Source organism: Theropithecus gelada, chromosome 5 (assembly GCF_003255815.1).
Source record: "Theropithecus gelada isolate Dixy chromosome 5, Tgel_1.0, whole genome shotgun sequence".
NCBI classification, from domain to species: domain Eukaryota; kingdom Metazoa; phylum Chordata; class Mammalia; order Primates; family Cercopithecidae; genus Theropithecus; species Theropithecus gelada.
The window spans coordinates 38,977,919-39,266,276 of record NC_037672.1 but is presented as its reverse complement, the minus strand read 5'-3'; the positions used below and the strand labels follow the sequence as shown (position 1 = coordinate 39,266,276).

The 288,358-nt window shown below is 42.6% G+C and overlaps 2 protein-coding genes, 1 non-coding gene and 3 pseudogenes across 13 annotated transcripts; 1 reads left to right on the top strand and 5 right to left on the bottom strand.

The window, feature by feature from the left end:
* Window positions 1–65,691: 65,691 nt before the first annotated feature.
* RHOH (ras homolog family member H) lies at window positions 65,692–117,535 on the bottom strand. 9 transcript variants are annotated; one of them, XM_025385344.1, is made up of 5 exons: window positions 115,386–115,549; window positions 111,299–111,478; window positions 73,564–73,732; window positions 67,431–67,552; window positions 65,692–67,106 (listed from the first exon to the last, which is right to left on the bottom strand). In XM_025385344.1, exon 5 carries the CDS (start codon window positions 66,895–66,897, stop codon window positions 66,322–66,324), a length of 576 nt encoding a protein of 191 aa, XP_025241129.1. In that variant the 5' UTR covers window positions 66,898–67,106; window positions 67,431–67,552; window positions 73,564–73,732; window positions 111,299–111,478; window positions 115,386–115,549; the 3' UTR covers window positions 65,692–66,321. The 9 variants fall into 9 exon arrangements, with proteins under 9 accessions (XP_025241129.1, XP_025241122.1, XP_025241123.1 ...); XM_025385337.1 differs by lacking the exon at window positions 73,564–73,732 and having other exon boundaries at window positions 111,299–111,498; XM_025385338.1 differs by lacking the exon at window positions 73,564–73,732.
* Window positions 117,536–151,404: 33,869 nt separating this feature from the next.
* On the bottom strand, window positions 151,405–250,187 carry N4BP2 (NEDD4 binding protein 2). 2 transcript variants are annotated; one of them, XM_025386605.1, is made up of 19 exons: window positions 249,983–250,109; window positions 232,301–232,397; window positions 211,210–211,552; window positions 208,294–208,386; window positions 204,878–206,021; window positions 201,627–201,751; window positions 196,109–196,197; window positions 194,161–194,237; window positions 189,651–189,806; window positions 185,348–187,725; window positions 184,443–184,528; window positions 183,438–183,483; window positions 181,340–181,536; window positions 175,426–175,544; window positions 170,234–170,372; window positions 166,088–166,276; window positions 163,177–163,345; window positions 156,731–156,854; window positions 151,405–155,447 (listed from the first exon to the last, which is right to left on the bottom strand). In XM_025386605.1, exons 5-19 carry the CDS (start codon window positions 206,008–206,010, stop codon window positions 155,402–155,404), a joined length of 5,073 nt encoding a protein of 1,690 aa, XP_025242390.1. In that variant the 5' UTR covers window positions 206,011–206,021; window positions 208,294–208,386; window positions 211,210–211,552; window positions 232,301–232,397; window positions 249,983–250,109; the 3' UTR covers window positions 151,405–155,401. The 2 variants fall into 2 exon arrangements, with proteins under 2 accessions (XP_025242390.1, XP_025242389.1); XM_025386604.1 differs by lacking the exon at window positions 208,294–208,386 and having other exon boundaries at window positions 249,983–250,187.
* Window positions 222,377–222,512, bottom strand: LOC112625620. The gene has a single exon (XR_003119701.1). It is a non-coding gene; the product is annotated as a small nucleolar RNA SNORA51 (small nucleolar RNA).
* LOC112625544 lies at window positions 227,317–227,415 on the bottom strand (annotated as a pseudogene).
* Window positions 249,821–264,927, top strand: LOC112625341 (annotated as a pseudogene). Its single transcript, XR_003119564.1, has 4 exons — window positions 249,821–250,052; window positions 262,686–262,791; window positions 263,555–264,550; window positions 264,862–264,927. The product of XR_003119564.1 is annotated as a putative cytosolic acyl coenzyme A thioester hydrolase-like (transcript).
* A 21,404-nt stretch (window positions 264,928–286,331) lies between these two features.
* The window catches only part of LOC112624295, a 20,885-nt pseudogene continuing 18,858 nt past the window's right edge, over window positions 286,332–288,358 (bottom strand).

Below are 288,358 nucleotides of genomic sequence, written 5' to 3'. Positions count from 1 at the left end.
GCCGCAAGCAGCAGACAAGGTAGCTTTTCTGTTTGCAGTTTAGCTGTTTATTAAGGCCCAGATGCTAGGGTTTGCTGGCTATCTGTAAGGAACTGAGCAATTGCAGGTTATATTTTTCTTTCTTGGGTGTGGTTGGGGGTGTTTTTTCAAACATGGTGTGTCTTAGCACCTGAAAGGAACTGTAAGAGGGCTCCTTTGGTTTGCGGCTAATCCAGGTTTCTTGGGATCCCCATTTCCTCGAGATTAGCGTGCTCACAGCTGATACCCTCTTTATCAACTGGCTCCATATGTTTCCTGTCCCCGCAGTTTGAGATGGGTGAAGGCAGCTGCTACTGCTGTGTATAAACAGAGACTTCACAACTGCGAGGGTCTTTGCCGGTCCCTTCAGACCTTCTGCTTCCAAAGCTCAATGGGAACATAAAGTGGATCTCCCAGCCAAAGACTCTATTTCTAGCCAACAGAAAGGAGTTCTGCAAGGTTAAAAGGATAACTGGGAGCCAGAAATTTGTTATCTACTTTTTTTTTTTTTTTTTTTGAGATGAAGTTTCACTCTTGTTGCACAGACCGGAGTGCAGTGGTGCAATCTCAGCTCACTGCAACTTCCGGATTTAAGTGATTCTCCTGCCTTAGCCTCCCGAGTAGCTGGGACTACAGGCGCATGCCACCATGGGCGGCTAATTTTTTTTTTTTTTTTTTTTTTTTTTTTTAGTAGAGATGGGGTTTCACCATGTTAGCCAGGATGGTCTCTATCTCCTGACCCCGTAATCCACCCCCACCTGGCCTCCCAAAGTTCTGGGATTACAGGCGTGAGCCACCTCGCCCAGCAAGTTATATATGTTCTTAATTATCCACTACATTTAATGTTCACGATTGGAAGGAAAAAAAATACATTCGTTTTCTATTTAACTGCTGATGCCATAACAGAAGTATATAAAGTCATAATTGTAGAGAAGGAAGTAACCTCATTTGAGAGAAACTGAGCTCTGGAATGTTCGGTAGCTCTCTCAAGGGCATGGCAGCAGCGAAAGGCAGAGCCAGACTACAATCTCCGCATCCTGGCCGAGGCTTAGAGCATTAGCCCTTGTTCCAGCAGGATTTCCTCGATGGCAGGAGAGAAATGCTGGAGCTTCTTTTTAGTTCTGGGATCTGATCCTTCTTGGGTCTGAACATTTTTCACAACCCCAGCCATCGGCTTATAGAGGAGATTGCTGATTGTCTCCAAAATCCGTTCTCTAATTCTTCAGTAATAAAATGTCAAATATTACCAGGGCCCATGCTTGCTCTGCCTCACTCCCCAGTATACCTGACAGTGAGCTCATGTCTGAGGCCTGGTCAGCAGGATGTAAGGGAGAGTGATGAGCACTTACCCGGTTTTTTTTTTTTCCTTTTTTCTTTTCTTTTTTTTTTTTGAAACAGAGTCTCGCTTTATTGCCGGGGATTGGAGTGCAGTGGCACGATCTCGGCTCACTGCAACCTCTGTCTTCCAGGTTCAAGTGATTCTCCTGCCTCAGCCTCCCGAGTAGCTGGGACTGCAGGTACGTGTTACCACGCCTGGCTAATTTTTGTATTTTGAGTACAGATGCAGTTTCACTGTGTTGTCCAGGCTGGTCTCAAACTCCTGATCTCTGGTGATCCTCCCACTTTGGCCTCTGAAAGTGCTGAGATTACAGGCATGAGCCACTGCACCTAGCCGGTGAGCACTTTAAAGAGCTAGAGCATACCCTTCTCTGGTCCTTTCCTCCTGACCAGTGACTGAAACGCTGAGCCAACCTTGGGGCTGGAGCAGCCATTTTGGGCCACGAGGTAGAAGCCATGTGTTGAAGAGAATGGAACAAGAAGAAAGAAACCTGGTGGTCAGGGAGCCTCTATAACAGTCTTGGGTTGTCTCTGTTTACATGAGAGGTAAATAAATTTTTATTTTTTATTTATTTAGTTTTTTGAGATGCAGTATCGCTCTGTCACCCAGGCTGGAGTGCAGTGGCACGATCTCAGCTCACTGCAACCTCCACCTAAGTGATTCTCTTGCCTCAGCCTCCTGAGTAACTGGGACTAGGGGTACCCACCACCAGGCCTGGCTAATTTTTGTATTTTTGGTAGAGATGGGCTTTCACCATGTTGACCAGGCTGGTCTCGAACTCCTGGTCTCAAGTGATCCGCCCACCCCAGCCTCCCAAAGTGCTGGGATTGCAGGCGTGAGCCATCGCACCCAGCCTTTATTATATCCAGTGGTTTAACAAAAGCCACTGATATTTGGGGTTTTCGGTTATAAGTATAATGTATAATAATGCCGTTCGAACACAGAAAGTGAAACTATTTGAAATTTTCATGTAGAATTGGCTGGGAAGAAAGGCAATTCATTCCCTTTGAAGGATTTCATTCCTGGGATGTGGCTGCCTGCTTTAAGAGCAGGTTCCGTTCTGTAGAGAAAGCTGGGAGACAAGGAAAGACCCTCATCTCAAAAATGTAGCCACTTCACTTCCTGCTGACTTGAGTTTATTTGGTTAAACTGGTTTCTCTTTTAAAACAAATGTCCCCTGAGTAAGCTAAGCTCATTCGTTGCGCACACCTGAGAACCAGAGCATCCTCTGCTGATTAGTAAGGAGTTTGCGGGAAGAGGAGTTGCGACTAGGCTGCAGGAGGAAGTGACACTTGGGGGAGGATAGGCCAAGGTTGGTGGGATTGATGGGACTCGGAAAGTCCCTGAAAGCAGGGAAACAAAGAAGTGGGAGAAGAGCCAGAGAGGGTGGTGCACATGCTCTAAATCGCACTGGCTCTGCTTTGACTTGGTCTCAAGACACTGGGAACAGCCCGTGACCACGAGAGGGCAGCAGCACAAGATGAAATTACAGGGACTCTTCACAGGGCTGCTAGCTTCAGGTCCCAGGGAGAGCCAGCCTTCCCATCCAACCCGGGTCTCCCTGGTTTTCTTTATCCAAAGTCAACCAGGGTGGAAGACATCAACCACAGGGCCTACTTTCATACACATTCGTTCAGGGATCCCTGGTGGTGGTCGTTCCCTGTCTCTAGTCCACTGATGCCATCTCTATCACACATTTAACATGGTACTAAAATAGTCTTTAACGTGGGTTATATATGTTTTTTACCTAGCCATACCCTAAGCAATCAGACCGGTGAAATGATGATTTTGGTGTGCTAGTGTGTGTATGTTATAATTATTACATTAGAGTATCTATATCACCAGAAAATCACCTCACTATCACCTATAGTATGTATATCACACTTGGAAAAACATTGCATTATTTCATTAAATTCCCCCCAATGACCCAATGAAGAAGGTGATATTATTCTCCCCATTTTCTAGATGAGGAAACCGAGGCTCAGAGAGGTTAAATATCTTCCTCAAGAATTTTCGCCAAAGAAGTGGTCCTTGCTTTCTTCCGAGGAGAAAGGAGCAGAGATACCTAAAGATGCCTGACTCACAGTTCCACACGAGTATGCCCCCTGCGGCTCACTTCCTCTCTTCTTTGTCTTCAATTTCTAAGAATGTCTTCTTTTCACTAAAACAAAACACTACAGAATGCATTTTGCATGAATAAAGGCTGCCAGCTCCGTGGCAGAAATAACATTCCTTTTGGGAATGTTTATCACTTCTAAAATGATGATAAAGAAATTCAGTTTGTATTTCTGGACGAACTAGGGGAGAAGAGGAAATAAAGTTTCTGCAGAGTATCACAACACACCTACAGGAAGCTGAGCAAAGTAGGCTAATCGCACTGGGCCCGGAGGACGGCTGGTAACAGAAACCTTGACGTTTATCTGAAATGACTGCTCATCCCTGGGCACCACGGTGACAGGTGTGATAGGAAGAGAAAACCCTAGACTCTGCCGCTCACCCACTGTGGGCTCTTGGTCAAGCCACTTCTCTCTGAGCTTCAATTCCCCCACCTGTAAGAGGATAACAATTCCGGTCTCAGGGGGTCATCATAGCAACAAAGGAGGAACCTGTAAATTAGTGCCAAAACACCCCACTTATTACTACTGTTTTTAAATAATTGTGAGATTAAAAAGGGCCTTCATGTTCAGAGCCCAATCAGCTTAAAGTGAATTGTAGCACTTGGCAAATACTGCCTTTTCTGCTTGGAAACGTCACTTAAAAAAAAGAGAGAGAGGTCAAAGAGCGATTCCTAAAGCAAAAGAAAATTGCTAAACTTTGAACTATTCCTGACCCCAAAGTCCTCCTTCAGACCATGTTTCCCCTTTTTCTCTTGTATCTAGCCCAACATGTATAAATCCTTGCTTCTACCCGAGGGCCACACAGAGGAACGGACAGACAGGAAGAGTCTTTGCCAGATTAGTTTCACTTCCTCCCAGGCACCCCATGGTCACAGCCATGGAGAATTGTTTTCTGTGGCGCTGAGGGCTACATTTTCGTTTTAATCAGCGCAAGGTAGGCGAGATACTTAAGTCAGAGAACTTGATGATGTAATGAATTTGCCAGCTGCCAACTACACTAGGACCTCATCACATTTCTTTGTTTTCCTTTCTAACCCCAAATCTAGCAGGCATCCCTGTTTTCATTAACAAAGCCTCCTATTAGCACCATTGTTCCCTAACTACCATCAGACATCACAGGAAGAAGTTCTGTTTCGAGAACAGTAGAGCAAAAAGACAGGAAGAAAACAAGTGCCTAACATCATGCAGCCCACATACCAGCTCTGGATGGCTTATGTATGATGAAATCTCCAAAATGCCTTCCAGAAACCAGACGTCGCTGTCCTTTCTGGAACCACCGCCATCCCCTGTAACTCGGTAAGCCTCATCTCCAACTTCATCCTGCTGTAACTCGTGCACAAACGTAAGTCTGTAGAACCACAATGCCTTGGAGACATCATTCTCTTTGCCTTGTCAACATTTCTATTTTACATCCCTCCCTGCTTCTGTCTAGAGGATGGTACTCAGTCACCTGAGACTCATCTTGTAGATAGAGCTTGATGGATCACAGGGAGAGGGCGTCACTCCTGCTGCAGTCTGAATGCACACACCTGGGGGCCATCTGCCCAACCTTCCACCACTGAAGTTCAAACAGCCGCATCTTAGACAACTCCTCCATTTCTAATCAGCCCAGCATAGAGGGCGTTCGCAGCTGTCAGACACCCATCAATGGCTGAGAGAGAAAGAAATATATTAAAAGATCTATTAGCAGTCACTTTGTGTCCAACAGAACTCCTGTTTGTCTTATGTCTAAAAAGCTGGTCATGGACTTTCAACAGGATTTCACTGATGCTATTAGAAAATATTTTACCACTAAATGAAAATAAAGATAAACTGCCTTTCTGAAGATGCAAAAGGTAAGAGATAATAAATAAAAATGCAAGTTGATCCAATTTCACTTGATGTTTGATGACATTCAGCAGCCCCGAACATTGGTTTGGGAATTATTTTCTCCTTTGATGTTGCAGAACCGTGCGAATGGACATAGAGGCCATTTATATAAAAGAAGAACCTGAGGACGTAGGGGAAAACAAAAAAATTTGCCAGGGATGGGAAAAGCACACCCATTTAATTGTGCAGAAACCTAATGCCAGTGTCTGGCTAGCTTTTAAGCAGTAATTCCTTCTCTATCCCTTATCATATCTGAGTACCAGTTACTCTGCAAGATTCTTCAGTGTAAAGAGCACTGTAAAATGTATTTTTCAGATTTATCTCATCTTTTTGCCAGATCAGCCCACCCCATACATATCTGCCAGCTGCCTCTTGCACAATCCTTCAGAGCCCACAGGGCTGCACTGTGGGCCCTCAGATGATCTGATGCAGGTATAGAACCCCTCTCCAACGTTCTTTTCTTGCTAGCTTGCCTCCGTTACAAACTGTCCTCCCCACTCAGATATTTTCTATCCTGGTAGTTTTTGCTTATTTGTTCAAGACAGGGTCTCACTCTGTCACCCAGCCTGGAGTGCAGTGGTGCAGTTATAGTTCACTGCAGCCTCGACCTCCTGGGCTCAAGTGATTCTCCTTCCTCGGCCTCCCAAAGTGCTGGGATTACAGGCATGAGCCACCACACCTGGCTTCCCCAGCAGTTTTGACCATGATCTCATTTGCCTCCTTCTCCTGAGCAGGCCAACAGTAGAGCATCCAAGATGCTACATAATATGGAATAAACATAGATCATTAGATTTAAATCAAAATTCTGGCTTTTTACTTCCTAGCAAATGCAAACTTTGTTGAGTTCCTTAACTTTTCTTAGCATTTCTGCTTTTAAAAAAAAGTTGTTATAATACTAAATCACAGGATTTTTGAGATAACTAAATGATAAAATGTACATAAGACTTGCAGCACCTTAAGTGCTCAGTAAATAGCAACTCTTTTTTTTCCCACTTCTATTTCCCAAAGAGTCCTGGCTGGGAAGATTCGTTGTCACAGGCTACACTAAATAGTTGGGTATTATTATTACTCAGATTTCATTCAATACTTTCATTCATCATTCTAAGGAACACAATAACATGTCATTTTTGGCACCTGCCTCTGGGGAAGTAACAGCGTCTTGCCCTCATGTAATACTGCAGGGTGGGCTCAGATCGAAACTGTCAAGATCCTCAATGGTTTCGCGCTTAGCACTAGGAAGCCTCCGTTGGTCCCTTGGAAACCGGAACAGTACCAGCCAAGAAGTTTCTACTTCGCTTCTACTCAGTTGGCACTGCCGAGAAAAGGTGGGAGGGCTGCCTGCTCAAGTGTGGCCTTTAAAGACAAAGTGGAGAAGAAAAAGAGGTGAGAATGTGGTGCAGTAGTCTGTGAACCTGAGACCTGCAGCGGTGGGAAACAGTGGTCCCTAAGGAGCCATTTGTATAAACTGGTTCACAGCTACCTGCAATGTGCCACCTGCAAACAGAGCCTCTGAGACATAGAAAGGGTTTTCCAATATTGCTTTTACCATTCAAAGGATTATGGCTCATCGTGGCTCTCGGTGGAATTTGATTTGATGCTGCCTGCACAGTTCCAGAGTTTCTTAGTGTAAGCCAGGGGCCACAGGCCCCCTTACAAATGAGATATTTTCTTTAAGATATAACTGAGGCTGCTGTAAAAATGAGACATAAAAATGGAAGTTTGTTTTTCTTATGTGAGAGTGTGAGCATAAGCCTTCCAGACCTGCTGTGTGATTCCATGATATTAGGGATGCAGTTTCTTCCTGTCTTTTTGCTCTGCTATGCTCCATACACAGCTTCCATCTTGTGATAGCACATGGCTGCCCCACCTCCCACTATCCCATCCACACTCCAGCAGGCAGGAAGAAGAACTGGAGCAAGAGAAGACATCCTGCTTTCCGTTAAAGGCAGTCTAGAAATTCCAAGTATCACTTCCACAATCACCTCCTTGGCCAGAACTTAGTCACTGGCCCACACCTAGCTGCAAGGGAAGCTGGAATTGTAATCCTAGGTGGACCATCACGTGTCCATCTGGAACATTAGTATGGAAGAAGAGAATGCAATATTGGGGAACAGCTAGCACTCTGCACAAAGGACTAAACAGAAATATAAAGCAGTGATTCCTGCCAGGTGTAAGGACATATGCGTATCTTTTGTGGGCAGTGGAGCACAGAGCAAACAGCGAGAGCCCCATTTTAAGCAGCAGCCCCTTTCACCTTAGATGATACTGTCATGCAGAAATTCAGGCTCTGTGTTCAACTCTGCTGTTTTCAAAAGAAGCCAGGAATCAACATTTTAAAAAATAATGAAATCTCAGCCAGGCACAGTGGCTCATGCTATAATCCCAGCACTTTGGGAGGCCAAGGCAGGTGGATCACCTGAGGTCAGGAGTTCAAGACCAGTTTGGCCAACATGGCGAAACCCCATCTCTACTAAAAAAAAAAAAAAAATACAAAAAATTAGCCAGGTGCATTGGCTTATGCCGGTAGTCCCTGCTACTCAGGAGGCTGAGGCAGGAGAATCACCTGAACCTGGGAGGCAGATGTTGCAATGAGCTGAGATGGCGCCACTGCACTCCAGCCTAGGCAACAGAGCAAGACTCCTTCTCAAAAAAAAAAAAAAAAAATAAAAAAATATATATATATATATATATATACACACACACACACACACATATATATATAAAAATAAAAAATACGAAATCTTTCCATTTTAGAATGCTGGCTCACATTTTTTTTTAAGATTCTGTGTGGGCCCAACATATCTGTGGACTGGATATGGCCCAGTAGCTGCCATTTGGGGCTCTGTATTGATTCAATTTGCATGAAAATGTCCATTGTGCTTAACTCTCTGCCTGAAATGCAAAATTTGGGGAATCCAAAATTAGAGTTAAAAGGCAAATAGGCTTAGCCAAGAGCTGTTATCAAGACAAAGCCTTCAAAGTACTGAATTTGGCTTGTTAGTCACGCACTGAAACCCGAGAAGATCACAAACTGGTTTTGAATGGGTCACAGTGTCCAAGTAGTTACTCAACCAGGAAAATGAACTGGAGGAAACTCTCAAGTTCCACTTTCAATATGTTTCACGTGTGAGATGGAAATGATATGCATGGCAGCCATGCTAACGCCGCTGGATCTCCTGCTGTGGGGAGCGTGATTGATGGTCACCCCGAAGCTGCCTTTCTGGGTCCAACACCACGACTACAGGGAGGCTGCACTTCCTGCCAGCTGCTCCAACCAATGACTGAGCACAAAAGGGGGACAAATCCAGTAGTCCACTTTGGCTCCAGGATTCTTTACCAGCCTGGCCAAACCTTTCTTGTAACCTCACTGCAGTCTCAGGCTCCTCCAAACCAGTCCTCCTTCCTTCTCTCCTTCCTTTTATTTTATTTATTTATTTATTTATTTATTTATTTATTTTGAGATGAAGTCTTGCTCTGTTGCCCAGAATGGAGTGCAGTGGCACAGTCTCGGTTCACTACAATCTCCACCTTCCGGGTTCAAGCGATCCTCCTGCCTCAGCCTCCTGAGGAGCTGGGATTACAGGCACCTGCCACCACACCTGGCTAATTTTTGTATTTTTAGTAGAGACAGGGTTTTGCCATGTTGGCCAGGCTGGTCTCGAACTCCTGACCTCAGGTGATCCACCCGCCTCAGCCTCCTAAAGTGCTGAGATTACAGGCATGAGCCACTGTGCCCGGCCTCCTTCTCTCCTTCCTGGCACAGATGTCAGAACTCCTCTCCCCGCTTTCTCTGGCCCCCTCCTTTATCCTTCACAGGTGTGTCGCTCGTAAATTTCTTGCACATCTAATGCCATCTTGGCATCTGCTTCTCAGCAGACCCCTAACTAGCACATGATGCTGATGACAGCATCAGCGTGTCTAGGGGCTCTGTGCATAGTTCTGAGAGCAGAACTAGAGTCTCTGGCAAGAATAATAATCATGGCTAACTTTATTGAGCACACACTGTGTTCTAGGACCATGTATTTCAGCCCTGCTTGGGTTGTTGCCACAAAAGTCCTAAGGTGGGTGGTGAATTGCTGCTTTCCTGATTTTACAGATGTGGAACTAGGCTAAATAACTTGCTCATCTTCCCACAGGTGGTAGGCAGTGATTCAAACCCAAGCTGGTCTGGCTCTAAAGCCCAGCCACTCATACGTAAAATATCTGTATACTCCCTTCCCAATTTTTACTACCTTCAACTATCGCCACACGCTATCCTCATGACTTTTATTACTTATGAGTAGCACTCATACAATTATTTACTTCCTATTTTTCTTTAAATTAATTGATTTTGAAAACTTGAACATGTTTATTTTAAAGGGAAACACAGTAGCCCTAAGGTAGGTAGACTGCTATCCCTCGCCATACACTTAAAGTAATCCTAAAGATAATTATCATAAAGAGAAAGCAATATTGGCAAATTTTATTTAGACAATATTATAATGTTTAACTAGACACTATATCTGACTAAAGACTAATTCCAAGGTCTGCACTCACTTTGGTTTTGTTATGTATAAAGGGAGATAAGTAGACGTTAGGTGTTAAAGATAGCTTCAAACGAAGACTTTTTTCTTGACAAAACCAGAAAGATTGAAAACATTTGAAAAGGGACTAACTTTCTCAGTGTGTGACTCAATGCTCTTGATCCCTTGTATCCCTAAAATCCTCTTGACGGGGTACATTTTGGGAAATAACAACCGATATGAATATGGAGAATGCTCATTTGAATAAGGAGAAAATGTACAGAATTGTCCCAAAAGAAAATAAAATCAATTTCATCACTCTCCAACCTCAACTGCTTCTCCATAACACAACTGTGCACTCTGGTTTATCTGGAGGGTGCAATCTTTTTAAAAGTAAAACAAACCGGAGCCGGCAGCACAAGTGAACCCTGCCTTTTTGGCAGGTGTATCCGGTAGAGAAACAAAACACCGCTCTGTGGTTAGGCTACTGGTGCGCTGGAGTTCAGCACATTCACAAATCAGCCTGTCTGGGAGGGGGCTCAACCACACACATAGACCCGGGGCCTTTGTAAAAACCCTCCCAGCCTCTTTGGGTTCGGAAGACAGTGCTGATCCGGAGTTGAGCAACAGCGACAGGCAAGCGTGGGCCACCCCACCTGCCTGGCTCTGCACTGGGCCCTTTCCAGCCCCAGCCATCATGTTATTTATACAGACAATGGATAAAATCCTACTGCACAGCTTGCAGAGCTTGGCTGCAGTATAGACACATTTCAGGAAGTCATATCCCACTGTCCAGGGTTTAACCCCAAAAGACAAGACCAATATCTAGTCACTCTGTGAATTAGACAGTGTTTTGAGTCCCATAAGAAGGTGGAGAGGGTTTCTTACCAACCCTCCTTTCAGCCTCTGTGTTCCTCAGTCAGTTTCCATGATGTATCATTTGTATTTGGATTGGTGAGTGGCTGGCAGATTTAATTGGCTCTGGAAGTAGAGAAAGGACTGGGATGCCATGTAGAGAAGTGTTTCCTCCGTTCATCCTCAAGAAGTTCCAGTCTAGGCCAGGCATGGTGGCACATGCCTATAATCCCAGCACTTTGGGAGGCTGAGTTCAGGAGTTCAAGACCAGCCTGGCCAACATTGTGAAACCCCATCTCTAATAAAAGTAAAATAAATAAATAAATAAATTAGCCAGGCATGGTGGCGGGCACCTGTAATCCCAACTACTTGGGAGACTGAGGCAGGATAATCACCTGAACCCAGGAGGCAGAGGTTGCAGTGAGTCCAGACCATGCTACTGCACTCCAGCCTAGGCAACAGAATGAGACTTGGTCTCAAAAAAAAGTCCCAGTCTTGTGCCCATTTTGCAGATGGGAACTCAGAGACTGAAGTGAGTCACTGAATGCCGAGATCTGACAGCAGGTCTCTGGTAGTTCTTCATACTGTATTTCCTTAGACCTCTTCATTTCTGGCATATTATTCTTTTGAGTAAATCACCACTCCCACCTGACATAAATCGTAAAGAAAGAGAAATAATTAATACTTGCCAAGTGCTAAACACCTTAAATAGCTCCTTGCATTTAATGCTAAAACCCCATGGGGTTGAGATATACATATGTTTATCGTCTCCCCTCTACCAATGAGGAAATCGAAATACAAAGAGGTTGTCAAAGATTGCCCAAAGCGAGGAGTCAAGCCCAAGTAGTCTGACCTCAGTGTTCAAACTCAAAACCACTACGCTGCCGTCTGAGGCAAATACACCTGCATTCAAATCCAGGCTCTATCTGCTAGTCGAGATGTGTGTCTTGAGCAAATCGCTTGACCATTCTGGCCAGATGGTCACTTTACATATGACCATCTTCTCACATGTAAAGTGAGGATAAAAATATTCCTTACCGCTTAAGGCTGGTAAGAAGAGAAGTTAAATTAGGTAATGCAGGTAACATGCTTTGCATGGTGTCTCGCGTGCCGGAGGAACTCAATAAATGATAAGTATTATTAACAACATCATCACATCCCAAAAGATCAGCCACCTCTCTGTGGCTGATCTGGGCAGGTGAAGCCCACAAGACAGAGTAAAACTTATCCTTCTCAAGTGGCCTTTCCTCTTCAAAGCTGCATGCCCCACACATGTGTGGGGGGCCCCACAAAACACTTTGAGAGCCATCAAGGATGTCTGGAGACAGTGACAAAACCCAGGAGATAGATGGCATCATAGACCTCTGAGAACCAGTCAGTGTGCTGAAGATCTATGTTGCCCCAGGACATTTCAGAGAATGAGTTCGCTGTGAGGAGTGAACTGAGGAATGCCCACTCCTTGACGAGAACCATAAAGTCTGCAGAAATTCTACCTATGATGGTTATAAAACAGGTCTCAAAGTTCTTTGACTCTGCCCCCATCGAGAGGTGCAGTCCAATTCCCTTACCCTTGAATATGGGCTGGGCTTAGTGACACTGGGTGACTTCCAAAGCTACATTACAAAGGATATTTTAGCTTGGCTACATCTCAGGATGCTTGCTTTTCAATTCTGGCTCCCGTGGTAGGAAGAGGCTCAGGTGACAATGGAGAGGTCGGGTATGGGTGTTCTGGTCCTCAGCCCCAGTTGAAGTCCTAGTGAACAGCCAGCCTTTGGAATGACCCCAGCCTCAGTCACCCTCTGACTGCACCTCATGAGAGGCTCCAAGTGAGAACCGCCTCCTGAACCCAATCAATAAGAAATAATTATTGTGTTATGCCTCTAAGTTTGGAGTCGTTTGTTATACTGCAATAAACACTTGCAACACTCATTTTTATTAATTTATTTTAAAATAGGCTGGGTGCAGTGGCTTATGCCTATAATCTCAACACTTTGGGAGGCCAAGGCAGGAGGATCACTTGAGCCTAGGAGTTTGAGACCACCTGAACAACAGAGAGAGAACCCCATCTCTAGAAAAAAAAAAAAAATTAGCCAGGCGTGGTGGCACACACCTGTGGTCCCAGCTACTCAGGAGGCTGAAGCAGGAGGCTTGCTTGAGCCCAGAGACTTGAGGCTACAGTAAGCCATGATGGCACCACTGCACCCTAGCCTGGGCAATAGAGCAAGACCCTTTCTCTTAATAAATTAAGTAAATGAAATAAAAATAACTGTAATAAGAACTAGAAGTAGGAGTCACTTTATGATTTCTCCTGAGGAAAGTGGCGAGGTAGCCTTCCACTGGAATTAGCCTGAGAAGTATTCTTTAGCTCCCTAAGCCATCAAAACTAGGAAAGCTTTGTCGTGGATTAACCCTTGAAGGCCTCTTTGAAGCGGGACTGGGGCCAAGAGAGAAACAGAGCCTGATCCCTAGGCAGGTGCAGCATGTCAGGCTGTAAATATTAACGCAGAGGTTGTCAGCAAACCATCAGGCAACACCAAGTGTTTTCCAGGAGTGTTAGCAAAGTTATTGGCCCTTGACACTTGTGGAAGTGAAAATTGCAACCCTCAGCAGCTTCAAAAAACGGGTATTGAGATAAACGTTCAGACATATTAATATGGCTTGTTTCTGTGTCCCCATCCAAGTCTCGTCTTAAATTGTAATCTGCATAATCTCTACATGTTGAGGAAAGGACCAAGTGGGAAGTGATTGGATCATAGAGGTGGATTCCCCTGTGCTGTTCTCGTGATGGTGAGTGAGTTCTCACGAGATCTGATAGTTTTATAAGGCAGTTTTCCCTGCTCTTGCTCACTCTCTCTTTCCTGCCACCCTGTAAAGAAAGTCTTTGCTTCCCCTTCTTCTTCTGCCATGATTGTAAGTTTCCTGAGGCCTCCCCAGCCATGTGGAACTGTAAGTGAATTAAACCTCTTTTCTTATAAACTACCCAGTCTCGAGCAGTTCTTTATAGCAGTGTGAAAACACACTAATACACATACAAACATACATGCACACAGGGCTCTACTATCTTGCTAACTGTGACTTGAACAAATTATGTAAGCTCTCTTTGTTTTGTTTTTTTCGTGTCTAAAGTGGAGATAATAATACTTCCCTCATAGTAGTGTTGAAATGTAAATAAACTTCAAATACTAAGAGCAATAGAATAGAGCATGCTCAATGAATATAAGTTACGAAAATAATCCACACATATATGTACACAGGTAAAAAAGAGACTGAAGGCCAGGTGCTGAGGCTCAAGCCTGTAATCCCAGCACTTTAGGAGGCCAAGGTAGCAGCATCACTTGAGCCCAAAAGTTCGAGATCCGCTTGGGCAATATAACAAGATGCCATCTCTACAAAACAAATTGGTTTTAATTAGCCAGGTGTAGTGGCACAGTTACTCGGAGGCTGAGGCAGGAGGATCACCTGAGCCCAGGAGGTTGAGGGTGCACTACAAAACAAACAATGAAAAAAGAGAGACTGAAAGAAATTACTCCAAAGAGTTACTGTAGTTATCTCTGGGTCATAAGGTTATCAATTTTTTTATTTTCTTCTTTATCTTCTTCTATATTTTCAAAATATCTTATAATAAACCTGTATTTCTTTGATTAATTTTATAAAAACATCATTTCAACAGAGAATATAAGGGAAATCATAGGGGAGAAACGGTTACTGGAAAGATGGTAGGATTCTGAATAACCTTTTATTACTCTATTTTTAATTTTTTTTAACTCCCAAGTGCTTGGGACCTTTTTAACACTCAAAATTTAGTTTTTAGTGTTCAGTATTTTTTAAATTGACTTAACCAGTGGGATTTTTAGGTCTAGGAAAATAAAGATGGAGGGCAAATTAATGCTCAGCCATGTGGTACAGATGCAAGATGTTGTAGAGGTTTGTTAGATGGAGATCAGTGAGGACTTCAACAGTCAGGATAGGTTTCTTAGGGGTGGTGGTGCTCAAGATAGACTTGGGAGGATAGCTGCCTTTTCCAAGGACTGGTTCCATTCACTTTTCTTCTCTCTTTCTCTTTGTCTCTCTCTCTCTCTTTGCCTCTCTCTCTCTCTCTCTGTCTGTCTCTCTCTCTCTCTCTCTCTCTCTCTCACAGACACACACACACACACAGATGCATACAGGGACATTCACACGGTTTTGATCTGCAACTACACCAGATGCTGAGGCAATAAAGAAACCATCCCTGTCTTGAGGAATTTCCTAATGTGCGAAGTACACAGATAAACAAGCATCCTTTCAATTTAATACAGTAAGTATTAGTATAGCACCAGGCACAAATTAATGCTCAGCCATGTGGTTCAGTAGGAGCACAGGCACAGTATATTAGCCTGGCCTTCGGCTTGGCTAATTCTTAGAAGTGGAATTTCTTAAGAAATGTCTTAGTCATCTCTGGCTTCTATGGCAAAATAGCATAGACTGGGTGGCTTAACCAACGGCTTTTATTTCTCACAGTTCTGAAGGTTGGAAATCTAAGATTATGGTGCCAGTAGACTCAGTATCTGGTGAGGGCTCACTTTCTGGCTTGCAAACAGCCACCTTCTTGCTGTACTCTCATACAGCAGGGGTACCAGGGCAGCAGCCCAGGGATAGAGCTCTGGTGTCTCTTCCTCTTCTTATAAGGGCACTAATCCCACCATGGGGCTTCATTTTCATGACCTAGTTACCTCCCGAAGGCCTCACCTCCTAATATCATCACATTGGGATTAGGATTTCAAAGTATGAATTTTTTTTTTTTTTTTTTTTTTGAGACAGAGTTTCACTCTTGTCACCCAGCCTGGAGTGCAATGGCACAATCTTGGCTCACTGCAACCTCCACCTCCTGGGTTCAAGCCATTCTCCTGCCTCAGCCTCCCATTACAGGTGCATGCCACCACACCTGGTTAATTTTTGAATTCTTAGTAGAGACGGGTTTCACCATGTTGGCCAGGCTGGTCTCGAACTCCTGACCTCAGATGTTCCACCTGCCTCGGCTTTCCGAAGCACTGAGATTACAGGCATGAGCCACCACACCCAGACTTCAAAGCATGAATTTTGGCGGGGGGTATAAACATTCAGTCCACATCAAAGGATGAGTAATGACATGGTCTATGCAGTAAACTATGAGCAGTTACCTACCAAAAGAGTACCCTTCAAATATTTTCCCTCCCCACAGAATCCTTTCTACAAACAAAAAATTATATGCAAGAACCCATAGATAAAATTGGGTTGGCTGGCCAGCTGCGGCGGACCACACCTGTAATCCCAGTACTTTGGGAGGCTCAAGGTGGGTAGATCATTTGAGGTTAGGCATTCCAGACCAGACTGGCCAACATGGTGAAACCCCGTCTCTGCTAAAAATACAAAAACTAGCTGGTTTTGGCAGGTGCCTGTAGTCCCAGCTACTCAGGAGGCTCAGGCAGAAGAATCACTTGAACCCAGGAGGCAGAGGTTGTAGTGAGCTGAGATCACACCACTGCACTCCAGCCTGGGTGACAGAGTGAGACTCCGTCTCAAAAAAAAAAAAATAATAATAATAATAATAAAATAAGTTGGCTGCATAGGGGCAGTGGTGGCCACCTCTTCCCAGAGGCAGCCCATGAGGCATGACTTCACAATGCTTAAGCCTCCAGGGTAGGGGACACTGGGGCCACAGGACTGACTATCCAGCAACATGGAGGACAGAGAGGATGAGTCTAGGGGAGTGGGTTAGGGTCAGGTCTTGGAGGGCCTAATGTGCTTAGCCTTTGTCAGGAATGCAGTGAGACACCACTGAGTGAGGGTTTGTCTGAGAAACTTGTGCTCAGATTTGTGCCTCGAAAAGGAGTCTCGTGAGAAGAAAGTGCGCTAACCGAGAGAAAGGGTCATGAAGGCTTGACGTAGGGCAGAGGCCACAGGGAGGAAGAGGGTAGGTCACTGGAGCACTTCATTAATAGTTTCTTCCAGAAGTCAATTCCCCACTGGGAGGTTACAATGGAAGAGACCCAGCTGCCTAAGGTGGATGTCAGCCCCATGAGTGGTCCCACAGCCTTTTATTCATACTGACTTCTTTTCCAGCAGCCATGCACGTGTGCAATCCCATTAGCACAATGGAATCAATGCCTGTTATAAAGATAGGGACAAAAAAGGCATGCAAGCCAGGTGCGGTGGCTCACACCTGTAATCCCAGCAATTTGGGAGTCCGAGGCAGGTGGATCACCTGAGGTCAGGAGTTTGAGACCGGTCTGGCCAACATGGTGAAACCCCATCTCTACTAAAAATGCAAAATTAGCTGGGCATGGTGGCAGGTGCCTGTAATCCCATCTACTTGGGAGGCTAAGGCAGGAGAATCGCTTGAACCCAGGAGGCAGAGGTTGCAGTGAGCCGAGATCACACCACTGCACTCCAGCCTGGGCAACAAGAGCAAAACTCATCTAAAAAACAAAGGCATGGAGCTGTGGTTAATTTTATTTGTCCACTTGGCTAGGCCATGGTACCCAGATATTTGGTCAAACAGCAGTTTGGATGTAGTTTGGATGTTGCTGTGAAGGTATTTTTTAGATAAGATTGACATTTAAATGAGTGGACTTTGAGTAAAGCAGATTACCCTCTGTAATGTGAGTGGGTCTCATTCGATCAGGTGAAGGCCTTAAGAGAAATAAGACTGACTCCCTTGAGAAAGAGGGAATTCTGTCTGCACACTGCCTTCAGGCTTGCACTGAAACATTAACTCTTCCTGTGTTTCTAGCCTGCTCTGAAATATTTGGATTTGCCAGACTACATAAGTGAGCCAATTCTTTAAAATGAATATGGATCAATTTGTAGATAGGTAGATGATAGAGAGGTGGGAATAGATGATAGATGGAGATGGAGGTGGAGATAGAGAGGGAGATAGAAATGGAGGTGGAGAAACAGAGAGATGGAGATGGAGTTGGAGATGGAGATGGAGATGGAGAGGAGATGGAGACAGAGATGGAGATGGAGATGGAGATGGAGGTGGAAGCAGAGATGGAGATGGAGATGGAGGCAGAGATGGAGGTGGAAGCAGAGATGGAGATGGAGATGGAGGCAGAGATGGAGGTGGAAGCAGAGATGGAGATGGAGATGGAGGCAGAGATGGAGATGGAGGCAGAGATGGAGATGGAGATGGAGGCACAGACAGAGATGGAGATGGAGGCGGAGATGGAGGCACAGACGGAGATGGAGAAGGAAGCACAGATGGAGATGGAGATGGAGGCACAGATGGAGATGGAGATGGAGGCAGAGATAGAGATGGAGATGGAGGCAGAGATGGAGACAGAGATGGAGGCAGAGATGGAGGTGGAGGTGGAGATAGAGAGGGAGATGGAAATGGAGGTGGAGGTGGAGTGGAGACAGATAGAGATGGAGATGGAGATAGAGGTGGAGATGGAGATGGAGGCAGAGATGGAAATGGAGATGGAGGCAGAGATGGAGATGGAGATGGAGGCAGAGATGGAGATGGAGATGGAGAGAGAGAGATGGAGACAGAGATACAGGCAGAGATGGAGATAGAGGTGGAGATGGAGATGGAAGCAGAGAAGGAGATAAAGGCAGAGATGGAGATGGAGGTGGAGATGGAGATGGAGGCAGAAATGGAAATGGAGATGGAGGTGGAGATGGAGATGGAGGCAGAGATGGAGGTGGAGAGAGATAGAGATGGAGATGGAGATGGACGTGGAGGTGGGGATGGGAGTGCAGATGGAGAGGCAGAGGGATAGAGATGGAGGTGGAGGTGGAGATGGAGATGGAGAGAGAGAGGGAGAGAGAGAGAGAGAGAAATGGAGATAGAGGTGGAGATGGAGGTGGAGATGGAGATAGATCCTATTGGTTCTGTTTCTCTGGAGAGCTCTAATGCAGTGGCCTGCCCCATTGTCCAGTTAGCTGGGATAGAGTAGAGGGAGGAATAAAGTGCTGATCTGTAATGGTTTACTAATTCAACCTCCCCACACTTCCTACCCCAACGATGGGCTCAAAAGGTGGAGCAGGACATGCTCTTAATTGGCAGTCCGCTGATAACATCACCATCCTGCTGAAAGTCTTCCAGTGATTCTCTGTAGCCATTTTTTTAAAAACGGAGCTTCATCTGTCGCCCAGGTTGGAGTGCAATGGCACAGTCTCGGCTCACTGCCATCTCCGCCTCCTGGGTTCAAGTGATTGTCCTGCTTCAGCCTCCCAAGTAGCTGGGACTACAGGTGAGCACCAAAATGCCCAGCTAATTTTTGTATTTTTAGTAGAGACAAGGTTTCACCATGTTGGCCAGGCTTGTCTTGAACTACTGACCTCAAGTGATCCACCTGTCCCTGCCTCCCAAAGTGCTGGGATTACAGGCGTGAGCCGCTGTGCTGGCCAACCTTTCAATAAATTCCAGTTATAATATGCTTAACATTCAGAGATCTCTGTGCACTGGATTCAATCTCTGTTCCCGGTCCCTCTTTTTACAACTGTTAGATTGATCACTGTGCCCCAGTGTTCACTGTGTCTCCCTAAGAAGATTGTGCATTCACATCCTTTGCCCTGTTACTTGCAGGCCCCACATGGGAGAAGTAGACATTCCTATTCCATTGATGTAGAGCTTATCCACACAACTTGCTTTGCGCAATAAAATGTAGTCAGACATGACTTATGCCGATCCTAGCATAAACTTTAAATGGTTGTGTGGCTTGGCTGAACCAAGGGCAGGTGTCCCCTAGCAAGGTGGGGGAAAAGAGTGTACTTTTCCAGCAAAAAAAGTATCAGTTGCCCCCTCTGAAACTTCTTCTTGGAAGTCTAGATTGTACACTCGTACACTCTGCTGTAGTGTGAAATTATTTCATTTTAAGCAATAAACAGCCTGTACTTCTTAAGGGCTTGTTAAATCACTTAAGATTTGGGATGTTTACATGACAGACCAATTGATTTCTGTGAATCTTAACTCTTTGTTTTTGGGAAAAGTGTCTTAAAATAGTGTCTTGCTTTATTTTCACCATGTAGCCAAATAGGAAAAATACCTTAACAGCTGGTGCCAGACTCCCAGTTTGAGTGTGAAATATCTTTGTTTAGGAGAATAGCTTTCTAAGTCATTTGGGATGGAAAGTGAGATCTTGAGATTTGACAGAACCATTCTGTTTTGGAAATAAGTATGAATCAGGGGCAAGAAGCAGAGGGAGAGAGCAGAGATAAAATTAGAGTGGAAAGAGAAAACGAAGAGAGAGTACAAGATTAAGCAAACCCTGGAATCCAGTTGGGTGAAACAAAGAGGGATTTTGTGCCCCCCAAAACCCTCTCTCCCCTTCTTGCATAGTAAAAGCTTTCCAGTGGGGCACACCATGGCTCTGTGAAAGACTCCATTTCCCAGACTGCATTGCAGCCAGTGTGATCATGTGACTATGTTCCAACAATGGAATGAGAATGGAAGTGATGTCTACGTCCTCTCAGAAAGGAAATCCTTGGCCTCCATTCCCTCCTTTTCTCCCCTTCTGATGGGCTGTTTGTGGATGTGATTTGACTCAGCTTTGACCATGCAGACGAGGACATAACCACTCTTAGGGGATGACGACATGCCCGCCATATAGAAGGAACAGTGGCTTGAGTGACTGTGGGCAGTAGACCTTCCACTTACCTGGACTGTTAAACTCTGGACTGAGAGAGAGAGATAAAGCCACTCTAGGTTGCTGGGAATGGGAGAGGGATATTGTTGTTTCAACATCTTAGCCTAAATCTCAACTAACACAATGGCAGAAATCACTATGGAGCTTTTGAAAAACAGAGATAAGGCTGGGCACAGAGGCTCAAGCCTGTAATCCCAGCACTTTGGGAGGCTGAGGCGGGGGTATCACAAAGTCAAGAGATTGAGACCATCCTGGCCAACATGGTGAAACCCTGTCTCTACTAAAAACACAAAAATTAGCTGGGCGTGGTGGTGCATGCCTGTAGTCCCAGCTACTCAGGAGGCTAAGGCAGGAGAATTGCTTGAACCTGGGAGGCAGAGGTTGCAGTGAGCTAAAATTGCTCCACTGCACTCCAGCCTGGTGACAGAGCAAGACTCCGTCTAAAAAAAATAAAAAAGAAGAAAAACAGAAATAAATCTAAATTGTCTTTAAAAATTTGCATTATCTGCATGGTAAATCCCTCCATCTTTTGACTTTTGGCAAAATCTGTTACAAACATAACAGCTTTATGCAAGTGAAAGTCTTGGTAGAAATGAAGGAAAGACACTGGTTTCCATAGCTGGGCTGAGAGAGCACAGATCAGGGAAAACACATGCGGGATGGGCCAGAAACTGAAATAATTTCACAGAAGCAGGAGCTCTAAGCCAAAGATTGCCATGACAACAGGAGCTCACCTGAATTCACAGAAATCAGGGAGGGCATGGACTTTGCACAGAATATGAAATGGAAGAATGTTCCAATTCAATCTAAGTTATAAGGGATAGGAGAACCCCGATGGACACCTGGGTCAAAACAGAATAATTAATCCAAGAAGGCAGGAATGTGTAAGAGTTAAGAGTACAGATACTAGTGTTGGACTTTAGGTTCCAATCTCTACACTACCACCACAATTATGTAACTTCAGGGAATTTACTTGAACGTCTGTGAATTGGGTATAATAATAATATCTACCTCATAGCGTTGTCATAGAGAAGTAAAATGAAGAATATAAATAAAGCATGTAAAGCACTTAGCAGAGTGCTTGACTGAGCAGAATGCCTTGTAACCACCCAATGGGTTCACCTTCCCGGCTACCTAGACAGAGCCAATTACTCAAGACAGGGGAATTTCAATAGAGAAACAGTAATTCATGCAGAGCCGGCTGTGTGGGAGACCAGAGTTTTATTATTATTCAAATCAGTCTCCCTGATCATTTAGGGATCAGAGTTTTTAAGGATAATTTGGTGGGTGGGGGAAGGCCGGTGAGTTGAGAGTGCTGATTGTTTGGGTCGGAGATGAAATTACAGGGAGTTGAAGCTGTTCTCTTGCACTGAGTCAGTTCCTGAGTGGGGGCTGCAAGATCGGATGAGCCAGTTTATGGATCTGGGTGGTGCCAGCTGATCCATCAAGTGCACGGTCTGCAAAATGTCTCAAGCACTGATGTTAGGAGCAGTTTAGGGAGGGTCACAATCTTGTAGCCTCCAGCTGCATGACTCCTAAACCATAATTTCTAATCTTGTGGCTAATTTGTTAGTCCTACAAAGGCAGTCTAGTCCCCAGGCAAGAAGGAGGTTTGTTTTGAGAAAGGGCTGTTATCATCTTTGTTTTAAACTATAGTTCCAGCCGGGCACGGTGGCTCAAGCCTGTAATCCCAGCACTTTGGGAGGCCGAGACGGGCGGATCACAAGGTCAGGAGATCCAGACCAGCCTGGCTAATACGGTGAAACCCCGTCTCTACTAAAAAAACAAAAAACTAGCCGGGCGAGGTGGCGGGCGCCTGTAGTCCCAGCTATTTGGGAGGCTGAGGCAGGAGAATGGCGTAAACCCGGGAGGCGGAGCTTGTAGTGAGCTGAGATCCGGCCACTGCACTCCAGCCTGGGTGACAGAGTGAGACTCTGTCTCAAAAAAAAAAGAAAAAAAAAACAACAAAAAAACAACTATAGTTCCTCCCAAAGTTAGTTCAGCCTACACCCGGGAATGAACAAGGACAGTTTGGAGGTTAGAAGCAATATCGAGTTGGTTAGGTCAGATCGCTTTCACTGTCTCAGTTATAATTTTGCAAGGGCAGTTTCAGTCTGACATATGATAATGAAAAAATTCACTTTTATTATTAATGATAGCTAACTAATTTCATCATAATACTCATGAGACCCAAGCTATCATTCAAGGCTCAGACAAAAATCGCCAACTTTGAGGCTCCTTTGGCAAAGTCATATGCTCAAAGGTTTCTTACTTGACCTGAGGAAGGAGGGTGGACAGGTGGGTTTCGCTCCAGCATGTGAGGTGTGCAGGCCAAGGATCTGGGGCTCCATCGTTTAGATGAGAAAACAAAGTTGAGAAAGGTGTCCGTCAGTCTATTCAGGCTGCTATAACAAAATGCCGCAGACTGGATGCTTACAAACAACAGAAATTTATTTCTCACAGTTCTGGAGAATAGGAAGTCCAAGTTCAAGACACTAGCAGGTTGGGTGAAATCTGCTTCCTCCTAGACAGCTGCCTTCCCAATCCAACCGCACCAGCAGAAAGGGTGAAGGGTCTCTCTGTGGCCTCTTTTATAAGGGCGTTAATCCCATCATGAGGGCAGAACCTCACCTCCCAAAGCCTCCACCTCTGTAGCGGGGTGGGGCGGAAGGTGAAGATTTCAACCTATGAATTTGGCAGGGACTAATGTAAACAGACGATAGTAGTGCCTGAGATAGCAAGTTAGTGGCAGAACTAGAAGTAAAACTACAGTCTCCATCATTTGAGTTCCAAGACATTTTTGCAAAACCAGATTGAGAACAAAATAATAACACTTACACTGAAGTTTCAGGCTACCTCATGCCTCCTTGCTCCTTCCCCCACCGTGTCCCTTCTCAGTAAGCAACCCACTATCCTCTCAGCAATTCAGGCAAGAAAACCGCAGTCATGCTGTCCTTCCTGTTTTCCCTTACCCCCTAGTCTAATCAGTTTTCAAGCTGTGTCTATTTCATCTCCAAAATTGCTCTCAAATTCATCTACTTCTTCCCACCTCCACTGCCACCAGCCTGTTTCAAGCCGCCCACAGTAGCCTCTTAATTGCTATCCACATTGGCCCTCTCATTTCTCTCTCCTCTTGGCAGCCAAAGACATTTTTTAAAAACCCAATTGTAGTAATTCCTGTCCCTGCCTGATGGCTTCCATTGTTTCCCACAGCGTCAGGACAAAGTCCAATCAGCCACCTGGTTAGTTTTAGCCCAGGCTGGAGTGCAGTGGCGCAATCTCAGCTCACTGCAACCTCTGCCTCCCAGGTTCAAGCGATTCCCTTGCCTCAGTCTCCCAAGTAGCTGGGATTACAGGTGCGTGCCACCACGCCTGGGTAATTTTGTATTTTTAGTAGAGATGGGGTTTCACCATGCTGGCCAGGCTGGTCTCAAACTCCCGACCTCAGGTGATCCACCCACCTTGGCCTCCCAAAGTGCTGGGATTACAGGCATGAGCCACAGTGCCCGACTTCTCACTGGATTTCTAAGTACAAACCACACTAATTTCTCTGTTTCCAAGACAAAATTCTCTGCTTTTGAATTTTCCCCAGTTTCCTCAGCCTAGGACGGTCTTTCCTTTTCCACCTCCCTTCACCCAGCCAACTCAAAAACATTGTTTTCAATCTCCTGGTATATGCCAAACACTGTTCTAGGCCACTAAGGTGGCTAAGCTTTTTTGTACCATGAATCCTATTAGTAACCTGGTGAATCCTTATGGACCCTTATTCAGGCTAAGGCTTTATAAGTGCATAAAATAAACAGAGAGGTTTATAAAGGAAGCCAAATGTATTGAAACAGTTACCAAAGTATCTTTAAATTGTGATATAGTAACTTACTTTTTTTTTTTGAGACTGAGTTTTGCTTTTGTTGCCCAAGCCGGTGTCTCAAAAAAAAAAAAAAAAAAAAAAAGAGAAAACACCTCCCAAGAGGTGACCCCAGCTAAAACCCAAAGGAGGAGAAGGAACTAGTCCCATGAAAAGCCAGGGAAGAATGTTACAAAGAAGGAGACAAGACAGGCAGGCCCTGGAGTAGCAAGGTGACATGATTTGGATCTGTGTCCCCAGGCAAATCTCACATTGAATTGTAATCCTCAGTGTTGGATATGGGGCCTGGAGGGAGGTGTTGGATCCTGGGGGCATATTTCCCCCTTGGTGCTGTTCTCACCATAGAGTTCTTGTGAGACAAGGTCATTTAAAAGTGTGTGGCACTTCCCCACTCTCTCTTGCTCCTGCTCCGTGCCTACTTCTCCTTTGCCTTCCCCAATGATTGTAAGTTTCCTGAGGCTTCCCCAGAAGCAGAAGCTGCTATGCTTCCTGTACAGCCTGTAGAACTGTGTGCCAATTAAACCTCTTTTCTTTATAAATTACCAGAGTCTGGTATTTCTTTCTTTTTTTTCTTTTTTTTTTTTTTTTGAGATGGAGTCTTGCTCTGTCACCCAGGCTGGAATGCAGTGGCGTGATCTTGGCTCACTACAACCTCTGCCTCCCGGGTTCAAGCGATTCTCCTGCCTCAGCCTCCCGAGTAGCTGGGATTACAGGTGCACACCACCATGCTCGGCTAATTTTTGTATTTTTAGTAGAGATGGGGTTTCACTATATTGGCCAGGCCTGTCTCAAACTCCTGATCCACCCGCCTTGATCTCCCAAAGTGCCGGGATTACAGGCGTGAGCCACCATGCCCAGTCTCAGGTATTTCTTTACAGTGGTATGAGAACAACCTAATACATGTGAGCCAGGCACCAACTACAGTGTGACCACTGCATAGTGCTGGGAGATGAAGTCAGAGAAGCAGGCACACATCAATCCGAAAGGCCGATGAGGGAAGTCCCTAAGCTCCTATTTGGGTTCCCTTCTCTGGAAAACTAGGATAGCATTGACAGCATCCTGGGGTTATTGTGGGAGCCCTTGAGATAATGTGAGTGAAAGGACCTGGTAAACCCACCCTTCCTGGGCGCTCCCCATGGCTCACACATCACCCCATTAACTCTCACACTTGTTATATGAAGTGCATGCCATGAGGGCCCCCATTTCTCTAAGGGGTTAAGTAATTTGCTTAAGGTCACTAAAATGGTACATGACAAAGCTAGAAATCAGGCTAAGCTACCTGACTCTCTAAAGCCCTTACACTTGACCTTTTCTACCTCTCGTCAATTTTTTTGTTTTTTGTTTTTGAGACAGGATCTCACTGTGTCACCCAGGCTGAAGTGCAATGGCACAAATTCAGCTCAGTGCAACCTCGATCTCTGGGGCTTAATTGATCCTCCAGCCTCAGCCTCCCGAGTAACTGAGAATACAGGTGCACACTACCACACCTGGCTAATTTTTTTTTTTTTCTTTTTTTTCAGTAGAGATGGGGTGTCACCATGTTGCCCAGGCCAATCTCCTGAGCTCAAGCAATCCTCCCACTTCGGCCTTCCAAAGTGCCAAGAATACAGGCCTGGCCCACATGAACTATTTCAAATCAAATTCACCCACTTCCCCAATTGCTCCCAGAACATGATTGTCCACCCTCCATTCTTTTCACCATGCACAGCAGGGTCTCCAAGGAGGAGAAGCTAAAATCCAAAGCGAGCAGCTAAATGCTGCATGGCCTGAGGGAAGCCACTTAGCCCTCTGTTAAAACCAGCATAACCATGGCAACCCGCTCCTGGAGCCAGGATTGTAAGAGTCCAACAGAGAAAATCAGCCTGAATCAATGGAAGGAGGTGAGGTGTTCCATTCTCTCCAAGGGCAGCTGGCTTGTCCTCCGCGAGCACCCTGAAGGGCTCAAAGCAGCCCCCTCCGCAGCTCACCCCCGACCTCCAGGCTTGCTCCCAGCCCGCTGAGGACTCCTCATCCTTCAGGCACTCTTGGTCCCCATCCCCTTCCCACCAGAAGGTTGTCTCCTGAAATAGATGAGGGCTAAGACTTTGCAGGGCACAGAATTTTGCTGTGTTCACCTTCCTAAAACAGCCCCCAACCCAGCCAGGCAGCGTTTCCTTCCCAGTTTCAGGGAGGTAAGAAGAAGAGGGAGAATCAGGCAGAGGGTGAGAGCTGTGCAGACCTTTTCTCTTTTCCCAGTTACTCTATGTCTTCTCCTTCTTTTCACTCTTTTTTTTCTTTCTTTCTTTCTGAGACAGAGTCTGTCACCCAGGCTGGAGTGCAGTGGCACGATCTCGGCTCACTGCAAGCTCCGCCTCCCGGGTTCAAGTGATTCTCCTGCCTCAGCCTCCTGAGTAGCTGTGATTACAGGCACCTGCAACCATGCCTGGATAGTTTTTGTATTTTTAGTAGAGACGGGGTATCACCATGTTGGGGCTGGTCTCCAGTTCCTGACCTTAAGTGATCCGCCCGCCTCAGCCTCCCAAAGTGCTGGGATTACAGGCATGAGCCACCACACCTGGCCTCTTTTCACTCTTTCTCCAACAACTTGAGCTCAGAGCCTTCCCTGCAAGGTCTCTTGGATGATCTCCTACCAGTGGGTGCTTCAGCCTAAAGTATTTGAAATACAGGTTCTTTCCGCTTCGTCCAGGGGTGTGGGGGCAACATGAGCCCTGCCTCCTCCTACTGCCTCCAGCATGGGAAACGGAATCAGCAGCTCTGCGCTTGGGTTTGTTTTAGGCCTTCACCCAACACACAAAGACCTTGCTGGGCTGGGGGTCATTTCAATGCCCCGGGGGGCCAACTGCTTTCCCAGCACCATGGACCACCTCTTTAAGACCACGTAGTGCATCTTCCCATCCTTTAATTTCACCGTCACCTGTAAGACTGAGGATGCCCCAGAAATGACAGATGGGAACTTTTTACTGAGTCTTCAGCCATGTGCTAAGTTCCTTACACGCATTTCCTCGTTTAAACTTCCTAATTATGTTATGAAATAGATACTTGTATTATCCCATTCAATAAAAAACTATGATTTTGCAGGACAGAAAACTAATGTTTAATTTTTCCTAAAGAGATCTTGTTATGTTGCCCAGGTTGGAGTGCAGTAGCTATTCACACGCACGACGATGATATGCTACAGCCTTGAACTCCTGGTCTTAAGCATCCTCCTGCCTCAGCCTCCTGAGTAGCTGGGACTAGAGAAGCTAATATTTAGAAAGTTTAATAATTTGCCCAAGATCACTTAAGCTTTTACATTCAGGTCATCTGACATTATGCTTTTTACTTCCGTATATATGGTCCGTTGGTCAGAGAATGAGTCTAGATCCTTTCCGCGGCAATTAGACCAAAGTTTACTTTGGGCCCCAGATTGATTTGCCAACATGAGGTGACGTGGGTACTGTTGTGTCATGGGGACTCTTACACAGATACCATAAAATGGTCATAGACTCCTTTGTGAATGGAAAACATGAACTGCCCCTCAGCTTACTACAGGCGTCCCACGGAAGTGTAGGCTCCACTGACTCATAGGCGCGGCAGACACCTAATGGTGGCAGCAGCCTCCTTCTTTGATGTGGCTTCCCTCTTGATCTCATCTTGCCAAACTGCAAGAGAGAAATAAAATTCCTTCCATTTGGCCAGACATGTTGGCTCACGGCTGTAATCCCAGCACTTTGGGAGACTGAGGCAGGCAGATCACGAAATCAAGAGATCGAGACCACCCTGGTAAACATGGAGAAACCCCGTCTCTACTAAAAGTACAAAAATTAGCTGGCCATGGTGGCACATGCCTGTAATCCCAGCTATTCAGGAGGCTGAGGCAGGAGAATCATGTTAACCCGGGAGGCTGAGGTTGCAGTGAGCCAAGATCATGCCACTGCACCCAGCCTGGCAACAGAGTGATACTCCGTCTCAAAAAAAAAAAAAAAAAAAATTCCTTCCATTCAACTGAATTCCTACTCATCTCGCCACAGTTCCTCAGGAGGGAGGGAAAGCAAAGCAAAGCAAAGGGAGTGAGCCGGGGAGCAGGCTCACGGTAGGTGGGAGGGAGATGGGCTGCACCAACCTGAACAACCTGACACTCTGCCTCTCATAGTTGACAGAAGGAAAATATGTGAAGAGGTAGATGACTCCCCTCCAGCTGTGCTCACAACACAACAGACACTGAAGGCTGCCTGGAAAAAAAACAGATGCTGGGAGATGCAGGCCTCGTGCAAAGAAATGGGAGGGGCACTTGACTGGTTTTCATTCCTGGCCTGTGGCTTAGAGCCTCAGGACCTGGTTCTCCTCAGCCTTGGCCCCGGCACCATCAGGGCACTTCCTGGCTTCCCTGTCTTGGCATCATGTTTCCCTTGGGAGGGCAGCAGCCTGAGGGCAGGGTCGCAGCTCTTCGTTCCCTTACGTCCCAGCTCCCACCAGGTGCCCACCCCATATGGCTTAGGACCCTTTAGGAAAATAAACTCATGAAACTCTGAGACCCAAGAAGCAGCCTAAAGAGTACTTTGAAACCAGACCTGTTTTCTCCTGGGAAACACAAGCCCTTAACCTAACTAAGAAAGTGCAGTGGGGACCAGGTGTGGTGGCTCACACCTGTAATCCCAGCTACTCAGGAGGCTGAGGTGGGAGGATTGCTTGAGGCAAGGAATTCAAAACCAGCCTGGGCAACATAGTAAGACCCCCATCTCTACTTTTTTTTTTTTTTTAAATTAGCAAGGCATGGTGATACGCGCCTATAGTCCCAGCTGCTTGGGAGGCTGAGGTGGGAGGACTGTTTGAGCCCAGGAGTTCAAGGCTGCAGTGAGCTATGATCCTGCCACTGCACTCCAGCCCAGGCAAGAAAGTGAGACCCTGTCTTAAAAAAAAAAAAAAAGAAAAGAAAAGAAAAAGAAATAAAGAAAAGAAAAAAAAATAAAGAAAAGAAAAAAAAGGTGGTGCAGGGGGACAAGGTAGGGAATGAAGTTGGAGTGGAGTAAAGAAGGTGTGTCTCTGTATGTGTGTGTACATATAGACCCTAATCATAGCACCATTGAGTTCTTCGAGGTAACTGCCCAATAAATAGCATTTCTCTTCCCTACCTGGGTTCTGAACAAGATAAGAAATAGAAGGGAAGAGATCAGGTGTGGTGGCCCATGCCTGTAATCTCAGCACTCTGGGAGGCCAATCTGGGTGGATCACCTAAGGTCAAGAGTTTGAGATCAGCCTGGCCAACATGGTGAAATCCGATCTCTACTAAAAATACAAAACTTAGCCAGGCATGGTGGCAGCCGCTTATAATCCCAGCTGCTTGGGAGGCTGAGGCAGGAAAATCCCTTGAACTCAGGAGGTGGAGGTTGCAGTGAGCCGAAATTGTACCATTGCACTCCAGCCTGGGCAACAAGGGCAAAACTCCATCTCAAAAAAAAGAAAAAGGAAGAAAGAAAGAAATAGAAGGGAAGAAAAAGCTGGATGCCAAATGTCACCTTTATTACTGCTACAGATAGGTAGGAAGACATTGCCTAGTGTGACAGCCAAATGAACCGTAGAATCAGGTGGATCACCTGCCCGCTCTCAGGAGTGCTCAACAGGGCTGGGCTGGGGAGAGGCTATAGCCCTGGGGGAACTTGCAGCATGAAGGAGCAGGGAGATACACACTACCCTTGACCAGGGCTGGCCGCAAGAGAATAAAGGGAAGAACTAAACTGAACATACACAGTTGTTTCCCCAAATTTACCAAGTAGATAAGTTACTTCATGTATTATTCTGTTTTCACACTGCTGATAAAGACATATCCAAGACTGGGTAATTTATAAAGAAAAAGAGGTTTAATGGACTCACAGTTCCATGTATTTGGAGAGGCCCCACAATCATGGTGGAAAGTGAAAGGCACATCTTACACGGCAGCAGGCAAGAAGAGACTGAGAGCCAAATGAAGGGGGAGACCCCTTATAAAACCATCAGATCTGGTGAGAATTCTTTGCTGTGAAACCATCAGATCTCATGAGACTTCTTCGCTACCACAAGAACAGTATGGGAGAAACTTTCTCCATGATTCAATTACTTCCCACTGGGTCCCTCCCACAACACGTGGGAATTATGGGAGCTACAATTCAAGATGGGATTTGGGTGGGGACACAGCCAAACCATATCACTCCACTTCCAGGGTGTGGAATGTATACAAGGGCAAAGAGAGAGACCCTGAATTATATCAGCGAAGTTCCCTTCAGGGGAGGGAAGAAGTGTGCCCCCCCCCCCCCCCCCCCGCCAAGCCTCTGTAACACTGAATCACATGAAGAAAGTGTTCATTTACATAATGCCTCCCACTTACAACTCTAAGCCCCTTAAGGGAAGCATTGTGGTTTATTTATCACTGTTTATCCAAGTCTTATACTCAGAAGACATGCAAGTGTTGCTGAATGAATAGAGACCTAGAGTCTAGACAGACCTAAGTTCAGTTCTCCTCAGCCAATTGCTACAGAAACTTGAGCAAGTTATTTACCCAGAGGTTGTAAACCGATGGCCCACAAACCACATCCAGCTCTAATATGATCTCTTTGGCCCACCAGTGTCTTAAAAGTTTGTAAATTCGTTGAAGCTTTTAAAACTTGGGAGATTTCACATAAAGATCTGGATCTCTGGCTTCTGAAAACTTGGAAGACTTATGGTAGATTGAGGCAAAAAAATAATAATAATGGCCTTGATTTTTCAGCCCTCTCTTTGTCTACACGCTGTGCAATATCACTTTCAGTTCTTCCCATAAAGGCTGAGTATATCTTCCTCCTTTGTCTCTGGATTGGATTTGTGACTTGTCTTAACCAATAGAATGTGACAGAAATGATAGCTTTTCCATTCTGAGCCTGGACATAAGAGGCCTTGTACACTTCCTCTCTTTCTTTCTTGGAACCTTACAAGACCCCTTGTGAACAACTTTGGGCCAGCCTGCTGAAGGATGAGAGACCATGCCAAGTTGTCTCAGTTGTTCCAGCCAAGACTCAAGACATGTGAAGGGACCTAGCCAAGATCAGCAAAGCTTGCCCACCACCAACTCGCCTGCTGGCCACACATGCATGAGCAATTCCAGCCAAAAGTAGAAGGACCACCTGATTCATAGGTTGTAGACAGTAATAAGTGCCTATTGTTTTAAGCTATTGAGCTTTGGGGTAGTTTGTTACATAACAATAACTAACTGATACACTTGGCCATATAGGGCAGACTGTTCCTCATCAAAACACTTAACTGGGGCTGGGCACAATGGCTCACACCTGTAGTGCCAACACTTTGAGAGGCCAAGGCTGGAGGATCGCTTGAGCCCAGGATCGCTTTCAGACCAGCCTGGGCAACACAGCAAGACTTTGTCTCTACGGATAGTAATAATAATAATAATAATAATAATTAGCCAGGTATGGTGGCATGCACCTGCGGTCACAGCTACTTGGGAGAGTAAAGTGGGAGAATCGCTTGAGCCCAGGCAGTCGAGGCTGCAGTGAGTCGTGATCATGCCCCTGCACTCTAGCCTGGGTGACAGAATGAGACCTCATCTCAAAAAAAAAAAAAAAAAATCTTAGCTGGGGCTGAGTAGCCCCTTGAGATGAGGCATGAATTTTGCAACTTCCAACTGCATGCCAACCACTATCATCTCAATGACTATAAAGATTTGTATACCAAAAGAGATTGAGAGAACTATGTAGTCTAAGAAAAATTAGAAAGTGGAGGAAACATTTACAGATTGCTCTCTGTCTTCATGGGTTCTGTGGCCATAGATTCAATCAACTGTTGATAGAAAAGATTTGGAAAACAGTATTGCTTCTGTACTGAATGTGTACAGACTTTTTCTTGTCATTATTTCCTAAACAATACAGTATAACAATGATTTACATGGCATTTACATTGTATTTGGTACTGTAAGTAATCTAGAGATGATTTAAAGTATACGGTAGGAAATGTATAGATTATATGCAAATACCATGCCATTTTATATCAGAAACTTGAGCATCTGTTTCTGATTTTAGTATCCTGTGAATTTTAGTATCTTGGCCTGGGGATCCTGGATCCAACCCCCCACAAATACCAAGGGATGGCTGTATGTTCTTACTCTGACTCCCTGTACCTGCTTAATTTCTAGATACACTTCAGTCTGAGCTCTTGTTTTAATCCCCTCAGCCTTCGTCTGTAAAAATGAGGTTAAACACACATGCATCAGAGGATTCTTTAAGGATTAAGTTAGGTTTAGCTAATAGCATTGGGGTTTAATGCATAAACTCTAGAGCTAGACTGCCAGGGTTAAGATCCCAGTTTTACCAGTTACTAACTAAATCCATGCGTTGTGCCTACTACTGCCCTGATACATGTTCAATAAAGCTGCTTTTGTCCCTTTCCCTTGTTGGAAATCTTTCTAATCTTCACATTGTTTCAGCATGTTGTTATCAATCAAAGCTAACTTTAAAGGAGATTATTATTATTATTTTATTTATTTATTTATTTTTTGAGTTGGAATCTTGCTCTGTTGCCCAGGTTGGAGTGCAGTGGCACGATCTCTGCTCACTACAACCTCCACCTCCCAGGTCCAAGCAATTTTCCTGCCTCAGCCTCCTGAATAGCTGAGATTACAGGCACATAACACCGCACCCAGCTAATTTTTGTATTTTTAGTAGAGACAGAGTTTCACCACGTTGGCCAGGCTGATCTCAAACTCCTGGCCTCATGTGATCCCCCTGCCTCAGCCTCCCAAAGTGCTGGGATTAGAGACATGAGCTACCTAGGCGTGAGCCGAGATTATTATTTTAGAGATATACTAAGAACAGACAGAGATAAAAACAATGCCAATTTTTTGAGTATTTTACAAGAATTATAAAATTATTATTTATAGCTGATGCAGTACAGTGGCTTACACCAGTAATCCCAGTGCTTTGAGAGGCGGAGGCAGGAGGATCACTTGAGGCTAGGAGTTTGAGACCAGCCTGAACAACATAGCAAGATCTCATTCTAACAAAAAAATTATAAAATTAGCTGGGCATGGCCAGGTGTGGTGGCTCACGCCTGTAATCCCAGAACTTTGGGAGGCTGAGGTGGGTGGATCACCTGACATCAGGAGTTCGAGACCAACCTGGGCAACATGGTGAAACCCCATCTCTACTAAAAATACAAAAACTAGCCAGGCATGGTGGTACATGCCTGTAGTCCTAGCTACTCAGGAGGATGAGGCAGGTGAATGGCTTGAACCTGGGAGGCAGAGGTTTCAGTGAGCCAAGATTGAACCATTGCACTCCAGCCTGGGTGACAGAGTGAAACTCTGTCTCAAAAAAAAAATAAAAAATTTGCTGGACATATTGGTACATGCCTGTAGTCCTAGCTAATTGGGAGGCCAAAGTGGGAAGATCACTTGAGCCTAGGCGTCCGAGGCTGCAGTGAATTCTGATTCTACCACTGCACTCCAGGCTGGGCAACAGAGAGAGACCCTGTCTCTATAAATAAATACACATGCACAAATTAAATTAAATTAAATATTTATTCCTTCTGACTGAGTACAAACACCTTCTGAAGATACCCTAAAGAAATAATAGAGGCAAAAACACATAGACATTTACAGTGTACATTCAAGCAAGAAAAATGTATCCATAAAATAAATATCACTATGGGAAAACATGGAAATTTGTTTAGAAAAAATATTAAGTGAAAAAAATACACAAAATAGTATGTACACATTAGTTGCAATTCTATTAAAATGTAACTACAGTTGGACATGTTTGGAAGAGAATGTAGGACAATATAGTTACTGTGTTAAACATGTAAGATTTTAATAAAATAATTAACAAGTATACTATAATTTTAAAATTTGGAAAATATATGTCATTATACTATACTATGATAATAAGTGTTTAAGTATTTGCAGGGCATGACTCAGAGTGTATCATAATACATAATTCTATTAGCATTTATGAGTAAATTTAATTTTGAGGATTGGTGTGAATAAGAATAAGCTATTATAGAAGCAAAGAAATTTGCCTCCTGAAGGCCTGCAATTTGAATGCTTACACTCAGAGACTTTTCCTCACTTCCATTCTCACACCTGCATGCATCCCTCCTTGTGGAACCAAATAGAACAGAACAAAATTCTAACACCTCCAGCTCAGATCAAACTATATCAGGCCTGGCTGGGCACAGTGGCTCACGTCTGTAATCCCAGAAATTTGGGAGGCCGAGGCGGGTGGATCACCTGAGGTCAAGAGTTCGAGACCACCCTGGCCAACATGGTGAAACCCTGTCTCTACTGAAAATACAAAGAGTAGCTGGGCGTGGTGGCACTCGCCTGTAGTCCCAGCTACTTGGGAGGCTGTGGCAGGAGGATCGCTTGAACCTGGGAGGCGGAGGTTGCAGTGAGCTGAGATTGTACCACTGCACTCCAGCCTGGGAGACAGACCAAGACTCTGTCTCTAAAAAGAAAACAAAAACAAAAACAAACTATATCAGGGAAATAAACTAAGGTTCCGTCCTTGACAATTGCTCTTAAATGAGGGCAAGATGCTGTTCTCAGCCAACCAGGTGGAGCAGCATAATCCCAGTCTGCCCCAGATTTACAGCCCTGGCTCCATGCTGTGTGATGGAACATCACACCTAGTGTGTTATGGTCACACTCAGCTTTTCAACATGTGCCCTGTAGCTACACAAAGAAAGGACCATCTCCCTCCACCCGGGTGCTAACACTGAGTAGAAGCTCCTTTACCCACTCTGACATTCTTCCACAGGAGGACAAGCAAGAACTTATTTGGGTGTGGGTACTTTTGTGGTTTAGGTTAACAATGGAGGAAGAGGGCTACTGAATGAAGTCAGCTTAATTGATGAGCTTGGTGAAGCTCAGTTCTCTTTTTTTTTTGAGACAGAGCCTCACCTTGTTACCCAGGCTGGAGTGCAATGGCATGATTTCGGCTCACTGCAACCTCTGCCTCCTGGGTTCAAATTATTTTCCTGCCTCAACCTCCTGAGTAGCTGGGATTACAGGTGCCTGCCAGCACGCCCAGCTATTTTTTGTATTTTTAGTAGAAACAGGGTTTCACCGTGTTGGCCAGGTTGGTCTCAAACTCCTGACCTCATGATCTGGCCACCTTGGCCTCTCAAAGTGCTAGGATTACAGGCATGAGCTGCTGAGCCCAGCTTCTCAGTTATCTTTCTATATCTTGCCAGCTGAATATGGACTCTTGTTTTCCTGTCTTTAACATGGATTAATTCTCTTTTTGCCCTTTGCTACTTCATAGGTGGTGGCGATGAAGGCAGCTAATGAGTAATGAGTACCTATTATGTGCCAGGCCCTATGCTAAGCTCTTAATAGTCATTTATCTCACTCAGTCCCCACTGAAACCCCATAAGAAAGGTATTTGTGGCTAGGCACAGTGGCTCATGCCTGTAATCCCAATACTTTGGGAGCCCAGGAGGGTGGATCACTTGAGGTCAGGAGTTCAAGACCAGCCTGGCCAACATGGTGAAACCCCGTCTTTACTAAAAATACAAAAAAAATTAGCCAGGTGTGATGGCTGGCTAATATAGTGAAATCCCATCTCTACTAAAAATACAAAAATTAGCTGGGTGTGATGGCACATGCCTGTAGTCCCAGCTACTCAGGAGGCTAAGGCGAGGGAATCACTTGAACCCAAGACGTGGAGTGAGAGTTGCAGTGAGCTGAGACCACACCATTGCACTCCAGCTTGGGTGACAGAGTGAGATGCCATCTCAAAAAAAAAAAAAAATAGCTGGAAGACACATATTAGAAGAGTAATGAAAAGAGAAGACAGTTATATCTTATTCTTTGTATGCAGTATTAGGTTCCAAAACAAACTTTAATTCTGAAACACTATTCCCTACTTGTAGCATCTAAAAAAAAATTTTTTTTTAATTGCTCTAAGCCCGTGGAACTTGTAGTCATGCACTACCAGCTCAGAGCACCAGAAGAGACCTTCCTTATTACAGAGGCCAGTGGCCTCCTTCTGTAATTGCAGACATTGGCAGAAGAGCAGGTCACAGTAAGGCCACACAGAGCTCCAGCCCCAGCCTAATTTACCAGGCCTCCTTCAGTTCTCTGCTGGCCCCTTCCGCAGTTTTAATCCCTGTCCAGACGCTTCTTAGAAACACCGAAAATTTTACCTGCCCCTCTTCTTCCTTCACTCCCCCCGCACCCACCCTCACCCAACTACATCTTAGGGTTCTTGGTCATCGTCAAGCTCTCTGTTCCTGCTGGGCTGCCTGCATTCACAGAGTTCCACACGCAAGTGCAGGAAGGTCTGCAGGTATGAGCTTTGATTAAGCTGAGAGACTCCCCTTAGACTCAAACTGTCATCAGCCAACCACAGTCAAGTCATTACTCTGCAGCAAAGAGGGGCGTCCCACATGCACTCACATTTGAAGGCAACTGCCACAGAGATGTCAGCAGAACTGGCTGAAAATTGCATCTACGATCTTTGCACAGATTCATGCAGTAGCAAAGATACGATATATAGTTGCTATAGTTTGAATGTTTCCCCCAAAGCTCATGTGTTGGAAACTTAATCTCCAATGCAACAGTGTTAAGAGGTGGGACAGTGTTAAGAGGCTCTGCCCTCATGAATGGATTAATGCTGTTCTCGAAGAGTGGGTTAATTATCATGGGAGTGGGTTCCTGATGAAAGGACATTATCAGCCCTCTTCCTCACCATCTCTCTCTCCTGCACTTGTCCTCTCTTGCTCTTCCATCCTCTGCCATGGCATGATGCAGTAAGAGACCCCTCACCAGATGTGGGCCTCTTGACCTTGGACTTCCCAGCCTCCAGAACTGTAAGAAATAAATCCCTATTCTTAATAACTTACCCAGTATGTGATATTTTGTTATGGCAACGCAAAATGGACTGACAATAACTAAACCAAATACAGAGATCTATAGAAATACAGCTAATGAAGGCTCCATTCTTTAAGTTTTGAGTTAGACAAAACTAAAAATTCTCTATGAGACACACTCCAATCAAACTTATACTAGCATCTTTCTGCTATAACTGCTCTCAGTAAGGTCACTACTACATTGATAAATGCAATGGACGATTCTCAGTTCTCTTCTACTTGAATCATCAGTAGTACTGGACACAGGTAAAGACAGGGTCAATTCCTAAAAAATGTTACTTCGTGAAGGTTCATTAATGCTCTGGTGACAAAGGTTTGGTAATTAACACCAAAATGGAGCAGTATTCTTTGTAGTTGTTGAATATATATTTGGGCTTAAGTTAACTGAGTACAGGTCCATCTGTGAAATAGATTCAGTTCTCAGTTCTCTCTCTCTTTTTTTTTTTTTTTGAGACAGAGTCTCACTCTGTTTTCTAAGCTGGAGTGCAGTGACGCGATCTCGGCTCACAGCAACCTCCACCTCCCAGGGTCAAGTGATTCTCTCACTTCAGCTTCCTGAGTAGCTGGGATTACAGGCACATGTCACCACATCTGGCTAATTTTTGTATATTTTATACAGACAGGTTTCGTCATGTTGCCCAGACTCGTCTTGAACTCCCGAGCTCAAGAAATTTGACCGCCTAGACCTCATGTGCTGGGATTACCTGTGTGAACCACTGTGTTCAGCCTAGATTCAGTTCTTAACTACGCTTTTTGTCTTTAGGAAGAGCCAAGTTATCAAGTTTGTGTAGAGAATTGCTTCAGAGGCAGATTAAGCTAAGAAGATATAGTATTATCAACTGCTACCCACACCCTTGCCACTTGGCGTGTCTTCAGTACGCATCAGACACTGCATAGTCTGTAGCAAAGCTCACAGACTTTCTTGTAACCTCACTCTCTGGATTTGAATTCTGGCTCTGAGGCTTATCAACGTAGAGAACAAGAAAGATATAAAACATGTAGGGCGTGAACAGTTGCGTAAGTTGTTCACTGCATAAAGACACCCAGTCAAGGAGTGAGTGGCGGCTATAATTCAGCCCATGCTCCTCTCACCAAGCCAGTCTTGCAATCTATCCAGTGCAAGGTAATGTCCAATCACAGGAGAAGTTCTCTGCTTACAGAGGTGTGTCTGTTCAGAGGACACGACATTTTTTTTTCTTTTTTAAAATTTAATTTAACTTTTTTTTTTGAGATGGAGTTTCACTCTTGATGCCCAGTCTGGAATGCAATGGTGCACATCTTGGCTCACCGAACCTCCACCTCCTGGGTTCAAGTGAGTCTCCTGCCTCAGCCTCCTGAGTAGCTGAGAGGACAAGCATGTGCCACCATGCCCAGCTAATTTTGTATTTTTAGTAGAGAAGGGGTTTCTCCATGTTGGTCAGTCTGGTCTTGAACTCCTGGACTCAGGTGATCCACCCTCCTCGGCCTCCCAAAGTGCTGGGATTACAGGCATGAGCCACTGTGCCCAGGCTGACTTTTCCTAATTTATACAAAGATGCCAAATGACCAAGCAGCAGCCCTTAAACTGAGTTCTCATGAGGCAGAAATTGGAGCTTTTATCGTCAATGTAATTTGGTCATGGATCAATTATATTTAGAACCCCAAAGCCCAGAACCCTGCCTGGCACATAGCAGCACTCAACAAATATTTGTTGGATAAATGAATATAAAACCATCCGAGGCCGGTGGCTCATGCCTATAATCCCAGCACTTTGGGAGGCCAAGGCAGGCGGATCACTTGAGGTCAGGGGTTTGAGACCAGCCTGGCCAATGTGGCAAAACTCTGTCTCTACCAAGAAATACAAAAATTAGCCAGGCGTGATGGCACGTGCCTGTAGTCCCAGCTACTAGAGAAGCTGAGGTGGAAGAATTCCTTGAACATGGGAGGCACAGAGGTTGCAGTGAGCCGAGATCACGCCACTGCACACCAGCCTGGGTGACAAAGTAAGACCCTTTCTCAAAAAAAAAAAAAGAAAAAAAGTCCAAGAGCAAGATAGAAGTGCTGAGTGTTGAGGAATATAGCTGCATTTCTCAAAGTGTGGTCCAGGAACCCCTGGGGTTCCCTAAGACTTCAGAGAACCATGAAGTCAAAGCTATTTTCATAATGAGACTGTTGACAAACAGAGTCGAACTCTGTAAAATATTTGAAGAGACATTCTTAGCCAAATGTGAGTGACCATGGCCCATAACACAGCCCTCAGGAGGTCCTGAGAACATGTGCCCAGGGTGGTTGAGGCACAGCTTGGTTTTATACATTTTAGGGAGGCATGAGACATCAATCAAATACATTTAAGAAATACATTGGTTTGGTCCAGAAAGGCAGGACAACTCAAAGCAGAAGGGCTTCCAGCCTATATGTGAATTTAAACATTTTCTGTTTGACAATTGGTTGAGTTTGTCTAAAGACCTGGGATAGATAGAAAGGAAATGTTCAGGTTAAGATAAAGATCATGGAGGCCAAAGTTCTTTTGAAGTCTTATAGTGGCTGCCCTTAGAGATAATAGATGACAGGCGGGGCGCAGTGGCTCACCCCTATAGTCCCAGCACTTTGGGAGGCCGAGGCGGGTGGATCACGAAGTCAGGAGATCAAGACCACGGTGAAACCCCGTCTCTACTAAAAATACAAAAAAATTAGCCGGGTGTGGTGGCGGGCGCCTGTAGTCCCAGCTCTGGGGAGGCTGAGGCAGGAGAATGGCGTGAACCCGGAAGGCGGAATTTGCCGTGAGCCGAGATCGTGCCACCGCACTCCAGCCTGGGCGACAGAACGACACTCAGTCTCAAAAAAAAAAAAAAAGAGAGAGATAATAGATGACAAATAATTCCTATTCGGATCTTAATTTCTCTAGCACTGGGAGGGTCTGGAAGAAAAAATCTAACTATGTTAATACAGATTATTTACTAATTTTTCCCCAGGAAGAACAGCTTTGCAGGGCTACTTCAAAGATGTCAAAGAAACATGTTTTGGGTAAAAATATTTTTATTTTCTTGTCTGGTAACGTTATGCCAGAGTCAGGTTGGAAAGTAAGTCCCAATATATAGGGTTAAATCAAACCCATCTGATAAGAATGTATGATTTGTAGGGTATGACTTCCCAGACCCCTTAGGTAGGAATTTGGGCAAGATAAAAAAAAAAAAAAAAATTCAGAGTTTAGTCCTCAATACTAAAGCCTTACTTGTCTATTACACTCTCGTTTTCTACAAATACACAAAGTTCAAAAAGCTCATTGATTTGGTTTCAGATTCCACATCGCAACTAACCTTTCAGAAACTATAACTTAATTTTTGGGGTAGTATCAACGAAAAATATCCACAATGATCTGAAAAGGCTATCAAAATATTTCTCTTTGTTCTAACTACATGTGTGAAGCTGAATTTTCTTCATGTATTGAATCCAAGACAACAAATTGCAAAGTGCACCAAATTGAAGGCAGAAGCAGATCTGAGATCCAGCTATCATCTGCTAAGTTAAACACTAAAACAATTTGCAAAACCATAAGACAATGGCTATCTTCTCATCAAAATTTTTTGTTTAGTAAAATATAGTTATTTTTATTTTAAGAATATATTATTTATGCTAACATCTGCTGGGTTTATTATTGTTACCTTGAATTAATATATAAATATTTTTTAACTGTTGGGCCTGGTGGCTCCCGTCTGTAATCCCAGCACTTTGGGAAGCTGAGGAGGGTGGATCACCTAAGGTCAGGAGTTCGAGACCAGCCAGGCTAACATGGTGAAACCCCATTTCTACTAAAATTACAAAAAAAATTAGTAGGGCGTGGTGGTGGGCGCCAGTAATTCCAGCTACTCGGGAGGCTGAGGCAGGAGAATCGTTTGAACTCAGGAGGCAGATGTTGCAGTGAGCCGAGATCGCGCCATTGCACTCCAGCCTGGAAGACAAGAGCAAAACTCTGCCTCAAAAAAGGAAAAAAAAAAAAAAAAAGAGAAACAGCTTCCTCCATAGAGGAAGAAGTTTCCAAGCAGAAAGGACTGGCTGGCAGTGAATGCGCAGAATTTTATAGTCCGGTTTGAGGAGGCGGTGTCTGATACATAGGGTTCATAGATCGGTTTGATCAGGTATGACGTTTACACAGCCCGTGGGGTAGGCGGGTTGCCCCACCCTGATCTTCTTATGCGAATAGGCTTTCCAGTTGATCTGCGCCATCTTGTCTGCTTTTTTTCTTTTTCGAGACGGAATCTCGCTCTGGTGCGGAGGCTGGAGAGCAGTGGCACTGTCTCGGCTCACAGCAACCTCGGGTTCAAGCAATTCTCCTGCCTCAGCCTCCCAAGTAGCTGGGACTACAGGCGCATGCCACCATGCCGAGCTAATTTTTTGTATTTCAGTGGAGATGGGGTTTCACCATGTTGCCCAGGCTGGCCTCGAACTCCTGAGCTCAGGCAGTTTGCCGCCTTGGCCTCCCAAAGTGCTAGGATTGCAGGCGTGAGCCACCTCGCCCAGCCCATCTTGTCTGCTCTTTGCAGCACACGTAGCTGGCAGAGAAGGGAAGATGGAGCCGCCATCTTGAAAATTCTAGTCCTTAGTTCCTGCTGGCAGTCACCCGAGTAAGCTCCCAACCTGCAGGCTGCTCTTTGTTAGAAAATGATTTGGGGCTGCTTTTCATTAAAAAGAAAAGCCTCACTGAGGATTACCAAGCCCTTGCAATCTGCCTAACTGATTTCTTCTTAACTCCTATATCACTAATATAAAGCAAACTAGATTATCAGAACCATCTGGAGAACTTTGTGGAAATACAGATTCTAGGCTCCTTCCTTCTACATTGTAATTTGGTAGAGCTGGGATAGAGCTCTGAAAATTTGTATTTCGTAAGAACTCTCCCAGTAATTCTGATCATCAGTCACTGGTAGAAACAATAAATATATTAAAAATTTGGAGAAATACAGGATCAAACTGCACTACAATTGTCAGAGAAGGCTTCAGTTATTCAACAAACATTTCTCATGTACAGACTATGTTCCAGGGACCATTGGGAACATTGGGCAGACACCAGTGAACAAGACTCAGGCCCTCTTCTAAGGAAACTCACAGAGGAGTGAGTGAGATGGAGGTAGAGAGTTGAAGCACAGTGTTGTATCTGATAGGGAAAAAGGAGTGCTATTGGAACACAGAGACAGGGTTCCTCACCTCAGAAGAGCTGATCTCAAATGACACAGATAATCTAGAGAACCAAGAGGAATGGATGACAAGGACATCATGAGTGATGGCCTAGAGCCAAAAGGCTGTGATGCTCCTGTTGTGGATATTGATTTAAAAGCCAAACTCTAAAATATTTTAAGAGATTTATTCTGAACCAAATGTGAGGACCATGACCCATGACACAGCCCTAGTAGGTCCTAAGAACATGTGCCTCTGTGGTTGGGTTACAGCTTGATTTTGTACATTTCAGGGGAGTTACAGGCAGACATCAATCAATACATGTGAGGTATACATTGGTTCAGTCCAGAAAGGCCAGACTACTTGAAGTGGATGTCTTTGGAGGATTTCTAGGTCAAAAGTGGATTCAGAGATTTTTTTTGTTTGGCAATGGGTTGAGAGTTAAGTTATTATCTGAAGACCCAGAATCAATACAAGGGAGTGTCTGGGCTAAGATAAAGGGTTATGGAGATTAAGGTTCTTATTATGTAGATGAAGTCTCATAGGTGGACACCCTTAGAGGCAACAGATGGCAAATGTTTCCTACTCAGACCTTTAAAAGGTGCAATACTCTCAGCTAATCTCTTCAGAATCAAAAAAAAAAAAAAAAAAAACCTGGAAAGGGAAGAGGATTCTCTACAGAATGTAAATTTCAGCCAGGCACAGTGGCTCACGCCTGTAATCCCAGCACTTTGGGAGGCCAAGATGGAAGGATCGCTTGAGCCCACGAGTTGGAGACCAGACATACATTTCTCCCACAAGAAACAGCTTTGTGGGGCCATATCTAAATATGTCAAATAAATATATTTAAAGATAAAATACTTTAATTTCCTTCAGGGCCTGCTATCTGACACGTGGTGCTATACTAGAGTTAGGTTGGAATTTGGTATCTTATTGCTACAAAAGCCTGTTTTGTCAGTCTTAAGATCTTTGTTTTAATTTTTTTGTTGTGTTATATGGTTTTAGTTTGTTTGGTTATTTGGTTTTTGTTTCTTTTTTTGTTTTTGTTTTTTTCCTGAGTTTCACTGAGTTGCCCAGGCTAGAGTGCAGTGATGTAATCTTAGCTAACTGCAACCTCCAACTCCTAGGTTCAAGTGATTCTCCTGCCTCAGCCTCTCAAGTAGCTGGGATTACAGAAACACATCACCATGCCTGGCTAATTTTTTGTATTTTTAGTAAAGACAGGATTTCACCATGTTGACCAGGCTGATCTCAAACTCCTGACCTTGGTTGATCCACCTGCCTCGGCCTCCCAAAGTGCTGGGATTACAGGCGTGAGCCACTGAGCCTGGCTGTTGTTTTGATTTTTTTAGAGAAAAGGTATCTTTCTGTTGCCCAGGTTGCTATTTTAATGTTAATGCTGGTCAGTTGTGCCTGAATTCCAAAGAAAGGAGGGTAAAATGAATTCCAAAGAAAGGAGGGTATAATGTTATAAAGGAGGCTATAGTGAACTCCAAAGAAAGGAGTGTATAATGTGGCATGTCCAACCCCCTTTCCCACCATGGCCTGAACTAATTTTTCAGGTTTACTTTGGAATTCCCTTGGCCAAGAAGGGGGGTCAATTCAGTCCGCTGAGCAACTTAAAATTTTATTTTTGGTTTACATGGGCAGTACATTAGCCAGCCTGGCAGGGGTGCAGGTCTGGCTGGGGAACACAGCAAGAGAAGGGCATATTGGTGGGACTGGAGGCCTTTAACCCCAAAGAGAGAAAAGCTTGGATTACAGCTCTGGGTACACAATGAAGGGTAGCTTGGAGGGTGGTGAGCTAAAGAATGGGATGGCCTCTAGTTGGCAATTAGAATAATATGATTCTGGGGGCCATCCAAGGCTGTCAGGAAAATAAGCAATACTGTTCATGCTCGTGTTAAAAAAAAAAAAAAAAAAGAAGAAGAAAAAAGTATATAACCTGCCAAAAATCAGACAGTGGGATAAAATTAATTTAATAAACCCTGCCTGAACTTTCTATGCCCTTTTCTTAGAGGATTTCATGAATCCTTTTGTAGCAGCAGCTCTTAAAATTCTGGGGTCATGGACTCTTTAGACTCTGATGAAAGCTTTTGGTAGTCTTTCCAAGAACGCAACGAATTAAAGCAAAAAATTGTATGTGGCTAGGCAGCATTTCTCTACTCTCATGTTCCCTTACCTTTATATCTTCTTTTCTTCTTTCTGAAAGAGAGGTCATTTGGTAAGGGCTGGGCGGGGGGTGGGGAGAAAAACAGATGCTTTCAGCAGAATCAGGCCCCAGAGCTTTCCTAGAAGAGGTAGTGAATATTCGCAGCAGAAAGTTTGGGGGTAGAAATTTTATTCTGAAATGTAGGAAGCCTCTTCCTGGTGTCAGAGGCATTTGAACCAGAGCAACGTCATCCTGAATAGGAGCTGGGCAAAATGAGGCTGAGACCTACTGGGCTGCATTCCCAGGTAGTTAAGGCGTTCTAAGTCACAGGATGAGAGAGGAGGTCAGCACAAGATACAAGTCATAAAGACCTTAATGATAAAACAGGTTGCAGTAAAGAAACCTGCCAAAACCCACCAAAACCAAGATGGCCACAAGAGTGACCTCTGATCATTGTCACTGCTACCCTCCCACCAGCGCCATGACAGTTTACAAATGCCATGGCAACATCAGGAAGTTACTCTATATGGTCTAAAAAGGGGAGACATAATTAATTCACCCTTTGTTTAGCATATCATCAAGAAACAACCATAAAAATGGACAACCAGCAACCCTTGGGGGTGCTCTGTCTATGGAGTAGCCATTTTTTATTCCTTTACTTTCCTAATAAACTTGCTTTCACTTTACGGGCTCACCCTAAATTCTTTCTTGTGCGAGATCCAAGAACCCTCTCTTGGGGTCTGGATCAGTACCTCTTTCCTGTAACAATCAGAAGTAAAAAAAAGCAATACAGGGATGGAAATGTAAAAGGAAAATAAATCTCAAGACCCTAAAATCACAAAGCCAAGAGAAAAGACAAGTGGGAATTATGTCAGGCAATCCTGCCTCCCATTTTATTCCTAAATAAGATAGCTACAAAGATAGAAAGCTCCATACCTCCCTCACAATTTACTCACAAGGAAACTCCTTGTGAACAAGGGACAGACAGAACAGAACTCAAAGTCATCCTTCAGAGGCTCACATGGGACAAATGCCTATCCGATTGCTTCCTCTGCCCTATTGTTTATGTAAAATTGCAGACTCACTGAGCCAGACTAAATTTTGTATTCAGTGGAAGGTTGATCAAGGACTCCAAAGAGTCCACCGCAGCCTTTTGTCTTTTGACTGCTTATGATCTGGAAGCCTGCACCTCAAGTTGCCTTGTCTTCCCAGACTAACCAATATACATCTTACACGTATCGATGATGTCTCATGTCTCCCTAAAATGCATAAAAGCAAGATGTGTCCAGACCACCTTGGGCACACGTTGTTAGGACCTTCCAAGGCTGTGTCACAAACAGGTTCTTAACTTTGAAAAAATAAATGTTCTAAATTGATTGAGACATGTCTCAGATACCTTTTGGTTTACAGAAACAAGGAGAGAGTCCAAGTTTGGTGGAAGAAGGAAGGGAGCAATTAACTAGATTTTGTAGTTTGGTGGATGCCTCGATGGAGAAAGTAAAGAGCTGTACTCTATGGGTAAGAGTGATTGCCTCATAGTCAGGCTTTCTGGAAATGGACTGTATCTTTACACTCATCAAATACTGTAGCCGTAACCGAGGGCGGTTTTACCACTTCTTATTTCAGTTCCTTGTGAGCTTTCATCTGCCACAGCATTTGGGATGAGTCTTCCTCCAGTCAGGGCTGCTGGTCACAGTTGTGCAGGCTGTTCACTGAACAAGGCAAAGGGGACAGTGGAGACTGAAATCTAGCTGTGCTGGGCTTGCCAAAACTCTGTGGGCTGGCACAGGGCCGTGTGCAGGCAGAGCAGCCACCATTTTCTGACTCTCACAAAGGAGTCCTGCAGGCTGGCAGCACTGTTCCTACCACCTGTCTGAGGCTCTGCTCTTTCTCTTCTGCCTCTGCCTCTTCCCTTCACCACAGGAGGCCATGGCAGAGAATTACACTTGTCAAGTTTCCACAATATGATGCTGGCTAGAAACACTGGCCAGGCTGCCATCTCCCTCCTCCCTCTCCCTTCCCTCTGCTCCTCCCTCTTTCCCTCATCCCTCTCCCAGAGCCTCTTCCACATGGATTTACTTTTTCAGAGAAAGCAGTTGGAGGTTAAAGTAGATCAAGGTTGAAGGAGAAGAATGACTCAGTATGTGACAAGTGTGTTTCTCCTACCAATAGCATGAAGAAAACAGACGCAGACAGTTCTCAGAAGCCTCTCGTCTCTCAGCCCAAGCCTCAAGCTAAGAGAAATGTTGTGAAAAAGAACAGCCCATAAATGGTCCCTGAGTGACAGCCACAGAGTTAAAACCACAGGAGGGCTCTGGCTGCTCCCACAGCTGCAGGACGATGAGGTTTGGCTGGGTTCCAGATCACAGGCCTGCAGTGGCCTGGGCCCCGGCGTCAGTCCTACCTCCCCAAGAAGCCCAGGCCCAGGCTGGTTTCTTCCCTGCCCGCTACTCGGGAGGAGCTAGGACCCTGTGGGAACTGGGAGTGTTGCCTCAAAGGCAAGCCCACTGACTTTCTCGCTTCAGGCAGCCCCTGCTCACCCTCAGGCACCAGGCACCTGCTTGGCCGCTTTCCCAGGCCCATGGGGCATCTGCTCCTCCCATCTCAGGCCTGAGGGAGAAGCAACAGCCCAGAGCTTGACGAGGAGCAGATAATGAAACCAGCTTTGCAAAAATCATAACTGAGGGAATTATGACATGAAAGAGATCAGACCTAACTGACCGCATCTTCCTTCAAACCTCTAAACTGTCTTTCTTCATTCGTGGGTATAGGCTGAACTAGCTTTGGGAAGGAATTTAGCTTATAGTTTAAACTCTGAAACAAAATTGATAATAGCCCTTTCCCGAAAAACCCCTTCTTGCCTGCGGACCAGCCTGCCTTTGTAGCATTAACAAATTATCTACAAGATTAGAAAGGTTGCAGCCTTTGGCCGCAAGAATCTGAACCTCCCCAAATTGCTCCTGGGAATGACATCACTGTTGCAAAACCTAACATCAGTGCTTGAGATATTTTGCAGACCCTGCATTCCAGTGCAGCAGATGACACCACCCAGACTGATAATCTGGCTCAACCAGTTCTGCGATCCCACCCGGGAGCAGAAGTCAGCAAGAGCAATTCACTTTGACCCCCTCTGATTTCATCTTCAACCCAACGAATAAGCACTCTCCACTCTCCCAGCCCATACTACCAAATTATCCTTAAGCGCTCTGATCCCTGAATGCTCAGGGAGATTGATTTGAGTAACAATAAAACTCCAGTCTCCTGCACAGCTGGCTCTGCATGAATTACTCTCTCTCTCTCTTTTTTTTTTTTTTTTTCTTGAGACCGAGTCTCACTCTGTCACCCAGGCTGGAGTGCAGTGGTGCAGTCTTGGATCACTGCAACCTCTGCCTCTTGGGTTCAAGCAATTATCTGCCTCAGCCTCCCGAGTAGCTGGGATTACAGGTGCCCACCACCACGCCCAGCTACTTTTTTTGTATTTTTAGTAGAGACGAGGTTTCACCATCTTGGCCAGGCTGATCTTGAATTCCTGACCTTGTGATCCACCCGCCTCGGCCTCCCAAAGTGCTGGGATTATAGGCACGAGCCACCGCGCTCGGCCTGAATTACTCTTTCCCTATTGCAATTCCCCTGTCTTGAGAAACCAGCTCTGTCTAGGCATCCAGCAAGGTGAACCCATCTGGTGGTTACGGTAATACCCTGGAACTCCAGGACTCTACTTGAGGAGATGTAGGGACAGCAAAACTCCATCCACCTCCACGCTCTTAGGGTCTCAGCTGGGCCCAAAGGCTAAATTGACGTAAGATCGATTAACAGGAGAAAAGCATACAACTTTATTTCATGTAAGTTTTACATGGCACAGGAGCCCTGCTAAGGAAATGAAGACCCCCAAAGAAGCAGCTAGAGTCAGTTACTTATTAATATATACCGGATTGGACGAAGAGTAGTAAGTTGTGAAGAAGCAACTAAATTATGTGGAGAGGCTTAAAAGATAAGAGTTACTTGAACAAGGTCTGTGCCGAACACTCCTTGTCTCTACTTCTCAACCTCGAAGATAAGGATGTTGTGTCTTTCACGCTGGAATTTCATCTCCTGCTTTTTTTTTTTTTTTTTTTTGAGATGGAGTTTCACTGTTATTGCCTAGGCTGGAGTGCAATGGTGCAATCTCAGCTCACCGCAACCTCCGCTTCCTGGGTTCAAGCGATTCTTCTGCCTCAGCCTCCCGAATAGCTGAGGTTACAGGCATGCACCACCACGCCCGGCTAATTTTGTGTTTTTATTAGAGGTGGGGTTTCACCATGTTGGTCAGGCTGGTCTTGAACTCCTGACATCAGATGATCCACCCGCCTTGGCCTCCCAAAGTGCTGAGATTACAGGTGTGAGCCACCATGCCCAGCCCATCTCCTGCTTTTAAGAAACAGCACAGAGGTCAGAGTGATCTTGCACCCACTGTTTTCCATGTGCCTTTAACTTAAAAGTCATATTCTTAATTCTTTCAGAGAGCAGGGATCCATAGTCATCACCATCATCATCTTGTGCATGTAGGGTGCACTAATACATGCTGGGCAGATACCAAGCCCTTTCCATTCCACATTCATTCTTATAGCCACCTCCTGGGGTATTATTGCCTCCATTTCACAGGTGAGAAAACTGAGACTCGGAAATACTGTAAAGCTTTCTTAGGGTCACTGAGTCCCACCAACTCCACCAACCCATCAGAATTCTCTCCTTCCCTCTCTTTAGTTAGGACCACGTGTTGTAACTGTATTACAATCTTTCTTCAAGAGAAATGGACTCTAGGAGTCTATTTCCAAGATTCACACTTGATAGGGTATTTTATAGGAAAAGAGAATGGCCAGATAGTCATTGCTAGACTAGGCACAGAATAAAAGAATGTCTGGTTAGGCCGGGTGTGGTGGCTCACGCCTGTAATCCCAGCACTTTGGGAGGCTCAGGGGGGCCAACTGCCTGAGGTCAGGAGTTTGAACCCAGCCTGGCCAACATGGTGAAACCCCTGTTTCTACTAAAAATACAAAAGTTAGCCAGGCGTGGTGGTGCACACCTGTAGTCCCAGCTACTTGGGAGGCAGAGGCAGAAGAATCACTTGAACCCAGGAGGTGGAGGTTGCAGTGATCCAAGATTGCACCACTGCACTCCAGCCTAGGTGACAGAGCAAGACTCCATCTAAAATATATATATCTGGTTAAAGGTCAACTGGGCTATTGTCTGAAAGCCTGCAAGGGGTCAGGGAGGAGGGGTAGGGGTGTGACTTATTTCCCAGAACAAGTCTTAATGCCATTAAAGTCTATCAGGAAACATCTTAGGCATTTTATCAGGAGCACTGAGTTTCTCCCCAGAAGGAAGTTGTGAATTACATCACATACAAAAAAGGGTCTGTCCCAGACCAGGCCTGGGGCAATTTTTCTTTTCAGTGCTATCATGGTGAAACATGACATTCTATTGATGACTAGACTATTCCAATTCAGTTATGTTATCATAACACATGGTCATGGTGTCATAGCAAACACTTGAGGACAGAACAAGTTCAAATCACCTATATGTCTGGCTTATAACAGATATGTAATGAATGTTTTATTCTGTGAATGAGTGAACTTTCCTAAATGGATAAGGAACGAGTGAATTAGATCAACACTGCTCAAAGTGCAACTTGCCATCCAGGGCAGGTCTGTAAACTGTTACTGGACCACGGCAAGGTGAGAAAGAAAATAAACTTTTTATCTGAGGAATATGACCTCTTTTAAGTGATCAGGTCCAGAGAGGCATTAAAATGAGACAGCAGTCATGGCTTACTCCACCCCCTATGTGTAGGAGATCAGTCAGGGTGGTAGGAAAAATTATAGGGAAAGACAAACCTTCTTGGAAGGCCGGGAGGTTTTGCAAAAGCTTCGGTAGAGGATTATGGCAAAGGCAGCCAAATTCTCTTATCTAGGGGCTGAGAACAAAGGGCAGATAACAGAGGAATATAAAGGAACTTATCTAGATAAATCTGTTTACTTATGTCTCTAGAAACCAACCCTTGATCATTCCTATGCAGGACTGCTTTCTACTCAGGGGGTCAACAATGTTAATTACCCCAAACTGTGTTTGCTCTAAGCTTTTGTCATTAAATCTGTACTAAATAAATGCAAGTGTCTCTGGTTTATGGGGGCTGCTGCTGCACTCTCATTGGTGGTGCTAAGCGGCAGTTCCCTAGCCGCACTGTCAGGTAATATACCTGTGCCAGCATACTTCCTTCTTCATCTGTTGCTTGGCCAGAGTCTGCAGGACACCCTCAGTGGCACCTACCACCTTGAGCTAAGTATTTATTTTGAAGCCTCCTGCTATATGGACTCTAGACTGAATGTCATCACCAAGTACCCACAAGTTAACCTAACAATGCCATGTGCTAGACAACATTATTAATACACTATAGTTCAACAATATATAGCCAATTACTAATCAACGTTATTTCTGTAACCCTGCAAGATTTCCTGAAAAACAACTTTTGCAATTGCCCCCTTTCCTGATTCATCCTATTTTCCTTAAAAGCATTTTTCTTTGGGCTGGGCACTGTGGCTCATGCCTGTGATCCCAGCATTTTGGGAGGCCGAGATGGGTGGATCACTAGGTCCGGAGATCGAGACCATCCTAGCTAACATGGTGAAACCCCGTCTCTACTAAAAATAGAGGTATAGTGGTGGGCGCCTGTAGTCCCAGCTGCTTGGGAGGCTGGGGCAGGAGAATGGCATGAGCCTGGGAGGCGGAGCTTGCAGTGAGCCGAGATCGTGCCACTGCACTCCAACCTGGGTGACTGAGACTCCATCTCATTTAAAAAAAAAAAAAAAAAAAGCTTTTTTCCTTAAAAACTCTCCTTTATTCTCAGGACAACTTCTCAGTGTTTCCTGGGCTGCAGTCCTTAGCCTTGGCCCAGATGGACTCTATATTAATTTTGCCTCAATTTCCTCCTTCAGGTCAACAAAAGTAAGCACAGAAATTGAGAGAATGACATATGGAAAAAGTTTTATAGCAATTGGATAATGTCTGTTGAGTCTAAATAATACAAGAGTTCAGCCGGGCATGGTGGCTCACGACTGTAATCCCAGCACTTTGAGAGGCCCAGGCAGGCGGATCACCTGAGGTCAGGAGTTCCAGACCAGTCTGGCTAACACTGTGAAACCCCGTCTCTACTAAAAATACAAAAATTAGCCGGGCATGGGGGCAGGTGCCTGTAGTCCCAGCTACTTGGGAGGCTGAGGCAGGAGAATCGCTTGAACCCAGGAGGCGGAGGTTGCAGCTAGCCGAGGTTGCACCATTGCACTCCAGCCTGGGTGACAAGAGCGAAGCTCCTTCTCAAACAGTAATAATAATAATAAAGGAGTTAAGAAGAAACTGCTTAAGCAGATAATGAGGGTGTGGGAATCCTCGGTAAGGTTTTCCTTTTTAATGAAAAGTAGCCCCAAAATCATTTTCTAACAAAGAACAGCCTGTAAAATCGAGCTGCAGACATAGACAAGCAAGTGGAAAGCTTGCACGAGTGAATGCCAGCAGGAAAAAAGCTATCTGGGACCAGGCATGTTCAAAATGACAGCTCCATCTTCCCTTCTCTTTGCCAGCTGCGTGTATAGTAAGAAGCAGACAATATGGGGCCAGTCAAGTGGAAAGCTCATTTAATGGCATGGTAAGATTAGGGTGGGGTGGCCAGCCTTCACTGAGCACTGTGTAAACGTCACACCTGATCAAACTAATCTGTGGTCTTACGTAAATCAGACACCGCCTCCTCAAGCCTGCCTATAAAATCCGATGCACTCCGCCACTGGCTTGTCTTTCCTTATGGAAGACACTCTCTTTCACTAGGGGAAGAGCTATTCTCCTTTCTCTTTATTTTGCCTGTTAAACCTCCACTCCTAAATTCCTTGTGTGTGTGCATATCCTAAATCTTCTTGGCGCAAGATGATGAACCCTGGGTATTTACCCCAGGTGATGCTGCTTCATAATAATAATTTTAAAAATAGGTTTACATTTTAATATGCTCTTGGTTTTTGTTTTTGTTTTTTTTGTTTGTTTGTTTTTTCATTTTTTTTCCTGCTAACTCTTTGTCCTTTTTTTTTTTTCCCCCCTGCTTAGGATTCATTGTGCTTTTAAATCACTATGGAGCTTTTGAAAAACAGAGATAAGGCCAGGCACAGTGGCTCACGCCTGTAATCCCATCACTTTGGGAGGCCGAGGCAGGAGGAACACCTGAGGTCAGGAGCTGGAGACCAGCCTGGCCAACATGGTAAAACCCCATCTCTACCAAAAATACAAAAATTAGCCAGGCATGGTGGCGCAAACCTGTAATCCCAGCTACTCAGGAGGCTAAGGTAGGAGGATTGCTTGAACCCGGGAGGCAGAGGTTGCAGTGAGCCAAGATCACACTACTGCACTCCAGCCTGGGCAACAGAGCAAGACTCCGTCCAGAGGGAAAAAAAAAGAACTCTCTGGACTTCTTTTAGTATGGACATCTGTCATACTTTTATGACATTTTCATACGGACATCTGTCATACTAAAATTTTTCTTTCTGGGACTGGATGTTCCCTATAGGCCCTCCCAGTTTATGTAACCAAGGAGTTAGAGTGTGTAACCAAATAGGTGGGCCCATTATTGGAAGGGTGGTAGTCAGGAGGCCAGGCTGGGGGCCAGGTTGCCTGGACTGAATCCTGACTCTACCACATGCAGTGTCTAACCTTGAGTAACTTTTCTCATCTGCGAAGTGGGGATGAAAATTGTACTTTTATCTTGGGTGCTTACGAGAAGTAAATAAATTAATATATGTAAAATACATAGTGCTGGATATATCTGAGGTTATTACTATGAGCCTAAGCAAGGCTATTTATATATATGCATGTATCCATATATATGTGTGTGTGTATATATATACACATGTGTGCATGCACATACACACACACACACCCCCACCTTAGAAGCCCATGGATACAGTAAACAAACATAGTTACAGGTTCCTTGAAAAAATCTAGGCTAACTAACACACTGCCATTACACAGTGTAGGAGTATGTATATTCGTTAACATACTGATACTGAAAGCTGTTCACAATATAATAAATGAAAAAAGCAGATTGCAAATCAGATTGCAACATACGAGCCTATTTTTGTAAAACTACACACATATGTGGATGAGAAAAAGTCTGGAAGGGTAGAGACAAAAAAAGATGTAACAGTGGTTATTGAAGTGATTTTTATTATCATCTTTTTGTTTCATTGCTTCTAATCTTTTCACCAATGAATGTGCAATATTTGTGAGTTTTCTTAGGATAGACCTAGAAAAACCTCAATATAAAGAATCTCTTTCCGTTATGATTTCTTTCACTTGTGCTAACCAGGCTAGATTGCAGATTTTCCTGAGGGGCATTTGGGGAGAAGGGTGGGAGAGTATCCCTGGGGTGCCCCTGAGCACACAAAGCCCCAGCCTGAGTTGTTCAGGACCCACAGCTCTAGCAGTTGAGCTTATGGCTAATAAGCCAGGCAGTGTTTCTGGCTGACTGGCATGTCCTGTGTCTTCCTGTTCTCTACTCTTACTGGTTTCATGTGCTGGCCTTTGTCTCTGACATTTTCATTCTTTTTTGAGACGGAGTCTCTCTCTGTCACCCAGGATGGAGTGCAGTGGTATGATCTTGGCTCACTGCAACCTCTCCCTCCCAGGTTCAAGTGATTCTCCTGCCTCAGCCTCACAGGTAGCTGGGACTACAGGCACCTGCCACCACGCCTGGCTAACTTTTGTATTTTTAGTAGAGACGGGGTTTCACAATGTTGGCCAGGCTGGTCTCAAACTCCTGACCTCAGGTGATCTGCCCATCTCGGCCTCCCAAAATGCTGGGATTACAGGCGTGAGCCACCACGCCCAGAAGCCTTTAAACTTCCATCACAGAAACCTGAAATGAATAGGCAGAATCTAAAGCTCCAGGTCAGAGGCTGGAAGTTCCGAGGCCTGCAGGAAGAGGTGAGAGCCCTTGGGAGCCGAAACCTGGCCCTCAAGTCCCGAATTGCCCGAAGCCATCTGTGTATCTTGGGCAATGAGGAGAGTCAGTTTCTTCATCTGTAGGATGATAGGATTGGGTTAAATCCTCCCTGAGGTCCTTTTCAACTCCAAAAAATGGGAGTCCAGTAAATAACAGAGAAGCAGGGGAAAATGTTCTGCCATGTTGATTTAGGTTTGGGCTCAATGAAGGGATCTACACTAACAAGAGAGAAAAAAAAATTGTATGGGTTTGCATGCAGTATCCAGAGAAGTAAGGCAAATACAGTTTGAGGCCTGGATTTATGGATTATTTCCTTCTTTCTGACTATTCCATTTGTTAAACAGAGATAGCATCGATATCTGTTTACTCAATGAATGCCTAACGGACAACCACACAGTAAGTGGGTTCAGTTAAAAAAATATGCTCTGACGGTAAGGGTGAAAATAGTGACAGGCAAGGCTTGGATGGAAGATCTCACTTCTGGTCAGTGACGGCATGTGTGTGGCCTGGATGAGCCATGTCACCCTCCTGGACCTCATCTCTTACACTAACACCTCACAAGGTCATCCTGAGCCTCAGATGAAAGCATCATCAAATGGAAAAAAGGGAGTTTGAAGCGAGAGATCTAAGTACAAATCCTGATTCTGCCAAGCATTAGTTACGTGGGCACAGATGAGTCATTTAGCATTCCTGAACCTTAGCTTCCTTGCCTGCAAAATGAGTCAAGTAATAATAACCCACAGCATTGCTGTGATGTCATAGGAGACAGCGTACACAAAGTACTTTAGAACCTCTAGAGTGCTGAGCAAATACTGGCAATCATTATAATAAGACAAGGAAAAGCACTTTGGAAAATTTTAAAGTACTAAATGAATTAATGTGCGGAGATGATGACTGTGAGGACTGATTCACTTAAGAAATGTGGTTCAGCATTACTATGGGCACAGCACCGTTTGATGCTAGAGCAATCAAAGTTGGGTGAGAGAGGTACCCCCAGGCTGCAGACAGAAGCCATGAAGAGGAGGAAGAGAAAGGGGAGAGGGAGGAGATGTATTTGAGAAGTACACATGTGCAGTGATTTATCTAGGGCTGTCTGAAAACTTTTTAAAACAATATCTTCAGTCCAACACCCCAGTAAGTCAATTCCCCGAGACAACAGATCTAGGATGCAACCACTGCCCTTGGGTTAGCTCTGGTGACTCACTCGTAAATTGCACCCCTATCTGTTTCAGTTAGTGTAAAAGTTCTACAGAGAGTTGGGCCACCTTACTATGTTCTATTTAAACATGGCTATGAAGGACGTTCCACCGCATCAGCAGCTGGGCTCCAGCAAGCTGCAACCTCGCTGCTTCTCAAGCCTATGCTGCCACAAACATACATGCTCAGCCTGCAGATTCTTGGAATCGCTCCTCAGCGCCCTGCAGGCGAGCTCTTCACTCTACTTTGAGTCCTATGTGGGCCCCGAGTTCTAGTCATTTCCTTCCTTTTGTCCAGAATCCATTAGAAACCGCTTGCCTGTGTAACCCCCAGCACCACCCTGCTTCTATGAATCATGCCAATTTTCTGTTCTGGTCTATTTGTTAATCCATCCCCTGAAACCGCCCCAGTTCAGTCATTCCCAGCAGGCAGACAGATGGATTAGAATCCCCAGTGAAGGCAGTCGCTGCTGAGGGCGCTGTGCAACATCCAACACTCATCATGGCAAAAAGCACGTGTCCCTCTCAGGGCAACAGGGAAAAACTGAAGCCTGCTTTCTTTTTCAAAGGGGTTGTTTGTGTTAAAACCAGATCACTGATGCGGTCTGTCAACATTGTTCAGACCTCTCCTCAATCAGGCCTCCCTCTCCTACCCAAATACTAAGTATCCTCTCTCTCTTTTCCTAATATATTTTCTTCACAGCACCCATCATCCATCTACATTGTTCATTGCTCTTTTTTTTTTTTTTTTGAGACAGAGTCTTGCTCTGTGGCCCAGGCTGGAGTGCAGTGGCATGATCTCAGCTCACTGCAACCTCCACTTCCCAGGTTCAAGCAATTCTCCTGCCTCAGCCTCCCGAGTGGCTGGGACTACAGGCACCCGCCACCACGCCCAGCTAATTTTTTATATTTTAGTAGAGACGGGTTTTCACTGTGTTAGCCAGGATGATCTCGATCTCCTGACCTCATGATCTGCCCACCTCGGCCTACCAGAGTGCTGGGATTACAGGCGTGAGCCACTGCACCCAGCTACATTGATCTTACTATTTATTTTATAACTACTGTTCGCACCCCTATCCCTAATTAAATCCTTAAACTCCATGAAAGCGGGAACTTTGGCTATTGCACAGCTTGACACTAAGGCCAAGGTACAATGATAGAAATATAAGTAAACAGTTAGGAAACAACGCGGCAAGTCCAGCTATGGAGAGATGCTCTGTTAGTCACTGAGTCCTCCACTTTCCCCGAATCAACCCCGTAAAGAACCTAAAGAACTCAGTACATTCTGAATGAATAAACAGGTGAATGGAGATGTCTTCACATACAATAAGAGATTGAGCCTCTGTTGATCCCTTTTGTGAGATACTGAAAGGTACCTATTTGTGCTAAACAATACTAGAAATAATTCAAGTACAGCAAACATGGATTGAAAGGCAAATATATGAAAAGTGAACAAGTAAAAACCCCAGGTTCCTCTCTTCTTAGGAAGTTTACAGAAAAGAGAAGCAAAGAGTAGGAAGAGTGAGGTGGTCTGGGTCTACCGCAAATTTGTGAGCGTAGGCAGGTCAGGCAATGGTCTCCATACCTGTGTCTTCATCCATAAATGGCAGAATCCTGCCAGCTCTGAGGTGTAAAACAACGGAATGGCATAGCTGCCATTTATTGTATTAGACATGGTGTAGCCTTTACCCACATTAGCTCCTTTAATGCTCACTATATTATTTTTTCCATTTTACAGATGAGGAAACTGACACACAGAGAGGCTAGTTAACTCACACAAGGCTGCAGGGCTTGTGTAAGAGGTTAGTTAACTTATGCAACGTGGCAGAGCTGAGATTCAAGTTCAGACAATTTTGCTTTAGAACCTGAACTTTAAATTTTTTTAAATTAATTATATCATGCACACAAAATAATACATAAAATATATCTGGATATTTTGAAGAATAAATAATAGAAAAAAATTAATGAATACTCAAGTACCCATGTCCCAAACTTAAAAATAGAACATTACCGATACCTGTGACACCCCTGTGGGACCCTGATCACCTTTCTCCCCAGAAGAAGTAATCACTTACTTGAATGATGTGTTAATGATTTCTGTCCTTTTTTTTTTTTTTTTTTTTTGAGATGAAGTCTTGCTCTATCACCAGGCTGGAGTGCAGTGGCACCATCTCAGCTCACTGCAACCTCCCCCTCCCCAGTTCAAGCAATTCTTCTGCCTCAGCCTCCTGAGTAGCTGGGACTACAGGTGCATGCCACCACGCCCAGCAAATTTTTGTATTTTTAGTAGAGACGGGGTTTTACCATGTTGGCCAGAATAGTCTCGATCTCTTGACCTAGTGATCCACCCCCCTCAGCCTCCCAAAGTGTTGGGTTTACAGGCGTGAGCCACCACACTCGGCAGAAAACAAGTTTTAACCCTAATACTATTATGTTTTGCTTGCATTTGATAATCATGCTCCATATATTATTTTACTACTTGCTTTTTTCCTTCAGCATTGTCTATGTTCATTCATATTGATATGTATAGCTAAAATTTATTCTTTTTTTTATTGCTGCATAATATTCCATGTGTGAATACACCATTTTTTAGCCATTCTCTATTGATGCCATTGAGTCATTTCTAGTTTTTGCAATTACCTACAATGCTACTAATAACATTTTCATATATGTCTCCCAGAAAATCTATGCCAACATATCCCTAGAGCATGACATTTCTGGGTTAAGAGTATAGGATATTCAACACTACTGAGTAATGCCAAAATTTTATACCAGTTTACACTCCCGCAAGCAGCATCTGAGTTCTTATTGTTTCATTTCCTTATTAATGCTCAATAGTGTCATGCCTTCCCCCTTTTTTTTTTTTTTTTTTTTTGAGACAGTCTTGCTCTGTTGCCCAGGATGGAGTGCAATGATGTGGTCTTAGCTCACTGCAATCTCTTCCTCCCAGGTTCAAGTGATTCTTCTGCCTCAGCCTCTGCAGTAGCTAGGACTACAGGCACATGCCACCACACCGGCTATTTTTTTTTTTTTTTTTTTTTTGAGACAGAGTCTTGCTCTGTAACCCAGGCTGGAGTGTAGTGGTGTAGTCTCAGCTCACTGCAACCTCTACCTCCCAGGTTCAAGCAATTCTCCTGCCTCAGCCTCTCGAGTAGCTGGGATTATAGGCATGCATGTGCCACCATGCCAGGCTAATTTTGTATTTTTAGTAGAGATGGGGTTTCACCATGTTGGGCAGTCTCAGCCTCCCAAAGTGCTGGGATTATAGGCATGAGCCACCATGCCCAGCCAATGTCATATTTTTGAATTCTCTTTCCAATATGGTGGTTTGAAAATGATATTTTATGGGTGGGTTTTGTTTTCATTCCCCTGAGTACATATGAAATGAAGCACCTTTCTAGTGTTTATTGGTCATGTATATTTTTTCTTCTGGGAAGTATCTGGTTTAAAACTGGGCTGTTTTTCTTATTGATTTATGGCTATTCTTTATATATTATGGATAATAGCAGAGCTTCTTGAATATAAATATATTGTTAGAAGATCCACAATATTTGAATGCTGCCATCCCAGAACTATTCTTTTGTTCATTCAGATTAGAATTAACCAACCTCCTCCTTTCTCTTCCAAGCAAATAGATATTGAGTGGTATTTCCTAGGTTTTGAGGCTCAGGAAAAGGCAATTGCCCAGACCTCCAACTTATATCTTTCAGTAGGGATTTGAGTAATCATGTAATGACAGACTATGTAGATAACTAATGAGTGCATCACTCAGTTCTACAGGAAATGAAATTTATTCCAGGTAGTTCGAATGAAGAGACTTGAATGAAATCACTACTTAGGTCAGGGTCAAGGGACCACATCAAGGATGCTGCTACATCCAAAGACGAGGACCAGCAGGAAGCCATTACCCCGCACAGGGCTGAGGGCGAGGAGAGGAAGCACCGCCCTGGGGGTCCGTGGAAGCTGGAGCCGTGGAAGAGAAGCTTCCCAGTAGGAGCTGGAGCCACGGAGGGACTCATGACTATTGCCAAATAAGTAGCACCAAAGCCGGAAATGTATAGGGATAAAACACCCAGCTGTTCTCCCATACTACCCTCTGATTTCCTGCCAGAGTGTCCTACTGGTTGAACTCAAGTGGAAGACAGGCAGGAAGAGATCCAGGTGATTCAGCCCACAGGCTTAGCCTCCCAGGCCCAGAGGAGGGCAGGGAAAGGTGGAAGATGGAAATGAGGACATGGGGACAGCAAGCAGAGAGCAGCCAGGACAGTGGGATGTGAATTACCTGAGACTTTATTATGGGAAGAATGACAAAAAGAAGCTCCTGTAGGAAGACTGCCAAGCTCTCATCATCACCATTTCCCTGCAGTATGTAACAAGGATCGTTGTCACCATCTTAAATTAGCAAGTGTAATGAACACTTAATATAATTATAGATATAATTTTTAGCTGGTCAAGTTTAATTATGCCAAAATTACGTGGTAAAACTGGGACATTTTGTGGTTTTTTTGTTTTGTTTTGTTTTGTGTTTTGTTTTTTGTTTTTTGTTTCCGAGACGTAGTCTTGCTCTATCCCCCAGGCTGGAGTGCAGTGTGCAATCTCGGCTCACTGCAATCTCTGCCTCCCGGGTTTCAGTGAATCTCCTGCCTTGGCCTCCAGAGTAGCTGCGTTTACAGGCATCTGAAACCATACCTGGCTAACTTTTGTATTTTTAGTAGAGACAGGATTTTGCCATGTTGGTCAAGCTTGTCTCAAACTCCTGGCCAAAACTGGGACATTTTGAAAAGTAACTGTAAAGGGGAAGTATCTCTATATATATGTCTCTCTCTCTCTCTTTTTTTTTTTTTTTTTTGAGACAGTTTTGCTCTTGTCGCCCAGGCTGGAGTGCAATGGCACGATATCAGCTCACTGCAACCTCTGCCTCCCAGGTTCAAATGATTCTCCTGCCTCAGTCTCCTGAGTAGTTGGGATAACAGGTGCCCACCACCATGGCTGGCTAATTTTTTATTTTTTATTTTTTTTTTGAGACGGAGTCTCGCTGTGTCACCAGGTTGGAGTGCAGTGGCGCAATCTTGGCTCACTGCAACCTCCACCTCCTCAGTTCAAGTGATTCTCCTGCCTCAGCCTCCCAAGTAGCCAGGACTACAGGCGCCTGCCACCATGCCTGGCTAATTTTTGTATTTTTATAGAGATGGAGTTTCACCATGTTGGCCAGGATGGTCTCTATCTCTTGACCTCGTGATCCACCCACCTCAGCCTCCCAAAATGCCAGGATTACAGGTGTGAGCCACCGCACCCAGCCCAATTTTTGTATTTTTAATAGAAATGGGGTTTCACCATGTTATCCAGGCTGGTCCTGAACTCCTGGCCTCAGGTGATCCACCTGCCTCGGCCTCCCAAAGTGCTGGGATTACAGGTGTGAGCCACCGAGCCCGGTCCACAATCATTATTGTACCAATATTTATAGAGTATCCTAGGAATTCGTATCTCTGCTTTAAGAGAGGGGCACTAAGGCTGAAAGACACACAACCCAGATTTTCTGACCCCAAAATACATCACAATTGTATGGTCTCTCCACTCCCTCATCATGGCTTTCTATCTACTATTAATATTGAGTTCCAGGTCAGGATGCATTTTAGAATCTATCAAAAAGTTAATGTAGACTTTAGGTTTAATCAATAACTTTTTATGAACTTATAGCACAAATAAGTTTTGAGCTTATCATTTCCTGTGAAAACCTGCTTGACATCTTAGCTATTGATTATGTTTCTTTGCTTTATCCGGACAGATACAGTCTCAGGAAAAGTAGGTTCCTACTATTGAGTTGTACTGATCCCACTCACCTTGTAAGCATTGCTTTCTCGCACTGGGGCTGAGCACTCACAGAGCCCCGTCCCCTCTGTCATGTCACTCTACAGATGCGCCAAAGTGAGTCCTTCCATCACGTCTCATTCTGCGTAAAGGGCCCCTCCTAAGTACCAAATCCTTGAAAGAAAAGAGGCAGACTCTCCTCTTCGCTGTCACTCCCTTATTCAAAGGAAATACCTGAAACCTGAGGGGTGGAAAAGTGAGATAAGAAAAAAAGAATATTGGCCAGGCACGGTGGCTCATGCCTGTAATCTCAACATTTTGGGAGGCCGAGGTGGGTGGATCACCTGAGGTCAGGAGTTCAAGACCAGCCTGACCAACATGGTGAAACTCTGTTTCTATTAAAAATACAAAATTAGCCAGGCATGATGGAACATGCCTGTAATCTCAGCTACTTGGAAAGCTGAGGCAGGAGAATCACTTGAACCCAGGAGGCAGAGGTTGCAGTGAGTCGAGATTGCACCATTGCACTCCAGCCTGGGCAACAAGAGCAAAACTCCATCCCAAAAAAACAAAAACACCAACCAACCAATCAACCAACAAAAAAACGAAGAGAAAGAGAATACTGGATGGGCACAGTGGCTCACACCTGTAATCTTAGCACTCTGGGAGGCCAAGGTGAGAAGATCGCTTGAGCCCAGGAGTTCAAGACCAGTCTGGGCAACATAGCAAGACCCTGTCTCTACAATAAATTTTAAAATTAGCCAAGTGTGGTGGCATGCACCCGTGGTCCCAGTTACTTGGGAGGCTGAGGTGGGAGGATCGCTTGAGCTCTAGAAGTTGAGGCTGCAGTGAGCCATGATCACACCACTACACTCCATTGTGGGTGTCAGAGCAAAACCCTATCTCAAAAAAAGTTTTTTAATAAAAAAAGAAAAAGACAATATTTCCCAAGCTTTTTATAACATTAAATCATGGTGTATCTCATCTCTGCCAATTTACATGCAATCAGCCTTTGGAATCATGCTTTAAATACCAAGGGTTGGAATGGAGACCTTTGCAAATGATGGTATTGTGTGATATAGGTGGGTCCCATTCTCATTGCCAGAAAGAAAAGGGGAGGACAAAGGTCAGACTTGGAATATTTTATTTAAAAATATATTTTTTAAAACACAGGCTACTTGACTGACAGGGGCGGGGCTGCAGGCTACATGAGGTCGGATGTGGCGAAGCCATTCAGTCAAGCTGCTCTGGGAGGAAGTGGGGCAGGGTGGTTTTGAGCAGAGCTTTGGAGTCACACAGACCTACTTGAGACTCCTGGGGCAGCCACTCACCTGCTGCACGGGCTTGGCCTTGTCACATCAACATGCTGAGCCTCAGTTTCCTCATGTAAGATGGGACTCAGTATAATGTGGGCCTACATACATGTGGCAAAAGAGTGCTTCACACGGTGGCTGGCACAGCACATCTGAAGCACTGAGCAAACTTAATCAGGATGCTTCTAGATTTCTTGTTACCACACTGGATTCTGCTGCCCAGTTAACTAGTCAGTGTAAAGTAGGACAGAATAGAATTGCTATGGATGGAAAGTTTGTGTCCCCACAATCTCAAAATATTGAGGCCTAATCCCCAATGTGATGGCATTTGAAGGTGAGGACTTTGGGAAGTATTAGATCATGAGGGTTGAGCCCTCATGAATGGGATTAGTGTCCTTAGAAGATGAAACACCAGAAAGATGATCTCGTGCCCTACCATGTGAGAACACAGCAAGAAGACAGCCATTGCAAACCAGGCAGAGGGGTCTCACGAGAACCCAACCATGCTGTCCCTGGCCTTGGACTCCCCAGCCTCCAAAACTGTGAGAGATAAATTTCTGTTGTTGAGTCCCCCTAGTCTATGGTTTTCCACTATAGCAGCCCAGACTGACAGAGGCAAGAATGAATTACCCAACCATGAATTAACTCTTTAATGTCATCAAGAACATATTTAATGTTGCTACTTGGAATAGTTAAGAATCGATATGCAATAGTTTACAGAAAGGTATCACAAATTTTGAAGTATAAGAAACCTGTGTCTGCATCTAGGTAGGCAAAAGTAAGTATGTGCTCATGTAGAACACACAGCACATGGATTCTACCCAGATGACCTGTTTTTCTTCTTACCCCTGCAAGGCTAGTGAGTGTCTGCTTCCTTTCTGTAACCACTGTGCGGCACAGAAGCCCAATTACTGTCTTTCTTTCCAATTTAGTTCAACACAACTTTAGCTCCATTGCCTTCCCTGTGCTGAGCCCTGGGGACACTGAGGAGACCAGGAGGCAGTGCTGCCTTCAAGAACAGCAGTCTAGCAGGAAGAAAGACACTTATTGGCTCCATTTCTGCCAGCTTCCGCCACTGGAAAAGGTTTACACATAGATTCCTGGCCTCAGGTGTGAGGCTTCCCAGAGGGAGCTGTGAAGTTTGGCTCCTGCCAACAGGTGGAGGTCTCACCTGTGTGTCCTTGGCCACGTGACAGCAAAGCCATTTGACTGTGCCATCTCTGGCCTTCCCTTCCTGCTCTGCTGCCACCATGGAACCACCTCCTCTTCCCTTACTTAGGATCATGTATGGTGGCCCTTTCCACTTTCAGATACCCACCCCTGACTCTCTTCAACAAGAGAAAAAGAAAAGCCTTGGGGACAGCCCACTGCAGTGAATAGAAATTCCTTCCCACTGACAAGTTAAATACCTCTCACCACAAAGGCTGGCCCTGAACACCTGCATTTCATGATTTAAGACTGTGTGTTGAGAGAGAAGAGAATCCCAGGGATATCAGAGGATATGAGATCCCTTCCCCTCCCCTGCCCCGTCATCTTTCAAGCCCCCCCTCCCCGCCCTGAGCTGAGAACTAGAGACAGGGCTCTCGAATCAAGGGAGGCAGGTGACTCAGAGGTGAGTACAAGCCATGGCCTGGAGTGCTGAGAAGTCTGGGTGAAGGCAACTGTGTCAGCCCCAGGGAACTGAGGCAATCTTCCCACCGGAGATTAAGACCCCAGTCTCAGGCCTTTTACTGGCTGTGGATAGGAGGAGAGAGAGGAGGAGAAAGCAATGTGTGAATAAGCACACATTTGGTTTTTGATACTGATTATAGTTGTAAGGAATTGACCACACAAGGGAACAGAGAAACTGGTTTGGCTATGTCAACATAACTCTAATCAAAGTCATTTATGCCAGCCACCTTACCTTTTGTGTGTAATAGTCACATTACCCCATAACAATGATGAACCTTCATAAAGGTGGTTCAGAGTGTTTCTGAGTTTTGATTAGAGCAGTAACTGATTGATCTATCTAGGCGCCAGCCTTTGCAATTTCTTTCTTTCTTTCTTTCTTTTTTTTCTTTGAGATGGAGTCTCCCTCTGTTGCCCAGGCTGGAGTGCAGTGGCACAATCTTGGCTCACTGCAACCTCCTCCTCCTGGGTTCAGGCAATTCTTCTGCCTCAGTCTCCCAGGTAGCTAGAACTACAGGCATGTGCCACCACACCCAGCTAATTTTTGTATATTTAGTAGAGACGGGGTTTCACCATGTTGGCCAGGCTGGTCTCGAACTCCTGACCTCATGATCCACCTGCTTCAGCCTCCCAAAGTGCTGGGGTTATAGGCATGAGCCACCGCACCCAGCCCAGCCTTTGCAATTTCTACCTTAAGTTATGTAGTCCTCTATTCTCAACTTTAACAGATGAGCAACACCATTGCTTTTAAACTATTCGATAGAATGGGGTTTGAGTTGTGCGTGTGAGAGCAGGTTGTGTGCGAGTATGTGTGTATCTATTTATTCGGTATTTCCCCTGATAACTTTCTGTTATCTGAGCAGTTGCTATAGAGCTTTCTTTTTCCTGGGTTTGGAATTTGATTTTTCTTTTTTGAAGGCTGTAAATTCTACCTTTTCCCTTACATACACATATATATGTAGATACCCTCCCAATAATCCTAATTAGATCCTACAATTCATAAATTATGTTGCCACAACAGCTCAGTTTAGACAAATGTATAAGAAATTTGTCAAGTTAACAGAACTTTGATCCCACTGTCTTTCACAGGACCTGCAATCACCTGGGAACCACCCCACCAGAGGTGAAAGTGACATACTCTCATTTCTGTTTCAAGTTCTGTTGCTATTGCTTGGAGCAGTCTGATTCTCTACCTGAAAGATGGTGTTTCAATCAGTCATGGTGAATGAGAGGAGAATATTTAGTGCATAACTGGAGTTGAGTGAAAGACAATATTGTAAATAAATGAATGATGTTTTATCATTTCAGAAAAATACAGTGATAACTTTAAAATCATTAGGCAGTATTAGGACATCCTATGGAACTGTATTTTATATCCAACTCTGAATAACAGGTAGGTAGAAAATAAATTGCAAAGATTTATTTATGGTCATTTTTAAATTTGATTACCCATTTAAATCCAGCAGCCAAGTGGTTTCAACAGACTTTCTACTTGAGGTGAAAATAATAACACTACAAACATATGGCAGAGCTCCGTACAGGTATTTCACTCACACAGGAGTTTATGTTTTCGAGGATGTAGCTAAAGATTTTCCAAGTGTGAAAACTAAATATATACAAAAGCAATCCATTTTGTTATTAGTTAAATAAAATGTGTCTTTAAATACGGAATTCTTTGAAAAACTCACTTCATCGTCCAAAATTATGGAGACTATTTCACTATTTTAATCAAAAGTGGAATAGTCATTACAGTTCCCCAAGGGATTTTCTGACCGGCCTGGGCAAGGAGTTCACTTGTAGAGTGTAGTTAGTGAAAACATCCAGTGGCCAAGCCTCATCAGTAACTGTATCCGAAAGGAGACACTGCTCGGGGAGTACCCAGAGAAAACACCAAGCTTTCCGGGCTTCCCGGCCCTCCCTCTCCCCATTAGTCTTTGGGGCACATACATAAGTGTTGTGTGAAGTCTCTTGGGGTTTAGAAGATCTTGCACTCATTGATGGAGAAGAGTCTCCTTCTGTTTCGTCTCCTGGCCTGGTTGACGGCAGTTCGGACCGCGCACTCAAACACCTGCTGTACCCCCCGGTTGCTAAGGGCTGAGCACTCCAGGTAACCCTTGGCTCTGACATCCTGGGCCAGTTTCTTCCCTTCCATGGCATTGATGCAGGAGGCCCTGTGGGGCCCCATCTCCCGCTGGTCAGTCTGGGTGGCCACCACCAGCACAGGGGTACAGGGCAAGTTGCTCCTGATTTCACCAATCCACTTGTTCTTCAAGTTCAGGAATGAGTTATGGTTGGCCACAGAGTAGCACATCAGCACCACGTCTGCCTGCTGGTAGGACAGGGGCCGGATGCTTCTGAAGGCGTCATTGCCGGCTGTGTCCCAGAGGCCCAGGCTGATCTGGATGCCATCCATGAAGACGTCCACCCCCGTGTTCTCGTACACTGTGGGCTTGTAGGCCTCCGGGAAGGTCTCAGAGGTGAAGCGCACCAATAGAGAGGTTTTCCCCACAGCAGAGTCGCCCACCAACACGCACTTGATGGAACTCAGCATCTTCCCAGCCTGCTGTCCTACTCGCAAGTCCAGAATCCCAGGGAAAAGAGCCCTCAGTGGGCGGCTGCAGCACACGCCATTCAGCAAGGGGAAGGCAAGCCAGGTAGGTCTGTGTCCTCAGGACCTCTGCCGGTGATTTGCAGAATGTTACTTCTCGCCGCCCATCCAAGCACCATCTACTTTGAAAACCTCCAAAGCCTAGTCTTCAACTGGAACAGAAAGAGAAGGGGGAAAATGAAGTCTTTCTTTCTTGCCTTTTTTGAAGATAAGGGGCTTCCTCATTGGCAAACAGATTAAATGTGGGGCAATTTCTGTATAGCCAACCAACCCCACTTGTGCAATCTACTCTTCCCCTCTCAGGGAGAGCTTAGATCTGTCTTCGCCCAACACACGCGCGCGCACACACACACACACACACACACAACGCCTCCCGGTCAAGAAGCAGAAGCTGACGTTATCTCTAAAATCATTCAAGCGCTAAAAAACACAAGCAACTGCTCTGATTGCAACATGAAAAAGACCTCGGTAGCAACCTGGTGTGTGAAGGAGACGTTTCCAAACAGGTCTCTGTCGGCTTCTACTCCAAGAAGTGGCAAAGGCCCCTGAGAGCGTTCTCCACGGCTTCAGCTTCTGATGGATCTAGCCACCTTGGAAACTGCAAGAAACGAGAATGTTATGAGTGACAGATACTTTTATGCATTTCTTTTTGTTTATTGACTAATCACACAGTCCTTGGTTTATGGGAATACGTGTTGTAATAGGGGAAAAGAAATTACTAGAACTCTAAAAATTTGCTGTGGTTTTTCCCTTGAGGTTTTTCCAAAAACTGGTAAGAGATGCAGCAGACTGGCCTTAGAGTCATCTGCATCTGAAATCAGGCACTGTCACCTACACATGGCTTTGAGCACACTGCTTGAACTCCACGCCTCAGCTTACACATCTGCAAGATTGTGATAAATTTAGGAACCACTTCTCAGAGATGCTGTGAGGATCAAGTTATTTCTTTCTTTTAACATTTTTGGATGGCCATCTGTGTATCCCAAACTCCACTAGGCCTCTAGTCAAACAAAATAACTTGCCTGAAAGCAACCATATTCAGTGCCTGTCACTTAAACAGGACTGCATAAATGGAACAATCTGAATTTCATGAAAGGCCAAATAAATTCTCGTTCAGTGCAGTGGGAAAACTCCAGGCAATGATCTCTGCCTTGGAGACACTGTCGGGTCTGCTGCAGCACGATATCACAAAGCCAGCCCAGCTCCAGACGACGGAAAAGTCTTTCAGACCAAAATTCAGAGTAAAAGTTATTACTGCGATCTGGGCTTATAAACTCCCCTCCTTGGTGATCTTCCTGACATGTGTTATGCAAGGCAATACAAAGCAAACTACAAGTCTGATTTAAGACATAATTTTTAAGTCACTTCTCTAAATCCTGGCATTCCTTTCCAAAACATTTTTTTTTTCTTTTTTCGGAGACAGGATCTCACTCTGTCGCCCAGGCTGGAGTGCAGTGGTGTCATCACGGCTCACTGCAGCCTGGACCTCCTGGGCTCAGGTGATCCTCCCACCTCAGCCTCCCGAGTAGCTGGGACTACATGTGTGTGCCACCACACCTGGCTAATTTCTTGCTTTCTTTGTAGAGATACAGTCTCACTATGTTGCCCAGGCTGGTCATGAACTCCTGGCCTCAAAGATCTTCCTGTCTCAGCCTCCCAAAGTGTTGGGATTACAGGCGTGAGCTACCACGCCCGGCAGCCAAGACATTTTTATCCTTGTCAACCCACGGTCTCTGTTGTTTAATTATACCTAATAGCCTTTGCAAATGAGTTAGCCAAATAAATAATTCACATGATATTCACATATTCATGTTTTAGATGAATATGTGAATATATTCATTAAAATATATTTTAAATATATTTTATTTAAAAATTCACATGTAAGCCAGGTGACCTTGGCCAAATTACTTAACCTCTCTGAACCTTGATTTTCTCATAGAAATGAAAATAAGAAAAGGACTTTCTTCATGTGATCATTATAAGGATTCAGAATGTGAAGAGCCTGATTTAGCATAAAGCCTGGCATCTGGGAATTACAGGAAGCCATCAAGTTATCCATTTCACTACTATCTGAAACACCAAATACTGAATGTCCATAGTGGAGGGACCACTTTGCCAAATGTTTACCTGGACTCTTTCTCCAGACTGACACCAGGTTACTGTCACACACCATGGTCATGGACCCCATTTGAGACTAGACCTTTGAGGAAGGACTCCTTGAGGGCTCCATAGGCTTTAGTTAGACATTAGATCCTTAGACCAAGTGGCAACTTAAATATATGCATTTGTGACTTAGTCCAGAGCCAAGAACTCTTAAGATATTTTTACATTTTTAAAATTTAATTTAATTATCTTATTTTTTATAAATGCAGTTGGGGGTCTCATTATATTGCTCAGGCTGGTCTCAAACTCCGGAGTTAAGTGATCCTCCCACCTCAGCCTCCCAAAGTGCTGGGATTACAGGCATGAGCCACCACGCCTGGCCTTAAGTTTTTTGGGTTTTTTTTGGAGCGCAATTATTGCATTGTGTGTTTTAATATTTCATTTTTGAGAATTTAAACGAGCATTTAAATATCAAATATTGTGCTATTATTTATTATTATTATTATTATTTTGCCTATTTCCTCCATATTTTATTTATTTATTTATTTATTTTTTGGCCTTAAGTTTTATTTGACCCCAGTGTAGCAGGGCCAGAATTAAGAAAAATGTACACGCTTCAGGCATTTATTTATTTATTTATCTTAATTTTATTTTTTTGAAATGGAGTTTTGCTCTGTTGCCCAGGCTAGAGTGCAGTGGCTCGATCTCAGTTCACTGCAACCTCCGCCTCTCAGGTTCAAGCAATTCTTATGCCTCAGTCTCCTGAGTAGCTGGGACTACAGGCATGCACCATCACACCCAGCTAATTTTTGTATTTTTAGTACAGACAGGGTTTTACCATGTTGCCAAGGTTGGTCTTGAACTCCTGACCTCAAATGATCCACCCGCCTAGGCCTCCCAAAGTGCTGGGATTACAGGCATGAGTCACCACGCCCAACCACTGGCCACCTTTATTTATTTTTTGAGACAGTCTTGCTCTATCTCCCATGCTGGAGACAGAGTACGATGGTGGCTCACTGCAGCCTCCACCTCCCAGGCTCAAGTGATCTTCCCAGCTCAGCCTCCCAAGTAGCTAGGACTACGAGCACTCACCACTGTGATCGGCTACATTTGTTTAGTTTGTATAGAGACAAGGTCTCACTATGTTGCTGAGGCTGGTCCTGAACTCCTGGGCTCAAGTGATACTCTTGCCTCAGCCTCCCAAAGTGTTGGAATTATAGGCATGAGTCACCACACCCAGTCCTTTCAGTTATTTAAATAAACTCTCCAACAAACTGACTGAGCTAAAGCCAAATTTCCTGAGTGAATATCTGCAAAAGGAAATTAATAAGGCATAATTGTTAAGGTCATGGGCTTTAAAGTCAGGTAAACCTGGCATTGAATCCGAGCTGCCCAACCGACTACCTATGTGACGAACTTGGAAGATTTTCTAACCTCCTTAAGCCTCAGTTTCCTCCTCTGTAAAATCAGTGTAACAATATTATATCTGCACCACAGGTTGTTGAGAATATTTAAGTGTGCTTAAAGCTTAGAGTGCAAAATTCTTTTTTTTTTTTTTTTGGAGACCTGAGTCTCGCTCTGTCGCTCAGGCTGGCGTGCAGTGGTGTGATCTCGGCTCACTGCAACCTCCGCCTCCCGGGTTCAAGTGATTCTGCTGCCTCAACCTCCTGAGTAGCTGTGATTACAGGCGCCCACTACCGTGCCTGGCTAATTTTTGTATTTTTAGTGGAGATGGGGTTTCACCATGCTGGCCAGGCTGCTCTCAAACTCCTGGGCTCAAGTGATCTGCCTGTCTCAGCCTCCCAAAGTGCTGGGATTACAGGCATGAGCCACTGTGCCTGGCCTAGAGTGCAAAATTCTTAGCAGGTGCATAATATAAACATACTGTATGTACATAGTAAACACTCAGTAAGTAGTCCCTATTAATAATATTCTGAAATAACAATTACTAAATATAATGATAAACAGTTATTAACGCTAAGTAGGGAATTTAAAGTAGCACAAAAGAGGTTTCTCCAACAAAGGGTGAAACACACCCAGACATAGCTACAAAAAGAGAGAGAGAGAAAGACTCCTGTCTAAGCTTTGCCACCCAGCGAGTCAGAAAGGTGAAAACATCTCTGTTCAATCAGGTGACCCTCAGTGCCAGCCAGTTCTGACCCCAAGTGGCTCATCAAGTCAGCTTTCAGGGCCTCAGTTTCATAAACTGTAAAGTAGTTCTTGATAGTTTTATTAAAACTGAAGCCAAAGTACCTGCTGCAGTGAATACAAAACATAAACCATTGCATTACTGTGCGGCAGTAAAGATGGATGATAAGCCTTGAGGACAGGAGGAGCCTTGGAAGATGCCTAAATATGGAGCTGGGGGAGGAGGGGAAGTAGGAGAGGAGCTGCGGTCCGAGGCAGAGCCATACCCTATATGGACATGACAGATAATCTTCAGAATGGGTCACGTGTGTCCAGGAGTGAGCCACCTCGAGTTACATCATCAGCATGTGAGTCTGATGGGCTTGATTTCAGCGAATTTCTCCAAAAGAAATTCTCCCTAGAAGGGCTTCTGGGTGAAAAAAGTGAGTCTTCCATGGTATTTCCCAAGTGGCTAACTGGCAAGAGTGGCCCAAGTACGTCTCTTCGTACGGAAGAGTTACAAGAGCGTCATGGGTGACGACACTGAGTGGCCCTCCAGGCCGTTCTTCTCAGGCCTTGAATCAGACAGAATCAATGAGCCTTCACCTCCAGAGCCTGCGGGGTCTCCATAATGTGAGGCTCTTGCCCTTTTTCTCTTTCTACCATTTTCACAGAAAAGGGTCCCTCAGCAGGCCGCCAGGGTTCACACGCACAGACACAGGGAGGGAAGGGAGGCTTCCTGTTGCAAAAGCAACAGGGTTGGGCCTTTCTGCCCACTCTGGCAAAGAGACCAAGATACACACAAGTGAGGGATTAGGGGAAGAGACATCCTAACCCATTTCCTCCTCCGGAGAACTGAGGGCTGTCCAGTAGGAAATCCTGGTTTCCTTTTGGACTCAGTTCTAACGGCCGTGCTAACAGACACCCATTCTCCGCCTGACGCCCTCCGCAGGCTTGCTCCGTGCCATCCTACTGGCTGGAAAAACCAGGTCTTCACTCAGCCCCCAACTCACTCGCCTTCCGGAAAGCCTTCCTTGAGCACCAGCGCTCCCCAGCCCCTGATAGATCAGATGCCCCCTGCTGTGTTCCCACAATACCTCTGTGCACATTTGACACAGAAACTACCACTCCGCCGAAATGGCTCGTCTTCTCAGTCGAAAATGGAATGATATCTGCCCTGCCTTCTTCACTGGGAGCTCATAAGGATCAGGTGGAAATGGTAACAATACAGAAATCATTTCGGTTTGTACTTTTACAATACTTTGTATGTTTGGAAATGCTCTCTTTTTGGTTTTGCGAGAAAGTCTTTTTATAACAACACAGCATAATATAGAGCTAAAGTGAAATTATGACTATTATTAACTGACTGTTATTATTGCAGGTTTGAAGTTAGCTGGGCTTTGGTGGAGGTAGCTCACTTCAAAATGCTGATGGAATCCTCAGCTGTCTTTTTTAAAAAATATGAGTCCATCACCAGTTGGGGATGGCCTATCAATTACAGACAATATATCTAAATGTCATCCTCCTCGAGGAGCTTTGGACAAAGGACCTGTGCTGGTAGCAGCCGATTCATTCATTAAGGAAATTGATTCCACCATGAATCTAACACAATTAAATGGCCACGCTCCTCAGCAACCTCTAGCAATCTCTAGCCAGCACCTTCAATAGCGCCTTCCTAGCCTAGCAGGGACATCACAGCAAAAGGCAGCCTTTCTCAGGATGGGTGAGCCCATGGGGGAGGCTCCCCAACTGGGAAGTGGAGCTGAGTGCTTTGTTCCTTTACGGAGTCTTGCTGTGTCCCCCAGGCTTGTATGCAGTGGCATGATATTGGCTTACTGCCGCCTCCGCCTCCTGGGTTCAAGTGATTCTCCTGCCTCAGTCTCCTGAGTAGCTGAGATGACAGGCATCCATCACCACGCGCAGCTAGTTTTTTGTATTTGTAGTAGAGAAGGGGTTTCGCCATGTTGGCCAGGCTGGTCTCAAACGCCTGACCTCAGGTGATCCACCCACCTCGGCCTCCCAAAGTGTTGGGATTACGGGCGTGAGCCACTGCTCCAGGTTGTAGCCAGCTCTTCAGATTAGGTCTCCACTCCTATTCTCTTCCTACAAATAAACCAGTTCTTGATTTTTTTTTTTCTTTTTTTTTTTGAGACAAAGTTTCACTCTTTTTGCCCAGGCTGGAATGCAATGGCATGATCTCAGCTCACTGCAACTTCACCTCCCGGATTCAAGCGATTCTCCTGCCTCAGCCACCTGAGTAGCTGAGATTACAAGGTGCATGCCACCAAGCCCGTCTAATTTTGTATTTTTAGTAGAGACAGGGTTTCACCATGTTGGTCAGGCTGGTCTCAAACTCCTGACCTCAGGTGACTCGCCCACCTCGGCCTCCCAAAGTCCTCAGATTACAGGTGTGAGCCACCACGCCTGGCTCAGCGCTTGATGTTTTAAAGGACATCTGTTGCTTCCTGATCTGGATGCTGGTTTCACAAGAGTGTGCAGTTTGTGAAAATCCACCAAGCTATATATCCATGTGTTCACTTAGATAAAACTTCAATAAAAAACATTTTTAAAAATAAGGTTACCACCTTTGCGGTGAACATCTTCTCAAGTGGTATTTTATAAGTTTTACTTGCAAGAGTTTATTTCACTAATCTGAATCCTATCTTAATAATTCCCCCTACTGTGTTGCTAATTGCTACAAATAATCACTAAATTTTCTCTCAAAATCACAAAAAGAAATCATTTTTAAGTCAGTGTATTTTCATACGTAGATCATCTCTGTTTGAAACAGATTTTGTTCTGAAAGTTTGTTTGCAAGATGCTGGTTTGCTTGGCCAGGCACAGTGTCTCACGCTTGTAATCCCAGTGCTTTGGGAGGCTGATGTAGAAGGATCACTTGAGGCCAGGAATTCAATGCCAGCCTGGGCAACATAGCAAGACCCTGTTTCTATTAAAAGAAAAAAAAAAAGATGCTGGTTTGCAACTTTTGACATAAGTTCACCAGAATAAAAAATGTTAAGCAGTACTTACATTCCTAAGCCTGAAGCATATTAAACCCCTTTATAGTTGAATTCAAACAAAACATTGCCAAGTCCTGAAGCCTTTTATTAGTTCAACATATTAAACTCTGAAACCTCTCTGAGCCATGTGTCCTGCCCTCTGACTCCCAACCACGCCGGGACCGTGGTCCCCTTCCCCTCCTCTGGTCCAGCAACTCTGCCGTGACTGGTCTCTTCCACTCCAGGAGCACAATCAAGGAATCATTGCCTGAGGTCCAGAATTCTTAGCCCGGTTCAATTTCAGAGTCAAATACAAGACTAGCCAACTAGACAACTGCCCAAAGCACCCTTAGAACCTCATCTCAAAACTAAAGTGATGGGGAAATGCATTTCCTACTACTTTTCTCAAAATAATTGGAATACCCTGAAAAACTGCTTGGAGTTGAGGGTGCAACCCCAAGAGGTACACTCAGGGAAGGGCACGTGGTCTCTGAACTAGGAAATGTGGATCTTGTTTACCAAAGGACTCGTGTTTTCTCAGTTGAGTATCCATTTTTGGGGCCTGAGCTGAACTATTCTAGGAAAAAGAGAGCAAAAAGGCAAATCATGCCTATCTAATCATTCTATAATGTCACGATGCTATAAATTAAAGGTTGTCAAACTATGGTTCATCCATGGCTGAACCCAGCCCGCCACCTGTTTTTGTATGGGCCATAAGTTGAGAATGGTTTTTACATTTTATTTTATTTTATTTGAGAGGGAGTTTCACTCTGTCACCCAAGCTGGAGTGCAGTGGCATGATCTCCGCTCACTGCAACCTCCGCCTCCCAGGTTCAAGCGATTCTCCTGCCTCAGCCTCCCAAGTAGCTGGGATTACAGGGGGTTTTTACATTTTTTAATGGTTGAAAAAAATCCAAAGGAGGAGAATATTTTATGACATGTGAAAATTACATGAAATTCAAATTTCAGGGTTCATAAATAGCATTTTATTGGAACACGGTCATGCCCATTCATTGACATGTTGCCTATGACTGCTTTCTTGCTGCAACATAAAGTTGCAACCAAGCTTAAAATATTTTCAATTTGGTCTTGACACAGAAAAGTTTGCCAACCCCTACTAGACAGAAAGGTAGTTCAGAGTCAGAAGGGGCACGTAGACCTGGGGTCTGGCAGGCTTGGTTTGGCTCTAATGTCTGCCACTTAAATGCATGACCTTGGGGCAATTCCTTAACCTCTCTGAGCTTCGGGTCCTTTGACAACAAAGTCAACTATGCATAATGTCTACAGCACGACTGACTCCGGAACCATGCTGCCTTTCAGCCCCACTGGCTATGTGATCTCACGAAGGTCACTTAACTTCTCTAACCTCCTCTTCCCTAATTGTAAATAGGCAATAAGAATGGTACCTACCTGGTGTGAGTTGGTTGATGGTATTATTTTTCATAATAAAAATAAAAATAAAATAATGGTACCTACCTTACAAGGTGGTTGTACAGAATTTAAAAGGGTAGTGCACGTAAACCACATTGCATAGTGCCTGGCACAGAGTGAGTACTGTAGAAGTATTTACCATTATTATCATTTACCTTGAGGGGTTGTCATAAGATGGTTCTGAGCTAGTGTATGTCATGAGCCGAAAACAGTGCCTGGAACAAAACAGGCACTAGCAAATAGTAGCTGCTATGATGATGATGATATGAACCAGTACTATAGACACACAAGAGAGGGAGCATTAATTCTCGAGATGGGAGAAAGGAGTGGTGATTCGGGAGCCCTGCATTTGAAAAGTGACGGCTGATCTGTACGATAAGATTTTGATAAGCAAAAGAAAAGAAAGCCTTTGTGGGTGGGGAGAAGCCTGTACAAAGGCCCAGGGGCATGAAAATGCATGTCTGATTTGGGGAAATAGAAGAAGTTCAGGGAGGTTGCACTGTGGGCTGCTCAGTGGGGAGCAGGACAGGGCCAGTGGAGGGATTATGGGAGATGAGCCTGTGATTCAACACAATCCAAGATTGCCTTCTGCTCATCAGCAGCCACAGCACACTATTAGCTCCAACTGATTCCAATTAAAATTGGTTAACAGCCAATTAAAATCCCTGGGTCTTTGGCACATAAAACTGTTACTAGCCAGGCACAGTGGCTCCTGCCTATAATCCCAGCACTTTGGGAAGCCAAGGCAGGAGGATCACCTGAACCCAGGAGTTCAAGACCAGCCTGGGCAACATGGTGAGACCTCCCCCACCGCCAAAGTCTACATTAAAAAAAAAATTAGCTAGGCATGGTGGAGCACACCTGTAGTCCCAGCTACTTGGGAGGCTGAGGCAGGAGGATTACTTGAGCCCAGGAAGCTGAAGCTGCAGTGAGCCATTATCACGCCACTGCACTCCAGCCTGGGTGACAAAGCGAGACCCTGTCTCAAAAAATAAAAAAACTGTTACCAATCCACTCTCTTTTAACTTAAATGTTACTAGCCTCTTTGAGCACCTACTCTGTGTCAGGCATTGAAGTCAAGTTAAAGAAGACACAGTTTCTGCCTTCAAAAAACTTACAGTTTAATGGCAACACTAGACATCAACTTCAGCAAGGATCTAAGGTAGGAACAAATCAAGTGCCAAGAAAGGGAAAAAGTGCTACTTGCAACTAGCAGGAATCAAGGAAGGCTTTGTGGAGGCTGTGATATTAGAACATGACCCTTAAAACCACTGAGCTTGAGATGCACAGAGAAGAAAGAGAAACATGAGCAATGCAGGAAAAATCTGGGGCACCTAGAAGGGGGAGAGGCAGCTCAGTTGGGCTAAAAGGCAGAGCCCAAAATGGGAGATCAAGCTGGGCTGTAGGAAACTCATTCTTGTGGCAGGTTAGGCTGGACTGCAGGCGGGAAAGACCAAAGAGGCAAGTGGGAGGTCCCGCCGTTGGGATCAAGGATGGCTTTATCCAGAGCAGATGCTGTGAGACAAGAAACGGGTAGGGGGCCCCAGCAACACCCACAAGGTGGAACTGACGTGCAGGCCTGAAACAAGGTGATTCCGAGGCTGTATAGGCCTGGGGGCCTGGGAGAAGCTGCTGGCAAACCCAGGCAGCACCAGAGGAGAAAGACGGATCTGTGAGATCCATGAAGAGGTGGGTGTTTCCCACTGGGGGGCCTGCTGAAGAGACACAGCGCTTTCAGGAGAGCCACCGGGCTGCCGCCAATGACAAGGCTATCGTTTACCGAATAAAGGGGAAGAGAAGTGGGGCAGCCAGGGTCGTCTTCCTCTCCCATGAGCTTTGACATGGAATCTTTAGCTAGAAACATGTTCTCCTCTATGTTATGTATAGCCAAAAAAAAAAAAAAAAAAAAAAATCACCTAAGAATAGGTGGGTCTTGCACAAGCCAGTTTGTTCCTATATTGAAATCCATTAACATAACAGTGTACAAGTCTATTCACGGACACAGGAAAAGGCTTCCTAAGCTAAATGGGTGGAAAGCAGATTGCAAAATGGCCTGTACAGGAGATTCCAGAGCTGTGAAAACATCTAAAGTGTTGCCTATCCCCACGTGAAGCTGGCTTGTCTCTGGCTCCTGGGGTTGTATGCGATTCCCATTTTCTTCTCCTTGCTTACGTGCATTTAAAAATGTGTCCACGATACGCATGTGCTATTTGTGCAGTTTTGAAGAATTGCTTTCTGTATGTTGTTTTGTCTTTTTAATGTTGGCTTAGAAGGGAATGGAAAGGCTGGGTTGGTGCCTTGAAGCTACAGAAAATTTCTGGGAATCTCTATCAGTAACTCTGAAAATTTTTCTAGGTCTACACTGCTGAATTCATTTACAATTCCTAGAAGCACTAACTCCAATTTCTGATTCCCTTTTAAAGGTCTGTTTCATTCTCTCCTCCTTGCAAAAGAGATTAGCAAAGTTGAATAATTCTGCCTCCTGAATCACAGCTGTCCATAGCTATCCTCAGCCCCAAGCCACCTCTTCTTCTTACTCATAAGAGTTTTGAAAGTCCAGGCTGAGAGCCAGGCGTGGTGGCTCACATCTGTAATCCCAGCACTTTGGGAGGCTAAGTGGGGGTGGATCACTTGAGATCAGGAGTTCGAGACTAGCCTGGCCAACATGGCGAAACCCCATCTCTACTAAAAACACACACACACAAAATTAGCTGGGCCTGGTGGCAGGTGCCTGTAATCCCAGCTATTTGGGAGGCTGAAGCAGGAAAATTGCTTGAACCTGGGAGGCAGAGGCTGCAGTGAGCCGAGATCACACCACCGCACTCCAGCCTGGACAACAGAGGGAGGCTTCGACTCAAAAAAAGTCCAGGCTTTTGAAGGCATGTGCGTGGAAGTGGCAAAAGGATGACAGCCCAGAGGCCTAGAGCCTGCCTCCTGGTGGAGGGATATGGAAGAGGAAAGCCACAGTCCTGGGTAAGGATTCCCAGACAAGTCAGGGAAGAAAATCTTGCACTTCAATACAGACTCTACCTGCAACTCAGTAAGACATCACTATCTATTCTGGGGAAGTAAGGGCCATCTCTAGAATATATTCCAACCAAAGGAGGCCCCTGAGATGACCCAAACTCAACTTTCTAACTGGTATTATTACCTTCACTAATTTCCCTTGGCCCTCCCTGGATAGAATTCTGCAGAATTAGCTCTTTGCAAAAGAACAAATGTCATAATGAAAATACCTTAAAAAGAAAAGAAACTCAGGAGTGAAAATGCATTACCCACACGAAACCAGATGAGAAGTCAAAGTAACTCTGAGAGTGGGGAAGACCCTCTGCCCTGGGGGTTCTTGTTGTCTGAAAAGGTGAGGGGGCTTTGGGAGTTTTCTATCTTAGTATTTTGTGTTTTCCCCTTAGACATAAACGTAGCCTTTGTGAAAATATGAAATCTGCCTGATGTCTGGATAGACCTCCACCAAGTCCAAGATACTCCCCAGCTGTAAAGCGCCATCTGTGACTAAGAAAACCATCACATCTCAGGGTTTCCCCCATCCCTAATCCCAGAACCACCAACCACCACCACCATCCAACACACATATTCAAGCCATTGGTGGTGAACAGCATTTCCTGCTTTTACCTGCTGGTCCAAACAGACTGAAGATGACCTCCCTATTCTGGCTAAATTCTCTCCTCATTTTTTCCAGACCATTTCTATATATCCTATTTTCTGATTATAAAAGTAGTACATACACATTATAGAACATTTCAAAAACACTAATCCAAAGAAGACGAAAATCAGTTACTACCTAGAATCAAAAGCTGTAAAATATTAGCGTACATTTTTCTGGGGTTTTTTTTCAGTGCATCATTTTTTTCCAAAACTAAGAATACCATACTTTATATGTGGTTTGGCATCATGTTTTTCTTAATTTAACATTTAGGTCTTCATTTAACGTTCTATGTCAAGATTCTTGACATAGAAAATGGCTGCATAAAATTTGATTATATAAACATAGCATCATTTATTTAACCAATTGCCTACTGTTGGATAGTTTAATAATTCCTCATTTTCACTACAATAACATTGAGTGAATATTTTTAATATAAATACATGATTATTTCTTTAGGATAAATAGATATGAGAGCAACTGCTGGAACAGAAGAGATAAAAAATTGAACCAATTTATATTCTATGTATGGGCCTATCATCTCATCACTCTATCAACTCTCACTGGGTATAATATTTGCAAGTTTGATTTGTTTTCATTTGCATTTCATTTACAACTAGTGAAGATTAAAATTTGCTCATCTGTTTTTTGACAACATATATTTTTTCTTTTGTAAGTCATCGGTTTTACCTACTTTTCCAGCAAGATGGTTATTGTTTCTTAATGACTTTTAAAATCCTTTTAGAGATTAAGGATTAATGTGTGGCAAATATTTTATATATATACATATATATATATTTTGTGCCCATGTATTCTGGGAATTCCCCAAATTCCTGGTACTCCCCCTACACTGAGCAAGTCCTAAGCTGAATGTAAAGTAGCATGTTCCCTGCTGCGGAAAAAAACTCAGCATGATGAGATGCCTGAAAGGTCATCTAATTCAACATACTCATTTCCCCCATGAGGAAACCAAGGACTTGAGAGAAGTGGTTAGGCTGCTGGGGGCCCACACGAGGCCCAGAAACTGAGCCAGCTGAGTCAGCACACTTTCCATCTACATAGGATTTTTTCAGATACACATTATGTCTACATCGTATAGCCCATACTTGATTTCCTTAATATTTTAAGCACAATGCTCATATAGCTAGATAGATACGCCAAATTATTCACACAGTAGCAACCTTTATTTCTTTGCCTTTTTCCCAGAGAAAGATTTTATTGTGTACTGATGGGTTTTTACTCAAAAGGTAGCTCCCAATGCTTTTTTTGTTTTTGTTTTTTGCTTGTTTTCAGACAGAGTCTCACTGTCACCCAGGCTGGAGTGCAGTGGCCAGATCAGCTCATTGCAACCTCTACCTCTCAGGTTCAAGTGATTCTCGTGTCTCAGCCTCCTGAGTAGCTGGAATTACAGGCATGCACCACCACACCCAGCTAATTTTTGTATTTTTAGTAGAAATGGGATTTCGCCATGTTGTCCAGGCTGGTCTCAAACTCCTAACCTCAAGTGATCTGCCTGCGTCGGCCTCCCAAAGTGCTGAGATTACAGGCGTGAGCCACCACACCTGGCCACAGCTCCCAGTTTTAATATAAAGATACTTTTCAAACACCTGTTCCCTTTCTCATCCACTTCCTTCAAGATGGATCATCTCTCTTTAGGAAAAATCGTTAGGCTTTCCAGCATTCTCTAGAAGTAGGATAAACCCTTAACTTGCAGATTGCTTCAGCTATAAAAGAAGTTGAGGCATTTAATATTTTGTTCTGGATATGCAGCCCAGAGCACTGGAAGGAGTGAGGTGTTTTAGTTTTAGTTTCAATGTGTAAGACTGCAGATATACAATCGTTTGCAAAAAGCCCACGTTGTGGAGTTGACAGTCATGGTTAGATTTTTCTTTTTTCTTTTTGAGATGGAGTTTCACTTTTGTTACCCAGGCTGGAGCACAGTGGCGTGATCTCAGCTCACCACAACCTCCGCCTCCCAGGTTCAAGCGATTCTCCTGCCTCAGCCTCCCAAGTAACTGGGATTACAGGCATGCGCCACCACTCGTGGCTAATTCTGTATTTTTAGTGGAGACGGGGTTTCTCCATGTTGGTCAGGCTGGTCTTGAACTCCCAACCTCAGGCGATCCACCTGCCTCGGCCTCCCAAAGTGCTGGGATTACAGGCGTGAGCCACTGCACCTGGCCAGTCACGGTTAGATTTTCATCTCCCTCGCTGAGCAGCAGTATAACCTTGGGCAAGTCACATAACTACAACTGCAAAATGTGAATAATCATGCATCGTATGTAGGATTTTTTTTAAGGCAACTGAAAAGAATCTATTTCCCATGCCTAGATGAATGCCTGACCCTTAGCGGATAAGGATAACAATAAACATACACATTTGCCAGACGCTGTTTTAAGTGCTTTATAAAAATTACCTCCTTTAATCATTACAATAAGACGGCATGTGGTCAATACCATTTTTGTCTCATTTTACAGCTGGGGAACTAGGGCACAGAGAAGTAACGTACCTTGCCCAAGATGACAAGCTAGTGAGAAGAGATGCTGGGGTTCAGGCTCTGGCAGTCTAGCCTCTGAGCCTACTCATAGGTCTCTACCTTCCCTCTCCCTACCTCTCTCTTGGTGGGAGCCTGCCTATCCTTGAAACCTTGATGAAACTAAGCAATCCTAAAGCAATGGCAGAGGGTGAGGAAGAAAGGCTGGAAATACATTTTTCTGCTGGCGGGTGATTTCCTTCTTACTGCAAGCCTGATTTCTTACAGCATTTTAAAGATTCTTCCTCAATCAGACACTCTCACACACCATTTGATAAGCACAAGACCACCATCTTTGTAGAGGGCAATGGAACAGAATCCAGCAGCATCCTTAGTGTATTTGACACCCACAACTGATCAGCTATCAACCTCTCTCCTCTAGGTGACAAAATTCCTAGTAATGTGTAAGAATCAGGAACAGTCTTTTTATTTTTTTATTCATTCTTTAGCTTTAAAATGAACAAGTTACTTTTTTTTTTTAATTGAACTTTAAAAAAATCATTCAGGTCAGTGTATTGGCCGACATCTATAATCCCAGAATTTTGGAAGGCCGAGGAAGGGGGATTGCTCGAGGCCAGGAGTTTGAGACCAGCCTGGGAAACATAGCACGATTAGCCAGGTATGATGGTGCATGCCTGTAATTCTAGCTACTTGGGAGGCTGAGAAGTGAGAATCACTTGAACCTGGGAAGTGGAGGTTGCAGTGAGCCGATCTCACCGGTGCACTCCAGCCTGGGTGACAAAGTGAGACTCTGTCTGGAAACAAACAAACAAAAAACAAAAACAGACAAACATCTCTACCAAAAAGTTTTCTTAATTAGTTGGGCATGGTAGCATGTGCCTGTAGCCTTAGCTACTCAGGAGGCTGAGACAGGGGATGGCTTGAGCCCAGGAGATCAAGGCTGCAGTGAGTCATGATCACAACACTGCACTCCAGCCTGGGTGACAGAGTGAGACCCTGTCTCTAAAAAATGATAACAATACAGTAAAATATTTCATGTATGAATTAAAATTTGTACTTACCAATCAAAATTAATTATACTCTGTAGTTTGCATTCTGCTTTGTTATTTTAAATTTAAATACAAAACTCAGAGAGAATAACAGAATTGAAGTAACTCGAGTTCTGTTCCGGGGTTTCTGCAATCACTGTGCTATCATTGTTTATGTCTAATCTACAGCTTAAACTGAGGACTGTGCTGTGCCACAGGAGCTGAAGATGCAGCTTGGCCCCAAAGCTCTAGTGATAGCTGTACACACCATTAAGAACTTACACTGACTTTATCACTGCCAGCGCATGGTGATAATAAAAAACAGACCCACACTGGTTTTATTACTGTTTTAAAATTCTATATAAATGATATACCCCCTCACTTCCTGTACTTAGGGGGGACCCCTTGCACCACTCCATCCTTTAAATCCTTGCCAGTGTCTATTACACTTTTAAATGCATAGACCATTTAATCCAGCAATTCCAATTCTTTGAACACATTATACTGATGTGTCTACACAAGTAGGCAAGATATGCAAGAATTTCCATTGCTACATTATTCATGACAGCAAAAAAAGAACTGGAAAGAACTGAAAGGTCCATTAAGAAGCAGGGGTTAAATTAATTATGCCATATCCATTCCGGATAATCCACTCAGCGTTAGAAAGAATTAGGTCAGCCTCTTTGTATTGCACAGGGAAGGTATGATATACAGACATATCTCAGAGACATCGAAGGTCCAGTTCCAGACCACTGCCATAAAGTGAATCTTGCAATAAAGTGAGTCACATAAATTTTTTTGTTTCCTAGTGCACATAAAAGTTATGTTGGCCAGAGTGGTGGCTCACGCCTGTAATGCCAGCACTTTAGGAGGCCGAGGTGGGCGGATCACCTGAGATTGGGTGTTTGAGACCAGCCTGATCAACATGGAGAAATCCTGTCTCTACTAAAAATACAAAATTAGCCAGGCATGGTGGTACATGCCTGTAATCCCAGGTACTTGGGAGGCTTAGGCAGGAGAATCACTTGAACCAAAGCGGCAGAAGTTGCAGTGAGCCAAGATCATGCCATTGCACTCCAGCCTGGCCAACAAGAGCAAAACTCCGCTCAAAAAAAAAAAAAAGTTATGTTTACACTATACATGATGCCTAAAAGTTTACATGGCTTAATTTTAAAATACTTTATTGCTTTAAAATGCTAACACTACAGCCTGGGCAACACAGTGGGACTCTGTCTAGATAAAAATTTTTTAAAAATTAGCCAGCTGTGGTAGTGCGCCCTTGTAATCCCAGCTACTCAGGAGGCTGAGGTGGGAGGATCACTTGACTCTGGGAGGCTACAGTGACCTATGGTTGCACCACTGCACTCCAGACTGGGCAACAGAGCAAGACCCTCTCTTAAAAAAAAAAAAAAGCTAACAATAATCTGAGCCTTCAGCAAGTCCTAATCTTTTTGCTTCAATATTGATGGCTGCCAGTTGATCAGGGTGGTGGTTGCTGCAGGTTGGAGTGGCTGTGGCTATTTCTTAAAACAAGACAACAATGAAGTTTGCCACACTGATTGATTCTTCCTTTCGTGAAGGATTTCTCTGTAGCATGAAATGCATTTTATCCACAGCAGAACTTCTGGCAAATTGGAGCTAATCCTCTCAAACCCTGCCACTGTTTTATCAACAAAGTTTATGTAATATTCTAAATTTTTTGTTGCCGTTTCAATGGTTTTCACAGTATATTCACCAGAAGTAGACTCCATCTCAAGAAATTACTTTCTTGGCTCATCCATAAGAAGCAACTCCTTATGCATTAAATTTTGTCATGAGATTGCAGACATTCAGTCCCACCTTCAGTCTCCACTTCTAATTATAGCTCTCTTGCTCCTTCTACCACATCTGCAGTTACTTCCTCCAGTAGCATCTTAAATCCCTCAAGTCATTCATGAGGCTTGGAATCAACTTCCTCCAAACTCCAGTTAATGTTGATATTTTGACCTTCTTCCATGAATCACAAATGGCATCTAAAATGGTAGATCCTTTCAGAAGATTTTAAATTTACTTTGCCTAGATCCATCAAAGGAATCATTATCTATGGCAGCTATAGCCTTACAAAATGTATTTTTAAATAATAAGATTTGAAAGTTGAAATGACGCCTTGATCCATGGGTTGCAGAATGGATATTGTGTTAACAGGCATGAAAACAGCATTAATCTCCTTGTACATCTCCATCAGAGCTCTTGGGTGACTAGGTGCATTGTCCAAGAGCTGTAATATTTTGAAAGGAATCTTTTTTCTGAGCAGTAGGTCTCAACAGTGGGCTTAAATTATTCAATAGACATTGCTGTAAATAGATGTGCTGTCATTCAGGCTTTAGTTGTTCCATTTATAGAGCACAGGCAGAGTAGATTTAGCATAATTCTTAAGGCCCTAGGATCTGTTGGAATGGTAAATGAGCACTGGCTTTATCTTAAAGCCACCAGCTGCATTAGACCCTAACAAGAGAGTCAGCCTATTGACTCTCTTCGAAGCCTTTGAAGCTTCGAAGCCAGGTATTGACCTCTCACTAGCTGTGAAAGTCCTAGATGGCATCTTCTTTCAATAGAAGGCTGTTTTGTTTCCACTGAAAATTCTATTGTATACTGTAGCCACCTTCATCAATGACCGTAGCTAGATCTTCTGGATAACTTGCTGTAGTTTATTCATCAGAACCTGCTGCTTCTCTTTACACTTTGGTGTTATGGAGATGGCTTCTTTCCTTACACCTAGTGAACCAACCTCTGCTAACTTCACACTTTTCTTCTGCAGTTTCTTCACCTCCCTCAGCCTCCACAGAGTTGAAGCAAGTTAGGGCCTTGTTCTGGATTAGTCTTTGGCGTAAAGAAATTGTATAGCTGGTTGGATCTTCTATCCAGACCACTAAAGCTTTGTCCAAGCACTAAGGCTGTTTCACTTCCTTATCAGTCATGTATTCCCGGGAGCTGAACTTTTCATTTCCTTCAATACATTTTCCTTTGCATTGACAACCTGGCTAACTGGCACGAGAGGCCTAGTTTTCGGCCGCTCTCAGCTTTCAACATGCCTTCCTCATTAAACTTAATGATTTCTAGCTTTCGATTTAAAGTGAGAGACACATAACTCTTCCTTTCACTTAAACATTGAGAGGCCATTCTAGGTTTATTAATTGGCCTAATTTCAATCTTGCTGTGTCTCAGGGAATAGGGAGGCCCCAAGAGAGGAAGAGAGGTGGGGGACAGCCGGAGCAGTCAGGACACGTACAGCATTTATCCATTAAGCTTGCTATCTTATATGGGCATGATTCATCGTGCCCCAAAGCAACTGCAATAGTAACATCAAAGATCACTGATCACAGATCACCATAACAGATACGATAATAATGGAAATGTCTGAATTATTTTGAGAATTACCAAAATATGACAGAGACATGAAGTGAGCATATGCTGTTGGGAAAATGGTGCTGACAGACTTGCTCAACACAGAGCTGCCGCAAACCTTCGGTTTGTAAAAAAAATGCAGTATCTGTGGAGTGCAATCAAATGAGGTATTCCTGTACTAGTAACTGAAAAAAAGCAACCAGTCGAACAATCTGGGAAGGGTTTTCCATTTATGTAGAAAGATAAATGTGCAGACTTAGTCTGGTGCGATCTATCTTCCCTTGCCGAGAAGGACATTGGCCCAGGCAGAGGAAAAGTCTCTGCAATGATGGGCTAGTCGAGGTTTACTGGGAATTCTCAGCTCACCTGTCACATGTCCCTCTCTAGAATAAATTGTACTAGGAACACAGCAGTTACTCCCTCAATTGCCTAAGGGAGAAGAGGAACAAAGAGGAATAATCTAAGAACACAAGTTTATTCAGATTTTCTTAGATTTTTTCAATCTTCTTTTGAAATATGGACATAGGTACTTTTTACACAGATAATATTGTAGATACAGAGCAATAGGATAAAACATTTCCCTAGATGCTCAGCTTCTAATTAAGGATCAGAAAGATCAAGAAACTGAACAAAACAAATACATAATGACCCTGAAACTACCAGGATACTCCAGAGCAAAATTCTTTTTTAATGGTTCAGTTCATTGCTTACGCATATATAGTGTTCTATTAACATGACATTTCAAATCCACAGAAGTCTAAAAAAAGTGACAAAATATCTGCCTTTAATTGTCTTTAAACTAGGACTACTTTTAAGGAGCCTAATGGGACAGAAGATAATAAAGAAAATGTTAATATAGTTTAGACTAGGCCCAGAGGTTTAAAAAAAAGTTTTTTTTTTACTTAGTTGATAATGTCTCTGGCCCTCACTTTTTTTTCTCTATAGAAGAAATTATTTCATTTGGAGAGGTCATGCAACGGCCACACAAAGGCAGAATGGTGTGGCTGTACTTCATCACCATAAAGTACCATATAGCTAGGACCTCAGAGAATAAAATGCGAAATTAGAGAGAGGAGACGCAATGTTCTGCATATAAATGACCTCACTCTCCGGTTCAGCCTGCAAAAAATTAAAATTTAAACAGCCAAGTTCTGAAATAAAGGTAAATGCAAAATGCCAAGAGAACACTAAGGACAGAGTGTTAAAATCTTCCAGGGTGGTGGGGTGGGGAGGGGGAGAGGAGGACCATTTGAACCTGGTCTTGGAGGACAGAAAGAAAATAGGACTGGTGGACCGTATGCAGGCAGAGGAAGCGGCTGGTGCCCAGGTGTGCACATGGGTATTTGGAGAATAGACAGGGGGCTATGATGGCTGAAGCACAGGTGGAAGATGATGTTAGAAAGGGACAATGGGGCCAATTTGTAAAAGGCCCTTTATCCATATTAAGTATAAAATAACCTGCATCCAGCCGAGTTCTCTCTCCTTACTTTTCTCCTCAGCCCTGTCCCTGCTTTACCTAGCCAACACAGTTTCTCATGCATTTTTCTGAAGCTATTACATTATTACATAAATTCACATGCCTGTAAGTATGAATGCATATAATGATTACACACACATTTTTATACACAAACAGCAGCACACCACTCTGCTGCAATTTCTCCAGACTGTGCAACATCGCTGACACTCTGCCTGGCCTTTCCCGCTTTGACAGCTTTAATCCTGCTGCCGTAAGCTTTCCTGCCCTGGCTCTTCCTGGTGAACTTCTACCCATCCCAGAGCCCAGCTCAGATGCTACCTCTTGCATGAGGCCTTCTCAATAAGCAATATATTTCTCCCTTATTTGAGCTCATATGTCATCTTTAAATGTTTTATGTTTTTTGAATAGTGATTACATGCCTATAGTAACATTTTAAAAGTATAAAAGTGAAAAAATATACCTCCCTTCTATGGTGCCCAGGCCATTTTCCCAGAGGCAACCATCGGACTAAGTTTCTCATGCACTTTTCCAAAGCTATTACATTATTACGTGAATTCACATGCACATATGTATGAATGTATGTAATTATCACACACACACATTTTTTTTTTTTTTTTTTTTGAGATGGAGTCTCACTCTGTCACCTAGGCTGGAGTGCAGTGGCACAATCTCGGCTCACTGCAACCTCTGCCTCCTGGGTTCAAGTGATTCTCTTGCCTCAGCCTCCCACGTAGCTGGGACTTCAGGCATGTGCCACCACACCCGGCTAATTTTTTGTATTTTTAGTAGAGACGGAGTTTCACCATGTTGGTCAGGCTGATCTCAAACTCCTGACTTCAAGTGATCCACCCGCCTTGGCCTCCCAAAGTGCTGGAATTACAGGCGTGAGCCACTGCGCCCGGCCAACACACATTTTTATATACAAACTACAGCATGCTATACTATACTCCGTGATGCCTTTCTCACTTAGTAATACATTGTAAATCTTTTTCCTTATCAGTAGATTGAGTCACCCAACTCTTTCTAAATTCCTTTAGTACAGGACTACACAATTCCTTCCATTATGGATCAATCTTAAAATATAAATATAATATTAAATATAAATGAAAAGTCAATGCGGTGGCTGAGACTTTCTCACTATACTGTATATAGAGGCAGCTTGTGGTGATCAGAGCCCTGGACTGACCGTCAGGCTTGAATCCCAGCTCTACCACTAGTTATATGACCTGGTTCACGCCATTTAGCCTCTCCAAACCTGTTTTCTCATCTGCAAAATGAGGCGTTGAACTAGATGGGCTCTCAGGGCCCCTCCAAGGCTGGTAGTTCACGTTTCTGTGAACCATCAATATCATATGCTGCCTTGAGAGCAGATTTGAATAGAGAAAAGGGTGAAGGAGCAGAGAGCCTAAAGCTCCTGCCACCAGATGACCTTTTCCTGCTCCCAGGCTGTTCCTCATGCCTTCCTTGACTTCCCTAGCCTTCCCTCTCCACCCCCAGCCTCGGCCCAGAGGCATGCCTGCAAAAAAGCCCTCAGCCTGGGTTCATCAGCCAAGCTAAGCACAAGGGCCCCTAGCAGGTGCCTGATTTCCAAGACTGTGTTCAGTAGCCCCTATCTTAGATTTACACAAGGTAGACCAGAATTTGGGCATGTTTTCCTGGGAACATGTGCCAGCCCAGTTGAGAGTCCACTGGCCTCATTGTAGAGAGAATGTGCATATAATAAATGCCTTAGAGAGCTCTCGGAAGTTTGGAGAAACCACCAGCTCATCTGCAGACTCTCAGTAGCAGAACAACCACGTGGCCAAGGAGGCTGAGAGGCCCAGAAGTGAGTGTCATTTGGGCTTGATGAAATCCTTCTGTTCTCCAAAGCATCCTTGTGCTTTGCCAGACAAAAAGGCAGCCATGGTCATATCACTCATTTGCCTCCCAAATGTTCACACCAAGGACAGAAGTTTTGGACCTTGTACAAAGCCTTCCACACCTTAAAACAGTCAAATATCATGGACCAGATGTCCATCAGGAGAGCAACGGGTATATGCCCTAAACTGGAAAGGTGCTCACTAACCACCTGCTCTTAGAACGATGATTTGTAGCTCTCATTAGATTACCCACAGCTCCAATATGGAGTTGGACATCCATCTTTGATGCCAACTCGAGTAGCCCACACAGCTACTATCGACATGTTTGAAACCAGGAGGCATAATCCTAACTCCGTTTCTAGCAGTAGGGACTTTCAGAAAACATACTCCTTGTGGAATTAATTTGCCATTTCCATTCATTTTTGCCTTAATTTGTCTCTACTTCTAAAATAGAAGTCAAGCTGCCACACAAAATAACTTTTATAAGGTTGGGGGAAGACAATACGCCTCTTTTATCATTGAATTCCTTACTATTGTAGAAAAAATATTTAATAATGTGGGGAAAAGTATGTGACAACATTGCTACATGGATAAAAGAAAAGCAAGGCCAAATTGGTATGTGCAACATAATCCTGATTTCTTTTTTTTTTTTTTTTTTTTTTTTGAGACGGAGTCTCGCTCTGTAGCCCAGGCTGGGGTGCAGTGGCCGGATCTCAGCTCACTGCAAGCTCCGCCTCCCGGGTTCACGCCATTCTCCGGCCTCAGCCTCCCGAGTAGCTGGGACTACAGGCGCCCGCCACCTCGCCCGGCTAGTTTTTTGTATTTCTTAGTAGAGACGGGGTTTCACCGTGTTAGCCAGGATGGTCTCCATCTCCTGACCTCGTGATCCGCCCGTCTCGGCCTCCCAAAGTGCTGGGAGTACAGGCTTGAGCCACCGCGCCCGGCCCCATAATCCTGATTTCTTAGTAAAAATAGAGAGAGGAAAAAAGTCAGAAACTAAACCAAGATTTTAACAATACTCATATACTGGTGCAATTACAAACTGTGTGTGTGCTCATCTATGTTTTCTGAGTTTCCTTCATAGACATACATCACTTCTATAACAAAAAAAGTAAAAATAAAATCTCATGACCCTTTGTAAAAGAAAATATAAACACATCCTGTAATTTCTTCCTGGGAAGAGGTAACATTTGCTAGTGTCACTGGATAGTCACTTTAAGAAAGTACGGCCCGGCAGGACTGGGTCCTGGATCAGGATTGGCCCCTAACTGATGAAATTACTTGAACAACTCCGAGGCCCCGACCCTCCTGTCACATCTGACAGAGCAGCAAGTCTCAGTAGGTCTGTAAGTTCCCTTCTCACTCATTCTGGAACTCCTCAGAGCAGGGCTCTTTCATACACCACTCAAACAATTTTTTTAATTTGTAACATTCCAGTGATTTGGGTTGTGTCCAGCCCATCCTGCTCAGCATGCTAGAAAGATTTCTAGGAGAACTAAGACCCTAGGAATGTTGGTTTCTTGGATAATATAATTGGGTTCCACTGTAATGACGTGAGAACTTGTTTCCTTTTGTCATTGAGACCAGAATAGTCAAGTTGGTCGAAATCTGAAAGATCATCTTCTAATCCTGCCCCCAAATTTCAGTCATCTGATAACCATATTTGAACTATTATTTATTTGATGTATTTTAAAAATCAACTCTAAGTGAACTCACATGGCCTTGTCCTAAGCAATTAAATAGATGAAATCATAGATTTGATTGTCACTTATAATTTTTTCTGAAAACATTCAAAGAAACATATACCTATTAAAAACATTTTTTAAATGCTTGCCCTAAAAAGATCTTGTTTCCTACCATTGGTACCCACATTGTGCTTGGGGAAATTTATATCCAATCCAATCCTCAAAGTTTTCAGAGAAACTGACACTTAGAGAAATAAACCTCTTGCCTAAAGACTCATATTTTTGTGAAAAGTCCTTATGTTTTTATTTTTTGTTTCTTGTTTTTTTTTTTTTTTTAATTGAGATGGAGTCTCACTGTGTCGCCCAGGCTGGAGTGCAGTGGTGCGATCTCAGCTCACTGCAAGCTCCACCTCCTGGGTTCAAGTGATTCTCCTGCCTCAGCCTCCAGAGTAACTTGGACTACAGAGGTGCCAGCCACCATGCCCAGCTAATTTCTGTATTTTTAATAGAGACGGGGTTTCGCCATGTTGGCCAGACTGGTCTCAAACTCCTGGGTTCAAGCAATTCACCCACCTCGGCCTCCCAAAGTGCTGGGATTACAGGCATAAGCCACTGCACACGGCCTAAAAACCATTTTCTTAAAAGTATCAAAGAGCTAAAAAAAAAAAAAAAAAAAAGGAACTGTCAGGCCAAAGTCTAAAAATAAAGGAGAAGCCAGTGAGGTAAACAGCATTTGTCAGCTGAAAGAAAGGGAGATGAAAAAGTGGAAAACGAGCTGCAGTTCCAATGGCCTCAAGGGGCAAGGATGACAGAAGTCAAAGGTGAGAGTCCACCCAGGGTGGAAAAACTAATGGACCCCAATATATATTTTACTTATTTGTTTTTTGATACAGAGTCTCGCTCTGTCACCCAGGCTGGACTGCAGTGGCATGATTTTGGCTCACAACAACCTCCACCTCCCAGGTTCAAGTGATTCTCATGCCTCAGCCTCCTGAGTAGTTGGGATTACAGGCATGCACCACCACGCCAGGCTAATTGTTATATTTTTAGTAGAGACTGGTGTTGGCCAGGCTGGTCTTGAACTCTTGACCTCAGGTGATCCACTTGCCTTGGCCTCCCAAAGTGCTAGGATTACAGGCGTAACCACTGTGTCCGGCTTCCCAATATATATATTTTAGCCAGAACCCCAAAGGGTACACCATAAGGGTAAGTGTGAGTCAGAAGTAATTCCACCCCCTTCCCTATCCCAAGAAACTGGAAAGGGACATTACCTTGGGCTCTGTTTAGAGAAGGAAGGAAAAGAAGGAGGGAGAGAAGGAGGACCATGAAAGACATACAATGCTTGAAAGATTGGAGTCCACCTGGGTAACTGGCGTAAGTTTTCAAAACCCTCTCTGAAGAAATATTTGTATCCTAGGCCTTGGGAAATCATACCAATCACTTTTCTATGGCAATGAAGAGCCCACAAAGACAGACCTTTTATTATCTTAAGGCATGCATTACTACCTAAAGCAAGAGGGACAAAAGGAGAAGAGAAATTGCTGTGGTGTTCGCAACTCATAGTCTCCTCTTTCCCTCATTCTCAGGACTCCAGCTTGGCACCCACTCCCAATACTCCTGATGTCTCATGAGAGGAACCTCACTGGACATACGGTGTTGCAGTCTGAAAGAAAATGGGCAGCCTTACCGGGTAGTTTTTATCAAGATAATGAATTTGCCATGGTTCTTGGCTTTACCTCTTACCCTCAGAAATCTGATTCCCTCAACTAACAAGAAAGTATCTGACTTTACAGAGTGAAACTCACTTTAACCAAGGTCACAAGATTTGCTTATATCTCGGGATGCCAATTCATTTGCTGACCATGAGAAACGCAGCTCTCATGAGGACTAGAATACCATCAACACAGCCTGTGTATTCTTTCCCCATGGAGAGGGCTATTGGAAAGACAAGCTCTGATACCAAGACGTTCCCTGGTCAACAGGGACTCAGAGTGAAAGGAGGTGACTGAATGATCCAAGAACATGCTTTAGCCTAAGCCTTACCTTCTCCCCCATGATCTTATCCATGGGATCATAACTGGGGAAGTCCATTAGCCAAGGTTCTCTCTCCACTGACAATGCATGGATGGGCACGGCCAGAATATGATTCTCAAACATCCCTGTTTTCCATGGATGACTAACTCCCAACTTTCTGATTAGTATCTCTTCATACAAATTCAACTTCTCCGGAGGACTCTAATCCTCTTCATATACCAGGCTTCCCTAGGCTTGCCTTGGTAGCCCCAAGCCTACCTGAAATTACTTTCAAGAGACAATTGTAACTCAGAGGCTGAGGTGGGAGGATCACTTGAGGCCAGGAGTTCGAGACCAGCCTGGGCAATACAGTAAAACTCTGTCTCTAAAAAATAAAAATAAAAAAGAGACAACAAAGAAATACAAAAGAGCCCACCCCAGGACATGAGCATTAGTTAACCTTCTGAAATCTCATAACCCCAAAGTGAATTGAAATGTACCAGAGGGTAATCCCCAAACACCATCCACCTTTCTCTAGCCCCCTCATCACCTGTGCATGATGCCCATATCTTGTAACATTCTGTGTAGCATGCAAACATTCATCAGAAAGCTTCCTTCTGCCCCGCCATCCCCAAAGTGCCACCCATACCACCACCCGCCAACCAAATAGCAAAGGAGGAGATTAAGGAACCTGCATTACATCAAGCAAGTCTTCACAGTACTGTATGCTTCGTGCATTTAAGCTTTTAAAGCAAAGGAACTAGGCCAGGCACAATGGCTCACACCTGTAATCCCAATACTTTGGGAAGCTGAGGGGGGCAGATCATTTGAGCCCAGGAGTTTGACAGCAGCCCAGCCAACATGGTGAAACCCCATCTCCACTAAAAATACAAAAATTAGCCGGGTGTGGTGGCACATGCCTGTAATCACTTAGACCTGGGAGACAGAAGTTGCAGTGAGTGGGGATCGTGCCACTGCCCTCCAGCCTGGGCGACAGAGCAAAACTCTATCTCAACAAAAAAGAAAAAATGTTTAAAAGAAACTAGAAGAAGGAAAATTACAATGGAGAGGCTCAGGCACGGCGGTCTAGGGCAGCTGTCCTAGGATGACCTAGCTGAGTGCAATCACTACCGGGTACCATCTGGAATTTTTGCCTCCACACCTCTCTCACCAGAGCGATTCTTTGGTAACTAGGAACTATGGCCTCATATCTGTTGATATTAGTTGTCTTAACCAGACCCTAACAAGGATTTCTTTTTAGAGAATTTTTGTTTTGTTTTATATTAAAAAATCTTACTAAATCTGACTAAAATTAAATTTTAAAACCTCCCCGTGGACTCTTCCATGTTCCGTTTCCCATGAGGCTTTACGAACCTGGCCCAAGATGGGTGTGTGTGTGTGAGAGAGAGAGAAACAGAGAAATGAGAGAGAGAGAGAGAGAGAGAGGAATCAGGAAATAGAAGAGTGAGACCCACACTTGCCATTTTTCTAAAACAAGGTTCAAGGCAACTTTCACTATCATAGTTAGTTACCCGTGGGTAAACTGTGTCCCCTCTTACATGCACCTTTGTTCACATAATGATACAGAGGGGTGTGTTTCTCTACCACACAAAAAGTCTGTTTTCCCTTCTCCCTCCTTTAATGATATTCTCCTGGCTGAATTCTAGTGTCTTCCCAACCATGAGTCATCACTGCTATTCCTGCATAAAATAGAGTGTTCTGGGCCTCTCACTTCTACGAAGGACTATAGTTTAGAAAAATCTGATAAGATGATAAGATCCCCACAGCACGTGTCTTGCTCTGAGATTATTAGAGACCCAGTTTAGGGGAACCGTCCCTTTAGGGAGATGGCAAAGGAAGCAGTTCCCCAATCTATCAGCAGAGGCTGCCACCCCCATGATAAGGATCCCGTGCAAGGAAGTCTGACTCTCGGGGTTTCAGCCAGCTGGCACGGCCAGTATCCAACAAGTCCCCATCAGGGAGCATCTTACCAGAAGGTCCCTGCCTACATGGAGTGAATCAAGGGTGATAAAAAAGTCCTCTCCCTACCAAATTTCTTCTATCCTTGGAGCAGCCCTTTCTCTTCAGGTTTGGAGCTTTGTTGAAATGCAAATATCCTTGGAAGGTAAAGACTTTTTTTTTTTTTTTTTTTACCATTAGCACGTTTACACAAATGTGCATCCGGTCCCATTCTTTCCTCAAAGCCAGTTTTAATTGGAGGAGAAGGAAGGTTTTTTTTGTTTGTTTCTTTGTTTTGTTGAGACGGAGTCTCGCTCTGTCGCCCAGGCTGGGGTGCAGTGGCCGGATCTCAGCTCACTGCAAGCTCCGCTTTCCGGGTTTACGCCATTCTCCTGCCTCCGCCTCCTGAGTAGCTGGGACTACAGGCGCCCGCCACCTCGCCCGGCTAGTTTTTTTGTATTTTTTAGTAGAGACGGGGGTTTCACCGGGTTAGCCAGGATGGTCTCGATCTCCCGACCTCGTGATCCGCCCGTCTCGGCCTCCCAAAATGCTGGGATTACAGGCTTGAGCTACCGCGCCCGGCCTAGAGAAGGAAGTTTTTTTTTTTTAAAAAAATCACCTATATACAAAAGAGAGGTGAGGATCAGAAGATATACCTTACTGGGCATTGATCCTATTCTCTGGCCCATTCCCAGATAAGTGTAAGCCCTCGATGACTTCAAACAGCACTGGTAGCCCACCAGTTTTCCATGTCATCTGTGGATTATCTGAAGTGACATGAATCTGAACTCTCAACAATTATCAATCATGCAGTCATTCCTCAAACATGTGTCGCACTCTGATGACAGGCTGGGGAATATTCTAGATTTTGCACAGAGGACGAAGTAAACTGAGGAACTCTAATCCATCCCAAGGTCAAGTGTCCAATGTATGGATGACGATTGCCTAGGTTCGTAATATTCATCATAACGAAGATGTTAAGGAAGGATTTGGCAGTTCATTTGCTTCATTTGCTATCCACCCTACAGTCCTGGGAAGTTATCTCTATCATAATTTATACAGCAGTCGAGGCCCAGGGTAGTGAAGTCAGGGCAGCCTCCAAATTTAATCATCTAAATCATTATGTACCCTGGGAGTTGTTTACAATGTTTTCCTGGGAAGCTGTATTTTTAAAGCACCGGATGACTCAGAAGCACAGTCCAGCTGGAGGAATAATGTTAGACAGCTCGGGGCAGCTTTCTCAGACAGCTTTTCATTTGACCATCACAATTCAAGAAGGAAGCACCATGACATTATAATTCCCATTTCACAACTGAAGCAGCTTAGGCACCGAAAAAACAATCCGGCTAAAAAGTAAAACAAAACAAAACAAATCGGCTCTCTTTTTCCATTTTATTTCCTTTTCATCTCTTACAAACAAACTAACGGAACTATCAGAACAAATTATCTCATGAACAATCATTTATGACTCCACTGTTTGCAAAACCTCTTTCAGTCTTTGTACCATCCACATAAGAGCAATCAAATAGCTCTCTAAAAACCCAATGAAACTACCCCCAAGACATCACCTATGACACTTAAATGTCTTCCTGCATCACTTCATTTTTGCCATTAAAAATAATCAACATTACACTTTGGGAGGCCGAGGCAGGCAGATCACTTGAGGCCGGGAGTTCAAGACCAGCCCAGCCAACTTAGCGAAAGCTCGTCTCTACTAAAAATACAAAAAAAATTAGTCAGGCATGGTGGTGCACGTCTGTAATCTCAGCTACTTGTGAGGCTGAAGCACGAGAATCGCTTGAGCCCAGGAGGCAGAGGTTGCAGTGAGCAGAGATTGCACCAGCTGCACTCTGGGATGCGTGACAAAGCAAAAGGCCGTCTTAAAATAAATAAATAAATAAAGTTTTTTTTAAAAAATAGAAATAAAATATATGTTAAATAAAATGTTGTTTGTTCCATTCAACTTACAAAACATACCTCTTGAGGGGCTAGTGTGCTAATATACAAAGATATACATTCAAATAAGACACAGTTCCTACTTTTAAGATGTTTATAGTACAATGAGAGAAGACCAACAATGACAACATAAAGTAAGCTGTTCATTAATTTATGACATTCTCTATGGCAGGCATTGTTAGTTTTCTGCTCCATACTTGTGCCTTTCTTTGTCATCAGTAATAGATAATATGCAAGCTTCGGGCAATGGATCATGTTTGGTCTAGCCCAGTATTTCTCAACTTTTTTTTCAAGATCATCTCCCTAAGAGCATTTTTAGACGCTTTTTTCCTAATTGCCCCTTCCATGAAATTTTAATACCATAGATAAATTATATGTCTGTATATATGCTGTATGTATGACTGTGCTTGATACATATAAAGAGTGAGATATTTTTCCTGCCTTTTCCCTCCCACAAAAGCAATATCCTTCCCGTAAGGGATGATATCAACAGCACCACCCTATCCACACCCTACCCCAACCCTCACGCTGTTCTCCACCATGCTCCCCACACCCACCCACTCTGCCTGTTAGGAATGTGTGGTCTAAGGGAGTTGTTAATAATAAACCTATTTCCTGTTTCCCACCTTCATGGGAGCTGGGGTGGCTGTGTAACCTTGTTCTACCAATGACACGGAAGCTGGTATCTGTTTGGGAGGTCTCCGGGAACATTCTTGGTTCCCTGGAAAATCAAACAGCCACTGCCAACTCATCCTCCTTTCCACTCCAACCTTCCCATGCGTCTTGAATGGAGCACATAACTAGAAGCTGCGGCAGTCATCGTGCAGCTATGACAAAAGACAACAGAATGGTAGGCAGTCTCATTGAGCCATTAGCCCAGGGCCGGAAACGCAGACCTCCGACATCCTGTTACGTGGAGAAATGAATCCTGGTTGCTTTAAGCCCCGGGTTGGTAGGTATTGCATCAATTATACAATTGTTATACAAAGCATGTTAATTGATCAGCTGGATGCCTTACAAGCAATAGCTGTCCTCTTATGATCACGAGTTATTGGTAAACCAAGCCGGAAAGAAGCACACACATATACACACACACACACATGTAATCAGGAATATTACACAAATCAGACACGAGATTTCACTCCTGTTTAAGAGGAAAGTCTTTTTCACTAAACGAATCAACATTTCAAAGAGTTATATGGTATTCAAACTAATATTTGGCATTTGGAATTAACAAACTTTTAGATATTTGGTATTACTGTGTAGAAAAATGGTCATGAAAAGATACAAGGTAATTTTCCTTTATTTTCCTACTTTACACAAAATGGATATATTTATGATTTACCTAGGAGATATGTCTTTCAAAATATTTGAAAGTCAATTCTTTTCTAATTGAATATTTAAGATGCATAAGGAAAATGTGCTTCTTAAAGGATCTCTTAACTGGACGCCATGGCTCAGGCCTGTAATCCCAGCACTTTGGGAGGCCGAGGTGGGTGAATTTGCTTGAGGAGTTCAAGACCAGTCTGGGCAACATAGTGAAACCCCATCTCTACAAAAAAATACAAAACTTAGCCGGCATGGTGGTGCATTCCTGTAGTCCCAGCTCCTCAGGAGGCTGAGGTGGGAGAATCACCTGAGCCCAAGAGGTGGAGGTTGCAGTGAGCCATGATCGGGCTACTGCACTCTAGCCTGGGCCACAGAGTGAGATCCTGTCTCACTAAAAGAAAAAAGAAGGCCGGGCGCGGTGGCTCAAGCCTGTAATCCCAGCACTTTGGGAGGCCGAGACGGGCGGATCACGAGGTCAGGAGATCGAGACCATTCTGGCTAACACAGTGAAACCCCGTCTCTACTAAAAATACAAAAACTTAGCCGGGCGAGGTGGCAGGCGCCTGTAGTCCCAGCTACTCGGGAGGCTGAGGCAGGAGAATGGCGTGAACCCGGGAGGCGGAGCTTGCAGTGAGCTGAGATCCGGCCACTGCACTCCAGCCTGGGTGACAGAGTGAGACTCCGTCTCAAAAAAAAAAAAAAAAAAAAAAGAAAAAAGAAAAAAAAATCTCTTCGGGAACCTTTTTACAGGTTAAAATGGAGAAATAATCATCTGTATTCATCACTTGAATATTTTATATTTTGCTTAAATTATGATACTAGCTAATGCTAATTAGCTCATCTTTTAAAAATAGAAACCACTCACAAACTTAACTGATAATTCCAACATCTCTCACTAAAAGTGGTTTTCTATGCTTTGAGAAACTCAAAATCCCTCTACATCTAAAGAGCCTCTAAATTTTATTAGATACAATTTAATTATAGACTTAGGGCTTTCAAAGCATTGGGTTTCTTTTAAAATGTCAAAAAAAAAAGTATCATGCCAGAATCATTTTAATTAATTTCATTATTAACCTCACACTGAAAACTGACATTCTTTTAATAAAGATTATTGGCCTTTTTTTTTTATATACAAACAATATATGCTACTTATAGAAAAGACAGGAAAAAATGAAAAACATTTTAAATCATGTAATCTTATCACACACTAGATAATTTCTAACATATTTATTTATCTCCATATTCTGAATTCATGTATAAGAATACATATATAGGCCTTTTTATATTATAAATAAAAATATTATATATATATATTTTTTGAGACAGGGTCTCACTTTGTCACCTTTATCACCTCATACATTTCTGTTGGGCATTTTAAGTTGTTTCTTGGTTTCTCTATTATTAGCAGACACCATTTTGTTGAGAAGTCTTGCTTTTATAATAAGACACCTTGCATTGTTTTCTTAGGAATAATTCTTAAATGTGGTAAAAGACCATGAACAATTTAAAGCTGATCATTCATGTTGTTGCCTAACAACTCACAATTTTTCCGAAAAGAGGCCTTTCTAAAGTCTCCTAAAACAATTCCAAATAATAATTTAGAACAGAGCATATTAAGTGGAGAGAAGAAGGGATTATTTGGCTCGTTTTCCTGACTGGCTGATGATATTGTTCATAAATTGTTCATTGGCCAATATTTTGTAGGAAAAGAAAAAACTTGATTATAATTTAAAAGTTTCTAAGCAAACCTTAAAGACTATAAAGGCAACTGAACTTGTTATTTATTCTGCATTTTACATTGGTTACTAGTTTGTTAATGAAACAGTTCTTAAGAGTTGTTAAGCACTCCCAAAATTGGCAAAGGAAACAAAAAGTAACTATAATTAATGGATAAAATAATGAGCTATGTACCTGTTGAGAAATAAAACCAATCACGACAAAATTTATAAAGGAAGGATCACTAACGTTTAAATTCCAAATAGCCCGAGTGAGTGTAGGGAAATAAACAGAGTATGATCATTTCAGTCCTCCAAAGAAAGGACAAGTAAATCAGAGGAAGCTGGAGGATAATATAACTTTATAAGGTTGGTTGGTCACAGGTCCAAAAAAATGTAGATAGAAACACAGGCTGAAAACACTGGTGATTTTTTTAAAAAAACACAATTGTACCATCTAGTTTTTGTTTTTGTTTTTAATATTTTTTGAGACCAAGTCTCACTCTGTTGCCCAGGCTGGAGTGCAGTGGCATGATCTCAGCTCATTGCAACCTCTGCCTCCTGGGTTCAAGCAATTCTGTGCCTCAGTCTCCCAGGTAGCTGGGATTACAGGCGTGAGCAACCATGCCCGGCTAATTTTTGTATTTTTAGTAGAGACCAGGTTTTACCATGTTGGCCAGGCTGGTCTCGAACTCCTGACCTCAGATAATCCACTCGCCTCGACCTCCCACAGTGCTGGGATTACAGGCGTGAGCCACAGTGCCCGGCCACCATCTAGTTTTTAAACAGAAGCCACAAGCATCTAGCCCCTGCTGGAGGAGAAACTTTAATTTTTCCTTCCATATATGTGTGTGATGGGTCTTTCCTGGTGACATATTAAGTGGGTAGTACTTGGGGAAATCCAAACTATTAGTTTGGGGTTTGAACTCTGGACCCAAGTTTTACATAGAACCCTCCTGCTGCATCCTGAAAACTATCCATGTGTTTTCATAGCTCTAGAATGTAATAGAAACACTACCACAATCTATATTTCAATTGCTTTTCCTGAAATGTAGAGGATGAAAAAAGAAAAGATAACTATAGGATTCAGATAAAATACTCATAGTTGCCTTTTGTTAATTCAAATGATCCTTTAAGTTATTAGCTGTATTTCTATCACATTAGGAAGCAATGTCAATGTTTAAGCTTCTTTCTGTAGATTTTGCACATCTTGGAGGGAAAACACTGGGATGATAACTTTTTTTTTTTTTTTTTTTTTTGAGACGGAGTCTCACTCTGTTGTCTGGGCTAGAGTGCAGTGGCGCAATCTCTGCTCACTGCAACCTCCGCCTCCCAGGTTCAAGCAATTCCCTGCCTCAGTCTCCCAAGTAGCTGGGATTACAGGTGCCTGCCATCACGCCTGGCTAATTTTTGTATTGTTAGTGGAGATGGGGTTTTACCATCTTGGCCAGGCTGGTCTTGAACTCCTGACCTCATAATCCACCCGCCTCAGCGTCCCAAAGTGCTGGGATTACAGGCATGAGCCACCGTGCCCGGCCTGATGGCAATTTTAATATATAAACACTTAAAGACTCACAAATAAGATGTATACAAGTATATTTAACCTAAAAGGCATATGCCTTATTTGCTGTAAGAAATATCCATTGCTATTATATTTTTAAAGTAGATATTATTATAGATATTTCTCTGATATTGCCAGATATTCTGTGTTTAGGAATATATGACAATATTGTTTTGGCACATATAGGAAATTGTGGTATTGTCAATAAGTAAGGGTTTTTCTGGCTTTTCCCCTCCTATTTCCTGTATGTGCCTCCAACCCTCTCTCCTACTTCCTTATCACGTGAAGAAGACAGAGAAAGACTATTATTGATATAAATTTTAGCAAGTTACTGCCCAAATAGTAGAACTTGAGGAAAATCAGGTTTTATCAAGAAAAAGTATACCAAAGGGGATTTTTAGGCCCCTTAAAGGTTTTTGTAGTTGATTTTACATCATTTAAATTTGACTCTAAATACATTGAGTTTCCTTTTCCTTGTTAGAAGGAATAATTACAGGCATTCTTATGCTTCTCAACCACAGTTGGGATCATTTTCAGCTCAAAACTGGAACAAAGACCAGGAGAATTTTTTGTGGCAACTGAGAAAAAAAAAATGCAAAAAAGGGAGAAAAAGGTTCATAGTAAGGGTTGTATGTTTAGAGGCTCTCAAGAAGGTGACAGCTGGACCTGGAGGGAAGACAAATGAAAAGTAGGGGTCCTGCCTGAAAGAAAGGAAAAGAGCCAAGGAAGAGATGTGTGCCAGTCCATTCTCTGCACGGGCAGCTAGGTTGCTAGACATAATGACCTGGCAGGGGAAATAATCTCCAGGAGGTAAGAGGAGGAGAGACTTTGCTACCAAACTTTGGTGTACATGGAATATTTGTGTTTTGAGGGCTGTGACTGTATGATGCAATATTATTATTAAAATAGATATCGAAACTTGCAGGAAACCTAGTCATGGATGTGCAATAATTAAAATGGTTATAGAAGTTAAGGCACACTGATTACAGGAACATATCTGTTATAGATTTTCCCTCTCTATCTCAAAGACAGATTTCCAATTTCTATGCTATCTCACATCAAGAGAACCTTGACTCACAATGTATTTAGTCAATTTCACATTCTTTTTCTCTGGAGGGATGGAGATGGGAGTGCGTTTCTCTTTCTCATCCTGTGTCAATCCACTGTATGACCGTGACATGAGAATGTGGCCTCATCTCACCACTTCCAGCAGGGTTGGCTAATTTAAACAGACGGGTTTGGGGTAAGTCTCCATACCGTGCCTGATACTACAGTCTGGGAGCACAGGAAATGAACAAAGCTTTCAGCTGAAAACACTCAGTTCCCCAAATTGCAGGTCAGATACTCACTAATGGAAGATGACCAACTGGGCTTCTGTGATCAAAAGGAAACGAACTATCTTCAAAGTTATCAAAGCCCAACCAGATGTTCAGCTTCAGATAGGACAACTACATCTTACACTCAGAAGCGAGCATGTTACCCACCGGCTAATGCCAATGCCTTTCACCCTAAAAGCAGCCAGGCTGGTATCCAGTACGTTGCTTAGGGGCATCAGGTGACCCCACACTACTCACTACACTCTAGAGTTGGCCAAACCAGTGCTTACAACCTGCCTGCATTTCTTTTTCTTTTTCTTGTAAACTGAGTCTCGCTTTGTTGCCCAGACTGCAGTGCAGTGACACGATCTCGGCTCACTGCAACCTCTGTCTCCTGGGTTCAAGCGATTCTCCTGCCTCAGTCTCCGGAGTAGCTAGGATTACAGGCGCATGTGCCACCACGCCCAGCTAATTTTGTATTTTCAGTAGAGACGGGGCTTCGCCATGTTGGCCAGGCTGATTTTGAACTCCTGATCTCAGGCAATCTGCCTGCCTCAGCCTCTCAAAGTGCTGGGATTACAGGCGTGAGCCACTTCACCTGGCGCTGCCTGCATTTCTTGTGCCACCCAAGGCATCATGAGCTGATAAGTAAGACATTAAAGTGGCATCTTGAGAGGCTGCTTTCCCAAATGGGAACCCACCCTGGCTTCACTTGAGAGAATTCAGAACTAACCATTTAGAGCGTTAATCATGTTATCTGAAGGAAACCAACTCTAGCCCCACATGCTACTCATTTTAAGGATCTGATGCTATAAATCTACACATGTATCTGCCATCTTACCCTCATTTCAGCCATCAGTTGGAGAAGCAGCATTTCAGTCTTTAGGAGATTAATCTGATGTCAGTAATAACCAGAACTTCCTCTGCAATAATCCCTCTGCTGCGGCCGGAGCTCCTCACATGAGGCCTCTGGATCCCTGAGAGTCCGTGAATGGGTTTTAGAGGGTCCTTATATCCCCTAAGCCTCTGCGGCAAATGTTCATGTCCCTGTATGAGAAAGCCTTTGGCTCTCATTACATTGTCAAACGAATCCGTGACCGAAAATAGTGATTAGGAAACATTGCTCCAGAGCATAAGCCAATCAGTCCATTAAAAACCCTGTTAGGTGGGGAATAGAATAGTCAGCGTGTGCTTGTAGAAAGAGGTCTGATTTCAAGTGTTAGACCCTTGCACATCCAACAGACCCTGTGAGTTGCGCCTCCAGTGTTAAGATGGGTCGTTAACTTATCCTCGATTTACCACACCATGTCTCGAGAGATTAGAGGCCCTGATGATGGGGAATGTGAGTAAAGTAAAAGAATCATCTCCACCGTAAGAAGAGCACGAGACATTGAAGGCTATTTGAAAGCTATTACAATCACTAAATTTCCAAAGCCAGGTGAAGCAGATAATCTCAGAACCGTGGCTACTGCGATGTCATTCACTTTCATATGTTTATTTTGTGATATAAGGTTGTTATGGCATAAGTCTAATTGTTATGACTATTTTGAGTGCTCAGTTCTGTATATAAAATACTACATTTCATCAAAAAATATACTTTCTTTTCTTCTTTAACATAACGTTATCATACAGTAAGGTCCAGAGTGTTTTCTGTCCATAGCTCTCCCATATTCTACTACGGGTTTAACAACCACCTCTCTATGGCCGGAAAGAGACTGTTTATGGGCCCCAGACTCTCCCCATGACCTTCCTTCTCTGCGCTCGTAGTTCCCCTGGCCATGGCTACTTTTAATTTGTTCAGATGCCGGACAAAACTGTTTAACTATGGAAGAGAATTTTGTGCCACAAACTATATTCCTTTAAGGAATATCATAAGTACAGCTTCCTGTTTTGTGCTGTTTGTTTCTATAACAAATAAAATAACTTGTCCCTCTGGGCTTTCTCTGTTTTCATTCCCCTTTTATATTATAAGTCCTTCAATTCTGAGCCTTTAAGTAACCACTTCACCCACAATACACACACACACACACACTCTCACACACTCACAGATATACCTTCCCTGGACAAAACCAAACTGTTACCTTTATTCCACTAGTGTTTCTCAAAGTGTAATCTTCAGGTAATTCACATCGGAGTCTTCACAGGGTGGGAGGATTTGTTAAAAATGCATATTCCTGCCAACGTCCAGACCAACTGCATCAGAATGCATGGAGATGGAACATGGATGCTAAATTAGTTAACTCTTCCCCCACTCATCCAGGTGATTCTCAAACACACTAAAACGAACCGGCCAGGCGCGGTGGCTCACGCCTGTCTGTAATCCCAGCACTCTGGGAGGCCGAGGCGGGCGGACCACGAGATCAGGAGATTGAGACCATACTGGCTAACACGGTGAAACTCCGTCTCTACTAAAAATACAAAAAATTAGCCGGGTGTGGTGGCGGGCGCCTGTAGTCCCAGCTACTCGGGATGCTGAGGCAGGAGAACGGCGTGAACCCGGGAGGCGGAGCTTGCAGTGAGCTGAGATCCCGCCACTGCGCTCCAGCCTGGGCGACAGAGTGAGACTCCGTCTCAAAAAATAATAAATAAATAATAAATAAATAAATAAATAAAACTTGAGAACCGTTGCTTTACAAAAATCATTTCCTCTCTGGTTTCAGCCCCTGTTTTTTTCGGGTCAAAATGGAGCTATTTTCTTATCCATCTTGTTTACCTCTGAGATCAGCATCTCCTTGTCTCTTCCTAAGAAACCTTCTCTCCCCCGTCTCTCTGGCCTTTGATGGTAGCTTTTCTCTGGGCTATTTCTCAGGCCTTGCAGTCTACTTTAGCAAGTCCTCAGGACACAGTTACTTACTTCTTCCTCCTCCTTAAGCTGCTCTAAAGAAACCCCTTTAGCATCCACAGCTCACACTGCCCAGCTCCAAACTCCCTTTACAATACCCTGCCCAGGGATTCACAGTAACATCTATTGGTTAAAGGTAAGCCCCATATGGTTCACAAAACTCATAGCCTTCCTCCTAAATATTAGAACTACTCAAGATCACTTATTAACAGGGGTTCTCCAAATTTCTTAAATGCACACACCACGACCACAATAAACGAAATAAAAACAAGTTCTCCTATTTCACCATTCTAACATACCAAATGCTGTCATCTTTTTTACAGCTCATATTTAATTCTTATTCATAACAAAATCAGAACGTAATTAAAAATTTTAATTCTGCTTTCCTAACCTAATATCATATCAAATATATTTTCATAACTGTCATAACTATGATTTTTAATGACTTTAAAACAACCCACGGGCTGTGCTCAGTGACGTGCCTGTAATCCTAGCACTTTGGGAGGCCGAGGCAGGAGGATCACTTGATCCCAGGAGATGGAGACCAGCCTGGGCAACAAAGTGAGACCCCGTCTCTACAAAAAATAAAAGGTTAGCCAAGTGTGGTGGCACACACCTGTGGTCCCAGCTACTTGGGAGGCTAAGGCAGGAGGATCAAATGAGCACAGGAGGTCAAGGCTGCAGTCAGCTGTGATTACGCCACTGCACTCCAGCCTGGGTGACAAAACAAGACCCTGTCTTTAAAAAAAAAAAAAAAAAAAAAATCTCATGGAGTTAACGTTGCCAGAGCCCCTATTGCTTAGTGTTTAGGTTATTTTCAGATTTTGCTGCTATACGTGATAATACGATGAATATGTTCATGCATTTTATTTCTTTCTTCTTTGAATTATTTATTCAGAATACATTTGCAGGGGTGGAATGAATGGATCAAAGTGTATGAACACTTTAATGGCTCTTGGTACATATTGTCAAATCGCCATATTTGTATTTTACACAGTTCCTCAGTAGTATGCTAGTAAATGTTTAACAACATGCTTGCCCCCCCGCGCCCCCCCCCAAAAAAAAAAGGTAGGGAGCCTGATTTACTGTGTTTGGTGATTTTCACAGTGTAAATACTTTTACCATAGCCAATTTCAAGCCACCAACATGACATCGCTGAATGCAAAATTGAAAAGAGATGCTCAGATAGCACATTATAATACAGCATTTCCATAATACAGATAAAGAGAAGTCAGTAACTTCAGTGGCTTGGAAAATTTCTGAAAATATGACAATCAGCACTTATAAGCGAGCCTGTTCTAGAACACCACTGTAAACATCTCCCTTGATATTTTGCAAGAGCACATCTTTTTTTTTTTTTTTAATTGAAATCATTGAAATTTCACCCTGTTCCCATCTGTGTGACAAACAATGAGCATGCTTTTAGGTCCACGGATGATGCAAATAATGAACAAAATCTAATGCCAAAAAAAGGGGGATAGAGTGAACATCTAATGCCTGTCTGGGTTGAATAATTCCGTCTACCCACCGTCAAGCATTCATTTTACGGTGTTTTTTCCGTGAGATCATGTATACAAATGATTCGATCATTTGTTTACTTAACGAGGCACTGAATGGATGACTGTATGTAGTTCTCAGGCAAATGTGATGAGACCCGTATCTTCTGTTTCTTAACCACTCTCTTCCTTGGTTTTCTTTTCTACGAAATGAGGAAGAGGTCACTGTGACTTCTGTTTTACGAGAAACAGTGCAGAGATAAGAAAGGTTCAACTTATGCTCTAAGAAACACTTGAACATTTAGCAATGCTCTGGAAATTTCTTCCAAAAGCAATTCATTAGCATTCTATTTTACCAGAAAAGAATGTGATTTGGCACTTTCTTGCTTGAAAGCAGCTTCCCCTCTTTGGACTGCCCCGGAATAATATGTAGCTTCTAGATGTATACAACACTTTGGTTTTTAAATTAGTGGCGCCCTATGTTTGCATGTTAAAAGGTAAGTATGACTGAGCTAAACATCCTCACACCTTTGACCCAGTCACCCCACTCCCAGTAAGTCATCCCAAGGAATAAATTCAAAACAAAGGAAAATACTTTCCGTGTAAAAATATTAATCACAATAGAGAATAGATCAATTTGCCTCATTTCAGCACTATTCAACTTACAGCTTCTGGGGCCCTGGTAGGAGAGTTCTGGATTCCTGGTTCCTAAATCCCCACCTATAAAACGACCACTTTCCAAGTTGTTTTAGGGCTTCCATTTTTTAATCACACAGATTCCCAGATCTCATGTGAGGGTTGGGATATGAGACATGGAATTTCAGTTTCTTAAAAGCTCCCCAAGTGGTTTTGCTGTCCAGCCAGCTTTAGAAACCACTATTCCACACTGAAACAGCAGACACATGATCATTATCACTGAACAACTGTCCACATCCCAGCAACAGCATGAGAACTTCTTGTGCAAGTCGTCAAAAGGTTGTTCAGGGCATTCAAGCAGTTGCTAGAGTCAAACGGCTACAGAGCCACGGAGGAGCCCTAAGTTTCAGGCACCCTACCACCCCCCTGGGTCATCCTTTCCATCTCTGACACCCTCCTTGCTCTCACTGCCCACCCCAGCCCCCCACTCTGTCATGCTGCCTCCCAGCCTCCACCTGTGCACCCCATCCTGACTTGTGCTCATCCCTTTTCATACACAAAGCTCCAGAGTCTCCTCCCTTAGGACACCAGTGGGACTCTAGAAGGAACACTACCACTGTTTGACTCAAGTCATCTGCGCACATAATTAGGAATCCCCTGCACAATTAACACACCAGGTGGATTTCCATTTTTTATAGGAGGCTTTTAATCCAAAAAATATTTATAACCTAGAGAGTGGAATGGGGAAGCAGGATGCTTTTTAATCTTGGCTTTCACCTAGATCCAAGCATCCTGAACCCAAATAAGCACTTAATGCCACAACGATCCCCACTCGTAAGTAGAAATGGAATTTTAGTTGTGCTTTGTTAGCACCAAAATTAACACATTGTAAGATAGAATAATTTAATTTAAACTGGGCAAGGAAGAAAGGTCGCGCTCTCTGCCTCTAATGAAAATCACCTCTAGAATTCCACCCAAGCATTCAGAGAGCAACATCAAACAAGGAGGCCCACAAGTAATGCAGCAGCTACTCAGAGGACCTCTCTCATAAGCTAGAGAAACTGTTACAGAAAGGCTTAAAATAGCAGTTTCCAAGCTTGTTTTCCTTTCTTCATATGTATTCCCACTAGAAAAACATCCAACCCTGTGCCTTGTCCATATTTGGTGCTCAAAAAATGTTAATTCCCAGTCTCCACCTGTCACCCCCCACTTTCCCTGGAAAGGAATGTTGGGATTAGGAGAACGTTGGGATTTGCCGGCTTCTTGCTCTTAAGCCAGGGCTCATAACACCTTCATTTATGTCAATAGCCAAGTCCTTAAGAAGCATCATAAGAGTTGTATCTATTGAGAGATTTTTTTTTAATTAGGCACTAGGCTACATGCTTTACATGTTTTTATCTCATTTGATCTCTGCAACAACTCTCTGAGGTAGGTATTTTCAGTTATTATTAGTGTTATTTGAGTTATTTTGTGAATTTTTTTAAAAACTCTGAGCATTGAAGAAGTGAAGTAACTTGTCTGAGGTTCCCACAGCCCAGAAATGATAGAATGGGGATTCAATGCAAAGCGATCCGGTTCAAAAGTTGGGTTCTTATTCACCATGCTGTATGTTTGTTATTAAATGGGTTCAGATATTTTATGGTCCAGAAAAATAGTGTCTGAATTATTACGATCTACTGACTCTCTAAACAACGTCCAGAAAAAGAGCAGAAGCATACCCGTGCCATCTCATTTAGACATGCAAAGAAAGTAACACGTATTTCATGGAATTTGGGGACTGGCTTTTGAGGAATAGAGACTTGCTTATCATTCATCAACCAACTCGTCCTCCCAAGAGGAAGACCACTTTAATTCCCGGATAATTGAAAGGCCTCCTTAAAATGTAGAAACCAGAGGTGGAGGTCTTACCTGTACCCCGAGCCACATGAACCTTTCTCTGCGTAAATGATGTCCCAAGGGAAGACAGTAGAGGGCAAATGGAGGCCCACAGTCAGGTGTACGGATGCAGAAAGCAGCCCCAGTGGGAAGAGGCCACACTCGACAAGCTTCCTCTCACGTGGAATTCTGCTAGTGCCGTGAGCGCCAAGGAGGCGCAGCCCAGGGCAGAGGGAGACCAGTGACTATTGAATGGGGTCACTTCTCCCCAGTGCCTGCAAGGTCCTCCCTTTTGCGTCCACACCCTAACCGTCTAATCTGATTTCCTGCAATGTGTAAAACAAACTATCTTCTCTTCTCCGTTGTCTCTTCAACTGGCCTTATCATCTCCACGTCAGCCTCGCCTTTGTGCCTTTGCCCACAAGGTCCTCCTAGTCTGAAATCACCTTCCCCTTCTTCTTCTACCAACACTTCGCATCCTTTCAAAGCCCAGATCTTCCCGACGACTCCAGTTTGCCCCCAGACCACCTCCACAGAATTCACAGAACTCTTCAAGCCTGTGCTCCCCACTCATCACTGAATTCTCATCTTGCACTGCTTCCTAAATTTTACTTCTTATCACGACTACTAGATTATACGGCCCTTCGAAGTAGAGATTTTAAAAATATTTTTCTTATATCCTCCACAGCACCAGCTTAGAACCAGTAAGGGATCACCAACTACTTGTTGCCTGCTTGAATACTTCAATGGCAACTTTCATTTAGTAAAGCACCTAAAACCGGTGATTTCCCAAACTTTGTTTAGTTACAACTCAGGCTACTGACTGGTACCTCATAGCATATCTCCAAATCAAACCACCTCAGAAGAAAAATTTAATTTAATTAAAAACTACATGTTATACATCATAGAGCACTTTTGGGAAATGGACATTAGCATTGGCAAGAGGTGAAAAACACAAGCTAGAAGTTCCAGATTGAAATCTACATCATTTAGAATTTCGGTTCTGTTTCATTTCTGAACTAGACAACTTTAAAGTTCAGATTTGCACAACTTAGTCTTTAGATTTACTTCATCAAACCTTGGGTAGTATTTAAACTACCCATACAGTTGAGCCCAGCCACATTCAGTCACAAGCATATGCATTCTCTAGAATATCTGGAAAATCAAAAAGCCAACGACTGTAACTTTTAATGTTTCAAAAATCTTGTTAGGACTGTGGTGAGGGGCAGTGAATAGCAAAGCAACACCCCCCGTCCGTCCCCACTATGAATTGGTTCTACACCTTACAGCAGGTAGATCAGAGTCGTTACAACGTTTGGCCTAGAGTAAAAGCTAAACAAAATTAGAAAAATTTCTTTTGACACCAAAGAAATACTTTCAAAGAAGCAAAATCCTTACCTGTTGCAGAACGCCGAAGGAATTTCTTGACAGTAAAATGACTGACTCCGGAAATCAAATTTGTTCAGCAAAAGGATGTGAAAACAAAAGCGGCCCAAGCCTTTTCACTGTGGTTGATTTCCTCCTAGGATTAACCTCTCCCTCGCTCCCGAGAACATTAACTGGTTCACACTAGAAGAACTGAAAATACAAGAGTTGGGCTGGCAGGGAGTCCACCCCAAGATGGCTGGGTTTAGTGTGCGTGAGGCAGCAGGAGCAATCCGAATGTGACAAAAGAGATTAGCAAGTTCCTGTGCCTAAGTCAGTTTCCTGTAGCCGGCTTCTCCGCAGAGGGGGTTTCATTTGTGTGGGTTTAGGGGGGTGTGTGTGCACGTGCGTTTCTCTCCATTAGAATATGAAACTTCCCCAGATCAGAGGCAGAATAAGGCCTTTGCTGCACCGCTGGGTTTGCGTTGAATTTATCTCCCACCCCACTCCGAGACTGTATTTCTCTCCCGCTTCGCCCCATTTTCCTCCAGCAAAGCCCTACGTAAAACTGAAGAATGGAAGACCGAAGAGTCCAAATGATTCCTCATGGAAGTAAAATTACACACAAAAAAAAGTCCATGCCACTGATCCGTCTTGGTTAATCCGAGCTTAGGAAACAGCACCTTAGAACCTTCCTCACATCAGCTCGGGGAAAACAGGAGATGGGTTGTCTGCCTTGCTTTGCTGCGTTAAAAACTATCAAATAATATTTTGCAAAGAACAGACGCAGGCTTAGTAAGAGTTCAAGCAGCCCCCGCGGTGCGTTCACCCCTGTGTGGATGGGCACCTGGGCTGGGAGGTACCTGGCGATGAGTTGCTTTTTCAGACTCCTCAGAGTTTCGTTATTTGCCTAAAAACACAAGTTTACTTGTTTTGTCCTAATGGGCAATCCAGGTGTAGAGACCATCTGCAACTACTCAGGTTACGGCTAAACGCCTAACCCAACAAATGGAAATTTCGTGATGTGGTCACATCCCTCTGTGCCCCGAATCCCTGACTAACTGTTGATGCTACTGCTCACAGTGATAGCTTGGTCAAAACACCTGCCGGCCATAAGGATAAAATCAACTCCATGCCTTTTATTTTATTTTATCAGTGCATCGGCCCCACACTCAAAGATTTGAGTTTAATTGGGCTGGGTGGGGACCGGACATCAATATTATTTTAAACTCCTCTGATTATTCTAAAGTGCTGCTGCCACTCTAATGGATGAGAAGGAGGAAAGAACATTCCAAGCAGAGGCGAACAGTACATGCAAAGGCCCTGAGGTAGGAAAGAAGTTGGCATGTTCAAAGAAGTGAAAGCAGATGACTGTGCTTGCAGCACAGTTGTAGAGGGAATCAATGGTACGAGGTGAGCATTCTTATCAATAGACACACAATTACCAAGTTCACAAGACTTTCGTATGAACCCAAGTGTCAATTTGTTGATGCATAGTAAGAACTCAATCTGCCAGCTGAGATCCTTGAGCCTTCTGAAGAGCACATTATCTCCTAGAAAATCCTCTGTGGGAGGCCAGGTGCGGTGGTGGTGGCTCACACCTGTAATGCTAGCACTTTGGGAGGCCAAGGGGGGAAGCATTGCTTGAACCTAGGAGTTTGAGACCAGCCTGGGCAACATAGTGAGATCCCATCTCTACAAAAATATAAAAATTAGCTGGGCAACCACACCTGTAGTCCCAGCTACTCAGGAGTCCAAGGCAGGATTGCTTGAACCCATGAGGTTGAGGTTGCAGTGAGCTGCGATCCACCACCACACTCCAGCCTGGGGACACAGCAAGACTCTGTCTCAAAAAGAGAAAGAGAGAGAGAGAGAGAAAGAGACAGAAGAAGGGAAGGGCAGGGAGGGAAGGGAAGAAAGAAAAGAAAGAAAGGAAAGAAAGGGAAAATCCTCTGTGGAAAGCCAGATCACCATGGTGATGTTATCCACTGAGCAGAACATAAGCTTGTGGACACTTTATTTACTTCTGGTTTTGTTCATCAAAGGATTTAGAGCATCTTGCAAAAATACTTACACCTTAGCAAAATGAAACAATTAAAAACAAGAAATATGAAAACGAGGCCAAGAGAAATGGAGACAAAAGCGACACTAAAACGGGGGGTAAGGTTAATTACAGAGAATGTATGCCATGTGGCTCTACGCTCTTCAGCAACGGGTATGAAGCAGGAACTACCACCACACAGAAAACTCTTTGCCCACGGGAGAAACATAAACAAAGAGCTCAGAACCATGAGGCCTCCCTGGCTCCCCAGTGCTGAGATTAAAGAGGAACTCTGCCCCCTGGATTCCCATAGAGAGACAACATGGCTGAAGTGAAACACCATGTTTAGACTCCACGCCGCCAGCCACAAGTCTGTGAGGTGGTTCCTTACACTTTTCCTCCATGTATGCTGATTGCAACTCACCAAAGAGTTCACTAAAAGCAACCCCAGGGCGTGCGGCGGGGAGAGTGCAGCAGGAGATGAACAGAGTGTGCCACGCCACAACACCGCTTTGATGTTCCAGTTTTATCCAGAGATGAAAAATGACTTCATGGGCCGGGCACAGTGGCTCATGCCTATAATCCCCACACTTTGGGAGGCCGAGGCAGGCGAATTGTTTGAGCCAGGAGTCCAAGACCAGCCTGAGCAATATAGTGAGACCCAGTCTCTAAAATAATAATAATAATAGGCAGAGTGCGGTGGCTCACGCCTATAATCCCAAAACTGGAAGGCCGAGGAGGGCAGATCGCTTGAGGTCAGGATTTCGAGACCAGCCTGGTCAACATGGTGAAACCCCATCTCTACTAAAAATACAAAAATTAGCCGGGCATGGTGGTGCATTCCTGTAATCCCAGCTACTCAAGAGGCTGAGGCAGGAAAATTGCTTGAACCCGGTAGGCAGAGGTTGCAGTGAGCTGAGATCACACCACTGCACTCCAGCCTGGGCAACAGAGTGAGACTTCAGCCTAAATAATAATACTAATAATAATAAAGAAAAATGATTTCAGATATGCTTCAGAAAATTCAGGATAAAAAGTTTGTCTCATTCAAGTTTCTAAAAGATTTAAAGAGGCAAAGAGTTCAAAACTGGTTGCCCCTCCAACAAGAGATCCAGTGTCCTTTAAGGGGGACACTGTCTCCCCTTCAGAAAGCAGAGGAGTCACACAAGGACAGCTTCCTGTACGGACAGACCCCCTCCATCTCCTAAGTAGAAAGGGAGGTGAGGCTCTGCCCTTTGGGAAACAAAGCTAGAAACGCCACCAGCATGATTTATCATGCGCTCCAGGCCTCAGGCCTTGTACCATTTTCTGCACGAAAGTGGAGACGTACTCCAGAGTCGGGATGGACTGGGTGTCCTCAGGCACAAGCACTCCCACCCCATCCTGGAAGGGACTAGGAAGGGCACTGTCGTGCCTGGCTGCGAGACCCCTGTCCCTTTCACCCCATGGCTGACCACCCTTCTGCTTCTGAAGAACTGGCTTTCTGTGCCTGGAATTGCCAGTTTTAGATGATCTGGTACAGTCCAGCACTGGGCTTCCTCCTACTCCTGACTTACACGCCTCTAATCTTCACACAGTTTAATCTCAGAGAGGATTTTCTTAGACAGAGGGGACAGGGGGTCGCCATCTAATTTTCTTCCTTTCTTGAAAATGTCTTTTTGGTGTCTCTCTCTCTCCCCACTCCCCTCCTCCCCCACCCCGCCCCTCCTCTCCTCTCTCTCTCGTTCTCATTCTTTTAACAGACTTTTAACCGACAGGGGTAGTGGTGAGAGGAGGAAGCAAACGCTGAAAATACATGCACACATTCACAGACACACACGCACCCGAGCCCCACAGCGTGTCCCTTCTGATGCTGTGTGGTCCGTCCTTGGGATGGGGTAGGGGGAAATCCTGGGGACTTCAGAGTGGCAGGAGGAAGGAAACCATGGGTCCGCAGTCCCTAACTGGGACTCAGAGGCCCCCTCTGAGCCATCTTCCAGGAAGCCATCTGCAGCCACCACCCACCTCCCCTGCAAGCCCAGTGAGGTGCCCTCCCAGGGGCTCCACAGCACGTTGTGTTAACACGGCCGGAGCACTCACCAAACGGCCCTGTGGTGTTCACTTCAGAGGTCCCAGGGCTCGGGGTCCAGCCTTGCTCACTCAGAAATCCCAGGCACCGAACAGTCATTCAACAACCGCTTTCTGACCAGTAGATTGATTCTCCCATCTCACAGCCTCACAGCTGCCCTTTACGGTAAACACTTTAAACCCTATTTTAACAGCCAAGGAAACAGAGACTTCAACTGGCTAAATGATTTGCATAAGACCCTATGGCCTACGAAAACCAGAACCAAGATTCACCCCATTCATCTGTCCTGGCCGGTCACTCCCGCTGCCTCCCCACAGAGAGAACTGAACCAGCGCAGGCAAGGAGGAGCAGCCAGAGCCCCGAGGCCCAAGGCCCATTTTCTTGGCCCTAAACATGCTCCCTCCAGGATTCTCTGTGCAAACGGTCCCAGTCAGGTCAAGGTGAAAAAGCAAAGACTTACTTTCTCAAAACCACCTGCATCAGAAATGTTCTCTGACATGGCAAAAGAACAGCTTACTTTTACTTTAATAGTCTCCTGTGAACAAAGATCTCTTTTACTGAGGTTTTTAAAATAATATGACAACTACCTGTGTACCCTGAACTCATGCATAAGCACTATGTTTGCTCATTGCAAAGCTGTTATGCCACTTACACCAGCGAAAACTCTTAATGACAATTGTAATTGTATGAATAGTAAATCTTAGAAACCTTGAGACATGATTCATCTACTAAATAATTTCAACGCTGGGTTAGTGAGATGCCTTTGCCTCCCCCTTGCTATTAGCATATTAACTGAAATGATTTAGATTCAGTGGGTAGCTTTTAATGTTTACACAGACCCTCATTTATGCCACCTAATAAAATATTTCAGTGAGTTGTGAAGATAGGTAATATGTACTAAAACCTTGTCTGAAGGCTCTGAATTTCAAACCCAGGCCATTAGTCATATTGCAATTATTCTCACCCAGTTCCCCACTGGATGATGAACAACTGTATTAAAACAAAATATCCTTTCTTTCTGATTGAGAGATTTCATGATGAGAACTATAAAATGTTAAGAGAATGATCTTAATTCTGATGTAACTTTTAGTGTAAAAATACATTGATATAAAATACTTTCTAAATTCAGAATATTGAAATAGCTTCAAAATGCCACAGGCTAGAAATCTCATGGGTGATTTCCTCTTTATGCATTTTAATTCATTGTAAAAAAAAAAAAAAAAAAAAAAAAAACCACCCTGCCTAACCAGATAATAGCATTTGAAACATCTTCTAGCTTCCCTCTTATTGCCATAACCATAAAAACACCATTTCCCCTGCTGTTATTCTCATCATTTGTTTTCTCTTTAAATATGTTAATGTATCATAACATATTGCTTTTTGTTTCAGTGAATATTCGGTTCTCAGGATTCTCAACTGCCATGTTTATTCTGGTTTGTTTGCCCTGGATAACTGTGTTGATCTAGCAAACATTCACATCCTGGTTCTTTTTATTGCAGAGCCATAATTCATAAGAAGACAGGGTCTTGTTGTGGAAGATGATAGCATCCGAAGTGATAATTCAAGCTGTGGCTCTAAAGTTATGATACACCTTTTTTTTAAAAAGCTTGTCAGAGCAGAGCAAATATAGTCAAATGACCGTTTCCCTTCAAAGCAGTCCCTCGATAGTTGATGCACTTTTGCAACATCGCAGACATTAGTCAAAGTGCATTTAGACCCTTTTTACAATATCCTTGAGAGACAGCTTAATAAACTACAAAACAAAACCAGTATCTCTGCATTCTGTTCACAACTTGTTTTTGACTCAAAATAGTACCTGGCTTTTTAACCCACGTTATTCACTGGCTGTAGCTCCGAATGGCTGTCTCCTAAAATCAAATCCACTCTAAAAGGAAAAAGATTTTGCCATCATTGACAAAGTTTTTAAAGATTGTGCTGCAGGCTCTGGGAGTGAGTCCAGAGGAGGAGTTTAAAATGTAGTGTTAGTAAGAGCAGTATCTTTGGGTCAAGTGCCCGCGCTCCTAGGGAATGACTGCAAAGCACAGGACACGCACAGTGATGTAGAAATTCATCAGCGGGAGGAGTGAAGAAGAAGGTCATCACTGCTTCTTCTCAAACTCGTGTCTTACTCATTGCATCGATAGGGATCTTCAGTTTGAGCACAAACATCACAGGGTAACTGCAACCCAGCACATCTGCTCACAGCGGGTGCTGCAAACATTTCAGTTGTGAGGCAGGGCAGACCGAGTGTTAACTTGCCATCTTTTCAAAATAACAGATCTCCTCGCTGTTCTGTAGGGAACAGGTTGAAGCTTATACTAAAAGGCAATCTGAAATTTTGGAGAAATACAAATTTGGATTCAGATAAAACAAGATGCGAATCCTGGCTCCACTTATTACTAAAGATGAGACCCTGATCTGCCCATCTGCAAAACAGGTATAATATCTAACTTGGAAGAGGTTTATTAAAAAAAAAAAAGAAAAGAAAAAAAAAAGCTGACTAGTGCTTGGAATACAGTAAATACTCAATACATAGTGGCTGTTATTAGCCACTCCTGTTTTGGATGTTTGCTTTCTGGAGTTTTTCCCCCTCCATCCCTACCCCCTCTTTAAATAACAACTGTTGAACTGCAAAATTTGAGAAGCTTTGGCAGGGCCCAAATTCATGTGGAATAAAGTCATGGAAGCTCACACATCAGAGGATTCTAATGTCATGTGTTTATTGTCGTGATGAGTTAAAAGGATACAGAACATTTAAAACCAAATTGTTAATGATACTTTATTCCTTATGCATAATCTGAGCAATGCAGAATCTTCAGAGGTGCCTCCTGAAGCCATCTGGTTGCCCCACTACAAATGCCCTAAACTAAATGAGAATTTTTCCTTTCATTCAACAAACATTTACTGAACACTTGCTGTAATCCTGATTGAGCACTGGGCTAGGTGCTAGGGAGATAGCAGCGAACAACAAGAACAAAAACAGCCTGCTCGACGGAGTTTATATCTACATACTAGGAAGACAAGCAATGAACATGAAACTCTAGTAGTAGAATATGTTACAGGGAGCTAATTACTAAGAAGAAAAACAAAGTAAGGAAGGGGGATTGAAAACTTGGAGGGTGCATACTTAAAAAGGATGGTCAGGAAAGTCCTTGACAGAAAGATGAAAAATTTAGTCTTTTAAAAAATATCCAAAAGCCATTTTAATGTTCAATGACCTATTTTGTGTGTGTGTGTGTGTGTGTGTGTGTGTGTGTGTGTGTGTGTGTTTGAGACAGACTCTCCCCATTGCCCAGGCTGGAGTGCAGTGGCACAATCTCAGCTCACTACAACCTCCACCTCCCGGGTTCAAGCGATTCTCCTGCCTCAGACTCCTAAGTAGCTGGGATTACAGGGGCCCACCACCACACCCAGCTAATTTTTATATTTTTAGTAGAGATGGGGTTTCACCATGTTGGCCAAACTGGTCTTAAACAAACTCCTGACCTTAGGTGATCTGTCCCCCTCGGCCTCCCAAAGTGCTGGGATTACAGGCATGAGCCACCGCGCCTGGCCTATATATGTTGTTTTGAGATGGAGTTTTTGCTCTGTTGCCCAGGCTGGAGTGCAGTGGTGCCATCTCGGCTCACTGCAAACCCCACCTCCCGGATTCAAGTGATACTCCTGCCTCAGCCTCCTGAGTAGCTGGGATTACAGGAGCCCACAACCACGCCAGACTAATTTTTACATTTTTAATAGAGACAGGGTTTCACCTGTTGGCCAGGCTAGTCTGGAACTCCTGACCTCAGGAGATCCACCCCCCTTGCCCTCCCAAAGTGCTGGGATTACAGGTGTGAGCCAGTACTCCCCACCATAATGTTCAACGGTCTTTAACATTGGCATAAATCCGTAGGTTTAATGATCATCGGGTATCACCAAGCCCCGGCTCCTCCTTGCTGAAGCACAGTCCACTTCCTGTTCTATCCATACCTGCCAGCGGGAGAAGCTGACCACGCAGCTTTACCCCGGGGCAAGTTGGTGCTCATCTCTCAGCCCCATTCCTCCACTTAACTGCTCAGTCGTCCACCTTTCTGAGTCCTTTCTGAGTCTCTTCTCTGAATCCTTGAAAGTCTTTTCCGTTACAGACTGCCATGGAGAGAGAACTATAACCATAGCCAAGTACCTTGTGGAAAATTCCAGAGTTGTAGGGTTGTAGGAGCTTTTTCAAAACGTAGCACCACCATGCTGCTTTCTTCTTCAGCTTGTTATTCTCTGCTCCCTTGATGGGTTGTTTTTTTTGGTTTTTTTTTGGTTTTTTTTTTTTTTTTTTTCTGAGACAGTCCCGCTCTGGCGCCAGGCTGGAGTGCAGTGGCGTGATCTTGGCTCACTGCAACCTTCGCCTCCCGGTTCAAGCGATTCTCTTGCCTCAGCCTCCTGAGTAGCTGGAATTACAGGCACACACCACCATGCCCAGCTAATTTTTTGTATTTTTAGTAGAGACGGGGTTTTGCCATATTGGCCAGGCTGGTCTCAAACTCCTGACCTCAGGTGATCCACCTGCCTCAGCCTCCAAAAGTGCTGGGATTACAGGCGTGAGCCACTGCACCCGGCCTCCCTTGATCTTTGTAATCAGAGCATACTGATAATTTCATAATAATGGTCACACTGGCTTACCATTTATTAGGCACTACATTAGATTAGTCAGTTAAGCACTTTTTTTTTTTTCTGAAACAGAGTTTCACTCTGTCACCCAGGCAGATCTCAGCTCACTGCAACCTGCGCCTCCCAGGCTCTGGTGATCCCCCCAACCTCAGCCTCCTGAGTAGCTGGGACCACAGGCACACAGCACCCCGCCCAGCTAATTTTTGTACTTTTTGTAGAGTCCAGTTTCGCTATGTTGCCCAGACTGGTTGGAAACTCATGGGCTCAAGGGATCCGCCTGCCTCAGCCTCCCAAACTGCTGGCGTTGCAGGCGTGAGCCACTGCATCGGGCCCAGTTAAGCACTTTATATGCATTTTCCCAATCATCCCAACAATTATGAGGTAGGTACCATTGTTATCTCCATATGCAAAGGAGGCAACTGAGGCACAGAAAGATTAAGTATCTTGCTCGGGGCCACAGGGGCAATAAACAGCACAGCCTGATTCCATAGTTGACCTTTGCACACCTTTATGATGGTAGCCAGTTGACTTTTGCCAATATCTTTGGTATCCTTGACTTCAGGCTGCAGCTACATTATTTAAATATTACTTGTTAGGTCTCTCCACTAGGTGAGTACCTGAGCCTCTCAAGTTAGTTTGCCTGATCCTGAATTCCAAATGACTCATTGACAAAGATCAATTTTAAATTTCAAAGGCTACTCTTATTCTCATCCAAAAAAGAATAAACATTTTCTTTTGTTGTTGTTTTGTGTTTCCTCCCCACTCCAGAAGAAACCTTTTCCCTTGCCCTCTCTCTGTTCCTTGCACTTTTAAAGAATAGTTCTTTGTCTCTTTTTGTCTTCTTATTCCTAAGATGCCTGTATTTTCCTGGGTTAGCACAAGTTTTAGACATTCATTTTTAAATGCCATTTTAATTAGCTATCACCATCATACAACTAAACAAAAGGAATTCCACCCACCACCGCACAGTTTCTACTGATAATGTGAACGACATGTGTGAGAATGGCTTTCATCTGCCCTCCTGAGTTGTGGAAGATGTTACAGACATATGCTGATTTGTAGATGAAGTGTGTGATTGTCTTCTGAAAGTCACTCAAAACTAGAATTGATATGACTTGTCAATTCATAATCTGAACAGGTTAGTTCTCTTAAGTGAGTAAAATGCATCTTTTTTTTTTTTTTTTTGAGACGGAGTCTGGCTCTGTCGTCCAGGCTGGAGTGCAGTGGCTGGATCTCAGCTCACTGCAAGCTCCGCCTCCTGGGTTTACGCCATTCTCCTGCCTCAGCCTCCCGAGTAGCTCGCCACCTCGCCCGGCTAGTTTTTGTATTTTTTAGTAGAGACGGGGTTTCACTGTGTTAGCCAGGATGGTCTCGATCTCCTGACCTCGTGATTCGCCTGTCTCGGCCTCCCAAAGTGCTGGGATTACAGGCTTGAGCCACCACGCCCGGCTGTAAAATGCATCTTAGCCTGGGCACAGTGGCTCACACTTGTAATCCTAGTGCTTTGGGAGGCGAAGATGGGAAGATCACTTGAGACCAGGAGTTTGAGACCAGCCTGGGCAACATAGCAAGACCCCATCTCTACAAAAAATAGAAAAAAATTAAAAATAAATAAATAACTGCATCTTATAGTGACATATAACCAACACAAGGAAGTCAGGGTATGTCCTGAGTTAGAAAGTAAATGACCAGTGTCATTTTAACTCCATGTAGCCTTTTAAATTTTTTTTTGCACAAATGTCCAGAATGTGTACAGATTTTTGGCTTTGGATGAATGTAGATTTTGTTTGTTTGTTTTTAAAGATTCCATTTACGGTATTAAAAATGGTTGAGAAAATCAGCTCACCAGAACATAGAACACTCCTTAAGTTTTCCTTACTTCAAGAGAAATTTTATATTTGACCTGTTGGCAAATCAGGAATAATTTGGCTAAAGCTTTGGGAAGCCAGATTCAGATTAGCATATCCCTTCTTCCTCGCCAATTAATTTCTTGTCTTGGAAGTATTCCCTGCTCAAGATAAGTGATAAATGTTGAGTCAGTTAAGTAAAATTGTCAATTTCATTCACTTTATTACTGATGTAATTATCATGAAAAGAACCAGCTTTAAAATATCTGTGTGAAAATACGTACTTATTTATAAATTGCAATTAGGCCCATAGATAAAAAAACAACAACAATGACAACAACAAAATATGTTATCCAGATGAGACTTGACACCAGTTGGCATGGCTTATCAGGAAATATAGTCATGGGCTCAATGAAAGAGAGACAAGTATGGGCACCAGAGTCAACCATGTTCTTCTGGAAGGCAATGTTTCCTTTCTTTGCTCCTGGTGGCTCAGTCCTAGGAAGCAGACAATATCAGCTCACTGCGAATCAAAAAATCTTTAATGACATGGGAACATGCTCACAATATAGTATTAAGTGAAAAAAGCAGGTTACAAAACTAATTTGGATTCAACTTGTTGTATACACACATGCAAATGTTTATAGAGGCAACCGCTAGGTCAGGGGTCCCTAATCCTGGGGCCGCAGACCGGTACGCATCCGTGGCCTGTTAAGAACTGGGCCACACAGTAGGAGGTGAGCAGCGGCCGATTGAGCATTTCAGGCATGAGCCATGCCGCCTAGCTACGTATTTCCCAAATTTTCTGTAATAAGCATCTATCATTTATATGAACCAGATGAAAAGTTGCTGCTCTTTTTTTATTTTTCTTAACTTCATTGAGCAAGTCAACCTAAGTTTTCTCTATAAACCCTTGTCATTGCTTTGGTCACAGTATGTTTTACATAATAATCAGTGATTTTTATAGCAGCTGATTCTCAGTGGAGAATCACTGAACCACAGCTGAGCATAGCAAAGTCATCTTCCTCATTACTCAGCTTACACAGGGTCCTATTTAGAGGATTCCAACCCAATTCAAACTTCCAAACAGACTCCAAAAACAAGGCATTCTGGAGGCTTTTGTGTCAAACCTCTTAGAAGCGCTGTCTTAACTTTCCCTTAGAATGGAAATGATATCTGGGAAACATATCCTGGGCTATTTTAGTAGCTTTCTCTTCTCATGGGAAGATAAAGGAGTACTCAGAAATAAAAAAAGTGAGGTTTCCGGGAAATTAATTCAGTGTCTGTGCTCAAAAAGAAAGAGGTAGTGGGAAATGCTTGAGGCTCATTAGAGGAAAACATGTTTGTGACAAGTGCAGTCAAGGATTGCAAGGTCTGGTTTCAAACTAAGCCTGCTGCTTTCTCCTTATTATTATTATTACCTAAATTATTGTAGCTGTGCATTTTTTTAATCATTTAAAAGAAAAGGAAGTATTTTTGTAATTTCTCCTAAATGAGTACCTTCCTGCTTAAATGACATTTTAAATTATACATAAAATTTCAAGATTAGTCATAAACAAATGTTTTTGCTTTTTTTAAACCACATAAACCTTTTAAAAAGCAAAATTTCTATTAAAATGTTTTTTCCAAATAATAAATTTAAGTTCTCAAATGTTTACCAAAAACAAAACAAGTTTTACAATTTTGAGCAAACTTACCACTATGGTATTTATTATTCAAAATAGAAAATAAAATTGTTTTTGTTCTCTAATTCTTGTCTTTTAAATTAATCGTCTAAATATAAAATAATGAGATTTCTAAAAATATTTTGAAAGGATATTCACATTACTAAGTTTTCTTTTAACTTTAAATTTTTGTCTTTCAAATTCAACTTACAATATCCTTTTATATTATCATTTATCACAAGAAAACCATAAAACAGCAAAAACAACTATTACTATTATTACCAACATCTTCACTTTATAAATAAGAAAACTGAAGCTCAGAAAGGTTAATCAACTTACATAAGGCTACACAGCCAATGAGTAAGGGGACTCCCTGGATCAATTTACTTCTACAGCATTTCCCCTTCCAGAAGACAAATTACTTTTCAAATTAACTCATTATAGTACAACAAGAGGTACACATCAAATGGAAGACAGACATGCAAAAAATAGAGAAAAACTTATTTTTAAAGGGACATAGATTTGTTATTATAAAGAGTAAGCTACAAAATTAAACTATCTATACAGTAAAATCCCAAGTTATTTTTTATCTTATTTGTTTATTTATTTGAGACAGAGTCTCGGTCTGTGGCCCAGGCTGGAGTGCAGTGGCACAATCTCAGCTCACTGCAACCTCTGCCTCCCAGGTTCAAGTGACTCTTATGCCTCAGCCTCCCGAGTAGCTGGGATTACAAGCCTGCACCACCACGTCCAGAAAATTTTTGTGTTTTTGGTAGAGATGGGGTTTCTCCATGTTGGCCAGGCTGGTCTCAAACTCCTGATCTCAGATGATCCACCCGCCTTGGCCTCCCAAAGTGCTGGGATTACAGGCATCAGCCACCATGCCCAGCCCAAATCCCAATTTAATATGAAAAAAATTTTTTCATACATCTGAAAGGCAACAAATAATTAGACCCAATAGTAATAGTGACTGTTTCTGAATGGTAAAATTGGAGACAATTTTTTCACTTTTTTCTTTAATTTTTTGTACTCTGCAGATTTTTAGTGATCAGTAAGGATTAACTCTATAATCAGAAAAATAAACATTACAATCTATTTTTAATGAAGAGCTATACTCATATAGTTTATTCTCTTCAGTGATTCTCTAATGTATTTGGTTTCACTTCAGCTTTTTGATTTGCTGGGAATTTTTTATTTAAAAAAAAGGCAGATGAAGTTTCATTGTAAAGAAAAAAAAATAATGTGAAGTCCAGTGCTGCATTTTGAGGGCCTGTTTCTCCATTCTGGCCCATGCAGCAGTACAGGGCAGATTCTGAGAACTTAATCTGTAAACCATTTTTGTGGTTTTCTTTGCCACAGTAAGTCCCACGTTTAACATAGGTGACTACCTGCCCGATAGTCAGGTCTTCTTCCTTGCTAAAAGAACCTCTATTTTGAGATGGACAAAATGTTCTGTTCCAGGGGATGAATCATAATGTCTAAGACTGAAAAAGAATCTTCTGATTCCTGCTTCTCAGCTTCCCCTGCAGCTATGAGTGGCTGTGTGACCCAGTCCTCATCAACGAATGTTCGGAAAAGTCTTGCTTGCTTCTGGGAAGGTGCTGCTCACCAGTTAGATTAAGTAGACACGGGCAGGAGCACCCGTCTTTCTTACGTACTTTGGGTGTAGTCATGGGAGAATTAGATGTCTTGAGGGCTGCAGCAGCCCTGAGGACAAGCAAAGAAACCCAAAAGACTGCAGAGAGACACAGCAGAAGCCTGGCATTGACGACTCACTTACCACCTCTTACTTTTTATTATGTGAGATAAATGTCTTATCTAAGCCACAGTTTTCGTTACTCTAATACTTGAAATCAAATGTCTTCTAATGATATAGTAACAAATAAGAAAAAGCTTATGACGTTGAAGCTATCAACCTCTTACAAAATGTAAAAAGTAATTTAGCCAGTACCCAACCTAAATGGCCCAAACTGTAGAATACTGTATAGAAATGGTTGGTAGATTATTTTACTGGGATGTTATACATGGTCATTTGAAAATAGTATTTGGGAAGATCAAGTGACCACATAAGGAGATGCTCATGATACGAGCTTATGTGCAAAAAGAGAAACAGGACTTGGGATTGTATCTGTGCATCACGACTACAACAGTGTTTCCAAAGACTGCGAGGAAACAAAGCCAACTCACTAACAGGAATTGTCTTAGGGCAACATGGTTGGTTTTATACATTCCTCTATTTTCTAAATGTTGAGACTTACACAATTTTTATGTTAAAAAATATAAAATGGGGCCAGGCGTGGTGGCTCATGCCTGTAACCCCAGCATGTTGGGAGGCTGAGGCGGGCAGATCACCTGAGGTCAGAAGTTCAAGACCAGCCTGGCCAACATGGTGAAACCCCATCTTTACTAAAAATGCAAAAATTAGCTGGGCATGCAGGTGCCTGTAATCTCAGCTACTTTGGAGGCTGAGACAGGAGAATCGCTTGAACGTGGGATTTCATTGAGCTGAGATCCGGCCACTGCACTCCAGCCTGGGAACAGAGCAAGACTCCGTGTCTCTATACATATATATATATATATAATGGACCAGCCTGGGCAACATGGCGAAACTCCGTCTCTACCAAAAAAAAAAAAAAAAATATATATATATATATATATATATATACAAAATTTAGCCAGGCATGGTGGCGTGCACCTGCAGTCTCAGCTTCTTGGGGCCCTGAAGTGGGAGGATCGCTTGAGCCTGGGAGGTGGAGGCTGCAGTAAGCTGTGTTCCCGCCACTGCACTCCAGCCTGGGTGACAAAGTGAGACCCTGTCTCAAAATAAATAAATAAAATGAACTCAGACAAGCAATTAGTTTAAATCCCTGGAAGGATTTATACCAAATAGAAGGATCTGTTTGGCTCCCTACTGCCTACAGGACAAAAGCAAACTTCTCAGCCTAACTCTCAAAGCCTTTCCTAACATGGCATCTGCCTCTCTTTCTAGCCTGACCTTCCACCCATGTCCTGTTCGAGGCACATGAACACATTTTCCTGTCTCTGCGCATGTTCTTGTACCAGCCTGAAAAGCCTTTCCTTGTGTGCAAGGTAAAACACTGTTAGTTGTGTTAGAGACTGCTGACTATCCCCCAAAATCCCTTTCATTAGCAACAGAACATAATTTTCAACTGAGCACTGTAGCCAATAATAAAGGTTATTTTTTCCAATCTTCATTTCAGCTGAATGTAGTCATGTGGCTAAGTCTTGACTAATGGGGTATAAGCAACCTCCAGGCAATCCCAGGAATGTCTTTAATGGGAAGTACTCTCTTCTTTGTCCTTTGTTTTTTTGGAGACAGTCTTGCTCTGTTGCACAGGCTGGAGTGCAGTAGCATGATCTCAGTTCACCGCAACCTCTGCCACCTGGGTTCAAGCGATTCTCCTGCCTCAGCCTCCAGAGTAGTTGGGACTACCAGTGTGTCCACCACACTGGTAGTTTTTTAGTAGAGACGGGGTTTCACCATGTGACCAGGCTGGTCTTGAACTCCTGACCACCCGCCTCAGCCTCCCAAAGTGCTGGGACTAACAGACGTGAGCCACCGCGCCCGGACTTCTTCTTTGTCCTTTCCTTCTTAGGTGCTTGAGTTTGAGCAGCCAACTTGAACTATGAAATGAAAGTCGCAAGTTGAGCTCGGAGGAACAAGAGAGAAGAAAGCCCAGTCCCTGAAGATGACACTGCTGCTGTACCAGCCTTGGAGCACCTACCTCTCGGTTTCATCTGCATAGTAGGGAAAAATCAACTTATATCTTGCACAGCCCACCACTGCTTGGGGGTTTTCTGTCACATACAATTTAACCTAATCCTAATTGATATATTAATCTACAAGATGAGTTAGTATCGAAAATGTATTGAGAAGAAGGGATGACAACAGTAGCACTGAATTGCTATCCAGAAGAAATAAACAGAAAGTTGGGGAAGTTTCAAGTTTGCTTGTAAAAGAAAATAGAGACAAGAAGAGACAGTGGGTTAGCAATATGGTGACAAGTTAGAGCCACCAATGACTATTTTAGGGGAGGGAATGAGGGCAAATATTTGGCCAATAATCTTTTTTTTTTTTTCTTTTTTGAGACAGACTCTAGCTCTGTCACCCAGGCTGGAGTGCAATGGCGAGATCTCAGCTCACTGCAACTTCCGCCTCCCGGGTTCAAGCAATTCTCCTATCTCAGCCTCCCAAATAGCTGGGACTACAGGCACATGCCACCATGCCCGGCTAATTTTTGTATTTTTAGTAGAGACAAGGTTTCACTGTCTTGGTCAGGCTGGTCTTGAACTCCTGACCTTGTGATCCACCCACCTCAGCCTCCCAAAGTGCTGGGATTACAGGTGTGAACCGCCGTGCCTGGCCTACAGTTTTTCTTTATACCAGGATAAGGTCATGGCAGACGTATTGTTTTGCAACTTATTTTTGTTTTGTTTTGACCAACCAATATAGCAAGGACAACAAGTCTGGAAAATAGAGTAACCTCATCCTTTAATAGCAACATAATATTCCTTTGTATGGAAGTACCATAATTAATTTAACTAGCCCATCTTGATGTATTTCACTTTTTTGCTATTAACAACAGTGCTACTTGTACAAAACAATGTAACACATTTTGTAATTGTGAACTGAATTGATTGTGCATGAATGAATTATGCATGAGTAACTAAGTATTCCTGTGGAATAATGACAGGAAGTGACTTTGCAGGTTTCAGAGTAGATTTTTTTTTTATTGTAGTAGATATTGTCAAATACACTCCAGGGAAGTCCACCAGTGATGTATGAGAGTGACTGACTATCTGCCTGCATTATCACAACACCAGATGTTAGAAATCTTTTTAGTTTTTGTCAGAAATTTTTTTAGTTTTTTAGTTGAAAAGTGGTGTCTTGCTAATTAATTATTATTGAGATTCAACATCTTTTCACATATTTACTGGTCTTTTGTATTTCTCCTCTAAAATGGCATATTTTATCTTGTGCCCATTTTTTCTATTGATTTGTTATTGCCATATCAGTTTAGAAAAGTTGTTTGTATATGAAAGATATCAATAATCTGTCTATATGTTACATACATTATCTCTCAGTCATTTGTCTTTTATTTATGGTGTCTTTTGCCATGCCCAAGTTTTTAATTTCAGCAATTGCTTAGAAAGGCTTTATCACGCTAGGCCGGGTGCAGTGGCTTACGCCTGTAATCCTAACACTTTGGGAGGCCGAGGCAGGCGGATCACCTGAGGTCGGGAGTTCGAGACCTGCCTGACCAGCATGCAGAAACCCTATCTCTACTAAAATTACAAAATTAGCCAGGTGTGGTGGTGCATGCCTGTAGTCCCAGCTACTTGGGAGGCTGAGGCAGGAGAATGGCTTGAACTCAGGAGGCAGAGGTCGTGGTGAGCCGAGATCATGTCATTGCACTCCAACCTGGGCAACAAAAGTGAAACTCAGTCTCAAAAAAAAAAAGAAAGAAAGAAAGAAAGAAAGAAAGAAAGAAAGAAGGGCCTTACTGCTCTAAAATATAAACAATATTTTCCTATAATTCATGATTTATCATTCTTTCAAAATTACACTGCAATAATATAATGGTTAAGAGTACAGTCTCTGGCGCCAACCTGCCCAAGTTTAAAGCTTGATTATGCTATGTAACTTCAGGAAAATTATTTAATTTCCATGTGCCTCAGTTTCCTCAACTGTTTTTTTTTTTTGAGACAGAGTCTCGCTCTGTTGCCCAGGCTGGAGTGCAGTGGCCAGATCTCAGCTCACTACAAGCTCCGCCTCCCGGGTTTATGCCATTCTCCTGCCTCAGCCTCCCGAGTAGCTGGGACTACAGGCGCCCGCCACCTCGCCCGGCTAGTTTTTTGTATTTTTTAGTAGAGACGGGGTTTCACCATGTTAGCCAGGATGGTCTCGATCTCCTGACCTTGTGATCTGCCCGTCTCGGCCTCCCAAAGTGCTGGGATTACAGGCTTGAGCCACCGCGCCCTGCCTCCTCAACTGTTAAATGGGGATAATAATAGCCTCTACACCTCTTATGGCTGTTGTGAGGATTAAATTAATTAGTACATACCAACTCTTTAGCACCTTCTTGCAACACAGAACATTTCAATAAACATAAGCTACTATTATTTTTGCTGTGACTCGATGGTAGTTTTCCAAAATGTTTTTGTTTGTTTGTTTGTTTGTTTGTTTTTTGAGATGGAATCTCGCTCTGTCGCCCAGGCTGGAGTGCAGTGGCTCGATCTTAGCTCACTGCAAGCTCTGCCTCCCAGGTTCACACCATTCTCCTGCCTTAGCCTCCTGAGTAGCTGGGACTACAGGCGCCCACCACCACACCCAGCTAATTTTTTTTGTACTTTTAGTAGAGGTGGGGTTTCACCATGTTAGCCAGGATGGTCTCGATCTCCTGATCTCATGATCCGACCGCCTCAGCCTCCCAAAGTGCTGGGATTACAGGCATGAGCTACTGTGCCCGGCCTCCAAAATGTTTTAATATCTACTAGGACCCATAAATAAATGCTCCACAAATACATCCATTCCTTACGATGGTCTTATGCTTTCTGCCACTTGCCCCTACCAATAAGCATGAAAATCAGCAACCACAAAGACAGAAAATGAGAAGGGCAGTGTCACACTGCAAATCAAATAGAAGTACCAGCTGCAAAAACTCAGCCAGCTTTAAGCAAATAGAAGAACATGAGGCAGTGAGTTTCAACTGTGAGTCTGGCCTTGACAGAGCTCTCAGACAGCAGCTGCACTAAGCACGTCTTATCCCATGGAAGGCAAATGCGTGCTTATATTCAAAGGAAGCTCGTTCCCTACACATTTTGCATGTCTCAAGGAAACCGTGCAGATAGAGTCTGTTCAAACCTTTCCAAATCTTTGTTTTGTCCTGGGCAACTTATTTAGTTATCTAGAGTTCGATATTGTCCTTGTTAAGCATAGTAGCTGGAAGAACAAGAGTGGTGATTGTTTTTACAATGATAAAGTATGCCCATGTTAATAATCACTGAAATCTACCAGAAAGGTACATGCTGCCCCAGTACCACTAGTTACAATTCTTCAATCTCTTTCATATCTGTGAGTACCTTTCTTGTGCCTAAAGATGAATGCTTTTCTATTCTTCTATTGTTTTCGGCGGTGGGGCAGTTGGGTAGTCTTGCCAGAGGTATTCCTACAACATTTACATACCTTGAAGGAACAACTTTTGATTTTACTTGCTAACTCTTGCTATATCATTATTTTCCAATTTATTCATTTCCGATTCTATCCTATTTGTGTTGACACTGACAGTTGAAAGGTAAAGATTGTTTTTAGATTGTACACATTTCTGAGCAAAGAATTCATCCTCCTGTCTTTTGTTTGTTTGTTTGTTTGTTTTGTTTTGTTGGGTTGTTTGTTGGTTACACCCAGTCTCACTCTGTCACCCAGGCTGAAGTGCAGTGGCATGATCTTGGCTCACTGCAACCTCTGCCTCCCGGGTTCAAGTGATTCTCCTGCCTCAGCCTTCTGAGTAGCTGGGATTACAGGCACCTTACTTTCTACTTACAGTTTTTTTGTCTTTGTTTTTTTCTGGTTGCTTAAGTTAAATGCCTCATCTTTCTGTTTTCTGTTGCTCTCATTTCATAACAAAAGCATTTACTTGAGACAATTTTATTCAAAGGACAGAGTGACCCTATGCAGGCGCCTGGGCTATGTAAGATTTGTGAAAATAAAGTTTTTCTCCCCTAAAGAGCCCTGCACGTGAGATGGCTGCAGAGAAGATGGAAGAACATTAGAACTGGGAGCAGCCGTAAGGACAGCCAAAGCCTCACCTCTACAAATGAAGGATCTGACACTAGAAAATGAGAGCATCTGATACTGAAAGTCAGATATTCTCATATGGAGTCTGTGCTCTAGTTGAGGTAGAAGTCTTTATTTTGTTTTTCTTTTTATTTATTTATTTTTTGAGACAGAGTCTTGCTCTGTCACCCAGGCTGGAGTGCAAGTAGCTCGATCTTGGCTCACTGCAATCTCTGCCTCCCAGGTTCAAGCAATTCTCCTGCCTCAGCCTCCCGAGTAGCTGGGATTACAGGTACCTGCCACCATGCCCAGCTAATTTGTGTATTTTTAGTAGAAACGGAGTTTCACCATGTCGGCCAGGCTAATCTCGAACTCCTGACCTCAGATGATCCACCTGCTTCGGCCTCCCAAAGTGCTGGTATTACAAGCGCGAGCTACCGCGCCCAGCCCAGAAAGAAGTCTTTAAAAAGCAAAACAACTACAAATTCCCTTTCCCTCCCTTCCTTCCCTCTGCATGGTACCAGATCACCTGTCATCTCCCAAAGAACCTAGTTATCTGTTTCCTTTCCTAGTCAATACAAACATGAAATACTGTGTGAATTCTGTGTTCAGAGTTGAGCTTTAGCTAGGCACGACCCCCTCCAGGTTGGTCATTGGAGGAAAGTTCTGGAAGACAGAGGAGCAGGCTAGCTTTCCATTGCTGTCTGCTGCGAAAATACTCTTGGCTGACGTTGCAGGACTTTTCCGTAGTTACGGTAAAAGGGGATTCTTGTCCGTCCCACGGCCACGAAAATGTAGGCTTGCAGAGGTTTAAAGGATGAGAAAAGGATTTTATTGGGTGAAAAGGGAAAGAAGCAGGGGAAACAGGGATCCCCGAAAGGCCAGAGTCTCCTGCTAGAGCGCTTCCCGCCCGCAGTTTGAATCCCAGGTTCCACACAGGAAGAGGAGGGGCGAGGTTCCTCCCTGCTGCAAACATCATGAACTTCCTGAGGTTCCACCTCAGTGGGCAGGCTGGGTGGAGTTTCTCCAGGGACCCTTTCGCACTGAGACCTGGCTGTCTCGGTGACATCTGCTTTGACTGTGAATTCTAGCACAGGGAGCTTGAATAATTAACTCAGTGAGAAAGGAGTATCACAATTATTCAGGCATTTGTTATGGTTACTGTTCTCGTGTTTTCTCCCAGTCACCACAGAGTGATTTCAATGCCTTAATCCTACATTTCTTAACTGGAGTTGGGGTAGAGGGAGGTATGCTTATCAGAACCACCTTGGGAGTATTTTTGTCAAAACTATACACTCTCCACTCCTTGGATGATCAACAATGATCTAATAAAAGAAAGGGGGATATAACGGACAAAAATTAATCTAAGAATCTAGTTTTGGAAATAAAAGTAAGGATAGATGTTCATCATATTCTTAGTGATGAAGACTTTGATCAGCGTGAATGTCCAACAACAGGAAAATAAATTATGTTATTATTATATGTTTGTAACTATTTCTTTTTAGAACATCAGAAAAGATGGTTTAACTTTTTCATCTTGTAAAATCATTATTTATATGATTTTTTTGTTTAAATGTTTATATACATGGCAGAGAGGGTGGATAGGAAAATCACCAAAATGTGGGGGTTTTTTTCCTTTCTCTTTTTTTTTTTTTTTTTCTTGAGACGGAGTCTCATTCTGCCGCCCAGGCTGGAGTGCAGTGGCACAATCTGGGCTCGCTGCAACCTCCGCCTCCCAGGTTCAAGCAAATCTCCTGTCTCAGCCTCCCGACTAGCTGGGACTATAGGCCCCCATCACCACACCTGGCTAATTTTTCTGTATTTTTAGTAGAAACAGGGTTTCACCGTGTTAGCCAGGATGGTCTCGATTTCCTGACCTCGTGATCCACCTGCCTCGGCCTCCCAAAGTGCTGAGATTATAGGCTTTTTTTTTTTTGAGACAGAGTCTCTGTTGCTCAGGCTGGAGTGCAGGGGCGCAGTATCGGCTCACTGCAGCCTCTGCTACCTGAGTTTGAGAGATTCTCCTGCCTCAGCCTCCCGAGTGGCTGGGACCACAGACACCTGCCACCACGCCCCGCTACTTCTTGTATTTTTTTGTAGAAACAGGGTTTTGCCTTGTTGCCCAGGCTGGTCTCAGGAAAGCCACCCACCTCGGCCTCCCAAAGTGCTGGGATTACAGGCATGAGCCTCAGCGCTGGCCAGCTGTTTTTCTTTTGAATACAATACATTATTATTACCTCTAGTTCTCATGTTTTGCATCAGATCTCTAGACTGGTTCATCCCAGGTATCTGTTACTTTGTATCCCCCCATCCTCTATCTCCCTACTTCCTACCTCCCACCCTGCCCCAGGTAATCACTATTTTATTGTCTTTGTATATTTGGCTTTTTTTTTTTTCCCCTATATTTCACATATATACCAGGCTTGGTGGCTTATGCCTATAATCCTAGCACTTTGGGAAACTGACACACATATGGCCAGGAGTTCAAATCCTGCCTGGGTAATATGGGTAACACACCAAGACCTTGTCTTTACCAAAAAACAAAAATAACAACAAAAAAAAAACTTAGCCAGGCAAGATGCTATGCACCTATAGTCCCAGCTACTAGGGAGGCTGAGGCAGGAGGATTGCTTGAGGCCGGGAATTCAAGGCTGCAGTGAGTTCTCTTTGTGCCACTGCACTCCAGTTTGGGTAACAGAATGAGACTGTCTTTGATAAAACAAAAAACAAAAACAATTTCACATACAAGTGAGATCAAGCAGTATTTTTCTTTCTGTGACTGGCTTATTTTACTTGACATAATGTCCTTCAGGTTCACACATGTGGCAGCAAATGGCAGGATCTCCTTTTTTTTTAGATTGAATAATATCCCACAGTCTATCTATGGCACAGTTTCTTTCCTTTTTTTCCTCCCAAACTGCTGTGAACACTAAGCACAGTTTTGTTTATTTATTTGTTTGTTATAGCATCTCACTCTGTCGCCCAGACTGGAGTGCAGTGGCGCGATCTCGGCTCACTGCATTTGAGGTTTCACCATGTTGGCCAGGCTCATCGCAAACTCCTGACCTCAAATGATCCACCCACCTCGGCCTCTCAAAGTACTGGGATTACAGGCGTGAGCCATCGCGCCCAGTCAGCACAGTTTTTTTAATCCGTTCTTCCTTCAACACACACAGGTTGTTTCCACATCCAGGCTATTGCAAGTAATGCTGCAATGAACATGGAGTGCAGGTATCTTTATGAGGTGGTGATTTCATTTCTTTTGAGTATATGCCTAGAAGAGGGATTGCTGGGTCATCTCGTAATTCTATTTTTAATTTCTTTAAATGATCACGGCTCACTGCAGCCTCCATCTCCTAGGCTCAAGTGATTCTCCTGCCTCAGCCTCCCAAGTAGCTGGGAATACAGCCATGCACCACTACACTAGGTTAATTTTTTTACTTTTTGTAGAGACAGCGTCTTGCTCTGTTGCCCAGGCTGGTCTCGAACTCCTAGATTCAAGCAATCCTCCCACCTCAGCCTCCCAAAGTGCTGGAATTAGGCATAAGCCACTGTGCCCGGCCTCTCTTGTCTTTTTTATATTAGCTATCCAGTTGTTTGTTTTGAATGAGATTAATAAAGACTTCAAATTTCTTCTGCTTTATACCTTTTTTTTTTTTTGTAGTTTTAGTGTTTTTTTCTCATAACCATTATTGCTTTTATAATCAGAAATAAGCCCAGGAAAGTTTATGAGTAAAATTTCAAATTCGTACTTTCTATTCCTTGCCATCAGTTCAGGAGAAAAAAAAAAGAAATGAGAAAAGAAAAGGAAGGTAAGAGGAGAGGACAGGGAGCCGGGCACGGTGGCTCACGCCTGTAATCCCAGCACTTTGGGAGGCCGAGGCAGGTGGATCACGAGGTCAAGAGATCGAGACCATACTGGCCAACATGGCGAAACCTTGTCTCTATTAAAAATACAAAAACTAGCTGGGCATGGTGGCGCACGCCTGTAGTCCCAGCTATTCGGGAGGCTGAGGCAGGAGAATCGCTTAACCCAGGAGGCGGAGGTTGCAGTGAGCTGAGATCGTGCCACTGTACTCCAGCCTGGCGACAGAGTGAGACTCCCATCTCAAAAAAAAAAAAAAAAAGGAGAGGACAGGGGAGCAGAGAGAGGAAAGAGAAAGTGATAATGCAGAGAAAAGGAAATACTGGTTTGCCAATAGAGGTGACATGCAAAATATTGAACAAGAGTTCGGCCCAGGCTCTCTACAGTGAGAACAGTTTGACTCTGACTGTGACTAACTGGTCCACTTGCACTGTTGTATATCCACTGACTGTCAGCCTGTTTTCAGGCTCACTTTACAAGGAAGGATGTGGTTGGGAATACACTGTTACCTTGCACAGAGCGTATTTCCCTTCACCTCCATCTGATGCTCATCACCATGAGCCTTATTTGGCTGCCCCAGTCAAAATGAACTTCTTCCTCTGTTCCCTCATACCTCTCACGTAGTGTGTACTACAAATGCTGCCTCCTAGTATAGCAATGAGTGTCCTATTTTCTTTCCCGCTATTGCATAATCTTTGAGGACAGGGGTTGTATTCCCACAGCATTTAACTTGCCAGGGATCACATTCTCATCTTCATCCAACTATATTCAAGCAAAAACTATTTGTGATCATGGGGTGCTTTCCAGGGAGCTCCTGCATTTAGGGTAATCAGCTACCTTTTGCAATTTTGGTTGGCCAATTTGTCCACACCCAGGATCTGAGCAATTTACTGAGGTGGGAGAACAGAGGTTTCCTAAACTAGGCCCTCTAAGAGGACAAGGGGTTCAAGGGGAAGTTGTCCTGATGTGCAAGAGATGTCCTCTACTGATGGTGATAGTAGAGTTAGATAACCACAAAGATCCTCTTTTGTTCTGGGCTGGGAGTAGAGGGATGCGGACAATGGGAGGGGAAGTTAGGGGAGCAAACTATCAACAGCAAGGCAGTGTCAACTGGATATAATTTCAAAGATACCTACAGGGAACACTGGGTGGTGCTTTTGCAAAAAAAAGCAAAAAAGTTCTTAGATTCAATGTAACCATTCATTTGTTTATTTAACAAACAGTAATATTACTTTAGCCAGGCATGTGCTGGAGATTTGGAGATTTTAAGATATCATAAAACACATTGTTGGGAAGATTGCAGTGAAGTGGTCATTCACAGATTTAAACACACTGCTGAGTTGAACTGATCCAACCTCATTGTATTCGTTTGCTAGGGCTACAGTAACAAACTGCCACAGAATGGGTGGCTTCAGAGAAATTTATTATCTCATAGTTCTGGAGGCTAAATTCCAAAATCGAAGTGTCAGCAGGGCTGGTGCCTTCTGAGGGCTGTGAGGGAGGGAGCTGTTCCAGGCCTCTCTCCTTGCCTGTATGGTGTCTTCTTCCTGTGTCTCTTCACATCATCTTCCCTCTGTGGTTATCTCCGTGTCCAAATTTCTCTTTTATAAGGACACCAGTCACATTGGATTGGGGTCCACCCAAATTACTCCCATTTTAACTGTGTGATGGTTAATATTGAGTGTCAACTTTATTGGATTGAAGGATGCAAAGTGTTGTACCTGGGGGTGTCTGTGAGGATGTTGCCAAAGGAGATTAAAATTTGAGACAGTGCACTGGGAAAGGCAGACCCACCCTCAATCTGGATGGGCACAATCTAATCAGCTGCCAATCTAATCTGCCTGCCAGAATAAATGCAGGCAGAACGTGAAAAGACTAGACTGTTGGCAGGGCATGATGCCTAACACCTGTAATTCCAGCATTTTGGGAGGCCGAGGTGGGCAGATCACTTGAGGTCAGGAGTACAAGACTGAGACTAGTCTGGCCAACATGATGAAACCCCATCTCTACTAAAAATACAAAAAATTAGCCAGGTGTGGTGGCGCATGCCTATAATCCCAGCTACCGGGGAGGCTGAGGCACGAGAATCACTTGAACCCACGAGGCAGAGGTTGCAGTGAGCCGAGATCGTGCCACTACACTCCAGCCTGGGCGACAGAGTGAGACTCCATCTCAGAAAAAGACCAGACTGGCTTAGTCTCCCGGCCTCCATCTTTCTCCTGTGCTGGAGGCTTCCTGCCCTCGAATATCAGACTCCACGTTCATCAGCTTTGGGACTCTTGGACCTTAAACTACAGACGGAAGGCTGCACTGTCGGCTTCCCTACTTTTGAGGTTTTGGAACTCGGACTGGTTTCCTTCTCCTCAGCTTGCAGATGGTCTATTGTGTGACCTCACCTTGTGATTGTATGAGTCAATACTCCTTATAAACTCCCCTTTATGTATATATCTATCCTATTAGTTCTGTCCCCCTAGAGAACCCTGACTAATGCAAATTGATTACTTCTGTAAAGACTTTACCTCCAATTAAGATCATATTCAGGAGTACTGGGGGTTAGGACTTCAACATATGAATTTTGGGGGAACACAATTCAAGCCATAACACCGAGCCACATCATAGGGGATGATCCAAAGCTGAACCTAAGTGTCATCAGACAACACTGAAATGCTTCTCTGGCCATGTTGTATGGGAATCACCACACAGCATTACCCTGGGACGCAAAGGTGGCACCGACACCAGGCTCAACAACAAGTAAAAAACAAGATGGCACTCTTTCTGCCAATGGCATTGGCAGCCTTCTCCTAGAGTTTGGTTCCTGGTTTCCTGGCTAGTTTTTGGCAGAAGGGATAGACAAACAATGAAAGTGACAGCATGCCCTGGCACTTCACGTTGGAAGAACTTGCAAAGGGCAGAAGATAGACTGAGAAAAGTGGAAGCCCAGTCCTTTAGGTATGCAACCTAGCAAGATAGGCTAAATGTACCTAAATGCCTTGACCAAACTCCAAAATAACTGATAAAATCATTAAACTGGGCATCCCTAAATAAAACATACACCAATCTGCTTTTGCTGAAATATTAAAACTGTATTCTCACACAAGTTGCCAAGAAAGTAAATAAATCTCTCCATCATAAACATGTAAAAGCCTTTTCCATATCACTTAGCTCCTAGTTTCAATACCTTTCCAACATATCAAAGAGGAACCAAAATAGAAAAGACATCATTGAGCAAAATGAGGATATGTGAAATACAATTGCACTATCTTAAATGGCCCATGACATATTAACTCAATCATTTAAGTTAATGCATAACCTGATAGAATTATTGAACAGGAAATGATCTCATTTGGTAACATCTGGCCAAAAAGATACAGCTGAAAAAAGGTAGTCAACAATTTCCAATTGGAACACAAAATGGATGAGGTCTGCTGAGCTCCTGCATGTGCTTTTTTTTTTGAGAGAGGATCTCACTTGCTCACCCAGGATGGAGTTCAGTGGCACCACTCGGCTCACTGCAGCCTCAACCTCCCAGATTCAAGTGATCCTCCTGTCTTAGCGCCCCCCAGGTAGTGTGGGACTGTGATGGCGCATGGGACTAAAGGCACACGCCACCACACCTGGCTAATTTTTGTATTTTTTGTAGAGATAGGGTTTCCTCATGTTGCCGAAGCCGGTCTTCAACTCCTAAGCTCAAGTGATCTGCCTGCGTCAGTCTCCCAAAGTGCTGGGATTACAGGCGTGAGCCACCGCACCTGGCCATCCTGCATGTGCTCTTATTAGACAACTACCTAGTTCATTTTCTTTATTTGTAATCTTTAAATATATTACCACAATGGACTCTTAAGTTGGGATGACCAGTGTACATAGTAAGCAGGCCCCCTAAAAAAAAACTGAAGTTAATGATTGAGGGTATATATCTTGAAATTTACGTTTTTATTTCCATGAGAATTGTAGACAGAATTACTGAGTTAAATGTGTATTTTAATTTTTAAAAGTTTTTTACCCTCAAGTTCATACGGTGTTTTTTTTCCAGAGATTTTTTTATCTTTTCTAAATTTCATTAATATTAGTCTTTTATTAATTTCCTCCTCTATTTTCTTTTATGGTTATTTTACTTCTCCTTTTTGAGACTGAGTCTTGCTCTGTCACCTAGGCTGGAGTGCAATGGTGCAGTCTCAGTTCACTGAAACCTCTGCCTCCCGGCTTCAAACAATTCTCCTGCCTCAGCCTCCTGAGTAGCTCAGATTACAGACGCCCACCACCATGCCCAGCTAATTTTTGTATTTTTAGTAGAGACGGGGTTTCACCATGTTGGTCATGCTGGTCTCAAAACACCTGACCTCAGGTGATCCACCCAACTCGGCCTCCCAAAGTGCTGGGATTACAAGCGTGAGCCACCGCACCCAGCTTCCCTTTTTTCTTTTTCTTTTTTTAAAGATGAGCACTGAATTTCCAATCTTTATGTACTTTATGTACAGCTCTTGCTGGGTTTTGTACGTTTGGTTATGTCGAGTTTCCCTTTTTTCCTTTACAAAGTTTATAATTTCAATTTAGTTTCTAATTCGATCCAATGATTATTTAGGAGGGCGGTCTCAAATTTCAAATAATTATTTTTATAATCTTTTATATATTTCAAATTTCATTAATTTACGTCTAATTTCATCAAATAATGTGAAATTTTAAAATCTCTATTTTTAAGGTTTTTTTCTTTTCTTTTTCTTTTTTGAGACAGAGTCTTGCTCTGTTGTGCTGGCTGGAGTGCAGTGGAGCGATCTCAGCTCACTGCAACCTCTGCCTGCTGGGTTCAAGCGATTCTCGTGCCTCAGACACCCAATTAGCTGGGATTATAGGTGTGCGCCACCACGCCAGGCTTTTTTGGTATGTTTAGTAAAGGTAGGGTTTCACTATGTTGGCCAGGCTAGTTTCAAACTCCTGACATCAGATATCTCCCCGCCTCGGCCTCCCAAAGTGCTGGGATTACAGGCGAGAGCCACCATGCCCAGCCCTTTATTTTTTATTTTTGTGGCCAAGTTTATGATAAATTTGTGTAACTACTTAGTAGCCAATATATATATTTGACCGGGTGCAGTGGCTCAAGCCTGTAATCCCAGCACTTTGGGAGGCAGATGTGGGCAGATCACCTGAGGTCAGGAGTTCAAGACCAACCTGGCCAACATGGTGACACCTTGTCTCTACTGAAAATACAAAAAATAAGCTGGGTGTGGTGGTGCACACTTGTAATCCCAGCTACTCAGGAGGCTGAGGCAGGACAATCACTTGAACCCGGGAGGCGGAGGCTGCAATGAGCCAAGATCACGCCATTGCACTCCAGCTTGGGCAACAAGAGCAAAACTCCGTCTCAAAAAAAAAAGAAGAAGAAAAAAAGAAATAAAAGAAATATACATATTCTCTGAAGAATGTATAATTCTATATATACTTATTACAGCAAATGGGTCAATTGGTTTCTCTATGGTCTCCTATTTTTTGTCTAGTAGATCTGTCTGGTTCTGAAAAAGGTGTAGTAAAATCCACAAATTTCATTTTTATGTTATCCTTATAACAATCTTCTGATGTATATGTTTATGATATTGTTTGGTGCTTATCTTCATACATTGCCTTTTGTAGGTACTGTTCTTCTCCCTGTTCAGTCCCACCTTTTCTGATATTAATATTGCCTCTCCTAATTTTTAATTTCTTTATATATCTGTAGTATTGCTTTTCCAATTTCCTTAAATATTTCTTTATCACTCTAAGTGTGTTTCTTATAAACAACATATTCACTGGATTTGTTTTTAATCTATTCTGATAGTCTCTGTCTTTTGATAGGAAAATTGGGCTCATTTACATTTAATATAATCACTGATATTCTTTATTTTATTCCTTCTCTCTTGCTTATATTTACTATTAAACTTACTTCATTTTCTTTTTTCCTTCTCTTTATATATACTGGTATGATCAAGTTATAATTTATTCCTTTGTTTCCTCTTCTAATTTCAAAATGACATTATACTTTCCCACTCCACTAGTGGTTATGTTCTTTTTTAATACACATCATCAAACACATATTTTATTACTATTATGTAAGAATATATTATTTCCCCACCAAGTTACTGTATTCCTTGATACTTTCCCTCCACCCAATAAGATAAAACTTTAGAATGTTTTTACTTCTTCCTCCCTTTCCTCCAATACCACCTCTTAGGTTTTGCTGAGAAAAATTGTAACTTTTACTCCCAGGCTCTAGTTAGATGAGTCTCATTTATCTTAAGCGTCTTTATTTAACACATATAGTACACATTTTCAGTCATTTCATCATCGTCCAAGTACATTAATATACATACCCATGTATATTACAAGGCTTATTGTTCACTCATCATTTTCCCTTTCTACTTTACCGTCTCATTTCTTGGAGTCTCTATTCTCATTAATTTGTTATTTAGTTACAGTCCTCTTTTCAGTTCCTTCAGATGGGGATACGCAGACGATAGGTTCTTGGAATCCTTTCTGCATCTCTTTCACTCTGGCAGGTGAATGATGCTTGGCTGGAAAGTGACTTCTTGGGTTACTTTCCTTTTCTCTTAACAGGTATACATATGATTCCACTGTCTGATACCAGTCCAACTCTTTTCCCATTACAAATAACTTCTTTCGTCTGGAATCTTATATATTTTTCTCTTTAACTTTGAGATTCAGGAATTCTGTCAGAGTATGTTTAGGTGTATGCTTTTTCTCATCAATCCTGCCTAGAATTTAGTGAACACTTTCAACCTGCAAATATAAGGCTTTATTCAACTCAGGAAATTTACTTCTATTAAATCTGAATTTTCTCTTGTATTTCACTCTGGAACTCCAATTATTCACAAATTAGATCTCTTGGATCTGTCCTCCCTTCTTTCAGCAGTTGTATAAATTTAAGAGTTAAAAAAGGCAGATTAATGCTTTTCCTGATAATATCAGATCATCACAAACACCAGGTCAATTATCTGATTATAACATTTGGTACTAGAGGGCAGCCTAAAGAGAAACATATTAAAATACATATAATTTGTACACTGAATAATTCACTCTAATATCAAGTATGACATTTTCACTATGTTTCAAAATGTAAAAGTATAGTTAGAATGAATAAGATCTAGTGTTTAATAGCATAAAAGGGTGACTACAGTCAACAATAATTTAGTGTACATTTTAAAATAACTATAAACAACTGAATTGTTTGTAACACATAGGAGAAACGCTTGAGGGGATGGCTATCCCATTTACCCTGATGTGATTAATATGCATTGCATGCAAGTATCAAAAATATCTCATGTACCCCATAAATGTACACACCTCCTATGTACACACAAAATTTTAAAATAAAAAGTACATCTATTAATTATCTTGTTTTCCTTTTTTTTTTTTTAGATGGAGTTTCGCTGTTGTTGCCCAGACTGGAGTGCAATGGCACGATCTTGGCTCACCAGAACATCCACCTCACGAGTTCAAGCGATTCTCCTGCCTCAACCTCCCAAATAGCTAGGATTACAGGCATGCGTCACCACGCCTGGCTAATTTTGTATTTTTAGTAGAGACGGGGTCTCTCCATGTTGGTCAGGCTGGTCTTGAACTCCCAACCTCAGGTGATCCACCCACCTCGGGCTCCCAAAGTGCTGGGATTACAGACGTAAGCCACCGTGCCCGGCCAATTGTCTCTATTTTTTAATGACTTTCTAATAGTAATATATATAGTTTTAAAATAAAAACTGTTCAGACAATTAAGGCAAAATCTAACTCTCCCACCTCTGACCCCACAGGCCTATCCCGCAAGATAACCTGCTGTTCACAGTTTCTTACAGAATCCTTCAGAAATTCTTCATGTGAAACAGGGAAAAAACTTACTACTGTGGGAGTATTTGTAGCTTCCTTCCTCCTGCCTACTAACAACAACAAAAAAAAATGCCAATATTTGCACCCTGACCGCTTCCCACTGGCCACAGCCCCCGCCCCCTTGCATTGTCTTATTGTGTAGATAAAATAAATGGAAGGGAGGTGTGTTCTATGAGAAGAACCAAGGAAGCTGAGATGAGAGATTTATGTACAAAAGGCCCAGAACTATTCACTAGGCAGAAGAAAACAGAAAGAAAATGGGAAGGGAGATAGATAAGGCCTAGCAGTTGTAGAGACGTCAGGGAGGGTTTTGGTGAAAGGAGGAGAGGAAGAAATACAGAGACAGAGGCTTTGAGGTATGAGAGTGGGAGACAAAAAGAATATGAAGGGAAAACAAATTTCAACTTGTGCTATATAAAACACAAATGTTTCCTACAAGTTCTTTGAGGAATACTGACTTCTGAACATAACATCCTCTGAAACTGAGTCATAAGGGGCCCAGAATCTATTCTATTCACTGTATGTGTGGGTTTGCATTTATATATACATATACACACACACATATGTACATAGAGACATAGAGTATATCGGTGGATCTATCTACACATATCCTTTTAAAAACACACAATGGATCATACTGTGAGTACTCTTTTGCACCTTGCTTCTTTTTCTCTTAAAAGTACAGGCAGTGGCTCACACCTATAATCCCAGCACTTTAGGAGACGAGGCAGGTGGATCAGTTGAGGCCAGGAGTTCAAGACCAGCCTGGCCAATATGGCAAAACCCCATCTCTACTATAAATACAAAAAATCGCCACACATGGTGCCGCACACCTGTATTTCTAGCTACTTGGGAGACTGAGGCACGAGGATCACTTGAGCCCAGGAAGCAGAGGTTGCAGTGGGCTGTGATTGCACCACTGCACTCCAGCCTGGGTGACAGAGCAAGACAAAAAAAAAGTGCAGATTGATTTTTATCCTGTTTCCAAAAAAATATTTGAGTTAGCTTACAATAAAATCACAGGAATATGACCTAAAACTATTAACATGACTCTAAGGACAGGAACCAAGAAATATAAGGGACGAGGAAGAAACTATATTCAGATATTCTAGCTAATGATTCCACGAAGGTAACATAAAATTAATAAGCTACTTTAAAAATAGATTCCTATGTAACCCACTGCCAAAAATTTGAAAGAAAAAAATGATTTTACCTAAGAAAGAACAGAACAATGAAAAGAAAAACGTAGCCCAGAGCTTAAGAAGACAGTGAGCTCTTCTTACTCTACAGCTCAGCAAAGAGATCACCAGAGTCTTCAGAGTCTCAGCAAAGAGATCAGCAGAATTGCCTGTAATTGTTTAAATAAGTAGGGAAACCACAATAATCTGAAATAATGGGTAATGTGTAAGCCTATTTTGTTGGTTTTCATAAATTCAGATGGATTAGTCAAGAAGCAACTTCAAACAAAACAGTGAGGTCCCGCTGTAAAGAAATGTTTCAGAAAGACAGGAAACTCCATTTCTCACCACTCTCTCCTTTTAGCCCCTCCCGGTGACCCTATCCATCTCATCTCTCCAGTCTTGGCAAAGCAGCAGATTAAAACAGAATAATCCTTATAATTCTTCTTCAACATGGGGCTGTGTTGAGTCAGATCCTATCTGTGTGAAGAATGGAGACCACACAAATAAAGAAAACATTTTTAATTCACCCAGACTTCCAGCAGACTGGCTTTCAATATTCCTCTCCACTGCACTGCCTGTCATTTTTCTATGTAATATGTACACAAAGTAGATGATCCAGAAATTTGGTATCAATTCTGTGACCTTCTCCACTCCGACTACCATCATCTCCATGCTCAGCCACAAATCAAACTCCCTTGGGAACAAATACCCACATCCTAATACCCTGAACTCGGAAGTTCTCTCCCTTCCTACAATCTCCTTCCACTTTCCCTCCCCCTCAAACTTTCTGAATCTGTTCTTTCCCCAGCTATACCTTCACTGCTCACCTCCACTATTCCAGTCTATCAGCCCCCTCTGGATTCCACTTGACTCCTTACCAGCCTGTATCTCACAGTCAAGCTTTTCAACCTTACATATACAGCATCCTGAATTTCATCTCCTTTTCTTCCCACACTGACCCCTTCCCATACTGACCCCTTCCTATACCTGTCCTCCAATCACTACCTCTGCTGAAACCAACTGAGGCTTCTGTTTCTCTTCTCTGATTCCTGAGAATTGCTGAAGAAAAGTCACTTAACCGATAAAGGACCAGGTGCTTAGAACATAGACATCTCAGTCTGAATCCTGGCTCTGCTATTATTGGCGGGAAAGTTTTGGCAAATTCTATGATCTCTCTGAACATGTTTCCTAGTCTGTAAAATGGGGTATATCAAATCATTAGGATGCTTCCAGCTGTAACACAAAACCCAAACAAAGGTAGCTTGTTGTCTCTCATAACAAGACCACTAAAAGTCAGTTCCAGGGTTAATTCAGGGGCTCAATGACATCATCAAGAACAGAGGGTTTTTCTTCTCTACACTCGCCATCCTTAGCACATTGGCTTGGGCCTTAGGTTTGTCTCTTCATCGTTTCAACAAGGCAACTGCAATTCCAGACATCACACACAGACACAAAGTCTTGCTGAACAAGAGTGCATTTCTTCCTATGTGTCTCTCTGTATTCATGAGCAAAACTTTTCCTAGACCCATTCTAGCAGAATTCTTGTTGGTATGATCATATATCCACCATTCAACTAATCACTGGCAAGGGGAAATGGCATTGCCATGATTGGCTTTTCCACCAATCAAAATTCACCTGCAGGAGCTACAGAGGGGTTGATCTTTCCTGAGCACACTGCCACCAGATGCCTGAACAAAAAGAGCTGTAATAGAAATACCTGTTGGGTAGGACAACAATGTCTTGCCATGTGGGCAATAATACCTACCCCAGTGGGTGTTTTATACTGGGTACACTGCAAAGTACCTAGTGGTGCCTAGTTCACAGTAAACATAACGGCTTCCAAATACATACACAAATCCTTTGACATTGTATCCTTCAAAAGGTAGAGCTAATTCTCCTATGCTTCAAAGTTAGCTGAATTTAATGGCTTGGTTCTAACAGAATTTGGCAGATAACTGCAAAAAACTTCCAATACTAAGTCATAAAAGGTACTGCAGTTTCCGACATGCTCACAAGGATTACCTCTTCTGGGGAAACCAGCCACCATGTTGTAAGGACACTCAAGCAGCCTTTGGAGAGGCCCACATGGGGTCCTCTCTCCCTGGATTTTGAGAACTTCAGACTTGGACTGAAAAATACCATCAACGTCCCTGGCTCTGAGGCCTTCAGACTTGTACTGGGCCATACTACTGGCTTCCCTGGTTCTGCTGGAGAACTTCTCTGGCTGGAACTTCTCAGCCTCCAAAATTGCAGGGCCAATTCTCCTGATAAATCCTCTATCTATCTCCTATTCATTCTGAAGAACCCTAATACCTACACCAATAAGCTACATTAAATAATAATGTGTATTATTTGCCATTGAGTAAAACCAATGCTCCTGAAATATATCCTAACCTTATCCTGGACTTGGGGTACTCCTTGGCATACTTCTAAATATCCCAGTTGACATGCAATGCTTTTGTGACTAATATGTCAAGCCATTTTATTTCTATACCTGGTTGGATAAGTACCATCGGTGTAGCAAATATGAACATTTGATACTCATCCTCCAGCTCTACTTCTTCTTTTTTGAGACAGAGTCTCGCTCTGTCACCCAGGTTGGAGTGCAGTGGCGCTATCTTGGCTAACTGCAACCTCCACCTCCCGGGTTCAAGCAAGTCTCCTACCTCAGCCTCCTGAGTAGCTGGGATTACAGATGAGTGCCACCGCACCTAATTTTTGCATTTTTAGTAGAGACGAGGTTTCACACTATGTTGGGCAGGCTGGTCTCGAACTCCTGACTTCAAGTGATCTGCCTGTCTTGGTCCCCCAAAGTGCTGGAATTACAGGCATGAGCCACCACACCCAGCCCCAGCTCTACTTCTAATAAGCCTTCCTGTAAAGTTTAAAATAACATTTCCCAGATCTTTTATGAAGGTAAAATTATATATATATATGAATACAATAGTTTCTACCAGTTGGATACACTCCAATGAAATTTGGGAGGCATAAGTAAGGTGGAGGCCGTCTACCCACTGGTATGGCTCATTCTGCTCAAAAGGCAAATGATGGAGATTTTTTTCTACAACACTTTTCTGGTGCCTAGTCACCACCTTTGAGAATGGTTAAGAGACAGTTGTGGCAACAGTGCCATGGTGGCCTCCTGATTCCTCACCTTTAAATTAAAGCAGAGGTAGCAGCTACTAAGCAGGTTAATTCTGCAGCATTCTGGAATTCATCCCCAGAGCCAGGTCTAGAATCCACTTCTCCAGTTCTTCCACCAACTTTCTAAAAATCCTTTTTGTATAGAGCTTTGCATCTATTCAAAAGTAGACATTCTAGTATAATAAACGTCTATCTTTCCCATTTACAAACTTACGGGCAATCTTGTTTCCTAAGTACCCACACCCACTTCCTCCATCTCATTTTGAAGTAAATTGCTAACATCGTATCATTTTACATACATATTTCAGCATGTATCTCTTTTTTAAAAATAGAGATCCTTTTAAAAATACAACCACACCATTCCTAAAAAAAAATCATTAATTATTGAGTCAATGTTCACATTGCCAACTGTCCTGTGACTGTCAAAGTTCTTCCGCTGAACCAGTACCCAAAAAGGGTCCACAAACTGCAACTGGTATATGCCTCTAATGTTTCAATGCGTAAGCTCTCCCTCCACCTGTGTGGTTTTATTGTATCTGAACTTATTTAAAGAAATTGTGTTGTTTCCCACAGTCTATCCTGGTAATTGCATCCCGATGGTGATGTCTGACGTATTCCTCTGTCCTCTGTAATCTCTATAAATCGGTTGTTGGATCTACAGCCTTGATCAGATCTAATTGTCCAAGATGAGGGTGCATTCTCTCTGAGAAAATTTGTGTTGCCTTTGTCGGGCAGCTAATGGCAGCATTATCAGGCCGAGACCTCTACCAATTCAATTCTTGACTTGTCATTTTTTTGACCACTCTAAGTGTTATGACTTTGGGCTGTTATTCTGTGAGGGCCAGTAGTGATTTTAACTTGTCAGGATTGATTGATTGATTCATTTTTTGGTCTCTTCTTCTCATGCCAAGACAATATTCCTTGCAGTCCTTCTGGGGGTGGGAAGGAGAGCAAAATTGTTTTATTCATCCCCATCCCCACTGAGGATAAAGCTCTGCAGGGTGTTAGCTTTATGGAGTGTCTTAGTCTTTTAGGTTTGCTGTCCTTTGTCATCTGTCCCTCCACCTCAAAACTGAAAACTAAAACTTAACATGAGTCAGGAGCACAAGAACCTTTTGCAAAAGTGCCTCTAATATTCTCACTTAGATTTCTGTCCTAAGCCCCTTTTATCTTATTAACTATGCAGTGTTTTTAGTGTGTGTTTAATATTTTCATCCAGAATCTTTTGTTTCCCCAACTCTCCCAGTTAGGGGGTCAGTCTGAGTTTTCTAAGAGATGCATGTGAAATAAAGATGTTCCTCGACTTACAATGGAGTCACTTATGTAATAAACTCACTGTAAGTTGAAAATATTGTAAGTGGAAAATGCATCCAATACCCCTAAGCTACTGAACATCATAGCTTAGCCTAGCCTACCTTAAATGTGCTTAGGAAAGTTAACGTTAGCGAGGCTGACTTAGGAGCTGCAGCTTGCTGCCACTGCCCATCGCAGGAGAGTATTGCACTGCATATCACTAGCCCATCACCATTCAAGCTTTGAAGGATGGTTTCTACTAAATGCATATGGCATTCACACCATCATAAAATCGAAAAATAAGTCAAACCATCCTAAGTGGGGAACCATCTGTACATATATCCTATATTAAATAGGGCAGGCTAATGTAGCAATGCCAAAAACATGTTTTGACTAATGTACTTCCTGCCACTAGCACTTTTTTAGCTAGTCCATGTCATTTAGTTTTTTCCTACTTGAGGCTAGAACAGGATCATATAGAGCAACCCTCCCTGAATAAAATTCCCCGGCCCGGTGCGATTGTTCACACCTGTAATCCCAGCACTTTTGGGGGCTGAGGCAGGTGGATCACCTAAGGTCAGGAGTTCGAGACCAGCCTGGCCAACATGGCGAAACCCCATCCTACTAAAATTACAAAAATGAGCCAGGCATGGAAGTGAGTGCCTGTAATCACAGCTACTCAGGAGACTGCACCACTGCACTCCAGCCTGGGTGACATAGTGAGAATCCATCTTAAAAAAAAAAAAAAAAAAAACTGTTATTTTCTTTTTTTATTTCCTAACACTTAGAAGTCATCAACATATCAAGAACTAATTTTCACATTATTTGCATATAATGATTTAAAAAAATGATGTGGCAGAGACTGCTATTCATTCTCCTAATATCCATTCTCTTTCCACCAAGAGAACACCAAATTTCAGCAGAACATGGCAGTCTGAAATAGATAACTTCCCAGCCTCCCTTGCAGCTAGATGTGACATGACCAGGTTCTGGCCAATAGGATGTAAGTAGAAGTTTCCTATGGCAGCTTCCAAAAATCATCTTTAGATCACTAGCACTTGCCTTTTGCTCCCTTTTTCTTTGTCTTTCCTCCAGTAGAATACAGATGTGAGAGTTCGAGATGTGGCCACCCAACCTGGCCTAGGAAAATGAGGGCCAATATCTTGGGTATGGCAGAATGGTGAACTTTCCTAGATTCCCAAAAGCATCAAGAAAAAGAAGACTCCCAGCAGTCCTGGAATTTTTATCTCTGGGATTTCATGGGAAGAAAGAAATAAACTTTTACCTTTTGCCATTAGTATTTTGGGTTTTTCCAAAGTACCACCTTTCTTATAAAGGAAGAAGGCAGACTCATAAATGGCAGGTTTTTTTTTTGTTTTTTTTTTTTTTGTTGAGACGGAGTCTCGCTCTGTCACCCAGGCTGGAGTGCAGTGGCCGGATCTCGCTCACTGCAAGCTCCGCCTCCCGGGTTTACGCCATTCTCCTGCCTCAGCCTCCCAAGTAGCTGGGACTACAGGCGCCCGCCATCTCACCCAGCTAGTTTTTTTTGTATTTTTTTAGTAGAGACGGGGTTTCACTGTGTTTGCCAGGATGGTTTCGATCTCCTGACCTCGTGATCCGCCCGTCTCGGCCTCCCAAAGTGCTGGGATTACAGGCTTGAGCCACCGCGCCCGGCCAAATGGCAGGTTTTCAAAGACATATACTGTGGAGCTACAACTCTCTGAAGAGAACAGCAGAATATTATCTCTTTATAAGTAACTACTCTCTCTGAGGACAAATGCAGCTGCTCCATATTAGGAGTCAGAGAACGCAAGTTCAAGTTATACAACTCTGACATTAAACAGCAAACCAGTTAACTTCTCTATGTGGCTTTATTCATTAAATTGGGATAGCACTACCTACGTAATAAAATTCTCTTGAGATTTAAAATATAACATATACAAAAGTATCCTACAGTATAAGTCACTATACACATAGTAGTTGATAAGAATAATTATAACTCTGGATAAAAGCTCTATCGCATTTACACTGTAACCCCAGTAACAAGTGCTCTAAATATTTGTTAGATAAATGTTTTTAAGTCTTTGAGAAATGAGTGAATTATTCTGCTTTGGACTCAAATATTAAGTCCAAAGGTCATTAATATTATTTAAAGCATTACTTGAGTCTCTAAGAGAGTTTTTTTTTTTTTTTTTTGAGATGGTCTCACTCTGTTGCCCAGGCTGGATTGGAGTTCAGTGGCACAATCTCGGCTCACTGCAACCTCCACCTCCCTGGCTCAAGCAATTCTCATGCCTGGGATTACAGGTGTGTACCACCATGCCTGGCTAATTTTTTGTATTTTTTGTAGAGACAGAGTTTCACCATGTTTGTCAGGCTGGCATCAAACTCCTGACCTCAAGCAACCTACCCGTCTCAGCCTCCCAAAGGGCTGGGACTACAAGTATGAGCCACCACGCCCGGCCTCTAAGAGATACAATTTTTAATTTTGATGTCAGTCAAAAGATACAGGGTGTGAGGAGAGAAACCATAGCTAATCCATTTATCTGGTTCAAAAGTGGACTCTTATTTGCTACAGAAAATAGTTTAAACTAGAAGAAAAGTTGTGGTACAGAAATAAAATTTTTATGACACTTTCCCCCTGAAATTACAAAGTTACACATAAAAATATTTTAAAATAGTTAAACCACTAACCCTAATACATCAAATGAAAGATTTCCTCACACTGGACTGTGGCTAAAGTATTTTATTAAATTAAGTATGTAATTTGCAAATGGCTTCATAAGAAATTTTAAAAGCAAATTTATAAAACATTTTCAATTTAAAAAGTACAGAGTTAACAGCAAAATTACATTTTCTTTACAGTACAAATAAAAACATTTTTCTGATATACCGTCTGAAAATTTTATAATATATTCTCCAACTGATAGCTGCAATATTGTATTTTAATGAGAAGCCTCACAGTTAATCCAATCATTTATTAGTAATAAGTTCATCATTGGACCATAAAAGTCAATTGCTCAACTTTAAGGAAAATAATGAACTTTGTCATCACATAATATGAAGTTATAAACGGCTCTTCAGGCTGTAGATGTGTTCTAGCCTTGTTTCTCTATTAAATTCTGTAAAGAAGCATTAAGTAATACTGTAAACTTGAATCACATTTTAAAAATAAGCACCATGTACATACATTCTACACAAACTACTTTACCTTTTAAATGACACTTTTTGGCCACATAAACATTTAAATCTGTTTTCTTTACGTGGAAATAAAAATTAGCAATATTTAACTACTTCACAGAAAAATTACCAAACTTCACCTCATTGCACAATGCAAAAGCACTTAGAAAAAGCACTTGGAAAAAACAGCACAAGTGGTTTTTGTCTTTCTTATACATTTAGTCATTTTCTTAAATTGAGAGCAGTTAAAACATTGTCAGAGCAATTTCCTGAGTTTCAAAAGTTTCCAATTTCCAGCTCAGAAATAACCAATCTCGCTATTATACATGTCCACTTTCTAAGCATACAAAACACTTGAATTCAAAAAGAAAAGACCTAAATAAAGGATGGAAACCATCCAGAAGAGCAGTATAGCTTTTCTTCTCAAAATATACTACTCAAGATGCTTTAAAGTCAAAATTTCTACTATATAATATGTCCTATATTTAAAGGCCATAAAATTGCAAACAGTATGGAAATACTAACCAACTGAAGAAACTGCAACTTATAAATAATGTAGAGAAATATGAAGAGCCAATAAATGTAAAAAAAAAAAAAAAAAACCACTTCCATTTCGCTCATTGGAATAACGAGACAGACAGACTGAAAATACTGTTAAGTGTCTAATGTCGCCCTGGTCCAACTGGACACCGTCTGGGGTTTCCACATTAGTTCTCTTTTTCCATCTGGGAGATAATGGTAAGAGACTACTGAATGAATATAATTATTACTGAAACCTTCCAAACTATAGAAGTGCTGTACTTTTAAAATATTAAGTTTACAAAGAAACATTCTAATGAGTCATGTATTGGCACAAATATACAGATTGAGTGAGTATCCCCTATTTAAAATGCTTAGGACCAGAAGTGTTTTGGATTGCTGGGGTTTGGGGGGAGATTTTAGAACATGTGCATTATATTTACTTGTTGATCATCGCTAACCTACAAATGTAAAATCCAAAATGCTCCATGAGTATTTCCTTTGAGCATCATATCTGTGCTCGAAAAGTTTCAGATTTTGAAGCATTTCAGATTTTGAATTTTCTCATTAGGGATACTCAACCTACATCAATACATGAAAACTTCAATAATCTCCAAACTATCTTTGACATACAGGATTTAGAAATGGGTAATAGAGAAATATTTTATAATCCCCAAACTATATTTACCTCGGGCATACAGGATTTAGAAATGGGCAAAAAAAAGAAAGGAGGGATTATAAACTTTTCTTTCAAAATTATGTGTTTCTTAAACTATGCTAGATAGTGGCGTGGGAGGCAATTTGGAATTAAGCAGCTTCATAAAAATACGTGATGCTCAAACTTTGCCTATATACTTATCAACAATGATTAAGATATATGATTTATCAAAATAAGGCATAATATTAACATTGATAAAGTAAACAAGTAAACAATATAGCTTTTTTCATTTGAGTTCTGCCCACAAATACCACACCTCTACTTCTTTTGACTGCTCCTTCATTAATCATAATTATAATATTGAAATAAGTCTAGCTGAAGTGCCCAAAAGTGATGATTTTTAAAACCAGGTAAGGAAATATAAAAACACAGAGTTAGTATGCAGCTGCACACATTCCAGTAACTCCACATTTTAACATTGTTTTTCATACTTTTAAATCATACTAATTTACACATAGGAATATCTTATTTCATTAACAATTATAGTTTTATAGTAAGTTGTTTAAAGGAATTGCTTTATTTTTAATGTATAGAACTGTTCTAGAGACTACAAAAGTGTGCTAAACTATTGGCACTCTTTAAACAAATTATTACAAACGTAAGTGTGAACAATACTTCAATACCAGTCACTAACCATTTCTAAATAATAAACATGTATTTTTATTTTTATGGAACTAAAATTCAATGATAAGCCTCTTTATTTTAAAAGCATGCAATCATGATATATAAAAAAATGTTTTGGGGTTTTATTTTCATTGAAATGTTTGCTCTTTCGGAAAACCATTTTGTACTTCAGGATTCTTTTGGTACCAGCTCAATCCTATAATTCCTGATCTAAATTTCTTTTTTTAAGCTTAACAAAAAGCAACAAAACTGTTCGTTAAAATTATATATGTTGAAAATATTCTCCATCTCCAAAGACAAATTTAAGCCATTGTCTCATATTGGAAAATTACACTTTACCATATTATAACCTTCTTTACACAGGTTTAACTTGCATACTAACAGAATTTATTAGCTAACCAAACGACAGAAGTTAATGAAAGCTTCCTTTGAGAAAGTTGGCTCTTTTTCAAAACAAAAGTGAAAATATTTTAAATTGTAAGGATTCCTCTTATGATTATAACCAAAATATTTTTTTTTCTTTTTGGAGATGGAGTCTTGCTCTGTCACCCAGGCTGAGTGCAGTGGTATGATCTTGATCTCGGGTCACTGCAACCTCCACCTCCCAGGTTCAAGCAATTCTCCTGCCTCAGCCTCCCAAATAGCTGGGATTACAGGCACATGCCACCATACCCAGCTAATTTTTGTATTTTTAATACAGACTAGGTTTCACCATGTTGGCCAGGCTGGTCTCGAACTCCTGACCTCAGGTGATCCACCTACCTCAGCCTCCCAAAGTGCTGGGATTACAGACGTGGGCCACCGCACCAGGCCAATTATAACCAAAATATTTTCTACATTTGTTTAATAGAATTTTAAGCTACTGCAGTTTTAAAATTACATGCCTCAAAAATAAAATATAAGTATTTAGTACTGTCTGAAATACCACTTATACAGACAGTTCTAGAAGCATTTTGATAAGGCAGCAACATCTGGAAGATATTTAATCATTTCTTTTTCTCTGAAAACTTTTCTGTCTATAGAAAGTATGAAATTACAATATAATCTCAGACCCAACTTTCTTCCTATAAAATGCACACAGAAGAACAGAACAAAAGGTAAAAGATGAAGGTCATATACAAAGCAGAAAAAAGGGCAAAAGCATGTCTTCCTTCCTGTAGGATATGGCAAAATAAAAGCATTTTATGTGTTTAGTTTTGAAAATAAAAAATATTCAAGTGTTTTTGTTAGATCTCCTTTTTTTCTTTACTACCCACTACTATGTCTTTTTCTTCTTTTAATACCACTCTTTGAGGGGCATGAATCATGTCTCAAAGCACTTTAAATACCTCTCACAGAAGACTTTTAGGACATTACTAAATGTCACACAACAGTTAATACGAAGGTAACCTTTTCTGAGAAACAATCAGAGCATTTTAAACTTTAAAACTGTAGCTGATAATTTTCTTAGATATTTTGTAATCAATAAAATTTCTCTGTAATATTTTTAACAGGTAACATTTGCATTTGATTCAGTAAAAAAGCAAATTAAACTCGCTTGGATTTTGCAAAAACATAATTTTTTTGTTTCATAACTGAATATTATTTATAATAAAACACACCTTTAGGGTAGACTTGACTGAATTACTGCAAATAAAAGTAATTTTAACCTACAAACCTTCATACTTCTAATTCAAGGACGTCTATTTTACTTTAGCATGACTTTCAAGCACCCTGGTTTAATTTCAGAGAACCTGCAGAAATGAGAAAAGAGTTATTTTAAAGATGAAAATTTCAAATTAGCTAAGGAATATACCTTGTAATCAATTCCAAGTACCTATGCTTAATATAATATTTACTACCAAAGTATTAACCCTTATTAAGTCAATATCCAAGACCAACATCTAGGTTTATGTTCCTTTTATCTACGGTCAAAACAAATACAATCTTAAAGCTGGGGGTTGCTCCTGACTTAGTAGTTAGTATAACTTAAGATTTGTCAAAACCCATGAGGCCTGAATTTTACCTTCATGAAAAAGAGTATGCTGTAGGAAGAATAAAGTTTTGGTGCATCATGAAAGCACCAAGAAGAAATCTCTGATATATCAGGTAATTCTGATTAATCTGGCCATGCAATGCTTTCAGCTCTATCCGTAAAGAATTTAAAGGAAGACTAGTCTCTAAAATAGATAATTAATCTCAACATGATAATGTTCCAGTCTAACTACTCCTTTTATAAAAATAACTCTGATGTGTCACCTGTTTTATGCTCATAACTTATGCTACCATTTTCAATAATGTAGCCAAATAACATCTTATTACATGGCATAAAATAAATATGCTACACTGAAATTGGTGGGTAGGAGTTAATGATACACATCTGTAGGAAATCTATCCATCAACAGATTTTTCATCTTTGACTTTCTTGTCATTTTCTGTTATTAAATTATCACTTAATGAAAAAGAACATTTCATGTTTGTCAACACAGGTCATTAATGGCATTTAACTTATGAAAACAAATACATTCATATTAAATGGAATATTTCTGCTAAAGTTTAAATGTACCTAAATTATAACTATATTTCAATAGAAGCCACCCAATTCCATCCAAAATCCACAAATACTTATTTCCTTTCTAAAGAAGAATAGCAAATCTTAAAATATGATACATATTACCTAATTATTTTGCATATTATCAAATAAACATATTTTCTTTTAGAACTTTAAATTTATGAAAGTTTTATCAGATGATTATCGGCAACAAACACATTTTTCCTTATTTCTGGTTTACCAGACAACATAAATCCAGCAGGGAAAGTTATATCATAATTTAAGCATGAATCTGTGGCTGAAATCAGATGATTAAATTTCGTTAACTATTTTAACAGATTGTTCTGAGTATGCTATTAGTGTTTATTTACCTAGCTATATGAGGGCTACTGCTATTATCAAAAACAGAAATCTATACTCGCAGAAATCTCTGATATAGCTCTATATGGGCAGTTGCCATTATCAATAACAGAAATCTACACTCACCTGAAGCTATGGCTTATGAGGTACTTAATGACAGCTGGTTTGATGCGAGCAACTCCTCCCTGGCTGTGGTTTCCTCTCCCCGTAATCACAGACAAATAAGGCTTCCCACCATTCTGCTTAAATTCTGTTACAACAGAAATTAGGGGAGTTAAAATTCATTTATCTTACATTCTCAGTAGAAAACGTAAACCTTAGCTACTCAAGTACATGAAATTGTTTCCAAGAGGATTTTGGGGTTTGCCATCTCAAAACAGTAAGATAGATTTGCTATCTCAAAAAGCCCCCAAATTAATGTGTTTTAAAACACATAGCCTCATTGTAATCTATCCATCAAAAGATTTAAGTGGGACTTCTTCCTTTATGGGGAAAGAGATTTCTGTCCCTGAAATAATGATAATGGCAATAATAACATTAATGATACCTAATAATTACTACACAAAAGGAGTCAAATACTGCTTTAAGTGGCTTATATTTATTAACTAAGAATCTTTACAACAACCCTGTTAATTAAATATTCTAAAGCCATCAAGCTTTGTTCTGAATCATAGCTCTGCCACTAAATGACTGTGTGAACATGGACAAGTTACTTAAGTTTCTTTTGTACCTATTTTCTCATCAGGAAAAAGGGATAATGATGGCAACTAGTTTATAGATTATCTTCCAGTAATAGCTATTAGCAAATCCACTAATCACAGCTAGATTGCAGTCTTACTGTTAAAGATAATCAATTGTTAACAAACTTTTTCTAATAGATAGTTCTTAAAACATCAAAGGAGTCACAGCCTCCTAAAATACTGCAGTTCCACTTTGGAAATGACCTTGTGAAAATCAAGGATATAAATCCTGAAAACTAATAAAAGCTGTAGCAGAATAACAACAACAACAAAAAAAACTATCAATGAGATGAATTAATAAATTGAAAATACACACACACAATATAAACATTCCATGGTCTGCTTATTAAATTGTCCTAATACGCCAATAGAATACAAACAAATGGTTTTTCAAGTATCAAATCTCCAAGATGGTATCAGCCTGGAATTTTAAAAGAATATGTTGCTCTTGCATTTCTAATTCCTTGTCTGTTTATGATCCCCATCTCTAATCCATATCCATTACTTCAAGCAATATGTTGTTCAAAATTCAACTGAGTGCTAGTTTCACAAAGGTATTCACAGTGCACAAAATTCTAGGTATATTGTATAAAACCTTTTTACGAGCTTTTTACAAAGTTTTTGCACTATATACCTATAGTTTTGGACACTGTTCTTTACGAATGTTATATTACATATAAAAGTTTACTTTGGCCAGGCACAGTGGCTCACGCCAGTAATCTCAGCACTTTGGGAGACTAAGGAAGGTGGACCACTTGAGCTCAGGAGTTCAACACCAGCCTGGGCAACATGACAAACCCCATCTCTACTAAAAATATAAAAATTAACAGGGCATGGTGGCATGCACCTATAGTCCCAGCTACTTGGGAAGCTGAGTTAGAAGGATGGGTTGCACCTGGGAGGTGGAGATTGCAGTGAACCAAGGTCACAACCAACTGCACTCCAGCCCGGGCAACAGAGCCAGACTCCCATCTCAAAAAGAAAAACTTTACTTACAGAAAAGCCCAACTAAATCTCTAACCATAACTCATGCTCTTCACTATGGCTCCCCTTATCACTTAGGTCAATCATTTCTACCATTATCACCTGCTAATAGTTCATTTATTGCTATGAAAATATTCTCTAGTTGACTCACATGCCTCAAGTAAGAGTTCAAAAGATGTTTGTTGCATGAATTAATGTATATGTTTAGTTTCCCAAATACAGGCTGTTCTTGCTGTTTAACACCTTTGAAAAAACTGTTTAACTCATCTTTCAGCACACTCCAGATTTATTTCAACTGCAAATATTTCAGTACGTACCTCATAAAAGATAAGCACTCCTTTAAAAAGCGTAACTATAATGGCACCATCATATCTTATAAAATTAATAAAAGTCCCTTAATATCATTAATTTCCAAAAATTTCCCCCAATTATCTCAAAAATATGTTTTTACAGTGATTTGTTGGCATCAAGATTTGAAATAAGTCTATACATTCTATTTGATATATTTCTTAAGTAACAAAGTTTCCCCTCCCCTGGTGTTTTTCTTTACAGTTTATTGAAAAAAATTGGATCATTTATCCTAGACTTCCTTTTTTTTTGTTTTGTTTTTTTCTGAGACGGAGTCTCACTCTGTTGCCCAGGATGAAGTGCAGTGGGATGATCTCGGTTCACTGAAGCCTGTAACTCCTGGGTTCAAATGATTCTTCTGCCTCAGTTTCCCGAGTGGCTGAGATTACAGGCCTGAGACATCAGGCCCAGCTAATATTTTTGGATTATTAATGGAGATGGGGTTTCACCATGTTGGCCAGGCTGGTCTCAAACTCCTGACCTCAAGTGATCTGACTGCCTCAGCCTTCCAAAGTGCTGGAATTACAGGCATGAGCCATCACACCCAGCCTGTCCTAGATTTTCACAATCTGGATTTTGCTGAGTGTATCCCCATGGTGTTGTTTAACACGTTCCTCTGTCCCCTGTAAATCCTTGTAAAACAGTAGTCAGTTCTAAAGGTTTGATCTGCTCCTCATTTGATTTGGGGGCAAAAATGATTCATAGGTAGCAGTGCATATTTCAATCAGAAGGGACATAAGGTCCAGATGTCTCTCTTTTTAAAAAAATTCATCTTCGATTTTAACATTCCTTAATCTTACGACAAAAAGTAATGCAGGTCAGAGCCACAAATCTTCCACTGGATTCATTTCTATTCAACAATACTGCCACCTGGTGGTGACTGACAGTAACTACAGGTTACCACGGGTGGAAGCATGCACTAGAGATGGGCCTTGGGCTCCAGAAAGGATCTGCATCTTGGATCTGACCAAGTGTTACCTTGAGGCAAATTATTAATTCTTTTTTAATTCTTACAATTTTTTAAATTGAGATAAAATTAACATAAAACTAACCATTTTAAAATATGCAATTAAGTGGTTTTTAGCATATTCATCATGTTGTGCAACCACCACCACTAATTCCAGAACATTCCATGATTTCACAAAGAAATTCTGTGCCTCGTAGCAGTCACTGCCCATATTCTCACCATTCCAGTCCCAGCAACCACTAATCTAATTTTTGTCTCTCTAGATTTACATACTCAGAACATTTGGTAAAAATGAAATCATACAACATACGGCTTTTTATCTGTCTTCATCTTTCACAAAGAATAATGTTTATAAGGTCCATCCATGCTGTAGCATTTATCAGTACTTCATTTCTCCACATGGCTAAATTAAATTTCATTGTATGGATTTACCATATTTTGTTTCTCTATTCAACAGTTAATGAACTTTTAGGTTACTATCACTTTTTGGCTGTTGCAGACATTCATATTCAAGTTTCTGTAAAGACATATTGTGTTTTTAATTCTCTTGGGTACATACTTAGGGGCAGAATTACTGGGTCATATGGTTAATTATATGTTTAGCCTTTCAAACAACTAGTGAAATTTTCCACAGTGGCTACACTAGCAATATATGAGGGCTCCAATTTATCCACATACTTAACAATACTGACTACTTTCCATTTCATTTTTTAATTTTTCAATTTTTTTTTTTTTTTTTTTTTTAGAGTCTCGCTCTGTCATCCAGGCTGGAGTGAAACAACCTAATTGTCCATCAATGGATAAATTGATTTAAAAAATGTGATACAGACACAACGGAGTATTATTCAACACTAAAAAGGGGACCAGGCACAGTGGCTCAGGCCAGGCGTGGTGGCTCACATCCGTAATCTCAGCACTTTGGAAAGCCAAGGCGGGAGGATCACTTGAGCCCAGGAGTTCGAGACCAGTTTAGGCAACGCATTGAGACCTCCTATTTCTTTTAAATAAAAATTAATAAAAATTTAATTAAAAAAAATTTTAAAAGGGGAAAATCCTGCCATTTGCAACAATACAGATGTGGCTGGAGGGCATTATACTAAGTGAAATAAGCCAGACACAGAAAGACAAATCTGTATGATCTCACTTACATGTGGAACCTAAAAAAGCCAAACACATAGAAACAAAATAGAATGGTAGTTGCCAGGGGCCAGAATAGACAGGAGGAAATGAAATGCTGGTCAAAGGGTACAAGCTTTCAGTTCTAAAAAGAATACATTCTGCTGAGTTAATGTGTGGCATGGTAATTATATTTAATAGCACTATATCATATACTTGAAATTTGCTATGAGAGTAAGTCATAAGTGTTCTCATCCCACACAAACAAAATGGTAACAATAATAGGTGATGTATGTGCTAAAGCACTTCATTGTGGTAATCACTTCACAATGTGTACATTTACCAAATCATCACATTGCATACTTTCAATATAAACAATCTTATTTGTCAAAAAAAAAAATGAGAGTAATACCTAACATTATTTAGTCATTTATTCAAAAACTTTTTGAGTGTTGAAGAAAAAACATGATCATCACTGGCTCAATTCTTGGCCAAAAAGACAGACATTTAATAACCACTTATACAATAAGCTTTTTATAAACATTGTGAGAGGCAGGAGTACTGTCAGAAGTTATGAACAGGGAGTCTAACTAGTACGGGGGTCAAGACTGACAGTATAGTTAAATACACAGAAAAGGAGGAAAAAACACAGGATGAGACTGGAGAGGTAAGCAAGAGACATTACGTAGGGATTTTAGAATTTATTCTAAATACAACTTGTATTTTCTTATTTTATTTATTCATTTATTTATTTATTTAGAGAAAGAGTCTCACTCTGTTGCCCAGGCTGGAGGGCAGGGGTCCGATCTCGGCTCACTGCAACCTCTGCCTACAGAGTAATTCTCCCTGCCTCAGCCTCCCAAGTGGCTGGGATTACAGGTGCATGCTACCATGTCTGGATAATTTTTGTATTTTTAGTAGAGATGGAGTTTCACCATGTTGGCCAGGCTGGTCTCAAACTCCAGACCTCAGGTGATCCACCTGCCTCGGCCTCCCAAGTGTTGGGATTACAGGCGTGAGCCACCGAGCCCGGCCACAACTTGTATTTTCTTATCACAATGCTAATTACTTATGTAACTATTTGGTCACTGTTATCTACCCTACTAGATGGTATACCCCACTAGACAATAAACTCCAATAAAGACAAGGACTGTGTGTCTTTTTCACTACCTTATCCTTGATGCCTAGAATACAGAAGATAACCAAATATTCATTGAGCAAAACACGATTAATTCAACCTCTATAGAGAGAATATTCTCTCACGACACTTCTATATATTTGAAGAGTTTTCTTCTCTCTGGACTAAATAATAATGCATTTAAACGGTTCTTAAAGTTCCTCTTTTCTAATCTTTATTGTTTTCTAGATTTTCTCCAAGATTTCTAAAATTCAATTTAAAAACTACTGGGGTCAGGCTGAGCGTGGTGGCTCACACTTGTAATCCCAGCACTTTGGGAGGCCAAGGCGGGTGGATCACCAGGTCAGGAGATTGACACCATCCTGGCTAACATGGTGAAACCCCGACTCTACTAAAAATACAAAAAAATTAGCCAGGCGTGGTGGTGGGCACCTGTAGTCCCAGTTACTCGGAAGGCTGAGGCAGGAGAATGGTGTGAAACCGGGAGGCGGAGCTTGCAGCGAGCCAAGATCACACTATCGCACTCAAGCCTGGGCGACAGAGCGAGACTCTGTCTCCAAAAAAAAAAAAAAAAAAAAAATACTAGGGTCAGGCCAGGTGCAGTAGCTTACTTTGCAAAGCCAAGGAAGGTGGATCACTTGAGGCCAGGAGTTCAAAAACCAGCCTGGCCAACATGGCAAAACCCCGTCTCCAGTAAAAATACAAAAATTAACTGGATATGGTGGCACCTGCCTGTAATCCCAGCTACTTGGGAGGCTGAGGCACAAGAATGGCTTGAACCCGGGAGACAGAGGTTGCAGTGAGCCAAGATGGCACCACTGCACTCCAGCCTGGGCAACAAAGTGAGATTATGTCTCAAAAAAAGAAACCAAAAAAAAAAAAAACTACTGAGGCAGGAGTATCCTATTACCTTATTTACATCTTCTGTATTTTATCAAACATCTACTGAAAAAGTGAAATCCAAGAAATATCTATTAAGTTTAATAAATGTCTATTGGACAAAGATATGTAATATTCCTGAAAGGTCTCATTTATAAGTCACAGAGAGGATTCACAGATTACACCATGCCCTCCCTCTAATAAATACAACACAGGAATACAAATGAAGAAAATATTAATCATCATACCAGTGAGAATCCTTGAAGAATAACACAAACATTTACAAATGTTGCACAGATATTCTCAGCCTGCATATTCAGACTCTCCTGAATTTGCAAGTTATACCAATATAAGCAAAGACACATATTCTATTGAAAACTTGTGATTTCCACAGTCCTACCTTCAGTCTTCTTCTCTAAAACCCTCATCAAATGTTCTAGAGCTTCATCCACATGCAGTCCATGGAGGTCTAAAACATTCTGTGGCAGCAGCGAGGCGTTGACTTTCTCAAAGATCTCTATGGCAGCAAGGTGATTGGCTTCTTTCATCTTCTGCTCATGAAGAGTACCCTAAATCATAAACACATCACCAAGGGACACTTTTGATATTTGCTGCTTGGGTGATGAGGAAGTTAACAGTGCCCCAAATAAAAGGCAGGGGGAAAAAAAGGGAATAATAAATCTAAAATCTTAAATAATGCAATGAGTTTAATATATAAGAATGCACCAAAATTTAGGTAAATTTCAGTGAATTAATAATGTAGTCCTGGGCCGGGCGCGGTGGCTCACGCCTGTAATCCCAGCACTTTGGGAGGCCGAGGCGGGCGGATCACAAGGTCAGGAGATCGAGACCACAGTGAAACCCCGTCTCTACTAAAAATACAAAAAATTAGCCGGGCGCGGTGGTGGGCGCCTGTAGTCCCAGCTACTCAGGAGGCTGAGGCAGGAGAATGGCGTGAACCCAGGAGGCGGAGCTTGCAGTGAGCCGAGATCGCGCCACTGCACTCCAGCCTGGGCGACAGCGCGAGACTCCGTCTCAAAAAAAAAAAAAAATAATAATAATGTAGTCCTGGTCGGGCGCGGTGGCTCAAGCCTGTAATCTCAGCACTTTGGGAGGCCGAGGCGGGTGGATCACGAGGTCAGGAGATCGAGACCATCCTGGCTAACATGGTGAAACCCCGTGTCTACTAAAAATACAAAAAACTAGCCAGGCGTGGTGGCGGACGCCTGTAGTCCCAGCTACTCAGAGGCTGAGGCGGGAGAATGGCGTGAACTCGGGAGGCGGAACTTGCAGTGAGCCGAGATCGAGCCACTGAACTCCAGCCTGGGAGACACAGCGAGACTCCGTCTCAAAAAATAAAAACAAAAATAAAAATAAAAAATAATGTAATCCTTAAACTACTGAGTCATTCTTTCTAACATATTCTGAACCAAAAGTCGTAAAAGTGGGAAACTTAACACGATCCCCCATATGAGACAGTTAATTTTAGGTATCAATTTGACTGGACTGAGGAATACCTAGATGGCTGGTGAAGCACTGTTTCTGGGTGTGTCTGTGAGGATGTTTCCAGAGAAGACTGACTTGAGTGTCAGTGGACAGAAAGAAGACCTCCCCTCCATGCGGGCAGGCACCAACCATGTGGGCAGCTGGGGGCTGGCTAGGACAAACAGGCAGATGTTCTCCTCCTGCCTTTGGAATTCAGACTCTACATTCTTCAGCTTTTAGACTGTGGGACCTGCACCAGCTACCTCTCAGCGGCTCTTGAGCCTTTGGCCCTGGACTGGGGGCTGCAGTCAGTATCCCTGATTCTGAGGCTTTGAACTTCGACTGTGCTACACTCCTGGCTTTAAGCCAGGCTATCGAATTCTTTGGTTCTCTAGCTTACAGCTGGCCTATTATGAGACTACTCCATCTCTGTGACTGTGAAAGCCTATTCCCCCTAATAAATTCTCTTTCATATATCCCACTGGTCTGTTTCTCTAGAGAACTCTAATACACCATCTCAAGATGGAACCACTGGTTTATTATTTGTGTATCCTTTGATAATGCTAGGTCTCGTCTTGGCATTCACTTTCAACATCTTGTAGTTACCCCAGAAGCTATCCCCCAAGGACTACTGTTAGGGTTCGCAGGCCTATAGCAGTCTGATACTCTTCTCTGCTCAATCACAAAGAAGTAACCCATATGGAAACGCAAACATAAAAAGTTAAGCAGATTCCTGGCTGGAAGTGGTACCTTGCACTTGTAATCCCAGCACTTTGAGAGGCTGAGATGGGAGGATTGCTTGAGCTCAGGAGTTCGCAACCAGGCTGGACAACATGGTAAGACCCCATACAAAAATTAGCTGGGCATGGTGGCGCGTGCCTGTAGTCCCAGCTATTTGGGAGGCTGACATAGGAGGACCACCTGAGCCCAGGAGGGCAAGGCTACAGTGAGCCGAGATTGCATCACTATACTCCAAAACTGGGCAACAAAGCAAGACCTTACAAAAAAGAAAGAAAGAAAAGAAAGGAAAGGTGAGGGGAGGGGAGGGGAGGAAAAGAAAAGAAAAGCAGGTTCCTTATAAATACCATGTTAAATGAGCCCAAGTAGAAATTTTACTTCCCTGGCCAGGCACAGTGGCTCAAGCCTGTAATCCCAGCACTTTGGGAGGCCAAGACGGGCGGATCACGAGGTCAGGAGATCGAGACCATCCTGGCTAACACGGTGAAATCCCGTCTCTACTAAAAAATACAAAAAACTAGCAGGGTGAGGTGGCGGGCACCTGTAGTCCCAGCTACTCGGGAGGCTGAGGCAGGAGAATGGCGTAAACCCGGGAGGCGGAGGCTGCAGTGAGCTGAGATCCGGCCACTGCACTCCAGCCTGGGTGACAGAGCGAGACTCCATCTCACAAAAAAAAAAAGAAAAGAAATTTTACTTCCCTAAAAAATTTAATGTTATTTTTCTACTATGAAAGTGATATATTACTAAAAATTCAAACATCATAGAAGGCACAAAATCCCTTTAATCTCATTGAGATGGCCAATATTAATATTCTGCTGCCAGAAATAGGGACTGTCAGAACAAACCGTAATTCACATAAGCAGTAAATGCAAAACAACCACAGAAACTGAGCATTTCAAATGCTCAAAACAGCAGATGAAATTCTCAGAACCATACATTTCTTAGGATACCTTATTTATGTCACTTATACAACTACTACGTTCCTCAGAATAACTTAATCTAGTCACAATATGGGTGTTATCTGCTTCAAGATTATTTAGTTATTATAACTAACAAACAAAAAATATATAATCATTTTTCCACTTTACCCGCTGGGCATAAAAGGTGGCGACATTTTTCTTCCCTATCCGATATGCTTCTTTGGCCTTGCTGTAGCACTCCATCCTCTTCTGCTGGTGAAGGAAAGCCTCTGCTCTGTAGTCATCATAGTCTGGGTACTCAAAGTCCTGGAAAGACAGTTCGCTTGGTGTTTCTTCAGTCTCTTTTAATTTCTTTGGCTATAAGATATTAAACAATAAGTAACACACACAGAAAGTTTAAAAAAAAAACTCACACTTTACACCTTCACAAAACTCATGTGAAAACTGGGCTCTCGTATATTTTCATCTCTCTCCTCAGGAAACAGATTCTCCCTGGTGTCTACCTTATAAGTCAGGCATTTTATAGACTATCATTAACTTTTTTATGCCATTAAGGTTACCCTTTCTTTAACCACTCTTAGGAGATGTTGAAGAGTTCTCTAAAATTATCAAAATACAATTAGGGATATTAAACTCTGAGTTGGAAGAGGCAAGTCCGGTCTCAAAATGGAGGTAAAGCCACCATCCGGTCGCCCCCAGCCCAACTCCAGCCATCGCCACCAGCGCCAGGGAGAGGAGGATCATGACTCAAAGGAACCAAAGCAATAGAAAAAATTGTTCACTGGTGGTCTGAGTTTTGAAACTAAAGATGATAATTTAAGAGAATAAGTGCAAAAATAATTCCCAGAATAACTTAAAGTTTACATTTTGGCCAACGTTTACATAACTCACAAAAACTCTCTTTCTGATTACATTTCCAATCATCTCCCACTTTGAGTAAGCATACCTTCTTATCACCCCCTAATACCATAATGACTCACAGTGCCTTGCATATTATCAGGAGGGAGAAGTAACTTCACTGCCAATTTGGCCCATAAGGTCTCATAATCATGTTGTGTACACTCTCTGCATTTTATAATATATTGCATCTATCTATCCATGACAGCGGCATATTTTCCAGTTGGGCAAAGGCATCGGTGGTAGCACTAACAGATCAAATGAAAATCAAAATTACCTAAGTCCTAAATACCAACTGACTGACAATGAAACATTCAAAGAAAAAAGGGAGCATATAATTTACCCCTGAGGGGTTTTATTAATAAGAATTGCAGGATGATAAGGTTCTGTAAAATAAAATAAAATTTAAAAATAAGGCTGGGCGTGGTGGCTCACACCTGTAATCCCAGCACTTTGGGAGGCCGAGGTGGATCACTTGAGCCCAGAAGTTCGAGATCAGCTTAGGCAACCAAAACCCCACCTCTACAAAAAATACAAAAATTAGCCAGGTGTGGTGGTTCGTGCCTGTAGTCCCAGCTACTCAGGAGGGGGAGATGGGAGGATCACTTGAGATGTGATCCTGCCACTGCACTCCAGCCTGAGTGACACAGCAAGACTCTTGTCTCAAAGAAAAAAAAAAAGAAAAAAATTCTGTTAAAAAAAAAAAAAAGCCTAATGCTAGGCCAGGCGTGGGGGCTCACGCATGTAATCCCACCACTTTGGGAAGCCGAGGCAGGTGGATCATGAGGTCAGGAGTTCAAGACCAGCCTGGCCAAGATGGTAAAACCCCATCTCTACTAAAAATACAAAAAATTAGCTGAGCGCGGTGGCAGGCACCTGTAATCCCAGCTACTCAGGAGGCTGAGGCAGGAGAATCGCTTGAACTCAGAGGGCAGAGGTTGCAGTGAGCTGAGATCACACCATTGCACTCTAGCCTGGGCAACAGAGTGAGACTCTGACTCAAAAAAAAAAAAAGCCTAATGCTGATACAAAATTAATACAAAAAACACAACTGCATGTCTATGTACTTGTAATAAACAATCCAAAAATAAAATTAATGAATAATTCCAGGCCAGGTGCGGTGGCTCAAGCCTGTAATCCTAGCACTTTGGGAGGCTGGGGTGGGCGGATTGCTTGAGCCCAGGAGTTGAACCCAGTCTGGGCAACATAGCGAGACCCTCATCTCTTTTTAATTTAAAAGTAATATCAAAAAATAAAGTAAATTTTTAAAAAGGGCATAATTCCAGACCAGAAAGAAAACAAACAAAAGAAATAATTCCATTTACATTTATAATAGCATGAAAAAGAATAAAATACTGTATTTAGAAATAAATTTAACAAAAGATGTGCAAAATTTATACTCTGAAAACTATAACACATTGTTGAAGGAAATTAAAGAAGACCTAAATAAACTGAAAGATACTCCATTTCATGAGTTGAAAGATTTAATATTGTTAATTGGCAATACTCCTCAAATTCGTCTACATATTCAACACAAACCCCATCAAAATTCTAGCTGGCTTCTGTGCAGAAATTCACAAACTAATCCTAAAATTCACATGGAAATCCAAGGGCACCAGAATAGCCAAAATCTCTTAGAAAAAAAAAAAAAGAACATAGTTGGAAGACTCACACTTCCCAATTTTAAAACTTACTAGAAAGCCACAGTAATCAAGAAGCCACAGTAATCAAGATAAGTGGTACTGGCAATAGGATAGACATACAGATCAATGGAATAGAATTAGGAGTACAACAATAAATCCTTACAATTATGGTGAATTCATTTTCAACAAAAGTGCCAAGAAAATTCAATGGGAAAAGAACAGTCTTTGCAACAAATGGTACAAAACAACTGGATATCCACATGCGAAAGAATCAACTTGAACTTCTGTCTCACTACATATACAAAAATTAACTCAAAATGGATTAAAGATCTAAATGAAAGGCCTGAAACTATGACTCCTAGAGAAAATACAGGAGGAAAGTTCATAAGATTGGATTTGGCAATGAAGCACAGGCAACATAGCAAAAGTAGACAAACTAGATTACATCAAATTTAAAAGACTTCAGTGTCACAACAGAAACAACAGAGTGAAAAAGCAACCTATGGACAGGACAGAATATCTGCAAATCACATGTCTGATTGGGGACTTGTATCTAGAATATATAAAGAACACTTACAACTCAACAATAAAGACAAATAACCCAATTTAAAAATAGGCAAAGGATATGAACAGACATTCCTCCAAAGGTATACAAATGACCAATAGCACATAAAAAGATGCTCAACATCAACAGTCATCAAGGAAATGCAAATCAAAACCACAATAAGATACCACTTCTGTATTAACCATGGCATTTTTGCAGCCTTCGAGACACTAGAGAGGCTGCTTCCTCTGCCCCCTCATCTCCATCCACTCTCACAACCTCCTCAGGTTTAGCTAATTCCTAGAGATAACAAACACCTGTCTGGGAGCATGCCTTTCATTTGCAAACCAACCAGTCGGGAATCTATGCCTCCAACTTCCTCCTTTAATGGGGTTCTCCCACTCCGGGCACTATCCACCTGCCCCAAGTACCAGACAACCAGGGGAAGTCCCTATGCCCCAGAGCCTACTGAAATTATTTAAACTAGCCAATCCTAAACCTGCTTACCCTACCTTACCGATTCCTTCCCGTAGAAACCAAAATACAGGCTTTTGCCCACATTTCCCCCTACTCATTCTGCCTCCTGACCAATCCTGTTGGCTCCCCATGTGGCCTTGGGTAGCAATCCATACCTCCTTTTTCCAGAACTCTGAGTATGATAAACTTCCTTTCTGACACTTCCATGTCTCCATGTCTTACCACATCTGATTAAACCAAATCCTGGGTATTCTTAAAACAAATCCTGGGTATTCCCACTCACTACAATGGTTATAATAAAAAAGACAGGTGTTAAATAATAATACGTGTCAGTGAGGATGTGGAGAAATTGTAACCCTCATACAACTCTAGTGGAAATATAAAATGGAGGAGCCACTTAGGGAAAAAATTTGGCACTTTCCCAAAAGGCTAAATATTTCTGCCCACATGTTTATATTCAAGACCCATCATGTTACTGCTATTCAATTAAACCTCATACTCTACTGTGTCAGAGTATACAGAAGTTGCAGAAATTCAAGTGCCTGTTTTTCATGCACACGAAGAAAAGCATCAGCTATAAATTCATTATTTTGAGTGCACAGATATTATAAGCCAAATATGCCACTGGTGGTTAAATTTCCAGTCTAGTCAAAATGGTGAGAAATAATCATTAAATTATTATACTCAATGAACCAATTACATTTTTATATGCAATTATCTACCCTTATAGAAAAAAAATTAGTAACTCCATACCTTTTTCTCTTTAGACTTCTGGCCAGTATGAGATGTGACATTCTCATTTTGGTGAACAAACTCTTGGGCTACAACTGTTTTTACAGGGTCCCCTTCAAGAACACAGTTAAGAAATTGCACTGTGTGTTCTAATGAATAGCTGTAGAAACATAATGTCAATAAATGAAAATAAGTTATGTGAAGACATTAACACAAGCAATCTTCAAACGTCTTACAAGAATATGAAAAACTGGCTTACTTTTAAGTTTTCAACCTTGAAATTAAATGCTCATGGTATATCTCAAAAAAAAAAATCAAGAATAATCAGAAGGAAACTATCAAGCAGTAGGTTCTCAAAAGCTAATTTTCAAAAAACGAATGCCAAAAGATAGTACGTTGGTAATTCAGCCGGGTGTGGTAGCTCACGCCTGTAATCCCAGCACTTTGGGAGGCCAAGGCGGGTGGATCACTTGAGGTCAGGAGTTCTAGACTAGCCTGGCCAACATGGCGAAACACCATCTCTACAAAAAATACAAAAATTAGCCGGGTGTGGTGACATGCACCTGTAATCTTGGGAGGCTGAGAGGCACAAGAATCGCTTGAAGCCAGAAGGCAGAGGTTGCAGTGAGCTGAGATCGTGCTACTGCACTCCAGCCTGGGCAACAGAAAGAGACTTCATCTCAAAAAAAAAAAAAAAAAATAGATAATTCAATTTCTAATCCTTTGTTCCAGGCAGATTAACCACAACAAATCTTTCTTTCATTTTATCACCTATTTTTTTTTTTTTCCGAGACAGAGTCTCGCTCTGTCACCCAGGCTGGAGTGCAGTGGTGTGATCTCAGCTCACTGCAAGCTCTGCCTCCCGGGTTCACGTCATTCTCCTGCCTCAGCGTTCCGAGTAGCTGGGACCACAGGCGCCCACCACCACACCCGGCTAATTTTTTGTATTTTTAGTACAGATGGGGTTTCACCATGTTAGGCAGGATGATCTCGATCTCCTGACCTCGTGATTCGCCCACCTTGGCCTCCCAAAGTGCTGGGATTACAGGCGTGAGGCACCATGCACGGCCTTATCACCTATTCTTAAATCCTTTGTTGGATTCACACTTGGTTCCCTTCAAACATCAAACACAGACAATAGACCTTTAAGCTGACATTTGTATTGTGTCAAATTCTAAGTTTACTTTTACCACGGGATTTTAGTCAAATTCTAAGCAGGGATACAGAAAAGAAAAAGTAAAGCACTACCCTACCTCTCATCCCTGCATTACTCAGTCATATCTTGAGGGTGATACTATATTATCTGTAGAATGAAATTCTACAAATCGACAAATGTCTGATACACTCACGTTCCAATATCTAAAGAAAATCATTCAAAAAAATTATATGCTTCTCAGTATTTCACAACATTTTAGTGTGCTGCTCAGTATTTCACACTATTTATGTCTCTCACCTCTTCCACTGGCCAGATACTGAGGAACTGACCACATATGAGTATTTTTTGAAGTTTGGTTAACTAGGCCAGGCTCACGCCTGTAATTGCAGCACTTTGGGAGGCCAAGGCAGGTGGATCACCTGAGGTCAGGAGTTCGAGATGAGCCTGGCCAACATGGTGAAACCCTGTCTCTACTAAAAATACAAAAAAAAATTACATGGTGTCGGGCACCTGTAATCCCAACTACTTGGGAGGCTGAGGCAGGAGAAATGCCTGAACCCAGGAGGCAGAGGTTGCAGGGAGCCGAGATGGTGCCACTGCACTCCAGCCTGAACAACAAGAGCAAAACTCTGTCAGAAAAAAAGAAAGAAAGAGAGAGAGAGAGGGAGAGAGGGAGGGAATGGGGAAGGGAGAGAGGGAGGGAACGGGAAAGGGAGGGAGGGAGGGAGGGAGGGAGGGAGGGAGGGAGGAAGGAAGGAAGGAAGGAAGGAAGGAAGGAAGGAAGGAAGGAAGGAAGGAAGGAAGGAAGGAAGGAATTCGGTAAACTAATTATCCAAAATAATGTGATGTTTTGCTATTCTTCAATTTATTAAAGACAACCCTTGAAGGGAAGCCATGTGCAACTACCAGTTCCACTTCCCCTCTCATCTTGTTGCCTCAGACATGCTCAACACAAAGGATATCAGTATCTAGGGGCTGGATGCTATCAACAATTATCCACATCCTTTCTAAGCCTTAAAATCACCCACCTGCTGGAAGTCAGTCTCCAGCCCTGACGCTGTTTGACGCAAACAGCCCTAGAAGATTACACCTCAAGCACATACTGTAGTAACTGAGCCTACGTACCCTTCTTACCAGGATGAAGTTGAACCTACTGCTAGCTGAGAGAATCAGCCAGTCTTTGGCAGACAAATAGAGGCAATCAGCCACCTAACATGAGGGGCCCGGCTGACCAATCACTGGCTATCCCCAGAAAGGACACACCCAGCCCCCTCCTTTGCCTGGGGAAGCACAACTCTGAGCTATTTCACCTCAGGCCTCTTGCCCTAGGTACTCATAGAACAGGAATGGCCATAAGCTAGCATCACCCTCCGGCATCTGGGACATTTTAACACAAAACTTTCAGAAAACAGCAAGTTAGGTAGCAAAAATAAGAAAGAAAATTAGGGATTGGAATACTACCTTTAAAGATTTGATTTAGGTGACATATTTAGAACTCTGCACACTCAGCAGAGAATAAATATTCTTAAGTACAGACTGCACTGGGCACAGTGGTTCACACCTGTAATCCCAGAACTTTGGGAGGCCAAGCGGGGAGAATCCCTTGAGCTCAGGAGTTCAAGACCAGCCTGGGTAACATGGTGAAACTCCATCTCTACAAAAAATATACAAAAACTAGCCAGGTGTGGTGGCACGTGCCTGTAGTCCCAGCTACTTGGGAGGCAGAGGTGGGAGGATCACTTGAACTCAGGAGGTCAAGGATGTAATGAGCCAAGATCGTGCTACTATACTCCAGCCTCGGCAACAGCAAGACCCTGTCTCACACAAACACACACACACAAAAAAGTATACGTTGACTACTCCTCATCCGAAACACTTGGGATCAGAAGTGGCTGAGATTTCAAATTTTTCCAAATTTTGGAATATCTGTATATACATAATGAGGTATCTTGGGAATGGGGTCCAAGTCTAAACATAAAATTCACTCATGTTTTTATATGCCTTAATAATTGGCCGGGTGAGGTGGCTCACACCTGTAATCCCAGCACTCTGGGAGGCGAAGGTGGGTGGATCACCTGAGGTCAAGAATTCGAGACCAGCCTGGCCAACACGGTGAAACCCTGTCTCTACTAAAAATACAAAAATTAGCCGGGCATAGTGGCACACGCCTGTAATCCCTGCTACTCAGCAGGCTGAGGCAGGAGAATCACTTGAACCCGGGAGGTGGAGGCTGCAGTGAGCTGCGATGGCACCACTGCACTCCAGCCTGGGAGACAAAGTGAGACTGTCTCAAAAAAAAAAAAGAAAGAAATTCCAGGGTAAATAGAAATTCAAACTAAAATCTGATTTAGAAAATAATGAAAATTAAAATATATATCAAAATCAGAACAACATATAGAGAAAAATTCATACCTTAAATGTATGTTATTAAAGACTGAAAGGAAATAAACTAACCAGAGTTGAAAATATACTAACAAATTTTAAGAGAAAGATATCAGTAAAAATAAATGATGAGAGAGCATAAAATAGACTTTGACCAATAAACCAAGATTCTCTCTCTGAGAAGGTACAAGCCCAGAACCTTCAAGGTACTAAGTTCTTTAAACTTTCCATAGCAGAGAGAAAAATGGCGGTCTGCCAGTTTATTTTATTAAGGCTGACACCAAATAAAACACTGAAACCAAAATCTGACGAAAATAGCCCAGGAACAGAAAAAAAAAAATCACAGACCAACGCCGTTTCATTACTATTGCAAAAATCCCAATGAATTAGTAAATCAATTCCTACCTGCATTAAAGGAAGAAAAAAAAAAAATCTGAAGGTAAAGTAGGTTTTATTCCAGAAATCCATTATTGTGATTGATATGAAATGTATTAATAAACTAAAGATCAAAATCTGTATTAGATTCTCAAAAGATTCTCAAAAAGTATCTATTTAAAACAAGCTCTTGTGAAGAATTTACGAAAAATACAGGATCAAAAGTATACATTTTTCAAGCCACAGCATTCCTGATATACCAAACGTAACACTACAATAATTAAAACAACGTGGTGGCAACTCAGGATCTAACAATGTATTTGGGAATGTAGTAAGTATTTGTATGTATTTGGGAATGTAGTAAGTATTACCGGTTATGTTTTATATAAGTGGGGGGGCAAAGATGACCCATTCATTTGGTTAGTCATTTGGAAAAACAAGTTAAATCTCTAGCTCATTTATAAATCTCTACCTCATACCACACACATAAAAAGGTAGACATTTAAAATAATAAAGAAAAATTTTTATAATACTGGGACATAACAGACTCCCTAAATAAAACATAAAACTCAGAAACAGGCCGGGCGCGGTGGCTCAAGCCTGTAATCCCAGCACTTTGGGAGGCCGAGACGGGCGAATCACAAGGTCAGGAGATCGAGACCATCCTGGCTAACCCGGTGAAACCCCGTCTCTACTAAAAAGTACAAAAAACCAGCCGGGCGAGGTGGCGGGCGCCTGTAGTCCCAGCTACTCGGGAGGCTGAGGCAGGAGAATGGCGTAAACCCGGGAGGCGGAGCTTGTAGTGAGCTGAGATCTGGCCACTGCACTCCAACCTGGGCAACAGAGCGAGACTCCGTCTCAAAAAAAAAAAAAAAAAAAAAAAAAAAACTCAGAAACAATAAAGGCAAAGATTTTCTGTCCTGCAACCAATCTCCCATAGATACTGAAGGACAACTGTATTTTGAGACACAGAGAAAGAGACTATGTTTATATAACTTACATTACAGTATATTGTTATAACTGTTCTATTTTATTGTTAGCTATAGTTGTTAAATTTTTACTGTGCCTAATTTGTAAATCAATTCTTATTTACAGGAAAAAAACATAGTATATATAGGGTATATGTAGGGTTCAGTTATATTCATGGTTTCATGCATCCACTGTGGGTCTTGGAATAGTATCCACAGATTAGGAGAGACTACTGTAGACCTGTATTATTTTTGTTATCAGAAAAATAAACATGGCATATGCTTTCAGTGATATCAGAGTAGAAACTACAGACAATCCTTCTAGCACTCACTTGTGGTCCTTGAAAATGTCCACCAGAAAATTTTGGTTAATGGCTGGAAAGATCTTAAAGAGCTGCTTTTCCTTTAGTTTAGTGGCACAATCTTTTTCAAACATAAGGGTCTCCCTTTTCTAAAACAAAAACACAAAAATCATCTTCAAGATGAAATGCATAATACTAGAAACGCTCATCAAAGGCACGATTAACTTGTTGCTAAACTGCTGATGAAAAGCAATCACAGACTTTCTTTACTGATTAAAGGCTGAAATTAGTAATATGAGTACTCTTGCACTATTTATTTATATCCCATTTTTTGCCAAGTATTTGAAGTTGCTCAAAAATATACACACACACACACACACACAATCCCACATATACATGTATGTGTGGGCATGTGTATGTAAATATATATATGCATACTGTCACACATGCATATCCAACACATTGAATCATTAAAAGGATGAAGATATAGAGGTATATATATACACACATACATAAACAGGATATAAATAAATGAAGTCAGAGAAAATAAAGATAAAATACAAGATAAAGCTAGTAGTATTAGATATCAATGCATGCCACAAAATCCTGTACAATTGCAAAAGGCAGGCCACAAATTTAGTTCTGAGACTCTTAATGGCCAAAGCAAAGGGGAAAACAAAGATTCTCAGTGTCCATAAAATAAAAACAAACCAGTTGCTCAGGAGAAATACAGATTTTTCTGGTACTGAGACCTGAGAGAAACTTCTCCCATGGGTCCTCATAAAAGTGACACTGTGTGATGCTGTGAACATCGTCCTCAAAACATATTTTCCTCAATGGGCAGAAACTACAGTGTACAAACAAGCTGTAAATTCAGATTAACAGAAAATCTTGGAATTCACAATTATTTTTTAAGTTTTTCACAAATATATTTACTCCAAAATAACTGTATAAGAATTATATTATTACTCACATTTCATATTTGGATCTGCTCTAAACTATCAGACCAAAAGAACTTTCCTAAAAATATGCTATTTTAATTCTAACCTAAGATGATAATAAATATTCTTAAAGTGGCAATTTGTCAACACTGTGATGTAACAAAATAATTTTGTTTGCTACAAAAATGCTGATGTCTGAAAAATAACTTCCTATACAATTTCAAAGGCAATAAAATGACTGAAAATTCCTAAATTTAAAAATTACAATAGCTGAGGTAGGAGGATTCTTTGAACCCAGGAGTTCAAGACCAACCTGACAACATAGCAAGACTCTATCTCTACATAAAATTGTTTTTTAAAAACTGGCCAGGTGTGATGGCAAGTCCCTATAGTCCCTGCTGAGGTGGGAGGATGGCTTGAGCCCAGGAGGTCAAGGCTACAGTGAGCTCGGATCAAGTCACTGCACTCCAGGCTGGACAACAGAGTGATACCCTGTATCAAAAATAAATAAATAAATAAATAAACAAATTAAAATAATCTGGGAAAAAGGTAGAATTGTTATTTGTTTTAAAGCTTAACCATACTTAGGCCATTTATAACACCAAACAGCAATAAAAGAGGAACCACAAGAGGTGACAATATGACAAGCAAAAAGGAGTGATAACGCTGAACATATAACAAGAGTGATGGAAACAAGCTACCTGAAGAATTTAAAATATTTCTGGCTGGGTGCGGTGGCTCATGCCTATAATCCTAACACTTTGGAAGGCCAAGGTGGGCAGATCGCTTGAGCCCAGGAGTTTGAGACCAGCCTGGGCAACATGGCAAAACCCCATCTATACTAAAAATACAAAAATAAGCCAGGCGTGGTGACGTGTGCTTCTGGTCCCAGCTACTTGAGGGGCTGAGGTGACAGGATTGCTTGAGCCCAGGAGATTGCGCCACTGCACACTCCAGCATGGGCAATAGAGTGAAACCCAGTCCCCCCCAAAAAAAATTCAAAATACTTCACATTTTACTTAAGATACGCATGTAATCTAAACTTACTAAAAAATTCAATAATCAGATTTTCTACCAATCTACCAGGTCATAGTTTCTAAACTATAAATTCTGAGGTTTCATCAATGAACTAAAACCTTGTAACCTTAATCATCTTAAAATTAATTACTCTATTCATATATTATGTGTAAAGTTTCTATTTTTTGCTTTAAAAAATATATACAAAGTATATTTCTCCTTTGGGGACAAAGAGTGAGGACAGCATCAGAAAATTATCTGGCTGGGTGCAGTGTCGTTTACACTTAATAATCCCAGCACTTTGAAAGGCCAAGGTAGAAGGGCTGCTTGAAGCCAGGAGTTCGAGACCAGCCTGGGCAACATTGCAAGACCTCATCTCTATTTGAGAAAAAAAGAAAGAAAAAAAAAAATTATCTTTCTGAGGCTCTATGTAAAGGTGGGTATCCTTGGGACAAAGCCAACCAGCTTCTATTATATTATCCAATCTATAGAAAAACAAGCAAAGGCCAGGTGTGGTAGCTCATACCTATAATCCCAGCACTTTGGAAGGCCGAGGCAGGTGAATTGCTTGAGCTCAGGAGTTTGAGACCAGCCTGGCCAACATGGTGAAACCCCATCTCTTCTAAAAATACAAAAATTAGCCAGGCATGGTGGCGGACACCTGTAATCTCTTCTACTTGGGAGGCTGAGGCAGGAGAATCGCTTGAACTTGGGAGGTGGAGATTGCAGTGAGCCGAGATTGTGCCACTGCACTCCAACCTGAGCAACACAGCGAGACTCTGTCTCAAAACAAACAAACAACAACAACAAAAAAACTAGCAGAGCATCATGGCTCATACCTGTAGTCCCAGCTACTTGGGAGGCTAAGGTGGGAGGATGGCTTGAGCCCAAAAGGCAAAGTTGCAGTGAGCTGAGATGGTGCCACTGCACTCCAGCCTGTAACAGAGCCAGACTCTGTCTCAAAAAAAAAAAAAAAAAAAAAAACACAACAAAAACCACTGATAGCAAAAAAAAAAAAAAAAAAAAGAGTAAGTTGTTAAGTCAAAAGATGCTCATTTGTTCACTATTACATCAAGATATTAAAGAGAGGTTAGAACTGTAAAGACAAGTTTCAATAGGGGAAAATGGCATTTCAACAGAAAGTATCATATCATTTAAGCCTAAGTATTAGGCTTTCCTTATTCTTATTTTTTATTTTTTTAAGAAAACCCATTGCTGGCTGGGCGCCGTGGCTCACGCCTATAATCCCAACACTTTGGGAGGCCAAATCACTTAAGGTCAGGAGTTCAAGACCAGCCTGGCCAACATGGTATAACCCCGTCTCTACTAAAAATACAAAAATTAGCTGGGTGTGGTGGCACATGCCTGTAATCCCAGCTACTTGGGAAGCTCAGGCAGGAGAATTGCTCGAACCCAGGAGGTGGAGGTTGCAGTGTGCCAAGAACGCACCACTGCACTCCAGCCTAGGTGACAGAATGAGCTCAAAAAAAAAAAAGAGAAAATTCATTGCCTCAAAATAATACATATATTAATTGAAGAGGCTATTTGACAGGACACTAAAATTTTAAGATCTACTGAAGAGGTTATTTCTTGGATTGCATTAGGATACAAAGATGGAAATGGCAGCATATTTCTAATTTAATTAACCAAGATAAATTTAAAAAATAAATACGAAGGTATAGGAATCCCTATGCTTTAACTGGATGTATTACAGCCAAATATAAAGGTGCTCCTTTGTGCAGTCAAACAAACAAGAAAGTGTTAAAATGTTTTTTTTTTTTTTTTGAGACGGAGTCTCGCTTTGTCACCCAGGCTGGAGTGCAGTGGCATGATCTCGGCTCACTGCAAGCTCTGCCTCCCGGGTTCATGCTATTCTCCTGCCTCAGCCTCCCGAGTAGCTGGGACTACAGGCGCCCACCATCACGCTCGGCTAATTTTTTGTATTTCTTTTAGTAGAGACGGGGTTTCACTGGGTTAGCCAGGATGGTCTCGATCTCCTGACCTCGTGATCCGCATGTCTCGGCCTCCCAAAGTGCTGGGATTACAGGCTTGAGCCACCGCGCCCGGCCCTAAAATGTTTTAAGAACACCATCTAAGAATTATTTGTTTCCCTTGAGAATTAGACTAAATAACCTCTAGGATGTTTTCCCTTTTGACCTGGAATTCTTTAATACTAATTTTCAGAATTCCAGAAAAGAGTAGAAGAAATCCAAATGAAATCAACTGCACGTATGGCTTCATATATTTAGATATTTTGAAATAAAGACCAAAACTAAAATTCAAAGTAAAGTGAAGGTTCTGTTTGAAAAGGAAGAGTAATTTTTTAATTCAAACTCATAAGTTTCTAAAATTTTTCTCTAAAAAATTTTGTTTCGCCCAGGCGTGGTGGCTCACACCGGTAATCCCAGCACTCTGGGAGGCCAAGGCTGGTGGATCACAAGGTCAGGAGATTGAGATCAGCCAGGCTAACACAGTGAAACCCCGTCTCTACTAAAAAATACACAAAATTAGCCAGGCATGGCGGTGGGCACCTATAGTTCCAGCTACTCAGGAGGCTGAGGCAGTAGAATGGTGTGAACCCGGGAGGCGGAGCTTGCAGTGAGCTGAGGTCACGCCACTGCACTCCAGCCTGGGCAACAGAGCAAGACTCCATCTCAAAAACAAAAAAAAATTTGTTTCAAAGATAGACATCTTTAATAGTAAGACAGACATTTCTTATTACTAATATAAATAATTATCTTTAAATAAGATTTCTTTCATGTTTTTATAGAAATAAAAAAATAGAGGTAAATATTAAAAGCTGAAAAAGATGCAGCTGACTGGGCATGGTGGCTCATGTCAGTAATCCCAGCACGTTGGGAAGCTGAGGCAGGAGGGTCACTTGAGCCCAGGAGTGCAAGATCAGCTTGGGCAACATGGCAAGACCCCCTCTCTACAAAAAATAAAATTAGCCAGGCATCATGGCACGTGCCTGTGGTCCCACCTACTTGGGAGGCTAAAACAGGGGGCTCACTTAAACCCAGGAGGTTGAGGCTGCAGTGAGCCTTACTGTACCACTGCACTCCAGCCTGGGCAACAGAGCAAGACTCCGTTTCAAACAAATAAAATTAAAAAAAGAAAAAAAAGACAGAGCCAGTTAGACACAGTGACTCATGCCTTTAATTCCAGCATTTTGGGAGGGCAAGGCAGGTGAATCACTGAGCCCAGAACTCAAGACCAACCAGGGCAACATGGCAAAACTGTCTCTATAATAAATTCAAAAATTGGCGGGCATGGTGGCTCATGTATGTAATCCTTGCACTTTGGGAGGTTGAGGCAGGTAGATCACTTGAGGTCGGAGTTCGAGACCAGCCTGGCCAACATGGTAAAACCCCGTCTCTACTAAAATTACTAAAAATTAACCAGGCACACACCTGTAGTCCCTGCTATTTGGGAGGCTGAGGCAGGAGAATCGCTTGAACCTGAAAGATGGAGGTTGCAGTGAGCCAAGATTGCACCACCGTACTCCAACCTGTGCAACAGAGTGAAACTCCATCTCAAAAACAAACAAACAAACAAAAAAAAACCCAGGCATGGCAGTCCCTGTTACTCAGGAGGCTGAGGTGGGAGGATTGCCTGAGCCCTGGAGGTCAAGGCTTCCATGTGCTGTGATCACACCACTGTACTCTAGTGTGGGCAACAGAGCCAAGACCACGTCTCCAAAAAAAAAAAAAAAAAAGAGAAAGATGCAGCTCAATCACCTATAAAATTAAATCTAAAACAACACAAACATAACATGGATGGCTTATAGCTGAGTATCAACTAATTTCCCTGAAGCAAAAACCTCCAGCTTCAATTTATACTTAAAATATTTTTCAATTTTAACATTAAATTCAATCAGGTTAAATATGGATTCCAGACTAGAAAATACTTTGAAAATCACAAAGTAAACATACACAATAAACCAGAATCAGAGACAGTAGCTTAATATTTATATTAATTCATACCAAATTATGTTTTTCCTGTAAAGCAATTTCTTCTGACATTATTTCTCTGAGTGATACTTTTTTAGTTTGAGTATTCCAATGATCCAATAAAGGTAGCATTTCAGACGCTGCTAAGGTCTTCAGTAATTTTTTGCCTGTTCTCTGAGATGATTTTTGTTCAGGATTATCAAGCCCAGTATGTCCAACCAAGGAAGGATCTACAAAGTAGTATAAATACTGTCATACTCTCAACAATAAATGTATAAATTAAACATTATTCACTCTGTTACATTTACCTCAGAAACCAAGGGAACAACAGTTTTTTAATTTTCAGTTTGTAAATATAACACAACTCTGAAATTGTAAAATACATCTTCACATCATTGCAAGTAAGAAATGGTATGTGTTAATGTAGCAATATTTTAAAAGAGTAATGATCTGTGTATAATTTTTTTTTTTTTTTGAGACAGAGTCTTGCTCTGTCACCCAGGCTGGAGTGCACTGGCGCGATCTCGGCTCACTGCAACCTCCGCCTCCTGGGTTCAAGCAATTCTCCTGCTTCAGCCTCCCAAGTAGCTGGGATTACAGGCGCCCGCCACCACGCCCAATTTTTGTATTTTTAGTAGAGACGGGGTCTCACCATGTTGGCCAGGATGGCCTCGAACTCGTGACCTCAGGTGATCCGCCTGCCTTGGCCTCCCAAAGTGCTGGGATTACAGGTGTGAGCCACCGCACCCGGCCAGTCTGTGTATAATTTTAAACTGACTCAATGCTTCCTACTCTTTTTCATATCATATCAACCCAAAATATGCTGACATGTATACAGGACACTGATAAATAGAGGAAGTTATAGCCAGCTGGAAGTGAGCAACCATAACAGCTATAGTCAGCTCTGCCCACCCATTCTAAGGACCAAGAAGATTGATTATTTTGGCAAACCTGTAACTCACTGAAGGCACACAATAAAGACTGGGCAAATGATATTCAAAATAAGGAACTGAACATTCTATAAAGCTCACAATAACAGAATTTAATGTGTAACATTTCAACTTCTCAGAGGAATATCAACACATTCTGATATATTCCTCTGCTGTCCTGGGGAGTGAAGAAACAACAGACACTGGCATTTGCACACCATCGTTTGGGCACCTCTATCCCTACATCAGCTGTAGCTCTTGAGGCTATGACATGAGCACAGGTCTGGACCAAAGTGGATCCTAAGAATCTTCAAGGTGGAACTCCTTGCCTTGGTCCCAGTGTGGAGTGGACAACAGAGGCATATGGAGGAACTCATGCACAAAAGGAGGATGCTTAATAACAGGTCTGCCACCCTGCAACAGTCACTGAAGACAACACTATCTAAGAGAAGTCATCTGGAATCAAATATTTTCAAGTTGGCAGGATGTACCAAAAAAGCAGGCTGCGTTTTGTGATCTAACAATACTGACATCAATAAAAACTTTGAATAACCTAGTAATATTTCAATGATGTTCTTGATCAAACACATGAACACTTTATTGCTCTCAAACCAAAAGTTTTCTTTCATGGAGAGCAAAACCTCAACAGGAAATACTTTGAGAGCATACCCTAGGTGTTCCACAGCACTCATGAAAGTTCAATATATATTATAGGGGCTTTTTTCCCTTTTAAGTTCTATTTCATATAAATAAAGTATTAAATATTTTTAAAGAACTGGCTGGGCGTGGTGGCTCATGCCTGTAACCCCAGCACTTTGGGAGGCCAAGGCGGGTGGATCACCTGCGGTCAGGAGTTCGAGACCAGCCTGACCAATATGGTGAAACCCTGTCTCTACTAAAAATACAAAAGTTAGCCAGGCATGGTGGCGTGCACCTGTAGTCCCAGCTACTCGGGAGGTTGAGGCAGGAGAATTGCTTGAACCCAGGAGGCAGAGGTTGCAGTAAGGCAAGATGGCACCATTGCACTCTAGCCTGGGCGACAGAGCAAGACTCCGTCCCTAAATAAATAAATAAAACTTTTATTTGCAAATCAAAATTTGTGAGTACTGTATTTTGTGGAAGTAATTTAGAATGAGTTAAAATTCAAACACACACACCAAGTTTCAACATTAAGACATTAGAAATAAAAATATGTGCTTTACCCTGCATAAACTTGCCACAAGACACCTCTTCTTGTCTTTGTCGCTCCTAAACACAAAAGCCAGGCAAGAGATTGGCAAACAAGGAGTGCATTAGTAAACAAGGACACAAGGTTATATTATTTTTCTCTAGAAATCATTTCTCCTTGTATAACTGTAAACGATCCTTACTAAATCTAAGTAAAATAATAAAGTTAGATAATAAAAATTATGAAGCATGACTACAGCTACATATTTTTCCACTTACAGAATGGTAAAAATACTGCCCTTTTTTTCAAAAAAATTCTCGTTATGGAGAATGGTCTGAAAAAAAAATTTTTAATAAACTAAAAACTGTCTTTGAAATTTAACCAATCAGCATTGAAGTCTTTAATTCCGGGAGTGAAAAACTCACCGTTTGTAACTTTTTTTTCTTGGAAAAAAAACAGGCCAGTCACAGTGGCTCATGCCTATAATCCCAACACTTTGGGAGGCCAAGGCAGGAGGATCACTTAAAGCCAGGAATTCAAAACCAACCTGGGCAACATACTGAGACCTCGCCTCTATTAAAAAAAAAAAAAAAAAATTACCTAGGTGTGGTGGCAGGCACCTGTTTAGTCCCACCTACTCTGGAGACTAAGGCAGGAGGATTGTGTGCCCAGTAGTTCAAGGCTGCAGTGAGCTATGACTGTGCCACTGCACTCAACCAGGGCAACAAGAGTTAGACACTGTCTCTAAAATAGAAAAAAGAAAAAAAAAAATCAACAATCACAATGAGCTCCATCGCTAATTATATAACTTGGGGCTGTCTGGAAATACTTAAACTAGTGAAAAGAAAGAAAGAAAAAAGACAGTAATCTGTTAAGTGGTACAAGTTCATTCTCTCTCAAAGTCAAAATTCAACAGAACTCATTTATCTCAAAGTCAAAACTCAACAGAACTCCTTCATATTATGTGGTAGATTTTATTGAAATTCAAAGGTTCAAAATGGACAAAAAAGGAGCTCTTTATAAAAAGAAGCCTACCAACCATTACAGATTCTTTCCATTTCTCATGAATCACTTTCGCCAGATTCAGATCTATATGAACCACACAATCTTCAACTGTTAGAGACCCTTGTGGGGGAAGGGGGAGGGAAGAAAATGTAATCATTAGTCATTATATATTTGCAGAAAACATACTAAACCACCTCATGCATTATAAAACTAACTTGTATTATTAATTCCTAACTTATGCTTCTATTTACTAAATCTCAGAGTATTTTTATTTATGTTATATGCTATGTTACTGTCTTCACACTTCTTGACTACTGCAGTTATACAAAGCTTCATAGTAAATCTATTTAAGTTATTCCTTTCCATGAGTCTAAATATGTTTACTTTATTCATTTCTGTTAATCAAGACTTTTCAATAAATATGCTCTAAAAAAATTAATCTTGTCTTAAATGTAACTGGAGTAGCACCAAAGGATTTTAAAAGGTTCATCCGTACAATCAGGTGTGAAGTAAATACCAGAGAAAACGTTCAAACTATGCATGGGATAAATACAAACTCCATATAAATATTCTCTATTTATTCCAATTATATTTCTTAAAGGTCTCCAGAAATGTGTCAAAAATAAGGCACTACGTGAAGTTAGACAACATAAAATTACTTTTGCATTTCAGTTAACATAGAAAATAATTTCACAATCAAAATAGAACTCTCTAGCCAGGTATGGTGGTACATTCCTATAATCCCAGCTACTCTGGAGGTTGAGGCGGGAGAATCACTTGAGTCTGGGAGGCGGAGGTTGCAGTGAGCTGAGACTGAGGCACTGCACTCTAGCCTGGGCAACAGAGCGAGACTCTGCCTCAGGGGAAAAAAAAAAAAATAGAAGCCTCTATAGTCTAGTCACACAAAGACACACACATGGTCATTTACTTTTTCCTCACCTGAATCAATACCAACAGGACCAAATAATTCATTAAGTTGAAAAGCCAGTTCAGGCGGTAATGCCAATTCCAGACAGTCTATAGTCAGAGATTTGGCCATCGCTGGAGTGGGATTCAATATCTCGGTATTATCTTCCTCACTAACTCCAGCTGATAAACTACTTCCTGCCATTAGAATTTCCTCCATTTCCTTCTCATCTTCATTCATAAATTCTTCTGCATCTGGAAATTTCACATAATCCTTTGGAAATTTTTCATTTCTCTTTATTTCAAGAGAGTCAGCAAAATAAATTTCTTCATTGAATTCAAGATTTGAAGTACTAGATACAAAGTTAAAAATATCAGAAAAATGTGAAGGAGAATGTATGTTGTCTCCAGCCTCTGTGACTACTAGGTTTTTTTCTGTTTCACTCATATCTGTAGTAGTAGCTTTTGGAATACCTGGAAAGGACTGCTTACTGCTATATAAAAGTTCTGCCTGGCTGTTAGGAAGTACGTCGTCATTATTCTTTAGACTCACAGCAGCACTGAGAAGTATACTTGTCATTGATTCATGATTTTCAGGAGTAACAGCTCTCATTTCCGTCTGCTCTGAGTTTCCTCTTTCTGCATCACAAGCAGACTGTGAGTTAGCGTTACTAATACCAATCCCATGGCTAAACTCTGGCACAGGAGAATTAGAATTCTCTAAAGTTCCTCTTTGGCTAATAATTTCTTTCAAATTCAACCCCAGAGAAAAAGGCCCAATTTGTGATCCATCGCACGATTTTTGGAAATTCTCAAACTCTGTATCCTCACATAACTTAGTTTCAGAATCCAACAAAAGACTTGTGGCCCAAATAATATCTTTATTACACCTCTCATATAAGTCTTTCAGGGCTTCTAATGAAAAGGATCCAAACAGTTTACAAAGAATGTTAAGATTTTCAGATTCATCTGCACTGGTAAGCTCACTTTCTTCAACAAACGTGCTTTTATCATACATTACTCTATATGGAATTGCTTCTTGAACACCTGATTTTGTGTTAATACTGGAAACTTTCGGCTTAAATCCATCTAATCTTCCTGTTAATACTTTGATAGAATCTGAAATGCTAATTTTATTCTTTTCTATTTTCCATAAAAGAGCAAAATCCTGTGGTTCAGTCTGGGTACACATGCCCACTTCTTTTCCAGGGTCTCTCTTAGGCATATGCTCTTGACATTCAGCTAATGTTTCTGGTTCCACTACTCCAGAAATAGTTGGTGCACTATTGGTAAAAGTAAGAGGCAATGATGTGTGTTGCCCATGACTCTTTGTACTTAGACAGGTCTGACTCTCACAGGTCATTTCACTGGGTAGCATTTCAGAACTTCCTAAATTGGAGCTACTCGATGTCTTTAGTTTTTGAGGGCTTGTGCCCCAACAGGCCTCATGTGCTGTAGATAATGATATTTCATTCATTTTGCCATTTGTTCCAATTTCTAGGTTGGGCTCACTGAAACCAGTCTTTGGCATTCTTGATCTGTGTTCCCTCTGAGCTAAAGAATCAGATGAAGGCCAGTCACCCACAATGTTGAATGAGTTTTTTTCAATATTTTTATAAGCATCATATTTATAGCTACTGAGTGGCTCTGAAGCATCGTCACACTGTGACTTTCTGCCATCCTCTACACTTTCATGTGGAGATCCTCGTTGCTGGACACAATCTATATTCACAGATAAACTGTTAACTAATACTTTGTGTGACTGAGGGTAATTATACTTTTTGTCATTTTGTACAGATGAAGTTTTTTCCGTTTTTCTATTCCTTTTTGTCCTCTGACCAATAGTCTTATCAACTGGCCAGTCACCAACAAAATTTGACAGCTCATGTCTTGGGAACTTTTCCAAAGTTGATTTGCTTTTTTGTTTCCCAAAGGCTTTTTTCTTTACTGTTGCTCTTTCTTCCACTATTTCACCAGGTGAGGGTTTTTCATTTTGAAGTGGTTCGGTATTTGCAAGATCACAGTCTTCTTGATTATTTTCACTATAGCAAGTACTAGGTGATACTCTCTCCATAGAACTATCTGTGTCAGTTTTACTATACCCTTTTACAGCCACCATTTCTATTTGCTCTTCTTCACTTTTGTCTGTTACTTGTAGTTTGCTTTCAGAGTCAGAAAAATACATGTGTGGAGTTTCCAGAATTAAAGTACTTTGAATGCTAGGATTCATATCACTTATTTCTTTTCTTCTTTTGTTTAAATCTGCATTAGAGAGATATGTAACATTCTCGGGTAACACTGTTTCTTTGGTTACATCAAGATTCTTCTCTTCAATGAAATCTAGATGCTTCAAAGATGAAGACAAAACATTTTCTTCTTTTTCAGAGATAGTATCTTCATTGTCTCTTGGGCTGTAAGATTATTTTAAAGAGTATCATGAGAAAGTCTCTTAATGCTGCCATCAATACTATGATTTAAAGAAGCATTAATTGTCAGGGCACTTAACAGTTATTCTGAAAATTTTATAAATAAACTACATCAAAATTATAAAAGCTAATTTTGATCATAGTGATCTTTGATCACTATGAACACATTACTTTGTTGTAACCCCATTACCTAGCATGATGCTTGGCATATATGAAGCACTCAAACTTTTTTTTGAATTGAATAGTACATATGAGATTTTCAGTTTAGGTGTTAATTATGCATTAAAGTTAAAGCTCTGAATTTGTTCCCAGGAGAGGACACCACTTTCCTGGCTTCTTTCTGACTTTAGTTTTACATAGCTAAGCATATGTAAAATAGGTCTGCCTCTATACTGTGTACCTGTCATTTGATACAGAGGAAGCTTCATTTACAAAGTCACAAAGGGCCAACAAACGCTATTTGCCCAATTAAGAGAAATGAGAGAAAAAGAGCTTTCATTTGAAATGTCATTTGGTAAGATTTTTTAAAGCCATACTTAATGTTAATTTCAGACTCAGAGCACTTGTGCAAATCATTTTACTCTCAACTTCAGTTAATTTTTCCAGATTAAATTTGTCAACGCATTTTCCTTTTTTTTTTAACTTCAGGAGTGCTCGAAGTCCCAACTCTCACAGGATGCCTTCCTAAGTGAACTCATACCTAACACTGAGTTTTCTATGTGTTAGATGATGATACAACTCTAAGTCCCTTGCATGTACTAATTCATAATCCTTATAAGATTTTTATGAGCAGAGTATTACTGGCATTTTAGAAATGAAGAACTGAAGTACAGAAAGATTTTGTAACTTGCCAAAGATTACAAAGCTTTGGGATTTTTGAACCCAGGAAACATAGCTCAAGAGTTCATGATCTTAACTACTTTGCAACACTGTTTCTCAATTTAAAAAAGCATTTATAAATTTTGTCTTCCCCATTCCCAACTCCTTTTTATCCCTTACCATCATAACATATGGATAATTCAGACCTCTACATATATCTGGTTTCTTCTTTACTCGGTCAATTAATGCTGTTTTTATTTATTCAATTGTTTATGTGTCCTCACTGCTAAACAGAATCAGTGCTACCTCGGATTGCAAACTGTCAGAAGGCCACGACTTGTATTACTTGGTAAAAGTGTACCGTTAATAATTTTTATAACACTAGCTTGAAAGAGTATTTTCATTAAAACTTAAGGAAATTAAGAAGTGATTTAAGTGGATACAAAATAATAACAGCGAGAAGATAAGGGAAATACTGGTTTAGCAGCGAGCGTCACACAAAACTGGCAGGAGAATTCACAGCATAATCATGGACTCGCAAAACTCTAGGACAACAAAAGAACTGTCATGTCATCTCCCATATGAACTTGTACTTCTCTTGCTAACTACATACATCCCACCCCAGGTAAGACTATAAGTAAACCCTTATAAATAACAAAAGTCCACCCTATTTATTTTTTTATTTTTTTTATTTTTTTGAGATGGAGTTTCACTCTTGTTGCCCAGGGTGGAATGCAATGGTGCGATCTTGGCTAACTGCAACCTCCGCCTCCCGGGTTCAAGTGATTCTCCTACCTCAGCCTCCTAAGCAGCTGAGATTACAGGCATGCACCACCAGCCCGGCTAATTTTGTACTTTTGGTAGAGATGGGGTTTCTCCATGTTGGTCAGGCTCGTCTCGAACTCCTGACCTCAGATGATCCACCTGCCTCAGCCTCCCAAACTGCCAGGATTACAGGTGTGAACCACCACACCTGGCCAACTCCACCTTATTTTTAAAGTTTATCAGCAATGATTCCACACGCTCCAAAATTATACTTTTTAAAAATTCTATTTCAAATTGAATTTCATACATAAGGCATTTTAACCTACCTAGTGCTTCTATCCTCACAAGAATATGCACACAATTCAATACGTTCAATTTTCTCTGGAACCGAAGAACTCATAATTATTGGCACTGAAACAAAACGTTGATAATGTTCCAACATTCTTGTTATTTTTTCTTTGCTTACCCCGTGAATGTTACGCCTGAAAATTCCAGGGGAGAAAAGGGTTGAAGGAATATTGATAATTAAATTTTTAAAAATCAGAACATATGTCCAGAAAAACAATAATATATTTCTAATAGATAAGAATATCAAAGCTGCTTTATTGTGACCACAATATATATGAATCGATCCTAACTTTCATTTTATTAAGGATTTCTTAAATTATACACTTTAAGTTCAAAGAAAGAAAGAAAATTCTAGTATTTGAAGTTTCTAGAGGTTCAAATATGAAGTTTGTTGTTTGTGTTTTCACTCATGGTAGCTTTTTTAAAAATGTTGTTTATTATAAGCTCATATTTGGTTGAACTTAATACATGAGAATTCTGAGGCCTTCAACTCGGGAGTACTTTCACACAGCATCTAGGTTTATCTCTGCCAGGAGGCCAGATGTTATGAAAACATCTCAATTGCAACTCTCCTGTCTTGGGTTGAATTCAAGGCTTTGTGTCTGGATCCCAGGGATAATATATGCATTTGCCAGTTGGGAAATCTGGCTTTCATATTTACCTACCTCGATCTTGTCTGGTTTCAGATCACAGAGAAGCAAAGAGATAGAAAATATGAAAGAGAGGTTAAGAGTCATAGGAGCCAGAGCCAAAAGTTCTAGTATACATCTAATCTAAGTCCCGGAAAGAGAAGAGAACGCATGGGACGGAAGCAATGTAAAGAAAAATGCTGAGAATTTTCCAGAACTGATGAAAAATACCAATCCCTTAATTTCAGAAGCCAACAAATGCCAAACAAGATAACAAATAAGAAATCCATAACTAGAAACATAGTACTGAAATTGTCATTCACCAAAGACAAAGAGATGATATTAAAAGCAACCAGAAATTTTTAAAAAATCATTTTAAAACTAGTTATCTACAAAGAAATTATTAGAATGACAGCTGACTTAACAACAATAATAATGTAAGTCAGAAGGGAGTTAAGTGTTATCTTCAACAACAGAAAATAACTGTCAGTATAGAATATACATATCCAGCAAAAGTATCTTACAAGAATGAAGGCAATAAAAAGATTTGCAGATTTTAAAAAAAGAATTTGACACCAAGCAGACCCTTACTGTAAAGAAAATTCTCAAAGATGAACATCAGGCAGAAGGAAATTCCCAGATGAAAGGTATATGATGCAAGAAAAAAATGAAGCAGAAAGCAATAACTAGATGAATAAGTGAAAACAAACACTACCTGTATATTCTGGACAATGAGAGCATGTAAACTGAGAGGGAGGCAAGTATCAGAATTAAAATGTTTTAAAGTCTTCGTATGTGTGAGGAGGAAAGCCAAGAAAATGGTTTGACTTTAGATTTAAAGTCTGCATGATAAAACTTGTAAGGTAACCACTAAAAGAACAAAAATAGTGTATATGATTTCCAAATTAGTAGAGAAGAAAAAAATTTAATTAAAAAATTTGGAAACAATTTTAAAAATTTTAAATAAGGCATGATAGGAAAAAAAATCCAACTACATCATTTTCTATATTAGAAGAACAATCACAGAAAATGTGAGATAAACAAAAAGCACAGAATGAGACAAGATCAATTATATGCATAATTGTAAGAAACAAGATCAATTATATGAATAACCAAAATAACCATAAAAGAACTAAGTTTATCAGTTAAAAGTCAAGGTGGACAGAGTGGATTTCAAAAAATCCAGCCATCGTGCTTACAAGAGATACATCTAACAAAAACATTCAAAGTATGAAAAAAGAAATAAATACTAACTAAAAGGAAGTTGATATAGGTCTATCAGTATTAGACCAATTACACTTTACAACAAAAATCACTACTAAAGACAACAAAAATCACCAGAAAATAATAAAAGATTCAATTATTAGGATAATATAAAAATCTTAAGCTTGTATACATTTCAAAAACTACCCTCCAAATATATAAAGCAAACATAGGCAGAATTATAAGGAGAAATCACATGTTCAACAAAATAAAGGGAGATTTCAACATTCATCCCTCAAATATAGGAGATATGAGTAACAAGAAGCATGATTTAATGGATATATTGACACATTGTAATCATATACATTCTTATCAAGCAAATATGAAATGTATAAAAAATCAACACTTAAGTAGGCCAAAAAAATCTTTAAAATATCAGTGAATTAGTATCACACAAACTACACAACCTGACCTACTGTAGTTAAGTTGAAAACCAATTTTTATAAAAGACAAAACACCCATCTGTTCAGAAATTTAAAAACACAGTACTAAATAACCCAAGAGCTAAAGGACGAAATTAATCATAATGCAAACTAGAAAATAACTAAATAAAACAAAAATAAAGTATTATATATTAAAATTCTGAGAGCAGCTAAAATAATACATAGGAAAATTTTATTTTATTGGGAGACAGAGTCTCACTCTGTTGCCCAGGCTGGAGTGCAATGGTGCAATCACGGCTCACCACAGCCTCAACCTCCCAGGCTACAGCGATCCTGCCACCTCAGCATCTGGGACCACAGGCCCATGCCACCATACCCAGCTAATTTTTTTATTTTTTGTAGAGTCAGGGTCCCATTCTGTTGCCCAGGCTAGTCTCAAACTCCTGGTCTCAAGAAATCCTCCTGCCTCAGCTTCCCAAAGTACTGGGATCACAGGTGGGAGCCACCACACCTGGCATACATAGGGAAATTTTAACATCAAATGTCATATTAGAAAATGACCTAAACCTTCAAGTAGAGAAGTTTAAAACACAAGAGAATAAAAAAGCAAAATTGATTTTTAAAGCAATAAAGGTAGAATAATGAGAAGCAGAAATTAAACATCAAAAAACTTACAATGGAGTTCAAATAAAGCTGAGACTTATTTATCTGAAAAGGCTAATTAAAACAAAATCTGATCTCTGATGAGAACAATAAAGAAAAAAGGAGGGAAGATAATATAAACATACTAAGATTGCAGGAGGGAACTTAACTGCTAACACAGTAGATGTGTAAACAGTAAGAGACGATTATAATTGCTTTAATAAAGTCTTAATAAATTCGGAAATGTTGCTGTAAAGGAAAAATTCCAAATGAACATCCTCACGAAGAAAACATCAGATCCAGAGAATTTTTTAAGTAAATTCTAACATTCAAACTTAGATAAACCTAGAAAAGAAGAAAAGAGGAGATACTTCCCAATTAATGTTATGATCCGCAAAGTCAGGTAAGACAGGTCAAGGAATAAAAAACTGTAGTCAATCTCATTCACTTATAAAGATGCAAAAATCCTAAATGAAATATTAGAAAACCAAACTCAGTAATCTATCAAAAGGAAATGAAAAGGAAGTAGTGATACATGCTACAACATGGATGAGCCTTAAAAACATTATGCTAAGTGAAAAGATGCCAGACACAAATGGCCACATATTATACATTCCATTTATATGCAGTATACACAACAGGAAAACCCATAAATACAGAACACACATTAGTAGTTGCCAAGAGGAGGGGGGAACCAGAGTAACTGCTTGTAGGCATAAGGCTTCTTTGGAGAAAATGGAAAAGTTCTGAAATTACATAGGGGTGATGATCACACAACACTGTGAATATACTAAAATTAGGTTGTCCTTTAGTACTAAAATTAGTTGAAATTGCCAAGAAAAAAAATTACCTAACCAAAATGAAGTTAGGGCTATCTCTATGGAAATATAGAACACAAAGCAAAACACACTGTATGTCCATGCCTTGACTGACATTTTTATTCAAGTCAAGCAACTGAATAAAGAAAAAAGTATAGCCATAGGGGGAGGCAGGCATGGAGTGAGATACCTGGACAGCTGGATATTTGCTACTTTTTCCATCTCTACATTCGTACTACCTTCCAGTGCTCTAAGTCACTAAGCAGCTACAACAGTCTGCCCCTCCCAGTAGCACATGGTTCAGGTATGCCAAATCCTAGGGTCCATTCTAGTTTCAGATATTAACATATGATTCAAAGTAATAAAGTACAGGCTGGGCATGGTGGCTCACACCTGTGGTCCCAGCACTTTGGGAGGCACAGGCAGGAGGATCACTTGAGGCCAGGAGTTCAAGACCAGCCTGGGTAACATGGCAAGACCCTGTCTCTATATTTAAATAAATAAATAAATAAATAATAAGAACTCAAAAAAGGTAATAAGGGACAGAATATATAATACAAGGGGAATTTTTACTGTAAATTAACTCAATTTTAGAAACACAAACTCTTCATAAAACTAGACAAAAAGTTGTAAGCAATAGAAATTAAATACAGTCTAATCAATTCATTCATCATTTACAAGGGGAAAAATCTAGATGGACCCTCTCTGTCTGCTGTTATATAAAAAGCATGTTAGGTAGCCTCCAAGTTTTACCTTGCAAGTTCCTTTGGTTTAAACTTCCACCATGTGTCTGGTTCCCGAAAAAGGACTTTGTATTTGTGTTTCTGAGACTACATACAACAAAGACAAAGACATTTTAAAATAGATACTTCCAAGAAATTAAAATTATTGTTTCTAAATTTATAGCATTTTAAACGTAAAGATTATCTCATCTTGATGAGCATGTTAAAATGGCAAAATATACAATCACTTTAACCTAGCAATTAACTATTAGAAATTCATACTACTGATAAATACTTATATAAGAGCGTTTATTTATATAATACATATATTAGGCCAGGAGCGGTGGCTCATGCCTGTAATCCCAGCACTTTGGGAGGCCAAGGCAGGCGGATCACCTGAGGTCGGGAGTTCAAGACCAGCCTGACCAACATGGACAAACCCCATCTCCACTAAAAATACAAAATTAGCCGGGCATGGTGGTACATGCCTGTAATCCCAGCTACTAGGGAGGCTGAGGTAGGTAAATCGCTTGAACCTGGGAGGCAGAGGTTGCGGTGAGCCGAGATTGTGCCATTGCACTCCAGCCTGGGCAACAAGAGCGAAACTCCGTCTCAAAAAAAAAAAAATACAGATATTAGATATACGCCAGGATAGCCAGTTTTCTACTATTTGTAACATCAAAAGAATACAAATAACCATGTGGCTATTAATATAGAACTGACTAAATAAGTGAAGGTATAACCACAAGATGAAAATACTACACAGTAATTTTATAAATTCTACATGTGTTAATGACAGACTGTTCTTTAAAAATGTTAAGAAAGGAAGATAGGCCGGGCGCAGTGGCTCCCGCCTGTAATCCCAGCACACTGGGAGGCCGAGGCGGGTGGATCACGAGGTCAGGAGATCGAGACCATCCTCGCTAACATGGTGAAACCCCGTCTCTACTAAAAATACAAAAAAAATTAGCCGGGCATGGTGGCAGGCGCCTGTAGTCCCAGCTACTCAGGAGGCTGAGGCAGGAGAATGGCATGAACCCGGGAGGCGGAGCTTGCAGTGAGCTGAGATCACACCACTGTACTCCAGCATGGGCAACAGAACGAGATTCCATCTCAAAAAAAAAAAAAAAAAAAAGGAAGATAAAGAATTTTCAGCCGGACATGTTGGCTCACACCTATAATCCCAACACTTTGCAAGACCGAAGTGGGTGGATTAACTGAGGTCAGGAGTTCAAGACCAGCCTGGCCACCATGGTGAAACCCCATCTATACTAAAAATACAAAAAATTAGCTGGGCGTGGTGGTGGGCACCTGTAATCCCAGTTTCTCAGGAGGCTGAGGGAGGAGAATCGCTTGAACCCAGGAGGCGGAGGTTGCAGTGAGCTGAGATCACACCATTGCACTCCAGCCTGGGCAACAAGAGCGAAGCTCAGTTTCACAAAAAAAAAAAAAAAAAAAAAAGCTGGGTAAAAAAGAGCAAGGAAGGAAAGAGGATTAGGTATAGGTCAGGTAAACGGAAAGGATTTAGATAGTAAAAGAAATCTGGCAAATTCAGAGAGAATAGCTGAGTTTACAGATTGCTGAATTTCTCAGAACAGCAAAATTTCAAAAGAAATTTGGAGAAAAACAAAGGACCAACAAATTTTGATTCTGCTAAGTATGAGGAAAATGAAATAAATATATATAACATATGTACAAAAAAACTATAATTTAGTACCACTATCTTTTCATGAAAGACTCAAAAAAAAAATTTAACTTAGAGTTTAAAAATTGAATTTCAGAATTTAAAAATTTACCTTTATGGAAAAACTCAGCTAAATGGCCTAATTTCCTCATTTTCCTGAAGACCAAAGAAAGCTCAGTTACAGACTATCCAAGATTCTGAGATTCTTAAGTGCTTCAGATTCACTTTCATAATTAATGTTCCCCAATAACTGCATATGATCTGTTATAAACTTATGACAACTTATGGTACTAACCAAAGCAACATATGGTTTCATTTCCCATGCCTGTAGGTTTGTATTATCTATAATTACAGGAGATATCTTCTTCTCAAATGCTTCTTTTGCTGAAAAACATAACAGATAATTAAAAATCATTTTTAAATAACAATATTTAAGCATTATGATTTTCAAAAAATCTGATGTTTTCATAATTTGAAAAACACAGATGCGCTAATTTTACTCACTGCTCAACTTCTAAATATCCCTTTGGGGACATAAACATTAAGTAAGCACAGGTTGACTGGGCATGGTGGCTCATGCCCATAATCCCAGCACTTTGGGAAGCCAAAGTAGGTGGATCACTTGAGGTCAGGAGTTCAAAACCAACCTGGCCAATATGGTGAAATCCCATCTCTACTAAAAAAACCAAAAATTATTCGGGCTTGGTGGTGCCCACCTGTAGTCCCAGCTACTCAAGAGGCTGACATAAGAGAATCACTTGAAACCAGGAGGCGGAGTTTGCCGTGAGCCAAGATCGTGCCACTGCACTCCAGCCTGGGCAACAGAGTGAGACTCTGCCTAAAAAATACAAAACAAGGCCGGGTGCAGTGGCTAACGCCTGTAATCCCAGAACTTTGGGAGGCCAAGGCAGGCAGATCATGAGGTCAGGAGTCCAAGACCAACCTGGCCAACATACTGAAACCCCGTCTCTACTAAAAATACAAAAATTAGCCAGGTGTGGTGCACGCATGTGACTCCCAGCTACTTGGGAGGCTGAGGCGGGAGAATAGCTTGAACCCAGCATGCAAAGGTTGCAGTGAGCTGAGACCACGCCATTGCACTCCAGCCTGGGTGACAGAGTAAGACTCCGTTCCAAAAAAAAAAAAAAACCCACATATTAAGACTGTCAAGCAAGAGAGAAATACCTTGAGTAGAAAAATTAAAATCAAACTATAGTTTGGAGTTTAGTTAATAATAATAAACCAATTTCTTAGTTTTGACAAATGTATCCTAGTTATATTAGATGTTAACATGAAGGATAAATTAGTGAAGGGTATACAGAAGCTTTCCATAGTATCTCTGCAACTTTTCCATAAATCTAATATTCAAAACTAAAGCTTAAAAATAAACAATAAACCCAAATGGACAAATACACACACACAAAATGTAATGACCTGAAATAAAGAAAATATTATAATACACTGTTGCACAAGGGATTTTCTTACCTTTCTTCCAAAGGAATTAGACCATACAGGAAATTAATGATGTACCACAACAAGTAAGTCTTACAAGTAATTATTTGGAAGTTTTCAAAGTTCTGCCCAGTCTCTTTTTTTTTTTTTTTTTTTTTGAGACAGAGTCTCGCTTAGTCGCCCAGGCTGGAGTGCAGTGGCGCGATTCACTGCAAGCTCCGCCTCCCGGGTTCACGCCATTCTCCTGCCTCAGCCTCCCAAGTAGCTGGGACTACAGGCGCCCGCCGCCTCGCCCGGCTAATTTTTTGTATTTTTAGTAGAGACGGGGTTTCACCGTGTTAGCGAGGATGGTCTCGATCTCCTGACCTCGTGATCCGCCCGCCTCGGCCTCCCAAAGTGCTGGGATTACAGGCGTGAGCCACCGCGCCCGGCGTTCTGCCCAGTCTCTAATAACTCACTAATGAAACAAAGAACCAATTTAAAAATGGGCAAAAGAGGCTGGGCATGGTACCTCACACCTATGATCCCAGCACTCTGGGAGACTGAGGCAGGCGAATCACCTGAGGTCAGGAGTTCTAGACCATCCTGGCCAACATAGTGAAACCCTGTCTGTACTAAAAATACAACAATTAGCCAGGGATGGTGGCACGCACCTGTAATCCCAGCTACTCAGGAGGCCGAGGCACAAGAACCACTTGAACCCAGGAGGTGGAGGTTGCAATGAGTCAAGATCGTGCCACTGCACTCCAGCCTGAGCGACAGAGCAAATACGAATAGACATTTCTCCAGAGAAGATATACAAATGGCCAATAAACGCACAAAAAGATGTTCCACTTCATCAGCCATCAGAGAAAAGTAAATTGAAAGCACAATGAGATACCACTTCACACCTACCAGAATAGGAATAATCAAAAAAACGGACAATAACAAGTGTTGGTGAGGATGTGGAAAAGTTGAAACCCTCATAAATTATTAGAGGAAACATAAAAAGGTGTGATTGCTTTGGAAAACAGCATGGCAGTTCCTAGAAAGATCAGACATAGACATGTGTGTTTGTTTATAGCAGCAGTGTTCTTAATAGCCAAAAAGTGAAAACAATGCAAATGTCTACTAATTGATGAACAAATTAACAAAATGTGATATATCCACCCAATGGAATCTTACTGATCCATAAAAAGGAATGAAACACATGCTACAACATGGATGAAGCTTGAAAACATTATGCTAAGTGAAAGAAGCCAATCACAAAAGTCCACATGTTGTAGGAAAGGTCCAGAATAGGCAAATTATCTATAGTGACAAAACACAGACTAGAGAGAAATGAAGAGTGACTGTGAATAGGTACAGAATCTTTCTGAGATGATAAAAATGTTCTAAAATTTAGCGTGTTCTAAAAGTTGCAGCAAAGCCAAATTAAATAGAGTGTATTGACGAATGCACAGCCCTGAATATTAAGTTCTAAAAACCATTGAATTGTACAATTTAAATGGATGATTTGTATCGTACATGAATTTTGTCTTAACAAAGCAGTTTTAAAATGAATTCCACCTATTAACATATATTATTGTTGCTGTTATAATGGCATGCTGAACCATGCTAACACTTTTTTTTTTTTTTTTTTGAGACAGAGTCTCACTCTGTCACTCAGACTGGAGTGCAGTGGTGGGATCTTGGCTCACTGCAACCTCTACCTCCCAGGTTCAAGCGATTCTCCTGCCTCAGCCTCCCAAATAGCTGGGATTACAGGTGTGCACCATCATGCCTGGTTAATTTTTGTATTTTTAGTAGAGATGGGGTCACGCCATGTTGGCCAGGCTGGTCTCGAACTCCTGACCTCAGGTGATCCATCTGCCTAAGCCTCCCAAAGTGCTGGAATTACAGGCATGAGCCACTGCGCCCAGCCAATGCTAACACTTTTTACCTTCACTTAACTTTCACAACAATCCTAGGAGTTAAGTATTATTATTCCCTTTCACAAAGGGGACACTGGGCCTTGGAAAGTATAAATAACTTGCACAAGATCATATAGCTAGTAACTGGTGAATCCAAGGGTGATCTTCATCACCAAATCATACTGCCTCCTTTGGTTTTAGCTATGTTGGTATTTTCAGATTCCTGAATTCTTAATCTTTAGTTCAAAAATGAATATATAAAAAGTTAACAATGTCTGAAGATGGCAAACCCAAGAATCACCTTTATAGTACACTTATCATAAAAGACTGAGGGCCAGGTGCGGTGGCTCATGCCTGTAATCCCAGCACTTTGGGAGGCCGAGATAGGCGGATCACGAAGTCAAGAGATCGAGACCATCCTGGCCAACATGGTGAAACCCTGTCTGTACTAAAAATACAAAAATTAGCTGGGCATGGTGGCCTATGCCTGTAGTCCCCGTTACTCAGGAGGCTGAGGCAGGAGAACTGCTTAAACCCAGGAGGCAGACATTACAGTGAGCTGAGATCAAGCCACCGCATTCCAGCCTAGCGACAGACCAGGACTCTGTCTCAAAAAGAAAAAAACCTGAGGAAAATATAGTCCCTATATCTTAATAAGATTCTCCATAGAAAATTCAAACAATGCAAATAAACATTTAATGATAAAACCACCTTCACTGAATAGACAGTTATGCTAGCAAGGAAACTAAATTTTTACCTATGATGTCCCTACAGATTCAGTTTATAGAGAGTCGTTTTTATTCTCACACTATCTTCTATAAAAAGTAAACCAATCGCCAGGCGTACTGGCTCATGCCTGTAATCCCAGCACTTTGGGAGACCGAGGCAGGTAAATCACAAGGTCAGGCATTCAAGACCAGCCTGGCCAACACGGTGAAACCCGTCTCTACTAAAAATACAAAAATTAGCCAGGCACGGTGGCATGCGCCTGTAATCACAGCTACTCAGGAGGAGGCTGAGGCAGGAGAATCGCTTGAACCCGGGAGGCAGAGGTTGCAGTGAGCCGAGACTGAGCCACTGCACTCCAGCCTGGGCAACAGAGTGAGACTTGGTTTCAAAAAAAAAAAAAAAAAAAGAGTAAACCAATCTAACGAAGACCAGTGGTTAACCGGTCAAACTCCATTTCTAGTGGTTCAAATTTGATTTTAGAAAGCAGTAACCAGGCTGGGCATGGTGGCTCAAACCTGTAATCCCAACACTTTGGGAGGCCGAGGTAGGCAGACCACTTCAGGACAGGCGTCCGAGACAAGCCTGGCTCTGGTCAATATGGCAAAACCCCATCTCTACTAAAAATACAAAAATTAGCCAGGCATGGTGGCACACGCCTATAGTCCCAACTACTCAGGCTGGGAGGCTGAGGCATGAGAATTGCTTGAACGTGGGAGGCTGACGTTGCAGTGGGCCGAGATCACACCACTGCACTGCAGCCAGGCGACACAGCAAGACTCTGTGTCAAAAAAAAAAAAAAAAGACAACAGTAACCAGAGCATAGGAAACAAGTGCAATTTCCTTACAGCTATTCTGAGATCCAAGCAGAAAATTAGATTTACTTCTCAAAAGATCCCTACTGATAACTTAAATATGCCACACAATATTCTAAGTACCTTACAAAAATTAACTCTTTGAATCCTTATAACAACCCTATAAGACAAACTTACCTCTTACTATGTAACACAAGAATTAATGTTAATTATAGTTAAAATTTTATATATACTATACAGTTATAGCTTGGGTACGGTGGCTCACACCTGTAATCTCAGCACTTTGGGAGACCAAGGCAGGCGGATCACCTAAGGTCAGGAGTTCGAGACCAGCCTGGCCAACACGGGGAAATCCTGTCGCTACAAAAAATATAAAAATTAGCCAGGTGTGGTGGCATGCACCTGTAATCCCAGCTACTCAGGAAGCTGAGGCAGGAGAATCACTTGAACACAGGAGGCAGAGGTTGCAGTGAACCGAGATTGCACCACTGCACTACAGCCTGGGCACAGAGCGAGACTCCATCTCGAAAAAAAATACTAAGCCAATTTAGCTGGGCGCAGTGGCTCACTTCTGCAAACTCGGCACTTTGGGAGGCTGAGAGAGGCAGATTGCTTAAGCCCAGGAGTTCAAGACCAGCCTGGACAACAAAGTGAGATCCTGTCTCTACAAAAAATACAAAAATTAGCCAGGGATGGTGGTGCACATCTGTGGTACCAGCTACTCGGGAGGCTAATGTGGGAGGATCACCTGAACCCAGAAGTCAAGGCTGCAGTGAGCCAAGATCACACCACTGCACTCTAGCCTGTGCAACATAGCGAGAACTTGCCTCAAAAAAAAAAAAAAAAACAAATACACGAACAAATACTAAGTGAATCTTTTCTTTATATTACTCACAACGTTACCCAGAATCTGATTATCTGTTCTTACCACGATTCTGGTTCCATTCATGTGCTTCTCCTAAGTACTTTACATCAAACTGGTACTGTCCATTTATATAAAAATAATCATCAGTACTAAGAATGACTCCACTTGGATTATCCTCTTGCAAAGTCCTGTGAAAGATAAATGAAATAATTTTCATTACCTTTTCTTCTAAATTTTCTCTCCTAATTTTTTCAAAGTCATAAACCAAATACATTATTCAAGTACTATCATTTTGTAGATCACTTGAGGCCAGGAGTTCAAGGCCAGCCTGGCCAACGTGGTGAAGCTCCATCACTATTAAAAATATGAAAATTAGCCAGGTATGGTGGCATGCACCTACAGTCCCAGCTACTAGAGGCTGAGGCATGAAAATTGCTAGAACCCAGGAGGTGGAGGTTGCAGTGAGCTGAGATTGCACCACTGTATTCCAGTCTGGGCAACAGGCGAGACTGTGTCTCAAAATAAATAAATAAATAAAATAAAAGAATAAAAATCAGTCTGGGCAACATAGCAAGAACCCAACTACACAAAAAAGAAAAAAATTAGGCAGGTGTGGTAGTGTGCACCTATAATCCCAGTTGCTTGGGAAGCTAACTTGGGAGGATCACTTGAACCCAAGAGGTTTAGGTTACAGAGAGCCAAGGTTGCACCACTGCACTCCAGCCTGGGTGACACAATAAGACCCTCTCTCAAAAAAAAAAAAGAAAGAAAGAAAGAAAAAATTAAACACAAATAGATAAATAAAAGAATAAACATATTGTAATACTCAAACAAATCATACTGAAAATACTCTAAGCAGAAGTTTAATTCCAAAAAAATCCAACCTAAGGCAGGTCTATTTTGCTTTATGTAAATTATTATTCGGAAACTTGTTTTTAATGTTATGAAGACCTTTTATCCTTAACTATAAAATCGTTATAATGGTTTGAAGATTAACAAATGTTTAACTATCCTTTTCTGAAAATATATATCCCTTTCTGTAGCATCTATTAAGTGCCAGGCACTGTTTTAAGCACTGAGCATACATCAATGAACAAAAAAACACAAAAACGCTTGCACTCATGGAGCTTACATTCTAGGGAATGCTCATTTGATCCCAATTCCTATGTTTATCCTCTTCTCTTTGTAGCTTTCCCTTCTCTGACACTTCCTTTTTTACCATTAAACATGCATATATCTCAGCTATCTTTAAAAATTCTAACTAGGCTGGGTATGATAGCTCATGCCTATAGTCCCAGCACTTTGGGAGGCTGAGGTGGGAGGACTGCTTGAGCCCAGAAGTTTGAGATGAGCCTGGGCAACATGACGAGATTCTGTCTCTACAAAAAATTTTAAAATGAGCCAGGTGTGATGGCCCATGCCTGCAGTCCCAGCTACTCGGGAGGCCAAGGCAGGAGGATTGCTTGAACCCAGGAATTCAAGACAACAATAAGCTATGATCATGCCACTGCACTCTAGCCTGGGTGACAAAGCAAGTCCCTGTCTCTTAAAAAAAAAAAAAAAAAAAAAAAAGTTTGAGACCAGCCTAGCCAACATGGTGAAACCCTGTCTCTACTAAAAATATAAAAATTAGCTGGGGGTGGCAGCAGGCACCTGTAATCCCAGCTACTCAGGAGACTGAGGCTGGAGAATCTCATAAACCTGGGGAGGTGGAGGTTGCAGTAAGCTGAGATCACACCACTGCACAACAGCCTGGATGACAGAGTCAGACTCTGTCAAAAAAAAAAAAAAAATTGTAACTACACTTTGTGACCCCTTTCAACTACTATCCAACTTCTCCCTTTCCCTTAACTCCATCATCAGAGCTTGCTAAACCCTTTTGCTTTCTACCCTCACAGGACAACAGAATTGTTTCTCAGATATCCATTCATGACCTTCTTTCCAAAAAATTCAAAAAGACTTTTTGCATCCATCGTTTTCCTTTGGTTTGAATATGGGACCATTCTCTTCAAGACAACGCAGGTTCTATGTCTCAACACTATCCCCGTTATTTCTCTCTCTTCATTCAAAAAATATTAAGTTTCTACCTTGTGACAAGCACATTTTTCTTTACCCACACTCAAACTGTAGCTGCCTCTGATTCTAAAGGCCCCTGAAACCTAGTTCTTCAAAATTGTCTCACAGCTCAACTGCCTTCTAAGGTACCACCTTTCAGTCCAATCTCTTTCATGAAACACACTGCCATGACTGACAGTAACATCTATAATATTGTTTTATTGTTGTTGTTGCTATTAAGTCAGTTAGAAAAGCCTACATGTCTACTGAAAAATATGCCTGTAAGTGTATCAGCAGAATATGTGGAAATTTACTGGCAGAGAAACTCAGACACAGAAAAGATATTAAAAAAAAAAAAAAAAAAAACTAAAAATAAGTTTATGAAGGACATTCTCCAGTTATCTATTCATATTCATTAAGACTAGACTAGATACACCCAGGATCAAATAGAGGACACCCAACTAATAATATTAGAAGGCTAACGATTAAAATTTGGAAGAAGAAAAAAAAAACTAGCAAATAAAATAGATTAGGTGAAATCTTCTGGAATTTAAAAGTTAAGCAGGGATAGAGAGAAATTATGAAAACAATACTCTTCAAGGAGTGCCACTGAAACCATTACAAAGCTGCCTGTAACACTTGACTCCTGTCTCCCAGATTAAGGCACTCACAGCCTACCTTAACTACAGAAGGGATAAAGGTGTATATATGAGATCAAATAACTGATGGTACTCTATTTTGGAACAGAAAAGTCCCTGAAAACTTGAAGTTCTCTGACTACCAGTTGTCATCCTATACTCTCTTCCTTCAAATCACATATGTCTAAAAGCATTATTTAACAACATTCTATAATCCTGAATTTCCAACTACCAGTAAAATTAATGTATCTAAGACTTTCATTCCATGAAATCAAGATCAATTATCTCTCTTTAACTCTGTGATCAAAGCTGAACTCATCTTTCTCCCACTCAAATTAGCTCTCCTCTACTACGTCAATAACTCACAATTTTGGAATCCTCTTTAATTTTTTCTTCTGTCTTTCAAAGAGATAGTCAAAGATGAAGGGACACCATAAAAAAAGTTTCCAGAGAAAATAGTGTTATTATTAGCTACACAAAGTTAGGAAAACTTAGTAAAAAGAAAACATTTTAGGGGTTACTAAAGATCTGTACTAAGCAAAGCATTTTGCATATATATTCACACTTGTGTTCAAATTCAGACATTATACTATTTTTTTAAAACCCAATTAAACCTCATACCTTGCCAAAAAAGATTTTCCAGATCCTGGAAGACCTCTGAGAAGAACAAGAACTAGTCCAACATAAGATGTCTTCTTTCTTACAACCTGAGAAACTGGGGTTTCTTGTACTTGATAAGCACTTGTTCCATCTTTATTTCTCCATACTTTTGTTGGGGAAGTGTGAGAAATAACTGAGGGTGGAAATGTGTAGTTCACAGATCTCCAGTGTGCAGCTGTGGTTACAACAGGAGCTACAAAGCCATGGTTTCCTTGGAAGAGGTCAAAAGCAGGAATCATTGGATTCCACATCGGTGGAGGTGGCGGAGGAGGCAACAGTAAGGGAAGAGGAGCAAGTACTGGGCAGTAACTCACATCTTTCCCCTTAGTTGGCAGTTCAGGATGTTTGTGTGGCTTGAAGTTGAACCCTTCGGAAGGCAGAAAAACATCAGAGACCCGAGTAGATTTTTGATCCCCACCCATACCCGGTAAATCAAGCCCTGGAAGGTTTAAAGAAGCCTGAGGTTCGCTGGCATCCAAATCTACAGGAGCTTCAGAGAATTGAGCCTCAACACACTCAGATTCTAAAAGTTCTTTCTGTTTTTGATTGAGACTGCTACAGCCCACGATGGAGTCACTTGCTACATTTAAAGAACTACTGAGAAGAGAATCTTCTGGGTAGTTACTTTCCAAAGCCAATGTGTTATCCTTTATAAAACATTTGGACTCGCTCAAAACAGAATGTGAAGGTAATGGGTTTAAACTTAACGTAGAGCCAGAATTGTCTAAATTTTCACTGTTCAAATTCATATTTTGTGTAGAAAAAATGGGAGTCATATTACTTGAATCAGGATTTACAAACTCACTCAGGTCATTAAAACTATTAACATCTTGTGAAGGCAAAAATGAGTATACTTGGTCATCAGGAGAAGAGTTCAATTTCTCAAAAGCATTTTGTATTAAGGAATCCAGGTCTTCAGTTAGCTGCATGTCCAAAAATGAATCTATTTTTGAATCTTCACTCTCTTCTTCAGGATGTTTTTCCATTATTTCACTTTCTGCTGCACCTACTTGGTTCCCAGAAGCAACAAAACTTTGTGAAGATGATTCTTCTATCTTGGTATCAGTGGCAGATAATTCTAATAGACAATCCATAGCATTTTCAACTGTACAACAACAAGAATAATAACAACAACAAAAATATAGACAGAGAAAACAGATTTAATAATTTTATTAAAATCCAGCTAAAATTATATTGGATTTTGCATTGAACAAAATATAAATGTACAATGTTCATGTTATTTTTAAAAAATTAATATTTTACTAACATACCAAAGTCTGTAGTAGCAAAAAGTCTGAATGATGGAGACATGCAATCCTATTCTTTCAGAAAACAGTAATAAACCAAGCTAATAAGCCGGGCACGGTGGCTCAAGCCTGTAATCCCAGCACTTTGGGAGGCTGAGACGGGCGGATCACAAGGTCAGGAGATCGAGACCATCCTGGCTAACACAGTGAAACCCCGTCTCTACTAAAAAATACAAAAAACTAGCCGGGCGAGGTGGCGGGCGCCTGTGGTCCCAGCTACTCCGGAGGCTGAGGCAGGAGAATGGCGTAAACCCGGGAGGCGGAGCTTGCAGTGAGCTGAGATCCGGCCACTGCACTCCAGCCTGGGCGACAGAGCCAGACTCAGTCTCAAAAAAAAAAAAAATAAAATAAATAAACCAAGCTAATAAACTATAATTAAATAAATATTATTTGCTGAATTTATTGAGTAAATGTATAGATATCTGTCATTGGATGTATTAGGCTTATTTATAAAAGTCCTAAAGCCTGTTGATTAATTTAACAAATACCTATTGAATGTACACTTTTGAATATTAAGTATTTTATATATTCTCTTAGTAAATCTAATTTATTTACATGATCCATGCTATGAATTGCACTTAATACAAATATATTTATGAGTGTGTACTGCATATCAGAAATATTTTGTAAAAAAAAATCTTTAATAGATTTTTTTTGCAGTCTAATAGAGAACTTTGCAGTCTACTAGAGATTAAAAACAATTATATTAGAGACAATTACATTGTAATATAATACAGATTAAATAATGCACACTTTTGGCCAGGCACAGTGGTTCATGCCTGTAATCCCAGCACTTTGGGAGGCTGAGGCAGGTGGATCACCTGAGGTCAGGAGTTAGAGACCAGCCTAGTCAACATGGCGAAACTCTGTCTCTACTAAAAATATAAAAATTAGCTGGGTGTAGTGGCAGTGCATGCCTGTAATCCCAGCTACTCAGGAGCCCGAGGTGGGAGAATTTCTTGAACCGGCAAGGCAGAGGTGGTAGTGAGCAGAGATCGAGCCACTGCACTCCAGCCTTGGTGACAGAGCGAGACTCCCTCTCAAAAATAAATAAATAAATAATGCACATTTTTGATAATGTACAAATGCCATAGAAGCACAAGGGAGAATAAGAAAAGATTTCACATAAGGTGATATGTGAACTGGGACTTGAAGATTAAAAAGTAACTTGTCAGACACAAGAGAAAAAAGGGTAAACCCAGGCTTGGCTCTCCCTAGAGGGAGGTTGATTGGGTAAAATTGGGAACAGTCCTGTATGCCATGTTAAGAAATATTAATTTTATTTTCGAAGGGAACTTGAAGGAAACTACCAGTCATAGCATTTCAGCTAGAAGTTTTATACACATCACCTCACTGAATCCTCAAATACTACCATGAGGTATATTATTCCTAGCAAACAGATGAAGAAATGAAGTTAAAAAGTACATTAACTTGGCCCAAGTCACACAGATAGTCAGTGACAGAGCCAGGACTGGTGTATCTGACTCCAATGCTGAGCTCTTTCTGTTATAACACAAATAGGGAGCCATTAGAAATTTTAAGGCCAGGTGTGGTGGCTCATGCCTATAATCCTAACATTTTGGGAGGCTGAGGCAGGTAGATCGCTTGAGACCAGGAGTTCAAGACCAGCCTGGGCAACATGGAAAAACCCTATCTCTACAAAAATTAGCCAGTGTGGTAGGGTGTCTGAGGTAGCAGAATCGCTTCAGCCCAGGAGGTGAAGGCTACAATGAGCCTCTAGTGAAAGTGATTAGATTACTGCACTCCAGCCTGGGCAACTGAGTGAGGCCCTATCTCAAAAAAAAAAAGGAAACCAAAAATAAAATAAAATAAAATTAGAATTTTTAAGCATTTGAAGTTTGGAGCGAGGGGTTGTTTATGTTGTGTTTTGTCTTGCTGTTTTAAGAAAGGTAAGTCTGGAAACAGCACAGCAGAGTAGGTAACAGCTCTGGTCTGGAGTCAGAACACCAACATTTAAATCTCTACTGCTGGCTATGACACTTTCAACAAGTTAACGTCCCTAAACCTCGATTTTCTCATTTGTAATATGGGGATAATAAAAGCACCTACCTCATAGGTTGTTGTGAGGATTAAATGAGATAATCCATGAAAAAGTGCTGTGCACAAAGAACTGGCACCTAGTAAGCACCCAATTAATGTTCCCTTAAGAAGAAAAACAAAGAGGGATTGGAGGGGGCAAGCCTGGCAGAGACCAATTAGGAGATCATAGCAATACTACAAAGGACAGAAAACCTAAAAATGGAAGAAAAGAAAAAAAGGTTGGGGGGGCAGGGAGGGGGGAAAAAAAAGAAAGCAAACATAAGGAGTATTTCTATGAAAAAAAATCTACATGACAGTAAAGTGACAGTAAAACCAGAAAAGATCAACTAAAAAATTTAATGTGTATACAATGAAAAATTACACTAACACTAAGTAAAAGTAAATTAAAGACCAAGATGGATAGGTACTTATCACATAAAAAGAAAAGTCCTTATACAGATTGTTGGGAAAAATTAAAACCATGGTATAAAAAAAAAACTTTTTTCAATGAATGAACAATTTACACAAGATTACAATAAACAACCATGTACAAAAATGTCCAACATTCCTCTTTATTAAATCAACACAAATAAAGAAAAATGCAATTTTATTCCTATTAAAACCTTAAAACACAGGCCAGGTGTGGTGGTTCACGCCTGTAATCCTAGCACTTTGGGAGGCTGAGGCAGGTGGATGACCTGAGGTCAGGAGTTCAAGACCAGCTTGGCCAGCATGACGAAATCCCATCTCTACTAAAAATACAAAAAAAGAAAATTAGCTGGGCATGGTGGCAGACGCCTGTAATCCCAGCTACTTGTAGAGCCTGAGGCAGGAGAATCACCTGAACCCGGGAGGCCGAGGTTGCAGAGAGCTGAGATGGCACCACTGCACTCCAGCCTGGGCAGCAAGAGCGAAACTCCATCTCAAAAAAAAAAAAATCTTAAAACACTACTACACAATGTTGAAAAAGCTGAAGTGAAACCACTACACTTATGCAAGGCTGGTGGAATTACAAATCAGAACACCTCACTGGTAGGCAATTTAGGAGTATGCTTCCAAGAGCCAAAGCAGTTCTTACCCTGTGATGCAAGAAAATAAAGTTTTGGAACTAAGAAAAAAAAGCCAAAAGAAAGAAAAATATATATATATATATATATATATATATATATTTTTTTTTTTTTTTTTTTTGAGACGGAGTCTTGCGCTGTCGCCCAGGCTGCAGTGCAGTGGCGCGATCTCGGCTCACTGCAAGCTCCGCCTCCCGTGTTCACGCCATTCTCCTGCCTCAGCCTCCTGAGTAGCTGGGACTACAGGCGCCCACCACCGCGCCCGGCTAATTTTTTGTATTTTTAGTAGAGACGGGGTTTCACTGTGGTCTCGATCTCCTGACCTTGTGATCCGCCCGCCTCAGCCTCCCAAAGTGCTGGGATTACAGGCGTGAGCCACCGCGCCCGGCCAGAAAAATATATTTTTTACCAAGATGTTCTCTGCAATATTAATTATTCATGAAAAATGGAGATATAATTAAACTATAGCACAACAACTCAGTAGAATATTAGAAACCCGTTAAAAATATAGATTACAGCAACACAGACAAATGCTTATGTTAAGTTAAAAATACATAATACAAAATTCCACCACTCAAATCGCAAATGCTTATGAACAAGGTCTATAGAAGATTCTGGAAAACAAAAATAAGTTGTTTTGTTATGGTACAGGATGATGTGGATTTCTTGTAATTCTTCATTGCTGTATTAGTTTATATGCAACAATTAAATTTGAAACACATCAAAGGAAAATGTTGAAGTAACTTACAAAATTCAATATACTATCATTTCTGAGCATCATGCACTGCTGACAACTGGTTTTCTGCATACATAACTGGATAAGATATGCTCACATCACAGACCACACAATGACTGAAACTGGAAGTTTATAACACATTACCAAAACTTCCCAAATCTAGAATAATTTTATCTTATACTAATTATGGCTAGTAACAATACTAAGCATCAACATTTAATTACTCATCTAGCCAACTTACATAAACTCCCTTCTGTCTACATACTTGTAAACAATGTATGACAAGTTATTAATAACCTACCATACTGAAGACTTTACCAACAACAAAAAAATAAAACTCAATTGTCACCAAAAAAAAGTCCTATGAGGTGCATACTGTTATTTTTCTCCCTAACAGATTAGAAAACTGAGACTCAGAGAGATTAAGTGGCAGAGCTGGAAAACCAACCCAGGTTTCTTGACTCCAAAGTCAATGTTTTGAAATTATACTACTCTGCTAGCCTCAACTCTTAATCAGCTCTTATTTTCAAAATTATACTTACCTAGTTGCTTAATAGATATTTACTCAGTTCCTATTATGAGTCAGTTGCCATGTTATGGGCTGAAGATACAGGAGTAAAACAAAGTTTTTAAAACCTCTGTCTTTATGGAGCTTACATTAGAGGAGAGTGGTTCTCAACCAGGTACAATTTTGCCTCCCAGGGAACAAATGACAAGACATGGAGACATTTTTTATTGTCACACCTGGGTGGTAAGGAGCTACTGGCAACTAGTGTGTATAGGCCGGGGATGCTGCTAAACCTACAATGCATAGGAGAGCCACTCAAAAGAAAGGATTATGTAGCCTAAAGTGTCAATAGTGCCAGTCTGTTCTAGAGTAAAGATGAAAGAGATAGAATATGATATCTATACAAATACCTTACATTTAGAACTGCACATTTCTTAAGAGTAGAAACTATGTTTTATTCTTCATATCCCAAATACCAACTCAAATACCAACCTTAATAACTTGCCAACAGCAGATGATTAATAAATGATGAATAAAATAGAAATAAGACATTTTTCTATATTACTATTAATCATGGCATAGTACACAAAGTCTTCTTATAAGATGGACAGGGTTCAAACTAAACTTTTTCTCACCTTTGAAATCACATTCAGAAAGCATCAAATACACTACATCAGGATCCAGATCAGAAAACATCTCTGAGATACTGGTGAAGAGTTCTTCCTGATCAACTTTTGTCTCACCCATGGAAGGAAGAGTAGTGGTTGGCTCCTCACGACTAGCAACACTGGATACGATAACTTCCTTAGGGTTTGCAGTCTTCCGAAAAGGATTTCCCCCAAGATTTTTCCTTTTCCTTGGCATTCTGACTTCCAAAACTAAAATGTTTCCCTTTTCTTAGTTAAGATGTTTGATATTTAAGTCATAATTCAAACAAAATAGGGTTAAATATCTTGCACAATCCAGCAGTAAAAAGACCTAAAATAGAAAGCAATTAAAAACACTCAGACTATATATATTTCCATTTCTGAAATCGGAATGACATCTTTATTTAGCTCTAAGAAAGTACCACCAACTCTAACAACAGAGCTAAAAAGTAGTCAATTTCTCTCTCTCCAAAATATTCAGGTTTTGCCAGGATTGAACATGTTAAAAATTAAGATGTTAACAATATATATTTCAGAACAATGAATACACTGTTTCAATACATTTTTTCATTTTAAAAAACATGAAAGTCTTCATAAATATAATTAAAATGCATACTGAACACCTATACTCAGATGTCCAATAGGCACCGTACATTTAACATGTCCAAAACAGCTCATCACCCCCTTCAAAACTGCTTTTCCCAGTCTTTCCCATCTCAGTTAGCGCAACTGTATCATTCCAATGACTCAGGCCAAAATCTTGGAATAATCCTTGACTCCTGTCATCCCACATGCAACTGGTAAGCCAATTTTGTCAATGTGACTCCCAAAACGTATCCAGAATACTATTATTCCTCACTGCCACCACCCTAGACTTAGCTACCACAGCCTCTTGCCTAAATTCCTAGAAGTCTCCTGTCTCTTGGTTTCCACCCTTGCCCCTTCAGTCTATTTAGCACCAAAGCCAGAGTGACTCAATTAAACCATAGGTTGGACCATGCCTTTCTTCTACTAAACTATCCACTAGCTCCCTAACTCAAGATAAAAGCTAGAGCCCTTAAAATGGCCCATAACCTGGACACTGGTCACCTCTGCACTGTCCTTTCCCTTAGCCACACTTAAGTCTCCTCGCTCTTCTTCAAACACACCAGCAATGTTCTCCCTTGGGAACCTTTACACCTTGGTTCCCTCTACGGAACCACTTTTCTCCAATTATCTCCTTATCACCTTCTTATCATTATTCAAATGTTAACTTCTCAAGACCTCAGTGCCTCAACACTATTTACCCCACTTTCCTACTTGAATTTTCTCCACAGGACTTATTGTTTTCTTACATAGCATATGTTTTATACACGTATTGTATTTACCACCCATATTCCAATAAAGTGTAAGCTCCACAAGGGCAGGGACTCATATCTGGAATAGAACTACAGGCAGTCTACTTGTTTTCTCTGCTTGAATATACCTAACAAACATTTCAAACTTAACATATCCAAAACTAAATGTCTAATATATTTCCCAAAATCTGCTCTAATCATTGGTCTGACACCTGTCATCTTTAACCCATATTCCAACCTCTTACCTGTTCTCCCTGTTTGTACCTTGTCCCCCTATAGTCTATTTTCAATATACCAGCCAGACTGAGCTTTATACAATGTAAAAAGGGTCTGATCTAAACCCCTACATGTTCTCCACATCACTCAGAGACAAAGCTAAAGTTCTTACAATGGCCTATCTGTCTGCTAGCCTTTGATATACTCTTCCTCAAGATATCTGCACAGCTAAGTCCTGTACTCCTGCAAATTTTTGTTCAAGTGTCACATTCAATGATTTCTCTCTTGATTATCCAACTGAAAACCATATACCCTGCTCCCTCTGCCCTAATCTCTCCTTTCCTGCTAACTATCCATGGCCCTTATCGTCTTCTATTACATTATAAAATTTACCTTTTAATTAAATTTGTATCATAGCTCTCTCCACCTTCCGGAACTGCACTGTCAATATGGCAGCCACCGGCCACATGTTCCTATTTAAATTTAAATTAATTACAATTAAATAAAAGTACACTTATATATTAATATCAGATATAAGTAGAATTCAGAGCTAAGAAAATTATCACAGACAAAGAAGGGCACTGTGTAATGATAAAGGATCAGGCCATCAAAAAGATATAGCAGGCTGGGTGCAGTGGCTCACAGCTGTAATCCCTGCACTCTGGGAGGCCAAGGTGGGTGGATTACCTGAGGTCAGGAGTTTGAGACCGGCCTGGCCAACATGGTGAAACCCTGTCTCTACTAAAATACAAACATTAGCCAGGCGTGGTGGCCTGTGCCTGTAATCCCAGCTACTCAGGAGGCTGAAACAGGAGAACTGCTTGAACCCGGGAGGCAGAGGTTGCAGTGAGCCAAGATAGTGCCATTACACTCCAGCCTGGGCAACAAGAGCAAAACTCCATCTCAAAAAAAAAAAGATACAGTAACCCTGGCCAGACTCAGGGGATGGCGCCTATAATCCCAGCACAGTGGACAATGGGCAGGAGGATCACTTGAGGTGAGGAGTTTGAGACTAACCTGGCCAAAATGGCAAAACTCTGTCTCTACTAAAAATACAAAAAGAACTAACCTGTAGTCCCGGCTATTCGAGAGACTAACCGCAGGAGAATCGCTTGAACCCAGGACACAGAGGGTGCAGCGAGCCAAGATCATGCCACTGCACTCCAGCCTGGGAGACAAAATGAGACTGTCTCAATTAAAAAAAAAAAAAAAAAAAAAAGGCCAGGCATGTGGCTCATGCCTATAATCCCAGCACTTTGGGAGGTCGAGGCGAGTGGATCACCTAAAGTCGGGAGTTTGAGACCAGCCTGACCAACATGGAGAAACCCTGTCTCTACTAAAAATACAAAATTAGCCAGGCGTGGTGGCGCATGCCTGTAATCCCAGCTACTTGAGAGGCTGAGGCAGGAGAATCACTTGAACCCAGGAGGCGGAGGTTGCAGCGAGCTGAGATCACACCATTGCACTCCAGCCTGGGCAACAAGAGTGAAACTCCATGTCATAAATAAATAAATAAATAAATAAATAAATAAAAATAAAAAATATATAGCAACCCTAAATGTATATGCACTAAACAGAGCTACAAAATAAGTGAAGCTAAAACTGAAAGGAGAAATAGACAAATTCACAATTATAGTTGGAGACTTCAACATCACTCTATCAACAGTAGACAGTAAATCAGCAAAGATATAGAACTCAACACCACCAATAATTAAGGATCTAATCTATACTTACAGAACACTCCACCCAACAACAGCAGAATACACACTCTTTTCAAGTATTAACAGAAGACATACCAAGATAGATCATATCCTAAGCTAAAACCAAACCACAACAAATTTAAAAGAATTGATATCACACAGGTATGTTTTCCAACCACAATGGAATCAAACTAGAAATCAATAACATAAAAATTTCCAAGCAATATACATCTAAATAATACATGGGTCAATGATGAAGTCTCAAAGAAAATTTTAAAAATATAATAAATTGAATGCCAATGAAAATATACCACATCAAAATTTGTAGGCCAGGTGTGGTGGCTCACGCCTATAATCCCAGCACCATGGGAGACTGAGGTGGGTAGACCACTCTGAGCTCATGAGATCGAGACCATCCAGGGCAATATGGTGAAACCCCGTCTCTACTAAAAGTACAAAAATTAGCTGGGTGCGGTGGCTCACGCCTGTAATTGCAGCACTTTGGGAGGCCGAGGTAGGTGGATCACCTGAGGTCAGTTCAAGACCAGCCTGGCCAACATGATGAAATCCCGTCTCTACTAATAATACAAAAGTTAGCCAGGCGTGCTGGTGAGCACACTGAAGAAACAGAAACAGGAGAATCGTTTGAAACCAGGAAGCAGAGGTTACAGTGAGCCAAGATAGCACCATTGCACTCCAGCCTGCGCGACAAGAGAGAAACTCTGTCTCCAAAAGTAAATAAATAAATAATAATAAAAATACAAAAATTAGCCGGGCAAGGTGGCGCGCAACTATAATCCCAGCTACTCAGGAGGCTGAGGCAGGAGAATTGCTTCAACTCGGGAAGGTTGCAGTGAGCTAAAATCAAGCCACTGCACTCCAGCCTGGGCAACAGGGTGAGACTCTGTCTCAAAAAAAAAAAAAAAAAAATTGTAGAACATGGTTAAAGCAGTGATAACAGGAAAATCTATAGCACTAAATGCATACATTAGAAAAGAAGTCTCAAATGAATAATCTAAGCCCCCACCATAAGAACCTAGAAAATGAAGGGCAATATAAACTCAAACCCATCAGAAAAAAGAAAATAATAAAGAGTAGGCCAGGCATAGTGGCTCGTGCCTGTAATCCCAGCACTTTGGGAGGCTGAGGCGGGTGGATCACCTGAGGTCAGGAGTTTCAAACCAGCCTAGCCAGCATGGTAAAACCTCTTCTCTACTAAAAATACAAAACTTAGCTGGGCATGGTGGCAGGCACCTGTAATCCTAGCTACTCAGGAGACTGAGGCAGGAGAATCGCTTGAACCCAGAAGGCAGAGGTTGCAGTGAACTGAAATTGCACCATTGCATTCCAGCCTGGGTGACAAAAGCAAGACTCCGTCTTGAAAAAAAAAAAAAAAAAAGGCAGGCCAAGCACAGTGGCTCACACCTGTAATCCCAGCACTTTGAGAGGCCAACGTGGGTGGATCACCTGAGGTCAGAAGTTCGAGACCAGCCTGCCCAATATGGTGAAACCCCGTCTCTACTAAAAATACAAAAATTAGCTGGGCGTGGTGGTGCACACCAGTAGTCCCAGCTACTTGGGAGGCTGAGACAAGACAATCGTTTGAACCCAGGAGATGGAGGTTGCAGTGAGCCAGGATTGTGTCACTGCACTCCAGCCTGAGCAACAGAGCAAGACTCTGTCTTAAAAAATAATAATAATAATAATAATAATATTAATAATAAATAGATAACAAATAAATTGTAAACAGAAAACAATGAGAAAATTCAATGAAATAAATTGTTGGTTTACCAAAATGATCAATAAAACTGAAAGACTAGCAAGACTGACAAAAAAGAAGACAGAAATTACCAATATCAGGAATGAAAAAGGGATATTACTATAGACTTCGCAGATATCAAAAGGCTAATAAAGTAAACTATGAACACACAAAAGTTTGACAATTTATATGAAATGGACCAATGTCTCAAAAAACACAAGTATCACAACTTATCCAATAAGACATAGATAAAATCACTATAATTTATAAAGGAATTTAATTCATAATTAAAAAAAAAAAAATTTCCAGGGCCAAATAGCTTCAATGGAAAATTCTAACAAATATTTTTAGGAAAAAATAATACTAATCCTACATAATCTCTTCCAGAAAGTAAGAAAACACTCCCAATCCATTTTATGATGCTAATATTATCCTGATACCAAAAACAGACAAAGCCAGTACAAAAAAAACTACAAACCAATACTCATGACTACAGACACAAAAATCCTTAGCAAAACACTAGCAAATAAAATTCAGCAATATATATTTCATTTGTGTTTTTTTTTTTATTTTTGACACAGGGTCTTGCTCTATCACCTAGGCTGCAGTACAGTGGATATCATTGTTTTTATATATTGCTGAATTTTGGCAGGGCATAGTAGTTCACACCTACAATCCCAGAACTTTAGGAGGCTGAGTTGGGAGGATTGCTTGAGCCCAGGAGTTCAGGACCAGCCTGGGCAATAGAGTGAGACCTCAACTCTACAAAAAATTTTAAAATTAGCCAAGCGTAGTGGTACGTACCTGTGGTCCCAGGTACTGGGGGGCAGGGTGAGGTAAAAGGATCACTTAGGCCCAGAAGATTGAGGCTTCAGCGAGCCATGATCACACCACTACACTGCAGCCTGAGCAACAGCAACACCCTGTCTTGAAAAAAAAAAAAAAGGATTGTATACTATAATGAAATGGGGTTTATTACAGGAAAGCAAGGCTAGTTCCATATTCAAAAATCAGTATAATCCACCATCTTAATGGGTGAAAGAATCATATTAATCAATGCAGAAAATAATGACAAAATTCAATACCATTCATGGTAACTACCAGAAAAACAGGAACAAAAATATTCTCAACCTGATAAGAGCACCTACAAAAACCTACAGCTAACATTGTATTCATAATGAAATACTAAACGCTTTCTTCCTAGCATCAGGAAAAAGGCAAGATGTCTGTTCTCACCAATTTTATTCAAAATAATGCTTATAGCCCATGAAGTAAGAAAAAGAAAGAAAAGGCCGGGCGCGGTGGCTCACGCCTGTAATCCCAGCACTTTGGGAGGCCGAGGCGGGCGGATCACAAGGTCAGGAGATCGAGACCACAGTGAAACCCCGTCTCTACTACAAATACAAAAAATTAGCCGGGCGCGGTGGCGGGCGCCTGTAGTCCCAGCTACTCAGGAGGCTGAGGCAGGAGAATGGCGTGAACCCAGGAGGCGGAGCTTGCAGTGAGCCGAGATCGCGCCACTGCACTCCAGTCTGGGCGACAGCGTGAGACTCTGTCTCAAAAAAAAAAAAAAAAAGAAAAAGAAAGAAAAGAAAACATGTACAGATTAGGGAAGAAGAAACAAAAGTGTCCCTATTTCCAGATAACATGGTTATCTGTGTATTATAGAAAATCCCAAGTAATCTACAAAATCTCCAACAAGAAAGTGAGTTTAACAAGGGTGCAAGATACAAGATAAATATATAAAAGCAACTGCATTTATATATACTAGCAAAAAATACATACTAGCAAAAAACACACAGACACTGAAATTAAAGAAACAATACCCTTCACAATTGCTAAAAAACAAAACAAAACAAAACAAACAAAAAAAAACAGAAATACACTAAGTCCTCACTTATTGCCATCAATAGGATCTTGTAAACTACAACTTTTTTTTTTTGAGACTGAGTCTCACTCGTTGCCCAGGCTGGAGTGCAACGACGTGATCTTGGCTCACTGCAACCTCCACCTCCTGGGTTCAAGCGATTCTCCTGCCTCAGCCTCCTGAGTAGCTGGGTTTACAGGCACATGCCACCACACCCAGCTAATTTTTGTATTTTTAGTAGAGATGGGGTTTCACCATGTTGACCAGGCTGGTCTCAAACCCCTAACCTCAGGTGATCAGCCTGCCTCAGCCCCCCGAAGTGCTGAGATTACAGGCGTGAGTCACCACTCTTGGCTATAAACTACAACTTTAAACAAAACAATACATAACCAATTTTTTTCCTCATCAACATAACAGAATGATGTTGAATGAAAGTACTGTTCAAGGACCTGATATATGTAGTTTCACTTAAAATCAGTTTCCAAAAACCTATCGATGATGTTATGTGAGGACTTCCTATATTTCAGTACGTAGGTATAAATCTAAGAAAACAAGTACAAAACTTAATATGCTGAAAACTCTGAAAGAAATGTTCAAAGACGGGAAGACAACACATATGTCAATTCTTCCCCAAATTGATACATAAGTTTAAGAAAATGCCTACCAAGGGCCGGGCGCAGTGGCTCACGCCTGTAATCCCAGCACTTTGGGAGGCCGAGGCGGGTGGATCACTAAGTCAGGAGATGGAGACCATCCTGGCTAACATGGTGAAACCCTGTCTCTACTAAAAATACAAACATTAGCTCAGCATGTTGGCAGCCGCCTGCAATTCCAGCTACTCGGGAGCTGAGGCAGGAGGATTGCTTGAATCCAGCAGGCAGAGGTTGCAGTGAGCTGAGATCGAGTCATCGCACTCCAGGCCTGGGTAACAAGAGCAGGGTAACAAGAGCAAAACTCCATCTAAAAATTAAAAAACTCCTGGCCTAAAATATTCCTCCTGCCTCAGCCTCCCAAAGTGATGGGATTACAGGTGTCAGCAGCATACTTGGCTAGATTATACTTCTTTATACCAACAACAATTAGAAAATAAAATTAAATCAAATGATCAGTTCTCAGTTCTTGTCTTGCTAGACCTATCAGCAGCATCTACACAGCTGATGAATCTCTCCCCCAAGAACCGGCTTTCTTCTCCTGAGGACACTGCCACTCTCAAGATTTTCGCATCTCTCAACTTGGAAACAATGGAGTGTTCCAGAGTTCAGTCCTAGGGTCTATTCTTTTCCCTCTACAAAAAACTTAAAAATTAGCCAGGCATAGTGGCAGGCCTGTAATTCCAGCGACTCTGGAAGCTGAGGGAGGAGGATCACTTGACTCCAGGAATTGGAGGCTGCACTGAGCTATGATTGTGCCACTGAACTCCAGCCTTGGTGACAGAGTGAGACCCCATCTCTTAAGAAAAACAATAAAAAATAAATCCTATTAACATGCTAACAAATTTACATCTTCAGCCAGCAACTCTTCTCTGACTCTAGACCCACATCAAACTATTCACTGAACATCTCTACGTTGTGTATCTAAAAAACATATCAGGCTGGGCGAGGTGACTCAGGCCTGTAATCCCAGCACTTTGGGAGGCTGAGGCGGGCAGATTGCCTGAGGTTAAGACCAGCCTTGTCAACATGGCGAAACCCCGTCTCTATTAAAAATATAAATTAGCTGGGTGCGGTGGCTCATGCTTGTAATCCCAGCACTTTGGGAGGCCGAGGCAGGTGGACCATGAGGTCAGAAGTTCGAGACCAGCCTGGCCAACACAGTGAAACTCCCGTCTCTACTAAAAACATAAAAATTAGCTGGGCGTGGTGGTGGGCGCCTGTAATCCCAGCTACTCAGGAGGCTGAGGCAGGAGAATCGCATGAACCTAAGAGGCAGAGGTGGCAGTGAGTTGAAATTGCACCACTGCATTCCAGCCTGGGCGACACAGCGAGACTCCATCTCAAAAGATAAAAATAAAAAAGGCCGGGTGCTGTGGCTCACGCCTGTAATCCCGACACTTTACGAGGCCAAGGCAGGCAGATCACCTGAGGTTGGGAGTTCGAGATCAGCCTCACCAACATGAAGAAACCCCGTCTCTACAAAAAATACAAAATCAGCCGGGCATGGTGGCCCAGCTACTCAGGAGGCTAAGGCAGGAGAATCGCTTGAACCCGGGAGGCGGAGGTTGCAGTGAGCCAAGATCATACCACTGCACTCCAGCCTGGTGACAGAGAGAGACTCTGTCTCAAAAGAATTAAAAAAATAAAAATAAATACAAAAATTAGCTGGGCGTGGAGGCACATGTCTGTAATCCCAGCTACCTGCGTGGCTGAGGCAGGAGAATCGCTTGAACCCGGGAGGCGGAGGTTGCAGTGAGCTGAAATCATGCCACTGCACTGTAGCCTGGCGACAGAGAGAGACTCTGTCTCAAAAAAAAAAAAAAAAAAAAAAAGGCTGGGCGCGGTGGCTCACGCCTGTAATCCCAGCACTTTGGGAGGCCGAGGCGGGTGGATCACCTGAGGCTGGGAGTTCGAGACCAGCCTGACCAACATGGAGAAACCCCATCTCTCCTAAAAATACAAAATTAGCCAGGCGTGGTGACGCATGCCTGTAATTCCAGGTACTCGGGAGGCTGAGGCAGGAGAATTGCTTGAACCCGGGAGGCAGAGGGTGCAGTGAGTCGAGATTGCGCCATTGCACTCCAGCCTAGGCAACAAGAGCAAAACTCCGTCTCAAAAAAAAAAAAAAAAAAAAATTAGCTGGGCGTGGAAGCGCATGCCTGTAATCCCAGCTACTTGCGAGGCTGAGCCGGGAGAATCACTTGACCCCGGGAGACGGAGGTTGCAGTGAGCTGAGATTGTGCCACTGCACTCCAGTCTGGACAAAAGACCAAGACTCCATCTCAGAGGAAAAAAAATTAAAAAACCTCAAACCAGGCATGTCTAAAAGTGACCTGATTCTCTACTGCCACCCTGCCCTATCTACAGTAATTGCAATCTCAGCTGATGGCAATTTCTACTTGTTGAAGCCAAAAACTAATAGTCATTTCTGCCTATTCTTTCCCTCAAACCTAATCACTCAGCAATTCCTACCAGTTGTAAATTCAAAATAAGCCAGGCATGGTGGCTCACGCCTGTAATTCCAGCACTTTGGGAGGCCAAGGCGGATGGATTACCTGAGGTCAGGGGTTCGAGACCAGTCTGGGCAACATGACGAAACCCCGTCTCTACTAAAAGTACAAAAATTAGTTGGGAGTGGTGGCACATGCCTGTAATCCCATCTACACTCAGGAGGCTGAGGCAGGAGAACCCAGGAGGGGGAGGTTGCAGTGAGCTGAGATCATGCCACTGCACTCCAGTCTGGGTGACAGAATGAGACTCTGTCTAAATGAATGAATGAATAATAAATTCAAAATACATTTAAAATCATCACCTTCACCACTACCATCCGTATCAAAGGTAATGTCATGGATTGGTTTTAAGTGTGGGAGCTCCCAAATTTCTACTTATACGAGCTTTATTAAAATATAATATGCAAACCATAAAATTCACCATTTCAAAGTGTACAATTCAGTAGTTTTCAGTACATTCAGAGTTGTAAAACCATCACCACGAATTCCAGAACATTTCTATTATCTCAAGAAGAAACCCCGCAACCCATTAGCAACCATGCCCATTCCTCCCTCTCCTATCCCCTGGCAACCACGAATCTACTTTTGCATCTACAGGTTTACCTATTCTAGGCATTTATATGAACAGAATTTTATAATATAAAACATGGCCTTTTGTGACTGGCTCCTTTTGCTTGGCATGTTTTCCAGGTTCATCCATGTTGTAGCCTACATTGGTACTTCACTGATACTGCTAGGAAATATTGCATGGTACAGATATAACACATTTTATGTATACATGCATCAGGTGAGGGACATTTGGGTTGTTTCTACTTTTTGCCTATAGTGAATAATGTTGCTATGAACATTTGTATAAGAGTTTTCTGTGGACACGTTTTCATATCTCTTAAGTATATATCTAAGAGTGGAATTGCTAGTTCATATGGTAACTCCATGTTTAACCTTTTGAGGAACTGCCAGATAGTTTTCCAAAGCAGCTGCACCAATTTCAGCTTCCACCAGCAATGTGAGGGCTCTGATTTCTCTAATCCTCACCAACACCGTTACTGTCCATTGTTTTGTTTTGGGTTTGTTTTTTTCATTTTTACCTTTTGTTTTCTTTTCTTTTTCTACGCACGCCCCCAAACGCTTCATAATACAGAACAGGCACAAAGCGTGGGCTGAAGTATATATGGGGTAGGTTTACTCTATCTCCTCTTTCTATACAGTCAGTGTAAGAATACAGCCTGTGGTTAAGCACCAGGAGGTGTTGGGTTTGTTATTTGTTTGGTTAGGCTTTTTGGTTGGTTTTTTTGGAGACAGATTCTCACTATGTTGCACACACCGGTCTCGAAGTCCTGGGCTCAAGGAACTCTTCCACATAACCCTGGTGGTATCTAGCTGTGGTTTTGATTTGCATTTTCCTAAGGACAAATGTTGTTGACCATCTTTACATATTCTTTTTCTTTTTCTTTTTCTTTTTGAGACAGAGGCTTGCTCTGTTGCCCACGCTGGAGTGCAGTGGCGTGATCTCAGCTCACTGCAAGCTCCACCTCCCAGGTTCACGCCATTCTCCTGCCTCAGCCTCCCAAGTAGCTGGGACTACAGGCGCCCGCCACCACGCCCAGCTAATTTTTTGTATTTTTAGTAGAGACAGGGTTTCAGTGTGTTAGCTAGGATGGTGTTGACCTCCTGACCTCGTGATCCGCCCACCTCGGCCTCTCAAAGTGCTGCGATTACAGGTGTGAGCCACCGCACCTGGCTACCATCTTTACATGTTCTTATTGGCATTTATATACTTCTTTGAATAAATGTCTGTTTGGATTATTTTGCCCATTTGTAAATTGGGTTGTTTCTATTATTAAGCTGAACCCAGGATTGTTAGATTATTGAATACAACATCTCTTTAGATTGATATAATGGAAGTTTAGGCAGCCATTTAAAAAGACTATGTTTTAAATAATTTTTTTTTTGAGACAGGGTCTCACTCTGTTGCCCAGGCTGTAGTACAGTAGCGCCATCTTGGCTCACTGCAGCCTCCACCTCTTGGGTTCAAGCAATTCTCCTGCCTCAGCCTCCCAATTTGCTGGGACTACTGTCGCTTGCTACCACGCCCAGCTTATTTTATTATTTTTTTTGAGATGGAGTTTCGCTCTTGTTGCCCAAGCTAGATTGCAATGGCACAATGGTGCAATCTCAGCTCGCCGCAACCTCCGCCTCCCGGATTCAAGCGATTCTCCTGCCTCAGCCTCCCTAGTAGCAGGGATTACAGGCATGTAATAGCTGGGATTACAGGCATGAGCCACCACATCAGGCTAATTTTGTATTTTTAGTAGAGACGGGGTTTCTCCATGTTTGTCAGGCTGGTCTCAAACTCCCAACCTCAGGTGATCCACCCGCCTCAGCCTCCCAAAGTGATGGGATTACAGGCGTGAGCCACTGCACCCAGCCTTATTTTTGTATTTTTTGGGAGTGATGGGGTTTCGCCACATTGGCCAGGCTGGTCTTAAACTCCTGACCTCAGGTAATCCACCTGTCTCAGCCTCCCAAAATGCTGGGATTAAAGGCATGAGCCACTGTGCCCAGCCTGTTTTGGATAATATTTAACTGTAGTTTTTTGGTTTTGTTTTTTCGAGATGGAGTCTCACACTGTCACCTGGGCTGGAGTACAATGGCACAATCTCGGCTCACTGCAACTTCCAGCTCCCGCATTCAAGCAATCCTCCTGCCTCAGCCTCCCTAGTAGCAGGGATTACAGGCATGCAGCACCACGCCCTGCTAATTTTTGTATATTTAGTAGAGACAGGGTTTCAACATGTTGGTCAGGTTGGTCTTGAACTCCTGACCTCAGGTAATGCGCCCACCTCAGCCTCCCAAAGTGCTGGGATTACAGGCGTGAGCCACCTCACCTGGGCTTCACTGTAGTTTTTTAAAAGAGAATGTTAGAAATGAAAGCAAGACACTCAACTAAATATAATCTACCCAGACACACAAAAGGGACTGAATTAGATTAGACCAGAAAAGAAATCTCTGGATAATAGAATCATAGGTGATTTTGTTTTTTATATACTTTTTTATATGGTACTTTTGCATTTTCCACATAAACCATAATAAATGCATTTTTTTCATAATCAGGAAAAAATCATTATTATAAATTAAAGGTGAATCATGGACTTCCCGCTATACTTCCTCCAGTTTGCAAGCTATATATCCCTTCCATTCCCTTTTTTCACTTTGTCTATTTGTATGTAAAAAGATCTAAACATATAGGCAGTTTTAGGGTCCAAATAATGTTTAGTGTATTAAAGAAAATTCTGGCCGGGCACGGTGGCTAATGCCTGTAATCCCAGCACTTTGGGAGGCCGAGGTGGGCGGATCACGAGATCAGGAGATCGAGACCATCCTGGCTAAACCAGTGAAACCCCATCTCTATTAATAACACACAAAAAAAATTAGCCGGGAGTGGTGGCGGGCACCTCTAGTCCCAGCTACTCAGGAGGCTGAAGCAGGAGAATGGCATGAACCCGTGAGGTGGAGCTTGCAGTGAGCCAAGACCGCACCACTGCACTCCAGCCTGGCAAGACTCCATCTCAAAAAAAAAAAAAAAGAAAATTCTTATGTATAAAAACATATACAGGCCAGGCACGCAGGCCAGGCATGGTGACTCACGCCGGTAATCCCAGCACTTTGGGAGGCCGAAGCAGGCGGGTCACTAGGTCAGGAGATCGAGACCAGCCTGGCCAACATGGTGAAACCCTGTCTTTACTAAAATACAAAAAATTAAATGGGCGTGGTGGCGCACTCCTGTAGTCCCAGCTACTCGAGAGACGAGGCAGGGGAACTGCTTGAACCTAGGAGGCAGAGGTTGCGGCCAGCCGAGATCATGCCACTGCACTCCAGCCTGGCAACAGAGCAAGACTCCGACTCAAAAAAAAAAAATTATATAAATACATATAAATATAAATATATAAATACATAAATATAAATATATAAATATATATTTACATATATATTTATATGTAGATAGCTGACACTATCTTCCAATCACCTGTTCTACTTATAAATCCAGTTTATCTCAATCCCACATATTCCACTGTATTTAACTATTCCACTGGGTTTAACTATTTTATCATCTAATCTTACGTATCTTTCTTTTTTCATAATGAAAGCCTCATCATTAATACATTAAACAACCTTTTATAGCTTCTTCATATATATACCTGACCTAAACAGAGTGTATTTGAAAAGGATATAGAAAATAAGACTGCATAAGTAAGATTTGATATATTATGGAGAAATGTGAATGGACTGGCTCAAATGAACAATGTAAAAACAAATATACTCCCCACTCCCGTCCTCAAAACAAATAATTATTAACAATACCATGAATATATGCATTTTTCAAATTATTCTGCCTCTATTATATAATTTTAACCTGATGTAAAATCTAATCAATAAATACTTGCTCACTGATTATCATCGTAATATTCCAACATGGTAAGCAGAGGTCTTACCAACTCTAGATTTTTGTTTTTGTTTTTGAGACAATCTCCCTCCGTCACCCAGGCTGAACTGCAGTGGCATGATCTCAGCTTACTGCAGCCTCAATTGCCCATGCTTAAGTGATCCTCCTGCCTCAACCTCCCAAGCAGCGAGGGCTATGGGCACATGTCAGCATTCTGGAAGGCCAAGGTAGGAGGATCATTTGAGCTCAGGAATTCAAGACCATCCTGGGCAGCACAGCAAGAGCCTATCTCTAAATAAATAAATAAACAAAAAATACAAAACCTTCCCACTGAAAACCACATCATCAATACTAAAAAAAAAAAGCACTATATCAGGCCAGGCACAGTGGCTTATGCTTATAATCCCAGAACTTTGGGAGGCTGAGGCAGGAGGATCACTTGAGGTCAGGAGTTCAAGACCAGCCTGACCAACATGGTAAAACCCCGTCTCTACCAAAAATACAAAAATTAGCCGAGTGTGGTGGTGTACACTTGTAATCCCAACTATTCAGGAGGCTGAGGTTGGAGAATCGCTTGAGATCGTGCCACTGCACTCAAGCCTGGGCAACAGAGTGAGACTCCTCTCTAAACAATTAAAAAAATGAGAAAATAAAAATTGAAAAGCACCATTATTCAAGATACACAATTTTATTACAGATTTTCTTAAAAAAACAAAATGCAGTATCCTAAAAATCACAAACTTTACTATTGATACTAATTCTGAGGCCAAACACAGGTGGCTTATCCCTGTAATCCCAGCACTCTGGGAGGCCAAGGTGGGCGAACTGCCTGACCCCAGGAGTCCAAGACCAGCCAGGGAAACATTATAAAACCCGTCTCTACAAAAAAATACAAAACAATTAGCTGGGCGTAATGGTGCACACCTGTAGTCCCTGCTACTTGGGAAGCTAAGGTGAGAGGATCAGTTGAGCCAATGAAGTCAAGGCTGCACTGAGACATGAGCATGCCACTATACTCCAGCCTGGGTGACACAGCGAGACCCTGACTCAAAGAAAAAGTTTAAAACAAAAGATATTAATTCCAAGCTTGCTATGCTACCATACACAAGTCAAGAAACTTAAAAAACCATTAAATATTTAGGAATATTGGGCTGGACACGGTGGCTCACGCCTGTAATCCCAGCACTTTGGGTGGCCGAGGCAGGTGCATCACCTAGGCCAGGAGTTCACGACCTGCCTGGCCAACATGGTGAAACTCTGTCTCTACTAAAGATACAAGAAGTAGCCGGTCATAGTGGCACATGACACTAGTCCCAGCTACTCGGGACAATGAAGCATGAGAATCTCTTGAATCCAGGAGGCTGAAATTCTGCCACTGCATTCCAACCTGGGCAATAAGACTGTCTCCAAAAAAAAAAAATACATATATATATATATATATATATATATATATGCACACGCGCGCGCACACACACACATTTAGAAATATTCAACATCAGAAGCTTTAAAATCTAATTCAAAAAGGTACAACCTGCATTTTTTTAAGTATTTTATCTAAAAAGAACCTTATCAGCTATACAAATATTTATACAGTTTTTATACTGAAGCTAGAAATATGGAACACTTCACGAATCTGCGTGTCATATCCTTGCACAGAGGCCATGCTCATCTTCTCTGTATCATTCCAATTTTAGGAAATGTGCTATACTCCCTATCATTTTATAAATAAATCTGTTATATGTAGTACATGGCAAGGACAAGTAAGTTTGAATAACTTACCTCGGTGGAATAATATCCAGAAAATAACAGATCTCTATAACAATCAAAAAAGATATTGTGGCCGAGTGCGGTGGCTCACGCCTGTAATCCTAGCACTTTGGGAGGCTGAGGTGGGTGGATCACTTGAGGACAGAAGTTTGAGACTAGCCTGGTCAACATAGTGAAACCCCATCTCTACTAAAAATACAAAAATTAGAAGGGTGTGGTGGCCGGTGCCTGTAATTCCAGCTACTCAGATGACTGAGGCAGGAGAATCACTTGAATCCAGGAGGCAGAGGTTGCGGTGAGCCGAGATCGCGCCACTGCACTCCAGACTGGACGACAGAGCGAGATTCTGTCTCAAACAAACAAACAAAAAAGATATTCTGGCCAGGCACAGTGGCTCACGCCTGTGGGAGGCTCAGGCTCCCAGCACTCTGGGAGGCTGAGGCGGGCAGATCACTTGTTGGGAGTTCAAGACCAGCCTGGGCAACATGGTAAAACCCTGTCTCCACTAAAAATACAAAAATTAGCCAGGCATGGTGGTACACACCTGTAGTCCCAACTACTCAGGAGAATGAGGCAGGAGAATTGCTTGAACCCAGGAGGCAGAGATTGCAGTGAGCTGAGATTACACCACTGCACTCCAGCCTGGGCAACAGAGCAAGACTCTCAAAAAAAAAACAATATACACACACACACACACACACACACACACACACAGACCCACATATGTATTTTCTACATAATATTCAATATCAACCAACTAGGAATAATAGGCCTAAGAAAACTGATACTAAGAATCAAATATTTAGCTCCTTAAGACCATCAAAAAAGAAACAAAAAAAAAATGTATCTATATGTAATATATAGGGAACCCAAACACAGCATGCTCCCAAACACAATCAGCAAACAACTTCCTCAGAAAGAGAAGCTACCAAAAACCAGTATCATCAATGTCTTTCCCATGGATTAAGTTACCTACAAGATGATTTCAAAATACTACTGTGATAAGAAAAAGGTAGATGGTAAAATCTCATGAGATACCAAAAGTATGTCACTAAAAAAGGTATTTTTGGGCCGGGCGTGGTGGCTCACTCCTGTAATCCCAGCACTTTGGGAGGCCGAGGCGGGTGGATCACGAGGTCAGGAGATTGAGACCATCCTGGCTAACACGGTGAAACCCCTCTCTCTACTAAGAGTACAAAAAATTAGCCAGGCGTGGCGGCATGCGCCTATAGTCCTGAGGCAGGAGAATGGCGTGAACCTGGGAGACGGAGTTTGCAGTGAGCCAAGATCACGCCACTGCACTCCAGTCTGGGCCACAGAGCAAGACTCCATCTCAAAAAAAAAGGTATTTTTGGCTTTTTTTTGACACAAAGTCTCCCTCTGTCACCTAAGCTGGAGTGCAGTGACACCATCTGAGCTCAATGCAACCTCCGCCTCCCAGGTTCAAGGGATTTTCCTGCCTCAGTCTCCCAAGTAGCTGGGACCACAGGTGAGGGCCACCACACCTGGCTAATTTTTGTACTTTTAGTAGAGACAGGGTTTCACCATGATGGCCAGGCTGGCCTCAAACTCTTGACCTCAAGTGATCCTCCTGCCTTAGTGTCCCTAAGTACTGGGATTACAGGCAGGAGACACCGTACCTGGCCAAAAAATACTTTTTATAGAAAATGTAACCAAATTAAGTAACCAATAATCTTTAAATATATCTATCAGGGGCAGGCATGATGGCTCACACCTCTAATTCGAACACTTTGGGAAGCCAAAGGAAGAGGATTGCTTAAGCCCAGGAGTTCAAGATAAGCCCGGGCAACATAGGGAAAACATATCTCTACGAAAAATTTTAAATTAGCTGGGTCTGGTGGCACATGCCTGTCGTCCCAGCTGCTCAGGAGGCTGAGGTAGGAGGATTGTTTGGGCCTGAGAGGCCAAGGCTGCAGTAGGCAGTAATCAAAGCACTGCATTCCGGCCTGGGCAACAAAGCAAAACCCTGTCTCACACAAACAAACAAAAAGAGAAATATTTCTCTATCTGTTATAACATTCTAAACACTTAGGAAAACAGTATAAATTATCACAGAAATCATCCTTTGGAATACTATGCAGTAATAAAAAAAATTAGGTGGAATATAGAAACAAGATGTGTAGGCCTGGTACGGTGGCTCATGCCTGTAATAACCCCAGCACTTTGGGAGGCCAAGGCAGGCGAATCATGAGGTCAGGAGTTCTAGACCAGCCTGGCCAATGTGGTGACACCTCGTCTCTACTAAAAATACAAAAATTAGCCGGGCATGGTGGCATGCACCTGTAGTCCCAGGTACTCGGGAGGCTAAGGCAGAAGAATCGCTTTAACCAGGAGGCAGAGGTTGCAGTGAGCCCCACTGCACTCCAGCCTAGGCAACAGAGCAAGACTCCATCTCAAAAACATAAATAAAAGAAAAGCTGTGCAAAAATGAGACAGACCTCTAGGACATGTTGTTAAATGTTAAAGCCAGTTGCTGAAAAATATATATCTTTAATTCCAAGTGTATTTCTGTATAATACATCAGCACTTTCTATAATTTCCATCTATATGTGTTTATATTTACAACTAACAATGTTTCTTGAGAACATGGATCATGATATATACTCCAAAATGGTACTATGCATAGTAACACACGTAAAACAGGTAGACAAATATTTACGGATAGCTAACAATATGTAAAATACGAAGAAGCAAGATTAGCCTTTTTTTTTTTAAGCCTTTTTTTTTTTTTTTGACAGAGTCTCACTCTGTCGCCCAGGCTGGAGTGCAGTGGCAAGAGCTCAGCTCACTGTAGCCTCTGCCTCCCAGGCTCAAGCAATCCGTGTGTCTCAGCCTCTCAAGTAGCTGGGACTACAGGTGCATGCCACCATGTCCCGCTAATTTTTGTATTTTTAGTAGAGACAGGGTTTTGCCATGTTGGCCAGGCTGGTCTCGAACTCCTGGCCTCAAGTGATCTGCCTGCCTCATCCTCCCAAAATGCTGGGATTACAGGTGTGAGGCACCGTACCTAGCCAAGATTGGCCTTTAAGAAGCAGAGAAAGGCCAGGCGCAGTGGCTCACTCACGCCTGTAATCCCAGCACTTTGGGAGGCCGAGACAGGCGGATCACGAGGTCAGGAGATCGAGACCATCCTGGTTAGCACAGTGAAACCCCGTCTCTACTAAAAATACAAAAACAAAAATTAGGCGGGCGCCTGTGGTCCCAGCTGCATGGGAGGCTGAGGCAGGAGAATGGCCAGAACCCAGGAGGCGGAGCATGCAGTAAGCGAGATCGCACCACTGCACTCCAGTCTGGGCAACAGAGCAAGACTCCGTCTCAAAAAAAAAAAAAAAGAAGCAGAGAAATGAAAACACTCATTAAATAGAAAAACTAACACCACAATTCAGTTCTTAATGCTTCCTCAGTGAACATGTCTTACACCACCATAAGCTCTTTTGAAAATTCTAGTAACAAAATCTGTGATTATACTTCCCTTCTCATGAGGTGTTATTTTAGTCCCTCAAATATATAAGTAAAAGTTTAGAAACCTGTGTAGGCCAGGTATGGTGGCTCACACCTGTTGTCCCAGCACTTTGGGAGGCTGAGGCAGGTGAATCACTTGAGCCAAGGAGTCCGAGACCAGCCTGGGCAACATGACAAAATGCCATCTCTGGGCCAGACACAGTGGCTCAAGCCTGTAATTCCAGCACTTTGGGAGGTCAAGGTGGGTGGATCACTTGAGGTCAGGAGTTAGAGACTAGCCTGACCAATACACTGAAACCCCATCCCTACTAAAAATACAAAAATTAGCTGGGCGTGGTGGCACACATCTGTAATCCCAGCTACTTGGGAGGCTGAGGCAGAAGAATTGCATGAACCCAGGAGGGGGAGGTTGCAATGAGCCAAGATCGTGCCACTGCACTCCAGCCCAAGCAACAGAGCAAGACTCCATCTCAAAAAAAAAAAGCAAAAACAAGCTGGGCTTGGTGGCTCACGCCTGTAATCCCAACACTTTGGGAGGCTGAGGCAGGCGGATCACCTGAGGTCAGGAGTTTGAGACCAGCCTGACCAACATGGAGAAACCCCGTCTCTACTGAAAATACAAAATTAGCTGGGCGTGGTGGCGTGTGCCTGTAATCCCAGCTACTCAGGAGGCTGAGGCAGGAGAATCGCTTGAACCCGGGAGGCAGAGGTTGCAGCGAGCCGAGATCATGCCACTGCACTCCAGCCTGGGCAACAAGAATGAAAATTCATCTCAAAAAAAAAAACAAAAAACAGGCCAGGCGCGGTGGCTCAAACCTGTAATCCCAGCACTTTGGGATGCCGAGATGGGCGGATCACAAGGTCAGGAGATCGAGACCATCCTGGCTAACACGATGAAACCCCGTCTCTACTAAAACATACCAAAAAAACCTAGCCGGGTGAGGTGGCGGGCGCCTGTAGTCCCAGCTACTCAGGAGGCTGAGGTAGGAGAATGGCGTGAACCCGGCAGGTGGAGCTTGCAGTGAGCTGAGATCCAGCCACTGCGCTCCAGCCTGGGCGACAGAGCAAGACTCCGTCTCAAAAAAAAAACAAAAACAAAAAAAAAACCATCTCTACCAAAAACTACAAAAATTAGCTGGGTGTGGTGGCATGCACCTATAGTCCCAGCTACTCGGGAGGCTAAGGTGAGAGAATCGCTTAAGCCTAGCAGTTTGAGGCTGAAGTGAGTCAAGATCGCGCCACTGCACTCCAGCCTAGGTGACAGAGCGAGACCCAATTTCAAAAAAAAACAAAAACATCTTATGTGTAAAATATTCATACTCTACAACTTTAATAAAACTTACTGTCTGTCTAGCATTGATGCTGTCAACATGCTCATTAAGGCCACGGTTGATATATGCAAACTCCACACCTCTTCTTGTTATCCAACATGTCTTCTTACTATAAAAGGAAAATTATATATTAAAGTCAAATTCACATCAAACTATAATCACAAAATAAATCAAAGTCAAAAATGTCTATAATATATATAATATACATGATATTCCAAAGAGAAAGTACAAAAGAGAAAAGACAAGAAAGACTGCACTTACTGCCATTGGAGGTGCTATTGCACTCTGAAAATGTCTACATAAAAGAAAGTAACTAAGCATTATTCTGCCTTTAAGTAGAACACTAATTCCAGATAACAAAATAGCCTTAGCTGATAAGAGAAATCTTATCCTTATAGAAGGTGGCTATTAAATGTAAAAGAAACAACAGAACCCAAAACTGATTACCATTTTTAACCTATAATTGAATAGTTAATCAAGAATCATCAATGAATGCTAAAATCGTTAGGTGAAAAGTTGATAAAGAAATTGACCTGGCCAGCGGCGGTGGCTCACGCCTGTAATCCCAACACTTTGGAGGCCAAGGCGGGTGGATCACTTGAGGTCAGGAGTTTGAAACCTGCCTGGCCTACATGGTGAGACCTCATCTCTGCTAAAAATAAAAATTAGCTGGGTATGGTGGGGCACACCCGTAATCCCAGCTACTCGGGACAGAGGCTGAGACAGGAGAATCACTTGGGAGGCGGAGGTTGCGGTGAGCCGAGATGGCACCACTGCCGTCCAGCGTGGGCAACAGAGACTCTGTCCCAAAAAAAAAAAAAAAAAAGTCCCACAAAAAAAAAAAAAAGAAAGAAAGAAATTTATCTGGGGCCGGGCATGGTAGCTCACGAGTATAGTCGTATTACTTTGGGAGGCCTGGGGGGGTGCAGGGAGGGATCGCCTGAGCTCAGGAGTTGGAGACCAACCAGGGCAACATGATGAAACCCCATCTCTACTAAAATTACAAAAATTAGCCAGGTGGGCTGAGCGCGGTGGCTCACGCCTGTAATTCCAGGACATTGGGAGGCCGAGGTGGGCAGATCACGAGGTCAGGAGATCAAGACCATCCTGGCCAACATGGTGAAACTCCGTCTCTACTAAAAATACAAAAATTAGCTGGGCATGGTAGCGTGTGCCTATAATCCCAGCTACTTGGGAGGCTGAGGCAGGAGAATTGCTTGAACCAGGGAATCGAAGGTTGCAGCGAGCCAAGATCATACCGCTGTACTCCAGCCTGGCGACAGAGTGAGACTCCATCTCAAAAAAAAAAAAAAATTATCCAGGCATGGTGGCACACGCCTGTAGTCCCAGCTTACTCAGGAGGCTGACGCACGAGAATCGCTTGAACCCAGGAGACAGAGGTTGCAGTGAGCTCAGATTGTGTCACTCCAGCCTGGGTGACAGAGGGAGACTCCATCTCAAAAAATTAAAAAAAAAAAATTAGCCAGCCATAGTGGCACACGCCTGTAGTCCCGGCTTACTCAGGAAGGCTGATGCATGAGAATCACTTAAACCCGGGAGGCAGAGGTTGCAGTGAGCTGAGATTGTGCCACTGCACTCCAACCTGGGCAACAGAGTTAGTCTATCTCCAAAAAAGTTAAAAAAAATTTTTAAAAAAAGAAATTTGAGGCCAGGGGCCGTGGCTCACACCTATAATCCCAGCACTTTGGGAGGCCAAGACAGGAGGATCACCTGAGGTCAGGAGTTCAAGACCAGCCTGGCCAACATGGCGAAACCTCGTCTCTACTAAAAATACAAAATTAGCCGGGCGTGGTGGCGGGAGCCTGTAGTCCCAGATACTTGGGAGGCTGAGGCAGGAGAATCACCTGAACCCGGGAGGCAGAGGTTGCAGTTAGCCAAGATCACACCATTGTACTCCAGCCTGGGCAACAAGAGCAAAACTCCGTCTCAAAAAAATAAAAAATAAGAATAAAAAAATTTACCTGATGTCAAAGTACCACCCTACAGATTACTACTTGCTAAAAGCAAAAAGAAAACCATAACTTTATAATGAAATGATCAGGTTCTCACCACATCAGCTTGGTGATCAAATACAGCATCAAAATAGTGGGACCTGACATTATATGCCTCTTAACTAGAAACAGCAGGAACTACATAGCATTACTAAATGAGGTACTCTTCCAAAACTGTTTACCCTAAGTCTACTCACACCTTTAGATCTAACTCCCAGTTTACAGGAATTAAATAAGATAGAAGAAGAAGTAATACTACGCCATGAGGAAACAAGCAGCAATACAAAATGTAATCGTCTCAACAGATCTAACGAGTCAATACCACAGGGAAGCAGAAGCAGAGTAGAGAAGGAGGTGGATGAGTAGAAGAGACAGTTCTACCTATATATTTTAAAAGACTCAAGAGATTACAACCAAATGCAACGGGTAGCTCTTGACTGAAATCTGGTGTTAAAAAAAAAAAAAAAAAAAAAAAAACACCAGCCTGACCAACATGGTGAAACCCCGTCTCCACTAAAAATACAAAAATTAACCGGGCATGGTGGCAGACACCTGCAATCCCAGCTATTTGCGAGGCTGAGGCAGGAGAACTGCTTGAACTCAGGAGGAGGAGGTTGTAGTGAGCGAAGATGACACCACTGCACTCCATCCTGGGTGACAGAGCGAGACTTCCTCTTTAAAAAAAAAAAAAAAACCCACCACACAGCAATAAAAAACATTTTTGGAACAACTCGGGATATCTGAATATAGTATAAGTAGCATATATCAGGGAATCAGGTCACATGCCTGCAATCCCAGCACTTTGGGAGACTAAGGCAGGAGGATCACTTGAGCCCACAAGTTTAAGACCAGCCTGGGCAACGTGGCAAGACCACATCTCTACAAAAAATACAAAAATTAGCCAGGCATGGTGGTATGTGCCTGTAGTCCCCAGCCATTCCAGGAGGCTGAGGCAGGAGAATGGCTTGAGCCCAGGAGGTCAAGGCTGCAGTAAGCCATGAACGTGCAGCTGCACTCTAATCTGGGCGACAGAGCAAGACCTCGTCTCAAAAAAAAATCAAAAAGTAGTATATTATTAGGGAATTATTGGTAATTTTGCTAGGAATGATAATGGTTTTATGGCTATGTAGGGAGAATGTCCTCCTTTTCCTTGGAGAGATCTGAAGATATATGTCTTCTTATAATTTTTTTTTTTTTTTTTTTTTTTTGAGACACAGTCTTGCTCTGTCGCCCAGGCTGGAGTGCAGTGGCACGATCTTGGCTCACTGAAAGCTCCTCCTCCCAGGTTCACACCATTCTCCTGCCTCAGTCTCCAGAGTAGTTGGGACTACAGGCACCTGCCAACACGCCTGGCTAATTTTTTGCATATTTAGTAGAGACGGGGTTTCACCGTGTTAGCCAGGATGTTTATAATCTTTTAAAAGAGCAAATACCAATCTAAATCTTTAAATGTCAGAGTCCAAAATACATACATTTATAATACAATCGTATGATACTTAAAAGGGAAAACTGAAAAAAAACTTATTTGCCACTCTTAGTTTACTTTTAAATGGTTCAGGAAATTTATATAAGTAGATAAAACAAATATGGCAAAATGATAACAATTGTTGAATCAAGGAGGTGGGTACATGTGGGTTCAATGTATCATACTACTTTTCTATATCTGTATTTTCCTAATAAAAGTTTTTAAAATGTACCAATGCTTCAAGCAAACTAGTTTGCTTCTAAGATGTTTGAAAAGATAAAACCATATTTAATCCACTAAAAGACTACCTCTACAAAGCAAAGAAAGAGTTTTGGGGGGTTGTTTTTGTTTTTTATTTTTTTGAGAGACAGGGTCTCACTCTGTCACCCAGGCTGGAGTGCAGTGGTACAACACTACAGCTTTGAACTCCTGGGCTCAAGTAAGACTCCTGCTTCAGCCTCCCAAAGTTGGGACCACATGCATGCACCATTCCGCCCGGCTAATTTTTTGTTGTTGCTTCTTTTATTTTGTTTTGTAGAGACAGGGTCTCGCTTTGATGTCCACACTGGCCTCCAACTCCTGGTTTCAAGCAATCCTCCTCCCCTCAGCCTCCCACAGTGCTGGGAATATAGGAATGGGCAACTGTGCTTGGCCAAAATCCTTTCTAATTCAAATATCAACTCTTAATTTGAAACATGTGGTTCAAAAATGCCAAGTTTTTATAAAGCAGGGCACCCTCCATATTGCAAAGGTTATGTACAGGTTATTTGTCCTTACATGTTGAGAAGAAAAAAGAAAAATTCAATCATGCTGTGAGTTTAAAATGAAAGGAAGGGAAAAAAATGAAAGGGAATTTTTTTTTTTTTAGATAGTCTCGCTCTTTCACCCAGGTTGGAGTGCAGTGGTGTAACCTTGGCTCACTGCAACCTCCACCTCCCAGGTTCAAGTGATTCTCCTGCCTCAGCCTCCTGAGTTGCTGGGATTACAGGCAAGCACCACCAAGTCCAGCTAATTTTTGCATTTTTAGTAGAGAGGGAGTTTCACCATGTTGGCCAGGCTGGTCTTGAACTCCTGACCTGAAGTGATGTGCCCGCCTCAGCCTCCCAAAGGGCTGGAATTACAGGCATGAGTCACTGTACCTGGCTGGGAATTTTTTTGTTGTTTTTTGTTTTTGTTTGTTTTTGAGATGGAGTCACGCTCTGTCGCCCAGTGGAGTGCCATGTTGCGATCTCAGCTCACTGCAAACTTCACCTCCCGGGTTCAAGCAATTCTCCTGCCTCAGCCTCCCGAGGAGCTAGGATTACAGGCACCCGCCACCATGTCCAGCTAATTTTTGTATTTTTAGGAGAGACGGGTTTCGCCATGTTGGCCAGGCTGGTCTTGAACCCCTGACCTCAAGTGATCTGCCTGCCTCAGTCTCCCAAAGTGCTGAGATTACAGATGTGAGCCACCATGCCCAGCCTGGGAATTTTTAAAAGGATAAAAATTATGGCCGGGCTCAGTGGCTCACGCCTGTAATCCCAGCACTTTGGGAGGCCGAGGCGGGTGGATCACGAGGTCAGGAGATTGAGACCATCCTGGCTAACACGGTGAAACCCCATCTCTACTAAAAATACAAAAATTAGCCGGGCGTGGTGGCGGGCACCTGTAGTCCCAGCTACACGGGAGGCTGAGGCAGGAGAATGGCGTGAACCCTGGAGGCGGAGCTTGCAGTGAGCCGAGATCGTGCCACTGCACACTCCAGCCCGGGCGACAGAGCGAGACTCCGTCTCAAAAAAAAAAAAAAAAGGATAAAAATTATGAAAAGGATCCCAAATAGTTAAAACAAACTTGAGAAAGAAAAACAAAGCTGGAGGCCTCATACTTCCTGATTTCAAAACACCTTACATTACAAAGCTACAGTAATCAATACAGTATGGTAGGGCTTAAAGATAGACATAAGACTAATGGAATAGAATAGAAAGCCTAGAAATAAATACTCACATATGTGATCAAATGATCTTCAACAAGGGTACCAAGGTCACACGATGGGAAAAGGAGTGTCTCTTCAACAAATGATATAGGAAAAACTGGGTATCCACATGCAAAAGAATGAAGCTGGAATCTTAATGTACATTACATTGAATACAAAAGGTAATTCGAAATGGACTAAAGACCTAAATCTAAGACCTTAAACTTAAAACTCATAGAAGAAAACGGGGAGAAAGCTTCATGATATTGGATTTGGCAATGATATCTTGAAGATGACACCAAAGGCATAAGCAACAAAAGCAAAAATCGACAAAATGGACATCAAACTTAAAGAATTCTGTATCACAAAGGAAACAATCAACAGAATAATAAGGCAACCTATGGGATGACAGAAAATATTTGCAAACCATATATCTGATAAGTTGGTAATATCTAGAATATATAAAGAACTACGACTCAACAAACAAAATCCAAATAACCCAATTTAAAAATGGGCAAAGGACTTGCCACAGACGTTTCTCCAAAGAAGATATACACATGGCCAACAGGTATATGAAAAGATACTCATCACTAATCAGAAAAATACAAATTAAAACCACAATGATATAGATATCACCTTACACCTATTGAGATGACCACTATCAACAAATAAATTAAAAAACAGGCTGGGTGCAGTGGCTCACGCCTATAATCCCAGCACTTTAGGAAGTCAAGGCAGGTGGATTACCTGAGGTCAGAGGTTCAAGACCAGCCTGGCCAGACCAGCCTGGCCAATATGGTAAAACTCCATCTCTACTAAAAATATAAGAATTAGCCTGTAGTCTCAGCTACTCAGGAGCCTGAGACAGGAGAATCACTTGAACCCAGAAGGCAAAGGTTACAGTGAGCCAAGATCATGCCACTGCACTCCACCCTGGGTGACAGAGTGAGAATCTGTCTCAAAAAATTAAACAATTAAAAGTTAAAATGTTGGCGAAGATGTAGAGAAACTGGAACCCTTGTGTACTACTGGTAGGAACCTAAAATGGCTCAGCTACTAAGCAAAGGGTATGGCAGTTCCTCAAAAAATTAAAAACAATTATCATATGATCCAGCAATTCCACTTCAGGGTATATATCCAAAATAATTAATAACAGGATCTCCAAGAGATACCTGCACATGCATGTTTATTACAGCGTTATTCACAATAGTCAAGAGGTGGAAGCAACCTAAATGTCCATCAACAGGTGAATGGATAAAAAAAAAAATTTTTTTTTTTAAATGTGGTACATACATACAATGGAATATTATTCAGCCTTAAAAAAAAAAAAAAAAAAAAAAAGGAGGCCAGGCACAGTGGCTCATGCCTGTAATCCCAGCATTTCGGAAGGCCAAGGCTGGCTGATCACTTGAGCCCAAGAGTTCAAGACCAGCCTAGGCAACATGGCAAAATCTCATCTCTACAAAAATTACCCAGGTGTGGTGGTGCACACCTGTGGTTCCAGCTACTCTCAGAAGGCTGAGGTGGAAGGATGGCTTGAGTCCGGGGAGGTCAAGGCTGCAGTGAGCCATGATCACACCACCGCACTCCAACCTGAGTGACAGAGCAAGACCCTGTCTCAGAAAAAAAAAAAAAAAGGAAATTAGGTCACATGCTGCAACATGGAAGAATCTTGAGGACACTATGCTAAGTGAAGTATGTCAGTCACCCCAAAAACAGCAATAACAATGACAAAAAGCTGCATGTTTTCTACTTATATGGGTTATCTACAAGCAGTCAAACTCTAGACACAGAAAGTAGAATCGTGGTTGCCAAGGGCTAGAAAGGAGAAAATGGGTTCACTGGGTACAGAGTTTCAGTTTGGCAAGATGAAAAAAACTGCACAACAGAGTGCATAGTTAACACTACTGTTCTGTACTCTTAAAACTGGTTAAGATAGTAAATACAGGCCGGGCGCGGTGGCTCAAGCCTGTAATCCCAGCACTTTGGGAGGCCGAGGCGGGCGGATCACAAGGTCAGGAGATCGAGACTATCCTGGCTAACATGGTGAAACCCCGTCTCTACTAAAAATACAAAAAACTAGCCGGGCGCGGTAGCGGGCGCCTGTAGTCCCAGCTACTTGGGAGGCTGAGGCGGGAGAATGGCGTGAACCCGGGGGGCGGAGCTTGCAGTGAGCCGAGATCGCGCCACTGCACTCCAGCCTGGGAGACACAGTGAGACTCCGTCTCAAAAAAAAAAAAAAAAAAAAAAGATAGTAAATACGCTGCACTTTTCTCCCCAACTAAAAAAACTATGAGTAGCTTAACTATAAAGAAAAAAAATTGAGAGGTGATTTAGCAGAGAAACAGAATGTTCACTCAAGAGAGATAGACTCAAAAACAGACCAGGGCCAGGCGCGGTGACTCACACCTGTAATCCCAGCACTTTGGAAGGCCAAGGCCGGTGGATCACTTGAGGTCAGGAGTTCAAGACCAGCCTGGCCAACATGGTGAAACCTCATCTCTAATAAAAAATACAAAAATTAGCTGGGTGTGGTGGCACATGCCTGTAGTCCCAAGTACTTGCGAGACTGAGGCAAGAGAATTGCTTGAACCTGGGAGGTAGAGGCTGCAATGAGCCAAGATCATGCTACTGCAGTTCAGCCTGGGCGACAGAGTGAGACACTGTCTCAAAAAACAAAAACAAAACAAAACAAAACAAAAAACAGAAAGAAAATCACAAATAGAAATCCTGAGAAATGAACTAAATTTAATTACAATGACATAATCAGTAATTAACTCCGGGTCCCCTGAAAAAAAAGGTGGGCGGATCACAAGGTCAAGGGATTGAGACCATCCTGGCCAACGTGGTGAAATCCCGTCTCTACTAAAAATACAAAAATTAGCTGGGTGCGGTGGTGTGCGCCTGTAGTCCCAGCTACTCAGGAGACTGAGGCAGGAGAATCGCTTGAACCCAGGAGGCAGAGGTTGCAGTGGGCCAAGATCACGCCACTGCACTCCGGCCTGGCGAAAGATCGAGTCTCCGTCTCAAAAAAAAAAAAAATGCTTTACTAGATATTTATAGGTCCAGAAACTATATGCAAAATACTCTACTAGGTACTTGTACTCCCCAGTGACTGTGTATGTATCATATCCATGCCCCGAGTCACCCACTTCTTACCTCCCAAACACCACCAAAAGAGCCTCCATCCGCTCCTATCTGTCCTTAAAAATTCTAAAAAAATTCAAATCCCTGCATTGGAAGAACGGTCTAGAAATTTTATTTTCTCTGTACACACAGAATTGATAATGATCAGACTAACCAAACTCCTATTATTTCCTATACAGTTTCAGTTTCTTAAAATGAAAGTAGTTTATATTTGTTGTTTCAACTTTTTTCTGTTGACTCCTTGACCCCATACAATCCACCCCAAGCAGCATTTACTGGTTTTTTTCTGGCTGGCCCTTCTTGGTCTCTGTCATGGATTTCCTGCCTTCTGCTCACTTTTTTCAGTGCCATTGCTCGCTAAGGTTCTGTTCCTAATCTTTTGTTCAATTCACCTCTTCTAGGTCCATTCAAACCCATGGTTTCAATACCTATAAGTGTGACTCCAGTCAATAATTTTCTCCCAAACCCCAATATAGTTAACCGCTTGACAGACATATCCACTTGAATATTGCATAGGCACTTCAAACCTGAGAGGTCCAGCTTAAATTTCCTTCAGTGAAAGCTATAGAATAGCTTTCAAGATCAAGTTCCAACTCTGTGATAAAGCATTCAAGGACTTCTATGACATGATCCCTTATGTACCTTTGGCCTCCTCTTCTACTTCTCATCAGGTACTCTTTAATCCACCTGTATCTAGTTATTTGTTTCCTAAACAAGGTAGCCCATTTCACAGCTCTGTGCCTTATACATGCTCCGCCTGAAAGTCCCTGTAACCCCAGCTGGGCACAGTGCTCACCCTTATAATCCACTTTGGGAGGCTGAGGCGGGTGGATCAGGAGGTCAGGAGTTCGAGACCAGTCTGGGCAACATGGTAAAGCCCCATCTCTACTAAAAATACAAAAATTAGCCAGTGTGGTGGTGCATACCTGTAATCCCGGCTACTCAGGAGGCTGAGGCAGGAGAATCGCTTGAACCCGGGAGGCAGAGGTTGCAGTGAGCCGAGATCACGCCATTGCACTCCAGCCTGGGCGACAGAGCGAGACTCCATCTCTACCCCATCACACCCAACCCATATTTCTTGGTTCAATTTACTTTCCTTTAGGAAAGTTTCCCACTATCTCAAAGTATGATTTAGCCATAGCTCCCAGTGCACCCTAGACATCTGTCTATCTTAGCACCTTTGTATTTACTTGTTGAGACTACTAGTCTGCAAGTATCTTGCAGATAAGTGTTTTATTTAGCAAACAAGAGCTCAATAAATACCTGTTAATGCCAGGCATGGTGGCTTACGCCTGTAACCCTAGCACTTTGGGAGGCTGAGGCAGGAGGATCACAAGGTCAGGAGTTTGAGACCAGCCTGACCAACATGGCAAAACCCCGTCTCTACTAAAAATACAAAAATTAGCTGGGCATGGTGGCGCGTGCTTGTAGTCCCAGCTACTCGGGAGGCTGAGGCAGAAGAATCGCTTGAACCCAAGAGGCAGAGGTGGCAGTGAGTCAAGATCACACCATTGCACTCCAGCCTGGGCGACAGAGCAAGACTCTGTCTCAAAAAAATAAATAAATAAATACTTGTTATAAGCTAGCATAAGCCAAAAGGCCAACTTCTTTAAAATGTTGGACTTAGCATTTTAGTACCTGGAATACACAAGTGCATATTACAGGGCATCTCTTTACCACAAATAAAGTACCAATGAAAATAAATTCATAATCAGAAAGGTGGTTAAGAATTACAGTGGATGAGGACAGGCACAGTGGTTCACGCGTGGTCCCAGCATCTTGGGAGGCTGAGGTAGGAGGATCACTTGAGCTCAGGAGTTCGAGACCAGCCTAGGCAACATAGTGAGACCCCATCTCTCTAAATAAATAAATAAAATTGGCCAGCATGGTGGCTCACACCTGTAATCCCAGCACTTCGGGAGGCCAATGCGGGAGGATCATCTGAGGTCAGGAGTTCGAGACCAACCTGGCCAACATGGTGAAACCCTGTCTCTACTAAAAAGACAAAAAATTAGTTGGGTGTGGTGATGCATGCCTGTAATCCCAGCTACTCGGGAGGCTGAGACAGGAGAATCACTTGAACCGGGGAGGCGGAGATTGTAGTAAGCCGAGATCACGTCATTGCACTCCAGCCTGGACAACAAGAGCAAAACTCCATCTCAAATAAATAAATTAATTAATTAAATTAAAAATAAATAAATCAATAAAATTATAAAGAATTAAAGTGGATATTCTTTATGTCTGCCCAGAACTCCATCCCCTCCTCTACTCAAGGTCTGCTCTGCTTTTTGCTAACAGATTCCTTGTCATGTAAGTGAGCATATCACACAACCTAGAATGAACTAAGCATAATAGTTCATCCCCTTAAATGCTAGATTTGGTCAAGGTTCTAGTTGATACCCCTGTGCTGCCAGGAACCAGGTTTCCCATATGAAGAAACATATTTGCAGTAAAAGGAATGAAGCCAGTATGCACAGAGTATAAGTATGGAAAGGTCCCAACTATGGGAAAGTTCCCACCCTAGCTCTTCATGGCCATCTCTATCCATACAATGTCTATTATATGGTTATATGAACCAATAAGGTTCCCCTACAGGCTATTCCAAGCAGTATTTCTGTCACTTGAACTCCAAAAAGTCCTAATAAAATAGAGAATCTGAATTGATAAAAATTAGACATCAATGGATATTTTTCATTTAGGCTATAAAAGAGCCTGGTATGCCTTCTCTGGCTTAGAAAACTTTCATCTATCAAATATAATGTCCCTTTCCTCTCCCTATTAGATAAACCCCAAAATTACTATTTCATTCTCTTTCAATACACTCCATGTAAATCACATCATTTTTTTTAAGACAGCCCATTTATCGCTATGTGGTGAAATGACAAATAAGCAAGCAATCACAATAAAAGAACACAGAGTGCTAAGGACACAAAGAAGAAGCCCATGTAACCCAGACTTGAAGTATCCGAGGGCTTTCTCCTATAGCTACCACCTAGGCTGAGACCTGAAAGACAAGCGTGAGTTAACAAAACAAAAGTGAGGGTAAGGAGCAAACTAGGAAAGGTATTCCAGACAGATAGAAGCTTCTGTAGTCAAGCATAGATTTAAGAACTCTGATCCCTTCAGGGAGAAATACAAGGAACTTAACAGGGCTACCACACTGAGAGCCAAGTGTCAATAAGGATCCAAATCATGAGATAAGGATCCTGAAAACCAAGTGAAGAAGTTCAGAAGTCACACACACACACACACACACACACACAAAAGAAGTTCAGAAGTTACCCTGAAGGCCATGAAAAGTCACAAAAAAAGTTTTAAGCAGAGGAGTTACATGCTCAAATGTGTTAGACAGATTACTCTAGCTACAGTGGGAAAAATGAATTGGAAGACTGAAAGCAGGGATGAGCTATTAGGAAGCTCCTGCAACAACCCAGGTGAGAGATGATACTAACCACGGAGTAGGAGTGCAGCAGTGAGGATAGGGAAAAGGAACAGATTCAAGAGATATTAAAGAGAGGAGGATCACAAGGTCAGGAGATCTAGACTATCCTGGCTAACATGGTGAAATCCCGTCTCTACTAAAAATACAGAAAATTAGCCGGGCGTGGTGGTGGGTACCTGCAGTCCCGGCTACTCAGGAGGCTGAGGCAGGAGAATCGCTTGAACCCAGGAGGCAGAGACTGCAGCAAGCCAAGATCGCACCACTGCACTCCAGCCTGGGTGACAGAGCGAGACTCCGTCTCAAAAAAAAAAAAAAAGTAACCAAAAAATAAAGCAGCAAAAACAAAACAAAAAAATAAATAAATAAAGCAGCAAATTAATGAAAATATTTTCAAGAAAAAAACGACACTAATGGCCAGGTCTGGTGGTTCACTCCTGTAATCCCAGCACTTTGGGAGGCCGAGGTGGCTGGATCACCCAAAGTTAGGAGTTCCAGACCACCCTGGCCAACATGGCGAAACCCCGTCTCTACCAAACATACAAAAATTAGCCAAGCATGGTGGCAGGCGCCTGTAATCCCAGCTACTTGGGAGGCTGAGGCAGGAGAATCACTTGAATGAGGTAGGCGGAGGTTGCAGTGAGCCGAGATCATGCCACTGCACTCCAACCTGGACAACAAGAGCGAAACTCCATCTCAAAAAAACAAAAAAAAATACACCAGGCACAGTGGCTCAAGCCTGTAATCCCAGCACTTTGGGAGGCGAGGCAGGCAGATCACCTGAGGTTAGGAGTTCGAGACCAGCCTGGCCAACATGGCCAAACCCCATCTCTACTAAAAATACAAAAATTAGCTGGGCATGGTGGTGCACATCTATAATCCTAGTAACTTGGGAGGCTAAGGCAGAAAAATCACTTGAATCCAGGAGGCGGAGGTTGCAGTGAGCTGGGATCATGCCATGGCACTCCAGACTGGACAACAAGAGTGAGACTCCATCTCAAAAATAAATAAATAAAATAAAATAAAATAAAATAAAATAAAAAATACAAAAATTAGCCAAGCATGGCAGTGGCCACCTGTAATCTCAGCTACTCGGGAGGCTGAGGCAGAAGAATTGCTTGAAACTGGGAGGCAGAGGTTGCAGTGAGCCGAGACTGTGCCACTGCACTCCAGCCTGGGCAACATAGTGAGACTCCGCCTCAAAAAAATAATAATAATAATAAAGACACTAATAACCATATATCTGGGGCTTGCATAAAGTTTTAAGAAAAACACCCAGCTGAGCATGGTGGCTCACACCTGTAATTCTAGGGCTTTAGGAGGCCGAGGTGGGAGGATCACTTGAGCCCAGAAGTCTGAGACCAGCCTGGGCAATATGGCAACATCCCATCTCAATTTAAATTTTAAAAAAAGAAGAAGAAAAGAAAAGAAAAGCAGCCAATACATGATCAAAGGATATGGTCATACAATCCACATTTAGAAAAACAGGCCAGGCATGGTGGCTCAGGCCCATATTCCCAGGAACTTGGGAGGCTGAAGTGAGAAGACCACTTGAGCCCACAAGTTTGAGACCAGCCTAGGCAATACAGCAAGACCCTGTCTCCACAAAAAAATTTTAAAAATGAGCCAGGCATGGCGGTATGGGCCTATACTCCCAGCTACTCGGGAGGCTATTGCAGGAGAATCCCTTGAGCCTAGGAATTCAAGGCTACAGTGAGCTATAATTGTGCCACTGCACTCCAGCCTGGGCAACAGAGGGAGACCCTGTCTCAAAAAAAAAAAAAAAATCTAGCTACTTAGCCACATAAATTTATAAAAGGCTCTTTAAATTTTTAAAGTATGTGTGGCTGGATGCAGTGGCTCACACCTGTAATCCCAGCACTTTGGGAGGGCAACGCGGGTGGATCACCTGAGGTCAGGAGTTCGAGACCAGCCTGACCAACAAGGTGAAACCCCGTCACTACTAAAAATAAAAATATTAGCCGGGCGTGGTGGTGTGCACCTGTAATCCCAGCTACTTGGGAGGCTGAGGCAGGAGAATTGCTTGAACCTGGGAGGCAGAGGTTGCAGTGAGCCAAGATCGCACCATCGCACTCCAGCCTGGGCAATAGAACAAGACTCCATCTCAAAAAATAAAATAAAGTATGAGAGCTCAGATAGAACTGATTAACCACAATCTAGATATACAGTTCTAATAAAATAATTTCTGGAGGGCAATGCTGAGAGATTCAAGCTCTCAGGTAAGAAAGTAAAATACTCCTCCCAAAGCGCAGGCACAGTGGCTCATGCCTGTAATCTCAGCGCCTTGAGAGGTTGAGGCAGGAGGATTGCTTGAGCCCAGGAGTTCGAGAGCACCCTGAGCAACATAGTGAGACCTTGTCTCTTTAAAAAAAGAAAAAATAATAATAATAAGGTTTTGGGTCATAAAGATCTAGGTTTGACTGAAACCTCCCTGATACATACATAACACTCCCACACACTAGTCAGGTAACTTTCAGCAACCTTCTTAATATTTCTCAGTCTCTGTCTCCTCCTCTGTAAGAATAGTGCAAATCTCAGAGTTGTAAGAATTAAATACAGGGCCGGGCGCGGTGGCTCACTCCTGTAATCCCTGCACTTTGGGAGGCCGAGGCGGGCGGATCACGAGGTCAGGAGATCGAGACCATCCTGGCTAACACGGTGAAACCCCGTCTCTACTAAAATACAAAAAAAAATTAGCCGGGCGTGGTGGCGGGCGCCTGTAGTCCCAGCTATTCGGGAGGCTGAGGCAGGAGAATGGCGCGAACCCGGGAGGCGGAGCTTGCAGTGAGCTGAGATGGTGCCACTGCACTCCAGCCTGGGCGACAGAGTGAAGACTCCGCCTCAAAAAAAAAAAAAAAAAAGAATTAAATACAATCACATATGTAAAGTGCTTAAAACAGCACCTGGTGTGCATGTATGTATATATATACGTATGCCACTTCATTACTATGAGGACAAGGGCAATGAGGTTGATAATGATATATGGCTTGATGTATGCTTACTCATTATCAGGCAAGGTAGGTATCAAAAAAGTATTCAAAGGCCAGGCCGGGGTGGCTCACGCCTATAATCCTAGCACTTTGGGAGGCCAAGTAGGCAGATCACTTGAGGCCAGGAGTTACAGACCAGCCTCATCAACATGGCAAAAACCCATCCCTACTAAAAATACGGAAGTTAGCCAGGTGTGGTGCTGAGCACCTGTAATCCCAGCTACTCCGGAGGCTGAGACAAAATAGCGCCACTGCACTCCAGCCTGGGCGACAGAGGCTCTGTCTCAAAATACATACATACATACACAAAAAATGCTCAATCTCTTCTTAAATTCCTAACATAAACTACTTCTAAAGGCATTTAATAGACAACTGATTCTTCCCAAGACTTACAATATGATTTTGCATATAAAAAGCTGAAAGGAAAGTGAAGGAAGGTAGCTATTTTTCTGAAATTCATTGACTAATAAATGGTTGCTGCTTTGCATATCAAAAGACATGCATAATCATGGCTAATCATGATGAAAAGGGAAGTTTTAAAAGGAAAATAATCAGGGTTTTAAAACCGCCGGGCGGTCGTGGCGGTCACTCCTGTAATCCCAGCACTTTGGAAGGCCGAGGCAGGCGGATTGCTTGAGCTCAGGGGTTTGAGACCAGCCTGGGCAACATGGCGAAACCTCCTCTGCAAAAAATGCAAAAATTAGCCGGGCGTAGCGGCTTGCGCCTCTAGTACCAGCTACTCTAGGGCATGAGGTGGGAGGATGGCTTGAGCCCGGGAGGCAGACTTTGCAGTGAGCTGAGATAGTGCCACTGCACTCCAGCCTTGGCGATATGGCCAGAGCTTGTCTCAAAACAATAAATAAAATAAAATAAGATTAAACTATGTAACAGTATTTAGATTCAAATATTTTTAAAAAACATGCAACTACAGTGATAATATTTAGCCTCTACTATGTACAAACAAGATACTATGCCTACTTTAATATACTTTAATGAAGGAAAAAACATGCCTCTACCATAATTTAAGCCCACTTTTTCTATGAAGTACAGTACTTCTATCTCCTCTCCAAATCAACTAAAGTCAACAGGTATACAAACTGGCAGTCGTACGTACTGCGTGCTGATTTCTACTGCTTTAGTCTTTATTGTTTTACATGTTAGTCTTTTTTCATTAACTAAATTGTAGCCTCCTTGCAAAAGAGCAGCCATTTATTTCCTATTCTTCCCACCATGTTCACCACTACAGCCCCTCACTCCAACCCCCCGTCCTAGCACGGCACTTAAATAATAAAGGTCCTGGCAGCGAAACTCTAAACTGTTTATTTCTGACCTTTAGCAATAAACAATGTTAGAAAGGCAGATGGAACCACGTTTATCAAAACACAGAAAGCACGATGTTTACATTTCCTAAAGCGCATAAAAAGTCTTTTAGTTAAAATTAAAGGATGAGAGTTAAAACGAGTTACAAAAGACAGCTGGTGTTTGAAAGAAAAACACTGGAAGTAATAAAAACGGAGTGAAAAGGCTGATGTTGGGATTTAAAGAAAACATTTTTTTAATACAGCTGCAAATCAGTCATTGTTTTCTGAGAGGCTAGGTTCATCTCCAGGATTTTCTTCTAGGAGCTCAACCAATCGCCACCTTTACTGAGTTAACCAGTCTCCAGGCAAGCAGCCCTTGCTGATTGGCTCAAAGATGTCGAGTAGAAAAAGCAGCCAATCCTGCCTTCAAGCAAGAACTGTGCCATGGAGACATTACAACCACTGCATGGCGAGAATGTGTACAAACCTGTCCGTACCACAAATATCAGATCCTAGTTACAAAGACTGCCGCCGAAAGGAAGAGCTTTTGAAGCCAACACTGACACTGACCTGTCATCTACATTATATTACTCTAGCTCTCTTTCCGGGGGGGGAAAAAAAAAAACTATTTTAACCAAAAGCGCATGAGGGATAAACTGTGCCCCCGCTAAGATGACTCACTCTATTGAGGATGAATTTCCAAACAAACGGCTCATAGAGGGTTCCGATGAGAGAGGGGCTCTAGAAGGGTCCCAGTGAGGGTCAAAGTTGCAGGAGGGGGCAGGGGAGGCGGGACGAGGGCCAAAGACGCACAAATGCCGGGGAGGGGAAAGTCTCCCTGCAGTCTCCAAAATCCGAACGTGTGAGTGGTTTTGTATTTGGACTTGAAGTGAGTAAATACACGCTTCGGCTAGGACTACGTGCTCAGGAAGGTGGCCTGAAGTTCCCAGAAGGCTCCGCCTGGCAAACATCGAAGGCGCCTGGAGGGGCGCAAGGTCAGGTCCTGGCGGGAACAGGGCTGGGAAGAAACCTCGGGGGGTCCAGAGGGGTGTGTCTGGGGCCTGGAGGCCCGCCAGGCACTCGGAGGCCAAGGAAGCGGCCGCGGCCCCCGCCTTCGCCCGGCCTCGGGCTGAGCGCCAGGGCCCGCCTCTCGCCGACGCCTCACTTCCCTTCCGTCCGGGCAGCCGGGCCCGCAGGTCGGATCGGAGGCGGCCCGCGCCGGGCCTCACGTTCAAGGCTTGGGGGTTCACTCGCCGCGCCTCCCGCCGCTGCTTCAGGCCCTCCGCTTCGGCTTGGCGCCCCGGGACCCCTAACCTCCAGGGCCCTCACCTCGGACCAGCCTCCCTGCCTCCCACCCGCCGCCTTTACCTGCTCCTGGAACGGGCAGAGGGCGTCGAAACCGGGGCCGCGTCGTCTAGCGCACAACGCGGCGCCGCAGGTCCGCAATCCTTTCCCGCCGGCGCCACTGCGCTCTCCCGCGCCGCGCAGGGCTAGCGAGCAGCTGCGGCCGCGGGGGAGACGCGGCGAGCGCGCCTGGCGGGGAGACACTGCCGCTCTCCGTCCGGCCGGGGAAGAGCAGCCGCGCAGAAGCCCGCCGCGAGAGGGCGGGTGGGCGGCCGTGTGGGGAGGGGTCTCGAGGCGCCGGCAATGGCTGCCACGTCGCCCAGGTGGATCGCCGCCCACCGCCCCCCCAACCCAGCCGGCTGTCCGCCACGACCTCTGCTTCGTCCCCGAGCTCCGCCTCGGCGCGGCGGCCTGGGTGACCTGAGCCCGCGGGCGCTCCCACCTCTCCCGCTCCCTTTGGAGAGCAAGTCCTGCCCGGCCGGTTCGGCGGCTTCTGGCCGCCCACCGCCCACCCAAGGCTCGCCCAAGAGCCGGCCGTGGTCCCCACTTTTCATGTCAGGGGGTGCCTGAAGGAGCAAGCCCTTCTTCAAGTGTCGGGTTCTGCCGGGGGGGAAGGCGGGAGCTGTTTGGCGCTGGGGAACACTGCAACAGGCCCGGAATTTTTGCTAAAATAAGCGGCGCGGTAAACCACAGCTGTTTCTAGCCCTCGGCACTCGCCCGAGCCCCAAAAAATAAAACAAACACGAGGTCGGCCTCGCGGGGCAAGGGGAGAGAAGAAAGCAGAGCTGGGGCGAGCCCTGACGCGCGCGGGGTCCGGGCTGCAAGTTGGGAGGGACGGCGAGGCGAGCGACCGGCCTCGGCATTGCCTTACTGGAGCTGTGGAAGCCAAGGGTCCGGCCGGGCCATGGCCGCTGCGGCGGGCACGGGAACCCGCCTCCTAGCGCGCGGCCCTCCCGCGGGAGACTTCCGGGCGCGCGGCCTCGGAGCCCCACGGGGAGACAAAGGGGTCGGCGACGGTCACGGGGTGGAGGGAGGCCGCCCAGCCCCATCGGCCCTGCCAGCGTGCGGTATGAGCTCGGGGAATGTGGGCGCCTTAGCCGGTGGAACCGCAGCCGCTGGCCTTTGCCCCCAGTTCGAGCTTGAGTTTTCGGGTGCCAAGAAAAAGCAAAGACGTACGCTTCCCTCTTGCAACCGCTGTAGTATGAGTCCGTCTCCAAGCCTGCACCATTTTTTTTTCTCTCTCAACTCTGCTTTCCCTGGTTTATTTGTTCTGGGTTCTGATATGAAATGTTTAGTGTTTTCAGGGTACGCAAATTTTTCACCTTTGCTTTCTGGTTGGTGGTGGTGGTGGTGGTTTTGCCTGTTTTTTACTTCCTCCGTCCCCTCCCTTTGCAATTACTTTTCATTCCACTTGCAGTGGTTTTTTCCAGAATAGGGAAACGAAATAACCTCATGACAAAGTGTCCCTTTGCATCGAAGAGACATTGTTGGTTGTTATGGGAGTTGCTTTAAACAGAGTGTAAATTTGGGGCAAGTGCAAGTGGTTTTTGTCGTTTAGGTCTAACTGGAACACTTATTCACAATGAGAATATTCTAGTGCTTTTTCAAGAAACCAGTAATATATAAGGAGAGAACTCAAGATGGTAAATTTTCTGATGAAACCATCCACATAGAAAAATAGGGCAATTTTTTCCTTTTGTATGAATTTTGTATTTATAAGAGGTCTCGAGTCCCAGTGTTAAATCACAGACTTCATGTTGATCCTTAAAAAAAAAATCAGTATGGAAAAACTCCTTAATGTTTTTATTAAATTTCAAAAACAAAAAATTGTAATAACCCAGAATCTCAAGAGATAAATACTGTTGCTGAGAGCCTAACATTAACTCTGCTTCTAAACAGCCATTATAAGAGACTAAAAACTGTAATATATACCACTTTAGAAATGAAAGAACCCTAGTAATTATAAACTTGAAAGAAGTCGAGGAAATTAATATTTTGTTTTTGAAATATGTTCACCATAATAATAAAAACTGGCATTTAAATTATTTTCCTTTGAACATTTGTTAAGGATTCATCACATCTTAAGTCAGAACAATAAGAAATAAACTCTTCTTAACATTGGAAAATATATTTCAAGCCACAAAGAAACACCCAAGCTGAATGTTTTTAAAGTTTGCTTACTATGGCAATAAGAAGAACATCAATACCGTAAAGTTCTGAAAGTGAGACTCGAATGAAGAACAAAGCAATCTTCACTCAACATTCGCAATACCAGCCTTCGGTTGTGAATATTTATAAAGATTTCCTCCTTTCTTATTCGTTCAAATTCTAAGCCAATGGGAAAAGTACAACACGTCGTTTAAAGGGTGAAGCATTAATCAGCATTAGATTAGTACCTGGGATAAAGGTTCTGTTTATCATGCTCATTCTCATTGAAGTTCATGTCCCTTTAAATTTCTTTTTTTTTTTTTTTTTTTTTGCGGAGGTAGGGGTAACAAGAGTTGCTCTGTTGCCCAGGCTGGAGTGCGGTGGCACAACCTACGTCTCCCGAGTTCAAGCGATTCTCGTGCCTCAGCCCCCCCGAATAGCTGGAATTGCAGGCGCCCGCCACCACACCTAGCTAATTTTTGTATTTTTAGTGGAGGAGGGGTTTCTCTATGTTGTCCAGGCTGGCCTCTAACTCCTGACCTCAGGTGATCCTCCCACCTCGGCCTCCCAAAGTGCTGAAATTACAGGCGTGGGCCACCGCGCCGGGCAGTGTTTCCTTAAATTTCAAAGAAGACATTTAAGAATTAGGGCCTGGCACGGTAGCTCACGCCTGTAATCCCAGCACTTTGGGAGGCCGAGGCAGGTAGATCGGATCACGAGGTCAGGAAATCGAGACCATCCTGGCCAACATGGTGAAACCCCGTCTCTACTAAAAATACAAAAATTAGCTGGGCGTGGTGGCATACATCTGTGGTCTCAGCTACTCGGGAGGCTGAGGCAAGAGAATCGCTTGAACCGAGGAGGCGGAGGTTGCAGCGAGCTGAGATTGTGGCACTGCACTCCAGCCTGGGCAACAGAGCAAGACTCCATCTCGAAAAAAAAAAGAATTATTGACTATCTTGTGGGTGCCACTCCTGCTCACACTCTCTTCAGTCTTCCAGTTGGTTTTATTACAATTGGTCTTTTTAGAATTATGTGACAATATTGAATTATCTAAAATGCCAGATAAATCTGAGGAATGGTAAAATGTCTACTACTTAATACGTTAAAGTGAATCCTGGCGTTTTAGATTAAAAACTTACCTTTAAGGAAAGACTAAAGTTTATATTTTGGGAAATGTCTTGGATTTTTGTAAAAAAAAAAAAAACAAAAACGGCCGGGCACGGTGGCTCAAGCCTGTAATCCCAGCACTTTGGGAGGCCGAGACGGGCGGATCACGAGATCAGGAGATCGAGACCATCCTGGCTAACACGGTGAAACCCCGTCTCTACTAAAGAATACAAAAAACTAGCCGGGCGAGGTGGCGGCGCCTGTAGTCCCAGCTACTCGGGAGGCTGAGGCAGGAGAATGGCGTGAACCCGGGAGGCGGAGCTTGCAGTGAGCTGAGATCCGGCCACTGCACTCCAGCCTGGGCAACACAGCGAGACTCCGTCTCAAAAAAAAAAAAAAAGAAAAAAAAAAAAAAAACAAAAACAAAAACTGCCAAGTCGTCAAAAGTAAACCTTTTATATTTACCTAAGTCCAAATTTGGTCTATTTAACAGTTAAATTCTAAACATGNAAAAAAAAAAAAAAAAGAAAAAAAGAAAAAAAACAAAAACAAAAACTGCCAAGTCGTCAAAAGTAAACCTTTTATATTTACCTAAGTCCAAATTTGGTCTATTTAACAGTTAAATTCTAAACATGATTGTCTATGTTTATGTTTAGAACATAAGTCTGATTTCCTTCCAACCAAAAGTATTAATAATCTATGCCACCTTTGTATTCCTATACTTGGATTACGACTTGAAGCGTTCTGCTTAATTATTCATGTGTTTATAATCTCCTTTACTAGGTCATCAATGCCTTGAAGTTTCCCATTCAGCCTTGTATTCCTCATTGTCAAACTCCCAGCCTTGTACAATATAAACACTCCATGAATGTTTATTGAGTGAAAGAGTAAGTGAGCATCACTCTATGACAAAACATATGGCAAATCAAGAAAATCTGTGTCAGGATTTTTTCCTCTTCTACATAATGGCTGATACACTGTTTTCATTCCCAACTAAGAATAGTATTGTTGGCCAGGTGCAGTGGCTCACACCTGTAATCCCAGCACTTTGGGAGGCCAAGGCGGGCGAATACTGAGGTCAGGAGATCGAGACCAGCCTGGCTAACATGCTGAAACCCTGTTTCTACCAAAAATACAAAAATTAGCCAAGTGTGGTGGCTCTTGCCTGTAGTCCCGGCTACTCAGGAGCCTGAGGCAGGAGAATGGCTTGAACCCGGGAGGTGGAGGTTGCAGTGAGCCAAGATTATGCCATTGCACTCCAGCCTGGGTGACAGAGTGAGACTCCGTCTCAAAAAAAAAAAAAAGAATAGTATTGTTGCAAGAACTTTACTAAAAGAAAGTAGAACCAACATACACTGAAATTCTTGTACTTTCCATTTTAAATTTAGTGGAAACCGAATAGTAGATAATATTGCCATTATTAAAGTAAATAAATATCAGTGGGTTTTATCTTTATGTAAGATTGCTTTACCAGCCGGGCACAGTGGCTCACTCCTGTAATCCCAGCACTTTGGGAGGCCGAGGCAGGCGGATCACGAGGTCAGGAGATCAAGACCATACTGGCTAACATGGTGAAACCCTGTCTCTACTAAAAATACAAAAAATTAGCCGGGCGTGGTGGTAGGCGCCTGTAGTCCCAGCTACTCAGAGGCTGAGGCAGGAGAATGGTGTGAACCTGGGAGGCGGAGCTTGCAGTGAGCCGAGATCGTGCCACTGCACTCCAGCCTGGGCGACAGAACAAGACTCCGTCTCAAAAAAAAAAAAAAAGATTGCTTTACCACACTCAACCCAGGGTGCGTCAAGCTCTGACTTTGGGAAAATTACTTAAACTCTCAAATACTCAGTTTTCTCATCTCTCAAATGGCGTTCATAAAAGCTACATTCTGCTTAATTAAAATAATAAATGTACATAAAAGTAGAGGCTTAATAAATAGTAGTTTTTACAGATATTAGTGGACTTAATCATAAAGAAAATGTAATTTTCTTAGTGCAATTACTTATCTATAAAAGGTGCCATCCTGGACAACATAGGGAAACTCCATCTCTACAAAAAATACAAAAATTAGCCCGGTGTGGTGGTATGGACCTACAGTCCCAGCTACTTGGGAGGCTGAGGTGGGAGGATCCCTTGAGCTCAGGAGGCAGAGGCTGCAGTGAGCTGAGATCACGCTACTGCAGTCCAGCCTGGACAACAGAGTGAGACCTTGTCTCAAAAACAGAAAAAAAAAAAGGCAAGCATAAAAGCTGTTAATAATAAGGAAACAAATATCTTAATGAAGGAATAGGGTACTAAGAAAATCTACCAAAAGAAGATAACTTTTGCCGCCTGGACAACATGGTGAAACTCCATCTCTACAACAAATGCAAAAATTAGCTAGGCGTGGTGGGAGGAATAGTCCCTGCTCCTCAGGAGGCTAAGGTGGGAGGATCACCTGGGTCTGGGAGGTGGAGGCTGCAGTGAGCCAAGATTGCACCACTGCACTCCAGCCTGGACAACAGAGTGAGACACTGTCTCCAAAAAAAAAAGGAAAAGAAAAAGAAAAAAAGATAACTCCTAAGAATAAAGAACAATGGCATTCCAGTCTGAGTGAAAACTATGAAAAATCTAATCTGATTGTGTCTCCTCTCACAAACTTCACAGCTCCTCTTCTACTAGCTTTTCTCAGTAGGGATCAATAGTTATGCATTGCTTTTAAACTGAAGGGCTTCTCATTGCACACTGTGCTTTTTCTTTGAATCAATTATCAGAGCTTTTAATATGCCAATGTGCCTATGAACTCTAAGAAAAGGATATAATAGTAAATATTTCCAAACTTACTTGACCGCAAATCCTTTATTCATAAGAGTATCCCAGGACATGTGATTTTGTATCACATTTTGGAGGAAACACTTGTCTACATATTCGAATTTAAAATCCAAACCACCTCACCTCTGCTTCCAAATGCTGCCACTCCTGCAGAAATGACCTCAAATAAGCCTGAAATGTAGGTCTCCTGAGAAATGCTCTTGAGAAACTGACCTTTGTTTTACCCAGTTTCTCTGTACATGAATGGGCAGGCATGAGGCACAGTCTCCAAACTTGACAAGAAAGGGTGGAGATGGGATTGGCAAAGACAGCATTAAAAAAAAAAAGTCTAGATAATGCCAAGGATAGCTTCCTCATTCCCGGGATAATCCTCCTTCTGTGAGTGTGATAGCAACAACAATTCTGTGTCTTCGTGAGAGACTTTACGGGAAGCCATACCTCTTGTCTGTAAGCATGTTGTGGGAGCTCCAGCTTTATGTAACTATGAGTTTTCTTTTCTTTTCTTTTCTTTTTTTTTTTTTTTTTTTGATACGGAGTCTCACTCTGTCGTCCAGGCTGGAGTGCAGTGGCACGATCTCTGCTCACTGCAACCTCCGCCTCCCCGGTTCAAGCGATTCTCCTGCCTCGGCCTCCCAAGTAATTGGGATTACAGGCACCTGCTACTACACTCAGCTAATTTTTGTATTTTTAGTAGAGACAGGGTTTCACCATGTTAGTCAGGCTCATCTCCAACTCCTGACCTCAGGTGATCCACCGACCTCAGCCTCCCAAAGTGCTGGGATTACAGGCATGAGCCACCGTGCCCAGCCAAGTTTTCATATCACTTGCCAATAAGGAAACTGTACATCCTGTAACCATACCTGCTAACATCTTTCTGCCAGTTAATTACTCCTCTATTTGAGACAATCACACACTTCATAATACATCCTTTCCAGGGATGTTGAACCGTTGGCTAACCTAGTCATTCACTTTCATTTGTGTTTTACAACCCAACCCAAATGCCCTTTTATCCTGTAAAGTTTTTCTGGATGCCCCAAATAGAACTCCTCCCCCAATTCTATAGAACCAGACTCCAGGGTTTTGAAAAATCACCCACTTCTTTCACCACATTTAACCAAGAGTGGGTGTTTTAATCCAATTAGTCTCTTCCTGGGAAATTTTAGAATTGGGACAAAGACCATTAGTAAAACCAAAATACAAATAATAATTTTTTTTTCTTTTTTTTTTTTTTTTTTGAGACTCACCCAGGCTGGAGGGCAGTGGCGTGATCTTGGCTTACTGCAACCTCTGCCTCCCAGGTTCAAGCAATTCTGCCTCAGCCTCCCAAGTAGCTAGGATTACAGACATGTGCCACCATACCTGGCTAATTTTTTTGTATTTTTGTAGAGACAGGGTTTCACCATGTTGGCCAGGCTGGTCTCAAACTCCTGGACTCAAGTGATCCTCCCACCTTGGCCTCCCAAAGAGAATGATTTCTTCTGTGCCCACAGCAATGTCTATATACTTCTCTTAATTTCAGTGATGATTATTTGTTGGTCTGTATCTTTGCCAAAACCGTGAACTCTCTTCCCCTAGACAAAATATGTATCCACAGTAACTAGAAAACATTCCTTACACGTTGAAATGTACTGAATTCCTTTTAGGGTACCTTCCTAGCTTACAATTTCCTAGTCAGTTGTACCCTCTTCCCCCAATTCTATAGGACCAGACCCCAGGGTTTTGAAAAATCACCCATTTCTTTCACCACATTTAACCAAGAGTGGGTGTTTTAATCCAATTAGTCTCTTCCTGGGAAATTTTAGAATTGGGACAAAGACCATTAGTAAAATCAAAATACAAATAATAAGAAAAAAATGCAATTCACATCAGAGACAAAGGGCTGATTTCTAATATACAAACATGTAGAAATCAATAAGGAAAAGACTAACAACCCAATAGTAAAAAATGGACACATTATAAAAAAGACTGCACACAGAAAAAGAAATACAGATTACTCTTAAGCATATTTTTAAATTACATATGTGCAGCATTGTTTGTAATATAGCAAAAGATGGGGGAAAACCTAAATGCCCACCTACAGGGAACTGGTTAAATGCAGTATGTTACCTGAAAACAGCAGAATGCCACAATATAGAAGAATGATGGCACTCTCTAAATGTTCGTACTGCACCATCTCCAAGATATATTGCTCAGTGAAAAATGTTTGTATGGTATGCTGCCATTAGTGTAAAAAAAATGGAGAGAGGAGAAAAAGATAGCTAAATATAGATAGGTAGGTAGGTAGATAGATAATAGATATGATGATGGACGGATGGGAGGGATGGATGGATGGATGGATGGATGGATAGATGGATGGATGGATGGATTTTATCACATATACATAGAATATCTCAAGAAGAAGATAGAACAAACTGCTCCATTAATTGCCTTTGAGAAAGCAACGGTGGCTAGAGGAAAGAGGATGAAGAGACTTTTCACTGAAACAATTTTATATATTTATTTATTTTTCGTGACAGGATCTTGATCTATTGCCCAGACTAGAGTGCAGTGGCACGATGACAGCTCCCTGCAGCCTAACTTCTAGGGCTCAAGCTATACTCCTGCCTCAGCCTCCCAAGTAGCTGGGACTACAAACGCAAATCACCATGCCAGGCTAATGTACCAATTTTTTTTTTTTTTTTTTTTTGAGACAGTATCACTGTTGCTCAGGCTAGAGAGCAGTGGCGCAATCTCGGCTCATTGCAAACTCCACCTCCTGAGTTCAACGGATTCTCCTGTCTCAGCCTCCTGAGTAGCTGGGATTACAGATGTGCACCACCACGCCCAGCTAATTTTTGTATTTTTAGTCGGGACAGGGCTTCAATATGTTGGCCAGGCTAGTCTCAAACTCCTGACCTCAGGTGACCCACCTGCCTTGGCCTCCCAAAATGCTGGAATTACAGGTATGAGCCACTCAACCCGCCTTTTTTTTTTTTTTTTTTTTGAGATGGAGTCTTGCTCTGTTGCCCACGCTGGAGTGCAGTGTCACAATCTCAGCTCACTGCAACCTCCGCCTCCTGGGTTCAAGCGATTCTCCTGCCTCAGCCTCCTGAGCAGCTAGGATTACAGTCATACATCACTGTGACAAGCTAATTTTTTTTTTTTTTAAACGGAGTCACTCTCTGTCACCCAGGCTGGAGTGCAATGGCATGTCTCGGCTCACTGCAACCTCCGCCTCCCAGGTTCAAGCGATTCCCCTGCCTCAGCCTCCCGAGTAGCTGGGATTACAGGTGCCTGCCGCCATGCCAGGCTAATTTTTGTTTTGTTTTGTTTTGTTTTTTGAGATGGAGTTTTGCTCTTGTTGCCCAGGCTGGAGTGCAATGGCATGATCTCGGCTCACTGCAACCTCCACCTCCCATGCTCAAGCGATTCTCCTGCCTCCCGAGTATCTGAGATTACAGACATGGGCCACCACAGCCGGCTAAATTTGTATTTTTAGTAGAGACGGGGGTTTCTCCATGTTGGCCAGGCTGGTCTCGAACTCCTAACCTCAGGTGATCCGCCCGTCTCGGCCTCCCAAAGTGCTTGGATTACAGGTGTAAGCCACTGCACCCAGCCCTAATTTTTGTATTTTTAGTATAGAATGGAGTTTCACCATGTTTCCCAGGGTGGTCTTAAACTCCTGACCTCAGGTGATCTGCCCACCTTGGCCTCCCAAAGTGCTGAGATTACAGGCATGGGCCACCACGCCAGGCCCAAATTTTTTTTTTTTTTTTTTTTTTTTTTTTTACTTTTTTAAAGTTTGAGACAGAGTCTCACTTTGTTGCCCAGGCTGGAGTGTAGTAGCGCAATCTAGTCTCACTGCAACCTCCACCTCCCACGTTCAACACCTCCTGGGTTCAAGTGATTCTCCTGCCTCAGCCTCCCGAGTAGCTGGAATTACAGGCACGCACCACCACACCCAGCTAATTTTGGTATTTTTAGTAGAGATGAGGTCTGACCGTATTGACCAGGCTGGTCTCGAACTCCTGACCTCAAGTGATCTGCCTGCCACGGCCTCCCAAAGTGCTGGGATTACAAGCATAAGCCACTGTACCCGGCCTTAAAAAAAAAAAAAAAAAAGAAAGAAAAGAAAAAAAGAAGAAAATTTTAATTAGCTGGGCACGGTGGTGTGTGCCTGTAGTTCCAGCTACTTTGGAGGCTGAGTTGAAAGGATGGCTTGAGTTATCATTGCTCCACTGCACTCTAGCCTGGGTAACAGAGCAAGACCCCTCAAAAAATCTATTTGCTGTGTAAAAATAAATAGCGTTTAAGTAAAAATATGAAAGATTTGCGATTCTCAGTTTCTTTGTGCTGCTGAGCTTGTATAGGATTAACTCAGGAGTTGGAGGCAGCTATATTCTACGTCAGTCCAGGGTAGCAGAGGAAGCTGCTCTAGGGAGAAGAAACAAGCAGAAAAGAGATACTGGAGAGATGGAGAGAAAATGATGTCTGGGCTCTCAACAACTTGTTTCTGGTCTTTCCTGGGCCAGCTACATCTCTCTCCTTGGTTTCTTCAAAACATCCCTATATTCTTACAATAAATCTCTCCTTTTTTGGCCTAAGCTAACTTGAGTTGTTTCTTGATAGTTGCATCCAGAGAAATCTAACTATCATAGCAGGTTTTCCTTTTTGTTTTTGTTTGTTTGTTTGTTTGTGACAGGGTCTCACTCTGTCACCCAGGCTGGAATGCAGTGGCGTGATCTCAGCTCACTGCAACCTCCCCCGTCTGGGTCAAGCGATTCTCTTGCGTCAGCCTCCCAAGTAGTTGGGATTACAGGCATGCACCATCATGCTCGGCTAATTTTTGTATTTTTAGTGGAGATGGGTTTTCGACATGTTGGCTAGGCTGGTCTTGAACTCCTGGCCTCAACTGATCTGTGTGCCTTGGCCTCCCAAAGTGCTAGGATTACAGGCGTGAGCCACTGTGGGTGACCTCATAGTAGTTTTTCTGTAAATGCTTGTTAAAGGGAAATGTAAAGTTCTTTGTAATGAAATTATTTAGGTTCTCAAAATTTGATTGTACTTTAAAAAAACAAAACAAAACAAAACAAAACAAAAAAAAACCTCCTAAATTGAGGGAGGCCAGCTCCAGAGGTGTTGTTAAAGACATTCACCCTAAGCTAAGGTGGTGTTTGCTTATGGAAAATGTGAGCTGGGCCTGGGGCCAAGTAACACATTCCACCCACTAGACTTTCCTCTCAGTCCCTGCCTAAGAAGTTAGGTTTTTCAATGTTTGGTAATGACCTGCCTGAAAGATAAATTCTGAATGTTGCTAATTAGAATGGAGTTTGAGGAGTGTGAGACATTTTTGTTTGGTTTGATCTGGTTTGTATTTTGAAAAGAAAGGCATTAGGGCCAGGGCAAGAGCACCAATCCCAGAGTGAAGAGTCCTTGGCTGATAGTTATTTTAGTACATTCAAATATGGGTTTCCATTCTAGCTAATTCTGCAAGACTCAAAAAAAAAAAAAAAAAGAAAGAAAGAAAAGAAAGAAAGAAAAAGGGAAAACATACATGTTTCCAAGTTCTAGGACTACTTAACCCTTTCAGGCTAATACCTTTCTGAAGGCAAAGTCCATTTCTCTGTCAGTGTTTTCAACTCTATAGATAGTACTATCCTTTTACTATTTATTTTATATTATTATTCCTGGTACTGAACAGACAGAAAGTACTTAGGAAAATCCTGGAAGTCCCAGAATGGTATTCATAAGGCAACTCCTAGAGTTCAGTAGCCTACAAATGAAGTTAAATATATTAAATATATTTTATATGAGCGTGATATAATAATGCTCCAAAAATATCATACACTCCAAAAAATGGCAGCAAACATAACTGCATATTTATTTATGCTTTTTTTTTTTTGAGACATGGTCTCACTCTGTCTCCCAGACTGGAGTGCAGTGGCGTGATCACAGCTTATTGCAGCCTCAAACTCCCTGGGCTCAGGTGATCCTCCCACCTCAGCCTCCCAATAGGTGGGACCACGGGCATGTGCCACCATGCGTGGCTAATAATTATATTTTTTGTAGACACAGGGTTTTGCCATGCTCCCTTGGCTGGTCTCAAACTCCTGAGCTCAAGCAATCCGCCTGCCACAGCCTCCCAAAGTGCTGAGATTCCCGTGTGAACCACTGCATTCAGCCTGTTTACACATTTTTTATGTCAGATGAATTTAAACTGGATAAAATTATCTCTGATGTGAAATAAGTCAGAATAATTGCATTATAAACACTAAAGTTTAAAAAGCATAATTTATTTCTATCATTGAAATACCATTGAAAAATTAAATAACAGTATTTAAATACCAGGAACCAACCATACCATTCAAGCAATATTTCCTGAAAATTCATTAGGGATACTGTAAAAGTATAAGACATAGCCCCTGTCCTTAAGGACCTTTGTTACAATTTATGTGTGGTAAGACAGATACAAAGCATCATCACTGTTATTTTTACTAAGAGAAGTAGTATGGTGAAGTGGAAAATAATACAGGCTTTTAAACTTTAGGTGTAGATCCATATTTTTAGTTCTGCCATCCCATTAATGTATGATCTCTGCAAAGATACTTAACTGCTCCTAGCCTCAATTTCTTTAATTCTACAGTGGGGATAAGGATGCTAATTTTTTTTTTTTTTTTTTTTTAGAAAGGGTCTCACTCTTTTGCCCAGGCTGGGGTGCAGTGGCACTATATCGGCTCACTGCAACCTCTGCCTCTGGAACTCAAGTGATCATCCCACCTCAGCCTCCCAGGTAGCAGGGACTACAGGCACGTGCCACGATGCCCGGCTAATTTTTGTATTTTTTGTAAAGACAGGGTTTTGCCATGTTGCCCAGGCTGGTCTCAAACTCCTGAACTCAAGTGATCCACCTGCCTCAGCCTCCCAAAATACTGGGATTACAGGCATGAGCCACCGTGCCTGACCAGGATGCTAAATTTAAAGAACTGGTTTTTAGCCAGGCGTAGTGGCAAGAGCCTGTAATCGCAGCTACTCAGGAGACTGAGACAGGAGAATTGCTTGAACCTGGGAGGCGGAGGTTGCAGTGAGCCGAGATTGTGCCACTGTACTCCAGCCTGGGTGACAGAGTGAGAGCCTCTCTAAAAAAAAGGAAAAAAAGAACTGGTTTTGTTTTGTTTAGTTTTCTTTAGAGATGGGGATCTCACTATGTTGCCCAGGATGGTCTATGAACTCCTGGGCCCAAGCGATCCTCCCCCATCAGCCTCTCAAAATGCTGGCCTGAGACACTGTGCCCATCCAGGACAGTTGCAGGAATTAAATTGCAATATGGATGCAAATACGTAAGTAAATGCTTGATATGTGTCAGGTGTTCGAAAAATATTAGTTTATTCCCCAACTGAATTGAAAGGATTGAATATTTTCTAACTCGTTTCTACTTATTGATAAATAATAGTGTTATTATTGGTGAATTTTAAAATTGAAGTTAGCTAAAACTGCAATCATTTTAACAACCAAAACTTTAATTTTCTCAATACTAAAACTCAATTCCGCGCCAGGCCTGCCAGACACCTGCGCCGGCCCGTAGCCACCGCGGCAGCTGCCAGCATGTGTGGCCCAGACATCCAGACACCGTCTGCCATCCAGATCTGCAGGATCATGCGGCCAGATGACGCCAGTTTGGCCTGCAATGTCTAGGGGTGACCATCCTGAAGATGATCGAGGAGGTGGGCGCCATCATCAGCACCTGGCATTGCAACAGCCAGAACAGGGACCGCTGTGTGGCCACTGTGGCACGGGTCGAGCACACCGACTTCCTGTGGCCCATGTGCATTGGTGAGGTGGCCCACATCAGCGCGGAGATCACCTACACTTCCAAGCACTCAGTGGAGGTGCAGGTCAACGTGATGTCCGAAAACATCCTTACAGGTACCAAAAAGCTGACCAATAAGGCCACCCTCTGGTATGTGCCCCTGTCGCTGAAGAACGTGGACAAGGTCCTCGAAGTGCCTCCTGTTGTGTATTCCCGGCAGGAGCAGGAGGAGGAGGGCCGGAAGCGGTACAAAACCCAGAAGCTGGAGCGCATGGAGACCAAGTGGAGGAACCAGGACGTCGTCCAGCCAGTCCTCAACCCAGAGCTGAACACTGTCAGCTACAGCCAGTCCAGCTTGATCCACCTGGTGGGGCCTTCAGACTGTACCCTGCACAGCTTCGTGCATGAAGGCGTGACCATGAAGCTCACGGACGAGGTCGCCGGGATCGTGGCTGCACGCCACTGCAAGACCAACCTCGTCACAGCTTCCGTGAACGCCATTAATTTTCACGACAAGATCAGAAAAGGCTGCATCAAGACCATCTCGGGACGCATGGCCTTCACGAGCAATAAATCCGTAGAGATAGAGGTCTTGGTGGACGCCAACTCTGTTGCGGACAGCTCCCAGAAGCGCTACCGGGCCGCCAGTGTCTTCACCTAAGTGTCACTGAGCCAGGAGGGTGGGTCGCTGCCCATGCCCCAGCGCTTGCCTGAGACCCAGGATGAGAAGAAGCCCTTTGAAGCCTGACTCGGTGGCTCAAGCCTGTAATCCCAGCACTTTGAGAGGCTGAGGCAGGCGAATCATCTGAGGTTGGAAGTTCAGACCAGCCTGGTCAACATGGTGAAACTCCGTCTCTACTAAAAATACAAAAAATTGGCCGGGCGTGATGGTGCACGCCTGTAATCCCACCTACTCAGGAGGCTGGGTCAGGAGAATCTCTTGAACCCGGGAGGCGGAAGTTACAGGGAGCACTCCAGCCTGGGCAACAGGAGCTAAACTCTGTCTCAGAAAAAAAAAAAAAAAGAGAGAGAGAGAGAGAGAAGCGCTTAGAGGAAGGCAAAGGGCGGTACCTGCAGATGAAGGTGAAGTGGCAGGGCCACATGTAGCCTCAGCCCTAGACGCCCTCCTCCTGCCGCTGGGGCCTTGAGTAGACTGTGGCAACAGGCCCAGTGTCCAGTCACATAGAAGTTACCCCTTTGGCCAAAAACCCAATTCACATTGAGAACTGGTGTTGTCTGAATGTTTCCTATCATAGTATTAACCTGTACTCTCTCCTGCAACCTACACACCAAAGCTTTATTTATATCATTTCAGTATCAAAGCTACACAGTGTTGTCCCGAGCGCTGGGAGGCATTCTGTGGAAACCCTGGGGAATGCTTCCGAGCACACTGCAAGGTATGGGAAGAACCCAGCACCACTAATAAAGCTGCTGCTTGGCTGGAAAAAAAAAAAAATTCTGCTGGGCACGGTGGCTCACGCCTGTAATCCCAGCACTTTGAGAGGCTGAGGCAGGTGGATCACTTGACATCAGGAGTTCCAGACCAGCCTAGCCAACATGGCAAAACCCATCTCTACTAAAAATACAAAACTTAACTGGATGTGGTGGCGGGCGCCTGTAATCCCAGCTACTCGGAAGGCTGAGGCAGGATAATCTCTTGAACCTGGGAGGCAGAGGTTGCACTGAGCCGAGATCATGCCACTGCACTCCAGCCTGGGCAACAAGAGCGAAACTCTGTCTCAAAAAAAAAAAAAAAGAAAAAACTAGAACTCAAATATCGAGGATTTTTAATCAGGTAACTAATGTAGATAAGGGAAAAAAAACTAAGAATATACTGATTTACCTGGAAAAATGTTATTTGTAATCCCAACTTGCTCTCTGAATGTAATAATATCACTGAACATCAGTGACTTTTTTTTTTTTTGAGACATACTTTTGCTCTTGTTGCCCAGGCTGGAGTGCAATGGCATGATCTCAGCTCACTGCACCTCTGCCTCTCTGGTTCAAGCAATTATCCTGCCTCAACCTCCCGAGTAGCTGGGATTATAGGCGTCTGTTACTATGCCTGGCTAATTTTTTGTATTTTTAGTAGCGATGGGGTTTCACCATGTTGGTCAGGCTGGTCTCAAACCCCTGACCTCAGGTATTCCACCTGCCTCGGTCTCCTGAAGTGCTGGGATTATAGGCGTGAGCCACCGCACCCGGCCAGCAACTTTTTAATATATAAAACCATGCCTTGGGCCGGGCTCGGTGGCTCACCCTGTAATCCCAGCACTTTAGGAAGCTGAGGTGGGTGGATCACCTGAGGTCAGGAGTTCGAAACCAGTCTGACCAACATGGTGAAAACCCCAGCTCTACTAAAAATACAAAAATTAGCCATGCATGGTGGAGTGCGCCTGTAGTCCCAGCTACTCAGGAGACTGAGGCAGGAGAATCCCTTGAACCTGGGAGGCGGAGGTTGCAGTGAGCCGAGATTGAGCCACTGCACTCCAGCCTCAGCTGCAGAGCAAGACTCCGTCTCAAAACAACAACAACAAAAACTTGTTCCAAATCAGAAATCAATCATAATTTAAACTCATGTCAATGAGTTTTCTCTTTTTTTTTTTTTTTTTTTGGCTAAATGCAAAATATAGAAGGATTTGGGCCTGGCGCAGTGGCTCACACCTGTAATCCCAGCACTTTGGGAGTCCAAGGTGGGCGGATCACTTGAGGTCAGGAGTTTGAGAACAGCCTGGCCAACATGGCAAAACCCCATCTCTACTAGAAATACAAAAATTAGCTGGGCATGGTGGAGTGTACATGCAATCTCAGCTATTTGGGAGGCTGAGGCAGGAGAATCGCTTGAAGTGAGCCAAGATGGCACCACTGCACTCCAGCCTGGGTGAAAGAGCAAGACTCTGTCTTTAAAAAAAAAAAATATATATATACACACACACACACACACACACACACACACACACATATACACATAGATATATATAGAAGGATTTGATCTGTATGGACCATAGAAAAGGGAAGTTAAATAACGGTATTTCTGCAGAAGTTAGCCAGTATCGATCAGTGTAGCCTTGCTCACTACACAGATTCTCCAGTCTCCTTCAGTTTGATTCAGTAAATATATATTCCTATAGTTTATGTTGAGGTCTTGAGGGCATCCAATAAAGGACATGGCTCTTCTCTGCCCAAATTGAGAATAAAGGGCAAGCATAAGGTAAATGTGAGGTCAGATATCACCTTGAACTGATAAGGATTAACTGGAGGATGCAGCTCATGAGAACCAAACTGACCTGTCACCTGAACCCCAGAATGATACACACTTACCTACCGTGTTCCACAGGCAGCAAAGGCACACATTATGGCTTTCATGGGGCCATAGGCACTTCTGCTTTTTTCTTGGGCTCCCCTTCTTTTTCCCTCATTAAATATATATACTAAAAATTGTACATTATGGCTTTACTGATATACATATATTAAAACATTTTTGAGCTACAAATTCACTTTTTTCTTCTTCTGTTTTTTCTTTTTTCTTTTTCTTTTTCTTTTTTTTTTTTTTTTTCCATACAGGGTGTTGCCCAAGCCAGACTGTAGCGCCAATATCTCAGCTCACTCCAGTTTAAGCCTCCTGGGCTCAAGGATCCTCCCACCTCAGCCTTCCGAGTAACTGGGACCAAAGGCACATGGCACCACACCCAGCCAATTTTTAAATTTTTTTGTAGATAAGGATATGGGGTCTCACTATATTGCCTAGGCTAGTCTCCAACTCCTGGGCTCAAGGGATCCTACGGCAGCAGCCTCCCAAAGTGCTGGGATTACAGGCTTGAGCCACCGCACCCAGCCTCATTTTTTTTCTTCTGATTTTTAAGGAAATTAAAACATTTTCATGGACCCTAGGCACTGCCTGCTGTGCCTAAGGAAGAAGTTGGCCCTGAACAACACTGAACACACTGGCCCAAGTAAGGCTTAAATCCCAGAGGAAGTGTGTACTCTTGAGAGAAATGAGAAGAAATGAGGCAAGCATACCTAGGTTGTTCTTCCTGATTTAGCAATCAGATGAGTTACTCTCTGCCTTGGATTACAGTGAATAAAGGGAAAGCAATGAGCACATCATTCCAGCTCAACTCACATGAAAGAAAATAGCAGTAGAGAAAAAGCAACCCTCTCTTAGCAATTCTGTTCTTAAGGCTGAAATGATTGCATTTGGTTATCGTAATTAGATAACACTGGTCTTTTATGATTACCGATCTAATTCTTCTTGCTCCAGATTCCTGTTTACCAGAAAATCTGATTTTATAACTAGGCTTCCCATGTAGATTATCCTATAAGGAAAGAATATCTCAAGCAGGCCGGAGTGGTGACTCACGCCTGTAATCCCAGCACTTTGGCAGGCCCAGGCAGGTGGTTCACTTGAGACCAGGAGTTCAAGACCAGCCTGGACAACATGGCAAAATCCTGTCTTTACCAAAAATACAAAACATTAGCTGGTATGGTGGCTTGAGCCTGTAGACCCAGCTACTCAGGAGGCCAAGGTAGGAGGATGGCTTGAGCCCAGGAGGTAGAGGTTTGCAGTGAGCTGAGATCGTACTGCACTCCAGCCTGGGTGACAGAGTGAGACCCTGTCTCAAAAACAAAACAAAAAATCTCAAGCAGCTGATAAAATATACAATCTGAATATACAATCTGCTGTCCGGTTACATTTCTCATTGTAAGATAGTAAATTAACATTCTGGTTTATATATTCTCACAAGAGACTGTTTGGCATGAGAATCCATGGATTCATTTAACTCATTTTCATATAACTGACTTGACCATGTTATTGAACTGAGAATGTTGAAGTTCAAAATCTAAACCATAATGACTTAATTCAAGGTACTACAACCCTAGAAGACTCTAAGTAGCCAGAAAGTTTGTATTAGCTGCAATTCAATTTTCCCATTTTCTAACCACAACACACCCCCCAGTCCTCACACCTTTCTTATAATCCTATGTCCTCAAATTAGCTGAGTGGGGCAGCCCGAGGGAGCAAAAAAGTAGGAAACACTCCAGCAAGATGTTTCTGATTTTTTCCTTTTTTTTTTTTTTTTTTTTTGAGACAGAGTCTGGCACAATCTCGACTCACTGCAACCTCTGCCTCCTGGGTTCAAGCAATTCTTCTGCCTCAGCTTCCTGAGTAGCTGGGATTACAGGCACGCACCACCATGCCCAGCTAATTTTTGTATTTTTAGTACAGATGAGGTTTCATCATATTGACCAGTCTGGTCTCAAACTCCTGACCTCGTGATCCGCCCTCCTTGGCCTCCCAAAGTGTTGGGATTACAGGCATGAGCCACCGTGCCTGGCCCTTTAATTATTTTTATTTGCTTTCTTTTCCCTCTCTCTCTTTTTTTGTTTTGTTTTGTTTTGTTTTGTTTTGTTTTGTTTTTTGGAGACAGGGTCATTGCAGCCTAGACCTCCAGGACTCCTACTCCCTCCGGGATTCTCCCACCTCAGCCTCCCGATTAGTTCATGCCACTAGGCCCAGCTGATTTGTTTTTATTATTTTTATTTTTATTAATTTTTTTTGTAGAGACAGGGTCTCACTATTTTGCCCAGACTGGTCTCAAATACCTGGGCTCAAGCAATCCTCCCACCTTGGTTTCCCAAAGTGCTGGGATTACAGGCATGAGCCACAGCACCTGAACTATTTTTCAGTTTTTCGAACTATTATTTTCTTTCTTTCTTTTTTTTTTTTTTGAGATGAAGTTTCACACTCGTCATCCAGGCTGGAGTGCAATGGCACAACCTTGGCTCACTACAACCTCCACCTCCTGGATTCAAGTGATGCTCCTGTCTCAGCTTCCTAAGTAGCTGGGATTACAGGTGCCTGCCACCACACCCAGCTTATTTTTGTATTCTTAGTAGAGTCGGGGTTTCACCATGTTGGCCAGCCTGGTCTTGAACTCTTGACCTCAGGTGATCCACTCACCTCGGCCTCCCAAAGTGCTGGAATTACAGCGTGAGCCACCGTGCCTGGCCGTGAACTATTATTTTCATCTGGGTCTATCCAATGTCCCACTGTGCCCGGTGGATGTCAAGGAATGTTTAATGCATGACTGTTCTCCATGGCTCATAATTAAAGAAGGGTTAGTCATTAGCAGTTGGTTCTGTGTAAAGCAAGTCATATCCTTTATGACAAATTATCTCTTGGAAATTTTCATTTAGTCTTAACCACCTCCATGGCCAGACAAGATGTCGTTTGTTCCGTATCAAGATACGGAAGAAATGGTGACACAACAAAGTTTGTAATGGAGCATGTCAATAGTTATATTCTTTCATCAAACATGTATTCAGAGCCAATGAAGTGCTGGTCAGCTCTGTGCCTAACAGAATTGGAGGCAGGAAAGTATGATTTAGCTATGTGCCCAGAAATAAAATGAAACAGATTTGGGTAAATACATATTAATCTCTGCCTCAACAACTGGGATTATATTCCCATTTTCATAGGAAATGGAGGCACTGAGAGAATGAGTAACATGCCTAAAGCCACATAGGTAGAAATAATGATATAATCATAATGTAGTTGTGTTTCAAACTCAGTCCTGTTCAGTTCGATAAACATTTGTCCAGTCCTCATTCTATGCTATGTCCTGTGAATTGGCTTTGAGAATGCAGCCATGAACCCCGCTGAAGAACTTTATCAGCTTCCAGCCACCATGACAGTAAACTCATCTACAGGACCACTCATGCCTTCTGCCAGACTTCTTAATACCATGGGAGAGGCATAGCTCCTCCTAACTAAGGCTACTCTTTCCCCTGTGTTTTATTTATTTATGTATTTATTTTATTTATTTGTTTATTTTTTTGAGACAGAGTCTTGCTTTGTAGCCCAGGCTGGAATGCAATGCTGCAATCTCAGCTCACTGCAACCTCCACCTCCTGGGTTCAAGTGATTCTTGTGCTTCAGCCTCCCGAGTAGCTGGGATTACAGGCACACAGCACCATGCCCGGCTTATTTTTGTGTTTTTGGTAGAGATAGCGTTTCTCTATGTTGGCTAGGCTGGTCTCAAACTCCTGACCTCAAGTGATCTGCCCACCTTGGCCTCCCAAAGTGCTGGGATTACAGGTGTGAGCCACCTCACCGGGCCTCCCCTGTGTTGTAGATCCCACCCCCATGCCCTTTATTTGCCTTTAAAAAAAAAAATTATTTCGAAATAATTTTACACTTACAAAAAAGTTATAAAAATAGTACAGAATTCACATATACCCTTCACCCAGCTTCCTCTAATGTTAAAAACATGCACAAGCATAGTACAATGATCAAAACTATGAAGTTAACATTACTAAATCACTATAAACTATATACCTTATTTGGATTTTACCAGTTTTCTCCCTAATATCCTTTTTCTTTTTATTTATTTATTTTAATTTAATTTATTTTATTTTATTTTTGAGACAGGGTGGGTATTCCTCTGTTGCCCACACTGGAGGGCAGTGGCGTGATCTTGGCTTACTGCAACCTCCACCTCCCAGGTTCAAGCGATTCTCCTGCCTCAGCCTTCTGAGTAGTGGGATTACAGGCCTGCACCACCACGCCTGGCTAACTTTTTGTATTTTTAGTAGAGATGAGTTTTCACCATGTTGGTAATGTCCTTTTTCTGTTCCATGATCCAATCCAGAATCCCATACTGCATTTAGTTGTGTTTCCTTAGTCTTCTCCAATCTATGACAATTCCTCAGTTTTTCCTTGTCTTTCATAACTTTGACACTTTTTTTTTTTTGTAAGACAGAGTCTCGCTCTGTCACCCAGGCTATAGTGCAATGTGTGATCTTGGCTCACCGCAACGTCCATTTCCCCGGGTCAAGCAATCCTTCCACCTCAGCCTCCCAAATAGCTGAGAGATGAGCATGGGCCACCACACTCAGCTACTTCTCAAATTTTTTGTAGAGACAAAGTCTCACTATGATGCCCAGGCTGTTCTCAAACTCTTAAGCTAAAGCGATCTTCCAGCCTCAACCTCCCAAAGCTCTGAGATTGCAGGCGTGAGCCCCTGCACCAGCCGACTTTGACACTTGGATGAGTATTAGTAGTCATCTTGCAAAATATCTCTCGATTCAGTTTATCTGGCATTTTTTTCATAATTAGATTGAAGTTGTGGATTTTTGACAAAAATGCCACAAAAGTTATATCATGTTCTCTCAATGCATTATATCAGAGGATATATGATGCTAATACATCTTCTTACTGGTATTAATCTTGATCACTTGGTTAAGCTGGTATCTATCAGGAATTAAATTACTGTCTTTTCGTTTGTATATATTGATAAATATCTTTGAGGAGTTACTTTGAGGATATGCAAATGTCCTGTTTCTCCTCAAACCACTGATTTTTTTTTTTTTTTTTTTTTTTTTTTTAATCTTTAGAGACAGGGTCTCTCTCTATCACCTAGGCTGGAGTGCAGTGGCACAATCATAACTGCAGAGTCAAATGCCTGAGCTCAGGGAATCCCTCCACCTCAGCCTCCCAAATAGCTGGGACTAAGGTGCACTCCACTACACCCAGCTAATTTTTTAAATTATTTTTGTAGAGACAGGGTCTCTCTGGGTTGCCAAAGGTAGACTTGAACTCCTAGCCTCAAGTTATCCTACCATCTCAGCTTCCCAAAGTCCTGGGATTATAGGCCTGAGCCACTGCACCTGGCCTCAACCACTGATTTTACCATTCATCAGTGGGTCTTGCCTGCAACAATTACTGTTGTGTTTATATATTGGAGATTGTATATTTCCCACATTCATTCTACATTTATTAATTGGAAGTTTTCTGTAAAAAATAATTGTTCCTGCTCTCTCATTTATTCATTTAATTATATTTATGTCAGTATGGACTCCTGGATAGTTATTCCATGGATTATAATCCAATACCGTCATTATTTATATTGTTTCTTAGATTGTTCCAGGTTTGGTAATTGGGCACTCCTTCAGGTTAGTTTATGAGTCCTTTTGACATGTCCACTTCCTTTTTTATTTTTATTTATTTGTTTATTTTATTTTTTTGAGAGAGGGTCTAGCTCTGTCACTTAGGCTGTGCAGTGGTGCAATCATAGCTCACTGCAGCCTTAACCTCCCAGGCTCAAGCAATCATCTCACCTCAGCCTCTGAGGAGTTGGGACTACAGGCACCTGCCACCACTCCCAGTTAATTTTTTATTTTTTGTAGAGACAGAGTCTCCCCACATTGCCCAGGTTGGTCTCAAACTCCTGCACTCAAGCATTCCACCTGACTCAGCTTCCTAAAGTGCTGGCATTACAGGCGTGAGCCACCATGCCCAGCCTCCACTTCTTTGTTTAAGCAGTTCTTTATTTTCTGGCACTACAAGATGTTCCAGGCTCATCCTCTCCCAACCCTGGAAACAAGCACTTCTCCAAAGAGCTCGCAGGAGGTTCTTTTCATCAAAGACTACCACTAAGGGACCAAGATCTGAGCACTAGTTGTACTCATTGCTACTGGGGTATCACTGTTCCTAGGCCCTCTTTTTTATTATTTTATTTTATTTTGTTGAGACAGGGTATCACTCTGTCACCCAGGCTGGAGTACAGTGGCATGATCACAGCTCATTGCAGCCTTGACCTCCCAGACTCAAGCAATCCTCCCACCTGAACCTCTCAAGTAGCTGGGACTGCAAATGTGCACCACCATCCCTGGCTAATTTTTGTCTTTTTTTTTTTTTTTTTTTGTAGAAACAGGGTTTGCCATGTTGACCAGGCTGGCCTTGAACTCCTGGGCTCAAGCAATCCTCCTACTTGGGCCTCCCAAAGTGCTGGGATTACAGGGGTGAGCCACTGAGCCCAGCCCCCAGGCCATCTTAGTGAATAGAGTTAAGAAATTGTATGTATGTTTGTTTGTTTTTGTTTTTTGTTTGTTTGTTTTTGAGACAGAGTTTCCCTCTTGTTGACCAGGCTAGAGTGTAATGGCGCCATTTCGGTATACTGCAACCTCTGCCTCCCAGGCTCAAGAGATTCTCCTGCCTCAGCCTCCCAAGTACCTGGATTACAGGCAGCCACCACCACACCCAGCTAATTTTTTGTATTTTTAGTAGAGACAGGGGTGCACTATGTTGGCCAGGCTGGTCTTGATGTTTTTGGGGGTTTTTTTGTAGACAGTGGTCTACAAGACATCCCTAAATTGTCATAGTCAATTAAAACAAGAACTCAAAAGAATAAACAGTCGAGCATGGTAGCTCACGCCTGTAATCCCAGCACTTTGGGAGGGCAAGGAGAGCGGATCACGAGGTCAACATTCAAGACCAGCCTGGCCAGCATGATGAAACCCTGTCTCTACTAAAAATACAAAAAATTAGCTGGGCATGGTGGCGTGCCTGTAGTACCAGCTACTCGGGAGGCTGAGGCAGGAGAATTGCTTGAGCCCAGTAGGTGGAGATTGCAGTGAGCTGAGATGGTGCCATTGCACTCCAGCCTGGGCGACAGAGCGAGACTCTGTCTTAAAAAAATAAAAAAGAACAAACAAATTCAACCATTAATCTTAGTACTCCCTTGCAGCCAAAATGCCTTTCTCCTCCATCTACTTAACCATGAAAAATCTTGTCATTAGCAAGGGAGGATGCTGGCCGGGTGCAGTTGCTCATGCCTGTAATCCCAGCACTTTGGAAGGCTGAGGCAGGAGGATCAGCTGAGGTCAGGAGTTCAAGACCAGCCTGGCCTACATGGTGAAACCCCATCTCTACTAAAAATACAAAAAAATTGCCGGGCGTGGTGGTGGGCGCCTGTAATCCCAGCTACTTGGGAGGCTGAGGCAGGAGAATTGCTTGAACCTGGGAGGCAGAGGTTTCAGTGAGCCGATACCGTGTAACTGCACTCCAGCCTGGGTGACAGAGCCAGACTCCCTCTAAAAAAAAAAAAAAAAAAAGGAACAGAGCAGTGGCTCACGCCTGTAATCCCAGCACTTTGGGAGGCTGAGATGGGTGGATCACAAGGTCAGGATATCAAGACCATCCTGACTAATATGGTGAAACGTCGTCTCTACTAAAAATACAAAAAACTATCTGAGCATTGTGGCGGGCGCCTGTAGTCCCAGCTACTTGGGAGACTATGGCAGAAGAACGGCCTGAACCCGGGATGTGGAGCTCATAGTCAACCGAGATTATGCCACTGTACTCCAGGCTGGGCGACAGAGCAAAGACTGTCTCAAAAAAAAAAAAACAAAAACAAAAACAAAAGGCCGAGTGCAGTGGCTCACGCTTGTAATCCCAGCACTTTGGGAGGCCGAGGTGGGTGGATCACGAGGTTAGGAGTTCGAGACCAGCCTGGCCAACATAGTGAAACCGTGTCTCTACTAAAATTACAAAAATTAGCCAGGTGTGGTGGCATGTGCCTGTACTCCCAGCTACTTGGGAGGCTGAGGTGGGAGAACTGCTTGAACCCAGGAGGCAGAGGTTGCAGTGAGTTGAGACCATGCCATTGCACTCCAGCCTGGGTGACAGAGTGAGACTCAGTCTCAAAAAAAAAAAAAAAAAAAAAAAAGCCAGGCTTGGTGGCTGACACCTGTAATCCCAGCACTTAGGGAGACTGAGGCAGGCAGATCATGAGGTCAGGAGTTTGAGACCAGACTGGGACATGGTGAAACCCTTTCTCTACTAAAAATACAAAAATTAGCTGGTCATGGTGGTTCATGACTGTAATCTCAGCTCCTCGGGAGGCTGAGGCAAGAGAATTGCCTGAACCCGGCAGGCAGAAGTTGCAGTGAGCTGAGATTGTGCCACTGCACTCTAGCCTGGATGACAGAGCAAGACTCTGTCTCGAAAACAAAAAAAGAAAAGAAAAGGGAAGATCCTTTTCTGACGCTGCCCACATGTGATAGTAGTGATTGTAGAGATAAATGAGGAAGTGTTACTGCTTTTACTTCATGTCAAGGTTTTTAGCAGAAAAATGAACACCAGAATACTTTAGAGGAAATGCTTCCGTCTCTGTTAATCTCACTTTATTTTAGTAAACAACCAACCAAAACAAAGCTTTGGAATCAGCAGTGCCACCCCAGTCCTTACATTATGCACCATGTATGAATAAAGATCTGGCATTGGCTGGGAGTGGTGGCTCATGCCTGTAATCCCAGCACTTTGGGAGGCTGAGGCAGGCGGATCATAAGATCAGGAGTTTGAGACCAGCCCGGCCAATGTGGTGAAACCCCGTCTCTACTTAAAATACAAAAAAAAAATTAGCTGGGTGTGGTGGCGGGCACCTATAGACCCAGCTACTCGTGAGGCTAAGGCAGGAGAATTGCTTGAACCCGGAGGCAGAGGTTGCAGTGAGTTGAGATCGTGCCACTGCACTCCAGCCTGGGTGACAGAGCGAGACTCCGTCTTAAAAAAAAAAAAAAAAAAAAAGGCATCTTAATTATACTGATAGGGCTCTCTTTGACCCAATCTTCTATTTCCTATAAGAGACCAACTCTTTCTATGAACAGAGGAGAACACTCAGCAACAGCCATGTATTAAGGAGATAATTTTCTTCTTTTTTTTTTTTCCTTTTTTTTTTTTTGAGACAGGGTCTCACTCTATTGCCCAGGCTGGAATGCAGTGGCAGGATCTTGGCTCACTGCAACCTGTGCTACCTCCTGGGCTCAACCGATTCTCCCACCTCTGCCTCCCTAGTAGCTGGGACCACACCTGGCTAGTTTTTTTGTATTTTTGATAGACAGGGTTTTACCATGTTGCCCAGACTGGTCTCCTGGTCTGCCCACAAGTGATCCTCCTACCTCCGCCTCCCAAAGTGCTGAGATTACAGCCCATGAGCTACCGCGCCCAGCCAGGAAGATAAATTGATTGAAAGCATGACTGTGGGATATGTCTTGAAGGTGTAAGTTTGCATGGCAAGCAGGTTGTATTTACTTAGATGACATATTTCATCCTAAACTCTGTTTCAGACCTAAAGGGTCTGAGGAAAAAAAAAAAAAAAGCAAATAGATGAAATGTTTATTTGTAGTGGCTTGCAGGGTGGGGCATGATTAGCTGAAGAAAGTGATACATCCAGCTGGGCGCAGTGGCTCACACCTGTAATTCCAGCACTTTGGGAGGCTGAGGCGGGCAGATCACAAGGTCAGGATATTGAGACCATCCTGACTAATACAGTGAAACCTCGTCTCTACTAAAAATACAAAAAATTAGCTGGGCGTTGTGGTGGGCGCCTATAATCCCAGCTACTCGGGAGGCTGAGGCAGAAGAATCACTTGAACCCAGGAGGCGAAGATTGCGATGAGCCGAGATCTCGCCATTGCACACTCTAGGCTGGGCAACAAGAGTGAAACTCTGTCTCAGAAAAAAAAAAAAAGTGATACATCCCAGGACCAGGATTAGGATGAAGGAAATAAGTCACCTAACTGGAATGTAAAATGTAAAAGGCGCCAAAGCACTCAGTAATTAAGTGATAAATAATAATAGTAAGTAATATTAGTAATAAAATAATTTTTTTCAATGGAATTTTGCTCTTGTCACCCAGGCTAGAGTGCAATGGCGTGATCTCGGCTCACTGCAACGTCTGTCTCCTGGGTTCAAGTGATTCTCCTGCCTCACCCTCCCAAGTATCTGGGATTACAGGCCTATGCCACCATGCCCAATTCATTTTTGTACTTTTAGTAGAGACAGGGTTTCACCATGTTGGCCAGGCTGGTCTTCAACTCCTGACCTCAGGTGATCTACCCACCTTGCCCTCCCAAAGTGCTGGGATTACAGGCATTAGTCACCATGCCCAGCCTTAAAATAGTATTTTAATGCTTTTCTTTCATTTTTTTTTTTTTTTTCCCGAGAAGGAATTTTGCTCTTGTTGCCCAGGCTGGAGTGCAATGGCATGATCTCGGCTCACCACAACCTCCGCCTCCCAGGTTCAAGCAATTTTCCTGCTTCAGCCTCCCAAGTAACTGGAATTACAGGCATGCACCACCATGCCTGGCTAATTTTTTGTATTTTAAGTAGAGATGGGGTTTCTCCATTTTGGTCAGGCTGGTCTTGAACTCCCGACCTCAGGTGATCCGCCTGCCTCGGCCTCCCAAAGTGCTGAGATTACAGGCGTGAGCCACCACGCCTGGCCAATGCAGTATTTTTAAGTCAAAATAGGTGCAGCAAAACTCCATAATGAACTAAATATTGAAATGTTAAATAAAGATTAGATCAGTGTTACTAATTTTTTCTTTTGCCTCAGGCTCCAATATGGTTAGGCGCAGCACTACTTGGCACTGCCACTGAGCAAAGAGTATGGGCAGACAGAACTGCTTTCAGAACACTCTTTGTATTTTTTTTTTTTAATATGTTTGGATAGCAATAATGGAGGCAATTGCTAGAAGTCACCTCCACAGCTTCCAGGTTTTCGATGGCTGAACATTGACCTTTCTAGACTATTTTCTTTAATCTCCCCAAAACACAATCAGAACAAGAAACAGAAACACAAATGCTATCTTCAGTAAAACTAGGAAACATTTATTCTCCCCAAACCCACAGCACATGAAGACAAAAAGCAGATGGAGGAATGGTGACTAAATTAGCAGAGCAGAGGAAGGCCAAGCTTTGTTGGAGAAGACCCACAAAAAGCAACACAACTCGAGGACTGAAGCCTGGTACTTTGGAAGGCAGTGTAGGAACAGTGAAGACAGCGAGAGGTGTCTGAAGACTGAAAAGCAGCCCTACAAGCCCTCCGTCACTCCAATCAGTCAGGCAGCCGCCCCTTCCCCACTCCCACAAGTACTTTTTCTGGGGAGAAACAATCTGAGAAGCTTGGGGAGCAGCAGAAAGGAAGAGAGATGGGGTGAGAATTCCTTGAAAGTCTACAGGCTGGGAGTGGTGGCTCACAGCTGTAATCCCAGCACTTTGGGAGGCCAAAGCAGGCAGATCACTTGAGGTCAGGAGCTCGAGACCAGCCAGGGCAACAGAGCAAAACCCCGTCTCTACTAAAAATACAAAAAATTTAGCGGGCATGGTGGCGGATGCCTGTAATCTCAGCTACTCAGGAGGCTAAGACAGGAAAATTGCTTGAACCCAGGAGGCAAGAGGTTGCAGTCAGCTGAGATCATGCCACTGTACTGCAGCCTGGGCGACAGAGTGAGACTCCATCTCAAAAACAAGTCTACAGAGTTTCCAGAGTACTTGCTTTGTTTTCTTTTTCTTTTTTTAACAAAAAAAAGGGCATCCAGGCGCAGAGGCCGAGGTGTACAGATCACAAGGTCAGGAGTTCGACACAAGACTTACCAATATGGTAAAACCCCGTTGCTACTAAAAATACAAAAATTAACCAGGCGTGGTGGTGTGCACCTGTAATCCCAGCTACTCAGGAGGCTGAGGCAGGAGAATCGCTTGAACCCAGGAGGCGGAGGTTGCAGTGAGCTGAGATCACACCACTGCACTCCAGCTTGGGTGACAAAATGAGACTCTATCTCAGAAAAAAAAAAAAAAAAAAAAAAAAGGAAAAAGTCTACATATTGAACTGTGAGATTCCTCAGTCCAGTGCTACAGAGCCAATAGCCAGGCAGAATATTAGTTTAGTACTTGCTTTTTTAAAAAAAAACTAAAAAAGGTTGCATATTGAACTGTGAGATTCCTCAGTCCAGTGCTACAAAGTCAATAGCCAGGCAGAAAATTAGTTTTTCTCCAGATAAAGTAAATTACTACAGAGAAAATACCTACACATACTGTCATTTGGGGTACCACACACATACCTGCACACAAAAGCTGGCTGACTACCTAGGGAATCTAAAAATAAGCCCACAAGTTGACAAGACCTGCAAACTCACAAAGAGCTTCCAGTCAGCTATGCAGTGGTTCAGTTAAAAATCTGGTGTTTTTAACTGAATAGTCAAGGATCATCAGACCTTTGAGGAAAGCTGTCAACAGTAAAGACAGAGACCAAGGCCGGGCATGGTGGTTCACATCTGTAATCCCAGCACTTTGGGAAGCCAAGGCAGGTGGATCACTTGAGGCCGAGAGTTTGAGACCAGCCTGGCCGACATGGTGAAACCCCGTCTCTACTAAAAATACAAAAATTAGCCGGGTGTGGTGGTGCATGCCTGTAATCCCAGCTACTCGGAAGGCTGAGGCAGGAGAGTTGCTTGTACCTGAGAGAGGTGGAAGTCGCAGTGAGCCGAGATCGTTGCACTGCACTCCAGCCTGGGCAATAGAGTGAGACTCCATCTAAAAAAAAATTAAAACTTAAAAAAGTTTAAAAATTAAGGAATTAAAGAAAATGGGTAAAGACATAAAGAGACTTTTTAACAAAAAGAATGCACTGTATAGATACAAATGAGCATGTTTAAAGATGTTCAACTTCACTAGCCATTATCAAAATACAAATTAAGACCATAAACAGATATTCCTACACACCTATTAGAACAGCTAAAACAAATAGTGATGAAAGCAAATGCTGGTGAGAATGCAGAGAAACTGAATTGCTCCTACCTTGTGGGAATGTACAATGATACAACACTCTGGGAAAAAGTCTGACAGTTTAATAAAAAACGAAACATATATTAACCATACAAACCAACATGCACTGATGGGCATTTATCCCAGATACATGAAAATTCATCAGGCCGGACACGGTGGCTTACATCTGTAATCCCAGCACTTTGGGAGGCCAAGGCGGGAGGATCACAAGGTCAAGAGATCAAGACCATCCTGGCCAACCAACATGGTGAAGCCCCGTCTCTACTAAAAACACAAAACTTAGCTGGGCGTAGAGGCACACGCCTGTAGTCCCAGCTACTCAGGAGGCTGAGGCAGGAGAGTCACTTGAACCCGGCAGGTGGAGGTTGCAGTGAGCTGAGACTGCGCCACTGCACTCCAGCTCAGTTGACAGAGCAAGACTCCGTCTAAGAAAAAAGAAAAAGAAAAAAGAAAATTTATGTTCACATATAAACTGTACATGAACAGTCACAGAAGCTTTATATGAAATAGTCCTAACCCGGAAACCACCAAAATGTCCCTTAAAAGATGAATGATGGCTGGGTGCAGTGGTTCACGCCTGTAATCCCAGCACTTTGGGAGGCCCAGGCGGGCAGATCACAAGGTCAGGAGTTCAAGACCAGCCTAGCCAATACGGTGAAACTGCGTCTCTACTAAAAATACAAAAATTAAACAGGAGTGGTGGCACGTGCCTGTAGTCCCAGCTACTCAGGAGGCTGAGGCAGAAGAATCACTTGAACTCGGGAGGCAGAGGTCACAGTAAGCCAAGAAGCCAAGATCATGCCACTGCACTCCAGCCTGGGCAACAGAGCAAGACTCCATAGCAAAAAAAAAAAAAAAGAACGGGTGCAGTGGCTCACACCTGTAATCACAGCACTTTGGGAGGCCGAGGCAGTGTATTGCGAGGTCAGGAGTTCAAGACCAGCCTGGCCAAGATGGTGAACCCCCATCTCTACTAAAAATACAAAAATTAGCCAGGCATGGTGGCAGTCACCTATAATCCCAGCTACTTGGGAGGCTGAGGCAGAGAGTTGCTTGAGCCTGGGCGGCAGAGGTTGCAGTGAGCTGAGATCGTGCCACTGCACTCCAGCCTGGGTGACAGAGCGAGACTCCGTCTCAAAATAAAATAAAATAAATAAATAGTTTTTAGAAAAAATGGTGAATGGTTACATAGACTGTGGTACCTCCATACCATGGAATACCCAGCATTAAAAAAGAACAACCTATTGATACATGCAACAAATTGGGTGGCTTTCTAGGGCATTATGCAGCCTGGAAAAGCCAGTCTCAAGGGCATACTTATGGCCTGATTCCACTTATGTAATTTCCTCAAAATGGGCTGGGTTGCCTGTTTCTGGATTTACATGATTGATATTTCTACAAGGCATTTAGTTTTAGTTTCCTATAACTATAACACAACTTTCATTCTCTCCTGGAGTCCTCCTTTCTTCTTTCTTTTTTGTAATGGAGTCTCGCTCTGTCACTCAGGCTGGAGTGTAGTGGCACAATCTCAGCTCACTGCAACCTCCATCTCCCAGGTTCAAGCAATTCTCCTGCCTCAGCCTCCCAAGTAGCTGGGATTACAGGCGAGCACCACCACGCCCGCCTAATTTTTGTATTTTTAGCAGAGACAGGCTTTCACCATGTTGGACAGGCTGGTCTTGAACTCCTGACCTCAAGTGATCTGCTCACCTCAGCCTCCCAAAAGGCAGGGATTACAGGTATGAGCCACTGTGCCTGGCCAATTTTTTAATTTTTTTGAGACAAAGTCTTGCTCTGTTACCCAGGCTGGAGTGTAGTGGCACGATCACAGTTAACTGCAGCCTCAACCTCCTGGGCTAAAGTGGTCCTCCCACCTCAACCTCCCCAAGCTGGGACTACAGTTGTGTGTCACTACACCTGGCTAATTTTTTAAAATTTTTTGTAGAAGTGAGGGTGTCATTATGTTGCCTAGGCTGGTCTCAAACTCCTGGGATCAAGGAATCCTCCTCCCTTGGCCTCCCAAAGTGCTGGGATTACTGGTGTGAGCCACCATGCCTGGCTGGGTTTTACTCATTTTCTAACTGGTTTTGTTTTTGTTTTTTTACTGTTGAGTTGAAAATTATTCATATAGTCTAGATATGAGTTCTTTATCAGATATGTGATTGGTAAATCACAACAAAAGTTTTTAATTTTGATGAAGTCTAATTTATCCTTTTTTTTAATGGATTGTGCTTTTGGTGTCACATCTAAGAATTCCTCAACAAGGCACAGGTCCTGGAGATTTTCTCCTGTGTTTTCTTCTAAACGCTTATAGTTTTACATTTTACGTTTAAATCTGTAATCCATTTTGAGGTAATTTTTACATTTTTCCATGTTTGTATAGGTAACTTTAGTCCCTTTGACTACTTTTTGTAATCCCTTGTATGACAAAGTTACAGTGCATTTATGTTTAGTTTTGTTTTTTGAGATGGAGTCTCGCTCTGTGGCACAGGCTGGAATGCAATGGTGCAATCTTGAATCACTGCAACCTCTGCCTCCCAGGTTCAAACAATTCTCCTGCCTCAGCCCCCAGAGAAGTGGGATTATAGGCATGTGCCACCATATCTGGCTAATTTTTTGTATTTTTAGTAGTGATGGTGTTTTTCTGTGTTGGCTGGGCTGGTCTCAAATTCCTGACCTTGCTGTCCTGGGGTATAGTCAGTTTTTTCCACAAACACTACTGCAGTAATCATCCTTGTTCATTTCATTTGATATTACTTATCAAATAAATACAGGTGCCTGTAATGACGCCCAGCTAATTTTTGTATTTTTAGTAGAGACGGGGTTTCACCATGTTGGTCTGGCTGGTCTCAAACTCCTGACCTCAGGTGATCCACCCTTCTCGGCCTCCCAAAGTGCTGGGATTACAAGCATGAGCCACCACACCCGGCCCATTATTATTATTATTATTATTATTTTTTTTTTTTTCTGGAGATGGAGTCTCGCTGTGTCGCCCAGGCTGGAGTGCTGTGTCACCCAGGCTGGAGTGCAGTGGCCGGATCTCAGCTCACTGCAAGCTCCGCCTCCCGGGTTCACACCATTCTCCTGCCTCAGCCTCCCGAGTAGCTGGGACTACAGGTGCCCGCCACCTTGCCCGGCTAGTTTTTTTTTGTTTTTTTTTTTTGTATTTTTAGTAGAGACGGGGTTTCACCGTGTTAGCCAGGATGGTCTCGATCTCCTGACCTCGTGATCCACCCGTCTCAGCCTCTCCAAGTGCCGGGATTACAGGCTTGAGCCACCGCACCCGGCCTATTATTATTATTATTGAGACAGGATCTCACTCTTACCTAGGCTGGAGTGCAGTGGTACAAACACGGCTCACTGCAGCATCCTGGGCTCAAGGGATCCTCCCACCTCAGCCTCCCAGTAGTTGGGAACACAGACACACACCATCACGCCCGGCATTTTTTTTTTTTTTTTTTTTTGTAGAGACGTGGCCTCACTATGTTGTCCAGGCTGGCTTGAACTCTGAGTTCAATCTATTCCTCCCAGCTCAGCCTCCCAAAATGTTGAGATTACAGGCATGAGCCACCTCACCTGGCCCTAAATCCATTTTTTCCTCTTTTTTTTTTTTTTTTTTTGGTTTTCTTTGTGTGAGATGGAGTCTGGCTCTGTCCTCCAGGCTGGAGTGCAGTGGCGCAATCTCGGCTCACTGCAACCTCCGCCTCCTGGGCTCAGGCGATCCTCCCACCTCAGCAGCTGGTACAGGCAGGTGCCATCACGGCTGGCTAATGTTTGTATTTTTAGTAGAGTCGGGGTTTCACCATGTTGCTGAGGCTGGTCTCAAACTCCTGACCTTAAGTGATCCACCCGCTTTGGCCTCCTAAAGTACTGGTATTACAGGTGTGAGCCACTGCGACCAGCCCTACTTTCTAAATAAATCTGTAATCCATCCACTTTTCATTATCTCTACTGACACCTCTCTACTTCAAGCTGTCAGTCTTCTCCTTCCTACTTCATCTTCTTCATAAACCACTACAATAACTTAATTAATTCCTCCATGTTCACTCTTGTTTTACCTCAGTATATACATGGCCATATGACACACATGTCTTACAATGTACATCTATTTTAGATAACTTGCCACATTCCCTCACATCATGTTTGGGCCTTTACATATGCCACTTCCTCTGCCTGGAATGTTGTCTCTTCCCTCTTTGCACAGCCAGCATCTAGCCATTCATCAAGCTTCAGTGTAAATGTCATTTCCTTAATAATATCTTCACTAATCATATACAAATCAGAAGTTATATTCTCCCTTACTCTTCCTTCATAGACCAATTGCAATTGTAAATTAAATATTTTATTTACATTATTATTATTATTATTATTATTTTAAGGTGGAGTCTCACTGTGTTACCCAGGCTGGAGTGCAGTGGCATGATCTCAGTTCACTGTAACCTCCCACTCCCGGGTTCAAGAGATCCTCCCACCTCAGCCTCCCAAGTAGATGGGACCATAGGTGCGTGCCACCATGACCTGCTAATTTTTGTATTTTTAGTAGAGCCAGGGTTTTACCACTTTGCCCAAGCTGGTCTCAAACTCCTGGGCTTAAGTGATTCTCCTGCCTTGGCCTCCTAAAGTGCTGGGATTACAGGCATGAGCCACTACACCCAGTCTCACTATTTTAAAACTCTGGCACAGTGCTTGGCACGTGATAAAGGTCTAGTAAATATTTGTAGAAAGAATGCAGTTTGTTTTTTTTTTTTCCGAGATGGAGTTTTGCTCTTGTTACCCAGGCTGGAGTGCAATGGCTTGATCCTGGCTCACTGCAACCTCCTCCCAGGTTCGAGCGATTCTTCTGCCTCAGGCTCCCACGTAGCTGGGATTACAGGCCTGCACCACCATCCCTGGCTAATTTTTTTGTTTTTAGTAGAGATGGGGTTTCACCATGTTGGCCAGGCTGGTCTTGAACTCCTGACCTCAGGTGATCCTCCTGCCTTGGCCTCCCAAAGTGCTGGGATTACAGGCATGAGCCACCGTACCTGGCCTCACTGTTGTATTTCAAAACTCTGGCATAGTGTTTGGCACATGATAAATGTCTAATAAATATTTGTAGAAAAATGAATAAATAAATATTGGTAGAAAGCATGCAGATTTTTTTTTTTTTTTTTTTTTTTTTTTCTGAGATGGAGTTTTACTCTTCTTGCCCAGGCTGGAGTGCAGTGGTGCAATCCCGGCTCACTGCAACCTCCAACTCCCAGGTTCAAGTGATTCTCCTGCCTCACCCTCCCAAGTGGCTGGGATTACAGGCATGTGCCACCACGCCCAGCTAATTTTTGTGATGTTTTCTTTTGTTTTGTTTTGTTTGAGACAGAGTCTGGCTGTGTCGCCCAGGCTGGATTGCCGTGGCACAATCTTGGCTCACTGCAACCTCCACCTCCCAGGTTCAAGCGATTCTCTTGTCTTAGTCTCCCAAGTAGCTGGGACTACAGGCGCCCACCACCACGCCCAGCTAGTTTTTGTATTTTTAGTAGAGACGAGGTTTCACCACATTGACCAGGCTGGTCTCGAACTCTCGACCTCAGGTGGTCAGCCTCCCAAAGTGCTGGGATTGCAGACGTGAGCCACCATGCCTGGCAATTTTTGTATTTTTAGCAGAGATGGGATATCACCATGTTGGCCAGGCAGGGAAAGCATGCAGAATTTTTAAATGAATATTTAAGTAGCCAAATAAATGAATGTTTGAATAAAACATCAAAAAGTGGCCAGGCACAGTGGCTCATGCCTGTAATCCCAACACTTTGGGGGGCCAAGGTGGGTGGATCACGAGTTCGAGACCAGGCTGGCCAATATGGTGAAACCCCCATCTCTATTAAAAATACAAAAATTAGCTGGGCGTGGTGGAGTGCACCTGTAGTCCCAGCTGCTCCAGAATATGAGGCAGGAGAATTGCTTGAACCCCAGAGGCGGAGGTTGCAGTGAGCCGAGATGGTGCCACTGCACTCCAGCCTGGGCAACAGAGCAAGACTCCATCTCAAAAAAATCAAAAATCTTAAAAATATTTATTTATTTTACCTCTGAACTGATTATTGGCCTCCTGCTCCCCAAAAGGTACCCTGCTTCTACTGGCTTAATGTCTCAGAACTTTGGTGTCGTTGCTCTCATACACCACTTTGCCATCCACTGTCCTGCGGGTGGCGGTCTTCTGGATGGTTTGCATGGAGTTGCTGCTGTTCAGGGCATCGCCAAGATTGAAGTCCTTGCCATCTTCCAGCAGACGGCGGTAGGTGGCAATCTCAGCCTCCAGCTTGACCTTGATGTTCAGCAGGGCCTGGGCCTGGCGCTGTCCCTCTGCCCGGGTCTGTGCCAGCTCTGACTCCAGGTGCAGCAGGATCCCGTTGAGCTGCTCCATCTGCGGGGCGTAGCGGGCCTCCACCTCCCTCAGGCTGTTCTCCAAGCTGGCCTTCAGATTTCTCATGGAGTCCAGGTCGATCTCCAAGGACTGGACTGTATGTCTCAGTTCCATGAGTGGCATCTCAGCAGCTCCAACCTCAGCGGTCTGAGTGGTGACCAATGTGGTCTTCTCCTCAGTCTGCTGAGACCAGTACTTGTCGAGCTCCTCTCGGTTCTTCCAAGCCAGCTCGTCATATTGGGCCCGGATATCTGCTATGATCTTGGCAAGGTGTTGAGATTTGGGGGCATCTACCTCCACGGTCAACCCAGAGCTGGCAATCTGGGCTTGCAGGTCTTTTACTTATTCTTCATGGTTCTTCTTCATGAAGACCCGGTCCTCCTTGAGAGCCTCGATCTCTGTCTCCGGCTGCAGCGAGTGACATTGGTGTCATCAGTGACCTTGCGAAGCCCATGGATGTAGTTCTCCACAGAATGGTGCATGACCAGCTCTGTCTCATACTTGACTCCAAAGTCATCAGCAGCAAGACGGGCATTGTCAATCTGCAGAACGATGCGGGCATTGTCCACAGTATTTGTGAAGATCTGAGCCCTCTGGTCCTCGATGGTCTTGAAGTAATGGCCTGGGGTCCCTTCTTCTCCAGGTGCTCCCGGATTTTGATCTCCAGCTTCCGGTTCTCGGTCTCCAAGCTCCTCACTCTGTCCAGGTAGGAGGCCAGGCTGTCGTTCAGGCTTTGCATGGCTTCTTTATCGTTCTGGATGCCTCCCATTCCTGCCAGACCCCCGGCCGTTCCGGTGGCCAGGCCCACAAACCCAATGCCGCGCTAGAAGCTGGTGGAGCGGGGCACGGAGATCCAGGAACCAGAGCCCCCGGCACCTGCATAGATGCTGGCTGAGCTGCTGACTGGCCGAGCGCCATAGCTGGGCACCTGGACAGAGCCCAGGGACCGGTAGTTGGTGGAGAAGGTGGAGCGAATGGTGAAGCTCGTTCTGACTGGGGAGGAGTGAGAGGACAGGACTCAGGCTTTGCCAAGGACCATTTATTTATTTATTTATTTTTTTTTTTTTTTTTGAGACGGAGTCTCGCTCTGTCGCCCAGGCTGGAGTGCAGTGGCCGGATCTCAGCTCACTGCAAGCTCTGCCTCCCGGGTTTATGCCATTCTCCTGCCTCAGCCTCCCGAGTAGCTGGGACTACAGGCGCCCGCCACCTCGCCCGGCTAGTTTTTTGTATTTTTAGTAGAGACGGGGTTTCACCATGTTAGCCAGGATGGTCTCGATCTCCTGACCTTGTGATCCGCCCGTCTCAGCCTCCCAAAGTGCTGGGATTACAGGCTTGAGCCACCGCGCCCGGCCTATTTATTTTTAAAATTTATTTATATATTGAGATGGAGTCTTGCTCTGTAGCCTAGGCTGGAGTGCAGTGGTGCGATCTCAGCTCACTGCAACCTCCGCCTCCTAGATTCAAGCGATTCTTGTGCCTCAGCCTCCCAAGTAGCTGGGATTACAGATGTGTGCCCCCACACCTGGCTAATTTTTTTGTCTTTAGTAGAGACGAGGTTTCACCATGTTGGCCAGGCTGGTCTCAAACTCTTGACCTCAGGTGATCCTCAGGCATGAGCCACCACGCCCGGCCAAAAATATTTCTATTTTTGATTCACCATTCATTCTTTTGAGACTTGTATTATGTGAACAGTATTAAATATGGGCAAGACTTTATATGTAACCATCTTTATTTCAGTCTTATTT

Coding starts and splice junctions, on each gene's coding strand:
- RHOH (XM_025385343.1), bottom strand. CDS start 66,897: ATGCTGAGTTCCATCAAGTGCGTGTTGGTGGGCGACTCTGCTGTGGGG.
- N4BP2 (XM_025386604.1), bottom strand. CDS start 211,438: ATGCCAAGGAAAAGGAAAAATCTTGGGGGAAATCCTTTTCGGAAGACT. Junction 196,198..201,626: donor TGAATGGAACCAGAATCGTG/GTAAGAACAGAT, acceptor TATGTTTTTCAG/CAAAAGAAGCATTTGAGAAG. Junction 183,484..184,442: donor AATGGAAAGAATCTGTAATG/GTTGGTAGGCTT, acceptor TTTTGTGTTTAG/GAGCGACAAAGACAAGAAGA.